Source organism: Amblyomma mixtum, chromosome 3 (assembly GCF_055824585.1).
Source record: "Amblyomma mixtum isolate Tamu chromosome 3, ASM5582458v1, whole genome shotgun sequence".
NCBI classification, from domain to species: Eukaryota; Metazoa; Arthropoda; class Arachnida; order Ixodida; family Ixodidae; genus Amblyomma; species Amblyomma mixtum.
Window position 1 is genome coordinate 102,432,773 of NC_143014.1, and position 234,745 is coordinate 102,667,517.

Here is a 234,745-nt window from a genome sequence, read left to right on the forward strand (position 1 = left end):
AGAGCTGTTGGAAGATTAGCACTAGGTGCCCACGGTGAAACCACAAACGAGACAGTACAGGGGGATATGGGCTGGGCATCGTTCGAAGCACGGGAAGCTCAGAGTAAAATATTTTATCAAGAACGCCTGAAGAAATGGGACGATAACAGGTGGGCAGCTAAGGTATTTAAATACATAGCTTCTAAATGTATTTAAATACTTTAAATAAAGAAAGAGCGTTGACTCACAGTGACGGAAAACAACTAGGAAACTAACCAGTAAGTATGCAGGACCCGAGAACATAGAAAGCATTAAACAACGGATAAAAAATTAGGGAGGTAAAAACTGGATTAATTCAATGGAAAAGAAATATAGCGTACAACTATATCGATACTGGAAAAGGCAGATCAGGAAGGAATTATTCTGTGATAACTTAAGAGGCGGCACCCTACTCTCTGAAGCTAGATCAGGGTGTGTTAGAACGTGCAGCTACAAAAAGAAATTTAACGATGGAGATGACAGATCTGCTGTGTGGTAAATCTCTACAAACAATGAACACCTCATACTCAAATGGATACTCTATGATACTCTCCCTGAGGCCCCAGGGTTGAGAGATAGCAATGGTCATGTAAATAAATCTGCGGCGGAAGTTAAAATGGATTGGATGATTGGTGGCTCAAAAGAAGAGAAGTGACATAAGGTTAGAAGTGTAGGACTGGAAACGTGCTAATAGAAAATGGCAAATTTTAAGACCAATCTACAACACAGTTAAACAAAAAAAAGCCGAGCATGGTGGCAACTGCCACCACTCCGTTTCAAAGGGGACGCTCCATCCATCCATCCATCCATCCATCCATCCATCCATCCATCCATCCATCCATCCATCCATCCATCCATCCATCCATCCATCCATCCATCCATCCATCCATCCATCCATCCATCCATCCATCCATCCATCCATCCATCCATCCATCCATCCATCCATCCATCCATCCACACCCATCCATCCATCCATCCATCCATCCATCCATCCATCCATCCATCCATCCATCCATCCATCCATCCATCCATCCATCCATCCATCCATCCATCCATCCATCCATCCATCCATCCATCCATCCATCCATCCATCCATCCATCCATCCATCCACCCACCCACCCACCCATCCATCCACCCATCCATCCATCCATCCATCCATCCATCCATCCATCCATCCATCCATCCATCCATCCATCCATCCATCCATCCATCCATCCATTCATCCATCCATCCATCCATCCATCCATCCATCCATCCATCCATCCATCCATCCATCCATCCATCCATCCATCCATCCATCCATCCATCCATCCATCCATCCATCCATCCATCCATCCATCCATCCATCCATCCATCCATCCATCCATCCATCCATCCATCCATCCATCCATCCATCCATCCATCCATCCATCCACCCACCCACACGGAAAGCTCACCACCACGTCTTTGTAGAAAGCGGGCCTAATTCTGTCTGCTTTCGCATCAACAGAAATGGTGTACTCATGCCACGCTATATCAACACGGTACTCTACTGACAGCATTGTGTGCTACGGACTAGAAACGATAAGGACACCACAGGAGGGCGCCTCCAAACGCATCAGCGCTTCATTTCCGATTTCCGATTGACTCCACCTATTTCGGCAGAACAGTGAGGACTGCCTTACGGCGTGGCCTTGCCTCGACCAGTCCTTGAAGTCGACGAGTAAAACGCGCGATCACTGCTCCCGATCTGCCTACTGAAATGACCTTTCTCCAGAAAGACCTGAAAATTACTCGGGAAGTGCTCCGAACCTGCATTCGGACACCAACATGCTAGTATGCTCACGAACGCCACTGCATGCTATCCAGCGCTCACTTCAGGCTAGCCAACATGAAACCACTTCTGGTTTACCTGGCCACCTTCCTTTTTCTCTCTCTCCTGCATTTTTCGCAGACTTTCATAATGCACGTTGAACGCCGCTGAACGCTCACTCGCAGAGAATGCCATTAAACACAACCTCTTCTCCAACTGCGACAAGACTAGCACTATGGTAAAGAGAGGTTAGTATGATGGGTTTCTTGACAACACACAGTGAATAAGGGAGGGGGTAGACTCAGGGTACTTAGCCCACGTTTCGACAAGAGGACTTTTCTTCTTCTGGGCAAGGCTTTTAGCTCAGACGAAGGCAAGTCCTCTTGTTGATACGTGGGCTAAGCACCCTATGGCTACCCCCTCCCTTATTCACTTTGTGTTGTCAAGGCTAGCGCTTACCCTGTCACCCTTCTGCATGCGCATGGAACTTCCAGATGAGCAATCATTATGAAAGTGCCTTAGATATGTTGCTTGTTGATGTCCGTGAGAACACTGGCATGCACCAATCAGCGGTAGTATATGTTTTCTATCGCATTAATTTTGTAAGTGTAGCTTTGGTTGTTGTAGTCAAAGCTGTGGAAGCCAGAGAAAACCGACATATGCCGCTCCGTAATATGAAATGTAGCATCTGTAGTAGCACTTAGTGTGGGTGTGGTAAAGGAAACAAGTCCAGTCTCTTAGGTTAAAAACTGAGAAATTCTCTGGGACTTTGTCGAAGGAAGTGCTACTGCAGCTAAATATCCCAGCGTACTAGTCATATAGCATTGTTCCTGGAGACACGCTCTCCCGATCCGCTTCAGCGTCGTCAGTGAGGCAAAGTAGTATTCTCCCAAATAAACGAATGAGGACCGCATTTTAGTTTAGTCTACAACACTTTGATATATAAGCCAGTGAGGTGATTATGAGGCGAACCCTAGAATACAATGGCCGATCATCCTGAGGACATGCCCACTCTCATCAATATACTATATTCACTTCAAAGACTAGGAGCTACAAAAACGCCAGTGCTCTCTGTTGTCATGTTATCATCAGATTGCCAAAAGTAGGTGTTAAGAAAACTGGCGAAAGAGCTCGAGCCAGTGCCTCCAGCCTTTACCATACCTCGTATCCACATGACTGCACAGAACCATTTGCCGACATGCAGTCTACGTTGCGGGGCGGCAGCAATACTGCTGCTCCCCTCTGTCGGCGTCATGTGGAAAGAGCCGACATCAAGCACGTGGCGCGAATCACGAATAGATTCCGTGTGTATCCTATGGAGACTGTACTTGCCAAAATGGTACCTTTAGCGCGCTGATTATGATTTATAGTAAGTTGAACATCACGTAAATTCTAGTTTTGTGTCTAATTATAAGTTGGTTGTTTACTAAAACAGGCAATTTGGGCCGCAAAGCAAAAATAAAACGTGGCAATCTAGAAAGTTGTACAGCTGCGCCTACCCAATTCCCTCGAACGTAAGCTCATTTTTGAACTCTGACTGGCAGATAGAATTAAGTTACAGGTAATACATTACTTCGAAACGTATACAGACACTCCAGTCTTGAAAATTAACGCTGGCGGTGACACATTAGGTCAGCAACCTAATCGATGAATTGTCAAATATATGCTTTTCAGGACACTGCACTTTTATTTCTACCACCATCCTTGTTTTCCCACTCTAGCGTAGGGATCTTATGAAACCTGTTCAATGTTTTGGTCTCATGCGTACACAAAGAATAACACAAGGAAGGGTGTCCTTTATGAAACCTTTATGCTCTTGTTTCGTTACGTCACCTGTAAGCACCGAGCGATGATGTAGCGTGTATGACATTCCTTCTCTGAATCATCGCCTGTTATCGGCGTCTCGGCGAAGACATCTGGTTTTATTTTATTTGTTTTCCAATTGCGTCACGCGTTCCAGTGAGGTTGGTCTGGCGGATGAACTTAACGAGGACGCTAGCGTTGACAGAAACATATTTATAGACATTTCATGCGCGCGACGATCCAACCAGGCGCGCAAAAACCAGCACACTAGAAAAGAGGAGCGCGTACGTTACACGAAAGTGCGAAGGAGGAGAAGAGAACGTGCGAGGAAGGCTGCGAACTTGTGTTCGAACGCAACAGAGAACGCATCACAAATTTGGAAGACTCTGTGCGCGTTCCAAAACCATAAAAAGCTGCAACGTTTTCAAGGACTCTCTCTTTGGTCATCCCGTGATAATGTGCATTCATAAGCGAACCGAATTTATCTCTCGTACAGTGTCCCTTATATAAACCCTTGCTTTCCTTTTCGTGCTTCATTGCGTACGAAATTAGAGCAATTTTTTAGCAACGCCGTTGTTGGAAGTGTCGCATTAATTGCAAGCAAACTATCACATGTCGAAGTATCCTTTCCATAACCTTCTAAGACCTGCATACGACTTGAAAAGGGGGTCTGGGGTACTGGAAAGTATCTGTTGCTGCAAAAATTGTTTCGACGGACATGGTTGCTGCGACGCGCCGTTTTTTGTCTTTCCTTTCGCATCTATTTCTTTCAACTCCCTTCTGTCTGCACGCGGCAGTGATAGTGGCCCAGTTTTAGATAGTCATTTTCTCTTGGTGTGGACGGACTGACAGACAAAAATCTGTCAAGAAAAAAAAAGGTGAAAGTGTAGTCGAAAATGTCTAGCTTTTGAGGATAAGAAATGATAGGCGACTTTGACCAGTCAAGACGTGTGATGTCTGCAGTGCTCTGTGTTACCAGGCGCGTAATACTTCATAGCGACGCACGAAGCAGCTGTATCCTTCACTCTGTGTCTCGCCGCGCAACATACGCCAACTCCACTAGTCGCTTAATTCATTCCCTCAAACCTCTCCAGCTATTCTGGTTGCTCACTGTACCACAGATCAGCACAACACAGCAAACACGAACTCTACTACGTCTTAAAGGGGTGCAGACGGCGTTTTTGGGTGTCCGTTATTTTGCTTTGAAAGATGCCTACGGGCCTAGCGATCATGAGAATAAGCACAAAATACCAGTGCTCGGAGCTGATAATTAATAACGAACGTTTTTGTACCGACAGTTCCAGTCTCAGTGGGCGCCAGCGCTGAAGTGCATCTTGACGTCACAGTCGACCCGCCAACCTGGACTAATACACTCCTGAGGATGTCGGCGCAGCCGGCAAGCAATGGTTGTTGCTGTGGACAACCACTGGGCTCAGTGATGTCACATCAGTTGGGGAAAATGCACCTTGACGTCACTCGATACAACTGAAAATGCCGAACAGCTCCTCGGACAACATTTAACATCGTGTTAAATTATGTTCCACCCCACGCCTACTACTGAAACTTGCTAGGAGCCCTCTCCTTACATCCATGAAACAACCGTTACGTTTATTTGTGCTCTAAATATTGTGTCTGTACTCCTTTAAGCCTGACCAGCACGCAGCGTTTTTCGCACGCGAAAACGCACCGCGTGTGAAACGCGCACGGCGGTGCCGCTGAATTTGCATGATCGAGGGCGCTTCCCGTTCCTTGCGTCCTTGAAGGTGGAAGTTCGGCGGCGGGGCCGCGTGCGAAACACCTCAATACGGGCTAGGTTTTACCTCAACCACACGTCTTCGTGGGAACTTGCGCTAGTTCCAGCCAATCAGCAGAAGAATTCACAACTTTCTCGACACGCAGTAATGGTTAGTAGTTTAAGAAAACCTTGTCTATCGAACCTTGGCGATCGAACCTTTTGGTGTCGTGGTGGGTGAGTGCACTGGTGCCGCCTATTATGAGCTCGTATGGCGTTCGGAGAGCTCCGTGCATAAAGACCCTATTTAGCTGACGCGGTCCCTAGCTTCTACAACGCTGCGCGGTTTTATTGGGACGGAGTGCGAACGTTTCCAACAGCACACACATGACATACCGGCTGCATTATGTACTGCGTCAAAGCAACAAGCATGCCTTAACTGTTACAATTTCTCGCTGTATCATGGCAAAACACTCAGCAACTACTCTGGCTACTGATTGCAGGCTGAAGAGTTTTTGACGTAAGCATTAGCTGTGTTATTCTTCCTGTGCGCCTTTTAGGGCCGAGTAAGTGTGGGCTCAAAAGAACTTTGTTGCAAAGAGGAATTTTCCTCGGTCGCGAGAACCCAGTCCGCCGTGCTTTCGCGTTTTATTCGTCTCTTGAAGGCGGGAGCTCTGCGGCATAGAGGGTTCGCCAAGGGCAAGTTTCCACTCTCTCCTCTAAACACCCGGTGCGCCCGAACGCCTGCGGCGAGAAGTGGGTCCATCCTGGAGCCCTTTATTAATCGCATCATTGCACTGGACGGGTGGCCATGAAACGAGTTGTAAACAACTGGCTAGACGAGAGAAGGCTGCCGAGTTACGTCAGGACTGCAGCGCTGCCGACAACCCCCGAGGCACGGAGAGGCCTTGATGGAGCGCTTGCCAACTGCTTTGCTGTAGCGGCAGTGCAAGTACGTCGACCGTCGGAAACCCTGCATGGAGGAAAGCTCGTAATCGCGTTTGTCTGCATACTCCCGAGTCAGCGGTTGCGTCGGTGGGGTCCTCGCTGCCTCGCACGTGTTTCGCACCCTGGAATACGCACTGCGCGGTGGTGAACGCGTCTGCACGGTTGCCATTTAGGCGTCTGAACTGTGTGAAAAAGTCCAGCGGGCTGTTTGGAAAATCTTCGACAGAAGACCCCGATTGTGAAATCATGAGATTAGGCAAAAAAGGCAAGTCTAGTGCTTCCACAGACCGGTGTTTCCAGGCAATTCCCATCATGACCTCTCCCAGCGATGATGTGCTTGTTTCATTTTGTTCCGATTTCCTTCCGTCTAGCCGTGTCAATTCTCCAGTCACAGCTGCCTAGTAAAAGTCATATCGTACTTACACCATTCCGAAGGCGGAAAAAAATCTAAGTTTAGTCGCTCTGTACCTTGCGTTCATTTCTGCGCCTCTTGATGCTTGCGTAATATGAGTTGAACCTTGGGGCTGTGCGGGAAAAAGTGCACTGAATATCAGTAATTTTCCTTGTACATAGAGCGTTGCACGCGTAACTACTTATTGTCTTCTGATTACATTGGTGTTGCGTTTTTTCCCTCATTACAACTTTTTAGTTCTCTTTTTCTCTCTCTGGAGTTTCTTGTTGTGTGACACGCTATCTCAAGAGCTAATGATGGTTGTATTTTCGTGGAATGTAATATTGCAAGCTCGCTGTTTTACCCCTACAGTGAGAGCGAAGTAAAATGTAAATTTTCGCAACCCAGAAAAAAAAAACTGCCAAGTTTGCCCCTCATTAAGAACAACGTTCAGTATCACATTTTCATGACTGCATGCTCAAATGACCGCTAGTCGACGTGATACGCTTCCGTTGGCCAGCACCAGCTCACGGCTGCCCTGACTGCGCGCTGCGCAGAACTCGTGCTGCTGAACCTCGTGTGCATCGGGACAGCGGTGTTGTGGAATCACCTCCGGCGTTGCCAGGACATCCGCCTGCCGCCAGATCCCGAGTACGATTACATCGTCGGTATGGCTCAGCACCCCATTCAGAAACACCTGCCACTCTGGGCACCCAGATAAGAAATAACGACGAAAAGCTGGTCCAATATTAAATTTTTACTAAAGGCCATGCGTATAAACCTGTTAAGCGAAGCTTAACAAGTTTACGCTTAGTGCTCCTTTCTCTCTGGTTTTGTTTTCTTTTTTTGCTAAACAACTGTTTTTGTCTTTTGAGAGCGCTTCATTTTATAACTGAATGATGTACAACCTGGAATACCGCTTGTACCACAAGATGCTAAGTTAGACACCTTGCGTGATGTGCAGACAGACATTGTGTTAACGTCATCATTTAAAGAATGACCATAAATTAATTTGTCACTAAGGATTAATGCAGTGAATCACATTTTTCTTGTTGTTAAATTACAAGACATTTATTTGCCCTTAAGCTGCCGGGTTTACGCGAAAGTCATTCCTCACTGTTGGAGTTTTGTTAGCGAGCTTGACCTTAAAGCGCCAAACGTCATAAGACTTATCTGCGCATTGACTATCCAATTAGTAGCGATATTGTTAAGGCGCTGAGAGACTTCCAACGCAGTCTTTGAGGCACAGATGTGTATAATCTATACGGGCCCCTACAAAAATTGATATTCAATCTCTGATATCGTACTGATATTGGGCGCAAACTGCAATACTGGAGCGAAAGGCCCTAGCGCGGATATTGCGCCGCAAGAGGGATCACGTGACTCCTCTTGCTGCGGAAGCAGAGGGAGCTCGAAAGAATTTCTGCGTTGTAAAAGGCACAGGTGGCGTTATTTATTGTCTATACTTTTCCGTGTATATGATGTTGCAATCATGTGTCATCGTGGCCGGTGTCAGTCGTCGTCCATCGTACGAAATTTGGATGGTGTTAGAACGCTGGTGGGCAAGGTCTCAAGACGTGTATAGTCATGAACGACGTAACGTGACAGATGGAAGTCATGACACGTAGTCATAGTCATTCTGCAACGTAGCATGACTCAGCACTTTAATGTTTTCGCATTCTCACAGGTAAGCTGTCTTAAGTGCATCTGCCGAATTAATTTATGCTTCTGTCACGGTGGTTTCTATTGCCTGAACGCCAGACGTACGCCACCGAGCTCAGTGAAAGCTCTGATTTCGATCCGAGTTATTGAGAGAACTATCAGCAAGATTACGTTCGCGGAATTGTCGCGTTCAGTGGCTTAAATCCTTGCATTGGCGTAAAGCCCTTGCAGGCCCGTTTGCTTTTCATGTCTAAATTTCGGTCTAAAAAAAACAATAACAGGCAGTAAATAGAAATCTGTGCAGTAGCTGAAAAGGTTGCAGAAAGCAATACGGGCAACATCGGGTTCTTACCAGCGACGAGTGCCTTCTCAAGATTGGCACAACCGAAGAAATCGGGTTATAAAAAGAGCACTTAATGCCATCTTTTTTAGAGGCTAGTGAGGCAACACTCTAGGAGAGAAATTTATGAAAACAACCGCTTTAGCGCAAGCGTAACCTGTTCATCTCGTAAGCGCTTTAGGATGCTTAGCGTCCTAGCGCACTATGAGCGAATTGTCACACAAACCCAAGGACCACATCCGCATGGATTAGGGAAAGGTTGTCCGAAAATGCAAGATGTCTTTAGCAAGTCGGCTTCCGTTAGGTCAGGAATGCAGGGGAAGATACCATTCTACTCAAGTGGAAAGCATCTACTGTTAAACAATGCGACACACTGTGCCGAATTTAACTGTTTGCATGGGGAACTATGCAGGATTTGTAGCTTGACAGTAAGGGCCTTTCGCTAGGACATATTTTGTAGCATTCTCTCGTCGACTCCAACTGGCTCCTTTGTTTCGCCCCCGTATCTGCTGACGGCGGTGGCTCGGTCGGTACTTCAGACTATAACCCACATCTGCGACTTGTCAGGTCGGGGGGGGGGGGGGGGGGGGGGGGGGGGGGCTGGAGAGCCGTGTACTTTCCTGAAATTTGCTTTGATTTACGCCACTGGTTCTGTTCCGTCCAAGGCCTGGTATTGTCCCAGTACCCTACTTGCCTACTCTAAAATAGTTCAGGGAAGCAGTCTAACGGCGTCGCATCCGCCGGCACAAGCCGAAACAGACTGGCCCGTGTTTGATTTGCACTGCATTAGTATGACTTGGTGTTTTGCACAGCTCCGCACCATTAGAGCAGAAATTCTTGTGCGAGTTAAAGACCCGGAAACTTCGTGAGTGCTCATCACTGACCATTGGCGAAGTCCCTTCACTGTTGTCCATAGCAGCAGCAACGTACGCATGAACTGAACGACGGCTTCGGAGGTCGCTGAACTGTTTTAGCAGAGGATAAAACTCACCATGTTATTCTCCGACATCTAGTATGGTCCCTAGAAATTTAGGAACCATACATCTACTTCACTCGGTGAGGGGCTTCGTCGCCAAAAAAGTCAATTTAGTGACTCAGATGAACGGCAAACAGGACCAGAAAGCGACAAATGCGAAAAGTCAGCGGCCTAAGACGCAATGCAACGCAGGAGAGCGGTATACGTGAGCCCCTTCCATCTTCATGCGAGCGCTGCCGATAGATGGCAGTACGGCATGTCCTCGCGGCCGAAAATCATGGGTAGTCCTCAGAAGTTATTCACAATGAAAATATCTGCTGTGTTCTTGCATCAGACTGGCATTATAAATTATTGATAAGTTTTTCCATCACCTTTTTTTGCCACAGAATGACATCAAGAAATCATTATGGTTTTTTGCATTAACTTTTTTGCCTCAGGCTGACATAAATTCTTAATTTTTGCATCACCTCTTTGGCACCAGACTAATGCCCTAGATTCTTGATGAGTGTTTGCATTAAGTTTTCTGGTGCAAAAAAAAAGGCTTAGCCTTTTAACCCAAGTCTTGACATAGAGACATGACAACACTACCTTCTTCAAGCACCACCACAGACGTTTTTTTCGATGGTTCGTGCAGTAATGTTGCACACCAACTAACAGAAATGTTACATTAAATCTTTTGATTTGTACGTGCCTAAGACTGCTTACATAATCCCTGAAGTCTTTTAGAAAACCTTGCTTATTAATAACTCCTCACTGACACCTATTGGGAGCCTTGTTATTGAGGATATGTAAGCATGAGCCCGGGTGAGCATGACGATGTGTTTCCACAGCCTTTTAGGGCCCTATTCACGATGTTGTTGTTACTTGCTCATTGCAGAGGGTAGATGCAAGGAAGCTGTTTGCTCTAATGATTGGCGGGCATGATCCTTGACTATTCCACGTTTCAGTGAAAGTTTCAGATCAAAATGTTCAGTGGATGCTTACATTAACTTTAATGTAGCTCTGCCGTAGTGTTTATGTGTGGTGTGAAAGATAGAAAATGGCATTCAGGACATTACTTTTTATTTTTACCAGAACAATTGCTTGAATCCTACAAACCATGCCGGGACATGTTACACATTAATGAGAATCTCGACGCAAAAAAAACACATCACTTATTTATCCGAAACTCGGTAGCAAATTTTAACCAGCAAGGCGTCAGAAAGCCAGCTCACAAGTCATCAGAAATATTTAATGAGCAAGATGTCTGAAGTCACTTACTTTAAATCGGGAACTCATCACATATTTCTGCAAAGGAGGGAGCTTTTAAACGCCGATCTATACGACCAGGACTACGAACCTGAACGCGTAGCCTTAGCAGCAAAATATTTTCTAAGTAATTTCATTCTTTTTCAGGAACAAACACTTCATCTTTTAACATGCGTTTGTATGCGGAGAGAAAGTAGGTGACCATGTAGCTTAGCTGCTTTTTGATAAGTAGTTTTAATTAGGTTGTAAAATAAATTGTACAATTTATTTTAGATGCTAATGAAGTATACATTGAACACGTTGGTATTAAAGCAGGTATACTTTCTCCAGGTCCTATTACGCAACCCTTCTTCATTCCTTTAACTGTTTATTTCAAGGTGAGGCTGCCGAAGGTAGTTTGTAGATCCTCCCCGCCCTTACAACCTCCCCAGCGTATATAAAAAAAACGTATTTATGCATTTTTTCAGATCCACCTGCTGTGCAGGTTGTCTGCAGGAGCACCAGTGCACTAATCATTAGAAAAATGATAAACAAATGTAAATTAATGTCCCGGAGTCCGCATACCTAGAACTTCCCCTTCGTAAGAGCACTTGTTCATCGTTCAGCACATGAACCCTGGGCAGTCATCACATGTCGCGAGAAAGTCAGTCGATCGAAGCATCATTTATATACATGGTCTGTTCTGAAAGTAGTAGGACTCATTTTTTTAAACAAAATTTATTCAAGAGAATAGTACAAACGATTGCGATTTTTCAAGGTAGCACCCTTCCGCACCTACACGCTGCTGCCAATGAGTTTCACAGTTTTCGTACGTCTCCAGGAACGCCTGGACCGGCATGCTCTTTAACTCCCTCGTCACGGCCTGTTGAACCACCTCTACCGATCCGTGATGTTTCCCCTTGAGCGTCGATTTTATTCTCGGGAATAGAAAAAAGTCTGGCGGGGCCAAGTCGAGACTGTAGGGGGGCTTAGGCAGCGTTGCCGCCTTGTGCTGGGCAAAAAATCGGGGTCCTCATTCACATGATGAAGAAGATCCTACCGGTTGGCCTTTTCCTCCTCTGACAACACTCCCGGCACCAACTTCGCGCACGCTTTCCTCATGGATAAGTTTTCTATCGCGATCTCAAAAACTTGGGTTTGAGGAATGCTCAAGTCATCAGCAATCATTCTGATACTCATTCTACGATCACTGTTAAGTAAATGTTTCACTCGCTACACATTTTCGTTGGTCTTGCTGGTCGAAGGGCGTCTGGAGCGGTCGACTTCCTCCACTCTTTCCTTACCTTCTCGAAACAGCTTGTGCCACTCAAAAAACACCAGATCTACCCATGGAAGCGTCACCATAGGCCTCCTTAATCATGTTGTGAGTCTATTTGCCCGTTTTACCAAGATTTACTCAAAATTTGATCGCGTATCGCTGATCCAGTAAACGCTCGATGATTCTTCGTGACGAGACGTTTCGACAGGGGTTCACAGTACAAGCGACTTCCTCTCTTCAACGGCCGAGAGCCGACTGCCGATTTTCCCCAGCATTCCCAATATCCCCCTTCAACGATCCTGCACGAGCAGACCACCTCTCGTCCGCCCGTTCGCCCAGGAAAAAACCAGTCCTACTACTTTCAGAACAGACCGTGTATGAACAGTTTCACTAACTTCGTCCTGGAATAGTAAAATTATGTTATCTAAATGGGCCACGGCAATGGCCCTCGCGCCAGTGATGGTCAATAAAGACAACCAATCTGATGTGGCCAATGAAAATATAAATATTTTAAAGCAAGCGGTTCTGAGAAATCTGCGTTGGAGATATGACTTCTGAATAGTAACTCTTGCCCTACGGAGTTCCTTAAATCATAGCTTGTTTCGAAATCAAATGGCGATCCAACCTCAACGCTTGCCCAAGGAAGCGTGGAGGTCACCGAGAGGGTTTACGAATTCATGTAGAAGCCGATCTCTCGCTGCGGTGTTTTTTTTTTCGAAACGTAACAGAAACTCATTGAGACCGAGTGCTCGTGTACTGCCTTTCGTCCTACTGCCGATTTACTTATAATTTTCTCGTAGTCTGACCCTGGTTGGCATATGCCGATATTTGTCACACTTCTCGCTCGATGAAAAATTGGCGGCATGCAGCAGGCAAAAGTACATGCAGGCAGTTCATGAAGGGAGTGTTCGAGCGCACAACTGCCAACGCCTGGCCTTCGCAGTTGGAGCGGGGACGGCCGGCTGCGTCCTGGCTCGCCGTCTGCTGGACAGCGCCACGGGTGCGGAGGGGTCGCCGGCGCGAGTGCTGCTCATTGAAGCCGGCCGCGGGGAGGCGCCCTGGTACGCTTCGGTGCCATTGCTGTCTCTGGCGATGCAGGCGACCTCCATCGACTGGCAGTTCGTGACGGCGCCGCAGAAGGACGCACTCCACTGCTACCACAACCAGGTAGCACTCGGGTTCGGCGGGCGAAGAGAACTTTCGGTGGCATTCGGCTTCTTAAGACCTGTCACGTTAGCACGGATAGCTGAATGGGTTTCAGTCCTGAGGAGAACAGAGGGACGGGCAGGCTTTTGTGGCTTACCGCTTAGAAGAGCAAGATATGACTGGCACACGAGGGAATGAACTAAATACAGCCACTAATTATTAAATTAAATTTATTGGACGAATGAGAGAGCACGCGATCAAAATCTTGGTATGGGCTAGTCATTGGCTAATCTTAAGTTAAAGTGTACGGAGCGCAATAAACAGATACAGAAGAGAAGCCACAAAGAACAGGACTGGCGCTGAACAAGCCAGTCCGGTCAGCGCCAGTCCTGTTGTTTGTCTTCTCTTCTGACCCTGTTTTTTGCGCTGAGTACACTTTTACTTAAGAGAAAGCACATGCCGGATATCGGTGTAAGGAAGTCATTATGACAACGGAGCACAGATGTTTTAGCACAAGGAAAAATAAAGAAAACATGCGACATTTTTCTTGGACGGAGGTAAAATAATTGCCCGGTTGGCCCTCACTTACGAAGAGCAGTGAAGTTTTAGAGAAAACCGATCACGACATTACGCAGCCACTGCGACATAAGACATTCATTTCTGCTTCTTTTGTATTGTCCCATTTATGCATCACTTAGTCTAGAAGGCGAATTCTAGAAAGAAGCCGAGGTCATAGGCACAGTGCCTAGAGCGCTGTCGTCCTTTTCCTGGATTAGCAACACAAAAAGAGAATGAAAGAAGTTATCAGCTGGTATGTAGCTTTATGGTAAGCTTGCCTTCGCTCGTGGCGCCCGCTCATTGGTCTGCATTCTCTCGAGTGGTTTCTTTAGTATACATGAATGAAACTTTCCCGCTCTCCACAACAGGCTCTCGGCAATGCTGAAACTTGTTCACGATGCAGACGCATTGATGGGCTCTTTGAACAGCACACATTGCTTCTGAGGGCTAAGGAAGGAATTGAACAATCGCCCCGACCGGGATTTGCTTACGACCACAAAGAAACTTAAAGAAATGGTGTCCGGAGGGCTGCTGGGCTGAAAGCCTGGGCTTGAGGTTTCACTTCAACAGACATCAGGGGCTGCATTCTATGAGGATATATTTGGTATGCATATCTATTTTTCGTTTCGTTTGGATTGAGTGACGGCAGCACCAGACAAAAGCACCAAGCACAAAAATAACGTTTCGCAGTAAAATAATGTTGGTGTGTACTATGTCGGTGAAGTTTTCGCTGCACTATTTCTAGTAGTGCACGAGTAAGGATAGCTTCCAGACAACAGGCTGAATCAAATATTACGATACATCTTTTTGCGTGAACATAACACCAGGGTCCGCTTTGATGTAGCATTTTCAGACCTGAGTACTGAGCAATATCTGTTATTGGGGTCCCGAACTTGTGGCATCTGGCTTAACAGCGAACTCTAGGAAGTCTGGAGCTAATAACACAAACTTCTGATTCAAACCAGTCAGCCAAACTATTCGTGCACTTCGTCGTTCCCAATGTTTGGAGGGTAAGGAAACTTTAAAATCGGAATTGATGCTGCTGTCTTAAGTTTTCTTGTTTGATTAAAAATTTTCGGGGTTTTAATTGGAAAATTTTATTCGCATGCGGAGAATAAGATGCATGCTAACCATGTTCCCTGCACCACTATACGTAATGGCCGCATCCATGAAACAGGGCGCATTCTTAATCGATCAAATGCGCCGCTCTTTCAATAAGCGCCTCGGCGGACACTCGCGATCTAACGCAGAGCCTGCGGTGGCCCCGTGGAAAAGCATTAGGCGGCAGCTCCAACTTGTACTGCATGATCCACTCCAGACCCGCTCCTGAGGACTGGGAAGTGTGGAGTCAACGCTGCCGAACGTGCCGTTTCCGCGCCGACCGAGTGAATGCCCTATACCGAAAGCTCGAATTCCCTGCAGGCCATGGCCATGGTAAGAGATGCCGACGCTCGTGAAATGAGTGGGCCATGCAGGGGAGTTCTATATTTCGCCCCCAAAAGCATGGGAATAATTCAGCGTTACACTAGATTGTAATGCGACACACACACGCTTTTGTGTTCTCCTTTCTGCAGGTATAAAACAATAGCAGTTGTAGCACGGCAGGAGAGACTTCCTCAGTGCATGTCCTGACCCTGTAAAACGTGACAGGACCAACCGCTAGCAGCGCCCTATCGGCCGCATAGCAAGATTGACCAAAGAAAGTTGTTGCAGTCAGCGCGTTCTGCAATCGATGTGCGGATATTCAAACTTCTCTAAACGTTGCACTCATATGCATAGCATAATTATCGAGAAACTGGTTCATATATTACGTACACGGCGCAGATATAATCAAGCGTCATTAGCCTACTCCTGATAAGTAACGATTTCTGCGAATCAATCAATGCTCTCTAGATCGAACAATCAAGGGACGTTGGACGACGGGTTCTGTGCAAAAGTTGCTTTAACTAGCAAAAATATGATTAATTCACAGTTTTATCAATCCGGGTTTCGCAGTCACTAGCGCCATTCTCCGCACTGAAAAGGAAACTTTATGGTCAAAAAATGCACTAAAACAAATAACGATGCGCGTGCGCACGAAAACGCGAGGTCTCATTATTTGAGTTCGCCTCGGAAGAGAAACAGATTGTTTGACCAGAGCGCTTCAGTAAAATGTATGCTCGAATTTAATTTCCAGCGCTCAGCCTCTCACCCACGGTAGTGCAAAGTAGTGCCGGGCTTTTGCCCTTTTTTGTTGCGATCAGAATAGCAGTACCTCACTCTGTCACTTTCATCTGTTTGCTGCCTCTCAGCGCACGGACGCCGGGAAAGAACCTCGATGTATCCATTTTTCCTCGCCTGTGTGCGCAAACAATAAAGTGCGCATTGATTACGGCAGGAAGAGCTCGTTTCAAAGCAGCCCGGAAGAGCGAGGAAAAGGACGGGTCGATGATCGAGCGCATCAGGTTTCGTTCCCACTGCCTGTCGATCTGTTTACTGGGTCACTGCAGCATATAAGAGCTTTCGTTTTCTTTTTTTCTAAGTCGGCAAACTTGCGATGGCTTAACGCGCTTATCCTTTAAATTAGTTGACATTTGCGATTGCGGATGTGCGTGCCTGTGTGAGTATATGGATGTGCATAATACGTTTAGTGCCTTTCTATGGTTACCTTTATCCTGGGTTGTGTTTGTCGTGTACGTTTTTGTTTATTTTTGACACCGTTCGCACCTAATGATGGAGAATTCAGGAAAAAAACAGCATGAATACGAGAAATGTAAGATTCAATGCAAGGCATAGCGCCCTCCAAGTATTCGGTTCTTGAGAATCGCTGGTATCTGGTCTAGTATTTGGTTCTCGAGATTCGCCAGTATATATGGAAATTTCGTGCACTGATGGGCGTCCCTGCACGCACGACGCGCCAAGGATTTGTTGAGCCCCGGCGCCGTGGATATTCGCTTTTTAGAATATCTAGAAACTGATGTGGTTATTACTAATGGCCAATTACAAATCTATGACTGCAACTATGCGCCTAACTCTAATAGTTGAAATATTAGCAATTATAATTTAGTTAACCAGATTATTACAGTCAAGTATAACTCAACAACGCCGCGGCATATGCCCTGAAAGGAGGTCCTCACGCCGATCGGGTCGACCTATTGTCACGCGGCAATTAATCCCTTTGCACCTGCTAGTGTAACGCCGCAGATTGCTAGCAGGAGCCTGGGGGTAACCGCAACGTCATGATAGTCGGTTGACTCCATTGACTAGAGGACCTCATTTGAAGGGAATTACCGCAGTGCTCTTGAATTATGTCGGTCTATTATCAAAATGATTTACCGGCTTCCTGACGCCCGCCAACAGTGTTATATTACCATGCTGCAAAGCTATAGATTTATTTCAAAAAACATATTTTTAAAATTAGGGGCGGACTTCCCTGCAACACCTGTTATATTGAGGGAACCGACTTATAGCGTGTCATTGGAAATAGAATAGTCATGTGCAAGAAAAAATAATTAAAGGCGACACTTAAGCTCCGCCTTAATGGTATGACGCGATAGCGCAATGGGTTAATTGCCATATATGCGAAAGGTACTTCTCTACTTTACGTTCATAGATCCCTGGGAGTCCTCACACCCCTCTTGGCGCAGTGGTGTAGCGGTCAAGCGATGCGCCACTCTTCTTCGATAGGCAGGTGCCCCTAGTGGTGGGCCTTGCGCGGCCCATGTTGCTCTTCCCCCCAAGCGACCAATCATTAATTTAACTGCCACGGTGGGCAGTTGGCTCTCTGTCCGGTGGGAAATTGTGATTCCGCCGCAAGGTCAGGTGACTTAAGTGGCCCCTGTCTCCTGGGTTGCTCTCTGGGGACCGCCTGCCAGAGCCATGGCCGTGTTTTTTCGCTCACAACGCCGAAACCGACGACGCCAACACCGAATTTCCTGGGGAACGGGGCCTTTAATGCTCTCGCGTTAAGAAGACTGCATGGCACACGGTGACGCGCAGTCGGTCATGGCGCGTTAGGCCGAACTCGGCAGAAAACATGGGTGAGGCGAAATCGCGAGGAAGATTTCATGGAGACCGATGTTATATCAGTTCACAGGCAAGTCTAGCGGAATTTTCAGGCCAGGATTTTTAATACAAGGGCAAGGGGTTCGGAAAGCGTATCGCCATTTCGACAACACTTGTCTGCAATTATTTTCCTTACATCAACTAGACGGGTTGAGCCATGAGCTTGACCTCCTTCGCGCAGTTCTTTGTTGCCATGGGCTCGGTCTTGCAGCATTATTTTCTTTTTCTTCTTTTGCTCACGCGCCGCATCGAGTTCTGCGCACTCTTCGCATGTGAGTGCTCCCTCACTTACTCGTGTCCTGCGCATTTCCGCAGCAACGTGCGCCCCATTCTCGTCCTTCGAATTTCGCTGTTGTGTTTCCCTGACTTTGCTTGCCCTGTCGCCCCCTGCATCCTTCCCCTGGCTTCCATCAGTGCCAGGCGAGTGCTTTGATCAACCCGTCGCGCAATCCTGAGCCACATCTGGGAATTTGGCCGCAGCCGACGGGGTGCTGGATGCGCGAATTCCGGTGTTGGACACGAATTGCGGCGCCTCAGAGCTGTGCTCGGCGTTCAAGCAAGCAGCTGGGCGCCTAGGACTGGGCCTGGACAAGGAAGAAAACCAGCTGCTAAAAAGTACGGTTCGTTCATGGTTTGATACATTCCTCTTTGTGAGAAATGCGCCGGCCATTTCCTTGGATGACCCGGGAAGTTTCCTCGGGCCTTGCTGTCGGTACCCTATATATGACGCTGTAGGTGCACAGCGGAGACGATGGAAAGTGGGAAAGAGAGCGTTTCCGGCTGTCTAGGTACTCGAAGCGCCAACAACGGCACACGAACCCGAAAGCAAGGTCGTGAGAGAATCTGTCAGTCCTGTATGATGAATTTCACATTTCATTGTTCTTAAGCGCTGCTTCAGCCGAACAAGAGTGACCGGCTACTGTTCCTTGGCGAAAAAGTGGATGGCAGCGATGTGGTTTTTGAAAATTGTTTACGATATTCAGTTCTTTGTTCTGCATTGAAGAGAATACGCAGGCCCCTGTCTGTATTTGAAAGTACTACAGGGCGAATTTTCTTAGAAGTATATTGTTGTAACCAACGTTGCCACCACTGAGATCGAAATAATGGTAGCTGCCTCACAATGGTTACAGCTGCTGTGGAAAGGGCGTTAGCGGCAACTTTGATGCATGCGAAATCAGTGTGGTGTCATTCTCCTGTCCTTACCGCGTAATTACGTGCAACATAATTAGTTCTTTACTTTTTTTATCAATGTAAACGCATTAACTAAAATGTAATCCTGGGTTCGGCAGAATATCGTGTGGCGAGGGCGGACATTGTAGAAATCATGAAAGCATACACTCGATCAGCAACGAATGAAGAATAAAAATGGAATTTTTGTTGTGCGCTGTTTGTTTTGTCCATCATATATTAACGAATGCACGTTTATTATTTCTGTACCTAAAATGTTATGCAAACTTTTTATTCCGACACCCATGAATTTTTATTTGAATTCACGCTTCACGGTTTAATTGAACTGATGAATGCGAGTTCTGAATTCAACTTTTCAACTGCTGAATTCATGTTTCATTATTTTATTTCCTATTTACAGTTGCCAGTAATACAAAGCCATTTCATTTTCAGGCAACGTTTACCAGGGCAGAAAATGGACGACCTATGATTTGTACATTAAGCCTGTGCTAACAAACCCAAGGCTCAGGATTATGACTGGCGCGCACGTAAGCAGGGTGAGACTTTTTCGTGGAAATAATATTTTGGCCTCTAATAGTAGCATCACAAGGTTTTTATTTTCTCTCGTTGACTGACGTTACACTACACTGATGCGTAGGAAAGAAATGTTGTTGTGGCTTTTGTTCGAAGTGATCTTGCCAGTTCATGCTCCTGGTAAGACAGCACTCCCTTCTCCGATTCCACATAGCCAACGCAGCAGGCGCGAAGCGTATTCAATGCTAGCCAGAATGGCACGCACTGCGAACTGCATCGTGCGACGCCAGCCACGGCTTCGCGACTTCAAACAGCACGATCATTCTTGGGGACGCGAACTTGCTCTAAAGAAAATGAAGTTACAACTGCGCGTCCTTCCACCTTAATAGCCCTCGAAGGGCTGAAAGCGTTGAAACATCTCCAGCCTCGCCATACCTTTCATGTTTAGTCACGGCCCGTGGTAGGCTCCTGTACAGCATTCCGGGCTTTTAATAATTTCGCGAGAGCGTGGAATGTTCAGCGCTGTTGCGCCGGTAGACGAACGAGAGCAGAAAGTATGTAAGAGTGTAAGAGCAAGGAGATGCCCATTCCTGCTGCTGGAACAAGCGTCATCTGCTAGGCTGTTCTGATTAGTGCGAAGCAACCCTTGCCCATCAACGACTGTTATACAGTAGTGTGCATCTTTATTGTGAAGACTTTTAAAAACTTTCTCGTCTCAACCACTGGCTCGTTTGCGCTGAAACTGGGCACATAACTTGGGTATTGCGGTAACTTTTGTCTCGTGGTAAGCTTGTTAGCAGTACTTACGTAATTCAGTCGCGCATGATGAAAACCCGTAATCGTCTGCCTCGAAATCGACGAACGAAAGCTGCCAACTCTGGTTTTTCGCCAAAGCGCATTAGTGGCGCCATCTGTTGATTGCATAACAAAGCGCCACGACGCGAAAGGCGCCGAGGACAGCATTAGAAACTGCGCACGTCCTTTAATGGCGCCACTGCCGCCCTTCGCGGCAATTTGGCGTTGGCGGCTTTCAATTCATCGATTTTGGCGAAGACGATTACAGAGTTGTATCCTTCGCGGCTGAATTAAGTAATTATCATTGTAAAATTTTCTACGAGACAAAAGTTACCACAATACGCAAGCTCTGTGCCCAGCTTTACTGCAAATGAGCGAGTGGTTGAGGCGAGAAATTTTTTTATTAGTATTCACGATAGAGATACGCTTTGGGACGTTAAACCCCATAAACCAACCAACGATAGAGATACACAATACTGTGCATTGAAACCCCAAGAAGCTGCACCAACAGTTTTTTTTTTCTGCTGCATAAAGTGTAGGTGAGATCTGAAGAGTGCTCACATTTGCGATAAACAGCCTAGCATGCCTGAGAAACCATTTGCAATCGTTACTTTCGAAAAACAAATTGTAGAGGACCCCCGATATCGGCGGATTAGTTTAGTTCAACAAACGTGCTCGAGATTCTACCCGCAAACGCTACCGGTGCCTAGCGCCGCTCTTAAGACGATACGCGTTTGCACCAATTCAGAACCACAAACATGCAGCAGATAGAACATGAAACAAGTGCTATCAGAACTCGGTCATCAAACTTGCTTCGACGAGTTGCCTTTCACGAAGCAGGACAGCCAAGCAGACGACGCTCGCTCCAGCAGCATGATCAGTACGCTTATTCGTTGCCTCCTTGTCATTGTTTCCGTATTTCCGCGCTGCTTCGCCTCAGCACCGGTACATCTGGCAGTCGATGCTGGCGCGATATAATTAAAAATCCGGAACACTATGCGTTTGGTGGCCACAATGAAAAGTAGCGCGCGGCTAGGGGTTTCAGACGCAAGTCGCGCACCTGCTGCTGACGGTAAATATGTACCTCTCACTCTCTTTCGTTTACTTACCTGACTTCCCTTCCTAACGCACCACTACTGGAAATAAATGCCTGTGAAGGTCTGAGCAGAGCGCCAGTGCAGAGGCGCTAGACCCAAAGAATGCGCCTGCTGCCAGCATCCGCCGTGAGGCCAGGTAGTGTGCTACACCTAGCGCCTTCTTTCGAATTTCGCCTAAACTACGGCAGCCCGCCGGAAGCTGGCAAATTGGCAACTTCGGTCAATACTCGGCGCCACTTGTTCAGTCTTTTGTCGGCGCGCGCTTCTCGTTCCTGATTAGGATGTGTTAGTGCTTCAAGTGCCAACATCGCACTGTTCAGGCCAATTGGCCCCAAAGCGAAATGTGTCGCCTCGAGACATTTGGCCTACGACATCCAAAAAGCTATTCCCACGGCACGAGGGGACGAAAAGATACTTCACTGGTGACCTCGACTTTAGTGATCTCGATGCCACGCCGAGGTGAACTTTCCCAAGTTACGGACGCGTATCAACCTGCACAGGCCGGTACAGCCTTCCCTCATAGGATATGAACGCGTTCGAGTAAACGCCATGGCAGGCACTAGAAGGAAATGAGGGGACCAACAGAACTTTTTTTAGAGGAGAACCGCATTGACTTCACGTTTTCTATGCTTTGGTTTATTGGGGTTTAACGTCCCAAAGCGACTCAGGCTATGAGGGACGCCGCAGTGAAGGGCTCCGGAAACTTCGACCACCTGGGGTTCTTTAACGTGCACTGACATTGCGCAGTACACGGGCCTTTAGAATTTTGCCTCCATCGAAATTCGCCGCCGCGCCCGGGATCAAACCCAAGTATTTCAGGCCAGCAGCGGAGCGCCGTAACCACTGAGCCACCGCGGAGGGGCTCATGTTTTCTATGATAAAAGGGGCTAAAATGCATTGAGCAAATAGCAACGCCCCCCCCCCCCCCCCCCCCCCCGTTCTCCCCAAAACGCGTCGATAAATGTTTACCTTTCGCAAAAGCTGGTCTAGCTATAGGTCTGGTTTCTTACTTCGCTGGGCACAAGTGCCGTTGTCTCAACATAGTGTTTAACGGGATAACAAAATGTTTTGCTATAAGTAATGCTTTCCAACAGATTGGGCATATTTACAGACGGGTCCGAAAAGTATTAACCATTATGGCGTGACTTTTACTCTTTAAATGCAATATTATCATTATAAACGAGGCTTATGACAGTGACGTTCCATGCCGTATCCCAAAATTCCCTGGATTACGCAAAAATTCTCCTATTTCAGGTCTCTTTCTCTCCAGAAGCTTCAAAACTCCTTAAATTTGGAAAAAGTGAGGCGATTTCGCTCATCAAACATCCCTCAAGCTGTATAAAAACGCCATTTTCGCCAAATTTTAGCTGTAAAACTCCCTGGAAAAGGGAAACGTGCCCGAACGGAACATCACTGATTTATAAGCAAAGCGCATGTTGAGAGAATATATCTTTGTTTCTACGCGCTACAAACCGATACTACTGACGAGAGAAGAAGCATACCTATATGTACACACGAAGCGCTTTGTGTGTACAGGCGCCGACAAAATGTCTCACGCTTTCCGCAAAGAAGACATGATGGTTTATTGAGTTCATGCGCGAGCGCACCAGCGGCATGTGAACACACGTATGCATCAGTCATATTCCTAATTTTCGTTAGGCAAGGCGTGAGAAGAGTCCGATCACAGAACATGCTCCGTTATACTATGGCCGAGACTGTAAATGCCTGTTTCTTGTCTTATCAGTATGCTGTTGTGTTGTTGCAAGCGGTAAGCAAGATGCATAACGAACCGGCGCCTGTTCTAGCACTGTTTGAAAGAATGATTCCATTGCATCAGGTCTTGCGATCAGGATAAAAAAAAAAAAAAAAAACTACGAATGACCGTTACTTCACTCAGCTTAAATATTGTAAGCCCTCTTGAAGAATACAACGGGAGTCTGAGTAAAAAGTTTTGTGGTACTTAAGCTTCAAGCAAGACGTTTTGCTGTTCATTTCGCGATAACGAAGTTTTAAGCACAACACTTCTTTGGAAGCAATGATTAGTTGAAATAAAAACTAATTCATTTTTTGTTTCGATATGATAATGCTCTTATTACTATTAATCACTCCACAAGTGGGTTGATGGAACACCTCCTTAGAATTTCTGATTTGCTCACTCATCTCATTGCAGGTCCTCTTTGAGAATGCGACGGCAGTCGGGGTTGAAATTATTTCTGACGGCGCAGTCTACCAAGCTGGCGCTAAGCGTGAAGTTATCATTTCTTCGGGTGCTGTCGGATCACCCCACATTCTTTTGCTGTCCGGAATCGGGCCGAGAGGTGTCCTGGACAAATTTCAGGCAAGAAAAGTTTCAGATCGCTTCAGCAGATCTTGCCATTGTTTCGTCCTTGAATTTTTTTCATCATCCACTTCTATTGAGCACAGAAACATACTTCAATGGTCGAGCTTCGCATTTATATTCACCTGTTCCAAACAATTACGATGAAATGTTTTCCACCCTTTCGGACAATGAAATCATTAAATTTCTGTGCAGATACCGGTTGTCAGCGAGCTTCCGGGAGTTGGCAACAACCTTCAAGACCATGTCACAGTGCCAATTTATTTCAATCTAAAGGCTCCCGTCAGCATCAACGAATACAAGACGAAAAGCTTGTTGCAAATCTGGAAGTATATTTGGGGTGAAGGTGGGTGGCGTGAGTTTCCTTGGGAAAATTTCACTGCCTTCGAGCTGAAAAGATTCGCTGAAATGCTGCTTTAGTTTTTGATAGACACATTGAGCCACGTGTCAAGAAGCCACTTATTCGGTGGAATGTGCACGTGCATTTTATATCGTGAATTGCAGTATCTGCCTCTGGACGAAGCTGGAAAGACTAGCTTTTACTGCGGCTTTGGGCGCATCAGCAACAGATTTTGATTAGCGTGTTCAGAGAACTAAAAATAACAAGCTCGGAAGCCTTGAACACTAGAAGTACAGAAGGGAGAAAAAGTGGTGAGACCACTGCTTCGGCGGCAAAAGCCTGACTATCTAGCGCCGCGCGCACGCTGCGCGACTAGGAGTGCCCCGAGTGCGGACAAACTTCGCCCTTTCTCTCGCGCTGGTGCTTATCAAACTTGATAAGTTTCTAGTCCGGCGTTCGGTCATTCTGCTGCTTATGGTCGCGGCGAAAACATGCGCGCATCCCAAAGTGTCTGGGACACGGCGCTGTCGCGAAATAGCGGGGCAAGTGGGCGGCAGAGTGGTGTCAAACGACATCGCTCCGGATTGGTAAAGGAACTGTACTGATGTTTCATATTTTGTCCCCACTGAGGAAAGATGGTTTGGTTTGGTTTATTGGGGTTTAAAGTCCCAAAGCAACTCGGGCTATGAGGGACGCCGTAGTGAAGGGCTCCGGACAATTTCGACCACCTGGGGTTCTTTAACGTTCACTGACATCGCACAGTACACGGGCCTCTAGAATTTCGCCTCCATCGAAATTCAGCCGCCGCAGCCGGGATCGAACCCGCGTCTTTCGGGTCAGCAGCCGAGCGCCGTAACCACTGAGCCACCGCGGCGGGGCGCACTGAGGAAAGAATGGGTTGTTTTTACCTTGAGTTGAGAACTCGACTGCACGATGTTCTCACCGTCTAACGCATCTAAGTATATTCCGATCAGCAATCCGAAACGAGCTTTCTTGCCCCATGAACTGGAAAGCGCGTTTCAAAGGGCGATTTGGACTAAGATTCCGATTTTGATTAGCTATTGCGAATCCGCGCCATATTTTTCCTTCATCTCCTTACTGAGATCACAAAATGGCTCGCAGGCGTTAACTAGTTTGCCCGGCCAGAGTTCGCCGCGAAAACAAAGAGCGGCCCCTTGCGGCTTTTGTATAAAAAATCTGTGCCTCAGGGATGCCCGTAGGAAAAGACACTAAGATTCGGTAGGGCGCACTGCGTATACACGCACGCGCCGTCAGCTGTCGCGGACAAACAGTTCTGTCACAGTTCTTGTGCTCACTCCACTTTTGCTAACCTGCGATATGGAGCAAACGAAAGAGACAATATACGTCGCGAATTAGCGGTAGCCAATCAAAACTCCGGATCTGTATCCAAATCGCCGTTTGAAACACGTTTTCCAATTCATGGAGCAAGAAAGCTTGTTCCGTATCACCGATTGGAATACGCTATTATAGTAGATTACAACTTGAAAATAAAAAAAAAAGGACAGAAGTTGGCAGCACTGGCTCTCGTCCGTGTCTTCCTATATTACGCGACAGAGTATACAGATCGTTCGGTCGAAAAGCTGTCGGCGTAGTATAGTAGTCGGCACCGCGGGTCGGAAATGATCGGGGGCTGCGTAAAAAAATCGTATCATGGTAATTTGTGCTTCTAGTGACTGATGATCGATTGGTATATGATAGGCGATGACGAGTTAATGAAATCGCTATAATTAAGGTATTAATTCAAGAAATTAAAAAATTGGAAAAGGTGCTTTGAAAGGCGTCAAAATGCTCAGAATTAAAAGCCAATGCTTGATGATGGTAATCAAGGAAATTTAGCGTGTGTAATTGATCAATAAATTAATTGAAACAATTGAAAAAATGCGTTGGTTTACACCACCACCACCTGCAACACGGTGTCGTGTTCCACTCTTAAAGGCGAAGCTGAAGCGTCCTCCAATTATGACTCCACGGACCAAGCATAACAGTGGATAAAATCAGCGTTTTTAATGTTTTTCTGTGTCAAGCTAGCAGCGGCATCGAAATTCTTGAACTTATAATTTCGTTTCTTGATTAGCTTCTTGTTTAATGAAAATCTTTAACAATGGACTAACTTTTGTCGCGGAGGAATTCGGTTGCGGCGTTCCTGAATGTGGGCGGAGCTTCACTGCAGACTTGAGCTGCATCCAACTAAAAACACGTTAGACGTAGAAAACATCGTGCAGTCCAGTTCGCAACTCAAGGTAAAAAAACAAAAAAAAAGACACTCTTTCTTCAGTGTAGAGAAAATGCGAAACATTGGTGCAACTAAAATCAAATCGACCTTCGCCACTCCGGAGCGCAGTGGTCTGACGCCGCGCCGCCCTCCGCTTGCTCCTCTACTGCGCAACAGCGTCATGTACTGGACGCTTTGCGATGCGCTTCACCCTTCTTCGCAACCGTCAGCACAGGAGCAGCCGGACGCCGCTCTAGAAATTTGTCAAGCGTGCTAAATACCAGCGCGAGAAGTCTGTCTTCACTCGGAGCACTCCGGCCGCGAGCGAGCGGCGCAAGATGGCTGCAACGCGGTGCGGCCCCGCAGCCGCTACTGCAGCTGAAGCCGTGGTCTGTCCATTTTTGCTCGCTCCTGTACATATCGTCTGTTGCAACCGTTTGCAGTCCACCGCTCCATTGAAATGAACGGCGCGGTACTTTGTGGCCTTGTACTTTGTGGCCGTGCCTCATGCGATGTTGAAAGTTCTCTAAATGGTCCTCAGTGATCTTCAGCGGCCTTTCTGCCAAATGGGCTACGACACTATAATTGCTCTATTGATATTTTTTAAAGCCTCACCAAATATTTTTATTCTTTCTATAGCGTCCATAAAGGTGTCTTTATAGGTTTAATATAGTGTATATAGGCCCTTACCTAAGTTCGAACCAAGCTTAGTGCCAAAAAATTTCTAGAAGAATTTAGAAACCAAAATATTCTCTCAGAATAGCCTAAGGCAGTCATGAGCTTTTCTTTGTCAGTGGGGTGCCAGCGTTCCTTTTCTTTTCAGGATACCTGGCCTCCAGCGCAGTTGCATCCGTCCTGAGGACATCTATCGGAGATCGTCATCTTGAGGCGATGTTTTTAGTAATGAACTTTGGTTCCTTCAGAGAAGATGTTCTTTCAAGAATTTCGCACATGAAGAAAGAGGTACGCATATGGAGAAAAAAACTAGCAGGGCTACAATATTTCCTGGAAAAAAATTCAGGGGTGCGCTTTGTTGACCTACAGTGCGGTGAGGCGAAAGCATTAAACGCGGTGTAGCTGCTTGTGTCACTGATGTGTGGTTAAGATGTTAATTAAGTACACAATTGTTTGTGAATCTTAAATGCTGGAGACACTGGAGGGCGTTTGAAAGGCATCCGTCTGATTCGACGCCTTTCTGCAAACACTCTCCAGCGTCCTGGACAAGGAGAACTACATATGCGTTGGCAGGAAGTGGCATAGCCATTAGCACGCTCGGCTGCGGAACAGAAGGATGGGAGTTCGAATCCCATCGTGCACAAAGATTTTTTTTCTGGTCTGATTAGAAAAGCGTAAAACCTCTGCTGACCACCTTCTGCTGACAGCCTTCTGTCGACAACGATGAGGCATTAAAGGCTTTCGCCTTAATACTCGACTTAGGCTGTATCCTGGCGTATTCATTTCACGACGCTTACGGACAGCTCCAGCAGGCATCACGCTTGCGCCGTAAAAGGAAAAGATGTACATGGAAATCACAGTTTCATTTTCCTTGTTCTCCAACTGGACAGCCTACAGGATTAGGCTGGACTGAAAGCAAATGCACAATAATACGACATGTCTAACAGCGATGTTTATCGCAGATCTGAAGTGAGTGTATTTTCGGGTTCGAACACCATGTGGTTCAAAGTAGTTGCAAAAATAAAAGACGAGAAGGTTTTGTGGTTTATGGGGGGGTTTAACGTCTCTAAGTTACTCAGGCTATGAGGGACGCCGTAGTGAAGGGCTCCGGAAATTTCCCCCACCTGGGGCTCTTCAACGTGCACTGACATGGCACTGTACACAGGCCTCTAGAATTTTGCCTCTATCGATATTCCAACGCCGCGGCCGGGATCGAACCCGCGCCTCTCGGGTCAGCAGCCGAGCGCCATACCACTGAGCCACCGCAGCGGCTAAAAGGAAAAGGAATAGGCTCCCAGGCTTTTCGTCTTCTGGCGTGATGAGGACAACAAAGTTGTGCCGGCCATGTTTGTGTAACCGTACACCTTACTTCGTTGTTCATGTACACACAGAAAGTCAAACTTTTTTGTTTTTTTCTGCTTACTGCGGGTGTATGCATGCCTGAATTTTCCTTCTGTTTAGGATATCGAGGCTTCTTTTCCGGACATTGGCAACGCCAACAAGGAAGGATTTTTACTGCTGGCGTCCTGCCGTCACCCAAAATCCAAGGGCCGAATTACCCTGCACACAGGGCACGCGCTAGACTCTCCGGACATTGACCCGCGATATTTCAGCGACCCGCACGACATTCGCTGCGTGACGAACGGTATGACCTTCGATTTCATAACTATCCTATCTCGTTCAGTGCTGCTATTAAGAACTGTAGGGTACCAAAGCTATGCATTTTTTATCAAATCGGGGCGTAAAAGGGTCCCCTTAAGTGCTCCATGTTTGGTGAGCCGACAACATAAGGAGCCAAAATCGGCTAAGAGCGTATGTAACCACTTTGGGTGCAATTTTCAGCACCCACACGTGAGCTGCTCGCTGGAGACAGGAAGCTCACCTTATAAGGATCTTTTTTAGTGCGACACAGCTAAGTACAATTATTGAGCAAAGCAGACATTTGGGCTAGTTGGTGTGAATTCATGGTGGAAAAAACAGCGCAAACTAAGACAGAAAACCCAGAACAAGAGGGGAGACACTACAATTATTGAACCTTGCAGGTCTTTCGTTTTCTGCTTGACAACGTGATAGAAGGCTTACGCAGCTCCCACTTTAATTTGAGGCGTAGTCTGAAATATTCGTCACGCTGCTGCAGCAAACAACAGAAACAGGCATCAAATTCTGAGGCGTAGAGTGAAAAGATGAAAGATGAGATAGTTGAGCATCGTTGCTATGACCACAGTTCATTTCTTCTGTCCTGTCAGCAATGACAACAGCTTTGGTGCTGGCGTCAGACAAGGCCCTGTCTGCCCTGGGGGCATCACCTCACATACCCCGGCTTCGCTACTGCGAGCACTTGGAGGCGTCCGTCCAGAACGGCGATTTTCTCGAGTGCTGGGCCCGCGCGGCGGCGGGATCGCTCCACCATCCAGTTGGCACTGCGGCCATGGGCGACGCATCGGACTCATCGGCGGTGGTCGATGAGGTCTTCAGGTACGACCCGCGCTTGCTGCTTGACAGAAAATCTCACTTAATGCCGCCTCGCCCGTAATTCTGAATCTTACAACTTGCCAGAGCGAAATGGTACACGTTGGAGGTCTGTATTATTTCTTACCTTTGCGATATCTCTCCACTCCCCTTCTTACTCCTCCGCCTTGTTATGAGAATTGGTGACGTGTCCTCTTTGGACCGAAGAAGCAACCAGAGTTGCTGAGTCGAACCCAAAGCCCCCCGTGAATGCTTCCACTTCAAATTCAGGCAAAAAAATGCGATCATTTCGCTGCACTTCGCAGAAAAAAAAACACTTTGAAAAAAGATAGGGCATCAATAATCTGTCTCTGAAGGTAGTGGAACAAGGGAGTCATCTTTACAACAGAGAGGCCTTAGTGTAGAATTATTCGTCTTCCCGCTCGCGGGCACGGAAAATCACTACAGTAACTGTAATGAGGTCAGATTTTCGGCCTTAGTCGCAGTGAAGATAAGGCCGGTAACATAAAGTTTCATGACTTCATCACGCAGACGATCAGGGCAGAACCTCCGAGCAGTAGGGCAGTGCGTGGGCTTCATCCTTGCACAGTAAACACAAAGTAGGCTCTATAAACAGCTTAATACTATTTGTGCGGCTCTTTAACATGCGTCAGAGTGCAGTAGACGTGTCAGAGTCCATAGGCGCCTGCAGCTCACTTCTCTTCTAACGCAAATTGCTCCCGAAAAAAAAAAAATACATCATCATCCTGGTGGAGTCAGTAATAGTCGATATAAAGGCCTGGCTTGGTGCACAAATACCTAGGACCAAATCCCGAGGTGAGGGGCCGACAAAGGGCGACATATGCTGGGGTACATCCGGTGCTAGTATACTTTAAGGGCATCCTGCACACCAACTTCCGACGGTAGCCGCATTATCTTCTAGAACAAAAAGCAAGAGAGAGAGAGAGCAAGAAAATAGCCTTTCTAAACGCGACCGTCCTGTAGCACAAAAAAGAAGCGCTTTTTTTTCGGGCAGGTGGCATCAGTGTCTGCTGTTCTTGAGTCACTGTGATACATATTCATGAGCCAGCTACTCTACGAAAGGCTGCATTTTTTTGTTTTTGCTGCGAAGGCAATACTATATGGCAAAAAAGAAAGAAAGAAAACTCTCGCTTGCTGAGATTTCGACGGAAAAAAGCCAGTCACACAAGACGACGGACAAGAAGAGTGTACACACCACAACGACTGGTCGTCTTGTGTGACTGGTTTTTTTCCGTTTACAATGTACCAACTGGCCCGCATTTCAACCCTTCTGAGATTTCGAAGCGTGATAAAGATTGCTGCTAGCCTACAATAATCTGGAGTCCTCCACTGCTGCGCGCTTATTTTCTGCATTGAAGTTTGGCCCGTAAAAATGCAGCAAATCTCATTTGCGAACCTCACACGTTTTTATAGAACAACGCAGAGAAATGCAGGAATTGTGCAGTGTTTTGCAATGTTTTAATTTTTGCGTCTTTTCTAGCACTGGCGCTGCCGTGGGGAGAAAAAAAAAACGCCATTTAATCAATGAAATACATGTAACATGTACTATGGCACCAGCACACTATCGCAATAATAAAAAAAAAAACACGTGCGCAGATAGATCTGATGAGCGATTTGCTCCAGACCTCTTTCTACCTTTTGCGGGCATAAAATGACCGTCGGAAAAAAAAATTTGACAAGCACTATGAATGCTCGATTAATAGGTGAAAAGCAATACACAGAAATTACGTTGTTTTCTTTTTTTGCGTGGACGACGCACCTGTCTTGTGCCCTTAGCCGCGCGGATTTAATTAATAGTTGTTTCAGATCATTACATGTGTTAAAACATTGTTAAAACATGTTATCATTTGTTAAACATGATAATTACATATGTTAAAACAATTCATTGTCTAATTACTTGATACGAATGAGCCCCATACGTGAAGGCGCCTTTTTTTTTTTTTTGCAGGGTCAGAGGTGTGGAAAGACTTCGTGTTGTGGATGCATCGGTTATACCATTCGCGCTGTCAAGCACCCCGCACTCTGTTGTGGTGATGTTGGCCGAGCAGGCAGCTGAAATCATCAGCGCCTCTTAGAACCGGTCAGGCAGTAGGGTCAGGTGATGCGGTATGAGAAAATACACAAAATTTATAGTTTTTGCAATAAACCGAAACGTGCAATCGCAAAGAAAGCCTTCTTATCACCGCATAAGTAGGCGAACTTCACTGCGGTTTTATTTCATTACAAAATCATATTACTACAATGTTACGTTGTCATATGTAGTTGGCATTGCATGATGATGCATGGGATACAAAAACCGTATGCGATGCGATAGCAGCGAGGTTTGCTTATTAAATGCTATAGCGCGCATTACTGTTGCCTGCAAATTTCACTCGACGACCGTAAGCTGGATCACGCTGGAACTTAAACACTTTGCCAAGAGGAAACGATGCATAGACGTGAACAATCATCATGATTATCATGCATGTCTACCGGAACCAAAGGGTGAAGCACTGTAGAGTATTAATGTGAGCTCCACCTCCACCTTCTTCACATATTCCCTTTATACGTAATCAAAGCATCCCTTTCAGGTTTTCCGCCCTCCATAGTGTTATCCTTCTGCAAAGCGAATGGGGCTATCCGTCTACAAGGCCAACATGATAAGGTCCTTTCGTTTTGAGCGCAGCAGAGGACTTATTATGACGTGATCCGCCAAAACAAGCGATGACGTCATGACTGCTAGACTGGAATGAGGTGGCAGAAAAGCGGAACGTGTGGGTGTGTAAACGCATCAGGTGAGTGCGACAGTAAGTCAATGAGTGGGCGAGGAAGTGGACCGAAGAGGCAAGCTAAACTGCGGATAGCCAGCAATGTCAGGAAGCATCCAGCGTTCACCTTGTTTCACAACAGCTTCCAGTCAGTCTCTCTCCCGGGTTATGCGCTTGGACAATGACTACAATTTTGTGTAGCATACTAAGCCGAAAGCAATAAACGAAGTGTCATTGCGGAAGAGAAGGACCCGGTAATAGTAAAACTCATGGTCATTACATTGACGTCGCTGAAATAGTTTACCCTAAGCGCCCTTCGAGGAGTAAGTTCGCAAGGCAATGTTTTTTTTTTCGACCGTTATTAAGTACTAGTTGCAGTTTAAAGGCCAACTGGATTACCCGTTTTTTTTTTTTTCCTTTAAGTAAACATTGAAGCATTATAAAAGTAGCTCGTTCAGCGTAGTTTGACTAAAACCGGCGCAGGAGCCGACAAACTTGCGCATGTTCTTTCAACTGGCCGAACCGTTGTAATGTAGATGTCGACGCTGTCTCTCATCCTTGCTCTTCGCGGTCTTGCTATGGCTCCTTGTCATCAACCAAGCACTAGGTATTGCGTCCTGGTCACAATGCCACCAGGTGTTTACGAATTCCTCTTAAGAACGCGCCGCACCTCAAGGACGCGCGTTTCTTCGCTCAGAAACCACAAGTCGCGTGGCGTGCTGTGCATAGGTGGGGGCCTTTGCCCACATTCGCTTCTTGTAATCGAAGGTTGCGTGCCTCGGCGTTCGTCGGATAAGCTGAAAGGGAGCAAGACAGGCTCGGCCGTGAGCGTCGTGCGATTTTTATGCCGGGGCCTTCAATGAGCACGCTCCTGCCAGAAAGCGACGGGTTTGGAAAGAAGGTTCTTAGGTTCCCACAGCAGCTGCTGATGGATACAAGGTCAGACAGTGAAATGTTTAAAATCGCATCTCACTGAATATCTCGTGATGTGCTCGCTGTTTCCGATTGCGCAGTATTAGGCTAATTCAGATTATTTATGCTTGAGCACCTAATGCACGGCGTTCACAATGTTCAATCTGCAAACGGTGAATGTTTTGCGGACCACGACTGATATGGCCATGGGGAACTAGCTTCAGGCAGTCTGCATGCAGACTGATCTGGTCATGCTCTGCCTTGACTATGAGTGCAGCCCTGTAGACCTAAATCTGGAATCAGCTAGTCACAAGCCCCAATTTCACAAAGCTGTTGGGACATAAGAACGATTCCTGATTGGCAACTTATTTTACCCTTGCCAATTAGAAAACTAGCTGATCTACAAATCATCCATGTTTCCTTCTTACCAGCTAACGTCTTCTGAATTGCGGCCGTTTCTAGCCTGACGCCAGCTCCAGCCTCCCCAGCGCTAAACGGCTTTAGTGAAACAGCATGGCATTTCTTCACTCCGTAATCTCAGACGATCACAGTGGGCAGCCAAACACGCATTCTAAAGGCCAATTTGTGAACAGCATAAGAATCTTACATATTGGTTTTCTCTTGCACGTCTAAAACGTTGAGGAAAATATTTTTAACAGCTGCTTAGAGTTCAAGACGGTAACGACAAAAAACAAGCTCTACAGAACTCATTCTCTGTTAAAAATTCTTGCACACCTTTCATCGCTAGGCGTTTGAACTTAAGTGGCGCCCTCTATCTGCAGACTGTGTTTCTGTTGTGCAGCGCATTCTTTGACGGTACTCACTACATGGTTTTAAACAGTCAAAAGCAAGCTACAAGAAGCTAGAAAAATGGGCACTGACAGCGCTGATGCGTAGCTTGCATCTCTCTAGGTGCGTTCACATATTCCTGACGTGTCACGTGCATTAATTAGCTTGTATGAGTGCACCTTACTGTGGCAAACAGTCCAGACGAGTCTTGATGTCCTGCCTCAGAGACTGACTTTCTTATTTCCATTGACCATTGACCGGTATACTGGACAGTGCTCGCAGGCGGAGTTCGCGACGCTGTGACGCTACGCAGGGAATACGTGAGAGGGGCGAGGACAGGAGCTGATGGTTTGCGATGAGGTCATGAACGACAGGCGAACAGTATGCTTCGTTCTTGCCCTCAAAGCCAGAATCAGCACATTACAAGGAACACACGACGAAGGAATTTTATTCATTGGGCATAAAATTGCAGATACTGCATACACAACAAAAAGAAGAGAAACTGATAAACCTTTTTTTGTGGTTTGCAGTCACCGCAAAACAAATGATTTGAATGTACTTTATTTCAACTGCTTACTCAAAACGCTTGCTGACTTGGAGAAAAATTACAGATTAAGAACGACACGTCATATTGTCTTAACCCACTTGTCGTATAGTAAAGTTCATATCCCCGATAGTTTGATTGACGAGAAAAAACACAGACGAAGAAACGAAGGAGGAAAGAAGCAAGGTTTGCATCGGAGCAGATGTGACGAGCACGCGGTAGTACACGCACCCGGAAATGCAACATAGAAGAAAAAACAAAAACAAAGAAACGCAACAATCAACGCAGTCTTACCACGCCACAATCCGGCCCCTGGTCCCAAGAGCCTCAAAAGCCCAAATGGAAGGTTGCCAGCAAGAACCATCTTATCTGTCCGTCCAGCCGCAAAATAACAACAACAACAATAACAAAAATAACAACTCAAGCAACCAAGTGCATTGCCAAGGGTGTAGTCACAAGCCCTGGATAGTCTCTGGTCACAAACCATTCTTGTCGCTGAGCAGGCACTTTGAGAAGCTACGGCCTCAAAAGCAAGGATTACTCGGACAAAGGAATATGGCCGCCTTCTCGTACGCCGTGGATGCGACCCTCCGATGATGCACCCACCCCTATCGGGTGCCACCTGCTCTAATTGCTGGACATTTACGAGAAAGTCCCAGCGGACCCAATTCGCTGTCCCGGCAAGGTACGCGGCGAGGGCCAGCTTCTATGCTCACACGACCAGTTGACGCCAGCCGGGTACCGCACGGGGACAAGATGCGCGGTCTGCTGTAACCGTCTAGCACCAAGCAAGAGTCAGATGTGAACTTCAGAATGCCATCTCGGTGGCTGCGAGCCAGTTCTACTCACATGCTGCCTCATACCTGTAATACTCAATCTCATGAATAAACGTGCTTATCAATCGTCTGAACAGTTTATTGAAAAAAAAAGACGTTTCCAGTAGTGGCGCGTACAATCCGTAATTTTTTTTAATAGCTTGCTAAGACACAAAACCTCTTAATGCGGGTCAGTGGAGTGAAGAAACGACATAAAACTAGCACGCAATCCATTTACGCCATGCTTTAGTGTTGGTTGTATCCCAGATTTTTGTACTCATGTCATTCAAATAGTTTTTGTAATTAAGTCTCTACTGAAGCACGTCTTCATACTGACGTGCGGCTAGTGCTCTTTGTCTGGTTACAAACGCGTACAGCTGTCACACATTCCGAAGTTATCTGGCTGAAAGATGAGGCATTATTCTTGCACAAAAAGTCAGCATCCATGATACACCTACACTTACAGCATGCTGCATTTCACCACGCAATTGCACTTGCTAGCATTCCCCTCACAGTGGCGTTAAAAGCTGGCGAGAAGACGACGTGCAGTACAGTTTTCGCCTCTCAAATGGCATTCGAGCTACCTGCGGTCACCTCGAAACAAAATGATCCCTACTTGAAGTGTCGGCCGTGGGCGGCTCAACGTGACTGCGGTGACAGAAGAGGTTGCCTTGAAGTGACAAGTTATAGAAGCCGGGTGATGTAACTTTTTCGGATGAAGATTTCAAGACGCAAGCTGTGGTCGTGCAGGCGGCCACATGCCTGAGCACTCTGGTGTCACGGCTCGTTACAGCTCGCGACACGAAGGTGGCCTGGCAGAAACGAGATATGCAGCGCGCACGGACCAGAGGAGATCTAGGGACTGTGACCGTCACATTCCCAAAAGAAAGAAAGCAATGCAATTGAAGCCATCGACTTCCAGGTGTGAGGCGCGTTGAGAACGAAGCGTGAACGCCTGAATATGCAGATGGCGCGGCATGAACCAGATGCAACGAGGAATGTTGTGCCAGAGTTGCCAGAGAACGAAAGAGAACAGCGGACGCACAGCGCGTGCACAGGGTGGCTTCACACGGCTCGCCCGGACAGGCGGCACTTGTGCAGCGGATGAGGCTAGCTGTACGGTAGCCTGCCAGAGGCTCTCGCTAACGACTCCCGATCTCTCCCGCGCTGCCCATTGGGAGCGACCTTCGCCGCCGACGGGTGGCCGTGTGGGGCCCCCCTACAAACACAACGTAGGCGTGGTTCGAAATGCTTCCTGCCTCCTCCAGCGACAACAGAGGCCAAAACCAGCCGTGAATTTTTTTTTGGGCTTCCAGGAGACACGTGCGATGGCCTTGCGTTCACTAGGATTTTGGCCACCGCTAGTCCGTCGATTGGCGGGATACCGCGGCGATTCTCCTTGCAGGGCTTTCGGCGAACGTTTGGAAGAGCGAATTGCAAACGGTTACGAAGACCCTTTGCATAGCGACAAAGAAAAAAGGAATGAACGTTAAGAGAGACGGGGCGACGTCACAGTTGCGCTCGGCATTCCAAGCTCGGAAGAGAACCGAAACGAGAAACCAAGGCAGCGATGAGGGTACCCTCATGACCACAGCTCGAAACTAGTAGCTGACTCTACGGAGGAAGATGGACCTCGAGCACAGACTGGGCCGCGAAGCCAGCCACTGAAATACTGCTCTCGGGTAGGTGACCCGGCAGCTTCTGGGGGAAGTCCGCCGCGTCACTGGCAGCTAATGTTGAGTACAGTACCTGAGCAATCGTCACTTCTCCGGGTGCCAGAGTGCAACAGAAGAACGCGGGGGAGAACGGCCAAGCGAGGACCCCGGCAGAGCAGGCTTGCGAAACCAGATATGCGTCTACGGAGCAGCACGCGCAGGAGCAGACTCGCCGAGCGGCGGCGCTCATTGGCTTCTGGGGCTAGTTTTTGAACTTGAACCACTTTGAATCACTACGCGGACGAAAGGTTGAGTCCTTTCAGAGAGAACCGAAGGAAAAGAAGGCGCCCGGGCGGAAAGCGGCAGGCATACCAAGGGCGAAAGCAGAATGTCACCTTTCGGGTGGGGGGTCTCCGCCGTTAGGAGCTGGATGGGGAGGGCGTCAGAGAGAACACGCGTCACTTTTTATTGAGTAAGCACTCTCAAAACAGGACTGAAACAGGCTTGCTTCCTGCACTCTCACACGGTACACATATACTTATTATAGTATAGAATTATGTATATATTTATAGTCTCACCTTCTCCGCGTAAACCTACTGCGAAAGAGGCGACATCCCCCGCCCTCTCGGCCAGCGACGGAGCCCCTTTCGCGCGCGCGCCCCGGCGGTGGTTCGTTCCCGCAGGGTTCCCCGAGAGCAGAACCCCTTCACTTTGCTTTGTGTTGTTGCTGTTCGCTGTTGTGTGTGTCTTTTCCTTGTTTCCCTTTTTGTTCGTACCTCTCCCGAGGCGGGATCGCCCTCCGACGTTGGAAAGAACCGTGCTTTTACAAAAACGAAAGGTTACCCTTCCCCCCTATGTAGTATATGATACATCACTTTGGGGTATCCTCGCCGCCCTTCCGCCACCCCGAACCAGGTTGGCAGAGAAGCGCTGGTGCAAGTGTCTACCCGACTAGGCTATCTTGGCGGAAACGAAAGGAGAACTTGCTGCCTCTCTGCTTCGACGCTGTTGTGCCTCGGCCGAGACGTTGCCACACATACATATGTGTTTATATATACATACATATACGCTTATATATGTACATATATATAAATATACGCAACTATATGGATATATATGTGTACATATAACGCGGACCAAAATGTCCCAAGGAGCTTCTCTTTTTTTGTGGTTTTTTTCCTCTCTCTCTCTCGTCCCAGTGTGTGTGTGTCCTTATGTGTGTGTGTGCTGCTGCGGCGGGCGCCCTCTCTCGGGCTGCGGCGGGGTGTCGGCCGCCGCTGGCAACGGTGGCCCGCGACGTGAACAGCGGACGCCTCGGCAACATCACCACCAACAGCAACAGTGGAAAAGAAGGCGGGGAGGCCCCTTGCGGAGAAAGCAAAAAGGTTGCATACCTTCCCGACCAGCGCAAAAAGGGGGAGAAACACATTCACGAGTCCTTAGTCCGCGGCCCAAGTGGCGGCAGGAGTATCACGAAATGCAAGGGAAGGGAAATCAACATGCAACTTGGCTGCTGTCGAGTGAGCAGGCCTCCAGTTCGGGTCGGCCGCGCGGGAGGCACCAGCGGCCGCCGCTCAGTAGAGTCCGCAGCCGCGCAGGTTGTTGGCAATGATGACATCCGTGACCGCGTCGAACACAAACTGGATGTTGGTCGTGTCCGTGGCACAGGTCATGTGGCAGTAGATCTCCTTGGTGGTGGATTTGTTCTTGGCTTCGAACTGCGCCTGGATGTAGGCAGCCGCCTCCCCGTACTCCTGGGCACCTGCGCAAGGGCAAAAGAACACCTACGCATTGGCAACTGCTACGCCACTCATTGGCAACTGCTACGCCACTCATTAAAGCTGGCCGGTGCCTCCGACAATGAAGCCCACTGTGCCTCATTGGTATTCATAAGATTGCCATTTTGCACAAAGATAATTCGCCGACCCCTTAAAAGCTGTGATTGACCCTTGTCGGCTCCACACGGGCCTTTCCGATTTCCTATCTTTATAGTAACCTTGGCGGTTGAATCTAATGTCACTCTTTAGTCGCATCACAAGACAAAGGTGAACCAGATTTCACCTGTAACTTGTTCAGTGCGTCGTTCACTGAACAGGCCCGAGTACGCACACTGTGTTGGCGAGGAAGCACTACGTGGACGTCGCGGAAGGTCGCGGACGTACGGCACAAGCTTTCGGAACACAGCGCCTACTCCAGGTAAGCCCCGCAGCGGTAGCCAGTGAACGCTAAGCGGCATCTGAAGGTCTGTGCAGTAACACGAAAAGCCGTCCACAGCTGCATAGGTATAATGAATAACTGCAATAATTTTTATTTCAAAAAACAAGTTTCAATATTTCCTGAGGCAAGCTTATCTCTAATTGCGGCGCTGTATAAATGACCCCACACCAGTTCACTGCTACTCCATATGTGGCAACACCGCGCAAAGAACAAAGCGAAAGAGACGAAACCACACACGAGCGCTCGTGTGTGTTCTCGTATCTTCTAGACTGGTCCTTTGCTTTGCGTTGTTACAATGGAGTACCAAATAGCCCATAAGCTCACTCCTGCAGGCTCCATTTGCGCGGAGACGGGTGTACTCCTCTCTGCCTTCGCGTGGAGCTGGCATACCAAAGTCTTCGTTTAAATTATTGAATATCAAGGAAGGAATGCTTTTGGCTACACTGGGAAGTAAACGGGAAGTGCCGCTAAGGCTAGCGGCCTGTCACGTTCTGTTCTGCGGCAACTCGGTCGCTCTCTTTCTTACGTCATGGAAGATGTCAACGCGCTATTTTTCAGTGTTCAAAGCTATGCCCCACGTGGTGGCAGCCGAGGAAATTAATGCATGTCCCGAAATCCAGGTAATCAATATCGCTTTAATGGGCGGCAGGCCCAAAACTAGCGAACCTTCACTGATCAAGCTGTGTAGGATACATGTCAAATAGCCCTCCTGTCATGTGTAGTCAATACCAGTCTAGGCAAACATAAAGTAGTCTCGTGCCGGTAGGTAGCGACAGGCAGTGTGCTCAACCGAGTAGCATAAGTTGTTCGTGTATAGTGAGAAGCTGTAAAAGTGATTGACGTGCGAGATGCGGTCCGCCATCGTAGCAGCACATGTGTCTCCAAGAAGGGCGCAACAGCTAAATACTTCTCGCACACAACTACACGCCACTCGTAACATAACGAATCCCTTCGTGCGTAACGATGGCAAGTCAAATATTTTTAATCATTAAACGAGAACACAGGCGTAGCTCGAATAAATGCATTGGAGAGATCGGCGCTTCAGATTGGATGACATCCTCCAGGGACAGCAGATAAACGGACAATATGGTTTTTACCTTATCCTACTGGCAAGATATTTGTACAGATTATTAGTCGTCAAAGCTGAGATCGTCGAGGTCTTGGCTAGGTTGATTAGTGTTCACTGCCCTGGCCCATTACCTGACTGACTGAACGAGTTCCTGAAGAGCGACGCGTCGGCGCCTTTGAGCGGAACGATCATGAGCACGGTGCGAGAAATTTTGCATAATTCCCTCTCATAGGTTCTACTGCAGTGCAAAACGCTACAGTTTGCAACATGACAGCAGTATGGGTTTAGCAGGTTTTTTTTTTCTTGTTTAGCAAATGCCCGCGGAAAGGGCAACTTGAGTGGACGGCCTATTCGGGCAACAGTGATTCGAGTTGATAGGTTGCCTTTTCAACACGATAGAAGGATACCATGAAGGTGCGAAGTAGAAATGTGCAGTTGCAAACTGACGGCACCCTCGGCTTGTAGCAGAATACAAGCATGTAGGAATATTAGTTTCGCATAATGCACTTCTCCTCACGTAAGCAACACGAACTCGTTCTTATATTCCGCACTTGATTCTTTCTTGGCGCCACAAGAGGAGCGCAGTGCGACGCAGTGCGCCGTTTCATGTGGCTGCAGTCCGGCACGTGTGACGGCTTCAATTGGTCACTCGCCAGGACTAATGTGACGTCAGATACAGGGGCACACCACAACATTTAGGAAGGTGGTTTGAACAATGACGGCATTACCAAATATGCGGCACAAGCGCTTCAAGTTCCCTTGGCTGGCACCAGATTGCGCATGGCTTTGAACATTCAACAATAGCGCGTTGACATCATCCGTGACGTAACAAAGAGAATGACCGAGCGGCTGCTACTGAAATGCTATAGGCTTAGCGACACTGGCTGTGAGCTGCCCCGAATTCCTGGTAGTGGTGTGCACTGGGGAAAGGAAGCCGGTTGTTTGAAACTAACGTGAGAAAACAGTCCTATACGACAACATGAGGCTATTTGAAGAGCCGTCAGATAAGAAATGGCTGAACCCTTCGCCGAGGAGCACCTAGCAAAGGTTCCTGTGGTCTCAAGGAGTGAAACCTCGCGAGATTCACTGGGCGCAACAATACATTATGGGGCTGTCTCCACTGCGGACGAAAACGTCTGTGAATCAGTAGATGCACTGAAAAATCAGTTGACATTAAACCGTACTGAGCTATCCTCTGGACGTCCCGACAAAGCCATGTGTGATGAGATTATGAATTGCGCTAGAGTGTCCTTTTTCCTCAATACAGGCGTATTTCTGTAGAAGCTCTTGCCACATATTCGATCTCACCATAAATACATGCACTAGACTGTCGGCGAAGAGCTGAGACATCGCAAATTGCGCTCACAGCAGTTGTCTCAGCTGCTCACTTCTGTGAACAGACTAATCGCGCGAAGGCCTCCGCAGCACTTAGTATAGCTCCTTAGTATAGCAAGGAATGAAGAGATTTCCTCGCACACGTGCTTACGAAGTGTGAGTCCTCGATTTGCTATGGGTCTGAAAGCTAAAGGCAATCTTCAGGATAGCAGCATCCTTCTTCCAGGCCCAAAAACATCCGTCATATTCATCAACCGGGAAGGTGATGCCTACACTCTTCTGGGACATTGAAGGGAGCAATTCTGGAAATTGCTGGTGGACAGGTGAAACATCCCATAGTGTCTGATGCAACGCGATGTGGAAGAACAAAATGCAGCCCGCGATGTCCTCTCATTGCTGAGGGCTGGTCAGTAAATGTCGCCTTCTTCATGATAGCGCAGGCCTGCACATGGCTGGGAAACTTTTGATACTATTTCAAGACTGTGGTTCGAGGTCCTGCAGCATCATACTTGGATCCGTGACCATGCTCCTTGCAGGTGTCAACTGTCTGAACCACTGAAACACACTATAAGAGGCTGAAGACAAGCAAGCGACCAGGTAGCTAAAGAAGGGATGATTCCTGGATCCAGACGTAGCTCCAGCCTTGTGCGTTTCCCGATTGAATATGAAAGCTTTTGCACCGTAGCGAAGCGTGCATATGCAAGAGGAAGGATTATGTCCAGAAAGAAAATATCGCTTGTGTGTCTGCTCGGAGTCTGCATCTCAATACACTACATTTGCGGTTACTGTTTAAATGATCTTCGTATGGGAGTACAACGAAGTGCCTGTTGTACTGACTCGCATTAAGCTTAAGTACCATCCTTTAACTGATTCTCTAAACAAAGATGAAGATGTTCAACTGAAGCTTTAAATTTCGCACTGAAGAGGTAACTGTGTATGGCGTCCAAGAAGGGTGCATGAGGGCTGGGCTTCTAGGTTTTTAAGAATTCTGTTAGATCCACCATAAAGTGCACTTCGTCACGACAATAACACATACTCATTCGAACTAGTAAACCCTTTATTTTCGGTGTTTGCAGAAAAAAAACAGCGAATAAAGATACCGGAGTGAAATACTAAGGTCACTTATAACATACAGTGCAACGTACAGTACAGCAGCGCAACAGAATAAACAACTAACCGCGATATCTACATGATTACATTGCTACATTATGACATGAGAGTGTGCTTGCGTGTTGTATTGTTTCACTTTAGACATTATTACCAGCGCCACACACAAAAAAAACGATTAAAGCGCAGTAGATTAAAGCCAAGATTACAGTTTTTCCGATAAGTTTACGAAGGCAAGTGGGCATTTGTTGCTTTATTTATTACACACCAAGGATCCATCCGCTGCACACAGGCAGTACAAGTGAATGCATTCCTTTCATTCTGATTTGCTAATCTGTGTTTACTCAATACTATTACCTTAAAAGCTACGTTACAAGCTCTAGTTTCAGACTATATTACAAGCTTATGAATGAAAAACAAAATAAAATAAAGCATCCGCGATTTGCAAATCTTACCTGTGTACTCTGGAAAGCATATGGTGAGTGGTGACTTTTTGATTTTTTCCTCGAACAGGTCTTTTTTGTTGAGAAAAAGGATTATAGATGTGTCGGTGAACCATTTATTGTTGCAGATGGAGTCGAACAGCTTTAGGGACTCTTGCATGCGATTCTGAAAAGTAATGAAAGAGAACGTTACAACACATTTACTGCAATAGCAAAGCGGCAACATGATGCACGACACACACGACATAGGGGGCTTTACAACTTAATCAGAAACTCCCGGCACGAGATTAAAAAAAAGCATTTTAGAAGAAGTGTGCGTTGAGAATTTCATGCCTCGCAGAAAAAAAGAAGAAATACAGACAGTCAAAGCTTGCCGGTAGCAGTTTAATGAACGAAAAAGCTGAGTTAAGACGAAACGTTACGAATTATCACTATTTCTCCCTAGGCATTTCTGCCACCAGTAATTTAGAGAAGAAGTCTTAGCAAAATAAATCAGGCAAATGACTATAACACTGTTGTAGTGGGGCGAGAAAAATGCGCACTTTGATAAAATTACATACTTAAGGCGGCGCAAAGACTTGAGGAGATCTAAGCAAAAAAAGCAAAAAGGACTAAACAGCTCCAAAGACTTGTATTGGCCCTGAACAAGAAAGCCAGCACATTAAGCATGCTTTCCTCTGTTGTTCAGCTACGCGAGCCATTTTGAAGCTAACAATATGCATAGCAGAGCAAAGCTGCCACAGTGACAAGAATGACTTCCCTTCAAGCATGAGCACCGAAAGCAAAAACACGGTGAACTGTGGACGCCAGCAATTCGTGTGGTTGTTATTTCCGGCGTTTACCTTGCCGTTACAGAAAGCTGTGTGTTGTAATCCCAAGAATATATATATATATATATATATATATATATATATATATATATATATATATATATATATATATATATATATATATATATATATATATATATATATATATATATTTTGTTGTTAGCACTAGTATTTCCTCACATATGGTGCCCAGTGCTGCACGCCCTTTTATACAAACTGCCTGCTGCGGCATCGTGAGCAAAGCAAAAAGAAAGGTAAAAAGAAAGCGCAATTGAACGCTCTTAAATGCGCCAGCTATTTACTTAACACTATTGACAGCATTCCTTATTTCAGTCAGAATGGCTAACATCTGGAATCCCAGCACGTTCAGTAACCAGACTTGATTTTATATCACTTACCTGCAAACCAGTATGTTCTCTTTCTTTGTTATTTGTGCATTTTTTGCAACAGTTTTTACGTTGTTATGTTCCTTCTCAACCTGACGTATTAACCACTTGAAGTGCTTTTTTGCCTTTGAAAATTGTGCTCTGATTTGTCCCCCCCCCACCTCCCTATGTAATGCCCCCAGTGGGCCCTTAGGGTATTTGAATAAATAAATAAAATAAATAAAAATTAAGTTTGTATACTGCAAAAAGGGCGTGGTGTAGCGACGAGGTGAGCTGCTTACGGTGGTCTCATCTTCGTGAAGAACTTGGTCATATTCGCTCATGGCTACGCAGAAGATTATGGCAGTGACGTCTTCAAAGCAGTGGATCCATTTCTTCCGTTCGGACCGCTGTCCGCCCACGTCAAACAATCTGGAAGATTGGTACAAGATGTACGAACGCGTTAGCTCTGGTTAAATCCCACCTGGCTGTCGGCACGGTGAAAAAGCGTACGCAAACATCCCTAAGCAGATTTTATTCCAACTCTGCCTGTAGAATTTGCAAACCCAAAAACTTCTGCATGTCAACGCACTGTTTGTTAGGAACGAAAGCTACTTTTTTTGTGCCAGTAGGTTGATGCGGAATTGTAAATAATAGCACCAACCGTAGTACCATGCATATGCAGCTGGTGCCATACGCTACCTCATCCACTCTCGAAATAATTGACTGCGTTAGCTTGTCAGTTATCCTCTCTTTACATTGTTTTGATATTCTGCCGTAGCGATACAGTAGTAGCAACCGTATTCGGTATGCACAGGATGCTTAAGCAAAGTTGTAACTTTGAGCGACAGAAGCATCCAGATTATGTTAAATGTAATTGATGCGAAAAACAGAGTCTGGAAATACGCTGTTATTTTTTATTAATTTAACACAGAACTTCGAAATGAACTAAACAGGCCGCATATTGTCAGAACGCTTCCAGCGATTAATTCTTTGCTTATTCGCCATTGGTCAGCCATGCCTTCAAAAGCGCGGCCGGCAAACGAGGTTGTTTGCTGGCCACCAACCCTAACGTCACAGTGATAAACAGGCGAAAGAGTGGATAGAAAACATGGCCCCGACCGCCTTTTATTCTTTCTTCTTTCGCGTCTAGAAACGGTACGTCCTCCGCTCCCCCAATCGCTAAACACATCCCACTCCGTCCTCTACTCCGTTCCTTTCTCCCCGCAGAAAAATTCTGGGCCCTCAACTGGTCATGAACGTTACGCCAGGGGCCAACTGGGAAGAATAAACTGACGCAGGTTTATATATCAGCCTCACGCCGCCTTTAGCATTGCATGTGCTGTCGGTGCTTCGAGTGTGAGCCCATATAGGGCCAGCCGCACATAAAAGCGAATCGGCAAGGCGTGCGCAGTGTGGACCGATGGGGCCCGTTGGCAAACCATCAGGTCAGCTCGCTGATCTCCTCTAAGGCCGCCACAAATCGGTCGCTCATTGACTTATCGGGACAGCGTGTTTCGCCCGGGGGACAGATTGCCTAATGAACCATTAGGCGATTGGCCAGTGCCTCATTAAGAGGCAAACCTAGTGGCTCCTTCGGCAATGTAGCACTTTGTGCGACGCTTCAGCACGCAGTCTAATGGTTTCTAATGGTCTGCAGGAAGGTCATCTGGCAGTCCATTACGAGGCGACCGCGAGCAGCCATGGTTCACTGCGATGTCTGGATTGTTCATCACGGCCGTCTCGTGGGCCGACCGTGGTTCGCACCTCTAGCGATGGTGCTGCAGCCAAATGAGCTTTCCTTCAATGCTAAAGGAGAAGATCCGACATTCAACGTGTTTTTATGCTCCAAGAACAGGGGCCCAATGCCCCTCTTTGCATTGTACCCGTCCCGACTCGATTGTGTGTCGTTGAGCCGCATTATAATTACGTGAAAGTAACCTCTCCAGTGTTTTTCAGTCGGCGATCAGCAAATTAGATGAATTCAAGCCATGGTACAAGAGGATCAGTGAGATTTGATGATGGAAATACGCCGCTCCTAAGAGGAAACAGTTACTGGCATATGAAACATACCACAGCATTGTTGGCCATTTCAGTTTTAGGAAGAGTTAGGAGAAATCACTATCGTGAAAAAAATAAACACATAAGGGAATAAGCACAAATATTTTGGTAATTACTGCAATATGAGTGCTACAATATTGCAAGCAGACTGGAGAGTTGCATACGTGCAACATACTGTGGAATCGCAAAGGCTGCTTTAAAGAGCGTGCATGTTGACGCCGCATTTTGCTCTGCGCACTAGCATGTATACCTGTAACATGGGATAGTGCACGATCAGTGGGTTGTAGATTATACCTGCGTCATGTCTCCTTTTATGATTAACTACGAAATGGAGCATTGGATTGATGTGCACTGGTACTATTGACGCTATAGTGTGGTCCTTTTTTTTTTCAAGGCTGTGGGATACTATTGCTATGATTCCGGAATGACAGGCTAAAATTAAATCAGTACCTGACTTCCACATGTCCATTTAACAAACAACAACACGGCTTCAATTCCCAGCCACTGCGCTGATTAAGAGAGGAAAAAATACTTGCTTCTTGGTGGACTTGTTTCGAGAGAATTGCGTATTTTCTACGGGGGCATTATACGCTATGGGACTGGGGTTAATGGTCCCATTTCTGTAGTCTTTGGACTACTCAAGAGGAAACCGACATTTGCCTACAGGGTGTCGCGTATCTTAATCTAAGGTTTCTTTTTCTTAACTGATACACGCTTCCGGCATGAAAAAAAAAGTCTCGTCGGCGGTCACCTGGGCAAACAGAAATATTTTTCAAATCGGAGTGAAATAAATTGCTGGCAAAAAAATTAACAAACGAACTTTTCACCCCTGCACGTACGCAAAAAAGTTCTATTTGGAAAATTAAGGCAGTCAAAAAAAATCACCAATGACGTAATTTTCATCAAAATAGCTGTGTTGTGAACATGTGGTCTACGCGTGGAATAAAGCGCGCTAAATGCGCAATGTCAGTGCAGTGCATGACGGATAATCCCGTCCCTGGCGTTCCAATACCAGCGATTCATAGGGCGTGCCCAAGAACCCGCAGCCGTAGTCGCACAGTGGGCTGCATGCATGCTGAAATTTTGCGTTCCACTTGGAGTCTCTCCTCCATTCCTTCTGAGTGTGGAAAAAGGGTTCAGAGCAGAGCCAGGTATTCAAAACGTGTGCCATTCGCGTTTTTTTTTTGTTACGCCAGAGCTTTGTAAGCGAAATTCTATGCACATCTCGAACAGTTTGAAAGCTGAAAATTCTATTTAGCTCACATTACCACACAGGTTGGGTGAGCACGGAACAAAATGTGCTCGTCCTTGCTCTAAGCAAGCGGCAATAAGTATTGCTTTAGTTTCATTAAAGAAAAACCGGGGCAACTTTCCTCTTTTAATCTCGCGGTATAGGTTACAGGGGACACCGTAAATTATGTTTCGAATCATTCAATCAATTCCTGGTTCATGTTGAATCAAAGTACTGTGTGGCTACAAAGCGCCATTTGCCTGTATTGCGCTCAGTTAAGTTAACGTCCCGCCCGATACAGCCATGCCTACTCGGTTCTAGAATTGATTTTAATGCACTTTTGTAGTTTGCTGTATATTAATTGCTCAGCAGCTTCAAAAACTAAGCATCATTAATACTACCATAGTGATTGAGCAATTAATACCATGGTTAAGAAAGTAGTGCAATTTCATCATAGCTCAGTAAGACAGCGTGGTCACGCGTAATAATGTCTTTGGTTTTAGAAGACACTGTGGCCTCGGAAAACCAGTGGCTAATCACGTAATAGGCAAAATAACGCGCGCACTAAAAAAATGAGCAAGCGAGGAACCTAACTGTGAGAACGTGTTTCCGTAGACAACAACTCAGATTGAAACTTTGGTTCAGCGCAAAAGACGAACACAGAGGAAGCGCTCCGTGTGTGTCGTTTCCTTTCTCTGCGTTCGTCTTTTGCGCTGAACCAAGTTTCGACTATGTACTGCCAACTAGCCCAGCACAAAGTTTTGTTGAACAACTCAAATCTGCATGTTCATGTTTCAGCTCAAATTGAACACGACCTGCAACACTGCTGCGCAGGCTGGGAAGCTGTTATAAACAGACGTGAGCATGGAGAGCGGCACTTACTTGAAATTTAAGTTCTTAAAGGAAAAGTGAACCTCTACGATGCCCGTCGTTTTGACTCTTGTCCGTAGAATGTCCTGTTCCGTTGGCATGTATTCTTTCTTCCCCAGACGGTCTAAGTCGTCCAAGAAGCTGCGGAGAAGAAAGAGAAAAAAGTGATCAGGTAGAACACTCTCGGTCCAGCCTGAGTCAGAATAACATGGGCGCATGCGAGACCAGACGTCTTGTCACAGAAGGAAAGAACCGGACGTTAGACGCTAAAAGGTCATGAGGATAAGTTCAGGGAGGAACATTAAACAAAAGCATTTAAACATTATATGAGATATGCGAATGAGCTCCGAAGGAAGCGTTAAAATTTTTCGTATTTAAAAATCTTTTCCCTTGTGCTGAACCAGCAGGCTGCACCAACTTTTCAGCTACAGTATAACAAGCTGATTATGAAAGAAAAAGCCCTGTGTACGATAGTTAAACTGACAGCAGTCATGAACACGTCCCCATACACCACATACATAAACTTAACATTGTTATGAAGTACAAACACAGTGTTCAAACTAACAACGAAGCTTTCCTCAACTTATGTAATTTACATCGACCTTTAGGAGTGCCCTACATATTCAGAAACAGAGAATATTGGTCTATACCCTCTTCCCGCACTAATCAGGGTCGGCACATGCTCCAGTACCACATGCCTACATATTTGAATTTCCTACAAAATAAAAATATAGATATACATAACCTTAGCAAATACAAGTGGCAGAAATACCTTATTCTTGAAGACATATGAGTTTAATTATGTTTTTCCGACACAAACTGCTTTTGTACTGGGGATGTATTGTATCTTTTTATCATCGTCTATTTTCCTGCTTCTATTATGTGAACTTGTGTACACCCGATTGTATTTGACCCTTTGGAGCTGCTGACACGATTTTTTTGTTTTCCTGTTAGATATGTTTCTTTAATTTTCTGTGCGTTGAATTGTAATCTTAATATGTATAAATAGTCTGCGACGAGTTAACACAGATACATGTTCATTTCTCACATCAAAACTATTTCAGATATAGCACCTGTCTTACTGTACATTCCTTTGCATACTTTTTTTCTCGCTGGTCCTGCAGGTATATATATATATATATATATATATATATATATATATATATATATATATATATATATATATATATATATATATATATATATGTATGTATGTATGTATGTATGTATGTATGTATGTATGTATGTATATAATAACGTGACAGTCTGTTGGCCTTGTCAATTAGGGGTGGGAGCCCCGTCAAGCTACTGAGTTTGTGGCTTTTTGCTCCTACCCTAGCATTTCTTTTCTGTTGTTCAGGACAAAAAATGCTGAATAAAGTTGAAAGTTGAAAGTTGAAATATGGTACCATACGAGGGGGTACCCAAAAGAAACCGGACTTATTTTTGTTTGAACTTATTTGTTCACATTTTCAGCACAGACCTTCAATATCCTTAAAAGTACTCTCCACTTACAATGATACGTTTGTCGAAACTTTCATTCCATTTTTCAAAACATAGTTTAAATTCATCTTTTGTGATGCTTGACAGTCCCTCCGTCGTTTTTTTTCTTCACCTCAGCAACATCAGCGAAACGCTTTCCATTCACCTGTCTTTTCATTCTACGAAACAAAGAAAGTAGCACGTGGCAAGGTCGGGTGAGTATGAGGGTTGAGGAACAGAGGTCATGCCATTTTTGGTCCGAATTTGTCGTAGAGAAAGGGCTGTGTGAACAGGGGAATTGCCATGGTGGAAAAACCAGTCACCCGTCTGTCACAAATCAAGCCGCTTCCACCGAACACTGTTGCCCAATCTTTTCAAAACATCGAAGCAGAAAGCCTGGTTAACTGTCTGACCCTGCGGAACAAATTCTGAATGGACGACTCCTCTCACGTCGAAAAAACAAATCAGCATTGTTTTGAGGTTTGGTTTCACCTGACGAGCTTTCTTGAGGCGAGGTGAATTTGAAGTTTTCCATTGGCATGACTGTTGCTTTGATTCAGGATTTAATTCAGGAACACTTGAGTTGTACCCATAGCATCGTCCTTGAACGTCTTTCTGAATATTTCAAGAGTTTCCGTTCCACTTTTTCCGAGAAAAATTAAGATTTTCACCGGCGCACGCTGTTCACGAAAATCAGCCATTGCAAAAACGACACTCACACAAAACAGTCGTCACTCTAAATCTCTGCCTAAACTAGTCTGACCTTCTTCAGCGACGGCACTCGGCTTACTGACTCTGAAATGTTCGTTCTATGCGCTCCTAGAGGCAAAACGCGGTACCAGAGAAGCTGTGCCGATTAAAAAATTAGTCCGGTTTCTTTTGGGTACCCCCTCGTATAACTGTCAGCCGTGAACATACACACGGGCTTGCCATTCGGAAGCGCGAGACGGAGTGAATGCAACCGATCGCACGCGTCCGTTTTTTTTTTTTTTTTTCATCTTGCCATTGTGAGGAAATGCGATCTCTTAACCTTGGCTATTGACATCTATAAATACGTTAACAGAAAGAAGAAGCGGTGCCAACACACACAAAAAAAATGTTTAGGTTTATGGGGGCTTAACGCTCCAAAGCGACTCTGGCTATAAGGGATGCCGTAGTGTAGGTCTCCAGAAATTTCTACCACCTTGGGTTCCTTAACGTGCACTGACGTCGCACAGTACACGGGCCTCTAGAAGCCACAGCCGGGATCAAACCCGCGTCTTTCGAGTCGGCAGCCGAGCATCATAGCCACTGACCCATCGCGGCGGCAAAACGAAACGTATGAAAGTGACACGGAAAAGCTCTCACTGACAATTTATTTTTTTTATTGAAGGAAACACGCACAATATACAGTATAGTCGCGGTGCTAATCAGAGGCAGTAAGCGTCGCAAGGTGTAGAGGGCCATAAAAGCAATGAAAGACGTGCATGATAAGGTGAACTAACTGAAAACGATGTCACTTTGTCACCGTCAGATACCTAATTAACTAAAATACATTATTGAACTTTTCAGTTACTACGAAAAGAGTGAGTGCTTATATTAAAGACAGAGGTAGTCGCATTTCTGTGCTACTCCAGTAGGTAGAATTTTTCTAGAACGCGCGTGTTCCGAGATATTCGCCCGAAGTTTCCACTGATTTCGCGCAATTACGCATTCAAGACCGTGGCAGTCGATGCGAAACTCCTTCCTAGTGGACGCATCTGTTACGTCGGGCGTTTCTTCCATTTCGATAAACGAGAGTGAAAGAGAAACAGTTATTTCAACGGTGGCTCTCAGCCGTCGGCAGCCGAAACGCCGCGTAACGCCGGGAGCAGTTGCACTCCGGTCGTCACCGTCTTGCATGCGCAATTACGCGAATCAAGCTCAAAATTTGGAAGTATCTCGGAATAGACGCGTAACAGGAGAATTGTGCAAAACAAAATTGTGCGGGAGTACGACTGCCTCTAAGTTTCCGATATAAACATGCCCGCTTACTGCAGTCACTAAAAAATACATTAATCGATTTTAATTAATTAAGTGCCTGATGTTGACAACTATAATTTCAGTTAGTATCCCCCTGGCAGCGTAACTTATCTGCAGAGGTGGATTTCACGCACCTCTCAGTACCTAATTTTAAGGTGGTGGTGGAAAACGTTTATTTGCTCTATTTTACAATATTTTAAGAGAGCTGTGAAGCTTAATTTTGACCACCCTGTATGTTTTATAAAGGAGGGACCCCAGAACTGAGCGCTGGAGCTATGTGATGAGTCCGTAAATAAAACAAAACGAATACGTCAGAGGTGATCCTTGCAGACAGAAAATGAGTGCAAAAAGCGTTCACAAAGAATAACAATAAAAACAACACAACAAATGGGACCGTTTAGCTTTGGTGTTTGCAATTCTACATAAGGTTCAAGTGTTTTAATAGCTTTATTGTGTGAGATAAACGACATATCGGACATAACAGTCTGTGGTACCTCACTCCGCAGCTATTGTAGTAAACAAAAAAAGCTAAGAACGATTCGTAATTCGTTCAAATGGATGATGCGACTAGAGTGATGAATGAAATTGAACGGATTGCATGTGTTCTTGGGTTAGTTTTGAGCGTTACTGGGGGACCGCTAGCACTGTGATGAATCACTTTAAAAGCTAAGATAAGCACATGGTAATTAATACGTCACATCAGGTACTGAATATGTAGCATCATATATGCGAATGCGGCTGATAATTGTTTTTTTTTTTTTTCACTAAAAGAATTGCGCGCAGTGCTATGTATCGAGCTACTTGAACTAGATGGAACGCAGTGGGATAAGTTAGACTGTATACTGTTACTGCGTGGGTGGTGTGCGAGCCTATGAATGCGTGATATAACATCAGCAGCACGATAAATCAGAATAAATACCGGAGCTTGCGATGAAGGGGAGTTTTGTATAATTTGAGGGCTATGTCGTGAATGTGCACATGCCATGAAAGCCGGCAGTGAAAGTATACGTCGATAAATTTTATTTTTTTGACGCTGTTTTTGCTTGTTAACCGAGCGTTTTCTGACGCAATTACTGTGTAGCCAGTTTTAGTAATGTTCGATGACAATTTGGTTATCTCTAACCACCTGGCGAGATTTTTTAACACTGCGTTTGCCTTACAATGCAATTCTGTTTTGTTATCTGGCGTTACAAATACATTCGTGTCGTCTGCATAAAGACCACATTCATCAGATATGTAGAATGAAGATCATTAATATGTTTGTAAACAGAAAGGGACCCAGAAGAGATTTTAGAACATTGGGAAACTAAATCAATTGTTAGCAGTGACGATATGGATCCGTCAGAAATTGCGTATTGCTCCCGATTGCATATGCATGTTTTGAACAATTAGAAATAATTCCTTGGATCCTCCTGTAAGTTTTTCGCCTCTATACTTCGCTTTCTATTTTCAACTGTGTTCAGCCAGGCCAGCTTGGTTAATATTTTGCCAGTAATTTGCCAATAATTTAAGCAATAGTTGAGCTACGTCATTGAAAAGTTATACTAGTGTATGGTAATGGCTTTAAGCTACTCACTCAGTTTTGTGGACGAATTACACGATGTAGTGAACCGATTGTTGTATCGTCATCCTACGCTACCACTATTACTTCCCGGTGATGACAACATTCCAGACAAATCTTGCGGCAGTGAACCCGTTGTTTCCCATCCGTTTACTACCCTTGCCAGTGAATATTCATATATGTTTTTTTTTTAATTTTTATGTCACCCAACTTGTAAAAAAAACCACAACAACTCATTCTATCACAAAAACCCGATCTTATGCCAACCTGTCATCCTGATCTAGTTTCAAGCATCGTCTACTTATCTGGGTTGAATGACCACACTTTGCTCACATTTAAAATTAACCTCTTAGGTGCGTTAAAATGACAAAAAGGCTAACTTCGATGCGCTTAATAACGAGCTGTATGATTTCTGTCGAATATATGAATTATTTTGAACAGCGTGGGATTGAACTTGATCGGACATTCTTCATGGATAAAGCTAATGACCTGATGATGAAATATGTGCCTTTTCACACTGTCATATCTGACCTTAACTTGTCTAGGTATAATTACATCAAACGCTTGTCACATACGCGCAAAAAAAGTGTGCAGATCAGCCCAGAAATTTTATAACTTTCTCTGGAACATTTGAAGCAACCTTGGAAAATAATATACAAAAATCAAGCCAAGGACAATTTTTTATTTCATACTTTTTCGTCTATGTTAACAATGGACATGAAAATGTTCTGGCGTGCTATTAATCGAAAGGAAGATGGCGTAATAGCGCCTCGTGACAGCGCAGACTATGTATTGCCTTTCACTCAATATGCACCTCCTTTTAGTGATCATTATTAGTCACTTCCATATTGAAAATTGTGTATAAGTTTGAATGGGTCAGCAAATAAGATTATGGCACATATGGTTCGGTTTTATGGGGTTAATGTCTCAAAGTGACTCAGGCTATTGGGACGCCGTAGTGGAGGGCTCCGATAATTTCGGCCTCCTCTCGTTCTTAACGTGCACTGACATTCAGCATTTCGTCTCCATCAATATGCGACCATTGCGGGCGGTATCGAACCCGCGACTTTTCTGTACTGTGAAATATCAGTGCAAGTGGAACAACCTAAGGTGTCGAAATTATCTGTAACCCTTCACTTCAGCGCCCCACATAGCCTGAGTCGCTTTGGGACGTTAAACCTATACACCAAAAGCAAATGTGCGTAATCACGTTTGCTGATCCTTTAAAGCCCCAATAAATCTATCCGATGTTTGTCTGCCACCAACCTTTCCGTATGATTACGCACCAATATTTCCGCTATTAACTGTCTCCAACAATCTCAAGAAAGGGATTAATGTCCTCTAGCTGTCTTCAGTTCCTGGTTGCAATTCTATAACTAACTATTTCTTGAAATCTACTCGTATTTATTCGTCCATCAAACCAACGAAAATGTTTCAGCAGTGGCATAAAAGAAGTGTCTCGCTTAAGTATGGAACGTCGGAAAAATGATTTCACTTTATAAATCAGGTAACAAGCACAGTCCTATCAACTGTCGACCCATATCGCTCAGTAGCATGCCCTGTAAAGTACTCGATCAAATGCTTTTCGCACTTGCTAACCAGATTGAATGAATTTTTCCTTTCCTCAATAACACCACCGATCCAAGCAAACAGACCCTTACGTGACACTCGATTCTCGACCGTTGTTGGTTAGCTGATTGAAGTCCTTGGGTTTCTCAAAAAGATTTGATAAAGTTTTCCTTAAGTTACTAATATATAAATTAAATCAGCTTAACCTTGGTTCTAAAGTCCTAGTGAACTTCGAGTTTTCGCTATTAAATCGATTGAAGTCGATCACGGGCTTACAACAAAGCGACATCCACTCCGGTGTGCTGCAATGTCATGTGCTTGCCCACATTTTTTGGTTATTTATATCAACAATTTTGCTACTTGCGTTTAATTAAACATTCATCTGGTTGCGGACGACTGTGTAGTTTTTCGTGAAATAACGTGTACGTATAGCGTAGGTAAAGACAACGGACAAGAGACCAGGGCGGGACAAGTGTTTTTTCTTTGTCCTATCCTCTTCTCTACAAAGGAAAGGCTACAACGGAAAGCTGTACACCTTCCACAGAAACTTCATAGTTTAAGGAAAATTGCTCTTGGTCCGAGGTTCGAACCCGGAACCACCCCTCCACCGAAGCAATCGCTCTACCAACTGAGCTAACCAGTACGGCTAGTAAATGGTGGGGCGAGAGCGAATTGACCAATAACTCGAAGCAGGAGCAGTGTTAAACTTTTTGACCAATAAAATCTGCTATTCACCTTTCGCACCTTTCATTTCGCAGTGATTTCGTCTCTACCCTTTTTCCAACATTCTGCACCATATTTTCCTACAAAAGCAGCTTATTTTACCCCACAGTACAATTTGCTTAATCTAGACCAGATCGACAATAAGACAATCTCTTTATTCGTAAAGATCCTAGCTGGTCGAATTTGTTCGGAGTCCTCCACTGCAGCACCCCTCACAGCCTGACTCGTTTTGGGACGCTAAACCTCATAAGATCCAAAAAGAAAACCTGATGCATAACCAACACTTGCCTCCACTAACTTCTCCCGCGAACATCTCAAGAGTGCTGTAACCTTCCTGCATCACCAGGAACAGTACAGGTCATTAAAATTCAAGGATAATTTAGCTAACGCTTTAAAGATAGCACCTAAATTACTGCACCTAACTTTATTCCCACTTACTGCACTGTTGATGTATCTGGAATTTATTTATCGGCTCATAGATTGTTATAAATCACTCTCCTGAGTAATTTACATGCGTTTTGAGGATATGATATGCAAATAAATAAACTAGGCATCGACTTGTTTCCTTCAATCTTCCACCTGCCTCTCTGCTACAGTCAGTTGCATATATTTACCTGCCGCGGTAGCTCAGTTGCTATGGTGTTCGGCAGCTGAGCCCGTAAGAAACGGTGCTCATATTTGGTGGTTACATCAGCTGCCGAGTTACTAAAGGGGTGCCGGTTTCCCTTTTCTTGAGTTGCAGCTATTTGCTTATGCACAGTGGCGAAGTGAGAAAAGAAACCATGAATTGCCCCAAATGCTACCGTGCAAGGGATATTGGCGAAAAGACAGTCCGTGCTGCCTTCTCACCAAGTGAGGCTTCTTAACTAAATTAGTTGCTCAACTTTCCGCCTCAAACACAACTGCAGAAAAATTCAGCCCAGAAACCATTGTGTTTGCTAACAATTGAAATACTAATAGACATTTTAATACGTATGTGTCCTCAGCTCTATGTTACTTTAGTTTTTTGAATGTTACTGTGTGACTGAAACCGCTTCCACGAAAACGAGGCAGAGACTTCAGAATCAGGAATTCAGTCATTGTTTTATTGCGAAAGCAATACTACTCCCAAGAACGGCCTTTCGCGTAGCGGCGGCCACTTGGCACGTTTAACCTCTAGAATGACCCTGACGTCAAACCATGCCTAGTGACGTCACAGTGTCGTCATACCAGGAGTGAGAGACGGGCTACCAGCATGGCTCGTCGGGTAACGGCGGCCGCATGCCACGGCGCGCCGCGCTCCTCCCGCTAGAGGCGCTAGTGACGTTATAGCGTGACGTCATACTAATAGTGAGAGACGAGCTACCAACTCGGCTCGTCGGGTAACGGCGGCCGCTTGGCACGGCGCGCCGCGCTCTTCCCACTAGAGGCGCTGCATATGTAGTATAAAACACCTGCTTTCGCAACCTACCAGGCTTAAACAAAGCTAAGCCCCCGCCAATTTTTTTTCTCCCGTTCTCAGCACAAACTAATCGATCGCTTCAGGCGAATAACTCCGCATGTCCTCTATTTTCTGAATACATTGTCATTAAAAACAGCAATTAATTACTAATGTCGAGTCTTCATAGAGTGAGCAATACTGCCACATCAAGCGCTACTCTGAAAATGCCTAGTGCGCACTCTTCTAGTGACGAAGAGATTCGAATGAAGCCTAGCGAGCAAAATTTACAAATTTCTTGTCAGAACGCTATACTGCACAAAGATCCAGGCACTGTATCAGCTTAATAGAAGGCTCGACGACACGCGTTTCTCATCTACATTGGTCTCTGTTACGGCTCGACGACACGAATTTTGTCTACTTTGGATTCTTTGTTCATCATAGAGAGAGCATTTACTTTGTTTCTAACTTCCATATTAACTTCCTGCGATAGCTTTTGTGTGATTATAATCGTTACAACATTAATCAGCAATCACCACTACCACCATAGAGTGTGGCTTAATGCTGTTCCCGACGTAACTGATTCGGAGTCCGTCATTGGTGTTGAGTTGCACAAACACTTTAGGATTTATTTTAGCTTATAAATAATGGCTTATTGTGATGCTCCAACTTGCACTGTTTAACAGGCGTAAAGCGTTCATTTTGGTCACATGTGTCAGAGTAGTACTTTACGCGCTGTCTACAGATACACCGTGGTGAAGTAGAATGTAATTCTCGTTCGGTTTTAGTGTAAGCTTATGGCTTAACCATGCCACCAGCTTTGTGTCAACTAAGGCTATTGTTCTCATAGCTAGATTTTTTTTCAGGAAATGCGCATTTGTAATTTTGAAATACTGTAGAAGGAAAAACTTTATTTCAAAGAAAATAAATAAAGGGAACTTGAGGTTGACGCTATGTGATCAGAGAAAAAAAAACTTGTCCAGAACTGATGGGCACAAATTACGCAGATGCTGTTTCTTCTTCATATTAGCAAACGGAAAGGCAACAACTAAGCCGCCTTGTATTAGTGCCCCCCGTGCTGCAAAAGCTGTTACTTCTGCCTATGAACTGAGCTGTTGAATTCAACTCAAATGAAATCTTCATCCCAAGAAAGACTGAAAACAGCCCAAATAAGGAAAGTAAGATGTTAGCTTGAAAATTACTGTGGCCCTGTATAGAAAAATAGAAACCTTTCTCGAGGACAAGCACATAATTAACACACAATTTCAGAACCCAGAGCGGCGAAAATTGACTTCAGAAAAAAAAGAGAGAAGGTACGACAGCACAAAACAGTGCGTAAATACAAATGGAATAGACGAAATCGGGTCTAATGATAGTATGCAACCTGAAATCATTTCTCGGAAGGCTGTGTAGACTGGGTCGGTCAGTGCCTCATTTATTTAACATGTAAGAAATTTACTCAAGCATTTCGTTCAGATAATAAATGCGTTTGGGAAGAACTGTCCACAGATTAGTCAAAGAGGTGGGTTGAGTTGATCAAATTAAGATCGGTCCTTTGCCTGGAAATGTCTCGTTAGGCGTTTGCACTCTGTGTTTCAGTGAAGTTTCATATTTTTTTGGCATAACAACACGCGTAAACTCGAGTTGAAAGCCAATAAAATTTATTTATTCACTTTCCTCTCAATTAAATGCCAAAACCAGTTCGTATAAACACCTGCAGTTTGTTGCATGAAGGCGTAAATGCCTTTATCTTGTTTGCAGCCTGAGTTACACGCGCTAATTCGCACTGCGGCTAGCCTTCTGGGAGAAGTTGCGCTGGAACTATGCTCGTGAACTTCCAGACAGACACAAAATTTGTAAAAGAAAAAGAAGAAAGAAAGAAACGGAGAAACAGAAAACTAAAAAAGGAAGTAAGAAAGGAAGAAAGGAAAGAAGGAAGGAAGGAAAGGAACCAAGAAATAAAAAAGAAGGAAGAAAGAAAAGTAATGAAAAGAATGGAAGAAGGAAAAAACAAAGGACCCCGCCGCGGTGGCTCAGTGGCTACGGCGCTCGGCTGCTGACCCGAAAGACGCGGGTTCGATCCCGACCGCGGCGGCTGAATTTCGATGAAGGCGAAATTCTAGAGGCTCGTGTGCTGTGCGATGTTAGTGCACGTTAAAGAACCCCAGGTGGTCGGAATTTCCGGAGCCCTTCACCACGGCGTCCCTCATAGCCTAAGAAAGAAAGAAAGAAAGAAAGAAAGAAAGAAAGAAAGAAAGAAAGAAAGAAAGAAAGAAGGAAAGAAAGAAGGAAAGAAAGAAGGAAAGAAAGAAAGAAAGAAAGAAAGAAAGAAAGAAAGAAAGAAAGAAAGAAAGAAAGAAAGAAAGAAAGAAAGAAAGAAAGAAAGAAAGAAAGAAAGAAAGAAAGAAAGAAAGAAAGAAAGAAAGAAAGAAAGAAAGAAAGAAAGAAAGAAAGAAAGAAAGAAAGAAAGAAAGAAAGAGAAAGAAAGAAAGAAAGAAAGAAAGAAAGAAGAAAGAAAGAAAGAAAGAAAGAAAGAAAGAAAGAAAGAAAGAAAGAAAGAAAGAAAGAAAGAAAGAAAGAAAGAAAGAAAGAAAGAAAGAAAGAAGAAAGAAAGAAAGAAAGAAAGAAAGAAAGAAAGAAAGAAAGAAAGAAAGAAAGAAAGAAAGAAAGAAGAAGAAAGAAAGAAAGAAAGAAAGAAAGAAAGAAAGAAAGAAAGAAAGAAAGAAAGAAAGAAAGAAAGAAAGAAAGAAAGAAAGAAAGAAAGAAAGAAAGAAAGAAAGCATGGCATGAAGTAGCATGGCTTCGTTTGATTTGTGCGGATTAACGTGCGAAAGATACTCCGGGTATGAAGGACACCGCAGTGGAAGTCTCCGGATAATTTCGACCACGTCGAGTTATTTAATGCGCACTGACATCGCGCAGTACATGGGCCTCTAGCATTTCGCTTCCATCGAAATGCGACCGTTGCGGCCGGGATCGAACCCGCGTCTTTCGGGTCAGTAGCCGAGTGCCAAAACCACTGAGCCACCGCGGCGGCTGGACGAAAAAAAGAACGAAAGAGATAAAGAAGGAAATTTAGAGAGGAAACAAAGAAAGCTAGTAAGTGGGAGAGCGAAAACATAGGATACGGAAAGTAGGAAAGAAAGAGAGAAAAGACTGGAAGGATAGCACGTCTGCAACTCTTACTCCGCAGATTTGGCCCGGTACGCTGCTAGAATGAGCGAGTAGATCCCTCAGGCATGGCTCACTTTTTCTCTATTACAAGAGAAAACAACGGCTCACCTACAAGGTCGCGCGTTGCTTACACTGAACAGGTGTCCTCGTCAAATGCATGCGACGAGAAAGTGCTAGCATTCGCGAGGTTAACTTTGCGTCACGCGCACGCTGCACAATAATGCGCAACGCTCAATAAAAAAAAAACTTCGTCGACTGTGGTGGATCTTCATGGCTATCGATCATGCAGCATTGATAGAAACTGATCAGACCGATGGGCGCTATAAGGTCGAGAGGCACTGCAGAGTTTTGGAGGCAGGGGCCGAATGCTATATGGTGTGGCGTCAGTTGGAGCTTGTCCCAAAAGAACACGGTGTCCGGGCGCAAAAGCATAACTCGGCAGTAGCTCCTAACCGATTGGAGGTAATACGCATGGTTCGCCAGGATACACCTGCAGTCGCAACCATATCCCTGAATAGGCGGCCCAGTAACGCTTGGTGCTTGTATGAATGAAAATCCAGCTATAGCGCCTTCTATACACCTCCATTCTCAAACATCATCTGTTCAAAAGGGAGGATTTAAGCTGAACTCGAAAATACCGTCACATAGGCCTCGTGCAGCATGGCTTCCAGACATTCCTTCCGTCAGCCTCATTTTGGTGGTTGGCTTGAAATTTTGTGCGACCGGTGTCATTGGGTTACCTAATCTTTGTTTTGCGTCCTCTTTAAAAGCAATGCATGTTTTGGGCGGGAAATAAACCTAACTGTAGGCGCTTTTCAAACACTCCAAATATAGAATATCATCAGCGTTTCGTCATTATCAATGAGTTTTCACGTGTAATTTCGTCTCAAATGACATCAGGCTTTTCAGAGCGAAGCTTTCTTTTTTTTTCACGGCTGAACAAGTGGCTGAAAATAAAACACCTGCTTTGTTAAGCTGAAAAAAAAATAATTTCGCCTTATTCAAAGGCCCTCTTACAAATTACCATCCACCCCTCTCCTTTTGAGAAAATGAGAATAGAATGAGCGGTATGTGCCATTCATTTCCTGACGACGGCTCTCCTGCAGGAATAAAGGCCTCGACGACCATTATGCCCCTAAACTGACACTCATCCAGAGCCGCTTTGTGAACTCAACCAGAATGATGGGATCAAAACCCACTTAAACTTTAGTGGGTTTTGAGAGCCGAAGCCTGCCATGATTCAGGAGTGGATGGAAGCTCCGCCGACACGCTTCACCGGGCACGAAAGGAAAGAATACCAGCGCCGACTTTCTAAAAAGACACCGTCGTATCGGATCGTCAGACCCGTCGATCGCATTGAGGAGGCTTTGAATAAAAGCTGCTCTTGTTTTCCCGTTTCCTGAACGCGCTCCAACAAGCGTAGTGGAAACCGCAGCAGGCGTCCACTGTGAGGCTTCACTGAGACCCGGCACCGGATTCCTCGCTGCTATAGTTAGCTCGGCGGAGGCGTTCATCCCAGTCGCTGACAGAGGAGCTCCTGGGGACCATTTGGAAGGAGACCGGTGACGTCACGCGGCTCGCGTCTCCGTTGTAACTGGGCAATCTTGCCTGGCCGATTGGCAAGAAGCGCGGTCCTAACGAGCAGTGGGGGAATCACGCGGCCGTCGCCGAGGCAACTCGCCCGGGACCTCTTTGGCTCGCGCCGCATTGGAAACGTGTTTCTCGCGATGGAGCAGAGGAGAGGAGGGGGCACGGCTTGTTCTATTACGTGGTGGCCGTCAAATCCGCCTCCATGCTCCTGACCGCGGCAGGCACCGCTGCAGACGGGCACCTGTCAATGCCAAGCCGCGGAAAGTTACGTCGTTCAATCCCACCGGTAACGCTAACGCTCATTTGCGACAGCTCGAGATCGAACTGAGAAGCGCAACTACGTTAGCTCCATTGAAAGAAACTGCTGCCTGCACATGCGGTAAGACCAGAAAGAGGCGAACCGAAACCAGCCAGCGGGGAAACAGAAAAGATGCAGTTAAGGAGTGCACCCTGCGTTTCTCTGGCGACGAGAACGGCATTTACAAGCGCACATAGCGGGAACTTGTCAATAGTCCAAGCAACGCACCAAATGAAATTAAGCAAACAAAAATGCATTGTGACGAGTTGAGGTACGATACCACACGGAAGAGCTGGCGAAGCCCGTTTGTGGCATAAGCCCCATTACGACCACGTATACTTGTCGGATAAAAGAATTGTAGGACAGGGAGGAGCAGTGCAAGACCGAAGGTTGCAACTCTTTAACGCCGGCGGAATAAAGTACATAGACGAGGTTGGGACAATTACTTGGCCTATATATCAATTCGATGGTCCATTCGGCTGTTCACGCTTATTTATCGCTCTTCTAGATGAAAAGACTACACGATCGATAACAGCCAGGAATAAATACAGTTGGCACATTGAGAAAGGCACGACTTTATGCAAAATCAAGGCAAAATTGGAGTCCTATCACCCAAGGTGTATTGACCCGGGCTATCATGTGGCTAGGCTTAACGAGTCACGGCTCTGGAACAAGAAGCGCACGAATGAGACTAAGACGGGACACGTGTTTCCTCCTACTCTTTAATCAGTCTTAGTCCAACCCACGCTCGTTCAACCATTCGCGCTGTTCTCATTGTGAAGCTATTTCTAATGCTCTATATTGCGCGGGTTAAGGTACATTTTTTATAGCCGCAGGCTTCTCTAGGTCCACGTAGTTCCCCCGTCACTGTTACTGCTAGCAGCATTCGAAGCAAGCATAGCGTGTCTGCCGTAAAACACAGTAATAAAAAGTTTAGACAGTCGCATGTTTGTGAGTCGGTAGCTTCACGTGCGTTTTGGAGCTGGCTGCAGTGAGCACGGTCGGCGTTCTCGGGGTGTGCTGTGTACTCACTACTTGGCGGAGTCGTTGAGCTGGTACTCGTTGGAGCGCCCGAAGCACTCTTGCACCCCGGAGTCTGTCCATAGCCTCTTCATGGCGCTGAGCAGTTCCTCAGAAAAGGGCTCCGTGTCCTCCATGCGGGCCACGACGTCAAAGACCATCTTGGCGTCCGCCTGCACCGGCACACAGGAGCGGGAATGAGAAGGCGCATGCAAAGCAGGCCACAAAGACAGTGCAAGCAGTCCACAGGCACTTCGCCTCGCAGCCAATTAACTACAATACGGGAAATGATGAGCACCGTCTTCTGACACATAGATGGTACATTTATTTATTGAACCTAGGTATTCAATCAATTACTCAATGGGAAATGCATTTGTCCTGCAGTGGACATAGTTGGGCTGATGAGGATGATAAAATAATTCTTAAGAAACGACAGACAAAGGGAGAAATGGTAAGATTACAAATACCCCCCCCTCCCCTCAATGAAAAAAAAAATAAAAGAAAATCGCCAAACGCATTGGACCCAGGAGCAGCTTTCAAGGTGAAGTATAATGGCATATACCTTGCCAGAATTTAAAGCACTTCAGAGTGCTGACAATACTAAAGTACAGGGGTTGATTTATGGGGAAATCTTGAGGGTGTGACTGGAGGAGAGGAGGGAGAGGGTGAGTTTGCACAATAGACTTCTTGAACATTGCTCGTGGCAGAAATTCATCTTTAGAAAGGGGAAGTGGGTACGGTCACTCTCGAGGCGCCTTATCTTCCCTAAATCTACTCCTGCTCAAGTATACCCAGGATACCTCTGTTAATCTAGTGTTCATGAATACGGTCATGCAGTGCTCTGTATTTCGTGTCTGAGTTGCTGCTAAATAATCGGCCGAGCTTGGCGTTTGGTGTGCCATGTGTGTCTATTATGGCAGCTGCTTAATATTAATAGCTCGCGCACCCGATTGACGAATACATGATGCATACCTACCAGCTTTAAGCATTAATACCACGAACAAGAGGAAGCAATGCCAAAAGAAGGGAAGCCATATTTCAAAGCTGCTTGCGCACCGAAATCTCGAAACCATCAAGTCCAGATTTCGTTGCTACCCGAGAGCCGCACCGTCCATAACGCATCGTTGCAAAACTCAGGTTAGCGGAGATAATGATGACAGGTCAAACGCAAAAGAAAAGAAATAGAGAGAGAGAGAGAGAGAGAGAGATTGGTCTGGCAGCGGCCCCAGCGCAGCGCGCCCATCTGGATGCTGGCGCCGCGTATCGATCGGCGGGAACGCGTCGAAGAGGATAAGAAGCGCTGTTGTGTACTCTGCACCGAGATGGCGGTGCCGCTTTCCTCTCCCACTCGAAGCGCTCGCTTGTCATCCGCAAAGGACTTCGCTTCGCGCTTGCCTCTCTCGTCTTCGCTTCATTTGAAGAGCTAGAACGACTAGCGCGACACATGCCTTCAAAAAGGAGCGCGGGGGGCCACGAACAAAACGGAATGCAGTTGATATTTTCCCGTCCTCGCCCTGCTGTCATCGGGCGCACGGAGCCTTGCCTAACAGGCAGGAACCGCTCAGATCTGCGTCAATCTTTTTAACCTTCAGCTTGACTCTTTACTTTTGATCTTGGTCACTAATATGTTTAGTCCAGGGGAGTTAATCGAAGAGGCAGACACTGTACAGGTAACAAACAGCTTTTATCCTGGGTGCCAACCTGATTATCCTGTGTTGTGGACAACCAACGCCATGTTCAAACAACGGCCATGAACTCTGATGCCAGTGCTTTTACCGAATCAAACACCTGCTGACGTCACCAGATACCAGAGTTACGGCGGGTACTCTGGCAGTCTGAACTGCCAGCCTTGCGCCGCTTTTTAGATAAAATGACAGTTATGGGCGATAGCGTGCACTCGAGCTTTAAGCTAGGAGAGCTTAACCACCACAAAGAGCAGTAAGGGCTCGTTCTTGGTGGCGAAACAGCTGAAGGAAACGTTTTTTAAGCCAGCGCTCTGAGAAAAGCGTAAATAATCTCTAAACTGGCCACTTTGACAGACGCAGATCGTGCGTGTGGCGTGAGTACCTCGCGCGTGGCTTCGACCGTCACACCGGTTAGCTTTACTCGGTCTTAGTAAGTAATTTAGAGAGCTTAACTGAAACCAGTGATCGCCAGCAGTATTTTGTCTAGTCAGCACTTTCAGATGCCTGGCAGACCGGTGTTTTACAGGAGAGCCATCCGCTATTACGTAATGCAGAAGCCAATCCGTGGGGACGAGCTAAAAGCATAGTTAATACGGCGCCTACATAACATTGCCTTATATCCTTCAGTGGGACGCACGCTGCGGTATTTGTGGTTTATAGTGTTATGATTTAACGTCCCAAAGCGACTAAGGCTACGAGGGACGCCGTAGTGAAGGGCTCCGAATAAATTATACCACCTGGGGTTTTTTAACATCCACTGACATCGCAAAGTACACGGGCCTCTAGCATTTCGCCTCCATCGAAATGCAACCACTGCAGCCAGAATCAAACTCGTATCTTGCGGCTCAGCAGCGCCATTTCTGATGCGCACAAGCAGCACCAGAATTTTATACAGGTGCTTGTGCCGATAGCCGCAAAGCTCTCCGTATTTATTCGTACCTAAAATTGATCCATGAGTGATTGAAGCCTTAGCCCTTGGCCTACCAAAAAATTGGCGGGCGCTTAGCTTTGGTTAAGCCTGGTAGGTTGCGAAAGCAGGTGATTTATACTGCATATGTAGCGCCTCTAGTGGGAAGAGCGCGGCGCGCCATGCCAAGCGGCCGTCGTTACCCGACGAGCCGAGTTGGTAGCCCATCTCTCGCTCCTGGTATGACGTCACGCTATAACGTCACTAGCGCCTCTAGCGGGAGGAGCGCGGCGCGCCGTGCCAAGCGGCCGCCGTTACCCGACGAGCCCAGTTGGTAGCCCGTCTCTGGCTCCTGGTATGACGTCACGCTATAACATCACTAGCGCCTCTAGCGGGAGGAGCGCGGCGCGCCGTGCCAAGCGGCCGCCGTTACCCGACGAGCCGAGTTGGTAGCCCGTCTCTCGCTCCTGGTATGAAGTCACGCCATAACGTCACTAGCGCCTCTAGCGGGAGGAGCGCGGCGCGCCGTGCCAAGCGGCCGCCGTTACCCGACGAGCCGAGTTGGTAGCCCATCTCTCGCTCGTGGTATGACGTCACGCCATAACGTCACTAGCGCCTCTAGCGGGAGGAGCGCGGCGCGCCGTGCCTAGCGGCCGCCGTTACCCGACGAGCCGAGTTGATAGCCCGTCTCTCGCTCCTGGTATGACGTCACGCTGTGAAGTCACTAGGCATGGTGTGACATCAGGGGTCATTCTAAAGGTCAAACAAACCAAGTGGCCACCGCTACGCGAAAGGCCGTTCTTGGGAGTAGCATTGCTTTCGCAATAAAATCAACTTTACGAACAACGGACGAAAAGCTGCCTCAGTATAGAGTCCAGTCCCCGATTTTTTTTTTCGTCCTTCATAAAGAGAAGAGTAACTGAGAACCCGCTCCAAGAAAGAATAAAAAAAGAAAATCTGCTGGAACACCTGAAATTCCCGACGACGTTTTATTCAGGAGAAATTTCAAAGCTGCGTTCCACTGTGACTGCAAAGCTACAAGCAGGCGCGAATATGCAAAGCGATGCTTATTCTTTCTTATCACTGTTACGGAAGAAGAAATCATTAGAAATCATTCAGTAAGAGATAAAAACAAAGTAGTTGAAAAAGATAAAGGGGTTTGCAAAAAAAAATGCTTACTGCAAAAATTTATATAAAAATTGATAGGGGCCTAACGTATTTAATCGAAGTAGACCTGGGAAAGCAGGTGTTCATTCTTAAATTGGATGGTGCGCTTAAACTTCGCCTTAGGTGTGTGGCATGATATCTTTAGTGGGTTAATGCCCATGTATGCTGAACTGGTAAATCCTACTTAAAATTCAGAGATAGCGCGACTCCTCATATACCACTACCAACGCAGTGGCGCAGCGGTTAAGGGATGAGCCACTGCACTGGCAGGTGGCTGTTTATATCCCAGCCACCCGTCGGGGTTTTGCGACCCATGCTGCTCTTCCCGAGCAACCTCTCGCGCAGATGGCACGACGCTCGTCCGAACTTACCCGAGCTTACCCGAGTAACTCATGTATGCTCGGGTAGTAACTCGGGTTGCTAGACAACGGCACAAGATCGTACGTGCCGTTTTTGCCAATAAGCTTGTGGTTAAGCGTTTGGTTTAGCTCGTGCCGGCTTCCTGGCCGGTACGACGCCGTCATGAGCTGCGAAACCCAGCGCCTGTGCGAGGGTGGTGCCCTCTGGGTGTGTAGGCGACAGGCGGCAGCGGCGCGGCGCCATCTGTTGGAGCGCAGCTGAGGCGGTTGCTAGGCAACGGCGACTCAAGTTCGTTTGGTAGCCGCACCGCCACGCGCATACGCGACGAGCCGAGCTGGGGTCCAGTAGTGTTGCTTTCGCAACAAAACAGTGGGTAAAAACTTTGTGTGCGCTTTGTGAACTTGTACCGCTGATTTACTATTTCGTACATGCAGGAATTCACAAACGCACTCATCATGCCATCACAAAGCGATGGTGATGTAGTGCAGTAAATATGTATGCTGGTTCAAGCGGATGCTTTGCCTGGATGCGTATATATTTAGCAACCTATTATGGATTGTTACAGAAGCACTTGTGGTTGTTGTTTGATAAAACAATGTATCTCTTGTGTTGCGCAGCATAAAACTCTCACACTTCATCCGTAATGCATGACTTCTTATTTTACCTTCTTTCTGATTTTTTTTTTCTGTTAGAGTATAAAGACCTCTTCTAGTGGCTGACGGGCAACAAGAATCGGAGCCTACTCAGGTTCCTGCATGAGAATAGCCTGCAAGACTGCCTCTAGTATACAGCTGTCCCAACATATGCCACAAGTCAAGCCCCCAATTAAAAAAAAAGCTCCACACTCACTCATGTACTTGTGACCCGCACATAGGACGACATGCGAAATTAAATAAAAGCGGAAATAAAAGTAAGGCCAAGGAAGCCAACATCTTGAACGTTACTTTGATCAACTTACAATACGTACTTTAACATCGCATGATAACGAAAGTTATGCGAGCTTCACCTGGCCTATTCTCACTCGCTGCTGACTTTTGAACCAGTTCCCGTTGAACTGTCGTCACGCTGCTGTTAGCCGTTATCCTGTTAATTCCACTTTTCTGTTCGATGCCATTTGCAGCGATCCGGGTAGTTATTATACCTTTTTTGCTCCAGGCACGTAGGACTTCTTACCGTAGACATAATGCTGGTGCATCCAACTTAGAATGCCCTTTTCTTTTTTGTATGGCGTCAAGTTTTTTTGCGATTTTGAGAAGATAGTTACTGTGTTCTTGTAAATAATGGTCATGTTTCAACATGTGATCGTACTCTAACCATGTCTTAGATGCGTTAAAGCTTCCTGATTTATTCTTCAGGATTTTACATCTTTCGAGCAGAATCTATTAAGCTATACTAAGTTATTTTTTTATAACGCCAAACCCTTTTAAAAGGTCAGACACAAAATTTTGCTCAAGAAGCTGTACTGAAACTTCAGACTTTCTTTTCCGATATTTTTAAAGCTATGTTCTGTCTAAGGTTCTGTCTATGGAAATAGGCTACCATCTGTAGCCTATTTCCATAGATCGCACCAGTTTTTCAAGGGTCAGCTTTATCCCCTGTAGTTTTCAATGTTCTTGTCAATGTCCTTGCCGTTCTTGTCAATGTCCTGACCGCTGAGATTTGTAAGCATATAATTTTTCATTATGAAGATGACAGTGTTCTGCTGATGACAGCACTCGGCAACATGCAAAACAACGCGCATAACAATATGAGCTGGCTTTTTAAAAACTGCCTTCAGATCAGTGCTTCAAAAATAAAAATTTTTGGGACACTTAAGATCAGCCTTTAAGGGTATAATGCGATAGCGTTAGGGGTTGCCTCAAAGACTCCACTTGATCTCATTAGCATACTAACCGATCACGTGGTCCAGTAATATTACCGGATCCCATGACACACCAATGTCACGGGGCACAAGCATGCAGTCGTTCGCGTACACTAGCCCTTCACCGACAAGCACTTTGCTACTCGCTTAATCACCAACATCATTAATCTGACTACGGTCACTGCAGGACAAAGACCTCTTCCATATATCTCCAATTAAACCTGTCATGTGCCAGCAGCGGCCACCCTATCCCCGCAAATTTCTTAATCTCATCCGGCCACCTAACTTGCTGCCGCAACGCCTGCCTTCTCTCGGTATCCAGTCAGTTACCCTAAACGACCATCGGTTACCTCACCTTCGCATTGCATGTCCTGCCCAAGCCGATTTCTTCCTCTTGATTTCACCAACCCGCTTTTGTTCCCTGACCCACTCTGCCCTCTTCCTGTTTCTTACCGTTACATCTGTCATTTTCCTTTCCATAGCTCGCTACGTTGTCCTTAAGTTGAACCCTTTCCGTTCGCCTCTACGTTACTGTCCCATCGAAGAGTACCGGTAAGATGCAGCTGTTATACACTTTTCTCTCGAGGGATATTGGTAAACTTCCATTCATGATTTAAAAGAGCCTACCAAATGCGCTCCACCCCATTCTTATTATTCTAGTTATTTAACTCTTGTGATCCGGATCAGCGGTCACTACCTGCCCTAAGTATACGTATTCCCTTACCACTTCAAGCACCTCGCTACCAATTGTGAACTGCTGTTCCCTTCCGACACTGTTGAACATCATTTTGGTCTTCTGCATATTAATTTCTAGAGCCATCGTTCTGCTCTGCCTGCCTAAGTCATTGAACATGCTTTGCAATTCATCTCCTAAGTGGCTTAGCAAGCCCTTGTCATCAGCGAATAGCAGATTATTGAGGTATTCTTCATTAACACTTATTTCAAGCCTTCCCGAATCGAGGCCTCCAAATGCCTCCAGTTAACAGGCGGTGAATAACACTGGGGAGATAGTGCCCCACTGCCTGGCACTCTTCCTTATGGGAATTTGATTGTGCTTTATCGGTTATTCAGTACTCCTTTAATCAGTGCCTCTCTAATCACACACATACTCATTAGCGAAAAGTCGTTAGCTACCACATTATGTGAAAGACCACACGACATTCATATAAAAGCCTGCTTTACTCAGCGAACGAAAGTGCCTGCGTGGCCTGTGCCCAAAAGCACAGGTGCAGATCGGTTGAAAACGGTTGAATGGTGTCGTCCGATATCCTTATGCAACGGGGAGTTGAAGATATTTGTGAAGGTTGTCTTGTCATCTACGGTTTGTGGCATTAGATTTATTATGACCGTACCAAGTGTGTGGAATCAAAGGCCGTAGTATCGAAACAGCATCCATATCGCACATTCGGTGTGAAAAACACTGTCAGATGAGATTGGCCGAGTAGATCTTATTAGGATTAATCTGGCAAAAGTTTTGATAAGGTGCGTCGCAATTTTTTGTTTGCAACCTTGGAGAGCGCAAACATTGGTGATATATTGCTTAGAGGCATAGAAGTCAACAGTCACAGAAAGGAAGGAGCATAGGGGATGTATTTTGCTTTAATTTTGTAGTTTTTATAAACAGCAGAACAATAAAAAGCAGAAAAAAAAACAACCACATGCCGGCGGTGGGATCCGAACCCATGATCTCCGAATTTCGCGTCTGGTGCTCTACCAACTGAGGTTTCGGTGGCTGTTAGATTCCGTATCATTTGTATCATAACGAGCCCCTGTTTCCATTCGTTTGTCTGCTTAAAGGCATCGAACTATGCCATAAAGCGTCCACTAAAAAACTGATTGCTAATCAAAAGCTTACCAAACTTATTCCACTTCAAGCGTCGGTTCGACAGGGCTGCCCGCTATTGCCATAGTTATTCGCTTTATATCTTGATCCTCTATGCCTTAGTATAATCAAAAGCACAGCAATTCGTGTCTTCTTGCTGCCACAATGTCAAGACAAAATATTGGCTTATGCTCATGTCGTTGCCCTTTTCTATTCTAATAAAACGAGTGTTCTCGAAGTTTTGCATTAACTAAACAGTTTTTTAAGAGTCCGGGGGCCGCTATTAACCTTGGTAAATAAAAGAGATTTTCGCTAGGACACTGGGTACGAGACCAAGACCAAGGTCAATCATGTAACCTGACGTAGGCTCCGAAATAACCTTCGATTTGCAATTCTGGGCGCTTCTACGAGATACTGTGCAGCCAGACGTTGCGTTTACGTCCCTACTACCCGCGCGTAGCTAACCATATGAGATAAATTAATGTTTCGTTCATGGAATCACGAAGAAAAAAAAATGTTAATCGTGCCAAGATGGAAAAAAAAAGCAAGTTAAAGGCAAGTGTTTTTATTCAACGCGAACGAAAATTGGGCCGTAGGCCCAGAACCACATATCTGCTTTTTAGTGTGGTGAAGATACGAAATTTATTTGTTCGTTTCAACACATTGCTGGCATCACGCAGGAGGCTGTAGCAGCAATTTAAAATAAGCGAAGTGGTAACTGCAGTATAGGCGTTTTTTCAATGGTTGCAACGTGCACGTATTTCCGCTTTCTTTCAACTAAAATACATGCGCCCCAATCGAAAAGCAAGAGCGAAAATTTTCTGTGGTGACAATGAATTTTCTGTAATGTTACTGCTGATGAACTTTACTGAACTTTAGTGAACTTTTTTGCCAATGAAAGTCTGAAAAAGTGAGACAGAGCTACAGACCACAGAAATGCACCTCATAAAAAACTCATTTTGGAGGCCGTGGGTTCGGAACCCACTGGTGGCATGTGGTTGTTTCTTATCCTGCTTTCTGATCAATTATCTTAAAATAATTACCCTAATTAATCTCCCACTGATGAACACCACGAAAAAAAACATCCCCCACGCTAAGTGGTTCGGTGACTGTTGGCTTTTCTCATGTACTACAGAAAATTACTACAATACAACCGAAGTATCTGTCGTAACTGCAGAGCGACAAAACAATCTCTGGTATTTTTGACACGGTTCTGTCGCTTTTTTCGACTGGGACAGAGGTCGTTGATATGCCTTGTGCACCTAAATATATATTCTCGCGCTTTTTTTTTACTTTTCTTTCGGCTATGTTAAACAGCAACTCTGCCGCCGCAAATGAACCTACGGCGTTCAGAATCTCAACAGTGCTATACCCTAGCAAGCTATTAAGAACCTAAGTTGTGGGCAGGAGCGAGCAGCAGGAGCCCGTGACCTGTGACACCCGCAGCAGAAGACTTCATCGCCAAGGGTGGCGACAAAGAGCTGCAATAAAGATTTTAGAATAAACCATGACCTAGTGTAAGCAATCGCTGCAGTCTGTGCTGGCCATTACCAGGAATTCGGGACAGCTACCAGTCAGTGCCGCTAACCCTAGCGTCCTATAGCGCTTTAGTGACAGCCGCTCAGTCATTTTCTTTCTTTCTTACATTACGGATGACGTCAAAGCATTATTTTCTTGATCTCAAAAAGCCGTGCGTCACGTGGTGGATGCCATAGGAACCAGAAGCGCTTGTCCCGAATTCCCGGTAATGTTTACACGTGCGTAATTCTCACAGCTCGCGTTTTGACGGAAGTTGCAAAGAGCGTACTTCTCTTTCGTTGTTTCCGAAGCTAATGCCCAGGTTTGGCATGGCTCTGAGGATGGCCACCATGGACTGTATGGTGTTGCTGTACACCACTGGTTTGTACTGCTTGAAGTCTTCCTGCGTGAAGCCGCTGTCGTGGATAATTCTGCAGAGAAAGAAGACGAGAACAGACACCTCATGAGTTTCAATGCGATGAGGGCGAAATGACAAGCGCTTCAAGCTAAGCAGGGCCAAACGAAACTGATTGTTCGGCGCATTTCCGTTTACAACGGCCCGACGATGCACTGGGGAGCGGACATCTGCAAAATCGCCGGCCCTAAAATGAAAACCGGCAAACTGTAATGCCTACAGCCAAAAGGGTTCCGTCTAAAGCCTCTTTTTACGTAAAAATGCGTGAAAAAAAACCGATACAATAAGGTAAATTTGAAACGGTAATGCATTCTCGAAGCGCCCAGCAAGCTTGCGACCCCGTGGAGCAATGTTGCTCCGTCGAGACACTTTTTCTTTGTTTGCTCATTTTTCTTGAGAACTAGACGGGCGAAAATTAAGAAGGCAGCCAGATATAGATCCTTAAAACAAAAGTAAACTAAACAAACTGATTGAAAACAGTATGCGCGTCTTCGACGAACAGAATGTGTTACTCGTATTCAATGATGATTGTACGAGACGAATCAGTGTAGGGTTCGCAAGGAAATAAGATTTCACTCTTTTTCTTTCTTGCTAATAGCCGCCTCATGTGAACACTTGCTGGTGAGGCCGATGAATATGCCTACAGTGCGGGCGAAGACCGAGAGCTGTCCGCGAAAGGTCCATATTAATTAATAGCAGATCCAAATATTGCCCTCCTCGTTTAATGTGGAGCCATTCTGCAGGCACGCACGTCAACTACGGTATAGATAGATAGATAGATAGATCTTTATTTCAGACAACAAGGTCTCGGATACAGGGGCAAAAGGCAGATGCACTCTGCCTGACGGGGCCCAAGCACCCGACACAATGCTCACGGCAAGCGGCAAAAGAAGCAAGAGCTTCATACACTCTCATTAGAAAAAACAACACATAATTATACAAGGTAAAAGTAGGAGGAAGGTGCATACTTTTGCAATGACATAATTAAAGTAAATATTTACAAGACACATCACAACAAGAAAAACACGAGAATTGAAAGAGTTGACGGAAAAACAGGGACATCAAGAATTTTAATCATTCGGGCGAGAAAGGAGGTAAGCTTTAGCATTTCTATTGAATGACTTTTGGGAAACAGATTTCTGAATAATTTCTATGGCCTGTGTATGTTTATTTAGAAGACTGGGAATTAAATATGAAAGCATTTCGGTTCCATAGTTAGTCCTTACAAATGGTACTCTGTAACTGACCACGAAGTGCCACGAAGTGCCGATTTCTTGGACTGGGGCGAAAGCTGCGACTTAGGGGAAGAGAAGACGACTAGCGGCCAATTATTTATGCTGTCTCCCTTTCCTTCGCTTGAGCCACTTCGTCCAACAAAAAAACTTTTCAAATATTGCAGGTTCTCGCATGACACGACCGGTACAAGCTTGACAGATTTAAAAAAAAGAATAAAAAAGCACTGCTGGTCGCTTCATCCTCTGCTATCAGCACGGGCAGTTTAAGTCTGAAGGTACGCTAATGCTGCCTGAAAATTAATTTGGCTAATTAGGATGCACTCTTATCCGGAATTGTTGTACTGCCCGTATGACATACGGAAATGTAATTGTAATTTTAATGCTCTGAGTGTGATACAAACAGTAGCACTGAACTTGACATCACAATTGCTGAATGGACCATAACTTGCATGATTGTCTTAGTTCTAAGAAAAGTATCAGCTTCTTCCTCGTGTGTAGACTCTCCCGCTTTATTGTTGCGACCGCGCTACATGGTTAGCCCTCTCAGTGGTTGCTACTTTTATGCAACATGAAATACTGAGTGTTCGCTATGCTCGATGCAGATCGGTAAGTTTTTTGAACAGATTGATGTAAATTGGGTTGACATTCTTCTAGGTTCTGTCCTGCTTAACAAAGTTCGTTTAATATTTCGAGTTACCATTTAGTTTAAAGAAGTCGCCCGAGTAATGTCAAGCGCGGAAAGGTAGCCTTCTTGACTTAGCTGTGCCCACATCTGTATAGAAGACGCGTATAATGTGAAGCCTTTTTTAAATTTAACGACAATTCTGAGCATGTCAGCACTACCCTAAGCAGAACACACAAGGGTGCCTCAGAATTAAGCGCATGGAAACGCATGTGGCTGCGTCGTCTTTTTAATTTCACTGTTGTCGACGGTGAGCTTGCTACAAGCTAACGCGTCATAAGGGTACAGAAAAGAGTGCAGGTGTGCTGCCAGAGCATTGCAACGCGTTCTTGGCACAATCGCATCTTATAGTTAGGTTTTTTCTCACATTGCTAAGTTAACGCCTTATCCTGAACCAAACAGTTTAGAAAGGAACCTGGTTCTTAAGCTGTCGTAGATGAGTTCACTTAGCGCTACTGCGCCTCTCATTGCAGTACCCCCCCCCCCCCCCCTCCCATTGATGCGATTTCGCCTCCCTCTATGCGCGTGCCCAAACACAGCATCGCTTTCGTCCTGATCTGTCTGATTTAGGGGGAGCCTTTTCATCAGCTACTTTCTTCCCTCTGGCCGAAAGAGTTGCGATCATATGGTCACGTGTGAAAGCGATTGCGTTTCTACTTTTGTTTGCTTCAGTATGGTCTAAAATCCGGTGAAATGAATCACTAAGAGCTAGCAAGGCGTACAGAAGCAGAAGCACTAACAGCAAACTTAAGAGAACGCTTCTGATGCCCTGTCACAAGTGGTGGCCATGACTACTGAATTGTATCAGTCTACTCAGTAAATTTCACGAATTAACATCAGGCAGCCTTTGCACGGTTCAGTGGTGCCGTATGCTATGCTGATTTTATAAGCCACAGACTCAACATTGTAGAATCAGAGATGACTCTAGTTTAAAAATTGACAGAAGCCTGCGTACGGGTCATTCACACACTTGCTTGTGTTTCAGCGCAGTGCCACAGCTCACAAGTACTTAAGCGGCCCTAAATACGCTCATTTCTGCTGTCAACGCCATTTTCTTTTTCCAGCAATTTACATCAGGTCAGCGTGGAAACGGGAAGAAGTGAAGCAATCAGCTTGTGTTTGTGTCCTGATTGGATTCGAATAGAAAATACTTCTGCTCATTCGCAAAAATAAACTTAAGGTCTTAAACTTCGCACTGCAGGAAAAAATATGGCCAAAAACTAATAGCTCCTTCTGCGACCCAAAGGGTATAGTGCTTGACCAGGACACAAATTTTTGAATACTGCATTAAGAGCGTCATGTGTACAGACATACTGTTGAGCGCGAGGTTGCATACAGGTCACTTAGATTTCAACAGAGGGAAAACGAAAGAGCACTCGAGTGCTCAGATTTCGGTGCACGATAAAGAGCACTGGGGTCGAGAATATTCGTAATGAAGGAGCGCTAACAACACGACGAAAGGCGGAAAAGCGGAAAAGACACCACTCGAAGAAGACGCAAATATTCCTCGGTCCTCTACTGCGGTGTTCTTTATATGAGACCTAACAACCAATTTATTCTTTTCTATATACCGCTAGATGCGGTATATTGGAAAAAAAAAAAACAGGGGACACTTAAGACTGCTTACGTGCTGTGAAGACGAAAGCATTAGTGTGTCATCGTCAGTGTTCGACCTCGACGCAGGTTGTGCAATGAGAGATGAAACGAAGACGCATCTCTGAACGCTGATTCCACAGGCGCTGAATCCACATATGTCCAAGTGAAACACTCGGATACTCGTCTCGAATACCTGTCGTGAGCTAGCCTCAAGCTTCACTAGCACATATATGCCATGTGCAACGAGAACTCGTATGGCACCACCTGGATCGCTGTACGACGCACGTCGCAGTTTTGATACGGAAGTCACAATTGATACGAATTTTGATACCAAAGGAAATGGCTCAGTAACTGTCTCACATCTCGGTGGACACCTCAACAGCGCCTTAAGAAAATAGGTAAAGAGTCTGGGAAGGCATATAATTGAAGGAGCATATGTCGTCGGTCCGGATTCCTGTCTCAAGCTAGCCTAAAATTTGACTAGCACATGTAAGCTATATGCACCGGAATATGGTTATGACACCACCCGGAGCAGTGTACGACAAACGGTTGAGAAACAATTTTTACGAATGTAGACGAGAAAACTGGCGCCACATGGAAACCGACAGTTATGCCGTGCGAGCAACTGGTGCGTTGAAGGCTATGGGGGTGGGCAGAAGTAAAGGAGACATGGCTGCTGCTGGTATCTTTTGCCTATGACGTCGTCGCCCTCGTCCCTTCAGTGGGTAGACGACGGCTGTTGCGACGCCATCTATTAAGGACCACCTCGGCGTCAACAACGGTCGGCAACGATATTTCGTCTAATGGAGCTGGTAAGGCATCCGCCTTAAAAAGAAAAAAAAAAGATATGCCACTGTGAGCAGTTATTCACTTGACGGAACTGCATCGCGGTATAATGTGGTATTTTATTTAGACCTCTATTTATACTTTTGCTCCCTGTAAGGGGCATCTGAAGGCTCATGCGCAATGGTGTACCCCTGTAAGCAGGCACTTTTAAAGTAAGCTCATGTAGCGCTTTTTTCACGTTACGTCCTATTCTCCTGTTCATCAGAGACTTAATAGGTTGTGGGTGTCCGGTATTATTATCCAATTGTCATGCACGAGTGAATATGTGCGAACACAAACGTTTCGAAATTCACTGTCGCGCTGATGTTCGTAGCGTCTTGAAACCTTGAAGACAAAAGTGTAGTACTGTTTCTGACATCAGGAGGAAAAACTTCGCCACAACACAGCGATGTTGCCTTAAAAGGCAAGCAGATGAATGCCTCGCATTCACTCGTTCTATCGTTCTCATCAACAGAAACGCTACCACTACCAGAAAAAATCTTAGGAAAACAAACCGGATGTACCTTGTACAATCAGCAGAATTAGCTATATTACCACTGGTAGAGTTTCAGCGAAGCTGCCTTGTAGTTTATGATTGTTGCGGTAATTTATGACCTCCCACTGCAATGCAACGAATCATATATAGGTCAAACCAGCCAATGAATTAACATTCGTCGGCATGAACACTTGAATTCACTCTCAGATTCAAGCTATTTCCATTTAAAAGATCACTGCAGTAATTGCGGGAAAGAGGAAAAGAAAAAGTGCGGCCCTTTCGTCAGCAACCCAAGGATTTTTTTTCGCCACAGGGATAGAACAACTAGAACTAATGAAAGTATATTTCATCCGAAGGAGACAGTCACAATGTGTAAGCCAGCCTTCTTTATCGCTCGCTGATTAAGAGGTTTCGTTTCTTGATAATTCATGATTATGATTTGGAGTTGGGGTATGGAGAGCTTATTTTTGACACGAGTTCACCGTGGTGTAAATGAGTTGTTAAAGATCTACCCATGGAAAGGGCTTTGTGCAAGCGCTCCAGGCTTTTTAGTGTCACATGACTCTGGTGCACAAAATGTGTGTGTTTTTTTTTCAATAAAAAAAAAAAACTACTTGCGAGTCAGCTCTCGTCTGTGTTGTCTTCTACCTTTGTATTTCGTCTGTTTTGCACTGTAGCACTCACAATAAACTGCACTGTGGTAAGGAAAGGAGCACAAGGACTTGCAAATGACAGGCAAAATATGCTCATGAACGTTCACTATGCAGAAGCTCTGTTTCTATGTGCGCCTAAGCAGGATAAGCAGTGGAAAAAAAAAGCACGCAAACAAATGCGGTAAACATGCGTTCATTAGGCCCCATTATTTCTGGTTTTTGGAAGACTCGAACCGTTGCCCGTTCATATGAAATCATATAAGGTGCCCAGCGGTCACAAAACGAGAAGGAAGGTTATCGCTAATAAGATAATCCAAATAAAAAACAGCAAAAATTTGGTGAACTCTGGACATACCTCTGCTATTATTTCTTTGCATCGAACTTCGCGTACACGGTAGGTACGAATGCGCAGTCGGGAAAGGATGCAGTAGTAAAAGATGTCGAGGGTCCTTCGCTTTACTGGATGTGTTATGCTGCAACGCTAAGAGCAGGACGTGTTCGTTCAGAGGAGCTTATATGGGAACCCACAAAGACTGTCCTTGTCGGGTAGTTCTTCCCGCAAAAAAGAAAGAGAAGGAAGATAAAAAGCGATTGCAGCACTGTTTATTTACGGAATCAACGTCCTGTTCCGGGAAAACAATCAGCCTCCGTTTTTTATCAGAAAATTTCCTCAGTGCTTCAAATACTGACGCATGCAGAGGTTCTTGACGAGACTGTTTACTTAATGCTTGTATTGTATCGCTGACATCATTTCTTGTTATAGAGTATGTTCAAGCAACAAAAGCTCAGATAACGAAGCCGAGTTCACCGTTCATAGGCCCCTGGGATAATATCAAGAGTCAGACATCAAAAAGGCATACGCAATATGATGAAGCGCATTTGGCATCACGTGGGCATGTATTACGCGCCAGTGATCATAAATGTGCCTGACTACAGTACGAGAAGTACGTTGGGGGGGGGGGGGGGGGGGGCGCATGCGTCCTAGCTTTCCTTTTTGTGTATATGGGTGGTCTGTCGTGCATGATAGGCCGTCGTGGAAAGAGTGTCACTGAGCCGCTCTTTGCACTCGCTCCGTGGTCGTCATTTCTTCTGTGATTGGTGCGGCTGGGGCCCTCGCAGTGGCCCTGGGGCAGCACGTGAGCCGGGTACTCATGAGTCGGACCGCGTGGCCATGGCGGCGACCCCTGGCGCTCTACCGTGACGCCGGCCCGGGGTGGGTGAGTGAGCCCGACCCGCGCCGCGGACGCGGCCGTTTCGAATGCGCGCCGAGCCGCGGCGTTTTGTAATAAGCCGCAGCACCGAAAGAGGCCCCTTTCTCTGGGCGAGTGATAGACGCATGAAAGAGAACCCCAGTGCCGCGAACAAGCCGGCGCAGCATTCGCAGTCGGCAGGTTTCCCGGAAATTGAGTGTGGTCGAAATGTCCGGCTAAAAACAAGAGCGGCGGGAGCAGAAAACCAGAAGCCTGTGGCCGCCTAGTTAGCAGCGCTCCCGCCAGGGGGAGGGAGGTGTCACGTGATGGGGTGTGGTCGCCCAGAGGGCGCGCACAGAGTCGCCGCTGCTTCCAGGCTGCATAGCCTCGCACCCAGGCCTCCGCTCCTCCCGCGAGGAGCAGCCGAACGGGGCTGTTCATTTACTTATTAATATTTTTCCCCTTCCGGAGAGAGCAAGCGATCAGGCGCTTAGGAGCGCGCCGGCCCGACGCCGCGTCGGCGCCGCTTCACGCCTCGCGCTGCATTCGATTTCGCGCAGGTTCCTTCCACCCGAGCCGCACGCGAGGTCGCCCCATCGGCCGCTTATTCCGCCGATTGAATTAAGCAGCCGCTCATGCGCCCTCCCCGCCCGCTCCTTATCGAGGCCCGGGCGAACGCTTTTTGCTTAACAAATCCTCCGGGTGCCCCATCTAGGCCAGCGCGAGCGACTGCCGTCCGCTGTTGATCGGCGCTGCACGGACGGTGCGAGGCGGTCACGCATCTGCGCTCCGCCGGCGCTTCTGCGCAGGAAACCCTGAAAGGCGTCGCCCCGTGCCCCACGAGGGAAGACGGGGCAGCCGACATCCAGCCGCGATAATTCGTTCACGCCTAATGCGATCCGACACTAATAAGCGCTTATGACTGAAAAGAAAATTACGGTTTTTGTGATAATCCTCTGGCCGAAATCCAGCAGGCATAGCTCCCAACAGACATACTCGCGCATTGGTCAGAAAGAGGCTGCATACATGGAGCGCTAGTGCTTGACACGAGACTATTTCTTGTTTCTCACTTGGTCCAAAAGCAGTTGACAGGATGCAGAGAACAGGAGAAAAAAAAATTACAACCAAATCTGACTTCAAACGCAAGGCGTAAAGTCTCCCTTTTTCTGCAAAGCAAATATTTGCCCTTGAAATCGAAGAAGCCTGTTTCAGCCAACATCGTGAGAATCCCGTTTGATGAGCATAGCATGGTTAACCATTTATGTCGTACCTGACACCACACGTACACCTTAAACCACACCGCATACAAGTGCGCATCGTTGTTGTCATTAGAAAAGACTCACTTACGCACACGGACGGCACCTACATTCAGCGGTGATCCGGTGCCTTTCACAAATTATTTCGCTGCAATAATGAAAAATAACCCTCTATTTGCGAGGCACCGTTGGTTAGTCACCAAAACCGACACAGCTGCTTGATTGCACCTCCCTTTCGCCGGGTTGATACAAACGGTGCGGAGGAATGGCGTGATTGAGCAATTGCGTGCTGTGCATCAGATCAAGCGTGCGTGCGCCCTCCAACTTTAAAGCGGCCCGCAGCGCCATGGTCACGACTTGACGTCTGCAAATAAATTGGGCACGCGTCGCGGGGCCGCTGGCAAACTGGTGCTCCCGAGGTCTGTCTGATGTAGCCGCTACACGCGATGCACGCCGCCTCCTGTTTTCCAGCCCGTCGCTCTCTTGTTCGATGTATTTCATTGCCAAGAATTGACGGCGCGCCGCGCGCTCAAACGATTGGCAGCGGGCCCGGTGAGCGGCTCGCTGCCCACTTTCCAGTGCATGCCTACTCGACTTCCCGTAACGAGAAACGCTGTTTCAGCTACACGCCTGTAGAGCGTGCTCTGCCTGCATGGCTGATAATGCATGTGAGAAAAACGCCCTCAGTGAGGCGCTCAGGCACTTTGTGAAAACGACTTGGTGGTGGCGCTACAATTTGCGAGCTCTTCATGGCGCACACGTTTCACATTCAATATTTTAGAGCGCGTAACATGAAATGTTTTTTTGTTCTTTTCCTATTTTCCTTTTTCTTCTTACGTTTGTCCACTCCTCACAGAAATCTTGCGTTTGTGAAACAACGCATTGAGCAAAATCGTCAACAAGAGCAGAAAAACTACCGTCCACTTCTTAGGCAGGATAATTTCATACGATAGTATTGTACTTTTATTTGTTTATTTGCTTAATGAAGTCATCTAAGAACGCCACCAGTTCGTAAATGAAAAGCTTATGTGAAGGGCTGGTGGCGAAATGATGAGTAAAATAGTCTGCATGGCTCTCGCTGACGTTGAACAACAGGCGTTCCGTATTCTCTTCGACGTCATAAAGATTAAATGTTTGAGCAGCAGTATGTACTCCTTCCTGTTAATAGCTTCGGGCTCACAGGAATTTGCAGATTTCAGTTTTGTGGCAACAAATGAAAAGCAGACCTTCGAAGAAAGCATATCTGCTTTAGTTCCCAGTAATTGTCTATATTTTCCAGTGTAGAATCTTGTTAGGAGAGCGCACCTTTAACGGGCTTCGATTTCAGACTGATTGAGTTGAACGATTATGTTGCAGACTAATGAAAGTCTTTTGAGTGAGAGACAAAGTATAAAAAATAGGCCTTTGTAGCTCAGTTAAAGAGGTTCAGTATGCGTTCCTATAATGAGAGTAGATTAAAAACTAAAGAAAATATTGCTACTGTTCTATAAACGTTCCTATTGTTTAGCTTGATCGAAGGTTTTGTCACAAGCGTAATTGTTTATTTTGCTACTTGTCGGCTTACTATCTCTGCCCGCCGGCTCTTTACGGAGTGGAATAATGGAGTAGGGGAAGTGGTGTAAAATGACACGTCTTGGGGACTTAATAACTGCATCTATAACCCATATGAAATATAAGACAGAAAACCTAGATGTGTACTAAAATCGTATTAATAGTATTACGCGGGTGCATGTATTCCAATTTAAAAGTTTAGCCTTTTATTTCACTCGTGAATTGAACTGGCACCGTCATATTGGTCATGCTGCTATTAAAGCGTGTAAAACATACGCATTTCTGTGCCAAAATGCTAGCACTGTTCCTTTTCCATACCGATCGGCATTCTATAGAAAGCTTATGTAAGGTCGCTCCTCAAATACCGTTTTAGATCAGACTACAGAAGGCGGTAAAGGCAAGCTCAAGAAGGAGCAGAACCTTGCCGCTCGTTTCGTATCTAGCACACGTGGGATGCAGTACAGTGCGTCACGTACGGAAGAAGAGCTGAATATAGAATCGCTCGATATGCCCCCCCCCCCCCCCCAAAAAAAAAAAAAAAAACTGCTTTTGAGGCTTTTTCATGCCTTTCAGCTGCTAACCTTGAAAGTGAAAAATATGTGCAAGAGCCTTTTCACAAATATAACCATGTTGACCACATTTTCAAGGTTCGTCAATTCGCTACGAAACCGTAAATGCTCAGAACATGTTTGCTTCCAAGGACCGTTTGAAAATGCCATATATTACCTAGTTGTGCTGCGTGTGTAACAAAAAAAAAACGTTTTTTTTTCTTTGTTGTGAAAGTGCACATCTAAATAATATCTTTAGTTTCGTTCATTGTTAGTGTTATATGCTTTTTACTATGCCAGGTGCACAGGCGTCATAACTCATATATTCATAACTGAACATGCACCCCCCCCCCCCCCCTCCCCCGTTCCCACTGTGATGCCTCCGGCCCTGAGGCCTACCGTACAAATGAATAAAGATATGCCTTAACAATAAAAAAAGGCTTCAGCTTATTCTTTCATTTCTGCGAACGCCGTTTCCTACCTCTTCTGGCCTTCAACATACCAAACGTTTTTGTCCCAACTAGCCGCTGTTTGCTTCAGGACTTGGGTGCACTTTAAATCTTGCCCCACTAGCTCCCTGTGACACAAGAATAACTTTGGGACAGAAAAACAATACATCACGGCTACGATGCATATATCGTGCAAACTAACACTTTTAACTTCTTTTTTAAGACATAGCAACATACCTGCTAAACCTATACAATCGTAAGCGTATTTGGGGCGAATTGTGTTTAACATTTAACTCAGAGGCCCAGGTATGAAAACTATAATGTAAAACAAAATAATGCCTCTTTTTTACTGATGAAATTCAGCGACGGCACGTTTTTCTAAAAAAAAACTTCGTTAAGTTGAGGCGGGGAAGAACAATTACAATAAAATATATAAAGAAAATGTAAGAGCAGCAACGAATGCTCATAAACTTCAAGCATCTGAAATGCGCACAGCCATGGGTTCATTTTACACTGTTTTCTGGCCAGAGTAAACAGCACTACTGTCAGCACACCTCCTTACAAACCGTGAGCTACTGTCACACACGCATCACTGGATACGAGATTTTATATCACTGAGTGTAAAGGAGTGGCGGTTAGAGGCATTTTGCGTGTCAAGCCTAATATAAAAAATTTTAATACTTTTGAAACCTCATTTATGTTCTATGGGGCCACCGTTACACAAAGAAAAGTGCCAAGTTTGCACTTGCAGAATGATCATACAAATGTCTTAGTCTATTGCAGTGTTAACGATCGCTGCGTACATAAAGGTTTAAAAAAACTCAAATAGGTTACTTCATCAATATATTGTATTTCCTCTGCACAAAATGTCCAAGCAGAAATGCAAGATCGTCATTTGATTTCTAGGCTCAATAGTATACGCCTTTGTTGTATAAAAAAAAATGCAGAACAACTGGCGCCGAGTAGCGCCTGTGCTTCCTGCCGAAACACATCAGTTTGACATTTCGATTCAGATTTCTCCCTTCACTACTTAAGATCGCATTAAGAATACTTGTAGCTAATGTTTTCATCTTTTGTGCGTGTGCGTGCGCCTTTCTATGTGTATGTGGTGCACGTGTGAGTGCTACCCCAACGCAAGCAGCTAATCAAGTTAACTTAATTAGCCGCAGTGGCTGATAGCACTCGTGTTTTCACAGCACTGTACAGGTACAATCGCAGCTTGGCTTTCCTCCTCGATTCATCAACTATTTTTAGCCCAACAAATACGCGACAGAGAAGTGTATCCGCTACATCTGCTAATAACTGCAAGACAAAAAAGTAAATACTTTTATCAATTAGTAACGCAGAGAGCATTCAAAAACTCGCTATTTGCGTACGCGCGTTGTCTAATACGTTTTCACATCACGTTCTGAGTTCTAATTATCCGCGACTCTAATACCTCTCCTTCCTCGCCACCCCCTCCTCCCTGGCACTCAACACAAAAAGTACCTTCCATTGCTGAAAGCGGGGTCCATATAAAGCTTTATACTGACGTCAAAGCGACGAAAGGACGTATAGTTGTTTGCACAAAATGCACTGCGTTTTTTTTTTATTCTGAGCCAGGCGTGAGCAAAAGAAAAAAAATAGGAGAATGGAAGGCGAGGGCGCTGAGAAGTTCGTATTAGCAGCGGGTGTGAGATGAAAGCTTGCACGGGGAGGGGTGGGGTGGGAGTGGGGAGGCCTCACTCGAAACTGGGTCAGAAAAGCAACTCGCTGAGGTGCGAGAATCTCGGGCCGGGGCCCCGAAATTTGCGCCCTCTCGCGAAGAGGAGGCAAAAGGGCCATTTTTCCGGGGGCATGACCTTTCCGGCGGCGTTTCTCTTTCGCCGGGGCGCCACTCCTCCTCGCCGCTCGCAATCAGTCGAGCGGAGAGATGGCCGGGCGGACGATCATCGGGCTCAAAGACGTTCCGGGCCGCGATTTTACTCCGCTCTCCCCCACTGCACGGGCGGGAACTGGAAGAGCGCCTGTGCGCGTCCTGGGTCACTGACGTCATCGAGCATCGATCGGTGACGTCACTCCCGTGGTCAGCGACGTCAGCAGCGATCTGTTTCATTCTCGGGCCCGCGCTCTCGGGTCGTTCGAGGGCCCGCCGCCGCGACCTGACGAAAAGCTGGCGGGCTTTTTTTCTCCCGTGGCCCGAAGCCGGTGTGTGCGCCATTGGCGACCCAGTTGGGGCCGCACGCGCGCCCGCCGGGCGCCTCAGCGTGGCCGCCGGCAGCGCCCAACCTGTCTTCCAAGCGGCTCCCGCCGTATACGGCCACGCCGTGTCAGCACTCAACCGAATTGTTCCCTCGCTTTCGGGAGAGCCAGATCGAACTTGCAATCTTTCCGCCGACAACGAGAGCGCATCTATATTTAGAAAAAGGTTCCTCCCACAGTCCTAACAACTGTTTAAGTCCTTCTTTACTTTCCGCGCCATCTCGAGCGGTCGCAAAAGAGAAAACCCGCAGGCGATTTTCTCCATTACATTGGCGGCACGCAAACATGCAGATAGAGCATACGAGATTGACGTCAAAGGGTTGCAGAGCTTTTCTGATCGGTGCGTTTCTATGAAGCGTTTCGCAGCCTTTGATGTTATACTTTTTTTATTCTTAGGGTGCATAGCGCTGCAGCGGCCTGAAATTAGAGGACGCGTGCCGTGAATGCGATGCGTTCGAATTTCGGTGCCCGTTCACTCGGAATTTTCGTGCGGAAACGCGTGTCCTTCAGCTCCGCGAAAGTAAAAGACACGCTCCGGTTTGCTCGAGCTTTTCGAAGACTTCTTTGATGTATCGTGGCAGCGGCTTGAATTCACAGCCGCTGGAATCGAGATGTCTTTGTCCCCAAATAACAAAGCTCATCGCATTGAAAGCCTAGACAGTGCTCCGCTTTAATTCCTGCACACAACTTGCGCAGGCAGAAAAATGAACTCTCCCTCACCTCGCGCCAGGGCGGGGAAAAAACGCGAGAAAGGAGATGGATGAAAGCTGTCGGGGATGACACAGGCCGCGTTTCCTCCTTCCGCTTTCTCTATTTCTCGACAGGCCGAGAACGGCGCGGCCGTCCAGCGACGACTAGGGAGCCTCCTTGCGGCGACGTACTTGCATGCGAATGAACTTGTAGGGAGACGAGTGGGGATGCGGCGCCACGGCAGCCGCCCCATTCCTAGTGTAAGTGACACCGAAGAGAGGAAATTGCTGCGCACAAACCGCAGGGAAGTATAGAACGTATACAGTCGGGACCACGTATAACGAACCTGAGGTCGCACCGATTGCGTTCGTTGCATCCGAGGTTCGTAGTAAATAGACTTATCATTTTGCAGTCAGTAATGCGAAACCAGTCGAAGTTGGTGTTTGTTTCTTAGAAAGGTTGGTTATGCGCGTCGGCTTGTCAGAAGAAGACCATATCACGGCGCTTTCATAGCTCCGAAGAACGGTCACACGCATGCTTCTCGCAAACAACAATCCGCTTTAAAAACGCGATGTACCTAATCATGGTCAAGACGTTGACGGAAAATAGTGGCAGGTCGGCCTCCTTGTCGTTACATTCTTGGCAGTCGGGGAGTGCTTGTACTTGGCATACAGTGACTTCTGTGCACCTTTGCAATGCTAACGTCATGAACCGTACCTCACGAGGTCATCCCAGGCGAAACTATGTCCGCCCATATCTGTGCATCAACAACGCGTGTTTCAAATCCACATGTGTCTAATCACGCAGATGCTCAACAGCGTCTTCAGTCGTTTCTTGGCCAATAAACCATGCTTTACAGAATAAATTTTCGATGCCCTCCGCCGACAGTTTCATACACACAGTAGTAATTATTTCGAGAGAGGCGAACAAAGATATCCGAACCGGAACGACGCTACCTGGAGATTAAATTTCTATCAGCATGCAGTGTACTTAGCGCTGATGCTAAGACATCTGGCGCATAAATAACGTCCATGTCCGGTGGCTGAATCTTGCCCTTTTCATTCAGTGGCGAGAAGAGAATTGTCGCCATAGTCAAAGAAGGCAACGCGCAGTGTGTCGCAGAGTTGTCAAGCATGAGCAGGAGCTCCTATTTTTTTTCGTTACGTCATGGTTGAACTGGACACGCCACTCGGCGAGAAAATAGTTCATCGCCCTTTATCAGAGTTATGCCTGGATGCACGGTACTCCTATAAAAAAAAATAACGCATTATGCAGGCCTTTGTGTTCGGCCTGTAGCATACGAAAGTGTGCCTCCCAAAGTATCATAGTTCGCTACTCTTGGCGACGACAAAGGACAGCCGCCGGTCGCAGCCGTCCATCCTCGTGCCCAGGAGCACGTTAGCGCGAAAGTTTGCGGTCCCTTCTGCTAGTGCTGGTGTCGCCTTCCAAGGCATTCGTTTTTGACAGAAGCATTTAGTAAAACGGGGCTATTTTGCCGTAGTGTCGCGCTTTTTCCATTACATTTTTAGGTTCCCACATTCCTTCTGAAGGCGGGTGTCACGGGGGCTCGGAGGCACTCTTCAAACTCTGCGCTTTCCCGTTGCGCGGGTTTTTCGACTGTGGGACCCAATTTATGGCGCCTCTTCATTCGTTCTAACCGAGTTCCGCCGCCAAACCCGTTCGTTGGAGTTGAGACGCTGTCCCATTGTCCTTATAGATATTTTTTCGGTAGCACCGCCCTCGTTCGTAATCAGCGAGAGGTCGTTATAACTGCGGTCGTTATAAATCGACTCGGCTGTACTAGTTAGTAAACCTCGGTGCAAAGAATTAACACTGCCCACTTCTGGACGCCCAGGAACTCACAGGAGCTGAAGTCGGCGCATTGATAATTCAAATAGCTTTGTATGCACGCCATGAAGCAACTAGTGTGACTTCTATGTGAGTGTTATTCCCACTGCAGCAAACTCGGTCAATGTTCTTCCCGCATGGCTGAAAACTCCGCATTCCTGCTTGATAACGAGGGACGCCGTCTCAGAGAGGTTCATGGTAGACAGTCCTCGACTAACTATTGAACAGCGAGCGGAAAGAATCGCTACACGCCAACATGACACATTTCAAATTGGATATAGGTCACGATAAGCAAGTAATGGCTTACAACAAAACAGAACAAATCGCAACATACTCTTCGTGCGTAAAATAGTTTCGACCTTGAAACAGCTGCAAAGTGCGAGGGAGCATGCAGGAGCAGGCGCTGAACGTTGACAAATGCAGTGCAGGCTGCAGGCATCTCGAAGGGCAGTGTACCGATGAAGGTGACGTCGGTTGTAGCGACAGCAAAAAACTAATCAAGCTGCGTGTGCTACGTGGAACCCTTGAAAGGAGCTGACTCAGACAACACTACCTTGCTTCATCTCCTTTGGGAAGGGGGAGAGAGTGAAGGTGGCCCAGCTTGTCTTTTTACACATGGCTTGCGCTAAAAGCTACTTTCGTGGAATAAGAACTTGTGCCAAGGCTCTTGCTTGCAAATCACAGTGACTCTCGATAACCGCTGTTTGATTAGGGGAAGTCGCCATGAGTCTCAGCGTTCCCAGTGCCTATATTACTTTCATCCTATGCGGCGACTATCTACCCTATTCCAGCAAGGAACATGTGATGAATGTCTACACCTAGAAAATTAGAAAAGCCTTCTCGCGTGATGCTGCTCGCACAGACAGAATTAGTACCAACGTCGCATTACAAGAGCTTACAGGGTGATCCAAAAGACATAGAAAAAGTAAAATTCAATCGCTCCAAAATGTAGATAGAGGAGAGCAATGTGATTTTCTCAGAACTGAGTATTAAGACACTGATGATTTTTTTTTATATAACGAAAAATTTTGCTAGATTCTATTGTTTTGAAATTATTGAATTTTTACTCCTTCTGACACTTTTGGATCACCTTGCACTTTTCAGCTACTCCATAGTACAGTGCTAGGCAAGTGGTACCCATGACATAAATTTAGTGTTTCGAGCGCAATGGCAGAAACGCGGCTGACAATGCGCACAACGCCAAGTACGACTAAAGACAGAAAGGTGTTATAGTAAGTGGGGCCCAGTGTCCGCTTTGGCAGGTCTCTTGGTCTCAGTATTGGCCTATCGCTTATTTTTAGTACGAAATAAAAAAAAAGCTGAGCTTCACACTAGTATCAACCGTGTATTTTCCTTTTTTCGTCCATGGCTCACACTCCTCATTTTGTTTCTCATTTTCTCTCTCTACTTGAGCAAATTTAAATCCCTACCTACGCAACCTAAAAAGAATCCAACACCTTTAAACGTTTGATCCTTTTTTTTTCTGGTCCTGCATTGCTTAAAACAGAATTATTTCGAAAGTCAAGCAATAAATAAGGAAAAAAATAAGTAAATAAACAAATGATGCTTGGCAAAAACCTCAAGAACCGATGGTCGCGAATTCTTCTTTTAAAACAAGTTCCATTCGTGTTAAGAACCTGCCTAAAGAAAGAGCAAGTCCTCGAGCTGAAATTCTTTACAGCTGCAAAAGCGGCTTGCCCGGGCGCGACACTTTGACGTGGCGCTTTAATATAGCTCCCTCACGCTCGGGCGACCTTTCTGAAGTTAGCAGCTCAAGCAAAGAAGCCAAAGAGACGAAGAAAGGGGGGGGGGGGGGGGGGGATCATGTGCGTGGGTGTCCTCGTGATTAGCCCACCGAGAAACGGGGGCCCATGCACTCATGCGGCTGCTGAGTTTGCCTTCTCGGGAGAAATGCGACCTCAGAAGGCATGGTGTTCGCAAATCGCGATGCGTAGGCGATTCAGGCCATGTACGCGAGTGCTGGCCGCGTAAATTAACCGCGTACGTTAACCGTACTCGCTGTATGAGACGAAGGATCGGCGTGCCGCAGGGTTTAATTTGTGGATGACCAGTGGGACAAGAAAAAGAAGGAAGCAGGAGGAAAGGGAAGAAATCGGGCAGGGCTCCAATGTGGGCAATCGGTCCGCTACTTTTCGATAACGTGCCTTTCATTCAGGCGCACGAAGGAAAACGTTTACAGAGAGCAAAGAAGAAGGGGCTGAGTGGGAGAAAAGCGGAACATTTCTTACCATGTTAACCTCGTATCGACCAAGGCTATACAAGCAACGCCGTGGGTCGATAACCTTCGTTGTTAAAACGAGCCGGGGTATATACCGATCTCGATGAACTATTCTGGGCGGGAGGAGGGGAGAGGGAAGTAAAAGACAACAAAAACAAACAAACGAAAGCGTAAATTGAGATTTTGAGAGCGCGGCGCTCATGGGGCTGCAGGCGCGTCGAAACTCGGACAAATCAATGGTGCTTGATTGCTAACCGGATTTCACGAATTTAATCCCCAGTCTCGAGACAACCGAGGCACCACGATGGTAATCGCATTCGCAAATGAAAGCGAGCTGTTTTTTTTTTTTTTGTAATGGAGAAACTTGACCGGCTTTCGTCGTAAAGGAACTAGGTAGGAAAGCAGTACTAATCGTATTATCAGCAAGTATCCTTCGCCAGCGCAATAGTGAACACGTTTAATGAAAAAGCATCGGCCGTGAAGTGCACCCTACAGGGGTATAATTAACGGGGAGCTTGCGTTCATCTAATATTTTTGACTGCACACTACATGCTAGATGTCCAGAGGCATATGCTCACGTTCCTTATTAGGAGGAGGTTGGCATTCTTTGGGTAAGTAGGGAAAAAACACCAACACAGGTTTCTTCGTTGTTTCACTAGGACACCTTCAATGTTTTTTTCTGTTTCGGACACAGGACTGTGCAGGTTGGGCGCTTACACTGATGCTAATGGCACTGCTTATGTTTCAAGAAGCACTAATTTGCCGGGTTGTGTGCCAACATTTTCGCGCAGTACCACGCTTGGCGGAATGAATACAGCGGTGTTAAACGTCGTGAGTGGTGTTGATTGGATTTTTTGAGGCTGAAAAAAAAAAATAAATATGCGTCTGTGTTGGGCAGGTGCAAGAATCTTCCGCATGTCACACGCCATCGCACTTCAGCTTCAGACAGTGTTAATAACAGCTGTGCTTTCAACCTCCCACCCGAGGCACTCAAGAGTGGCACAAAGCAATCCATGTCACGATGCAGAAACTACGCTACCTGCAGGAAGGGAGCAATTCGTCTAGATGGCGCCGGAAGCCATTTTGTGCTCATGTGCGTACGCACTCCGCGAGTTGCTGCCGCGAAAAGAAAACGCAAAAAGTACCTTTTGTGGTCATCGTTACAAAATGCACTCTGCATGAGTAACCCTCGTTTCGTGACTTCACGAATTTCTGCTCGAACCACAGACCTTTTCCCGTGCACAGCATGGCATTCATCGAGTTCGCGACAAACGCTTTCCCGTTCGTCTTCCCGAAGAACGACTTCAACGACGTTGGCGCTGCTCGTCGAACCGCTCTGCGCGCGGCGAAGCCCACCTACTGCCCAGACGTTGTACGGTGAAGGTCATCTTCTACGTATCACCGGGAAAAGACTACCTGGAATGTGTTCAAGGTTTCTGATATATCGCAATTGTTTCCAAACTCATGAGGCACCCTCTGGTGGTGCAGAGAATATCTAGCTGGTGCGTAATGCAAATATTTTTAGTAAAGTTTCCGCAAGCCCCATCATCTTGAGACGAGTGTCTAACGGTTTATTTCTGTCTTTAAGGAGCAAAGATACGCTATAAGGCACGCGCTGATGGAAGATAGAGATGAAGTGCTGCTGGCAATAGAACAACGTGTAGGACTACGGTAAAGAAAAGCAAGCAAAAGAGGCATTTGTGACCGAAAATCTCGATAGTAATGTATGTCTTTACGTGTATTACACACAATTCCGGTGTATATTTCACGTACACGCCCGCTCCTGTGTTCAAGTGCTACAGACGGAAGGATGACAGAACACACGTATTATTCCCTACGAAGGTGTGACTAACTTTACCTTACTTCTGCTTCAGTTGTGATCGCCTGACTTTGCAGGAGAAAACAATGCGATTGTGCTGCGCTGAAAAAAGTCCCATCTAAGTTGCGTACCCGCATCGTTAACTTTGCGTACGGATTATAGAAATCTATTCAATAGCGTGAGAGACCATACCTCTATCCTAGCTGTTTCACTTCACTGCCTTTCCCGGGCACTGAAACGAATGCACCCAGGCCTTTTTTGTTTGTTTGTTTGTTTGTTTGTTTGTTTTTAGTTTCGCGCCTCTGGTTTTCAGCGTGCCGTTAAAATAGAGCCTCAAGTACGAAACCGGCAAGGGACGCCACTGTTAGCCATCCCTTCGTTCTTTTTTATCCGTTGGTCCAGCAAACGCAACGCGCCGCTGTGCTCAAACACTCGCGCAGCTTGGAGCGTTGACGGCTCACGCTGTTCCATGAACCAGCGGCAGCAGGAGGTGAGTACTGGACTACACCATCAAGTAATCTGGCGCAACGGGCATCACCAGCAGGCGGCACTCGAGGTCTATGGTGGGAGAGGGACACGCCAGCGAGCCGGCAGCCCATGGGAGCCTGACGCCAGGGGACACGTGGAAGTCGTACGCGCCACTCGCACTGTTGCTGATCGATGCCGACGTTGGCCTCTTGGTTCAGGTGGCTGCGCGCGCGGTGCACGGCATCTGGCAAGCTTCGATCCGCGTCGCCTTGCCCGGAGGCCGAGAGATGGCGCCAGCGACCCCTTTCGCAGCTCACGCACCTGCTGGGGCTCGGACCCTCCCAGCGGCGCCGACCGCGAGGCCGACGTGGCGTCCCCTCGGCTCGTGGCGTCGCTGGGCGGAGAGGACGTTGGATCGGGTTACCGCTCGGCCGCAGCTATGTTTCCTAACATGGCTTCATTCTATCACATCGGCCGACCCTGCGCGTTAATTTTAGTCAGGCGTGAGACGCGTCCTTCAGCTGTTGAATGGGAGCACGGGTTTGTGGTCCTGAGTGTGAAATATACCCAGAAGCGTATGCGGATGCATGAAACCAGTCTTTCAACTTCACGGTGTTACCAATGGACACGAAGAAATAAAGCCCGTGCGCAATCGCCCAGGCTCGTTCCCAACAACGAAGTGGTCAGTTTCCAGCGTGACGGCACTTTATCTGCTACTTATAAAGGATTGCCTTATAGCGTATTTCAACAGACAATACGGAAAAATTTTTCTTGCTCCACGAAACCGAAGAGCGTGTTTCAATGAGCAATTACGGATTCATATCCTGAGTTCTGATTGGACAACGTCGTTATAGTCTCTAGATTCCCTAGACATCTTGCTTGCTCCTTCGCAGGTTCAGAGAGCATTACAGATCGCCGCTTGAAATACGCCGTTAGATGCACGATCGAGCACTGCGAAGGCAAGCTTTTTGCACCCTCAACTGAAAATGCATATTCATTCTTGCATCACTTCCGTTTTGGCGAAAGATCAAAAGATTGAACTTCTAAAACAAAGAATGATGTCCAGAGTGAAATATCTCTGATGTTATGTTTTTCGTTACGAAAAAAAAAAAAAACACTCGTTATTATAGCTCGCTTTAAAGGAAAAGACGGAAAGTGTCGATAGGCAGCAACCCGGAGCGCCGTTTATGGAAGCAAGGCTGAACCGGTGGTGCACAGCAAGCGGGCCGCGCTTAATTGGCTCGCTTAGCACAAATAATGCGGCCCTCCAGTAAAAATAGCAGACACCGGGTAAATGGGGCTTTAGTGGAGCATTGGTCATTAGGCCATAATGCGCCGTAAAGGTGACAGCGAAAGGAGGCAAAGGAGGCCGCCTTCCCAGCACAGATGGAGCTTCGGCGGTCGAACACCGGCTTTAAAAAGAGCAAGCACTCCCCCGATGGAAATAGCAGCCAAGTGGGAACACTTACGGGCGCCAATTAAAATCGCGCTTTGTAAACACGAGCAGCGGGGCGCGGCAGAAGGAGTATATGCCCGGTTTCGCGCGGTATATTCCAACGCAAGCGGGCACACAGCAAGGCTGTGCTCAAGTCCCAGGCAGGGGAAGGGTGAATCTGCCGCCGTGTGGCGGAACGCGGAGCGCTTCCTCTGGAACTGACAAATTCTGCTTGGAATGTGGCCTCGATTGTTGATAACTTCCGTATCAAACTTCTATTATCAGATACCTGTTCATTAAATCCTCTCCTGAGTTGCTCTGAACAAAAATAAGACGGCCACCGCGAATGTCCTCCTTTGTAGTTCGGTAATTCTATCCGCCTGACAGTTTGACCAATTTGACCAATTGTGCGGTAATCGTGTTCTCCGAACTTTTTTATTACCTTAGGCCAAATAACTTGGTTAATTTCCTTCGACGCCTGCTCTTTCTTCTCTTTTGATTCAGCAAATAAACATTTGCTCCTCCTTTTTTGTTTTCGATGTGTCAATAAAAATCGATGGCTGTCATCATCTTTCAAATGTCGTGAGTAGGAGGGTGGTTGGTAAATAATAAAAAATAAGCACACATGTGTAGAAGTCTAATTTATGCAATGCTACCTTTACTGCTTTGAATAAGAAAGTTGCAGAAAGGAATGGCAACGGACAAAAAATTGAGAAAGGTTTACATCACATAACATAAGTGCCCATAGAGTGCAACGTAGGCAATCTGTTCTCGCCATGGAAAACACGGCCTTTCACTCATGGGTCGGACGCTCTGACTTCGCAACATTCTTGCTGTTCACTCCAGCTGGACATCGATGCCGCTCTGTCTGGGCATCCCAAACAAGCGGGACGGGGGGAAGCTAGATCCAGCAGAAAAAGAGCTAGGTCAAGCCTCGGTTACTGTTGCAGCAATCGACGTCTAGACGAATTGCAACAACCTACGTTTACGGGGTTGCTGTCATGACACCAGAATGGCATTTACCCTAACATTGGTATTCTCGTGAACGCTCTTGCTGGAACAAGACGCAGAGTCTGGAAGCGGTGCGTTACGTCTTCTGGTGCTTTCAAAAATACTTCCCACCCTCATGCATCTCCAGGAACTTTTGTGCTTATTGCATTTATTTTCGCCGGCGGTGTCGACATTATTGATAAGAAATTGTGAAACATTTTCTCCAACCAAATTTTGTTAATTTAAAAAAAAACCCCGACGTTTCGGAGCCGGCTCGGTTCCTCCTTTAGAGGCGACAGGGGCATTTAGGTTGCAGCATAAGCACGAGATGGGGTGTGGGGGACGGAAAGCGGCGCTACGAAGGGTGCGAAATGTGGACGAGTGCAGTTTTGTTGTCTCTGACTGAGAGTCACGGTGCCCGTTTCCGAGAGCAATGCGAGGAGGGATGCAGGTGTCTTCTTTTATCCTTTTCGTTTCTGCCAGCTGCGGAGCGAAGTCGCTGCGCCTACACAGTGGAGGTGGGTGAGGTTGCCCCGCGAGCGGTTTAGATTGTTCGGAGTGTTTGGAATGTGCCAAGACTAAAGTAGCAGCCTTTTCCCGCAATATTTAACTCAATTCAACGCAGTTTATTGTTCCAGAAAAGTAGCTGGAGGGCCTCCTGAGCTAAAAGCTGCTGAAGCAGCTTGACAGGCTAAGGAGATCATTACATGACTGTAGCGGTTTACTGAATTATGCTTAAAACAAATATGGCAGCAGTAATTGCAGCATTAAGTAACAAGTTGATACAGGACTGAAAATCGTAATAAATAAATAAAAATGCTACTTCTACGTGAGTTAAACACAATATATCAAAAACAATTCAGTTCACCTATCCTTTCTAAAGCCGAATTGCGCGTAACTTATGTTTCTCTGAAAACTCCGTATTACTAAGAGATATTATTTTTTACAATACTTTGAGCAGAGGAAAACGATATGGGTCGATAGTTTGTTGGCAAGCTGCGATTTCTGCCTTTAAGGATAGTTATGATCTAGCAGTCTAGCTATTTTCATTGCGCCTAGAAAATTTTTCGACTCTATTGCAAAGTTAAATATATGGGCAAGAGTAGGTGATATTATGCGCAATACATATTTGACGGGCCTTATCTGAAGATTATCAGCGAATAACGCTTTGCTGTTTGGTAAAGCCATAACTTTACTGTAAACTGCAGACTCATCGGTTGGCGGCAAGAAGATGCTGTAGGCGATGATGCCTCGGGGTACTGTTTTTTCGGTGGGTTCATTTCTGGGAATTGGGACGGCAACCTTAACAAAGTAACGATTTAAGTAGTCGGCACCTTTTTTTCCGCCAAGTTCACGGCTCTTTATTATCAAAATATCAGAAAAAGTTTTGTTTCGGCAACAAATAACGCTGTTTATTACTTTGCACGCAGCGTCGGTTCCCTGCTGCGTGACATTAGCAAATATTTGTTCATAATATGTATACTTGGCGCGCCTAAGCATCGCATTGAGTTTATTTTGATACCATTATAACTCTTCGGATGTTGTATCCAAATCATGTAAAAAATACTGATAAAGGCGGTTTTTAGTTTTTTTCTTTTTAGGTGTTCTTTTGTCACAAATGGTTTCCTTGTTTTCTTAGATTGTCTAATCGATGTCAATGAAAAATTTTCGAGATAAGTAAGCGTAGAAAGCTTGATAAATTCATTGTAAGCTTCACCCGCGTTTCCTATTGATTTTACCGAAGACCAATTTTGGGATAAGATTTCCAGTTCGAACGATGGTTGGTTGGTTTATGGGGTTTAACGTCCCACAGCAACTGAGGCTATGAGAGACGCCGTAGTGGAGGGCTTTGGAAATTTCGACCACCTGGGGTTCTTTAACGTGCACTGACATCGCACAGCACACGGGCCTCTAGAATTTCGCCTTCATCGAAATTCAGCCGCCGCGGCCGGGATCGAACCCGCGTCTTTCGGGTCAGCAGCCGAGCGCCGTAACCACTGAGCCACAGCGGCGGGGTCCAGTTCGAACGACTCTAACTTACTTTCAGTGAGGCACTGAATAGCGAAAGGTCGTTTTTGCTCTTTGTTGGCTATTGAACCATTGCAGTGTGCGAGGAAAACCGGACAATGAACTTGATGCAGGAAGGAATTGTGCCGGCATTGTTTATAGTTGTATCAACATTAGATATCAAAAGATCAAGCGCCGAAGAGTGGAACACGTAATGCGTGTAGGTGTTACGATTACGTTTGAAAAACCAAACGAAAGCATTTGCCTATTAAACTCACGTGGAGGAATGCTATCTTCTAAAGTATTTATGTCGAAGTCAACCCCGACGATCAACTTGATGTTATATTTGTGACACAGTTTAAAAAGGTTTCATGAAAATAAAGGAAGCCCTTAGTTTACGTGTGCTGGGTGTTACACAACAGAAATTACTTCGTTTTTTTTTTTTTTGCATTCTCAGCATTTCGCAGTCATCAGTGATTATGCTGAATTCTGACAAAATTTTTCTTTTCAATTGTAACAAGAATTACAACGTCATTGCCTCGTCTATTTGAACGATTAGGAAAAAAGTTTCGTACCCATCTATTTCTAACATTGGGTAGCTGTTTTATTAACATGTTTTAAACATCATTACCACATCAAACTTAAAGGGAAACTGCTGTAAAAGTAGGGCAATATCGTCCTCTTTACTTTTAACCAAACGCGCATTGTTGTGCGAATCTGATCCATAAAAACAGAGCTGAAAGTCGAGTTTGGATGGTTAGACCAGTTCGCGACAGCCAATTTTTTCTTTGTTGTTTGTTTGTTTGTCTTGACCTTTGGTACGAAAAGTTTAGCTTGATCACTCTTTACTCAATATTAGTAGAGGAGGACAACCTTAACCAAGCTGGAAACTATCTTATCAATGTCAAGTTTTTCAGAGAACACGTAGCCGAGATCGGGAGACTCAGGTGAGGAGACGAGATATTGGGGGCAGGGGAACTGTGGTATGGTGGCCGCGGTTTGCACAAGACAGGGCTAAAAAAAGATCAGTGGAAGGCTCTTGCCTTGCAGTGAAGTTTACCTGGCTGATTGCGATGACGGTTGCGGTAGAGAGCGGACAAAACCCAATGCTATATTTTTAAAATTCAGGAGGTACAACCCAACAACAACGGTGGTGGCGCATGGTTGGTTGCCCTTAAGAGGAGACCTAATGGCATCATTTCATGAAACATATGCAGACCGGCGGCCGCGCTCGGCTTGAGCACGGAATGCCGAAGGAGACCATTGCTCCCTTGAAGGATTTCATGATCTATCTGCTCCACAACCGACTAAACCATGCTGTCCATCTCTATGGCTGCCGCTATCGCTTTCTTTTTTTGTTTTGTTTTCCTATTCTTTCTTTTCTCAGACGAATCGCGAGAACGTCCTCACGGCTCTCCTGGGGTGCGTGACGGGGTAGGCGTAAAAGCGCCGCTCCTTCAAAAGCCAACAAGAGGAGAATCAATGCACCGGTCAACCACGAACTAATGTTACGCCCGAAAAGCATCACGCATCCGGCGGCTCTCCGGCACACCCGCATGATCTGTCGCCAGCGCTGGGCATTGGCCGGCGCGAAAGATCCAGTCCGAGAGCCAGGCGCACAAAAACGGCAGCGGCACCCGCGCTAGTAGACGGGGCGGGTATAAACCCGGGCGCACGTAAGCGCAACGCGAAGAGCCGTCTCTCGTGTTTATATAGAAAGCACGCTCCGGGAAGTACCAGGGCGCGCGCGTTGTACCGCTTTGTTTCGCGCAAGTAGCCAGGCGGAAGTCTTGCTCACCGGTCTGCTTGGTCGCTGAAGCGCGCCCTCGTGGCGTGGTCAGCCGTCCGTGTCGCTTCTGGTCGTTAAATTGATTCTCTTTTAAAATACGTCAGGACATCGCGTTTAGCTCCCTCCTGTTGGGTGGAGCAGGGGTACAGAGACCTTTGTGCTAGATATAGCCTCAGCGGCAGCGAACATCGTTGCAAAAATAAAAGCTATAGAGATCAGTGTGCTCCAATGAGCGACACAATAACGGCATAAAAGTTGTGCTACGTGAGGAAACGAACGTTTGGTCCACTAGTGAAACTTATCAGAACTTTAATGCTATCTGAGAGGTGCAACACAGAGGCATAATTTCCTTCAAAAACATTAGCAGTAAAAATGCGTGTTGTCCAAATTGCGTGGTGTCTAAAAATTTTCCTCATGATCAGGAAATGAACGACGCAGCCTATATTTGATGCCTTTCTACGGCGTAGTTGCACTGCTCGTATAAAAATACCGCGCGTCTAACTATATGAATATGGCTGTAGACATTTGTCATCCTCACTGCCAAGGTTAAACGCGCTGACGTGCTTAGCATGTGCTTTGTCCGACATCTGTGCCGCCTCAGTGTTGGCGATGCACTCAGCTGTTGATTGTGAGTACCCTGACTTGTATGCGCTGCCTTCCAAAGAAGGTAGCTAATACGATTGACTGAATATTGTCCAGAGAAGAGGTCTCAAAATGTGCCGCGGATCTTACCGTAAGCCGCCTCCAACAAAAGCATAAAAAAGCTGACTGTAGTCGTTACGTCCGCAGACCTCTCACAGGCTGTTCGTACAAATGAATCCAACAGGAGGGACATGACTAAGGGGAACCACACTGCGCCGACTTTGGATCAAAAGTCCCTCCTCACCCCTTCCCTCCGTACTCCTCCTCCCTCCGTTACCCTCCGCACCCCCTCGCCCCGCACCCTCCACACCCTCCCCACCGTTAGGGGCTCTTCCTCGATGAAAAGGCGCTAACAACGCCCCTAGTCGATATACTAAGGCATACACTGCTGTCCAGGTGTGCGAGCGCTTCACGCCCGCCGAGACCAGATTATTTTCGCTCGAGCATATGAGCAAAGCCCACGAAGATCACTTCGTGGTGTTTACTGAAGAATTCTGAGTAAGATTTGGTGCTCTAGTTGTGCATTTCTGATTCCTAGCCTGAGCGTTTCACATGCATTTCGGCATCGCAGCATAGTAGCTTCCGCCTAGACTGAGCCTGTGGCCATTTAAGCTGGACATAAGCGCTTGCATCTTGTGAACATCCACGTTGCATGACCCCGACTGACTTCGAAGAGCCATGCTAGAAGCTTTCGAGCCCGAGTTCCACTCGGAGTTCCACTACGCTGGCGTAAAAAACTGCGCCTTAAAGGGTTGATCAGGCTTCTCCTGCGCGTCCGCTCTCACTTCGTAGGCGCCCCTATAACCCTGCGCTGGAAACCCAGTCACGCCCAACGCCAGAGGCCGTTTCGAAAAACGCCGTCTTCGCAGAGCACCACTCTTCATCATTTTGCCGTCTCCAAGCCTTCCTAGTGTTTCGAAAGAACTGCCGCACGAAAAAGCCACTCTCCTGATCGCCTGCGCACTGACTCTGCCTGTACACGCCAGAGTCGTTGCACAAGATACCGCGTGCCACGTCTCCCCTGCTCACGTTCGTGGCGTCGTAGAAGATATGGAGCATTTCCTGTTGCGGTCCACGCTTTCATAAAGATATCTATGCTTTGACTCAATTTGTAAAGGTAGGTGGGACGGTTTAGAACGTCGCTGGCGCCATTCTCTTTCATGGCTCCCGGCTTGAGAGGTCCGCAATGGCTGAGCTGCTTTTGGTACTTTTCAAGCGTTTGGACGACACTAAATTTCTGAGGTAAGCTCTACGGGGCACGAGCGGTGCAAGCGGAGTTTGTTATTTGCTGTTTTTTTACCCTCATGGTACATCACTATGTTATAGAAGAAGAGAAGATAAAAATGCACTAATATAGAAAGATTCAGCAAACAAGGGACAGAAAAGAGGTGCTCATGATGGCATAAATGACGGAAGCCAACAGTCATCGAAACCAATGAGTATAGGGGATGTCTTTTTAAAATTAATTTTGTAGTTTTTATCAATGGGAGAATAAAAGAAGCAAAGGAAAAACAACCACATGCCGCCGGTGGGATCCGAACCCACGGCCTCCGAATTTCGCGCCCGATGGTAATATAGAAACAGGTAGAATATGAAAGGAAAACAGTGGAAGTGTATCCGTCTCTACGCCACGTGAATCATGCGGAAATGCGTGCAAAAAATTTCGTCTGTGCATTGATGCCAATTCTTCTTCCACATGTTCTAGAATAGTACCTCAGAAAATGCTGTTATAGTACGCTAAAAATATATCTAGACGGTCGTTTGGTTAGCTCATTTTAAAACTTCGTTAAAGCATCTCTGCAACGAAGGGAGTTATGCTTCACAGAGATGCAGGGAGGCGGCTCTAAAGCTTTGCAAGTTTTTGTAAGAAATAAGTGCGAGTGGTTTAATACAGGGGTGCTCAACTTCTGGGGAATACTGTGACGTGCGGAATGAAATTTTGGTCATCGAATTCACATGCTAGTTGGAGACGAGTTATATAGTTTATGCCCATTGCAGGGCGAGCACAATCAGCCTCGTAATACCATGATGGGTCCTGCACATTTTTCCGACGGCGGTTTCTTACAGAGAAATGGCACTGCCCGCGCGCGTGAAATCAAGTACGGCCCGGCAATAAGAATTCAGACTTGCGCAAGTGCGTGCTTGAAACTTTATCGTTTCGTCGAGTAAGTAAAGCCCGAACGAGAATGGTTCGAGAGGAAACTAAAGGTGTTGGGTATAGCTTTAGTTCGCGCAGTTAACTTATAGTTAACTGTGCGAACTTAAGTTTACTCGTTAACTACATGTTAGCAATAAGTTCACACCCTTTATGGCTGTCTTCAATATAGAGCAGTAAAGGCTGCAAGTGGTCACTTTTCTACCGTCTAGTTTGGCTTCGGTAAGTTTTCTGAAGGAAACTGCGTAACAAGAAGGGCAAAGAATTGGCTTCCAAAGTGTACCTGCAAGGCATTTTTTTTTTAATGGGCTCTTACTACACACTACAGGGTAAAAAAGTTCCAAAACATAATCACGCTGCTGCCCAAATAACATATAAATTTCTCGAAACCAAAGACGAATCTGAAAGTGGATATAACAGTAATGCTGTGTAAATAAACAATTAATAGCGAGAATACTGGTCGTCGTAGAAGTAATCCTTTCCTTGTTTACCTTCAGCCAAGGAGATGGAAGAAGGCGTCTGTATTAAAGACGGTGTTTTTATTAACAAGACAACGTGGAACATTACTTTTTTTTTTTTGTTATTACTGCGAACATGAGTAGCGAGAGCTTTGTGGCAAATAGGCATAATTGTATTTTTCTAACTAAAAATATCAGCGAAAGTGTACAAGCAAGCTCGGCGCATGTTTAATCAGACGAGTCATTATTTTATGTCACCTTCTCGCGCTTAATTACGGAAAAAAAATTACAAAATCAGAATGTTCACAGCAACCAACCACTGCGATTACATTACGTGACATGCCACGGTACTTTCAATATTTAATTCTTACGTTACTTTTTGCTGTCGAACATTATCTACCCTTTCTCCACTTCCTACGTTCAGCCGTGTTTTAAATACTGCACTCGCGATGGCAAAAGAAGTAAGAAAATCCGGAGACCTGCGTCGCATCTGACCCCTTAAACAGCAAATATTATATAACTGCTCCAAAAGGAGACGTAGAAAGCGTTTCGATAACAGCGTGCAAAGTATTCGCGCTCTACTCGGGAAGAAGATGAAACAAGCAAAAAAAAAAAAGAAGAGATGCATCTGCGCACCGGAATCGGACAAAGATGACGACCGGCGGCGGAAGTGCCGGCGTCCTGTCCGAAAGGAGGAAGAGGCCGCGATGCGGTCAGGCAGTGCCGGCGCGCACTAAAACAAGGGGCTCGGCTCGGGAGGGCGGTGATAAAAGCGGCAGAGAAGCTGGCGCAGCGTGGAGACAACAAACAGCCGGGTGGAAATGGGCAGCAGCACCGGTGGCGAGGTGGGGCGCAGAAGCCGACTCCAGTCGTGTTTGATCGAGCCCAGAGGAGCGCCGAGTCGCGCTACAGCGTCTTCCGTTCATGTTTTCCGCGAGCGCGGCACGGCGGCGGATTCCTGGTGCGAAATGACGCTCCCTTCTCCCTCCCACGTGTTTGCGCGACAGCAAGCGGACAAGATGGAAACAGCGAGAGGCTCGTATTGTGAAGAGAAGAAGGGATGACGGCGGAAAAGGACAGTAAGAAAGCAAAGGGTCTCCGTGCAATTTTTCTTCGCGCAGGCCAACAGCCGGATGGCAGGCAGCACTCCAGGCGCAGCGCGGTATTTTCCAGCATTCGCCTTTTCCAAGTTCACGCAGAGCGCGCGCGGCCAGAGTGCGACGTCGCAGAAGGGCAGTCTTCCCCCTTGCTGCTGGGCTCCCCTGCGAAGTCTGCGCGGCTATACTTTCGCTATAGGCCACTTCGGCCACCATGTTGTCGCGTGAGCGCTGCTCGCACAGCCTGCGAAGCTTTCGACGCGCAATTTGAGGACCGCGCGCCCGCCTCCGTTTAGTGTTTCGAGCTGTGCGGGCCAGCCTAGCGATTTCGACGGCACACGACGAGGGATTGTTTTTGCGCAGCGAAGCCTTCGATTGCCTGGGATCCCTCGAAAGCGCGCCCTCGTCGTCCCGAAGCCCAGCCACCGCTAATCAGCGAAAGAAAACACGTCCCAGTGATCGCGCGCTTCTTTCGGCTTTTCAGGGCTTCCCTGTGGCGCGGAAGCTTTCGCCAGAGAAGCCAGAGGAAAATATCCCGGAAGAAAGTGCTCTCGACGACTGACCCACTCATTTGGTGCGGTGCACAGAGGCCGTCGAAAAACTCCGTGAATGCCGTTCGCTTTGTGTTCGCAGCCAAACACGCGCATACTGATATGCAAGCGATCCGGTTTGCGCAGTTCTCATACAGCTATGAAGTCTCCTTACGCAATATATTAATATGGGTCAATGAAGGGAAGTTTTTTCACCGATGAAAACGTTCAAGTGCGTGGACGTGCGGGCAAGTCAGCGGCATGGTTTCACCAAACGAGCCACAGCGTCCGGCTCAGAGAACCGGATGCGCTCTCAAAGTTTCTATAGTTGGTAGTGGCGCACAAAAAGAATACAAGTTCTCTAACTTCGACTGCGTGCTTGAGAAATCTTGCGAGCTTCCCTTATATCTACCCAGTTTTCGCTTTGTATTAATCTGTTTCCGTGCAGATCTCCTTCTGTAGTTGCATGCACAATTTTCCGCCTAGAATTTAAACCTTGTTGGGCTGCTGTTGGAAAATTAGACTTGTTTAGAGGTAGCAGCCAAGGCATGCAAGTTGAGCGGCTAAATACAATCAGTAATCGCAAAACGAACGATAATACCATTGCTCCTGAATCGCGCCTTCCATGCTTACATTCACACAGCACGACAACGCACAGAGACATCTGGGAGACCCCACCAAAGTGACCCAAGAGAACGGTATCTATATTGGTTCCTGCGTCGGTCCAGTTTTGAGAGATATTTTTTTAGCGGAACGGGACCGAGAACTTAAATGCACATTTGAAGGGTCTAAGGTTGCCGGCATTTTCAGGTACGTTGACGGTTTCCTCGTCATATGCAACGGACAAGATCTGTTCGCTCAGGCAGCTACGTTCAACATTTAGTCTGCGTTTTCTGAATACCTTCAACCGCTAACCTTGACGCACGAAGTTGCTTTAAACAACTTCGTCAGATTTCTTGATCCGTGACTTTATTTTTCTACTAATCATTTGTGCTGCGCTTACCAGCCACGAGGCAGCAGACCCGCGGTTTCGTTTGACTCAGCCCACTCCAAACTAAAACGGGCAACTGTAAAGCATTACCCAGGTACTGCTCTAAGAAAGTTGCGTAGGCATCGTCTGCAAATGGCATTCTGTAACCAGGTGGTCCGACTCAAGGGTTCCGGCTACCGGTCTACACAATTATTGTTTATTGCCGAGAGCATGCTCAGAGAACGAGAAAATCCTGTTCCGAGCAACAGGTGGGCTGACATAGAATGCAGCAAAAAAGTGGCGGCAATTCCTTGCATGCATCCTATTGCACAAAATCTAAACGAAAATAGGAAAAAGAGCACGTGTACAAGTAGAGTATTCTGCACCAAAGAAGCTGTCAAAACTGTGTAAGAAGTACTAGAGTTGCGGTTTGGACTTCTTGGTCTTGTTGCATGGCATGGCATCGCTTGTTGCCTGTGTCCTGTTAGCTTTTGTGTACCAGCAACCGTTTGTATAGTGCACGAAAAATGTGGTATACTCGATATTTTTGCTCTGAGGCCGAAGCTACATCAGCCAAACGGGCGGATGTCTGAAGGAAAGGTTTATGGAATACAACAACAACGTCATCGGGGCCTCTCGACACCTTGGCCCACACTGCCGAGATTGCAAGCAGTGCAAGGAACACGGACCACTCTTAGGAAGACGCAGGCTCGATCCGGGCCGCCGTGGTCACATTTCGATGGAGGCGAAATTCTAGATGCCCGTGTACTGTGCGATGTCAGTGCACGTTAAAGAACCCCAGGTGGCAGAAAATTCCGGAGCCCTCCACTAAGACGTCCATCACAGCCTGAGTAGCTTTGGGATGTTATACCCCATGAAACGACACTTAGGAAGACCTACAGTTCCTCGTAAGTACGTCGACAGATATGCCAGGGAGACAGCTGAAGCTGGGGAAACAACGAAAAGAGAATACGACTGCGTCAGCGCACTATCGGTGTTTTTAAGTGAGAAAATGGAGGGGACACTTAATATCGTCCTTAGCGGTATGACGCGATAGCGTAATAGCTCAATTACAATATGTGCAGAATTGGTCATTCTCTACATTCATAGATCCCTGGGAGTCCTCATACCACTGCAGTTGTGCAGCGGTTAAAGGGCAACTGAAGAGGTTTTAGAATTCGATACGTTTAAACGAGCCGAATGTGTGAAACTTGCAGGTAAAGCATGCGAAATCTTTTTGCGCTAGGATTTGAAATGGTGACGTAATTGCCGACTAAAGGGGCATCGTCGTTCAGGCTTCTCTGCAGCGCACAGCGACAGACAGAGAACCCAGTGGTGACGTCAACTTCGGCGGTGCTGAGTTTCCAGCGAAGAAGGGGTTGTTTCAAAGAAGAAAACGAATGCCGTCGAAGGTGAAGCTCAAGAAGCATTGCTTGACAGCATCGGAAGACGCACGCCAGCATGTAGACGAATGCAGCGGACATCTAAAATTTCGGCAGCTATGACGTCACCACAAGTTTTCCCGCACTTCTTCGCCGCAATGAGGAAAAGCCTAAACATCGTCGCGGTTTTAATCGGTGATTACGTCGCCGTTTTAAATGCTAACGGAAAACTACTTTGCACGCTATAGACCAGATTTTTTTACCCTCGCACGCAGGCTGCGGGCGCGCTCCTACTCTCGACACCAGTCGCCATCTGTCGGCGCGCGCCGCCCGAGGGACTGCGGGCCGCGCCGGCGCAGCGCGTAGAACGCATGTTTACGTGTTCGCTTCTGCCGTTGTTGTGCTCCATCAGCTAACGTATGAGGGTGTGTGCTGTGCGTAACTACTCACATTTTCCCTCTTCCAGACAGTACTGCGGTTGTCTTGTGCGCAGTTACTCGTTAACGTGACATCCGAGGGTAGTCGACCAGGTAGTGTACGGACTGGAAACCAGCACTTCTAAGCAGATTTCTGCGCTGTCGTGTCGTTTGTTGTCGCCTTTTACGTGCGATATCATCTATGATAATTTTATGCATCAGAATGTAGATCTATTGATTTGACTCAGTGGAGTAGTAACTGGATAGGCGAGCTGCAGACTGAAGGTTGTCCCGACGGAGCGCGTGTTTTCTATCACCAGTACGTGTTCGGCATCCTTGCGCTGAGCTTGCTCTTGTTCCCACTGAACACATTTCATGCACAGGATTGTAAGCACGACCGCTACCGATTTCAGTTGCTTTTTCCGCACGCATGTCAGAGGGATCTGGGGGGTAAAGGTTTATCTATAGTATCTTTCTGCTTTTGGTATCTACACTAGTTTGGTTTGGTTTATTAAGGTTTTACGTCCTAAAGCGACTCAGGCTATGAGGGACGCCATAGTGAAGGGCTCCGGAAATTCCGACCACCTGGGGTTCTTTAACGTGCACTGACATCGCACAGTACACGGGCCTCTAGAATTTGTCCTCCATCGAAATTCGGCCGCCGCGGCCGGGATCGAACCCGCGTCTTTTGGGCCAGAGCCGAGAGCCGTAATCACTGAGCCACCGCAGCGGTGCGGTATCTACCTTATTCATAGGAAAATACTATGCGCGATTTCATTACATTTTCCACACTTAGCCAAACGGCTACGCAACGCTCTCACACGCGGTGAGAGCTCCTGAATAAAATAACGCAACTTCGGACCTCAGAATTAGTGAAAGCTGGATTAGCTGCTCATATCTATTCAAGTTTTGATAAATGAATCGAAAGTACGTTTTCATGCACCAGGTTGCCTAAACCATGACAAAATTTGTTTTGTGTTGGGGCTGCGACTCAGTTGAGCTCACAGCGGTAATTAGTTGATAAACTGGCGCGGCGACAAGAAAGCCCAAGCCCTGTTTGTGAAGGGGGGGGGGGGGGGGGGGGGGCTTTATGGCCGGCTGGCAGGAAGGAATAAGAGTGCATGGGAATTGGAACTGCATACTAGCCGCACACCTAATGCTTGATATTGAACAAAAAGTTTCTTTGCGGTGGAGCACCAAGACAGAATTCGATATAAGCACGAGCGCATTCTAAGCGCTGGCACAATTAACCTGAATGTCAAACTAAATATCATTAAAACGCGTCAGTGTTATCGCTTTGATAACATAAATACTTCCTGCAACACAGCCACGCAGCGGAATTATGCTCGATAATGTTTTTTAGCGCCCGAAGCGCGGCTATATGCAGGCGCGGCCGCGGAACAGCCGCAGCACCGCAGTCCCCAAAGAAACGCCCGCACCGCGGCGCGCCAGTCGGTGCAAAATGGCCGCGCCCGGGAGAGGCTCAAAATTCTGGTCTATACCAAGAAGCTTCATAGATTTGAATTCTCGAATGATCTCGAATTCTCAAAAAACCCTTTCATCTTCCCTTTAAGCGATGTGCCATTACCCTCTATGGCAGGTGCTGCCACCGGAGGGTACTGTGCGACCCAGGGTGCTCTCCCCTCAAGCAACCTCTCGCGGTTAACCATTAATGTAACAGCCACCTGCCACGGCTGGCGGTTTGCTCACAATCCAGTGGCCAAGTTGTGATGACACCGCAAGGTCACGTGACCTAGGTGGCCCAGTTGCCTCCTAGGTTGCTTCTCTGAGGGTTTTTCGTGGATTTTTCGCTCAGGGTCAACGACGCCGACGACGCGCACGCCGGATTTTCTGCGACACGAGCTCCTTAACGCTATCGCGTTAAAAGCGCGTGTTTCCTTAGGTATTGGAACTTCGCAGAAGGATCAGGCGGTTTTCGCTTTTTTTTTAATTGCGTCCTTATGTCTTACACTGTGCCTTTAGTATTTTTGCCTTGTATCTACAATGAGATTTTTAACGTGCAGGTCACTGCCGCTGCCAGAGCTAACATGGCACACTGTGTTTTCCTTTGCATCGCGTGCGCGCGGAACTGTACATATGCACGCGCAGCGAGCGGCAATAAACTTAGTTGGCAGCGCTGTGTGGTGCTTTCCTGTTGTTTGTGTTCGTTAACGCGATGTGTGAATGTAAGCATGAAGTAACAATTAGCCCAGAAATTCGTTTAGCGCCTCCAATGAATTACGCGTTCCCTGGCCATAGTAAACAAATTTATAGGCATTCCGCGCTCAAAAATCATGCTGCTTTTACCACAAGCAACAGTCCAGCTCTTTACACCTCTATAGCACAGGGGGTTCGAATAGCCACTGTACTGATGGCAATCCAACTGAGAAATCCGCAGGCAGCTGGTAGCAATTTTCAATGACCAATGAACTTTATGAGCATCGAATGAATGAAGGTTTATGAATAACTATTGGAATATTGAGAGCCACTGACAGCAGCCTGTAATTACGCGCTGAAGAATAAAGAGAATGCAAAGACTTAAAGCAGAGAAAAAGTTTTCCCTTATATTGTAAACTGTCGACGATTAACTCGCCTGCGAATGAAATTTTATTCCCTAGTTGAACAATGTTTAATGCAGTTAAAGTTGTCTAATGTAAGCATGGAGAATAAAAAAAAAAACAAGGGTTAACACCGGACTACAAAAATAGTGCGCACCGTTGCGCCGCTATATAAACACCTTCACTGCGGCAAGCACTTTTTTTTTATCAGAACGGTTACAGTCCGGTCGCTCAAAACATCGTGGAAGCAGTGAGCATCTACACATTGTGTTTATATGTTGGAAAGAGCTTGCAGCTGCACTTTGGAGCACAATCAAGAACATCGTGAGCGACGTTTGAGAAGAGCTATCACTAGTAGTCTTGGTTTCGTATTTTTTTCGCGCTTCAGATGCACCGTTTCTGTTGGGTTAGCTACAGGGAGCCCAGGTGGCGCTGCGATCGCAGGCAGCGAATAGCCACTGTACTGATGGCAATCGAACTGAGAAATCCGCAGGCAGCTGGTAGCAATTTTCAATGACCAATGAACTTTATGAGCATGTTGTTGTGAAGGTGAAGGTTGCGAAACCAAGGGACGAACCACAAAGAAAGACACAGAGACACACACAAGCATCGAATGTATGAAGGTTTATGAATAACTATTGGAATATTGAGAGCCACTGACAGCAGCCTGTAATTACGCGCTGAAGAATAAAGAGAATATAAAGACTTAAAGCAGAGAAAAAGTTTTCCCTTATACTGTAAACTGTCGACGATTAACTCGCCTGCAAATGAAATTTTATTCTCTAGTTGAACAATGTTTAATGCGGCTAAAGTTGACTAGTAAGCATGGAGAATAAAAAGAAACAAGGGTTAACGCCGGACTACAAAATTAGTGCGCACCGTTGCGCCGCTATATAAACACCTTCACTGCGGCAAGCACTTTTTTTTTATCAGAACGGTTACATTCCGGTCGCTCAAAACATCGTGCAAGCAGTGATCATCTACACATTGTGTTGTTTATACATTGGAAAGAGCTTGCAGCTGCACTTTGGAGCACAATCAAGAACATCGTGAGCGACGTTTCAGAAGAGTTATTACTAGTAGCCTTGGTTTCGGATTTTTTTCGCGCTTCAGATGCACCGTTTCTGTTGGGTTAGCTACAGGACGCCCAGGTGGCGCTGTGATCGTGACAGTCACTCGCACGTTCACCTTTCTGTTAACTTTTGCGGCAGTGCATCTTCGTTCTCAGAACGCGCAACTGAAAGCGAACCCGGCCATTCTAATATGAAACGTGGGGTCAATACAACAGACACTTTCAGTGGTCGCCCTGACAGGCATCCCTAGAGAAAGGCGACACCCCATATAGCTAGCGAGGTTTTAATTCGCAGTTTTTTTTTTCACAGGGAATTACTGAGCACAGACCTCAGCGCAAATGCACTTTTATTGTATCAACTTGATTTTAGGCACATACTTAATGATTGCACCCTGCGCCACAATCCTATGTCTGAGGTACAACAAGCCGGTTTTGAAACTTATGCAGTGCCAAAAATTTTTGCAGCGAAAAATTAAGACGTGTAGGTAATCTACCTCATTTGGTTCCGTCTGTACCAGACCAAAAATCGGAATCGTTTCTGGTGCCACCATTTAAAAAAATTGCCAGTAGTTTCTGCGCATCGAATCACGAAGCACCCTGAGGCTTTCCTCTCACTTTGTGTGCATCAAGAAATCATCAGCCTGCCCTCTCTCTACCGTGTAATAAAATAGTTAGTCACTGTGTAACTTGGGTGCGTAAACGCGCCACGACAGCGAAAGGTCTCAAACGTCGCTGTGCACGAACGCTCATACAGCGACTCGTCCTACGCTGATAAAGAACGGGCTCGCTCCTCCTCGGCGAATAATGAGCATGGAACTTGTATCAGTAATGAATGCTACTCTTCGTTTACTAGCGGCGTCGTCGGAAATGATATACGTTGCAGAAAATGCGCGCAATGTGGCCTGTACAGTGAGCCCGAGCAACTCCTCTCGAAGCCGTGCGGTCTCCTTTACATAACTCACTTGTCCCATATACCATTGTCAGGGATGCTTCAAGGCAATTTGCTAATTCGAAGCGGAGAGAGCCCTTCTTCCTGATCGAGGAATTTTCTACACAAAAATGGCATTGGACACTGGGAGCAGGACAGGGCGCATGCTCGCGCCCTCTCCTATCCCCTTGTGCCTGTGACTTTTGGGCTAGCTAATACATGCTTCAAATATCGTCCAACCTACTAGCCCAACGTAACGCATTAGAAATTAATCAAATACATCGTGCAAATAGGAAGAGACGCACGTTCATAGTTTCACGTCACAGGAGAACATTGTCTTGCGAGAGGCGTCGTATCGGCAGCCTTCGGTTAGTAGAATAAGTTAAATAGCGAAACCCGCCGCTGTGGCTCAGCGGCTGTAGCACGCGGCTGCTGATCCCAAGGTCGCGAGGTTGAATCTCGGCCGTGGGCGCAGGCGAAATGCAAAAATGACTGTGTGCTGTGCGATGTCAGTGCTATTTAAAGAGCCCCACGTGGTCCAAGTTAAATCCGAAGCCCTCTATTATGGCGTTGCTCATGCTGCCGTACCGATTCGGAACGTTGAACCCCACGTGCCACAGAACCAACTCTTATTCTGCAAACATCAGGATAATATAGGAGCAGTCAGAGCTTTTAGTGATCTTAGTGCGCCGGTTATCACGCTATTTTTATGTGCCTTACCTACTTTAAATTAGTGCCAACTGCAAGAGACCAAAAACTGGACGAGTTGGTAGTAGTTAATTTTTAAAGAGCACAGCGCAACACATACGATACACAGAGAAAGAACAGCTGTAACGCCGCTGACTCGCATTGCTGAATATATTGAACTCAATAACTCAGATCTGGATTGGCTAGATCAATATATATCCGCTTCCGAAGAAAAGCTATATGCGATATTACACTGGTTTTTCATCTAACGTACTTATTGGCAGGATTTGTATGATGTTCTCTGCAAGCGTCCTGAGCTGCCTTATCAGACTTCCTCTGCACAGCTGGGCAAACGGCACTCAGCTTGACCGGCGCCGACAAGGCCATGCTGATTTAATATCTCTTCTCAATATTCTAAGGCCGCGGGAGAGACGACAGACGCAGTGCACTGCCGCATATTTTTTCTTTTGTGCGCTTTCCTTGCCCTTAAATTATTGCTAAGCCAGCTTTTTGGACACTTTCCGTAGTCTTTCACATGTGCGTGCTATCAATGCACAGGATAACAGGCCTTCTTGAGCCTACTACTCGCGCGGAAAAACTCTCGTGCAAATTATGATGGCGACTCCTCTCAAGGGAAGCACGCACGGTAAAAACGGTGGCTTATTTTTTACTAGTTTTGAGTGTACTGATAGCTTAGGATTGTCTTGAATGCTCTCAGATTGTAACTCTAACAAACATGATGTTGGCACAATGACAGCCTTATCTCCAGGAACTGAATTTCTTTTCTTGTTGGAGCCTAGATTGCAAATATCAAAACAAGTCCGCATTTCTAAAAATCTTAGCATTGTTCACAAGGTGGCTATTAAAGTTGAGTTCATCGGGAAGAACCAAATAATCACTTGTGTATAAAAAAATTATAACGTGAAGCCCCTCCATGTTCTTCTTCAAACGCATATGAAATAGCTCAAAATTTTTCACTCAGAATCAATCAATCTTCGACACACGCCTGTTTTCAGCGCATATATCTTCTTCGTGACCCGACAAACGTACAATGTAGGTGAAAGCCAGGAAATTCCGAATAGCCCCCCCCCCCTCGAAATGCCGCACGTGGGACGGAAAACCTATTCGTTCTGTGATGAAAGTTTTAGATGTCGTTGAAGGGAATAAAAAATATCGACAATATCTACACTGAGCGCCTCTCAGAACTGTAACACAGGCCAAAAATTTAACATGAACATCCGAATTCTAAATTACTAAACGGTCATTCGTTTCCAGGGTGGATGGTGGGACTGAAAAAACGCAGAAACTTAAAGCTGCCTAGTGTTTCCCTCAGAAATGATAGCGCGGAATAGAACTTCGGGCTTCTTTGCAGGGGACCATCTACTGCAATTTTAACCACCGCGCGAAATCCTTTAAGGCTTGTTAGAGGCTCTCTGCCCGTCGTCTGTGTTGCGCTCTACCCTTTAAAGATAGATACCGTTTAAAAATGTACGTAACTGATTTGCATACACCTTCACGGGGCAGATATCAAATACTGCAATGCTACAGTAAACGGCACTGCGGTTTCGATTTTCGGAAAATGCAGCTAAGGCCTCGACGAGAACGAAAAATGAAGAGCTGTACAGGTGCGCAGAGGTAATGAAAAGGTCAGCCTGACTTCAGTGGATGGCTCTTATTAGACTCCGTATGTACAGTGGCACGTGGAAGTCCAATTGGTTGGTGGCTGTGACAAAAAAAATGGTAAACTGATGCGCCACCGAAGCGCAGTAAGTTCTAGAAAATGTCCGAAAAATTACGACACTGAACTCACCTGACTGATACCTGGCAAGAAATATAGTCTTCTCGAAACTTCTCTCTCTCTCTCTCTCTCACACACACACACACACACACACACACACACACACACACACACACACACACACACACACACACACACACACACACACACACACACACACACACACACACACACACACACACACACACACCAATATATTTTTGTTAGCTGGTTAGCTGTTTCAAAAGGAACATGGCCCATAAAAGTAAATTTTTCGTGGTGCGTTATCCCTTTCGCAGGTAAACAAACTTATGACGAAGACATCCTTGTTGCCTCTTTTAAGAACGTAAAATTCCCCGTCCTCAAAGTTCGGAAAGCCACCAGAGAGCTACGGCATAGATTCATATACATCTATCCAGATTCAGAGCGAACGCCTGTTTGGTCATATATTCTCCTCTGCGTTTGTCGAGCAAGTTCCATCGGGGTGTTTCAACGGCCATCATTGGGGGTTTTATGGGGGCTGTAAATTTGCCCAGCCCGACGTGCCGACGGAGCCCCGCAGCTCGACGTCAGCGTCGGGGGTCGGCGGGCAAAATGCGGATCGAGTCCGCCGGCGCCCTTGGCCCCGTTTGGGATGCATCCTGTCGGAGATCAGCCGGCGGGGACTCGCGCAGCGCTCCTGGTTGAAAGAAGTAAAAATAAAAGCCAAAAAAAGAAAACAGCCGCAAAGAGGCTGGCACGGAGCGAAACTAGTGCACGTGGTATGCGCAGGTACGCGACATCAAAAGGCTGAAGTAAAGGGATACCCGTACGGCTATCGAATTACGAGACGAGTTAGGATAACAAAAGCTCACAGCTGTCCCCCCCCTCCCTTTTTTTTGGCCACGCTCTCTGTTTTTTTTAATCTTTCTCTCCCCCTCACCCCCCCCCCCCTTTTTTTTATCTGAATCTACGTTTCCGATTCTGTAGTATGTATCCTTGCTTTCAACGACATGAGTTCTAAAATAAAGAACTTTGATGCAGATAACGCGCGCATAAATTAGGAAGCAATTTCTACTATGAGCTATGAAGAGCAAGCGCTTTTTTAAACCATGGTGGCATCAGACTCGCAGTCTTTGTAGGAATAAAGTACGTGTTTCGATGGACGCAACTTAGCAACATTTTGCGGCTAATTAAGCATCAGGTCATGGATTCTTCATCTTACTATGAAGGTTTTATAGCGTGAATGTGAATGAACGAAAACTGGCTGTCACAATAAGTTATTTATACAGAGAAAAATGTACGCCCTTGGTTTTCCTTTTTTGTTGTCTGCTTCATAGTGCCTTAACATCATTAGGCTTAAATGGCGCATGCTACAAATGCGGCCTTATTTCTAAAACGATGGACCGTTCGGGATTGCAGAATCTTAATTTAAAAAAAAAAAAACTATGGAGCAATCGTGACCAAAAGTCAGGTATTTCCAAGGTTCGTTCTGAACCACAGTTATGGATGCTCCTAAGGCATGAGTCTGCCATGTGCTACCTATTCTAACAAATATCACTTTTCCTTCAGTCTTTCACTACTTAGGTGGATCATAAAGTAACCACAACTTTGCTGTGAATTATGTTCTGTCAGCATGAATCAAAACGCTATTACACTGCACAGCTTCCAACTAGACGCGACACCGATAGGTAACAGATTTATTATCGGGCACAAAGAATGGCTTTTCTTGTAAAAACATTAATCGCGCCAATTTCTCTCATTAACAAATTTAAAAAAATTAAGAGCGTATTCTGGCTCATACATACTATTTTTCACATTTTAACGCGTGCCAGTAAGGCGCTGGGCCGGTCTCGCTCCCTCTTTCTCCGAAAACTTGGAAATTTTTTTCGGACATTCGAAGTTTGCTTCAGGATAGTGATTATTAAGGCCCTGTCGGACTAAGAGGATGGCAAGGGGCCGACAAAAGGAATTACGTTTATGGAGGGGGGAGTGGAGCACGAAACGTTGCCAATGTTACACGAATCGGCTCTCGCATAAGAAACACTAAACGCGATTCCTAGTCATCCGCATGTAACAGAGAATGCAAAAAAAAACAAACATTTAGAACCTTTGCCACATCCTTAGTGAAAAAAAAAAAGAAGCAAAAGCGAACAGCCACGCTATAGAAAAACGAAAATACTTCCCGCAGTGTCCAACCCCTCAAGGAAAAAAAACGGAAAAGACAGGCTGAATGGAAATTCGTCATTCGCCGCCAATAGATCTGGCACCCAGAACTGTCTCCGGGTGATTATCACTAAGAAACCTGTTACACCTACTGAAGACCCTTCACTCTTCGGGATGAAGAAGCACAATTAATTTTTGAAGCATAGGATTGAGATAACGCTAACGGTCCTCGATTTTTTTTTTAAAAAACGAGACATGTTTAACAAAAGCTGCTCTATGCTGCACGAACACCAAAAGGGCCGGCAAAGTTGCTCGAATATTTTGAATGTCAGCGCATCGAATAATGTCGATTGCCATTTGATGATTTGCAGCTAATATTGAAAGCTTATTAATTTTGCCTTGATATGCTATATACTTAAAGCCGCCGCGGTGGCACAGTGGTTATGGTGCTCGGCTGCTGACCCGAAAGGCGCGGGTTCGATCCAGCGCTGGATTAAGAGGGGGTCTAAGGGGGCTGCAGCCCACGGCCTCACCTCCGACAGCAGGAGAAGGGGCCCATTTATTCTAACTTGCTTAGTATATGGAACCGCGGGTAATGGAACCTTGAGCGACACGTATGAAGCGAGAAAACCAGAACGATGAGAGCCCCCACCTTATAACTTCGTTCAGCCGGATCAGTTGGGGAGAACTTGTCGAGCTGCAAAAACAGGAATCCCCCGCCACCCTGGAGGGGGCCCCATTTCTTATGAAGCGAGATATGCATTTGCTTACGGCTTGCGGAAAGTTTTTCGAGGTTTTCTGTCAATCCCCCCGTTCAGTGGCGTCTAAAGGTGTTGTGTTTAAAGTGTATGAGAGTCCTGGCGTCGGCATAACATCCGTTTTTACAGAGTGGCGAGGCGGGACTCCCGCCTCGCTAATATGCAGTGCGTGCTAGATGTAAAAAATAGTTGCTTTGCGCGCTCTGCATGGCTTGCAAATGTAAGGAAATGCAACGCTTTAGCATCACAAGTATCATTAGAGCAGGGCAGGCAAAAACGAAACCAAAATGCGCAGCGGAATTTGAAGCGGCGTCTACGTGTGCAAGTATCCTATACAGACTGTTGAGAAAATAAACGCGCGCAGTAGAATGCTTCTCTCAGCTACACAAGTCGATTGTTCGAGTTAGAATATCGCACAGATATGACATTTTGTCGTGAGAATGTTTTATTCAACACCAGGTTTTCTTCTATAGCGTTACCAAACTGAAAAACAAATCAGGCTGTGCTCGCTTCTTGGGAGTCCCACAATTTCACTTTGTGCTCCGGCGGCCACTAGGAAAGCGAAACAATCGTTTATCGCTTTATGTTTAGGTTTATAGGCTTTGACGTCCGAAATCAAGTCCGGCTATGCGGTACGCCATAGTGGAAGGCTCCGGATAATTTCGACCACCTCGGGTTCTTTAAAGTGCACTGATATGGCATAGTGCACGGGCCTCGTAGCATTTCGCCTCCAGTGAAATGCGACCGACGCGGCCGTTCTTTTTTTCTCGGCATTGGTTTTGTAGAGCCAGGTGAACTTTAATTTTTGAGGAAATAGAAGGCACAGTAACTGCCTAGCTCACTTCTAGATGGACGTGGGTTGAGGGAAGAGAGGAAGGCGTGAATGAAGGGAGAGATGGAGCAGCTGTTGTGGAGGGCTCAGGAATAATTTCGACCACCTGCGGATCTTTAACGTGCTCTGAAATCGCACAGCACACGGGCACCTTTTTGCATTTCGCCTCCATCAAAACGCGGCCGCCGTGTGGCTGGCTTTGAAGCCAAGTACTCGGCTCAGCGCCGAGCATGATAACCACTGAACCAGTGCTATTCAGATGTGCCCACGAGGGCAGTAGTAAATGTTCATCGTGTAATGAAATTAATTTCAATAAATTTTAATAATACCCTCTCGGCGCACTAATTACCGAGTGTTTCTATTTCCTAGTCGCTGCCGGAGTACCAACCTCAACTGTAGGAAGCTAGCTCAGCCTGCTTTTCTTCAATGCGTTAGCATTAGAACAGTGCTGCGAACGAAAACCGTCTGTCGGCTCGTCTAGAGGCGGCGCGCGCTGCATGCACCGCAAGCTTTCGGTCGGCCCACGTGGCTCTTCCATGGCGTTAGGTGCTCGGCCACAGACGGACATGTGTAGCGCGTCCCAAGAGCCTTGTTGTGTTTTGTGCGCTGTAAAACTGATGCTAATGCGTTACTTTTGCATGAATCCCATTGATCACACTTCATTCTTTTTATTTAATTTGGTGGAATTACAGTGAAACATGTGAATTATTCCAGTAGTGAAGCAAGGGGAAGGGGAGTCAGTAGAGGGAAAGGGAGAGGGGGCCTACATGCGCATTAGCCCAGGGCCCCCATTTTTCTTAATACGGCCCTGGTTCGATCCCGGCCGCGGTGGCTGAATTTCTTTCGAGCAGAAATTCTAGAGGCCCGTGTACTGTGCGATGTCAGTGCACGTTAAAGAACCCCAGGTGGTCGAAATTTCCGGAGCCCTCCACTACGGCGTCTCTCATAGCCTTAGTCGCTTTGGGACGTTAAACCCCATAAACCAACCAACCAGCTATATACTTAACTTTTTTACTGTATATGTATATATCTTTTTTGTAGGTCTTTTTGTAAAATGTATATTAAAGGTAATATGTGTTATGTTTGACCCTTTTTAACAGCAATGAAAAAACATGTCACCTTTTTCCTTTCTAAATGATTGTAATAACCGTAATTTGCAAATAACATGCTGTGTGTACTAGGTTTTGCCGTGTCATTTGGAATCGCTGTGAATATTTATGTACAGCTCGTAAAGTGCCTGCCATTGTTTATATATATAGTAGGGCTTTCCAGCATGTCAAGCTCCCCATAAGACAGCTTTTCCTAACATCACCTCATGTCCTTCAAAAGATGAAATAAATGAAAAATATTTTTACCTGGCCTCTGGAAAGATTTTACTAATATGTGCCACTTTGCAGTCTCCAAAGCAGGCCTTTGCGACGCTGGATAGCATTGCAAAACCTAACACAGGATCTCCTCTCTATTTTTCTTCCTTTTCCGTGTAATATCTTTATCATATCCTATCTAGAGTAGATGGACAGGGGATCTGCCTTCTGTAATGACAGTTGCCAGCCTATTTATTCCCCTCTTAATGCGTGAGAATGGTGTAACAATAATAACATCAATACTAAAAATAATAGTAAATGCAGCTAAAAGACCAGATTCATTGTCTACAGGCTTCCTACAACGATGTGCCATATGGGACATTGCCCTGCATTATCAACATTTGATTAACTTGCGCGCCATTGATTTTAATGGCACAACAGTCAGTTGTGGAATCACTGCAACACAAGACGTGCACGGAAGTACAATGGGAAGCCTATTGCTGCATCACCAGAAAAACAACGATCCAATCTAAAAAAAAAAAATGCAGACAGGGATAACGGAGAGCCAGGCCAGCCGACACGCCTCGTTTACTGTCATTGTCACGTGTTGAAGGCAATCATTGGAAGAGTTTGTAGGTTCACAGAAAAAAAAAATACATAAAAACACTCCTTGAGATTTTTTCACAACCAGCGCGCCATAAGTCAAGCGCTTGGGTTTTTGAAATAACAGGTTCGATACGAAAGTGGCTCCAACCATCGACGCCAGGTTTTATTGAGCGCAAGCGGCTAGAGCATGGCTCGCAAGACCGATGTCACGAGGGGACTGTTCCTCGCAGGTGCTTCAGCGAATGAACAGTGCTCTGTCTTGCTTTACTTCTAACTGCCCGGCTACCGTTTCCAGATGTATGCTTCAATGTGGCCGCCCACAGAGGTGGCGTGTTTGTTAAAGAGCGCAGTGCCGCGCTGCGGCCACGTCTCGCGGCAGGGCTCGAGCGGCTGCCCACAGTCCGGCCAGCGGTGGCGGCCATGGGCGACGGAGGTGCCGTGAAGGATAGCCTGCGGCGGCCAGGAGGAATGGCCGTCTAAGCGCAGCCCCGCTCTCTACTGGGTGCCCGAGCAGCCGGCCGGACGTATCCCAAAGCAACAAGGTGCTTCTTTCTTTTCCCGCCGTCCCGTTATTAATAGAAGTGGATGCGCGACGAGGAGCCGCCGTTTTCCCGCTCTGCCAAGGAAAACAAACTTTGCGCGAATTGTCCACCGCTCCTCCCAGCGGTTCTCGCAGAACGCCGCCGGAACGTGCGCCCCCTCCCCCGCTCAGGCCCCTGCGGCAGAACGCCTCCCGACGGAGGCCGAGGGCGCTGGCCCCGTCGAAACAGACCCCGCGCCCACGCAAACCGATGCCTCGAAGGCCGCCGCCTCCCCCCTGCCCCGCTCCTGGGGGGTGCTCCCGAGGGAGCTGCTGGACATACTCTGCACTGGCCGCGCACTGACAGTATATGGCACTGGTGGCATAAGATGTACATCCGCACGCTTGTAGCACTTGCAAGCGGGAAGATTTGGCTGCGCACATGGAAGGCCTTTCCGAGGCTGAATGACTTTCCTAACGGTACGGTGATTTTAGCCAGGTGCTCTTGTGTGGCGGCGCGACGGCTGACTCCGCATATGGTGGAAAAGCAATAAATGTCTAGGTCTGATCATCGCCCTTGAGGGTTTCTTCACGGATAAGGCCAGCTGCTAGGACCTCCATCTCAGGGGAGGGTAGAATCATCGCAAATTGAATCGGACATGGCTAGGTAAATTACAGCAATGGCTGAGGAAACAACCACCTTTGCGGACTGATGGATGGAGGGGTGAAGGCGTCGTGAATGGAACAAGAAACCTTCTCGGCTCCTGTGGCGTCGTTGTTCCAGTAGCCGTCTAAAACGAGGCATGCCTTTCACGATGAAGCTTTGCACTGTCCAGCCCCGCTTTTCAAATTAACGCCGCCGTGAAGAGGGGTTGCCAGAATCCTCTCCTTGGGTTACAATATTCAAATGAGGGCAGTGAGAAATGCGCGCGGAGAACTGCCGCCCTTTTCGCATTTTCTAAACCCACGCAGCTGTGTAGGCTGAAGCGACATGCCTACGCAAGCACAATGTGCGTAGTAAGCGAATAAAACCAGTCATGAGCCAAAGGGAGCAGCGGTTTCGATCGTGTAATGTGACTAGTGAAAGCCTCCGGGTGGCCGCAATGCATAATTTGCCGATAAGCTGCTGCTTCCTGGAAGCGGCTTCGTTAAACAACAACGCAAACTTTTTATGGAAAAAATTGAAAACGGTAGGAGTGAGCGAAGACCTACACACTGTTCTGAGCTTAGTTGCCGAAGGAGTGGAAGAGTGGAGGTGACAGTACGCATCATTAAATCAGGGGCAGAGATCCCAAAGTTGCTAGTGCATCAAGACGGTAAGCGATTAGCCTGCAATTTTGTTGTAATACGCCATCTTGGCTGCTGAGGTGACGGACGCGAGCAATCCGAGAAATTTTCTCGTCTGCATCTTGATACGTAGTTAGGTCTCGTATTGGTGGCCTCAAGCTGAAGCTTTCATTTCGGTGATGAAGTAATTCAAAAACCAGTATAAATGTTATTTGTATAGCAAGCTAGCATTTAGCTGTACGTTAGTGATGTCGGTTGTTTCCAAGTTTATCCCTCGTATTATAAGAGGGAAGTTACGTTTCCGGCGCAGCACGCGATCTGTCTAGCAACAGGTGCATCCTAATTACTCTCGAGGTACGCGCGGCTACTTTCTTGAGCACCGAGGAAGAAAAGAAGCCGATCATCTCTTAGAATAACCGCTTGACAAGAGCGCCGAAGCAGACATCGAAGCGCCGCGGCGGGGCACGCCTCGCCGGCCCGTCCGCCATGGCGCCGGGGACCGCGGGCTCATCGAGCGCGGCGCTGACCAGCGGGCGCGCGAGGGAGGCGAGAGAGGGAGAGAAGCCTCGGGAGGCCGCGCACGGGCCCGACCTGCTTCCTGTCACTTGGCTGGACGGCGGCGGCGCAAAGCGATACGCGCGCCGTTGCGTACGAGTCGCGTTCGGAACGACGTCACGCGGGAGGAGAAACGGAACACCGCCGAAGCGAGAACGTGCATCAGAGTCTCTGCGACGAGCCGGAGGAGCCGAGCAATAACGCCGCTATTTTCGACACGTTTTCGCCGAAAGCGCTGGCTTCCTGTCTTTGCCAAGCGTGGAGTTGCGCTTCGGACTGATCCGTGTTTGCTACCGAAGTGGTATACGCATGTGGCCCAATTTCCACTCGGCCATTCCTCGTCCGCTATTGCGGATGTTGACGAAGGTGTTCGAAGGCTCAAGTTCTGCAGCTAGAAAAGCCTGCGATTTGCATCACTCACGCTTATGTTCGTGTCGGTAGCGGTGTGCAAATGAAAGCCATGGCAAATTGACGCGGCTCGTAGTCCTTCCCGTCTTGAAGGCAGCGCTTTTCATTCCAAGTGAAGCGCACTGCTTCTCTCTTGCGTTCGCTGAGGGGAATGCTTCTTGGCTGTAGGTGTGTGGTATGAAGTTTCTTTAAAACGAATCCAACGACATAAATTTCTTATTTTAAACGAGAGCCGATGGTCCTGGAGTTTCTACGGTGCGAGCGCCCCATTTCTAGCGTCAAAGAAAACAGCAAAGAAACAACATTCTGAGAAAAGCTCAAATTGACGTGTTCTGATTTTTTTGTTGTTGTCGTTGGTATGAAATGCCAAAACTTTTTAAATTTTATTTTAAAATCTAATGCGTATTTCTCGCAAACTAAGAAGATATGTGACTCCAATGCTTAGAAATATTATTTATAACTGAGCAGCAGATGTTTTGCTAGAGCTTTATTTCGAGACAGAACTAATATCACATAGGTATCCAAATATCGCCGACCTCCATGTTCATATGTCTTCAGTGCCGTGACGACCTTGCTAAACTTCCCTTTCCTACACAGCTACAATTCCACGATACTTATACTCTTTAGCTGGGTGCTGAAATGCCCCGCGCAGTGACCCGAGAAAAATGCCCTTACATATGCATTGAAAATGCGCAGGAATGTTCGGCATTAACGCCCGTCGCTTAGCCTTATCCACATTCCCATCTGCAGCTCCAGCGCAGGCGGCCCAAGCCTGCTCCTTCGTCGCGAAGGCTTGGCGTGCCGACGGCAAGGCTGGCAGCTCAATGTCGTCACGTGCAGCATGCACGAAACCAAAGATATAAATGTTGCAAAGAATGAGTTCAGAGGGTAGGCCTTCCCAAGTACGATGGCACGCGCAGCACAAGCATCGATTGCGCTTTGAGGAACCCAGAATCAAATAGAAGAGGAAATGAGAGAGGAGGAGAGGTAAAAATAATAAGAAGAAAATGAAAATCTGAAGCTGAAATAACGGGACCGATGTGAACTAAAATAAATATTCTATGTAGAATTGATGTCCCACTGGGTAAGTAGCTTAAGTTTTTTTTTTCCTAACCACTGTTAATGTCCTTTCTTTCTTTTTTCTTTCTTTATTTCTTGCTTTCTTTCTCTCTTTCCTTCTTTCTTTTTTCTTCCTTCCTTCCTTCCTTCCTTCCTTCCTTCCTTCCTTTCTTTCTCTCTTTCTTTCTCTCTTTCTCTCTTTCTTACTTTCTTTCTTCCTTCCTTTCTCTCTTTCTTTCTTCCTTTCTTTCTTCCTTTCTTTCCTTTTTTTCTTTCTTTCTTCCTTTCTTTATTTCTTGTTATTTGTCATTTATTTATTCCTTTCTTTTTTGGCTTTCTACATTTTCTTTTCTCCTCCATCCTTTTCTTTTTGCTTTATCGCAAACGTCGTTGAGCCCTGTTAGTAATACTTTTTTTGTGTCTGAAAGAAGGCGGCTCAACTGTTCGAGCGCGGATTAAAGGAAGCGTGACTCCGTCCATTGTTGTTTGCCCAGTGCACGGCTCGCAGCCAGCCCGGGCACAAACTTGAACCGAAGGCGCTGCAGAGTACAAAGCACCAATAAACTGGGATCATACGTTGGCTTCAGAGAAGGGCAGAGGCGACCGGCCTTGATAATGTATACTGAACGTCCACGGATATAAAGGCCCATCAAAAGTACGGATGCCGGCGGCTACATTAAGGGATGGTAATGGTACGTCGATAAGTCGAAGGACATGGGTCAGGCTTGCGTTGTGGGAAAAGAATTGCGGAGTCGAAAGTGGGGAAGAAAACGAAAAACAAATCGGGGAGGCACTTTTTGAACCACTGCAGCCGACAGCACTGGCGACAGGGAAAAACAGGAGGGGCCGGCTTCAAGCGGCTAAAGGAGGCCTTTAAGCGCTGTGGCGCGCCAGTGTGAATAATTCAGCAACTTTCTCTCGTCCTCGCAAAATGTAATATAGGCCCCTCGCGTATCGAATAAAGTAACGTCCCCAAACGAAATCGCCAGCGTCGTGTGCACGAAACCCAATTCGGCTTCGCAACGACTTCATCCCAGTATGGCCGCTAACTCGGTATAGTTTGGAGGGGAAAAAAGCATAATATGTAGCAGTAAACCGCTGGTACAGCCATAAATTGTCAGTTATGCTTGCCAACGAAGAAACGCTTAAATTTCCGGGGTGGCTTATTGCTGGTTTAGGTTTATTTGTTTATTCGGGTTTAACGTCACAAAGGGACTCCGGCTGTGAGGGACGCCGTAGTGAAGAGCTCCGGAAATTTCGACCACCTGGGGTTCTTTAACGTGCACTGACATCGCACAGTGCATGGGCCTCTAGAATTTCGCCTCCATAGAAATTCAGCCGCCGCGACCGGGATCGAACCCGCGTCTTTCGGGTCAGCAGCGGAGCGCTGTAACCACTGAGCCACCGCAGCGGGGCGCTTATTACCAACGCTTTGAACTGTAACACCGATGTTGAAAGATGTTGCACAAAACACAAAAACACGCAAAAAGCAGTAATGCGTTAAGAAAACATAGTAAGCATGAATTGCTGCACAGATACCCCTAGCCATGCTGCAGCTGTCGCACTTCGCCCTGGGGTAGAGTAAAAGATGCAGTTTTCTTGACCAACGTAGCAGAGGACACAAAATTAACCCAGTCTTGAAAATTTATACAACGTATGACCAAGCGTAAACTGCAGTGATAGAGGGAGCAGTAACTGATAAAAGCGAGATAGCGAGGCTATGCAGAACAAGGTCTCGATTCCCACGAAATGTTTTTTTTTTTCACTTTACCATGCCACAAAATAAGAAGATAAAATGTGCAGCGCGCGGGCATGGAATCAGCACCCGAGAGGTCATTTCGTGTGTAAGTTTTAAAGTTGTGTGGACCTATGCGAGAGAGTACTGCATCTAGACTGTGTAGCTTTCGACTTGTAAGGAAAAACGTTCCTCGTAACACACGCACAGTTCAGAACCTACGGCGACAGGAGGTTGTCTGACTGCACATAAGGTCAAAAAACAATGTTCGCCGGAAACGAACGAGAGCCAACGAAGAGAAGGATTGGGAATTAAATCTAGCGCATAAATTATTTTCACGCGCATTATCATCATCATCATCAGCCTGACTACACCCACTGCAAGGAAAATGCCTCTCCCATGTCTCTCCAATTAACCCTGTCCTTTGTCAGTTGCCGCCACTGTATCCCCGCAAACTTCTTAATCTCATCCGCCCACCTAACTTTCTGCCGTCCCCTGCTACGTTTGCTTTCTCCTGGAATCCACTCCGTTACCCTTAAGAACCAGCGGTTATCTTGCCTTCGCATTACATGCCCTGCCCAAGCCCATTTCTTCCTCTTGATTTCAACTAAGATGTCATTAACCCGCGTTTGTTCCCTCACCCACTCCGCCCTCTTCCGATCTCTTAGCGTTACACCTATCATTTTCCTTTCCATAGCTCGCTGCGTTGTTCTTAACTTAAGCTGAACCCTTTTCGTTAGCCTCCACGTTTCTGTCCCATAGTTGAGTACCGGTAGGATACAGCTGCTGTATACTTTGTAAGCTAGCCTAATGTCCGTGTTGCTTCCTGTCGCCTTAACTGCGTCACTTATTCAGATCCTAAGAATGTGATCTTTCTGTTATCGCCAGAACAGCGAATGATTAATTGTGTGCAATTGCGGTGGCTCGACCTGAGCTGGCCATTCCACACAGCTAATGGCCTATAGCGCGCGGAGGCACTGATAAGGCCGGTGATGTGGAAAAACAATTTCTCTTATTGCTGCCTTCCGGAGTGTTCGAGTTAGCGTCGTTGGTATACATGGGAACGTGTTAATATGAGAGCCTCTTACACGTCGCAAGCTCCAAGAGTATTAATATACATGTCTAGTAGCTACACTGGACTGAGAAACACAAAGACGGGGCGAAAGCCGTGGTATCCTTCATCATAACCGGAGAAGCTATGGATGCAAAGGCTGAAACTGAAAGCTAGTCTCGTCGACACCGAGTAAAAATAAGAAATGCCGAGACAAAAGCAGCAGTAATGATCACGAGTGTAGAACGTACACACACACACACCCACACAAAGCCTGAAAACATTGTCAGCAGAACGAGGCTCGTATTTCAAGATTCATTGTGGGATCGCTCGTTCCGCCGTTCAACTTTTATTTTAAGGCAGCCGCTTGGTTTGACACACAAAAAGGCTCGTGATCAAACACATAATGCAAAATGGTGTGCACAAGTAACGTGAACTCATTTTTTTTTTTTTTTTGCGCACTAGACGCCAATGGAAAGGTTTCACGCCATGTATAAAAGGTGACGCAATGAAATGGGTGGGGGGGGGGGGGGGGGAATCTCATGAGCGTTCGAATTACCGGAAAGAGAAGAAAAGAAGGGATTTTCAACGTCCTAATTGGGATACATTTTGATACATTGTTCTGAAGATTGAGCGCTTCGGTGGGACATGCTTATTTTATATGCGGGAGCGCAAACACAGAGGCAGTGGGATGTGAAAGCGCAAACAAGAAAACAGTCATTTTCTCGTCATTTTTCTGTCTTCATGTTTGCGTTCCCGCATATTGCGGGTCTGATTCACGGCTGTCTTGCTGGGCTGCACACGGGGCTGCAAGCACACGGGTTTAAATGGCAAAATCCGCAAAGCGTTTTCTGTGATTGACCGTAACTGATCCAAACTTCTTGTACTATGAACGCTTTCGTAACTACTTTAGCCGTGCCCAACTTGAAATTTTAGTTTTAAGCAAAAATGTACTAACGCGCTCGCGTTATTGAAAAAAAAAAAGAAACAACCAACAGCAGCCAACGACACAGATGAAAAAAGAAATCATCCTTCGGTCGGATTTAAAATTGAAAACTCGTTACACAGCTCCAATCAGTTATGCAAGTTTGACCGCGCCCTGTCGAGAAGCTATATGCAGAGGTTTAAAGGAATCAGTCGTAAACGAAATGAAATTTGTGATTTCGAGGCGTGTTTTTAAAGTCCCGAAGTTTCCGTAAAACGAAGCAAAAGAACAAGGGTCTGCGCTTGTGCGGACACTGCTGATCACAGCTACGTTCTGGGGCTGAACATGAGTGTTTTCAGGCTCGATCGAGGCCACGGTGGCCGCAGTTAGATGGTGGCGAAATGCAAAAACGGTCGTGTACTGAGGCTTTCGTGTCAGTTGAAGATCCCCTGAGTGGTCACTATTCGCACTTTTGTGTGCCGCGCAACCGAAAGTGTGGTTTTGTTTAAGAAAGAAACCTTTATTACTCTTGTAGTTGCCGTCATTTAACTCTGCACACATCTCAGGAAACTAGCCGCCGCCGACATCGCTCATTAGACGTTGAGAGGTCTTAGGTGCGCCTGTCTGTAGGATGTCGCCTTGCAACTTCAAGCCTAAATAACAGTTGGAGTATTTGCTGCATGAAACTGATCTTAAACAGGCAAGACACAAGGGCGCTTCAAAAATTAATGCTCAACCCGAAAACGCCACAAGGCACAACTTCCATAGCAGTCATGTGTTGCTGCCGTTTAAGTTCGCTTTTATTAAAGATGATCGCCTGTACTGTAAGTTTAAGCACGCCGTGACTTAATCCTTTCACGTGATTTGTTTCTCTTTCTCAAAAACATAACGACCAGAACTGCTTGCACGTGCACTCTGACAGAAAGTACGACAGCAAGCGAATTACTCTATTCTGTCATGCCTGGAGTAAAACGAAGATTGCCAAAACATGGCTGGCGTTCTCGTAAGCAAAATGTAGGAGCTACGCTGGTAAACGACACGCTACAGCGCCTGCGATAACGTGGTACAGCATGATCAAAGTTGCCGCTTGGTGCAGCACCGCTTTTACAGTACTCATAACTAATTAAAAATGTCTTACAGCAAACAGCAGAAGCAACGCTATAAAGCACATAGTTTTTGATGTTTTTCCGCTCCAATCTGTATTTTTACTGGTTACATTCGTTGAGAATGGCAGTCGGTAATATATTTCGCTCTTAAAGCCCATGCACACTCTGGGTTTATTTTAAAAGCGGGTCAGTAAGCCAAGCGGACGCTCATAAAAAGGCGACGTGAACGTATTCTTCGGTGCATGGAAAACTTTTCAGTTTAAGATTGAAACACTGGGTGCACTGGAGGTGTACAGCCGCCAGAAAAAAAGATTAGCACAATGACGTCACCGCAGTGACGAAGATCGCACCACGTGCCTGGCGCTTCGCCGTGCTTCGCGAATACGCCTCTCACTTTTGTGATCAGCGTGTTCGCAACCGCAGAGCCGAGCGTTGCTATCTGCCGCTTCGGTGGCACGTCATTAGTGCTAATCTTTTTTACTCGCGACTGTACCTCATTAGCTGTTGAGGATTAGGTTAGCAACAAGGAACGTGAATCGGCTTCGATGTCACTTTAGTGAACTGTCTGGTGGGTCATCGCTACTATCGTCTTGCCTCCAGAAGCGTCCCAGAGCACACTTATGACTCGTGTGCATGCCAGCGTGAGGAAACAGCGGAACCGTAAGCCCTGAAAATCAATGACTTCCTTGAGTTGTCCAGAGGAAATAGGTCACGCATACTGATGTTGGGAGCGATTCGCTGTGGAAAATTACCTGCACGACTCACAGGACTAGGCGCACAGAATTCTGCTTAGGGCAACGACTGCAGCCTTCGGGTGAAAATCGTCAGATTTGTAGTAACTGCTTTATTTACCTCTCTTGTTCTTTAGGACTGCGGACGTTAAAAATTATATGTACAGTAGAAGACATTAAAGGGGCGGGGGGGGGGGGGGGGGGATGAAGGCTGCGTGTGGCCGGAGGAACGTTCGAGGTGATGTCACAGAGGTTATTGCTGAAGCGGACGGAAAGCTGGCAATTATCGCCTGAATATACCTGGAAGGAGGCTACGGATGTATAAAGGCTGAACATGCTTCATCAAATGAGAATGAGCCCTGGATCATTAAGTTATGAGGAAGATTTGACGCTTTCGAACTCAGACGTCACGTAACCGTAGTTTCCTCTTGATCTGATGACGCCCGACCGATAAATAAATAAATTGGTTTTTGAATAAAGGAAATGACGCAGTAACTGCTTCGCATATCTCGGTGGACACCCGAACAGCGCCGTAAGGTATGGGATAAAGGAGGGAGTGAAACAAGCAAGGCAGAGGTGCTGTTGTCGAGGGCTTCGGAATAATTTTCGACCACCCGGGGATTTTTAACGTGCCCTGTCATCACACAGCACACGGGCGCCTTTCTGCGCTTCGCCACCATCAAAACGCGGCCCCCGCAGCCGGGTTCGAACCCGGGTACTCGCTTACAGTGCAGGTTTGGTAACATGCGAATAACTGTTGCCTTCCGAAACCTCAAATTATGCTCTTTAATCTCTCCTCCAGGTGCTCATCCATCTCACTTGAGCAAGCAGAACCATATGCTAAGGCAACCTAGTTTTCAACTAAGCCCTTGCAGTGCAAAAAGTCCGCACTTATTCTGCACATTCCTTGACGGTATATGCGTGGAGAGTTCGCGTGTCTGCCTCGAAAGAACGAAATTGCATACGGGCCTATTATCCCGCAGTCGCTATATAAGTTTTTTTTTTTTTTTTTTTTGCGTCAACGAGATCCTGAAAGCGCACAATTCTAAGTCCAAAGTCTCCGTTTATGCGCATGTGACAATACACTGCGCAGCGCACACGAGTGATCCATTTTTAAGGGGCACCTCTTTTTCTCGACCAAAGGGGCGGAGAGCTCGTTTCACAGTCGAACCGCGTCGCATATCCGCACACGAAGGAACGTTCGCGCTCACGGAATGTTAGCGAAATTAATGTGCACAGTATAAAGATAACTTTCTCGAACATGCCTACTACAGCGCGTGTTGACGCGATGTAATTTGGCACTCTTTTCTTTTGGACCTCGTGTGTTCGCCCATGCATGTTGTTAAAAATTACGTGTTCCGTACATCCCGGTCGCGGCGGCCGCACGTCGATGGAGGCGGAATGCAGACACCCGTGTGCTGTGCGATGTCAGCGCACGTTAAGGAACCGCAGTGGGTCCAAATTAATCCGGATCCGTCCACTACGGCGCCCCTCACAGCCATGTGCCGCTTCGGGACGTTAAACTCCCCCATTCCACATACCAACATTTTGCTTACGTTTCAGGAATACCGACTAGAGTAAGAAATAGTGCTTTTTTTTTTGGGTGTTTCTATGGTCTGTCAGCTATCATCCAAGTTGTTTCCGTTCTTTCTCTTTCTACAGCCTTCTTTTTCATTGCAGCGTTGTTTAACTAACCTGCGCAATTAGTCGGTTTTGTCTAGTTCGTCCCTTCACCAAAACTTCACCTCATGTCAAAATCAAGCCCCATTGGGCAACTCGAAGGCGCGAAATGGCGCATCTCCTCACTCCGAAAATTGCTGGCTGGTCATCAATAACAGTTTACTTCCGACAGTGCCAAAATTGCACCCAAGCTGACCTGCGGCGTCAAAGCGGGAAATCGTCTGTTTTGTGCTCTGCATGCACAAAAAAGTACTACAGATCATATAGGGATACTCTCACTACTACACAGGTTATTATCGTTCTTTCCTTTTTTTTTTGTAAGCGGGTGGTCAGTGAAAAGAAGTTGCTGATGTTTTCTTAACTTCCCGCTGATAAATATTGCTTCCAAATAAAAACGTTCTTTCCGTCAGCAATAAAATATCCACAAAAATGCTCTACTACGAGCAGTTCGCTTATGACAACGCGATTCGTGCCAAAGAGCGCTTTATTATCAGGGACACAGCTCCAGAGAGTGAAGTGACTATTTATTTTTTTTTTTTAACTCAGCGTCACTGCACCCAGCCGCAAGACCGTGTACATCGCCTTCCTCGTTAAACACGGCTGCGAATATAAGCGCGGAGACTCCGTCGCATGCGGCGCGACTCCTGTTTTTTCCCGTCCACGAATGACCAATGAACACGCGCCGTTGCTGCCGCTGCGAGGGACCCAAGAGACTGCCGCCGTCCAGCAGCAGGCGAGCCTGCGAGCGCACGCGCCTTCTGCCGACGTCGCGTCGGTCGAACAGCCCAAAGCCAGCGGGAGCGAGTCAAGCGGCAGCTGCCTCGTCCTGTCGCCAGCCAGGCGCTCCTGCGCCACCTGAGGCTATCTCCCGCAGAGCGGCCATATGCGCGTTCTCCCTTTATCTGCAAGCTCCCCACCGCGACTTGCCCAACGACACGCTGTCGACAGCCCGCCGACAGCATTACAGAACCTCATTCGTTTTCAAGTTCCTTGGCATTCGCCGCATGTTTGCAAAGGACGAGTATTGTTCTCGGTACCCCATATCTTCGCACATTTCGCAACCGGCTGGATTTGAGCACTCGGTCGCCTGTGTGCGCTTATTCGTTCTTTCACCGGCAGTTGCATTACTTGGAGCTAATTCTCTCTCTAAACTGAGTTGTAGGCAAAAGTTTCCCGAACGTTCTTCGCATTGTTAGCTATTTATGTGCTGCGTAGTATAGTTCGCCGACATACGGTGTCAAGGTTTATCATGTGCTTTTAGCGCGAAAATCTTGCGGGTTCAAATTAATTAGCCTCCCCAATAGGACATAGTGTAAGTGGCAGTGATAAATACAAATTTTTGTTTGTCGTTCAGCTGAGACAGTTTGCTCATCTAGAAGTACAGGGGTATGCGAGGCAAAAAAAATTAATTTTCAAAATGAATACCGGAATTTTTCGTTTAAAAGGTGCCTCAACTACAACGGAATATGTCTTCCAAGTTCCGCCATGATATGCGCAGCAGAATTTAGAAAATTAAGTGGTTTTCAGTGAAGGCTGGAGCACGAGGTGTCGCCGGCAGTGCCCACAAACGCTGTTTCCAACGCGCAGCGCAGTGGTAAAAGAACACGTCGAAGTTTGTTTTTACCCTTTCTCGCCTGTTGTGCCTTTTATCGAGAGCAGCAGGAAAGCAGTGAAAACACATGCAGAAGCGATAAATTCCTGGCATTGCAAGTAGGAATTGTCAGTGAAAATGAAACTAACTCAATTATCAGCGAAAACTCAGCGCGTGAGGTTTGGAGACGAATTTAGAACTTTTATTCTTGATAAGTCCTCGGTTTTATTGCTGCCTACGCCATTTATCTTTACTGTTCAATTTATTTCCGCGAGTTTCTGAACACGAACAAAGTCGGCTCACCGTTGAAAAACAAAAATATGCTGCTAACTGCGAGCACTTGCAATTAAGCAGCATCGCTTCGAAGGTGGTCCTGCGCATGCAGCCGGGGATTTTAATTAAGAAAAAAAAACCTGTCAAATGAAATTACACGTACTCAAACCTTTGATGTCGTTTTTCCAAGTGAGCAGTTTTGGGCGAAACTGCGCATTTAAGAAAGCCGTCGTTTTTTTACTGCGCAGCGGAAATTTTCTTTGAAGTTACTGGGACGAAATGTTTTGGGCGATAAGATAGGGTACCTATCATATAAATTGCTAAGGTTTTCATGGAGACAAAGCTGTTTTTAAACAGCCCTAACAGCAATAAAAAGAAAGGTTTGAGGCTGGTGGTCGCAATATAACAATCTCTTACTCTTAGACTGTACCAGGTGCTTTCTTGGGGTCACTTACGCCGAAAAAGTGAGCGCATAGCATTCATTTGTCAAAAGTTCGTTTTTTTTAACTGATGCGCTCACTAGCTCATTATGATGCGAACAACTTTTTGACGCTGAAAACAAAACATAGACATTTCAGTTATGTTCTCATGGCATACGTAAGCAGCAACCCTGAAAATTTCAACAAAATTGGCTCAGTAGCTCAAAAGTTGACCCCTGAGCCCCGCATGCCCTCTTGTAAGCGCACGTCTGGGAGCATTACCCATGGCAGGAGCCGGCGAAGCACTAGAGTTCACTATAACGCGGCCCAAAATTAGCCCTGCCGATGTCCTCACTCACGGACAACCGAGATGAAAGCGAATGTTGAGGTGATTCAACTTCTATACTTGAAGCCACAGAGGTGCTACGTGCAGCTCGCCGTTCATATAGGATGATAAACCTGCCAATAAATTGGTCGACGCGTCGGCTCGTTTATTGCAGGAAAGACAGCGAGATACAAAGGCCTTGCTGCGATGATCATAGCGGTACACGGAAAAGAAATAAAAAAAAGTTGCATGATTCCACGCATTCGTGAGTTTTGTGCAACTTACTTGACGCATGCGATGTTTGCTATAAGAATTATTACTCCTGAAGCCTCGCATAGACGTCGCCTTGTCTTCAAAGTGGGTTATGGTTAAGCATAGCGGCTAGCTGCGTCTAAGATTCTTTAGTTTTTATTGCAACTTCCGGCGAAATATACATGCGCGAACTTCCACTTGACGTCAGCAAAAGGTATAAAAAAATCCCACACGATTCCAATATCAAACTTGCATTTCTGAAGGGCCGCTGCTACACTCTTCGCTGAATTTTGTATTGTACTAGCCATACTGCCGCAGCGCGAAAGATAGACACAAGGGAAGGCGGGACAAAAGCGCCTTGTTGTCCCGCCTTCCCTTTTGTCTGTCTTTCGCGCTGTGCCAGTATGGCTAGTACAATTGAAAACCAACTCGCCCAGCTTTCCGTCCTACAGAATTTTATATCTTGTGGCGTTACTTTTTGATTTAGATAATTTATGGAATTGCATTTTGTTTAATAACAAGGGTTGCCCTGCGACGCAGTTGTTGTCAGTACTGTGCCTGAATGTTTCGTGTGTACACCAGGACCCGTATTCTATAAGCTGTCCTCCATATTTCGTTGTCCATTCCCTCCTCTGTCATTGGACACTCACATATACCCGCGGCTTTCAAGCGCCTCTGGCAAGCGACCTGGCCATTGGGGGGGGGGGGGGGGGGGGGGGGGGGGGGGGCGACCGGACCTTACCATTGGCTGAAATTCGATGCGATATCCAGCCAATGACAGACACACACCACCCACTCGCCCACCTACCCACACACACATGTATATTATGTATATGTTTTGTATATGTATATGACTCCGACGAAGGCCGCACCAAGGTCGAACCATCGAAACGTTGGGAATAAACTGTTTTTCGCTCGCACCCTCCGCCATTTTAATACATTTACCTCATTTTTTGCTTCGAATATATTGCTTGCCAGGCTGCGCAGCGCCTGACCGTACACGAAACTTCCTGGCTGTATAGAACCTTTCCGGCACTAAGTTACATATGATTTTCACACCGTTTCAAAACATGTCTGTTGTCCCTGTACCACTTATGCAGGCCAAAAAACCTGACTATGAGGACGGCACAAATTGAAAAGTATCAAATTTCTGCCTCTGCAAATCAAAAGGTGTGCAGATGATAAGCGGCCCACGCTCTACTGCAATATGCTGCACGTGCCAATTTCCACGGCATGATTACAAAACACGTATTCCAGCCCTCCAGATGTCAGTATAAAGTGACCGCGCTAATGCAAAAGCTCGGTTCTCGGTGCTGGGAATGGCCCCAACGTCTACTTCAGCGTGCAAATTTGTTGTGCGCGTGGACACCTGTCCTCCCCAGTTTGCGCAACGCCGTTTTTCCTAGCTTAAAAAATGCTGTGAAGCTTACGCCAGTTTCAGGATTGCGTTCATGAAAGTCGCCCTTGCTTTCGATCATTGTTCACGCCGCTATTGAGAGTAGCAAATTCAGCTTCGTTTTGCGTCTGCTAAATGTGACTGCTACTTTCGCCTCGTAATTTCTTCTTCCTTCCTATCTCTTGAAAATCAAACATGACGATACGTTTGAAGTTGCTCATGTCGACTGGCTCTCCTCCTTACCATCATCTTAACGTACCTTGTCGCTTCCCATTCCTTGCCATCATCCTTACTACTTGAAAGCGAAAAACAGCCCGTCTGGGCAGCACGCGGAACAGCTAAACCATATATATATATATATATATATATATATATATATATATATATATATATATATATATATATATATATATATATATATATATATAACGAAGTATACGCTTCGTTAAAGGAAAGTGTTCCGTTTCGCTTCGTTAAGTGTTTCCGACTTACCTGTTCTGTACCCACCCCTATAAAAGGGGATGCATTAACAAAGTAAAATCACTCCTGAAGAAGATCGGTCTTCCGATCGAAACGTCGAGTCGAATAAATATGTTTCCTTTAACGAAGCGTATACTTCGCTATATATTCTTGTAAGCAGTCAAGTACTTCATGCTTTCGCAACCTCTATACGAGGGGGTACCCAAAAGAAACCGGACTTATTTTTGTTTGAACTTATTTGTTCACATTTTAAGCACAGACCTTCAATCTCCTTCAAAGTATTCACTTGCAATGATACGCTTGTCAAATCTTTCATTCCATTTTTCAAAACATTGTTTAAATTCATCTTTTGTGATGCTTGACAGTGCCTCCGTCGTTTTTTTCTTCACCTCAGCAATATCACCGAAACGCTTTCCATTCACCTATTTTTTCATTCTAGGAAACAAAGAAAGTAGCACGGGGTAAGGTCGGGAGAGTATCAGGGTTGAGGAATAGGGGTCATGCCATTTTTGGTCCAAAATTGTCGTAGAGACAGGGCTGTGTGAGCAGGGGCATTGCCATGATGGAAAAACCAGTCACCCGACCGCCACAAATCTGGCCGCTTCCACCGCACACTGTTGCCCAATCTTTTCAAAACATCCAAGTAGAAAGTCCGGCTAACTGTCTGACCCTGCGGAACAAATTCTCAATGGACGACTCCTCTCACGTCGAAAAAACAAATCAGCATTGTTTTGAGGTTTGGTTTCACCTGACGAGTTTTCTTGAGGCGAGGTGAATTTGAAGTTTTCCATTGGCATGATTGTTGCTTTGATTCAGGATTCGATTCAGGAACACTTGAGTTGTCCCCACAGCATCGTCCTTGTACGTCTTTCTTAATATTTAAAGAGTTTCCATTCAACTTTTTCCGAGCAAAAATCAGAATTTCACCGGCGCACGCTGTTCACGAAAATCAGCCATTGCAAAAACGACGTTCACACAAAACAGTCGTCACTCTAAAACTCTGCCTAAACTAGTCTGACGTCCTTCAACGACGGCACTCGGCTTACTGACTCTGGAATGTTCGTTCTATGCGCTCCTAGTGGCAAAACGGGGTACCACAGAAGCTTTGCCGACCAAAAAATTTAGTCCGGTTTCTTTTGGGTACCCCCTCGTATATATATGTATATATATATATAGCATTATTTTCCCCTTGATCAACACCATAAATTAAAAAAGGTCTTAGATAAAGGTCTCTAATTAAAACTTTTTATGCATAAAATGTTTATAGCTCCCATTCTCGGGACACTCAGGCCAATATCATCCCGAAATCGCGGTGAAGTTCACACCGATACTAGCGCCGTATACACTGTTCCCTAAGCCGAATTCTTCGTTAGAACGGTATCCAGCAGAAACGGCTCTCCCATTGGCTAGAGCGGGATTTGAACTGTAGAGACGAATCGTGGGCACCAGTCATCGTCAGGTCTCCACAAATATATTCGGCTGGACGCCGAATTCAAATTTGGTGACTCCGGACTTCGCGTCTTCATTCTCTGTTCCTGCCATGCTCTTTGCATCAGCCGCTTCGCTAGGCCTACCGCTGCCCGGAGCTCGAGACCCCGCCTACCTTCCATCGTGTAAGCACTGGCCATGGATCCCTCCACTCCTGTGCCGTCTCCGTCGCCTCGCACGCTGCCACTTCATGAGTCCGCGGTCTCCGCCCTCAAGCTCCCTGACTTCTGGTCATCGGACTCGGAACTTTGGTTCCTCACAATCGAGGCCTTGTTCCGCCGGCACCGCATCACGTCCAGGTCACCAAATTTGTAGAGACGAATCGTGGGCACCAGTCATCGTCAGGTCTCCACAAATATATTCGGCTGGACGCGCTCAGCCAGGCTGGGATGGAACAGCGCTGCGCCGGCCTTGCAGTTAAGCAGCCATGAAAATCCAGTCTGCGCGTGCTTGGCAGGCGTACTGGGACAGTCGTCGTCTTCGGCTGCCGGACCACGATGGCACGCTACAGAACCAATGCAGGTTCAAATAAAGCAGCTTCGTTTCACCACGTCTCAGATCACCCGCCCATTCTTTTTCTTACACGGTATTCATTCAAGACGTTCAGCCATACGTACGGGTATGGCTGTATGCACAGGCTATTTGCAAGACAGTCAACTAATAGCATGCGCTACACTAACATAACGGAATGCAGTACACACATGCGGTGCAGTCAAGCTAAAAAAGAACCCGTTTTAATTGGTATATAGCAAGCACAGACTGCGCCACTTCCTGACGTCTAAATCGACGTGCGTGTAACAGATCGCGTCACTCTGAGTGTGCTGGCAGTGTGCAACACGAGTTGCGTAACCCACCGCACTGACACAAAGCGGAAGGGCACAGATCATTACCAACATCTTCATCATCCCTCATCGGTTCGTTCTGCGCGTCCAAGTGCCCGGCAGCGAAGTGCTGCAGCGTTACAATGTAGCGAGACGAGTCAAGATATACGGAGAGTGTTCTAAATTGGGAAGGCTTCACGGCTTTGATGCCAGGGAACGAGAGGGCTCGACTATACTTGTAACGACAGCTTTCCGTGGCCGCACGCCAAGGTGTGAAGGCGGCGGCCAAGGCAACCGAATGCGTTGACAAGGCTGAAGAAAAGGGGCCGAACGCTGCCGAACGTCATGCAGTGAAAGCAGCAAGGGACGCTGAACGCGCTGCCCAGAACGAAAAAGAAAGGCCGCTGAATGCGACGGCACGTAAAGTCCTAAAAGTGGCGTAAAGCGCTAAAAGAGGGCAGCTCCTCAAGACGCAAAAGTAGCCAGGAAGACCGAGCGCGCTGCCCAGCTCGAAGAATAGGTACGGGCGTAAGCGTCACGTCCAACAGCCTAGGGCGCTGCGCCCGTCCTGTCATGTCCCCTGTGTATTCGTCCCAAAAGTTAGCGCTGCTTAAATTTTAACGAAAGAAAATGCATAACCAACTAGCCCCGCAACGTGTTTTACTAAGTGAACAGCCTAGGGACTTGGTTGAGACCTATAATAAAAAGAGAGCGGCTAGCCGCATTCATATGCAGCCTTAGAATGTTCAGCGCCGGTCCTGCAAGGCATTTCGTGCTTGCACCTACTCAGGACGGTGAGACAGACAGCAAATTTTTCTTCCTTTTTTGCCGAAGCAACGCTAGATTGTATCCTGCTGCTTGCTGTTGTCTATACGATACGGGCCGTACGCTGTCCTTAATGGCAACGGTGGTCCCATTCCTGGAATTGTGTAATTCAAGACGGTAATGATATGTCTCGTGCTGCATTAATACTGAAGGAATCAAATGTGCCTTGTATGAAACTAAAACAGCTTCAGAAAACAATTCTATCCCTCTTTACCAGCACTGCCAGTTTGTTGACCATTTAGAAAACCAACTGCTTTGAGCAACGCACTGGTGTTTCTCGGCATCTTCAAGGCTATAGTTCCCTGTTTTCAAGCCGTCGCACAGCCCTTGCGTCTTGTCGTCCCCAACGGAGCTTTTACTGACGTCGGACCTTCAGGCATCGCCATTGTGTTAGACTTGAAACTGCAGTCATTCGAACTGATAAAGGCACTTGAGCGACTCAGTAGTAAGACAGTGCATCCCCGAAATATAATTTCGTCGGACCTTCAGGCATCGCCATTGTGTTAGACTTGAAACTGCAGTCATTCGAACTGATAAAGGCACTTGAGCGACTCAGTAGTAAGACAGTGCATCCCCGAAATATAATTTCGAAGCACCCGGAGAAAACAAATACACTAAACAAGTAGAGCAAACCTTTTTTTTCCCTCAATACTTGGACTTCTTTTAATCTATGCCACAAGTGCGGCACAAAACATGAATATTTTCGCAAAAAAGATCTCGTTCTACTGGAACACGGCAAGAAATAGTACTGAAGCGGCTTACTCCCACCAGTGCTGCCAGCGTGCCATACCTGTAGACGCAAAGAGGCATTATTCCCCGTTTGGAAGCTCTCTCATACTTACTGTAAGAGGTCCAGAAAGCGGACTTACTCTTGCAAGCCGCCCTTCGCATTGCAAGAGCGAAGTGATAGTGCCAGCTAACAAAATCAAAACGCAAATGACGCCTGTAATGCCATGCTGACGGTGCAGCACACGACACTGTTATTTCCTTAACGCGTAAGCAAACGCCTGCAAGGTAACGTCTGCCCATGAACGTCAATCTCATTTCCCTGTTTCCTCTGCCACCATTGTTTGAACGAACGGACCAAGCTAGTTTTAGGCTAAGCTGCCGCGTGACCTGTCTGGATATAAACTTTTATGGACATTCATATTGGCATGCATCGCGTCAGATGTGGACGAGATCAAAATTTTATGTGCTCGCAAGAAGAAAGGGATTCCAAAGTTCCATTTCATCGCAACATGTTTCAACTTAATTTTAATTTTTTTAAAATTAAATGTTACAGTCAATGAGACTGAAGTTATTGAGTACCGATCGTTTATATATCAAGCCGCAAGGTACCAACTGCTGTGGAGTGATGCACTGCAAGCTACAGATGTGTACTGTGGTCTTTTGAAAACCTGCAGGCAATAATGCTATCATCTCTTCCTTCCAGAAGCGTCAATGCAAACAACTGGCAGCCGTCCACACTGAGGCGTGGCTAACGTCAACCAGTAGGTTCCGGTGCACGAGCACCAGAATAAACAGAATACACCCAGCATTTATCTCGGGTTTGATAGTGCGGGAAAGAAAGCTATTATACATCTCGTTGTTGTAGTAATCATTCTGCAGAGCTTGTATGACATGCGAATCGAAAGAACGTCGTTTCATACTGACGGATTGGGTGTTGGCGGGTTGTCGACGCCACGTTGCTTATCTTTCACGGCACCGAGCGCGTCTGCTATCTGTATAGTCGTGCATTTGATCTGGACGTGAGTGAAGGACCGCGAAATAGCGACTGAAATAATCCGGAATAATCATATTAATACAGAAGATGCAGTGAAATTGTAGTTTACTGGAAGTATTTAAACCTGAAAGCGCGCACAGATGACTTACTCTTACAGCAAGTTACTCCTATGTAATCATGAAGAGGTATTGGCAACGGTGAGGAGAGTTTAAAAAAAAAGTCACAACACAGTGACCAGTTAGCTATTTTATATGCCCTCCTAGGCACCCTCGGCGCCTTAGGGACAGTTGCGCAAAATCTGACGTTCCTGAGCACATCAGTAACTTGTCGACGGTCCACTGCTGCCATATACGGGGACAGCCACCCCGTCATGCTGTTCACCGAAGTAGCCTTTTCGCTGCGGCTTCTTTTCTGTTAGGCGAGGAAAAATATGAACTGTCTGTTTTTATTATAGCTATATATCGGTAGGGCAAAATAATTACTTTTGAATGCTATTGATCTTGTGCAGTTATGTCGCGTCCATACCAGAGTGCTGTTATATATAGAGGCATTTTAAACGGTCTTCTCTGCATCCTCTTTCCGTAGAGACAATAAGATTGCCCAGAACACACAAATAAAAAGAATGCTTTTCAGATTCTGCTTTAGTACCTAAGGTAGGCTGCTCACGGAAAAACAGGTTAGAAAACTTCTCCTAACTTAAATTTTTGGCAATAGCCAACAAACCACTTGTAACCAAAGCTTACTGAAGCGTTATGAAATTTATAAGCTCAGGTAGGGTAGGATGCGAGACTGTAACTTCTCAGGTAGCTGTGGATGCTTTCGACTCATGTGCCTGCAAAACTGCATGTTCATCTGTGTTATGAGCACATTACTGCGGCATCAAGCCGCGTCTACAGAGTGCTGTGCGCGTCGGGAGATTTGAGAGTAGTGCGATAAAACTTTTTATCCTAGACTAGACTGCTGGGTAGCGTATAGTCCATCGTCTCTTGAGGTTTGGGCCACAGCTGCCATGGCAGTATGCCATTGATTTGATTTTCACTGCATGGCTCAGTCGAATGAACTAGCCATGGCGGGCAAAGTAGGCAAGTTAAACAAAAATGAACTTATCAGTAATCAAGCAGCCGCACGGAAGTTGTTGTACAGGGCTGTAGTGAAGCAAACTTTACGTCCTGAATATATCAGTATCTGCGCATGTAGCGTCCACAAAGGTTTAGTAGATATGCAGCGCTTTCTGAGACGCTAAACTGTTTTCTCTTCACAACTTTACGGCCCGCTTGCCATGTATATTAATGCACAAGGTTCAACCGTAACAAAAAAAGGAGGCCATTAGCGACTTATTCACTAATAACCTTCGCTTTCAAAGGCTTCTTTGAGATATCTGGCGTTGTACGATTGCAGCAAGGTATTCTGGTATTGTCGCAATGCTGCAGCCAAGGCTTATAAGACTCTGCGATCATGGCAACTATTCCACTCTTCGATGGTTTTATATGTCACACGAAAAAATTGGAGGGGACACTTAAGCTTCTCCTTAAGGGTATGACGTGGTAGCGTAATGGGTTAATTCCCTTATATGAAGAAGGTCATTCTCGACTTTACATTTATAGATCCGTGGGAGTCCTCATACCTCTCCTGGCGCAATGGTGCAGCGGTTAACCGATGCGACACTGCCCTGCGACGGCAGGTGCTCCCAGCGGTGGGCCTTGTGCGGCGCGTGTTGCTCTTCCGAGCGACAGTCAATAATTTAACTGCCACCTGTCATGGTGGGCAGTTTGCTGACTATCAGGGGGCAGGTTGTGATGACTCCGCAAGGTCACGTGACCTAGGTGGCCCACCTTCCCCCTAGATTGCTTTCTGGGAACCACCTGCCAGAGTCATGCTCGTGATTTTTCTCTCACAACCCCGACGCTGACAACGGCGACACCGGATGTTTGGAAGAACGGGGCCTTTAACGCTACCGCGTTAAACAAAACCTTCCTAGGACCAGGTTTGTAGTATTTGTTCTCCCGTTTCATTTCCTGCCTCACATATATACTGATGTGAGAGCTGACAGCTGGATAATAAAGTCAGTCACACGCTCTGGTATGAAACGGCGGGCTGATCAACTGCAAAGAATCGAAATAATTAATCAGAGAATAACTGTTACAAAGTGCGACCCCTGGGGTTTTCTGGCAGCTGCTTTCCTGATTCACATTTTGGGAAAGCTTAACAGCCAGCGGCTGTTACTGCGAACAGCATTTCGAAATGAAGTTTGGTTTCTGATTACAAAGCTTCAGAGCTCATATGGGCAGAATTTTAGTGCCCAAGCACTAATTCACGGGGACAAACCCAACCAAAAATTTTGTGGTGTCCGTGACCTTGAGGGTGCAGAAATGAATTAAATATTGCCGCTGCTGCGTCTCAAACCCTTGGCGGTGCGAACAGATCAGCTTCGCTGGTCACGGCCCGAGAGCACTATGCTATCGCCGCCGCCGATTACTCCTCGTGTTAAACTGCAATGCAACATACTCTCGCGCTGTGCATTGCACGTCGTCGTCTTCCATCTGCGGCGCAAACAGATCAGATCAGCGTAACCTCGATCAGAGCTTAACGTGAGTCTAATGTCGTCGCCAGACGTGCCGACGACCCAGAAAAGCAAAGCCATGAGCCAACCAGGCTAAACACACCATTTCGCACGTCTACTGGGTTTAACTGCATTAAAACCCTACCACTTTCTTTTTCAGCAAAGGGAAACATTTCACGTGCAAACAAATGTCGCCCTGCGGGTCGTTCGCATTGCAAGACAGAGCCTCTAGACACGATTCTTACCTTGCAGTATCTGTAACTGAATTGCTAATAAAAGTAATAGCGGCCTTCGGCAAGCTGTGGCATTTACGGCGTCATATTGTGCTTGGGCAACAAAGTGGGAGAAGAGAGGTTGCACGAATGAGACAGCGGGCAGCAAAAGCGTATCATCCCGACTGCAGAGACCAATAGAGGGCCAGCTGGGACCGAGGGGGGCGCACTGGACGAATGACGTCAGTAATGCGTCAGAGGCTGTTATCAGAGAGGCGGCTATCAGAGATGTGCCTCAAGGTCGCGCATAGCGAAGCCTCTGCGTCGCAGTCGTCCACATGCTTCTAAGGAGACCGTCGAGCAAAAGCCACGGCAAGCATGCAGCCTAAGCGCAAGCGGCTGTCTGAAAACGTAATTCTTGATCACAAGCGTAAGCATACCGTTGCGAAGAGATAGTGATGTTTTAATAAGACTGGCAAACGCTGTGAGCTTCGTTTGCGCGAGAAGTACAAGGGTCAAAACACAACAGGTCGGTTGGCGAAGCGAACGAAGAGCCGGAACTCCGGATACCACGCGATCGAGGCAACCTTCGTGCTCCTTCCGCATTCACATGCGAGGTTGGAGTACAAAAGCGCGGGCTGAGAAATTCTACCTCAGCCGCCATACAGTCAGGGTCGGCACGACCGTTTCTGATGAACTGCAGCACTTTTTCACTTTCATGTTCATTAAGGTTATCGTTGGATAACAAAATAACTTCTGAAACGGAAGCATTTGTTACAGTCCCTGCCGGTCTTTCTTCCCTAAGCCGATTTGCTGCAGGTCTTCTATTCGTATGCTTGAACGTGTTCTTGACAAGCAAGCCTCTCATTTGTTGAGTTTGATTTTATGTTATCTGTACTACTCTCAGTTTCGATACACGGCATATAAATTTAAGGTCCGGAATTATTTTACTCGATGACAAGTACCGCCTCTTTCAAACGGCACCAACTTGCTTAATATGACTTACCACTCACTTTTTCACTCCCAGCGTTACGGGTGTTGTGAGAAAAATGTTAGCTTCTGGTATTATTATTTCTTCAAAGCAAGTCTTGGTTATTTCACCAAGCGCGTCTTTATCAGGCTCTTTGAAATGCTAGGCTGAGATTGTGATTACGATCATCACGAATGGAGAACCGATCCAAGAAGCGCATGCTAAATTTCGAAAGCGCGGTAAGACCACCCACCCCATTTGCGAAAATACCAGGCAGCGAAGGAATGCGACCTTGACGTCGTTCGCTCGACACACCAAACGGCAGCGGAGCTCGAGCTCCCCAAGAAATCGATCCGCAGCGTCACTAGTCCCTAATACCGGGACAAGCTTCGCAAAACAAAATATAGAAACAAAGAGAAAATCTTTCTCCAAGCTCTGGAGAACCAAAACTGCGGTGGAACCACCGCCATCATCGTTTTGCTGTTTTTTTGTGAACGCTTGGCATCTTGCCAATCTGCGATGAAGGCTTTTGTTTTTATTTCTAAATGACCGCGGAGAACTTCCCCCTGTGTGTATAACGGCGAGGAGCACATTATTCTTCCCGCGGGTGTATTTGCATGTACAAGAAACATCTGAGGAAATAGTTTTTCGGAGGAAAGGTCCTAGGTGGACCGAGTTTCTGGGAGGAAATCATTAGGTCCAGCCCGAACGCAGCGAAATGGTTACAGAGTTGTGTTTTGGAGCAAAACTTATTGCCTTCTTTCGCAGTCCGTACACCACGTGTTTGATGTAAATTGATTCACTGCATATAAGAACGCTTTGGGAGGAACACGCGAGGACTGGCCACGTTTCAAAATGTCTTATAAAAAAAATAAAATTTCCATGTGCTCACATTACTTCCGAAGCGTTGCCTGCAGAAGACGGAGTTAAGAATATTACAGACGAAGAACAAAAACAAAATGATCCCACTGCTCTGTTTGATACATCCAGAAAACTCTGTCAAGTACGCTCTATCCTTTTTCGATGCCTCTACAATGCATTCAGATAAAAAACAGCTCACATTTTATGCAACTACCTTGTAAAATGCGGGATACCGTTGCAGGGAATTACTATTGTATCTTTACTATTGCATGTCGACTTAACTTTCAGGTAAAGCTTTCTCCCGAACTTGCGTGGTGCGAACAGAAAGGGAAAACAAATCCACAAAGTTTAGCATGATGAAGACGCCAGTGAAACGTAGTAACTGTGAGAACATCAGTAATGTTAAAGCGCCACAGCATGTTTTTGCACGTTGTGATCAATGGTGGAGTTGGCAATGTTGCAGAATTGCAAAACGAGAGACAAAATTATGAAGCCCCGAGTGATCGAAGCAAACAACACCGTTGCTAATAAAATGTTCACCACAAAGCCCCTAACGCGGCGAGGCTAGACGCAATATGACCAGAAAAAAAAAAAAAGGAAAGCGCGGGTGTGCATCGCCGCCAACTTGATGGCTCCGCTGTGGCGGTGCGAGAGCCGTGAGCCTTCGACCCTGACTCGCGTGTCGGACGCTAGCAACGTCGCCGGTCAGACATTGACCGTCGCCTAGGCTACAGACTGCTGCCCGGTAAATGGGCCCGGACGAATCTTCGGCATCATTCCAGCTCCATGGCAACAATCGCCGCGCGTGGCTGCCAGCGTCGCGCAACGAACGGCTAGGCTACGCGATCATCGGAGAGGGACGAAGGGTGTTGGGTTGGTGCGATGCGGCAGACACAAGGCCAAGGACTAAGGCCACTGGTATGAAAGGTAACACGGGGAACCCATTGATTGCTGCCTGGGAGCACTTGATCCACGTCGAGCGTCGCGGCACCTTAAGTAAGAATTCACTCGACGCTGTCCACGAGCTCAAAAAATGCTTTTTTTATTCTCTCGTACGCGGGACACATATTTTCACGCGAGAAATTTTCGCTTCACGCTTTACATTTTAGATTTATGAAGAACATCTCCATCGATTTGGGCAAACGAACACCCCTACATTTAGACAGCACTCTGAAAAACTTGTGACGGCGCGTGTCATTCTTCAAGCAGTAATTTTTCAATTTAAGTTACCTGAAATATTTGACATAACCGCAAGAAAGTATAGTCGCTAAGACATATCCGCGTCTCGACATTTCGTTTGAATATGCGATACGCCGTGTTAGTAAGAATAGTAGTAGCAATGACTTAGTAAATGATTGTCTACGCCCCAAATATATGTGCATGTTGCAAGAGGTATCCCTCCCGAATGAGTGCCCTAGCCTCTAGCTACTTGTAATTACCAACGCTCTCATCAACCTCTACTGAAGGCAACACTAACTTGAATGCTGGATTGTTACGTACCAAAGAAACGCAGTGGGCTATCACGCGGCGAGTTAAGGCAGCGCACAAGCTTCACCTAAACCGTTCTTGAAATTACCACTTCTGCGCCGAACTTGCCTTACCGCTTTTTGAAATAATTAACGAGCATATAATCACGAATGTAAGGGTAAATAGATATCGAGCGTGATTAGAATAGCAGGCAAGGTTTATGCTTGAAAAAAGGTACTAAAGCTAGTTAACCATGTCGTTTTTCCTTTTTTCTTTATTTTACACACAAAAAAGGGAATGGAATAGCCCTTCAAGTACAGTCAGTTGTGTCGCATGAGCAAATAAGAGGCTATATCTTGTCTATTGCAACCACGACTGAACGTTCGTACACATGTAAAACTATCCTTTTCAGTAGAGCGGGTGCTTTTCACTGCTGGCGTATGCGCAATATGGGCGTTATGTTGTAGAGCGTCGTCTGCAAAAGGGCTTCTCGGAGCACCGTTCTCCTTACTTCCTGATTTGCCTCCTCCCTTCTTTTATTTTGTTTCTGTTTGACCCGACTGAAAGTAATGAGAGTTCTTTGTGCAGTCTTTCAACGGGGAGTGGGGGGGGGGGGGGGGGGGGGGGGGGGGGCACCCGTGCTACACTTATCTCAGCACTAAAATGTTCAGTTCCGAAAAGAGTTTATTTCAAACAAAAAAAGGCAATAACCTGAACTGCGTCGAATCCGCCTGCGCAAACATTTATTCTAAGTTTTCCTATTACAACTATAGATTTAACCCCTATGCAGAGTTATCATTGCTGCAGCCCTTGCCGAGCAGATTCACTGAATAACTTATGAAGCCTCTTTAATTTTTACCTGACTATATTTCCAAAGTAAAGCGACTAAATAGAAAATACGCCCATTTTCCCATACTGCCGAGCCAGCTGCGTTGCACGGTTTTGCGGCAACACAGCTAATTCAAAAAGCAGAAAACTTATGTTCAGCCCCGTGTTTTTCGGTATTGAAGGTGTCGACATAGTTCCCGTGGTGACGACGCGAGAAGCGGTCAAAAACATGCGCGTTCAGCGGTTTGCCATCGTTTCGCTGATGACCAGCAGAAACTTCCATGAAATCCCTGGGCGTGTATGCTAACTTAACAATTAGGAAGAAGGTTAGTTCCGTTATTGCCATTTGAGATTCGTAAATGCGCCAACTACGCCGCCATTTAAGCTGGCTCTGGTTAAGCCAGCTCGAATAATGACGAGCTTACGATTATGCTCGCCCTGAACACTATAACTAGAAAATGCCCGAATGCGTCTTCGTCACAAGCGCGTCAGGAAAGCGGCCCTACCTTGCTATGCCTGTCAGGTCTCCTTTTTGTATCGGTGCTGCTTTACGATTAATATGATCAGGGGTGACTTGTTTGTAAGAAGGAATGGTATGGAAGTGACATATATGCAGTTGCGCCACATTAGACGACAAATATGTGCGGCACGTGTGGCTCATGAGTTCTTTTGTTCAAATTCGAATAAAATTTAGTTTGGACCAAAAAAGGAAGCAGCCGTAGGAACGTATTTTGACGTCGCGCACTTGTGATTTTTTTGGTCCGCACACCTCGTACCTAATTCCTTGGACTGACCAACAACCGAGCTAGTTAGGCTATGTAAAAACAAAACACAAAAGGCTTCAATTTTCGCAGCCACAGCATTCAGCGCAAGCCACTTTGACTGCCTGCCCAGTTTCGATATACGAGAGCCACAGGACCTCCCTAAGTTGTGCCCATGCAGAATCAGTCGTCACTAGCACTTATTGCCGTGCAAATTCAGTTGATCGATTCCAGACGGCGAGAGTACACGAAGGTAGCATTGCTTACTATTGGCAAACCTCTTTGTCATATGTACTTTGTGTCGACTGTTCGATATTCGACGTTTAAAGTTATTCACGCGGAAAACGGCTTGATCGTCAATTAGTAGAACGCTCAGCAAAATTTGCGGTTTATTTTTCGAGCTAAGGATCTTCTTCCCTTCTCCATCAGCCTTTTTTTTTTCTTGCATGGTTCCGCACAAACCACTCTCGAGTCGGTTGTGCGCTCTTCTAACAAGCGCCAGTTAAAAAGCTTTTTTGTTCAACTGCAAGTGTTCTATTAAAGCTATGGCGTGTGCTACAAGGATATAAAAAAAAGATTGTCCCACACAGTTCGACTGAAAGCGAAAATTGTTTCAAATTTACTAATTGTTTCAAATTTAATCTGACGCCATGAAGTTTGACTTCACCGGCCCGATGATTATTCACTGAAGATGCTCTGTGACACATATTCGTACTCGGAACTAGCATAGGAAATTGCACGCTGCCTTTAGAGGACGCCTCTTAACCGAAGGCACGCCCTCTCACTCACAGCAAATGTGGATGAGAGACTGAAATAACAAATACCTGAAATAACACAGAAATAATAACACTGAAATAATACTGAAATAACAAATCTTTACGTTCCGTCCTCTCCTAGGCTGAAGAAGTGACAGAGGTAGTGGCTAACCGCTCCCAATGCCGCCTCATCCCGTGATCACACTGGGTCGCAAATATTTCGCTGTAATAACGAGAGGTGTACCTACTACGTCAGCGTATTCCTAGTGATTGAAAACCCATGCGAAACAGACATCCTCTGTTTCTAAAGAGAAGGCGCGGGTTTTGTGACCCAAACATGGTGCGCACCAAAGAGCGGAAGCACTTCAAACAGCTACGTGCAACCTATAAAGAAAATAGACTTATTTACAAACACCGTTCCCGCGGGCACTGCTGTTCATTGCCTTAGAAGGCAATGCGATGCATGTTCTCTATAAAATGTCGGCTTAGAACGTGTGTGCCATTGTTGAGACATTCGCGCCCCGCATGTACCACAACGCTGTCTTTGCGGGATCCTAGGGTAATATGCAAGGTTAGCTCAATCGAACATGAGAAGGTCGAAACTTTCATCGGAATACTCAAGACTTCCTAGCCCATGGGCAAACAAAGCATTACTTGGCCTATTCTCAATGCCTCAGCACATTTGTCGAAGCAGTCCGTCACAGTCAAAGCATGTATAATCTGCCTTATGCGGACAGCTATATGGCCAAGGCTATATCGCGGAACGCAAGAGCCCAATTGAATGCCGGTGGTGACTGCCATGTAAGGTCATTGTTTATCATGGATCCGTGCATTAAACAGAGAACCGTAGCATAATGGGTAACCATTGTGTAACACGCAGTACATATAACCGCTAACACATACAAGGGTATTTTAGGAGAGTTGCACTCATGGTAGAAACTCAACGAGGCAGTTCTGATGTCACTGACTTATCACCTTCGTAGTGTGCTTTCCCGCATTGGCTAAAATTGGAACTGAATGTTGGCGTGCAACTGATTTGTGACAAAAAAAAAAGATGAAATTAATCGTGCTTGCTGTCCTTGAAGGTTGTCTAAATACAAAAAAAAACTAAAAAGAAAACGAGGCATTACTTTTAAAACCTTCAGAAGGTCTCAGCGAATATAAATATCCTGCTCTAAACGCGTCATAGGAAGCGACATTTTGCTCATGTCATGTTTACATGCGAAGAAAACGTGAGAAAACTGCTCTGTAACGTGTGGGAAATTTACAGTTACTTTTTGTAAACATTTGTCTGCTACATGAACTGCACTAACAGGGACTGTCTGAGGAGTGCGACACAGATACGAGACAGCATAGCTCTGTAAAACAAGAACTATGTGGTACGCAGTAATTGTGGCTGCATTAAGAACCACTTCTTTCAACGTCAGAGCATATCAGTTATTGCCTTAAAAGTGATACTGCAGCTTTGGCGCTATGTGCTGAAAAACGACTCTCTTAAGAAAGGGATGCCCCTCTCCCGCAGGGCAAAATCCATCCTTTGAATTTATAAATAGATAGCTACATTGTAAACATCGCTGAAAATGATAAAAAGTCAAATGCGGTAAATTGCGCGCTTAATTACTATCGAGAAAGACCCCGCCACGGTGACTCAGTGGTTACGGCGCTCGGCTGCCTGCCCGAAAGACGCGGGTTCGATCCTGGCCGCGGCGGCTGAATTTTGATGGAGGCGAAATTCTAGAGGCCCGTGTACTGTGCGATGTCAGTGCACGTTAAAGAACCCCAGGTGGTCGAAATTTCCGGAACCCTTCACTACGGCGTCCCTCATAGCCTGAGTCGCTTTGGGACGTTAAACTCCAATAAACCAAACCAAACCATACTACCGAGAAAGCACATGATTCTACGTTATTATATGAGTTGATCTAGCGAAACAGCTCAAAACAAACATTACCAACTCAATTCAATGAATTTTTTGTTAAACTAAACAAGCTTTAAGCAAAAGTAAACCTTCAGTGTCAAAAGACAAATTTTATTTACTTCTTCAGCGACAATACCGAATGTGTTCTTCACAGTACCAGCGCAATTAGCTGAACGCTTCAGAACTAGTGTTCGAGGCTCTACCGGCTTTTGGAGCCGATGACATGCACTTGAAACAAAAGATTCCGTAATACCGGAGACAAATGTATCAACGCCCTGCGGACGGGAACTGAATGCATAGCTGGCTTATCGGCCGAGTCATTGAGACATTCCTTGAGGTGAAAGTCCAAGTTCCCTTCTGTAATGTGTCGTAGCGAAATCAGGCGCTCATTCGCATACTTGAAACTTATGCGTATGTGTATTGTCTTTAGGGGCCCCGCCGCAGTGGCTCAGTGGTTACGGCGCTAGGCTGCTGACCCGCAAGACGCGGGTTCGATCCCGGCCGCGACGGCCGAATTTCGATGGAGGCGAAATTCTAGAGGCCCGTGTACTGTGCGATGTCAGAGCGCGTTAAAGAACCCCAGGTGGTCGAAATTTCCGGAGCCCTTCACCACGGCGTTCCTCATAGCCTGAGTCGCTTTGGGACGTTAAACCCCAATAAACCAAACTATTGTCTTTAGGGCGTCCAAGAGACTTTCGTCGCCGAAAGCACATACTGTTCGTCACTCCAAAAGGCGGCTGCTATCAGTGTTTAGGGGGCCAGTAATTCTTCCTTAAAGTGTAACGACGTTCCTCAGACAGCAAAAAAAAAAAAGTATGTCACATCGAGAAAGCTCTCCGGTTCCTTTTCAGTGTGATAAATTGGAAGGAGCATGCTGTTCTGGGGCTGTGAGGGCAATAAATCCGTCTCTCTTCTCTCCCCTTCCTTTCCCTAACCTGGCTAAGTGATTGTTCTGACACTATAGCTGCCGTGAATTGTGTGTTGCTGGCATATTTCGACTGTTACACCCTACAGCTGCTTCATTCCTTATATCAACCTTTTTCATCGCCATTTTTTTCGTGGAGAATAAGAATGATGAGGAATAAACGCTAATGTAAATGCTTTCCATTTGCGTTAGAACGGTCATCAAATTGCTCTTCTGGCAGGTTTCTTAGCCCCCCTGTGATATCCACACCTGTTCGACTGAGGACTAAGTCACACGCCTTTTTTCTTGCAGGTAGCACAGTTTGACGGAGTGGACAGACGACTTATGGCGAAAAAAGGCGTCGTGAGGGCACCTCAGCCGGAAAGGGCGACCCGAAAACACTCAGGTGGGCAGCAAACGAACGCAACCAAGTGGCCTGCTTTTTAACCCCGTCCGCACCACCATTCATTGCCGGCGAAAGTTGAGCGTCATTGACGATTATCATAATGGACATTTGAGCCTTAATCTTGAAGCGAAGCACATTGACCTGCGAAAACTGCGTAGCAATACGCCACAGGATAGTTTTTAAACACAAGTGTGGAACCTCAGATGCGGCGTACACATACACGAAGCACTTAGCACGCGGCAGTTTTCGCTTTTCCTGCTCCCTTAGCAATAAGTAGCCCGGAATCTAAACTTTGCCACCGACTCTAGCAGCGAAGCGTATTAACAGTTAAACTACGCGGATCCTACGCGGACGCGAAAACTACGCGGATCCCGACGACAAAAGCTCCATACGTATGCTGACTTCGTCTTCATTCACGCGCACACACAAATGTTTACGCGTGAGTATTCTGTGCGGATGCAAGTTTTGTGCAATTGCAGGCCATACTCCTCAGTGTGCTTAGTATAAAGCTATTATACGCATGGAAAAAGTATTTGAGTGTGAACATTATGTGCATGAGGAGTGTGCAGATGAGATCATGCGTGAATCGTTGTAATAGAAATATTCGTGGTTTGCGCGTTTTTTGTTAAGTATGCAGGTTACTGTAATGTATCTGCGTGCGCGTTTTACACACTCCGAATACTTTACGCAAGACGCGTATGTGAAACTCAATATAACAAACTAGCCTATTTTATGTACAGTAACAACGTGCGCACCTTATGCGCAGTTTATCTTAACAGAATTGCGAACGTAATGAATATGCTGTGAGTTCGACTCCATATGTAGAACTTGTACTGCAGCGTCGTCATTATCTCTCCCCTGTCGTGCCTCTTTTCCCATCATCCTTGGTGCTGAGTATATAGATAACAAAGTGCAGACACATGTAGCACGAACCGGCAGATTTCTATCCCTCAGCCTCTCTCATGTGCTTGCTGCCGTTTGAAGCGCTTGCGTCACCTAGCAAGGCAGCGCACAGCTGGGAAGGAAACTGCTCTTGGTGCGCCGCTGCTGGAGGTCAAACCGAATGAAACACCAGTAAAAGAACGTAAGGATGCTTAGTGGTGCAAGTGCACGGAGTTGTGGAAGTTATGAGTATTTTCAAGACACGCACAAAAAAAGCAGGTGACTCGCAAAACGAGCGCCGGACATGCCTCCGTTAAAGTGGCCATATGGGAGCCGCCTCATTGGCATATTAGTGTCTCCGAAGGAATTTCGAGAACAGGCTGCAGAGATAGCTCTTCGTAATGAACAACAGCCTCGCGGAGAGCGACTTTTTACACCCCCTTCGTTTCTTCTTCGCAGCAGGTTGTGATATTTAACGTGTGCTGCTGCGGCACGCCGAAAACGCACAGACACGAGTGTAATGAAGACGATAACGGAGAGAGAAGCAAGGTGCACTTCATCTGTCATTAGAGTTCGCCATCGCGGGCTTTGTCTGCACCGCCAGTGCAGACAAGGCACGCTTCGCAGTCAGCTACCAGGAAGTGCATGCCGGTGCACGATGTTTGGCCACGACAGCTCACTAGCCGCAGAAGGCTTGCGCGCGAAAAGAAGGAACACGACATGAGCTCCGATTCAGGATGACTTCTGCACAAACTCACGGCCGTCTGTTCACTGTTGCAATATCCTCCTACATTTTCTCAGGCTATAAAGCGTGACTACATTGTATCCAAATGGAGCATTTTCACAAACATATAGTTCACTGACCCCGATAATTTCAGCAGCCATGTTTGTTTATATTGCAGCCTATCAAGCGCATTCTACCTTTTCAACGTATATTACAGCCTAACAGGCGCCTTCCACCTCTTCAACGCAGTACGAGCTGACCGAAACACACAAAAACAAGGCATCTAGGCAAAGGGTGTGAGCGGTCTGAAATGTCTGAATCACTGCCTGAGATGGATACTCCCTAGAGAATCCGCACAGTGGGAACAGCTTCAACGTAAAGCAAAGCATATTATAATGAAATTTTATCACTGATAACGCTACATCTTTTAAATTTTCTGGGAGCCTCCGACTGCTACCATTCTATTTTTAATCTATGCGCTGATATCAAACAGTAAAACTATTACGCGATTTATTTTGTCACCACTAGCATCTATCGTATGTTTATTCACCACTCTGTTTATTATAGTAGAGTGCCACTGTCCGGGAGCTTTCTCCGACTGCGTCATTGTTATACAGCGACCGGCTCGGGTGTAGCGCGAACGCGATCGAAGCGCGTCCTTTATGATGACGCATCTTCCGCTTTTTGTCACGCAAGAAGTATGGAAGGCTTTGTCCAACGCAGATTGTGTAAGGAAGCTTTTTCGCGGTATGCGACCTTTTGAGCATGCTGTGTGTCTTATGCTTACTACTTTCTGAAGACAACGCTTTCAAGTAACGGGTATAAACAACGCACGACTTCGAAACAGTCATCACGCTTACTTAATTCTTACTGGCGGCACCATGCTGTTTAAAAAAAATACTATAACTGGACGTGTGAAAGGCTGTGAGAGGCTGTAACAAGCTCGGGTAAAGGCTGAGAATACAGATGTATGCACACACACCATGGTAATAAGTAGTAGTGGCCCAAGACAAAATGTCTTTCTTTTGCGTCATTTACCGGCACTCAACAAGTTTATAAATGGCGTTATTAGCAAATGTAGCTAGTTTTTGATAAACGCACGTCTCCCTCTTTGCTTTTTTTGATCTGTTTGAAAGAGACCGAACCTCAGAGCTCACTGAAGTCGTTGATGTTTACGTACCCACCCTTGCATAAGAACGAAGCTGTCTCGACGTATTTCTATGCGACGAGCACGTGGAAAACTGTCTGCCTAACTCTCCCTAAAGCTGCTTAATTCTCGTGAAAGCTTGAGTGGGAGCCTTTGGGCGTTCCTAGTGCGATTATTTTGCACCGAGATGCTGCCGATATGGTAATGGCGTAAGTGCTTTATCTTGAGCTTTCGTCTTCAGACGATTATGAAGCCGGATCCTTGAGCATGCTGTTCTCCCCCACGGCTTTAGTTCAGTGAACGTGAAAGTAGTGAACCAGACATACTTTTCCACCTGCTTACTCCCTTGCAGGAAAGTGAATCGCTCCCTTCCTTCCCAATGCGAGAAAGGAGAACACTCAAAGGAACGCCGGCTCGTCAGCCCGATCGCGTTAGGCTGCATTCACGTTTCCTTTCCTTCTCGCAGACTCGACAAGAATGCACCGCGCGAGTTCTTTCCACGCACCACAGAAAGTTCTCGCACTCCGCTTTCTGGTGAGCCTCTCTGTAAGGGCGAATCGCAGTAGCCACGGCCTACGAGTGCTCTGAATGCTCCCACGGGAAATCTTACACCACTGTTCCGATGGGACGTCGTGGCAGCGCGGTCACTCGCACCCACTGAGATTACTAGCGCGTGCACTGCGGTCAGCGCGTACGCAAAGCCACTTGTCAACCGAGGTGGCCAAGGCGGCCGGCGTACAAGCTGCCAGCAAGCCTACACGGGGGTAGCGCAGTGCAAAGCGCGGAGGGCGTGACTGGTGGCACGGAGGAGCGACGCCGGCTCGCCGTCGTCGGCTGGGCCCACGGAGCCACAGCCCCAGTCGGGTGGCAAGCGTGCAGGGTGGCCGCGTGTGTCTGGGCGAGGCACGGGGCGCCATGCCTGGCTCCGAGCGGAAGATGGCGGCGTCGTGTTTATCGATCATGTGGGGCCGCGTGCGTCACGAAAGAGAGAGAGGGATCCCGGGTCGGCCGCAGGGGAGGGCGGCCGGGCTCGACCGCCACGCGTCCCCGGCGGCCGCGTGCACAGGCCGGCGGAGCCAACTCACTTCATTTGCTTGACGATGGTGCTCTTGCCGGACTCCCCCGCACCTGGAAAAAGGGGTTTGCCGTGAGCGTGCGCGGGCACAGGGCGGCTCGAAGGCGCGCCGCCATGACTGCCCTACTGCCATAATGGACGCCATGACGTGCGTTAAGCCTAATCATGCTGGGACCCGGTGTCGGCAAACCCCTGGCAGGCCGCGGCCCGTCGAGACGCACCAGGACAGAGCCTCGAGGCACGGTCCGGGGCGGATCGGGGGGCCACCGCGCGTGCACTGAGGGAAAGCTACACTGTCGGGCAGCGCGGCAAGGCGGAAAAGCCACTCACCGAGGAGCAGAAGCTTGATGTCTTTGGCGGCCTGGATGCCGTCCTCCTTGAGGTTTTTCTCGATCTGCTTGCTGCGGGCGAGCGCCGCCCGCTCCTCGGCACTCATAGCGCAGCCCATGGCTCAAGCTGCGGTCAGGGCTCCTGGGCGCGATCCCGCGGTGGGCGGCGCTGGGCAACACACGCCGCTGGACTCGCCGGAGAGCACAGGCGACGACAGCACCCTGAAGCCGGGCAGGCGGCTTTCCGCAGCTCTATGGTAATGAGCGCTCGCACGGGCACAGCCGCCGCCAATCGACGCTCCGGACCCAGTTTACGGTCGCCTAGGCGACGCGCGAGCCCCAGCGTGACGTCAGCCTCAGCGCCATCTTGCGCCGGTAGCGCGCGACGCCGGATTGTGGCGCCGCTCCACGGGCGGCGCGGCCCGCGCTTTATGGACGCGCGGCCGAGCACGCCGCCGGCACAACGCTTGGCCGCGCAGCCGGGCTGGGCTGGTCGGCTCAGAACTCCGGGCTCCGGCGCGTCCGGCCGTCGCTGCTCGGAAACCCGCGTTCGGCCCGTGTCTTGCGCAGCCGCACTTCTGTTACTCTCGCCGGCGCTCACTCCGCATACGTGTTATACGCCCGTTCAGCATTGTTTTTCTCAAGTCTTTCGTTTCGCAATAGATTCACTAGCCACCTATGAAGCTTTAATGCTCTACCGCAACAAGTTTAGACATGCTACAACGGTGAGACCTCGCGTCGGTTTGAAAACGTCGTCTGCGTGATACTCTATATAGGATGAAATCAGTCCAATGAATGGCTGCACATACGATAGAACGAAACTTGGAAGTGGCGCCTATGAATGCAGGTACCCGATAAAGTAGCTTTTTTTTACACGTCTTGCGAAAAACCATTACAGCTGTGAATTTCAAATTGGCTAGTGTAGTGCGCACCTCTTTCGAAGTGAATTCGCCAGATGGCGGCACCTTACCACAGCATTTTTTTATTATTATTATTCACTCGACTTCAAAACGGGGGCGCTGCACCAGATGACACAGTAAATTAGTTGGAATAAGCTTGTTATGTGGAACCGATACTTAGACTAATATGTTAAGTAATGTAAAATAGCAAAAAAACGCACGAGTAAGAATATGTTCTGGCATCCTTTCCTAATGGCTCTCACCATGCTGGCCCATCAATCATATTTGCGCTTTTTCATTTCGCAAACATTCCGTGAAGTTTTATTTTAGTGTCTCTTTGTTTTTCCTAAACTGCAACTTTCTGGCATGTTGACGGCGTCCTCCTCATTGTACTGTAACTTTTGTTTGATAAAGCTCCTTTATTTTCGCATTAGCGAATGACAGATTCCTTGTTGCGCCAGACTAGAGCCGCCGTGCAAGTTCGCCGTCACCCACCCCGACCACTTTACATCTCCTGACAAGTTGGCTTCTAGCTTAGCAATAGTTTTGTGCAGAGAAGCAACATTCGCAGAGCAGCAATAGGTGGATATAGAGTGCACGAGGTAAAGGCGCAGGAGCGGTTAAAATACCAGCGTAGGTTTCGAAAGCGTAAGCATAAAGGGGGGAAGAGAGGAAGGTAACCCCTCCTCCTCAAACCGAACAAATAATTTGCTATATGAAAACTGCATGACGCGTGCGCGCACGTGTGTGTGTGTGTGTGTGTGTGTGTGTGTGTGTGTGTGTGTGTGTGTGTGTGTGTGTGTGTGTGTGTGTGTGTGTGTGTGTGTGTGTGTGTGTGTGTGTGTGTGTGTGTGTGTGTGTGTGTGTGTGTGTGTGTGTGTGCGCGCGCGTGCGTGCGTGCGCGCACGTGCCTACGTGGGTACGTGAGAGGAAACTCAATGACAGCCAACCAACAATTATCGCTGAGGATGAGTGCTGTTGTATTTATTCCAAGTTATTTTTCATTTAGGCAACACTCACAGTAGGCCCATGTGTCTTGTATATGTACACTAGGCCGTCCATGAGAGCAACTGCGTGCAGATTTGATTACTAATGATCGGCTTCAAATAGAACGAGAACGGAACAATTGCATCACCGACAGGAAAATGAGAAAATTTTAGTTGAGCAAGGAAAAATGTTTATGAGGTTAATTATCAGTTCTAGAGCGCAGCGACCACTTTTCAAATGTTATCACAAAGCGTGTTTGTATTCTATTTTTTTGTCCTCTGTTTACTATTTTTATGCTTTTTGTTTACCAGTTTGAATTATTCTGTTGGTGTTTAGTTTGGCTCCAACAGTGCATAGTGAAGTGTTGTTTCTGTCGTTGTGTGTTCATGTGAAAACAACCAGTCTTGTAGAGTAAATTTTGATTGTTGTTCATTTGATATAGTTTACATAACCTTAACGACCAATGTAAATGTTACTAGAAAGGAAGGAAATCAGCGTAAGGCTTTTAAAAGCTTACGCCAGTCTCTAAATGGGCTTAAAATACTTTACGCGAAAAAAAAATCTGGGGTTTCCAACCGTTAGGCTCAGATAATTGACCTTTTTTCTTGAAGGACAAAAACAGTGCTACACTTGCACGGACGTATAGTAATCTTTCACTCCTTGCTACAACTGTACAACTCAAGAAACTTGGTAGTGGGTATTGAAGAATACTTTCATTTTTCTGGTGAACGCCAGAAACAGAATAAAACGCGTTTTATACTAGTCAACCTGCTGCAAGCACATTGGGTATTTCGTTTGGCGCCTGTGCTCATATATGCAAAATTCGACGTGACTTATATCTGAGCAAGTAACATTACATATAATTTTAGCACAACTAAAAATTTCTCATAAGAAAATAACTCCTGCCTCTTGATTACCGAAAGTACCAAAGCTTTCGTGTAATATATTTTGTTTTTTTCTATGATAGTCCGCTGTTTATGTGGATTAATCAACGCCATTGTCTACTGAACTTGATGAATCAGTGGGTTATAAAGTTGAATATCAGGTAAAAAGAATTATTAATCTCCCATTTCTGAAATTTTGCTACCGTGTTGTGTCTTATCTCTGCGGCACGCAAACCGCATTCGTTCATCCTCCCTGCCTTGTCGTTCCGTCTTCTCTTTGTCTCTCCTTTCAACCAATTTTTTTCAATCGCAACAACTGTGTTGTGGACAGGCAAATGAGAGCCTTAGGAAATCATGCGGATCCAGCGCTGCAAGCTGCAAAATGCCACACCTGTGTGCAAGAGGCAGTTAAAGTATCGCCCCTGCACAGCTCTTATCAATCTTACGAGGTCTCGTTTTGTCGAAGGGTTAAATATTTTAGTAACATGAGGCATGCTAGTGTCGACTGACGACAAAGACTAGAGAAAGAATCATATTATAGATGAACGCGATTTGGTATTCCAGTTGCGCCGATGAGAGCCAGTCACTCCAAGTAGGGGATTAAGGTAGTAGACGGGGAGACAGGGAAGGAGAAGACAGTGTTCCAAGTTTGCGCCCGGAGCAAGGCAGTTGGAAGAATTGTCAAAATAAAGTCCGAAAAGGAAGAGTCGAGCAAGCGTAATAAGAGTGTTTTTTTTTTTTTGGACTTTGCGAAGGATAAGTCTTTGAGTAACGCAAATAAGCGGATGGTGAAGTGGTAAGTTCTGGTTTTGAGTGGTTTGCAGCGTCTGCCGGTTGTTTAGTTGTAGACCACCGTTTGAAATTGCGTTAGAGGGCTTGACGAAGGTATCCTGAATCACAGAGGCCTGGATGTGAAAACTGCCGGTAGCTGTCTAGCCACCTCATTTCTTTCAATCCCTGCTTAGCCAGGGGCCCACCGCATACGCTCTGGGGACAGGGCCACGGAATTCTGTGCTTCGTCTAGGTCTTTTCTGAGGTCGGAGCGAATTTTTCGACGCTGACGGGAGTGAATAGCCGCCATGGAGTCTGTGTAAATCGTGTATAAAGAGGTACGAGGGCGCTCGGAATTAGCCACAATGATGTCAAAAATGCGCACTATCTCTAGAGTAGCGATGGAAGGATGATTGCTGTAAAATATGATTATTTACTCATTTTTGATAACGGAAACGCGATAGAAGGAGTGGCTCTAACATGTCGGGCGCTGGATGGAGCCCCGTGCGAGTCAAGAACTGGGATATAATGTCGAGGTCTTGCTGCAGTGGGGCGTCGACCTACCAAGGGAAGCCACGGGTGCACCGAAGGGTGAGGTCGTCAATATAAAAGATCTGGGATAGAAGCGGGATCTACTAAAGTTGGCGGGATAGAGTCATGCCTCCAGTTTGAAAATTGTGAGAGAAGGAACGGCTCTTGAGGGTGCCACGAGTGATAGAAGTGGAGGTAAAGGGTAGCAGGATTTGTCGCCTTCTATGCGGAAGTATGCAGTGCGACTTTGAGAAAGCTAGAAATCTAATTGCAGAGCTTAGACCCGCACAATTAGACTGTGTCCAAAGTATAGAATAGAATAAAAATTTTTGCGAGAGCTTAGAGCTTAGACCCGCACAATTAGACTCTTGGACAGAATACATCGTGGGAGGGTACATCGCGAACACGACGAAGGACGAAGCAAGAGGACACAGACGAGCGCTGTGTCCTCTTGCTTCGTCCTTCGTCTTGTTCGCGCTGTACCCTCCCACGATGTATTATTGCAAACTCGCCCAGATATCCATCCTTCTTGGACAGAAGCTTTTCATGACCGTGAAAAATGTTGCCGAATACTTTCGGCACATCCGCTGTGACCAACGCATGGATTTGGGAAGAGGACTGGGAGAGGAGGGTATATTAGAAAAGCAGGATGAAATTTTGGCTAGAGGCATGGAGCCAAAAGACAGTTTTGTTTTTTGGGAAAAAAAAAGACACGGTTTCTCGATTTTCTTGATAACCATCCAACGCCATCCGTTTCATCGTTTTTCTCACACCGGAGGGAAGAGATGCGACGGAGCTCTTGGAGTGTAAAAAACTTTCTAGGGTTTGTGATCGTGACAATGGCGCAGGATTGCCGTTCCAAGTTGAAGGTACCTTCCGACCCGTATCCGTTGATGGAAGAAAGGTCATGCTCCTTGTCGGGTTGGGAAGGTAACAGTGGAGACCGCAAGTGATCTGCAACCTATCCAGAGGATGACTTCTTTAGTTTTCTGCCAGAGCCCAGTCATAGTATGCTAGTGTACATTACTGACCAAAAACTGGGTGCTACCGCGCAGGGTAAGAGGGGCATAAAGAGAGCAGCGGTTGGCGTACGTAGAGTACCTGCAGGGTGTGGGCGAGTTGTGCTCGCGCACTATGATGCTTGGTACTTGTCTATGGTAGGGCTAGAGGTGGTTGTGGTCGAAGTAACGCGCAGAGAAGGCTCAATAAAGATTTTTGATGTCGGATGCTACTATAGTGCTATCGCATTATCTGTTATAGATTGAAAGGTCCAGAGGGTTGTAGTTAAGATTGACTCGAAAATCTAGTTATTATAATCAATCCCTAATAAGAGGGTAATTTTTGTGCATATCTAGTGAACCTGAGCCCTTGCCGGAACAAAAAGAAAAGCACCCACACTGTTAGAGCGGATTTAAGCATTCATTAATCTATTCATTTTGGGTGAAAGTATGGGTACAGAAGTACTGAACCCACGCGAAGTGAAGCAGAAAAACGTGTTATAGCACAAACTGACCGGCATGTGAGACAGTAACAGCACACCGTGCTAACTTTTAGCTGAATTTTATTCACAGCATGGAGGTATATACAGGGTGTCACAACTAAGATTTTACACTACTTTAAAAAATAGGGTTTTTGAGTTACAATAGTGTTTTTTTCGGCACAGCGTTTTCAGGGCTGTAGTACATCAGAAAACGACTAAAACGTGCTAACTAGTAGGCTGCTTAACTAATATTGGGTAATTAACTTTTAACTATTAGTACTAGGCTCCTTAATTATTGAGAGGCTTGTAGCCCAATGTAACTGATATCCATATAAATTTCTAAAATTTAGAAAACGCGGTTACACTCGGCGCTGCGGCCCAGCAAATTTGGGCTATTTCCATTAATTATATGCACTGAAAGGTTGCTTTGCCTGCAAGCTTCTCAAAAGCGCATGTATTTTGGTGCAATGTAGCTAAAATTCGCTGGACCGCAGCGCCGAGGGTAACCGCGTTTTCAAAATTCTAAGAACTAATATGGATATTACTTACGGTGGGCTACAGGCCTCTCAATAATTAAGAGCCTAAGAGTAATAGTTGAAAGTTAGCAATTCAAAATCAGTTAACTAGTCTGTTAGTTATCACGTCTTAGCTGCATTCTGTGTACTACACTGCTGGCAACGCTATGCCGAAAAAGGCGCTTTTCCACCTGAAAAAGCCTATTTTTAAAAATTGTGCAGTCTTTGGTGAAGCACCCTGTATACAGAAGCTGGCATACAAAGCGCTATGTGCTGTCCCTGTCTTGTGTCCTCGTCAATATGCGCTATAACACTTTTGTCAATGTGTGTAACCAAGTGGCCTAAGAATAAGATCTGTTGAAGTAGAAACACTAGCTTAGACCATCTGCAATGAGACATTCTGCAATCAGAGCAGGTGCAACTGCTCCTGTCGTATATGCACAATGAGAGCCGTTGCACCTCACCTGTGCGTTTCTTTGTTGGTTGTGACTTTATTCTGAAGTAGTAAGCTGGAAAGTTGGGCGAGTTGAATCTCATTCATGATGAAGTTAGCGCCAAAAACGAGGACCAAAGTAGGAGAGAAGATGCAACACATCCTCACATTAGGATGTTGACCTGCAGCCTTGTTGCGATTGATATCAGCATATGACTGCACTTAAATGAAAACCTGGAAGGTTTCGAGGCTCTCTGATTGGGTTTGCATAATACATAAAAATTCTGAAATGCATGATGCCCAAATACAGAACAGACGCGCGCTGAAATGCATGATGTACAAATACAGAACAGACGTGCGCGACCTGGCCTGAAACGCATGTGGCGCGTTCGCAGCACTATTTTACGAATCAGTGCACACTCTGGAGTGCCGAAGAGGTGTGTGCTCTTGGAACAGCAAAAGCCAAGAGCTTGTAGCAGGTTTTGTGCTGCATATTGCATGGAGTTAGATTGTTACGAAGCGCAAAGCACTACATGGTCAGCGCAGCGGCGTGGAAGGCCACATTGACTGAGCGTCAGTGAGGTAAAGTTGGATCCTTACTCTCGTTGTGAACTGCATTTGTTTCCCAAATAATAGTGGAGTTGTTGTCATTGGTTGTTCAACGCGTTATTTTGGAAGTTACTTACACCACTATCGGCAAAAATAGCGAAGAAAACTATCAACATCATTATGAATATTTGGCACAAATGCATACTGCCGCAAGAGGCAGCCTTTTACGGCTGAATTCAGTGCTGCGTATTAAGCCCTTCAAGTGAAGACGGGTCATGAAACTTCCTAGAGTAAAAAATAAAGCAGTAAATTGATTCAAGCCGATTGTTTACTTTTATTTTTCCCTCAGGTAGCCGAAAACACGAGCGTTGATAGTGTCGAGCGTGGCAAAGAAGGAAACCACATCCACGGCAGACAGAGCACACCCTTTCATGAAGAAATTTTGAGAAGCTTGAGAAGCGTGAGGATGGAGGATTTTTCTTTCCAGGAACAACTTAGTACAGCCAGCGGCTGTAAGAAATCAGAATACCTTTCGAAAAACCCTTGAGTGACTCCACTGATACCGCTTATTGTCCTAATAAGCCTCGATGAAATCACAATTCTCAGCAGTTAGCGAATATTCTCGAAACAAAAAACGGTCAATATTGCTCACACTACTTTACTCTCAGCCTTTAGCTGCGACTACAAACACCGTGTTTACAAAAATAGAGGACGCTCATGGACGCCGGACGCCAAAACGAGCTTATAACTCCTCTCAGAGATATATGGATACGAAGCAAAAAACATTGGAGTAGAATTCAGTGTTGAAAAATCAGGCGTTAGGATAGTTAGTGATATCTGGACTGGAATCGTATCAATACAGGGGCATTGAATGCCTCGCCTAGAGAAGTACGAGTATCTGGGGGTGTGAATTGATGTGAAGAACACCTCAAAGGGAAAGGAAAGATGAACGCGGCCATAATGAAGCATGGGGATACAACAGACACGAAGCAATACGAGGATTCTGGAAGGGTATAATAATTCCGGGACTAACTTATGTGAACGTGGTACTGAAATCAGACGTGGTATAGAGGCTAGAGATTAACCAAAGAACGGTGAGCAGATTAGCTCTAGGGCCCATAGAAAATCAACATGCGAAGCTGTACATGAAGACATGGGTTGGTCGTCCTTTGAGGCACGCAAGCACAGAGGAAAATATCGTTTGAGGACAGGCTACGAAAAGTGGCTAAGAAGAGGTGGGCAGCCAAAGTCATCAGGTATTTGTGCAGTAAAAACATGGACACACGGTGGAGGAAAATTACAAGAAAGCATGCGACAGGCTACGCAGGCAACAAAAAGGAAAAGGAAGTTATAACGAACATCTAAAAGAAAGTCCGTGAAAATAAGAGGAGGCAAAATATGGAAAGGAAAGAATCATTTCGTGAATATAGAGCTGGAAAAGGAGAAATCCGGAAGGAAACGCTTTATGAATATTCAATAGCCAGTAACCTTCTATTTGAGGCTTGATCAGGTTGCCTTACAACAACGCAATGTAGAAGAAAGTATGAAAAGAAAGATCATATTTGTGTAGCACGCGAGAGCAGTATAGAAAACGTTGAACATGCTCTGGTAGGCTGTCAAACTATACATCCACATATCAAATAACACAAAGTGAGCCTTCCAGTAGCTTCGGGCTTTAGGGATAGCGGAAGCAAAATTAATGCATCAGCTGTAGAGACGATCAAGAGTATGGAGACTAGAGTGCTGGTGGCGTAAAAGCATAATGCAGAAGTCGCACAATGCATCCCAAAAATCGATGTAGTGTAGCTTAGAGCATGAAGAATAGTACTCAATAGAAAAAAAAAACAGAACAGGAGTCAAAGTAAAAATAACGAGGAGGGGGGGGGGGGGGGGGGGGGGCAGTACAGATAACACCATTAACCGCTTCAATTTACTAAGAAAAGAGGCATTCACCTCCGAACCAACACGAACAGGATGCCAGTGGTTACCTAGCGTTCGGTGGTATTGGAGGCTCCGTCGTCTGCTACGGGACGCTGTTCGCTTATCATGCCGTTTGAGAACTGCCTTCCATGAAGGCGGTCGAGGCCGCCTAGTTCGAGCGACGGTATCTTCGAGAAAATGCAGCGCATGCAGCAGCATGTTAGACAGTGTGAAAGTCTGCAAGATTCAGAGAATCACCGTGCTGACTGAGAGCCTAAGCGTTGTTGGGGTATGGCCTCACAACACACATTTATCGTAATGTTTAAAAAAAAATGTCAGCTTCGAAATTGCTTTGCATACATTCTCATGCTCTTCTTAAACGTACTCGAGCTTCACAGGCACACAGTCGACTTCATAGGCACACTGTGAAATGAGATAATTATTTTGAAGTTTTGTTTATGTTTGTTCCTAGGGGCGCAACTCCCGCCTGAAGTACCACTACACGGGGATAACTCCGGCACGCACATATTGTGGTGTTCTAAAAATACCTCGCCTTTGAAATTGCCTTCCAAACTCGCGTTCTGTTGTAAGATGTACTGGGCTTTTGTTAGCGAAGGGACAGTTTCATAGTCGCACTGTGAAATCAGAAAACTACTGCGAAAACTTTTATTTGCATGCACTCCTGAGGAATATACTCCCATCTGTCACCCCCACCCGCCTACGACAGCGCACGTCACACACCGGTGTTAATCTATATGGGCGCTGTAAGCATTTCGAATGGTAACAATGCATCGGTTCCAGAAGTACCACAACATGCAAGGCTCCCTCATTAATTTTTTTATAGCTTTACATATACATAGATTCAGCTCAAAGCGTAGGTAGCGCTTTTCGGTGATTAAGTTCAAAGTTCAAGAGCGCGCACGGTCGTGATACTGTGTGCGTGTGTGTACAGTTACTGTATAATCTCTAGCCTCTAACGTAACTGTACAGACACCTAATGCTTCATTTTCCCCTACGTAACAATCGTATCTTTCTTGGGAAGGCGCGGCTACTGCTCTCTCACAATTCACATCAGGGACGAATAATTCGGTGCCGCAAAGCTTTCTCGTGACCGCCGTTTCTCGGCTTTCGCGAAATCCGATCGCCAGCGAGATAAGCGGAGCCCGAGTTCTGAGGAGACGTTGTAGAATTGTCCTGCTTCCCAGTTCGCAACCTACGCGAGGACGGCGATCTCTATATCGCGCGAATTCGTGGCCTTTCCGGTTATGCAGATGGAAGCTGCCGACTAAGCTTTCGCGCATTCGCGCATGCAGTCAACTCCCGCTTCATCCTTTGCAGATGCGGCGAACCTTCATTAGCGCTGCGTGCTGATGAAGACGCCAGGCGACGGCGAAGTGCCCGCGTCCATTTCCGCACAGTCGCCGAGGTGCTTTGTTAGAGCGGCGCGCAATTCTTGAACGAACTAGTCATTTTGAATGCTTGTGGAAAGAGCGTGTGAGCCCGCTTGAGTAGAAGGCTTACACATACGAAAACTAAGAAGAAAAACAAACTTGAGCCACGCATTCGCGTCGAACTAACACTGCAATTTTTCCCTTTCTCTCTATAAGGACACCACCCTTATTTGGTGAAATGAAGCAAAATGAAGTAACTGTACGAGCTCTGTGGTGAATAAACACGGATAACGCTGGTGCGAATACGCATACATATCAGAGCATAAAAAAATTGCTGGGATGCTGTAGACAAGTCTCTCAATTAGGGAAGTTCATTACTGCCCTAGACGAGCGGCGACAATCATCGCAAAATTTTGACATGTAGCCCAACTCGCGAAACGTATCACAAGAAAAGACGTCTCGCTGTAGCAAGATCAGAAAACTTTGTTTAGCAAATTGGTTTAACAACATTAGACAGCTTGAACGACGACCTAGATACAGAAAGAAGGCAAGAAAAGCGGATAGAATATACCCACTTCCTTAACATGAAAGGCAAACAATTGTTATTCTGCGACCATACCGAATGACGACGTCGTGAGCACGTTAACCTTGACACTAGCATCCCAAGCTCTTTCAGATAACGGCGCCACAGAGGCCATTGCAAACGGCTTCGCCATTCGGACCATTGGCCGAAGGAGAAGAGACAGCAATAAACCGTCCACGCGAGTGTCATGACAAAGCACTCTCATTACCATCCACTCTCAGCCACTTTCCGCCCCCAGACTTCCGAGAGGACGCGAGAGTACCCTCACTGCAGATATCGAACCGCTGACTTCACTATCTCCACACATTTCGATTAATCTGGATGTTTAACCTCACTGCGTAGTGGTTCACACAAACACACATACAACACATACTCACGTATACGACCAGCTGCGGTGGTCCAGTGCCATTCTCTTTGACTCACACATTCAACGAAATGCTCTCATATACGTGACGGAAAAAAATTTCAGTTTGCACAGGTTTTTGCGCTGAACAGGTGTTTGCGTTGCTGTGTATCACCGAGTTAAATATATCATCGGCCTGCGGCGTTCATTTCTTGAAAGCATTGTCTAAGTAGACAGCTTGAGTGGAAACGCTTCCTTGGCAGGCGTTATTGCAAATCTGATTATAATTATCTGAGTAATCGCGAACTTCATCTGTGCGGAGTCCGTGTAAAATTTATTCACGCTTGATTTACGAAGCAGTACGGACATCGTTTATTTTTAACGTTATTTTTTTTTTTACAGTGTTCTGGAGCCAGCAGTCTTCGCGAGTCCAAACATAGTTTTAAAAAAAAGGACGCTGGTAACGTGGCTGGTATAAGCAAGAGTAGTGAGATCCTGTGATGGCGAGCAAAATTTTTCTCGGATTCTCGCCAGTGAAGGTTCTGCGAGAAGACGCCTGATGCAGTCTATAAGCATTGCATGCATAATTAGACACCAAAAAAAGAAACGGTGTTTACATGTCTCACATGCTCCCCAATTTATGAATACTGCCTTTCAAACATGTCTAGGCGACTTCTACAGGATCCAGAATATCCCAGAGATGTATTGTGGTACTCATTTCACGCTGTTGAAAATATAGACGTCACAGACAGTAAGTACTGTGCGTACCACTGCTCAAAGTCGTTATGAAGGCCCATGGGCGCAATAGTTGGCTACTGGTTCGACGCCTTTCTTGGACACAAGCTAAGTGGCCTGCAAGGCAGAAATTTGGGCGAGTTGGTAAGTATTCATGATTTTGTTCACAGCGCAACAAGAACGGGAAAGACGAAAGAGTAACACAAACGAGCGCTGACTATCAACTAGTTTTTATTGAAGAACAGAACGCGTGCATATATAAAAACTTATATATAGAAACACTTATAAATAGAAACACTCAGAAACACTTTGTGTTACTCTTTCGTCTTTCCCGTTCTTGTTGCGCTGTGAACAAAATCATGAATACTAAGTGGCCTGGAAACATCTGACAAACACTCTATCCCGGTAGTGCATTATACGGCATATAAATTCACTTGTTATAGACTCCATCAGTAACACATTGGCCGTAATTTCCAGGCATTTTGCTCTCGCTACTCAAGCTCGCCCTGCCAAGAATGCCAAAGTGCACACGTACATACATGCCTGGGCACCTTCACACCGGCACATGAACATCTGCGGAATGTTTGAAATAAATAGGACCACATTTAATATCTGATGAAACCACACGAAAACCTCCGGAGAGAAAGTTGGACACTTCCGAATAAAGCAATAAATGGTGCAGCTTTTCAAAAGACGCTGTCATTCTAAATCCTTTGCTGCGGACTTGACGAATCGTGCAGGACGCGGCAATGAGGGAGGTCGCAGTTATTCAGACGCGCGCGCAGCTCAGAACTGCGCCCGCTAAGCTCGGGCGCTCCATGACAACGCGAACGCGCGGGCAAGGGCGGCATGTCCAAACGAATCGTTGCTGTCATGTTTTGCTTTAATTTCTCAAATAAAAATGCTGCTTTTCACTCCAGTAAACTTTCTAAACAAGCATCTTCACGTATCTCCGATCATGATGTGTTGAATATTGAATATGTGCAAGCGGTACACTCCAACTGAAACAAGCATTCTGGGAATCTGGGAAAACAGGTGCTGTATTGGCAATGGCGTTCGCACGGGATTGTAATATATGATTTGACTCAACCTGAACAGCCAACCACAATAGCCAACAAATGATGCGAAAGTCTATAATCTAGCCAACCAAGAAACATTACTGCGTGCGAAAAGGTTCATGACCTGCGCTCTACATAAACGAAACTCGATGAGTGTCGACTGTGGTCAAACGAGGCCAGAAGCGTTCTTCAGGAACTTCTCAATATTGTTTTTAAGACCTTCTTATTTTGCGTGTTTAGAGATTGAGTACGCAGTGTCCAGATATCTGAAAGACGTTCTCAGTCATTTTCAAGCTTTCTTGCTAGTCCCTAGTGTAGCCTGTACGATGGCCGAGCGTGTGGACTGCTGACACGAGATGAAATATTATCGGAGATAACACTTTTTAGTGTGCTAGCAATACATGACTCTCTAGCTAAAAGGCCATCTTGCCTCCAGATGTAGCGTCCTCTTTCCAGCTGCCACCTGCCACGGTCGGCGGGCAAAATGCTCTAGCACTAGGTGGGTCACAAGCGAAAAAACCGTTATGTGTCCTGGTGAAGCCTGATAGTGTCCTGATCAAGGAGGAAAACCGGCTGCGAGGTAGCTGCAGCCAAGTGAAAAGGCAGAAACCCTGTCACGCCAGCAGCCGCTCGCATTGTTTGTAAACCATCATAAGTAACATATGCGAAGTGTCCATGCATATTGTGCTAGCGCGCCTATGTCGCATTTAGTTTAGCGAAGTAAATCGGATGTTAATTTTTCCACTTGTGTTATTGCCTGTTTCATTAACTCGTGCACTCGACCGAAATTGATTAAAGGCTACTTTAGGCAGCATTACGCCGTGGAAGAATGGGATAAAATACTTTCACTTCATATTCCCACCGCCTGCATACACATGTTCGTTTCGTAATATCATTCATTTTCTTGACTGCATAAAAAGAATCAAGGAACTGACATGGGCAATTCTTGTAGGTACGAAACGCATTTTTTTTACATTTCTAACCAACATAGGTTCCGCAGTTCTTTATTAGTTATGGACGCATACGAGAGCCCGGTTTAAAAGAAATCGTAAGCGGGCACAGGACTACTGGCATGGCGGAAGAAGTTCTCGCAGGCACACGACCTAAGCGCGAGCTGCAGCACAATACCACCACGCTAAGCAGTTTCACGCGTCGCTGCAAATCTCCGGCAGTACGGAGAGGCAGAGCGCAAGCGGAATATTTCCGTCGGATTGCTCGGGAATTACTGCCCTGGCGATTGGATGCGCATCTTCAGGGTGATTGTTTTACGTAAGCACTTTGGTCAGCTCTCTGCGGTGGGTCTTCCTATTGTGAATTCATGGTAATGAGTCTGGCCGTCGTGATTACGGAGTATCGCGGTCAGCCTTCCAGGACGACGTTCTTTGTGAAGCGCACGTTTTGATCTTCAAACAAATGAGAGCAACGGCAATATTGCGATAAATTTTGAATTTCTGCTCTTTAAAAAAATAGCTTAAAATGCGACAAGTCTGCGTAATCAGAATTAGTTGTACATTTCGCTGTTACCTTGATCGCCTTCCCATAGTAACTTTGAATTCGATTTCGCCGTCAGTTTTTCTTTCCGTTGCGGCGTGGGCTTTTGGTGGATTGAGGCTTCTGGAGGGTTGGGGTGTGTGGGTGGGCGGTTGGTGGGAGGTCTTTTTGAGAGTGTAGGTGAGTGATGGGTGGAAGGGTGGGGTTGTTGGGTGCCGCGTAGGCTTCTGGAGGATGGAGGTGGGTTGGCGGGTGTGATTTCACACGCCGAGGCTTCACAGGCCGCCGCGTTTTGGGGGAATGTTGCTCTTATTACTAACTCAATAATATACGACAACAAGCTGCTATTAAAACGTTTGTACGAAAATGGTTTGGTTTGGTTTGTGGGGTTTAACGTCCCAAAGCGACTAAGGCTATGAGAGACGCCGTAGTGGAGGGCTCCAGAAATTTCGACCACCTGGGGTTCTTTAACGTGCACTGACATCGCACAGTACACGGGCCTCTAGAATTTCTCCTCCAAAGAAATTCCAGCCGCCGCGGCCGGGATCGAACCCGCGTCTTTTTGGGTCAGCAGCCGAGCACCATAGCCACTGAGCCACCGCGGCGGCTGTTTGTACGAAAATAGCTTTGTTCACAGTAGAGGAAAAGAGCTCAAAAATTAGCTACTGCGATCGCTTCCCACTTGCTTCAAGCAGGATTGGCACAGCTCTTCTCCTTTTTCACAAAATGCACCATATAACACCAGTCGAGAGCTTAAACAGACTGTTGGGTGCTTGATACTGAGGCAGTATAGGTGGTGATTGGTTAGAAAATTTTGCATTGAAGTAAAAATGAATTGCTAAAATTTAATCAGTGGACATGCAAACCTCTAAAGTTCATGAGAAAGCTGTAGCAAGCAAAACAGAGAATGGAAATAAAAAACTGCAGGCTTTTATACAACGTGACGTGGCATTTCTGCGTCAGCAGTATGCTTTCATTTTTCGATTTTTCAAATTCACTTTTAATATTCACCTTTTAGTTGCGTTTTTTCGATTTCGCGACCCGCTAGAACGCTACTGCTGTGAGCGTGCTTCCCTTCCTTTTCGCTCTCGCATTTATTCGCCTCGTCCTCTGCCCACATAACCCTCCAGCCACAACGCCCACAACAACAAATTTTGAGGCAATTAGGTCCATACTGCTAACACAGTAGAAATGGTAGGGTAATGTTAAGAGACAGGGAGAGAGCAGAGTGGTTTAGGGAACAAGTACGGGTTAAGGATACCCTAGCCGAAATCAAGAAGAGGGAATTGGCATGGGCGGGGCATATGATGTGGAGAGCAGGTAACCACGGTCGCTAAGGGTAACGGAGTGCATTCTAAGAGAAGGCAAGCGTAGCAGGGGGAACGGAGAGTCAGGTGTGCGGATGATATTAAGAAGGTTGCGGGGATAGCGTTGCCGCCGCTCGCGCTGCATAGGGTTGATCGGAAATCAATAACAGGGGCATTTGCCCTTCAGTGGACTTAGTCGGTCTGACGATGATGAACAAGATCATGATGTAGCAAGTAAAAAGAAAGCTGATAAAGGCGTTATCGTAATAGTATTTTTTTCTCACAGTATTTTCTGTGCTTGGAAGAAAGCATGCGAGATTCAAAATTTTCACGGTGGCTGTGAGTGTTGTGAACACGTCGCCCCTGAGTGCTACGCTCCGCACCGGACGATGATTTGGCGTGCCTTGAAAGCAACACTCCTACTCCCTGTACGCAGTCCGAATCAACTTCTCCATGATACAGGACTTTTCGTTCCGCTCACCTCCCTCATGCAACTTCACCGGAACGTCAGGTCGCTCGGCCATCCGTCACCTTACAAGGGTGTTTGATTATTAAAGAGGCTGGCAACCGACCGGTCTCCCCGGATCCTGGCACCCCGCTTCTACCTAACATCAGAATATTCCCGATCCCCCGGCGCATGAGCCCTAGCAGCAACGAGGGACGGCGTCAAGCATATGCGTTTCATCACAATCCTCCTTTAGCAACACACACTATAGCATACAACGGTGCCTCCCACAGCCCCTCGACTGGCAGGGACGCATGTCATCCATTCTCCCCATTCGCCTAGCCCCCCCTCCCCCCAGTCACACATACTTCGAAAAATTCAAAACAACACTCTCCTTAGCCCCGCCAAGCGATACCTCCGTGTATTCTGCACCGAACCCTCCTGCCCCAACTGCCCCTCCCTGTATGCAAACCCGGAGCGTTGCTTCTATTTCACTCCCGTCACCATCAAATCCCACCACTTCCCCAACCCTCCTCATGCATCCTGGCATCGCACGGACACGACGACCTGCTAGCTTTGGTGCGACAAGCTATGGACGTTCTCAACGCTAAGTATGCGTTCGAAATAAAGCGGTTCCTCCTCCTAGTTTGAGCACTGTAGCACTGTAGGTATCAGCGCGCGCATGTACACAAAGTGTTATGCTCCCTTCGTGCATTTCGTTCAGAGGGTGGAAAAAGCACTCAGAACAGCGATCAGTTAATATTAAGAAATCGCGCCATTTATAGTTTATTTCAGCGATACAGAACAGATGAATTAGATGAATTATAGCTTTCCCTTCACCTCCCATGGCTAGAACGCTCGTTTAATAATTTCTGCCGATTAAAGCGGTAACTCCTCGCTTCCTCCAAGTGATTGCCAAAAATGAGTTCGGAAGCTTCCAATAAAATAGTACGAACCACTATCGCTTTCTTTATTTCGTTTGACCTTTGCACTGCGTTACCCGGTGAATTTTGTGCACTTTGTCTAAATAAGTGGCCGGTCTGTAGCCAACCAAAGTGCTCTGAGCTATATCTTTTCTGCGCTTGCATTTATTATTTCCGCACAAGGAATAAATATTTACTCAACGATGCGGCTCAACGAGCCCCGCAAGTGCTCTTACGTGAATGCAAACAACGGCCCCCTGCGCGCTCACGACACCTCAGTGGGAGCGGTCGCTGTATGCCGACTCCTTGGTGTCGCAGTTCACTCAGCACGCGTATGTCACCGTCGTCTATTCATGTGCGACTGGGATTACTAGGTTGCGAAAAAGAAAGAACTATATTTTATACTCTTCTTTCTATTCTTTTTTTTTTTTGTACGACAATAGCTTGCTGATAGTGCAACCAGATTTACCTGCATATTGTTTTTTATAACAAGATTTCTTGAAGCAGCACGCCAAAAATGTTCTACTATGCGATGCCGTAACATTGCGATTGGGTGGAGGCAGCTTACTGCAAAAATGCAGAAATCCTTCACGGCCAAGCTCGACGTATTCTTGCTCTGTTTCTTGTCGTTTAGATAAGAGTGTCGTTCATTTGTGTAGCGCGATTTTAGGTATCGTTTTCTTTCTTTGAATTCTCGATTCCTGCAGAGGAATTAAATTATTCGGCTGTGAATGACCGACGCATTCGTAGATTGTCGTCAGTGTTGCCACGTCAATTGTGTCGCAGAATATTTGGAAGGAAGTTTATTTCCATATTTTTGTGCCCATAGACCCTTTCAACACGACTCAATGCACTTGCTCTTCGGACTTTTGAGAACAGCAGCAAAGCGCTCGCACTGCTACTTCAACCTTGCTATGTCCACCTTGACCCAGATGCATACAACTGTCCAACAAGCAGTATAGCGACGCCCCCAGAGCGCTTTTCGGAAAGGTCTACAGGCACTGCGATGGAAAGGAAGAGATGAGAGTTGGCTTCCGCCTATTTAATGCGCCATTAAAGTGGAGACATCGCAGCGACAGGCTTCGCAGAGCCGGTTGCCGAAGCCCGGCCGGACTCGGGAGGAACCACTGGAGGTTATTTTACAAGTTCTTGGCACAATCGGGGTGCTCAGTCCGTACCCGGTACGACTGGGTCTGGGGGTAGGTAGGCTGAGGTCCTGCCCATCTCCTCCTAGGGCGCGATGCTGAGTGTCTTCGTACCTTGAAGAGTCCCAAAACATCCCCGCGGTGCGGCAGCTGTAAGCTGCAAGGGTCGGTAATATTTGGAGGTGGCCCACAGTGACGGAAGCGGTGGGCCAGCAATGCGGTCGTCAGCGTCCCCGTCTGGATTCGTTGAATGGTGACGGTCTGCTTGACGGAGTACTCACGGCTAGGGACGGTAGGAAGGAGGAGGGGGCTAGGAGTTAGGTATCCGATAAAGCGAGATCAATTTCGCTCTCGCTCCGCGACGCCGGCAACCGGCTAAGCTTCTTCGCGAAGCTAAGAGGCTTGGCGGGATGCCTCCGCCGTGAGTGCGGAGCATGCCCAATCCATAGCAGGGCTATGGATTTTCTCATTACCGGGCACCCATTGAAGCATGATGTCAGGACCACTGTCACGGAGTGTTGGACATCGCGGCGAATGACGCTGGTGATAGAACTGCGGCACTGCGCGTTGCAGCGGGCTTGGTGTGCTTTGTGCGAATCCGTTAACAGGTTGCGATGAAAAGAGCAGCTCTCCGAGCCTTTCCTGAGGACCGCATCGCTGTATTCGCCGCCAGTCCGCAGTTAGACTCGTGTGCTGTGGAGCGGACAGCCGGTAGCGTGATGATGACGACGACCTTAGAGACCGGTAGTTTGGTCGAACCAAACAGTGGCATAAAAGGAGTGGGAGGCGTTCCTAGCCGGCACGGCTGCGTCCGTATAGATAGTGCGCTCGTGCGGCAAGTTGGTCGGCGTGGAACGGGCATGCTGGTTTGCGTGGGCATATTTTCGATCCCCGTGCAGAGGTCCCATGTGGATGGGCAGCGGTTGGCCTTCCGTAATGACTATGTGCCCCCAAGGGGGAGAGGGTCGTGAGCGTGACAGTAGGCCAGTGGAATCACAGCCTAGGCGGAGAAAGACGGCGCCGCAGTTTTTGGCAGCTACCGTCTGCGGGACCAAGAAAACTAAACTGGGGCCGTATCTTGAAAGCATTGCCCTCACGATTCATTATTCAGTTACTTTTGCCTCTGGCGAACTGCACTGCCTGCTGGCTATAATTCGTGACTTCACAAGCGGCCACCACCGGTATTAAAGGTGCAAAGAAATTAACCGCGAAATGAATCCCTGCGAAACAGAGAAATTGTTTCATAATCACGATTAACGGATCCTTACTTTCTGAAGTCGAAGGAGAGGCTATGAGATACCTCATGGGGCAGAGCTCCTGGTCGACTTCCACCCCTCAAGGTTTTTCAACGCCGACTCATACACCAGCACACGAGTGTCTTCGCATCTCACCCGCATCGAAATGCTGCCGCCGCGCCCAGGAACAAACGTGCGACCTCGTGCTATGAGCAAAACACTATAGCCACTGATCCAGCACGGCAGGTCTAAACTGCTTCATGTCTCCTCTTCAAGATAAGCCGTAAAGTCGGTAAAACAATGCCAAATAAATGTACCAGCCAAAAAGAGTAGTCGGAAGTGTGTCGAGAATAGCCTGCAGTAAAAAATGTGTTTCGAAGCACGAAATAAATAGTAAAACTTGTGGCTAAGTACACGCTCACTTACATGGCGCTTGTTTATTGCGCAAAATATTCACCGACTGGTCCTCTTTGTATCTGTGCGAAGGAATTAAGGAGAGGCAAGCGGATGTCTGTGCCCCCTAATATGTTCAGAAGCACCATGTTTAGAAGAGTGCCAAGACGGATGGACTCCTGGATACCACGCCAAAGGTGCATGCTCCAGCTGCAGCGAGCTCGTGCTCTCATACAAGCATTCACACATGTGAGCACGTGCTTGGGTGAGGGTGTGCGTGCGTGTGTCTGTCTCCATCAAATATTTGTGCGTCCACCAGTATTTTTGTTGGATACTGTGGCGCTGATTTCTCCGACTTTTAGAGGCTGGTAGAAAAACGCGCCATTTGTGGCATTCGGGTAAACTGCTGAGAAATGGTTGTCGGACGGCGTCGATAGCTAGCTCACAGGCGGCGCTTCCGTTCCCTAACTAACAGAAGCTGGCGGCAACATACTACCGAATTTTGATTTTGAGCTTTGGAGCTCATTTAAAGCAAGAAAATGCTAACTCTAAATATAAGCGTTTAAGTGCGGCCATTTTGATATGTTGTCCATTCCGGAATTCACTGGTTTGTGCGCAAAAAGCACTCTCTCATCCGTTGACCTATCCACAAAATCATCCACAAACTCGTGTCTTGACTGAAGGGCTCTTTTTTATATTTCGTCACTAAAATAAACGTTTTCGATAACAACATTCGAACTACAGCAAGTGTCGTGCCAACTAACTTCAATCGGTTTCTCGAAACTTCGTTAAGACCACTGCGTATTAGCGAGCGCAAACGCTAAAGAAAGAATTTTCGAATTACCAAACCTTTTTACTCGGGCAAGCGGCTGACAGCATTTAGTTTTCGCCCACAACAACGAAGCCTTCGTCTGCTACCAAAGCACAGTTGTACCGTTTTAGTCCTTCCATCTCTTTCTGCTTGCCCCTGGATTAACTCAGAGGATACAGCTTTGCAATATATGGGGGCATCCTCCCCGTAGGTGAAGGATGGAGAAAGAAAAGACGAGAAGTCAAAGGCCGGCCCTACCCGGATAAAGAGAAAGAAAGAAAGAAAGAAAGAAAGAAAGAAAGAAAGAAAGAAAGAAAGAAAGAAAGAAAGAAAGAAAGAAAGAAAGAAAGAAAGAAAGAAAGAAAGAAAGAAAGAAAGAAAGAAAGAAAGAAAGAAAGAAAGAAAGAAAGAAAGAAAGAAAGAAAGAAAGAAAGAAAGAAAGAAAGAAAGAAAGAAAGAAAGAAAGAAAGAAAGAAAGAAAGAAAGAAAGAAAGAAAGAAAGAACGCGAAGGGAGGCGCAGAGCACGCCACAACGCCGACAGGCTCTCGACAAGCCGTAGACGTGCACGGGGGCGCACGCGCTCCGCGTGCCTGGGTCCCCGATGCAAGATCGGTGCAGACGTTGTAGTTTATTCCGCTGTCAGTGTCACCACTGGATCCGTCCGTCGCAATTACTCGCTGGCCTTTTCCTTCCTCGCCTGCCCTTGCCCGAGCGGAGCCGCTCGGCCGAGCTTTCGGCTCAGGCTAATCTCGCCGAGCTGTCCGCTGCCTCTAATTGGCGCTGGGACACTGATCCTCCTGGGCGTGGCTTCGCCTCCTGCTGAGGCGGCCGTCCGCGGCAACGCGACAGCGCGCGCGCCCCCCGAACATCTTCCTCGCCCCCAACCCCCGCCTCTTCGTCGGGCCGAAAGCTCTCAACCGATGCTCTGATACTCGCCGGTCGTCGTGGATTTAAATTTGAAACAATGTTCTTCGGCCAGAAACGGCAAATCGCACTCAGCAGTCGCCAGTCCGTGTGCCACGCGCTGGCCGACAACAGTGTGCTTTCGGTGCCACCTTCGACCCTGTGCTCCTCCCGGTAGAGGCGCATTACCCTCTTCGCGTTAACGGTGAAGGCTTAGCATCAATGTGCGTTCGACACACTGAAAATTCGCACGCGCAGAAAACTTGGAGAGGAGTCTCTGATAATGACCCGCACTGGAAAGAAGTTTGCATCCTTAATGCTGCCTTTTTTAGTCTATACATTGTTTTACAGTCGCACAAGTATAGACCAAGTATAGACTGCATCAAAACACTTTGGCCATTCTTGTGGCGCCCTCTTACGGAAAGCTGCCGTCTCAATATGCTCTAGAACTACATTATCTCTGACTATAATTATGATTTTTTTAAGCAGCGCGAAGCGCACGGACTACGATACAAAGGGACACACGCAGCAACGTGTGTTTTCCTTTGTGCCTCCGTCAGTGTCCTTTGCGTTTATTTTTTTTTCAAAGCATGAACAACCAACTAGCCCGCACTTATACCCTTACAAATTATAATTATGATACCCAAATATGTATTTCACGGCGTGTCTACACCTGTTTGCAGTGGAGCCACATTTCTGTGCAGCCACTTAGAACATATCCGCAAAAAAAAAAAAAAACACTCCTCCGAGGCGACCAGCATTCAGCATACCCGTTCACACAGCAACACGATGCTAGCATATGCCACATCAACTAGAGCAACACAACGAGGCTGAAGCGTCATTGGAATGACTTGAGCAACGCTACTGACGTGATTTCACGCGGAAGCAAACGACGACAGCGCGCTTTACCCTTGCCCGAGGGTGCATTCCTTGCGCGAATTAAAGGTGTCGGCGTGCTCGGCACACCCTTTGTCAAAACAAAAATTTATTTATTTATTTATTTATTTATTTATTTATTTATTTATTTATTTATTTATTTACAGTATACTTCAGACACTAAAATTGGTCCTAGCAGAAGGAGAAATATATACATAAAAAAACGCAGCAAATAATATCGCAGAAAAACTATTATGAGTAATGGCACACAGCAAGGAACAAGAAACAACTGAGCAACTCTCAATAAATACTCTTGTGAATGGAATCGATGCTGTTCAGTACATCAGGGGCGAGTTCATTCCAGCAGTTATTGTGTGTGGAAAAACTGAGCATTTAAAAACACTGATTCTAGCGCTGTACGGTGTTAGCGATTCCGCTTGACGATGTATAGTTAGTCGCGTTGTGGTGGGCTTAATAACTGGATCAGGGCTCATGGAGAGTTTGTTATTTTAAAGTAGGAGGATAAGCTTAATACTTGAATATTTCTTCATGTTTGCAGTGTCTGTATGTTGTGTTGTGCCATCAGAGTTGTTGGAGAATCAGTAAAAGTATGCTTGTTAAAGATGCGTCGAAGATATTTTCGCTGGATCACGTCCAACGCCTTGATGTTATGTTTCGTGTAAGGGTCCCAGACGGTGCGTGTGTACTCGAGTTTAGGTCAGATGATGCATGCGTAGGCTACATGTTGCAGCGGCAGATTTTAATTTATGATGCCTAAGGAAGCAAATTTTTCGAAAGGATTACGTACGTACATGTTCGATATATGCTTAATCCAGATAAGGTTATTGGTTACAGTAGCACGTAAGTATTTGTAATCGTTAACTTTCTCAAGCGAGTGATGTGGAAGGTTATATGAAAATGCTAGGCAATTTCTTTTATTGGTCACTTTCGTAAGAACTGTTTTGTCGCTGTTAGGTTTCATCTCCCATCGACTCCGCCTGGCATGAAAGTTCTAAACGTTACAATTAAGAACAACTTAATCTTCACAGGACCTATTTCAATAAACAAAACACAGTCATCGGCAAAAAGCCCAATTTACATTGGTTGACTTACTACATAAACAATGGCAATTATGTGGAACAAAAATATTAATGGTTCCAGTACACTTCCTTGCGGTGCGCCAGAAGTGAATGCGAGGTAGCTTGAAAAGTGAGCATCAGTGCTAACGGACTGTGCGCGGTTAGAAAGGACAGCAGAAATCCAGCTATTTATGAAAGAAGGAAGCTAAATAGATTCAAGCTTACATAATAGCGTGTCATGTGAACCAAGGTCAAACAATTTCTCGAAATCCAAAAAAACAGCGTCAATTGGCCCTGACCTGTTTACAATGTCACAAAAACTATGAACCACCGATGCTAATTAAGTGACGGCGAAAAATATCTCTCTAAATTCGTGTTGAAATAAAGATAGAATGTATCTGACGTTTAGAAATGTAGTTACATAAGTGGCTGCAATGTGTTCGATAAGTTTACAAGCAGATGTTATTGATAATGGAAAAAACTTTGCAACAGGTGAGGCCGCACCTTTTTTAAGTATTGGCGCAATTCGCGCAACTCTTCAATCTAAAGGAACACTGCTAGTTGATAGGCTTGCACGGAAAATTATGACAGGAAATTTGGATACCATTACAGCATAACGGCTCAAGAACACATCTGGAACCACGTCAGGACTAGGAGGCACTTTTATTTTCACATACAACAACATGAAGACACACCTGCAGAAGATAAAATGTTTGTTCGGGAGGACATTATACTGCAGTTTGAGGTATGGGCGAGTTTCTGTGAGAAAAAACGTTGTATAAATATGTATTAAAAGGCTCAGAAATGTCGAATTTATCAGTTATAACAACTCCATTGCTCAGAATTTGGTCGGCAGGTTTGTTTTTCCTGCGCAAGATTTCCAAAACTTCTGTGCAACATTTTATGAACCTCGACAGCGTGCGCTCAGAGTAATGGTGATTTTAATTACCCACACCCTGATCCAGTGCAGCTTGTGCAGATTGTATAGCTCTTTGAAATAATATTTTCTAGGCAGTAGGTGCAGATTTGTTTAAATTTATGCCATAGTAGAGACACATCGTTTCCTCGAAATTTACTTTGGCAGAGGTCAAGATAGTCAAGTACGCTTTCGTCCCTGGCACGCGAAAAACCTTTAACACAACAGGCTTTGTAGGTGAAGAGTTGTTGGGTTTTCGAATGCTGCATGAAAATTACATCATATTGTAATCGTAGAGGCCAGTTTTCACCGAAACTGAAAGCGTTTCAATAGATCGACAAACACCAGGTCAAGTACAGAGACAGAGGTGCCCTGGATACCCGTGGGTTGTGTAACCACATGTTGACAGTTGTGTTACAACGTAACATCAAATAAGTAATGCGTGCCAAGGCCACAACCAGAAACAGGGCTGGCAAGCGGAAAACACCGACAGGAATAACTTTATCACAAATGAATTTAGTCATGTGATTAGAGAAGTAGCTGTGGCGAATCAGGTGGCTGGTAAAAGCAAACTATAAATACCGGCCCTAGTAAAGCAGTTTTAAAGAGACACTCTCATGATAAAGTTGCGGTAAAACAAAAGCTTGGATATTGCGCGTCACCAAGACAGCAACACCACCATCAAATGGAGTAAAAGGCTGCCTTTAGCACTGTTTACTCATGAGGGCGGAAATTTTTGTACTTTGTGGCTGACGTTCCTTTCCCTTCAGAAAAACGCAAAATTACAGCTCTTTATTTATTTAAAGAAAGGTCCACCGGTGCGTTTTCCGCCAAGCTACTTGCTGCGCACTGAAACCCACATCCACCTGCCAACATATTTTTAAATCAAGATGAAGTGCACGCATTCAATATTTGTTGCTCCGAAATAACCCAATGCGTGGCATCTATCTCCCTTAATCGAGAGTGTACCGATGACATATGTCCGGCAATTGCAGCAGTGGCTCTTCGCAGGAGAATCATTGGAACAGGGAAAACGATGAAACCTTTATCCGGCGGGTCGCATACCTGGGGCTGGGGCACAGGATAATCACTGGCATGTTTTGACTTTTTCAGGGGTTGGTTCAGAGTGAGACACAGATCGAAAAGATGTAAGCTTTGCTACAAACTTGCAATGCTTCGTCATGGCTCGCTCTATTCACCGCTATCGCCGAGCGCCACGCCCGCCTCGGCTGCAGCCTTCCTTCCTTTTCCGTCTTTTAGTTGGCAATAAATTCCCAAACCACTGAATAAACCACGTTCGTTTGCTCCAGCGACTTGTCTCAGTTGGTTCTGGTCCGGCTCTGCTGATGGACCGTTGGCCGCCGTCCACACTGCCGCCAGTCAGTCTATAACAAGCTCAGGGGTATACGTAACACGCACGCACGCACGCAAGCACACACACACACACGCACGCACGCGCTCGCTCGCGATAAACAGCACAGCACGAAAGCAAAATAGCACCTCACCAAGTGAGAGCAAAGCTCTAAGCCTCACGAAGTGCATAGGTTCCTACACGCGCGACCATTTTTCGTGAAAGGAGATTATTTCTTCGATATGTTTGTCGAAGGCGAGTTCACGCGCCCTTCCCCTGCTCTGACCATTTTAGTCACTCCGGCCATGTCACTCTCCCTTCTGCCTCTGTTTCATGACTGGCTCATCTGGCTGCGTTGCAAACAGCGTACGCGACCATTGATTGATTGAAACCCTTTATTTTAATTCGGGTGGTTCAGGGGCCTTGTTATTGGGAAAGGAAGTTGGGAGAGAGGTCACATGCGGCGGTCGACGCCGGTAGCGCGCACAAAGGCCCTAAAGGATAGTTGCGCGTCTTTGGCGCGAGCAGAGTTCCGGAGCATATCCAATCCTGTAGGCAGCGAATATCATGGGTAATCTGCTTGGCCGGATGCGTTGTAGTCCGGCCCACTCCAAAAAGGTGACAGTCGGATTCGCACCTGTGTCGGATGTGGAACCGGACACTCGTGGTAAATTCGAGACATCATGATGCGCATCAGGCATTCGCCCTCTCTTGGCAGTGTGGCAGACCTGGGACATCATCCTGCCTTACATCGTCTTCGCCCACAACACTGCAGTGCAGGAGGCCATCCAGATGACGCCTTTTAGGCTCGCCCATGGCAGGGAGGCCACGACCACGCTAGACGCCATGCTGCCCAACGTTACCGAAGAAGATAACGTCGATGTCGCCGCCTACCTTCAACGCGAAGAAGAAGCTCGAAGACTAGCCCGATTACGGATCAAAGGCCAGCAGCGGACCGACGCCAGACGCTACAACCTACGAAGACGCAACGCGGAATACCCGCCAGGGGACCGAGTCTCTGTTTGGACGCCCATTCGCCGCCGTGGATTAAGTGAAAAGCCTTTGCGCCGCTATTTCGGACTGTACAAGGTTCTTCCTCGGCTAGGTGAACTGGACTATGAAGTCGTCCCTGACGGAATGACTGCATCCCAGCGACGCCGCGTACGACCAGAAGTTGTCCATGTCGTCCGTCTAAAGCCATATTATGGGCGCTAAAGGACGCTGTGTTTCCACACTCGGTGTTTTATTGCGAAAGCAATACTACTTGCACTTTCACGCCTTTGCGTGCCACGGCCGGTGACCACCATCGTGCCGCGGCCGGTGACCACCATCGTGCCGCGGCCGGTGGCCACCATCGTGCCGCGGCGGTGACCACCATTGACCTTCATTTTACCTTGATTGCATTACATTGGATTAGATTGGATTAGATTATATTGGATTGGACTGGATTGGACTGTATTGGATAGTTTTGGATTGGATTAGATTAAATTAGATCAGATTAGATTACATTACATTGGATTGCATTGGTTTGGATTGTATTGCAGTGGATTGGATTGCATCAGATTGCATTGGATTGTATTGAATTGGATTGGTTTGGATTACATTACATTGGATTGAATTGGAGTGGAATGGATTGGATTGGATTGCAGTGGATTGGATTGGAGTGAATTGCATTGGATTGGATTAGATTGCATTGGATTGGATTGATTTGGATTATATTGCATTGGATTGGATTTGATTGGATTGGATTGGATTGGAGTGGATTGCATTGCATTGCATTGGAGTGGAGTGCATTGCATTGGATTGGTTCGGATTTGATTGGATGGGATTGGATTGGTTTGGATTTGATTTGATTGGATTGGATTGCACTGGATTGTATAACCGATGCACCACCCCAAGTCTAACCACAAGCATCACCACCAGCTACACTACCAGCTGTACCATGGTGTAGGTACGGATATTGCTTTCGCGGGCTTAACCAAGCTAAGCCGCAGCGAATTTTATTCTTGCACAATCCGTTTTATTTATTTCTAGTCGCCTTATGATTTAAAGCATCGGGTCGATGCTTCTTTGAGAGAAGAGTAATGCCGCGAATCTTTGTAGCGGTTGTTTGTTCATTCTTCAAATCTGCCAGCGCGCCGATTTATCATTTTGTTTGTGATGCAAGAAGCGACCAGATTTATTTCTATTCATCGAATTCAGGCGGAGCCGCTTCTACGTTGCTCCAGAATGTTCTAGTAACTTTCCAAGCTTTCTCTCGAAAGTTCGCTATCAGCTTAAATTCAGCATGACCAAGAGCGGCGGGCATTCGATTCGACGACCACCGAGCATGCTTGCTGCTACGCCGCCGCCGACTCATTCAGTCCTTTGCGGGTGCAAGTCAGCCCAAATAAAGAGTTTTGTTCAGAAGCCATTTTCGCCGTCTTTCTGCTCTGCTGACAGCAGTCACCACTACGTGACAGTATATACGAAGACCTGTCCTCGGCCGAAAAGTACAATGTTTTTTAGCCATATATATATATATATATATATATATATATATATATATATATATATATATATATATATATATATATATATATATATATATATATTTTCCTCCAAATCAACGCAGTCTACAACGCTGTCTATGTCAGAGCGCATCAATGAACGCCGGAATTACATATACTATATATATATGGGCAGCAACGTAGATGTACTCTACGATCTTTAGTCTTTTTCGAATCGGTGTGCAAGACGTGTGGCCAGCTTCCACGAGCAGTGTCGTGTCTCTTCGCGCAATCTTTCCATGACCCCGACACGCCGGGCAGTATAGAGGACGAATAAACTTAAAAACAGAAACGAATGCACTTTAAACTCTCTGACTTAGAGGCATAGAATTGCTTGTGACAAATTGTGTTCCGACATACAGTTTCCCGATCGATCGCAAAGTGCCGAAGTGCCGCGGCGACAACAGACAGCGGCGTGCTTCTCTGTTGGCACCATGCGAGTCGACGCACTTTCGAGTTACCCGCAAGTTACGCGCGCTATCTCTTCCGAGAGTGGAAACAAACAACTCTCTGGGGTAACGGGGGCTCTCGGAAGTTTTGCAGCTAGTTTTGCTTTTGCTATAGAAATCGCTTCTAACAGATTTTTCCTTATCCCTTGCGCTTCAAGGTATATGACTTTTGACTTATCAACCAGTTCAAAAGAAAGAAAAAAACACTCGCCTTAAGCGTGAACAGCATTCCATTGGTTAAACTATCGCAAATAAAAGGCGACTTTCTTTCAAAGCACAGCGCCTCACCTCTTCAGTTCTTCCGCGTCTTACATTATGTCTTCGCAGTGAGTGAAACTGGCCAAGATTTTTATTTTTCGGCATTTGTGCGCCAGCGTTTAAACCATGATGAATTATCGGAGGCTTCAGCTTGCGCGCGCATTCAGCGAGAGCTTCTATTAAAGATACTTGAAAATACAAGCTGATAAATTGTTGCAGTGTGAAGAGGAAACCGCCGCTGATGCCCGTGTCCCGATTTCAGCTAAAAGTGACGCAGCCGGCCATTCTCGCCAGAAAAGCACACTTGCCGAGAGGCGCATTTTTATTATTCACGTTCACCAGAGTTCATCCACTCAGAGTTGCTATAATAGACTTCTGGGGGAGTGGCTGGTTTGTCGTGAAAGAGTCCGTGCTACTTCCTTCCGTCCCCAGCGACTGCAGTACTCGTTGCGTCACAGTCGCCTTCGAGATTCTCGGGCGCACATTTAGTGGTATAGCCGCCGCCCCTGCAACTGTTTGCGTTCCAACCGTTCCTCATGCTATCTCTTAAAAAGTCAGCCTAAGTGCGAGTAAAAACCCTTCCCGTTGCGAAGCCACGTGGCGGCGTCTACGGAGATGAAGCGGCCGAAGTTTGAGGTTGCACTATACGGTCTGTGAAGTGGCCTGACTTTGCATGCCCATAGGCCGGATAAGCATACACCACTTACAGCGTTCTCCGTATGACCACGCAGAGAAGCTGTATGCAGCCGGAATGCGCATTCCTTGCGCCGCACGCTCAGCGTAAACACGCTGGAGTCAACCGCATCCGCCGCACTACAGCGCGAAACGTTAGTGAGCGTACAGAACATATTCATTTCGCGCGCAGCTAGTTTTACACTCATAGAAGCCCTCTCAAGACCTCGTGACGTTTTCGCCAGTATATACTTGGGCCCCAAAGAGCGGCATCACCCGCATGCGGAGAGTGCGACATAATAGCTTGCAGCGGAGGTTGTTTTTTCTTCTCATTGGGGCAGCGCCAGCTCGAGTGAACATATACCTGCGTACGCCTAATAACCATGGTCATGTTTAATTCAGCCTACTTGCAGCCAGGTCATCATCGACGCTAATAATTGCGGAAATAGTTTAAACCATCTCTCTCCCTATGTGTCATCTCGTTCGCGCTTCTGCTCTGGTCGAAAAGAAAAAGATGAATTATTTGTTCGATACTTCGACCCAGAGCAAGTAACGTTCCTCTTTCAGCTATCTTGCTTGGATCTTTGAGTCTAGACAAAGAGCCGCCAGAACTTCGGAGTAAGTTTTCTGATTCATAATGTGTATGTTCCGCATCGTTCCCCTAGAACTGGTTGGCGTTGCCTTCAATCCATCGTCCCGTTACTTCACTCTGCCTGTACGATCCTTATGAATTACTTCGAAAAGCAGAGAGGTCAACGTAACTTACAGCACCCGGTTCACAGTGAATTGTGCGTGAACTACGCCTGAGGAACTAGATTTCTCCGTTCTTATTGGCAGGCGAGCAGTTAGCAACGGGAAGTAGCACATCAACTGCGTCTTATGCTTTCGACAGTTCGGATTAGTCAGGTTTGGTCAAGTCCAATGGCTTCGCTTGTCAGATGTGAAGGATGCATTCATAGTGGATGGCTTCGGGTTAACTTTGACCGTTAGTATCGCATGTTGTATGCAACGAAATCCTGACAGACGTGATGGCTTCTGTCTTTCGCCCATGCACTGAGCAGAACTTTTTTTTTTTCTGGGGATAGTCGCAAGGTCACTACTTGTATACCGGAAGGGAGTGACGTGCTCGGTGCTGCATCCCCACGAAGAGCAATGCTAAAAGAATTTAGGAAGGGTGAGCTTGATTTCGGAGGGGGCCCGTACTCCTGATTGGATACGTGCCTGCCTTATCCCCTATAAAAAATGCCGCCGCCGATGCCAGGACAGTACCCCTCCTCCACAGCCCAGAAGCCTAAAGCCTCAGCTTTGTCCCACGACAGTGTGTTGTTTGATTGCCAGCGGACCGGGCTTGACATTTATTAGCGTCAGCAGTTAGTCTAGACATCCAGACGTGCCTGTGACGCGGTAAACATCCATTCCTCTTCCACTATGATTGTTGTGGTATTTGATCATGGCATGTAGGTGCCCTTGCGGGGGAAGTGGACTCTCTCTTCCGGATCGCATGACAAAAAGTTCATATCACACGGAATCATTCGGCTAGCCAGGTCAGCGGACTCACTGGCTCTTGGAGCAGGTTATGCCTCTGTCTGCCCCAGTGGGAGGGATCGTAAGTTCCCTGATTTTTTTTTTTTGTTATTCTCTGCAGCGTATAGGAGAATTCTTCAATTACGATCGGGCTTTACTCGCCGCTCACACATTTTCGCAGCATTCGTAAGGCAGTTTCTGCCAGTCGGCGCCCCGGTCTCTGTAAGGTCCCTCTGTACTCAGAAGATAGCGCCATTCTTTCACGTTCTCGTCGTCTACCTCGCTTTTACGCTTACTTTACATTTTATTCACTCCTTCGCTGCTCTGACTGGCCCACTATAGAGACGTAATCAATTGCACGGATAGCGAGAGTTTTGATTTTGCTTCCGAAAAGGCTTCATGTCCAGCAATTTCGTACAAAAATTTTCAAAATTAGAAAATTGTAAGATACTTTTGTGGAAATATTGAAATTAATAACCCATTCTTCTGATATGTAACACAATCTTTCTTTTAAAGTGTTTCCATCGATCGCATCGAACAGTTAAGTCTCCTATAGAAAACCATTGGGGAACGCTTTTGACGACAGTAAAAACGTTAATAGAAAAAAAAAATTCAAGACTGCCGTCGGGTGATCCCTGGATATATTGATTGTTATAGTGAAACCTTAATTTGCATGAAAAAATTACGTTCGTAAAAGGTTTCCCGCTCAAGAACGCTTTTGTCCAGAATTTTTGGGTATGCAAAACTACGGCGCATGCGCGAGGCTCAGCCGGGTCGTAGCCGACTGCACGGGCACTGTCACGATTAATTACCCACTGCGTGGAGTAAAGGCTTCACATCAAAAATGTATTACAACTGAGGCGACAAACAATGGCGAAGCTTCGCGTTTTTTATGTGTACTCACAAGCTTTGACAAGCTTTGAGGTGCTCTCATTAAATGACGGGCCATAGGGTTCGAGGAAGAAGCGAGGAAAAAATTGTACCCCCTAAATTGCTTCTACTAAATGGCTTTTTTTATTTTTATTTATTTATACCCTCAGGGTGGGAACATTACAGAGAAGAGTGGGTTAATATAACGATATATACGAACACAGCAAAAATTTCACAATATTTTTTTATTTTATTTTATTAGTAGTACCTCAAATGCCCCTTGGTGTGGGGTATTACATGAGGGATGGGCATAATGTTCAAGTGAAGAGTGGTTCGATGGCAGTCTTGAAGGAATGTGGGTCGGAGTGGTGCACAGCGTCGACAGGCAATTTGTTCCAGTCCCGAGCGGTCTGAACAAAAAACGAACGAAGATGGGCTGTGGTCTGTGCTGGGGGCGGATAGACGGCTTTAGGATGGCTGGTGCGGCTTGACTGTCGATGAAGTGGTAAAATTGCTGAAACATTGAGTGGCGTATGGTAGAACTTGCGAAAAAGGCACAGCCTGAAGATGCAGCGTCGCTTTTCAAGATTAGTAAGATTAGCCCGTAATTTGAGTGCAGTGACACTGGAATGATAGGAGTAGTCTGAGAAAATAAACCTGGCAGCGCGATTGTGTAGAGCTTCGAGGGTGTTAGAAAGATTAGCTTGATGGGGATCCCAGACTGAGCATGCATATTCTATATGCAAATAAACAAATAACAATAACAATAACAATACAAATAACAATATATACAAATAACGTGAATGTCTGGAATATAACTGGAACAGTGTTAAGTGTGCGGGCGTACAACAGAATGAATGATTACAACCTAAGAGACAGTGTCTAATTGTAATGTCACATGTCAGTACACAAAAAACAGCAAAAATACAAATGAAAGAAACTAGGAAGGTGATCTGTTATACAGTACAAAACTTGTTAGTAGCTGCATATTGCGTATGGCTGACTGAAATAATGAAGGTTGGTTGATCATTGCAACAGAGGAGGGAAGGCGATTCCAGTCTACTGATGTAAAAGTGATGACAGGAAACAAGCTTCACGCCCCGTGTTGAAAATGAACATAAAATTCGAAGATCATGACAAAATTATAAGCAAAAAGTTGAAGCCAGATAAAACTGATCGTCAAGGTACGCGTAAAACATGTTGAGACACTCTGGTACAGTTCGCTAACAGACGTTTGTGTAAAGAATGCAGATGTACTTGTACGTAAGCTTCGATCTTATTCTTGGTGATGTCAGCTTCCGACAACGTACTCTAGGATCTCGCCACGTCATTGTATTGGCTGCTGGAATGACCGCAACCAGACGGGATTCTTGAAGCGCTGTAGTGTACAGATTGGGCAGATTACCCTAACAACCGGTGGCCACTTCTCGAATCTGTTCTTTGTTTCTCTGCATGTTGATTCCTCGCCTCACCATGGCAGTGAGTGCAGAGAAATGTGCACCGATACCACACGCGAGCCAACGACATTTTAGGGCGCTAACACTGAGGCTTCCATTCGCGAAAAAAAAAAAACAGTTGTCTGTTTATATGAATCCAGCTAGACCTGCAGAAATAAATCTGACCGCGACTTCGCCGCGCTTGGGTTTCGAACCCGCGCGGCGCGAACAGATCAGCTCGGCTAGCCACTGCACGAGAGCACTGTGCTATCGCCGCAGTTTTTTTTTTATTGGATGGCAAAACTGCTGAAGAGAAAAATCTGAATATGCTAATGCCACAAAACCCCAGGTTGCATAATACGAGCCCGCCGTACCCCCGCACGTCCCCACCTCCCCAGACATCAAAATTCTGGGAGGCACACACGTGCATCCTGATAGGGGAGCCAGATAGGTGGCACATCCAGGATTGCATATACTCCCCGCACCAAAGAGCACTGCTCACGGAGCAAAGCCTTCGATGACCGCGGTGATTCAGCGCGGCGGTCCATCATACGGCTCTTCCAGAGACTAAATAGCCTCATCAACATAGATAGACCACATATGGCACAACACAGTTTTCTCCAACAGGCGAAAAACAGATACTGTATGGTGGGATTTCAATGTCTTTCTTAGACGTTTGTTGCAGTATGTCCCGGAAGAATAAAACAATGGTCAGTGGTCTCCGGCGTATTGCACAGGCGGCAATTCACCGTCTATGGCACAAGCATCTCCCCGACCACCCCTCGTGTTTAACAGCCACTCTCTCGCGCTGTTTACAAATCCCTACTCCCATTTGATCGCAGGCAGGCTCTCCTGCGTGTCAGAACAACGGGTGCGACGAGACAATTGAGCACCTACTTTGTGACTGCCCTCGGTTTGAGCGTGAGCGTGTCCTCCTGGCTGCAATGCTCCGCCGCTTAAATTCTTGTACCCTTACAGAAGCCAAGATTCTGGGTCCTTGGACTAAACCCTCATCGCAGAGGACAGCTGTGAAGGCGCTTTTGAAGTTCTTGAAAAACTAAGGGTTGGGTTGATGGTTGTGAACTTTCAGTGTGTGCCCTGTGTATCCTGTTAGTGATGGCCTACAGACACGTGAAAAAGTGATCGCTCTTTCCTCTCTCCCTTTTCTATCTCGCTGTTCCCCTTCCCACGTGTAGGGTAGCATACTGGGCATAGCCTAGTTTTTCCCTCGTTTCTTTTTTTACATTCAAAATTCCGGAAATATTACATCTCAACACAACGGCAGTCAAGAGCGAGATCTGCAAGATTTCTTGCGCATAGCGGTGCGGGTGCCACGTGCTCTTAGATGTGGCTAGCGCTCTCTCTGGCCGCGGGTTTTCGGCTTCGCCCTGTTGCGGCCCCAAAATTCCTTGCGCTGAAGCGGCTACAAGGACGGCATTCTGAAAATCTAGAAAATGATATAGATATTACCAACGGTGGGCTACAAACTTCACATAAAATGAAGAGCCTAATTTGTAATAGTTAAAAGTTAAGTACCAAATATCAGTTAGCCGCCGTGCTAGTTAACACGTCTTAGCTGTATTCTGATTCGCAACGCTGCTGACGATGCTATAGCGCAGAAAGTTCCTTTATAACTAAAAAAAACTTTTTATAAATAGCTAACAGTCGCGTATCGTAGGCATCTTCGTAAGCTTCCACCTTGGTGTGGCTTTTCCATGAAGGGACCAAATCACAAGGAGCTTATAGCGTCATACGTAGTCAAGCTTTGAAAATATCATCCATACGCGTTGCTCGGTATCTGCGAAGGAACATCGCTCGATAATGGGCACCGTGTAGAGGGTAGCGTAGCAGCGAATTAAGTGCGACCTTCTTAGCGCTTCAAACACCACGGGCGGCAATTGCGCAGTCCAAGAGGCGCGCGCTAAATAATTAATTTCGGAACACGCGAGATTCGAGCTCATCAGGAGTGTCCACCGAGCGGACAGAGAGAGCGCGCGAGAATCCCCGCATTCGACGCATCTTGCCACACTGCGGCGCAGAAATTTCAAAGTGTTCCAATTGTTCGCAATCACGAACATGTCGTCTTAGCTTCGCGGCACGAAAAATTACCGATACAAAAGGTTACGGCTCGCTTCAGATGAGAAATCTGCCGCTTCTTTATTTTTTCCTCTTCATCGCTTGCAGGCTCCTCGTGTAAACCATTGCACCACAGGAGTACCTCTTTATGTTCTTAGCGTAGGATTACCCGCACGGTATTTATACTCCGCCATTCCACATATGACGCAAATGTTCTCTCTTTTTCCTCGTACGTGTCGCCTCCTTCAGGAGAACTTGGTGTCGCCTTGCAGCCGGTTCCTCTCGCTCCCATACGTTTCTCCTCGATGCTCGCCAAACGTCTCGGCGAAACGATGACTGCCCTCCGATCCCCCTCCTTCAAAAATTCCTTCCTTTTTTATTCGTTTCCTTTCCTTAAGCGGCCGAAATATCACGAAGCAAGATAAAATTTAGTGCCATCGAGTTGGGCGGCAATAGCATCGACGTCAGCAGTAGGATGGACTGCACTTGAGAAATGAGGATCCCGGGGAAGAGGGACGGAGCGCGGGCAAAAGGGCTCACGTGTACGCCAACATATTCGGCTGTGTACACTGCCGACGGGGAGATGGGACGCGCATCGCCGAACGACGTGCAAATACGGCCGCGCCGCTCTCCGAGACGAGCGGCCCGCGTACGCACACGCTGGCTCGGAAAGGGGCGCACTTCGTACACGAGGCTTCGGCAGCGGTTCGCAGAGGCTTTTGATGTGCTCAGTATTTACAGAAAAGCAAAATGGAAATGAACGCGCGCCGACCATATTTGGAGCCGTCCTTTGCTCGAAGGCGAAAATTTGCGATATAAGAGACTATTTGAATTTTTTTTTCTCTTATTGGCTCTATCTCCAGCGCCAGCTAGCGGACGAGGCTCTCCCTCAACCCTTGTCTTGAGTTGCCAAAAATCCCATATTCCTTTCCTCTCTCTTCAATGTATCTCCGGGTATTTATGACGATGATGTCCTCAGGCTTAATGACACATACCCAGGGCATTGTTATATGTAGCCTTCTTTTTCTTCGAATGGTAGCATTTAAACCTCCACGTAATAATAGAAAAGGGCGTCTTCACGTTAGTATATGGATAAGAACAGAGCACTGCGGGTTCCTGCTCAGCAAACATCTACACAACAATCCATCAGGTGCACAGATGAGCCAATCATCAGAGATAAAACGCAAAAAAAATAAAAAGGTAACCATTTTGTGCTACTAAGCCTCCAATGCATTTCGCTGAGGAGAATCCTCCAGACACTTACGGGTGCGCGAGTAGCACTTTTTAATTTTATCGAATCGAATACTAATACTGTAGCCTTGCTACCGAATCTAATACGAATCGATTAGTTATAACCGAATCGAATACGACTCGAATAGTTTACGAACATTAGCTGCTTGTGCGAACATTTGCATGAAACGAGTAATCGTGCAAAACTGCGAAGCGCTAACGGAGGCGCTGTGGTACGGCGCTCTAACACTAACCTTCCTTACGGGGTACACAACAAAAAGTCAGTTTATTAACTATAATATGACCGTCAGGATACGTGTAGGAAAATTATTACTTGCTGCTAAGGATTGCAGTGAATAAATCAGCACACAGGGGTGAGGTCAATATATATGAGGCATTTATTTATTTATTTATTTATTTATTTATTTATTTATTTATTTATTTATTTATTTATTTATTTATTTCGTGTACCCTCAGGGCCAGAGGCATTATAGAGGGGAGTGGTTACAAAAATTTAAGAAAAAAAAATGTACAGTGCAGCAAACTAATTAGTAATACAAAAATGATTGCTCCTAGTTATACATTATTAGCTGTTGGGTTCTTGGTGTGCTGGTTAATAGTATATAATACACATATAATATAGTATATAATATAGCATATAGTATATAATACACAGTATAAACATACAGGCATGGCCTCCGCGACTTGCCGTCGAGATACAGAATGGTCCTGCTTTTTAAACACCTGTCGAAAGGAACTACAGTGTGCCTTATTCAAAATCTATGCCGATTATTCGAGAGCTACTAGATAACATTGGAGCGTATTCCAGTCATCTCGAATAATTTCGAACCAGCAATACTTTATTCGTTCAGCGAGTCGAGTAAAAAGGATATTCGATTCGCTATTCGAAAAATTCGAATATTCGCACCCCTTTAGAAGATACGCACTAGGCTCTGTCTCAAGTTGAAGGTGAGCAACAGCGCACTTATGGTGAACGAACTGCCTAGTTTATAAGTGGTCAAAATTCTACCGGTAATAAATGATGAAAGATATATGATTTCCCCTGTGTTTTTATCAGCTTAATTCAAAGCGAAAGAAGGTAATATGTCTTTTTTAAAAGCCACAATAAACAAGAACACTGCTACTTGACAACTGTTACCAGCCTCGCCGAAAAAAGAAAAGATATCGAGCTCACCGTTTTTTGTTTTTTTTCGAAATTGTATTTTGTGTCTTAACTCTTTAGGGGCCTAGGCTACGCTCCTTGTGAAAGAAAAAGAACAACACGCAGAAGCTCTTTTGTGGCCTGCTCTCTTAATAGAACAGGTAAATGGGCACTTGCATTGCGACCAGAATCTGTAGATGCACAAGATGAAACCAACGCACAAGATCCTCTCGCCCCATAATAAAGCCTTGGCCACTTCGATCTGCTGTCCGCTCAGGTGTTCGTAGGCCATAGGAGACGCATTAAAGCACAAGCATTAGGCTTCAAAGACTGCAAAATGCTCATAGGAATAAGCCGAATTCGCTGCCAAGCAGAATCAAGTAAGCAAGAAGTTCTAATTAGGAAATCGAATAACATACTGCACTGCAAGCAAGAATTTGTTTATGAACTCAAAAAGTATGAATAACTCGAAACTGCACACGGATTCGTGCAACATAAGCTGTGAGCTACAGACTTTGGGGAATGTTCCGAATCTTCCGAACAGTGCAAACTCATGCGGTATGACAACTAACGGAGTACGCAGTAATTATATTTACCGATGCAAAAGCCTAATCTAACATTTTACGCCACCAAATTTCAACGTTACCATCAAGTGCAAAAAAAAAGTGCGGTGTCGTTTTTCTACACTTTGTGGAATTAGCCTAAACAAAAAATTGGCTATGGCTTAGCTTAGGTTAAGCCTGGATATCAGCGAAAAGCTTCGTTGATGCTCGTGGTTTAGCTTGTGGTTATGCCATGGTTGTGTACTTGTGGTTCTCCTGTAGATATACCACGGTTACTCCTGTCAGTGTGTCATTGTCTCACGTGAATCATTAGGCACACATTATACAACTTGCAAGCCACCACTTCGGGATCTTCGTTCATGGCGAGGCGTGTGCATTTCTTCTACGAGCGCTCCTATATATATATATACCTCGCAGCGTTATCAGATGCGCCGCAACGAAGGGCGAAAGGAGGGCGAGAAGGTGGCGCATGCGCAGTAGCGCCATACGAGGAAGTCGAGCGCGCGCCGATGCACACTCGGTAAACACGCGCAGAGCGTGCGAACGACGGCGAAGGGCGACCGACGAGCCGCCGCCGACCACGTGCGCCTCTCCAGTGACGTGACGCGGCGAACTCGCGCACGCGCAGATGTGGCTAAAATTGATCACTGAGTACGCCAGACCCGATGTTGACTAGCCTAGTGAAGCTTTTCGCTTCAAAATGCAGATAGTACGCCGCTCACTTCCGCTTGCCAGCGCGTCAAATGTCAGCAGTGCGAGAAACGGGGCTAGTTGTGCAGTGCATTTCTTCGAAACTTGAATGCGCTTAGCGTAGACACAATGGGCAAAGACGTAGTGACAGATCCAGGTCTCTACTCTACGTTCTCTTGAGTATTACTGTATAGCTCTCCAATTTAGACCAGACGATCGTTCAGCGTCTCATGCAGGACCGCAGTGGAGAGCCGGGAGCGGGTACGCGCATGCGCAAACAGCGCTTGCCAGTTGCAGCGTCGTCTTGGCTACACTCCCTTGATATCGCTAAAAAATTGGAAAGCTGTTTGCCCCGCTTCATTCTGTCTGTACTAATTGTTCCCGTTGTGTCGTATGACGGTGTGGGCAGGGCAGTTTTTTCTTATTTTTTTTTAAGCCCAAGCTAATATCTGTACTAAGTGTGTGGTGCAGGCAGGGGCTTAGTATATTTATGTCTTTTTAGGTAGCCCCAACGTAATGTATCTACTAAGTGTATACAGGTTTCAAAAAGCTGATAAAAACTTTTGCAAACGTAGAAAAAAAGAAACAGTTATTGGGGGGTAAGTAGATCAATTATGTTCGCTTAGACATGTTATTAAAAACAAGCTATAAAATTTCAAGCATCTGATTTCGTTACGCAGTTTGCAATGCCGTTTTAGAGATCCTAAACCGGCAGATGTATTTTTTTTAATTCGGCGGAGTATGTTTTGATGAATCGTCCAACTTTCCTCCTCTTGTAAGTACGCGAAACAGAGCGCAAGCCTTATGCGGAACTCGCGTTCCGATACTGAGCCCATTTCTACGGCAAAGCAGGTTCTAGTAAGATAACTTCACAATAAGTCGAAGTGCTTTATTCACGTTTTTTATGAGTAAGCAACGACTGTAGCGACTCCCCTTTCATTTGAGTGTCAAAAACGGAAGTGTAACAGCTCTCGCCGTGAAAAGCATACATAGGCACAGTCGTCGTAAATATACATGTACACGTCTCTTTTTACATGTACACGCGCTATGCAACCTCTGCTAGAGCCCCTGTTCTCATTAATTTGTGTTCATACATAAGCGAGACGCTGCGGAGGCACTAAGGAAACAAATATTAGCATTTTCCCAAACTCCAGTGACTAGTTATGGCGAAATTTGAACTCTTGTGGATACAGCTAAGTGGTCGCGACACAGAGGGATAATAAATAAGGATGAGACGTACGACATGAGAGGCGCAGGTCTGGATAAAATTGTTCAAAAGAGTACGCTGCCTCGGTAAACAGATGAAAACAATATCAAAATTATGTAGTTCAGGCCGACGCCCGCCAAGAATACGAAACCAGGCTAACTTATCTGCCCATGCTGCAATTTCGAACAGTTGGGCGTAGAGGCAACAGTTTCATTCTGGTAAAAAGGTACCTGGAACAGTTAGCAAGTACATATATCTAGGTTAAGTGTCGCAGAAGAATAGGGCCATGAGAGAGAAATTAGCAGGATTGAAGAATAGAGTGGAGTGCTTCAAATGCTACTTTTCGAGCTACTAAGAACAGCTTGGCCAAATCTCTGAAAAGGAGAATATATAAGCGATGCATTTTGACAGCCCCCATGGAAACTTGGAAGCCAGCAACAGGGCTATAAACGGGGCTAAGAACAACGCAGCTGCCGATGGAAATCAAAATTACGGATGGCAGTTAACACTATTCAGGAGTTTCGAAGGCGAAAGCATTGATTTTTTAGCTTATATTTTTTCCTTCATTTCTAATGACAGACCTACTGATTAGCACACAGTCGTAAGGCAACACATACACTGTATACAGTAAACCATAAAACGTACCATAGACATCAGCGAGATATTTACGCTGGACATTAGACACCTCCATTAGACATCCATATTAGTACCGTTTACGAACAATCTACGTACCTACAACATTAAAATTGGGGTCCAGTTCACGTTGTAAGTACGTACTGCAGACATCACGCTCGACATTTATCAGATATTTGTGAACATGTAAGTACGCCCAGTCTACGTAGCCTAGACGTCTATATAAAGAGAATATGACTATACATCGATCAATACCCAGGTGAAAATTTCTAACTGGTTCAAGTCCAACTGTTTTAAGGGACACATTTCCAGTTGTTTCAACTGGAAATTTGTTCCTTAAACCAACTGACTGGAACCAGATGCAATACGAGATGCAGCCGACACCTGTTACAATTCCAGATGGAACGGAGACCTACTGCATCCCAGCCACAGACTTCCCTATGGAGTCGTCGGGACGTCCAAGCACTCCAGCTAGCTCAAATACAGTTGAGTAAGCGAGTACATGGCCATCACGGGAGCCCAAAACACTGCAGATGACTTCCGAGTGCGTCAGTATTTTATTGCGCTCGGCGCTTTCACTGAATCTTCTCGTTGAGCATAATCGTCAGGTTTGCAGCTGCGGTGGCATCAATACTCTTCTGCCGAGCCCAATAAGTCAGGGTTGCTGCAAAAGAAAGCATAATTGTTCACTTTTACAGATGACAAGAGAATGGCACAGCAACCACAACAAACCCAGTAATTTACGTCACTTTTACCGACGCAAGTCTATGAAGCGTCAAAGGTTGCCCTTGCAGCACTAAAAGGCAGTCGTGCTGAGCGGAGTGTGTTTGCACACGCACTTCGGCACACCATCCGAACGCATGCCCACATTTCGATAGTAGAGGCCAGTTGCATACATGACCAGCCTTTGTTTCAATACACAGCGAGTTTGGCAAAACAGAAAAACGAGTGAGCGTAAAAATATAACGTGCCGATAAATGCGTTAGAATTTTTTCATTACGAACTCAAAAATAGCATAAAATACACTTCAATGAGTAAACTGAGACTGAGTACGCACCAGGAAAGGTAACGATTCCAGCCGGTGAAAACGACTTGTAGTCCTAATTCGTACTGACGGGTCCACTTCGCCGAGTAGTAAAAGCAAGCAAACTGTCTTCCTTCAGCTCCATCAAGGAAAGAACGGTTGAACAATCTCGCCAGCAATAATAAGGGAATAATTAATTCTGTGTCGAGGTTATATCTAGGCACTATAGTCCAGGTTCTTCAAACACAACGTTCCCACGGAACACGATGAGAAACCGCACACGCCGTGCGCTCCACTGCCGCCATGGCTGAACCTAGCCTCGTGCGGATGTGCGAAACTGACACATATTTTGTATCGTCTCTTTTTTGTACTTAGTAGCAGGCTTGCTGTGGCACGAAAAATAAGTTAACAATTTTTAAATTGTAGCATATTACTTTTTTCACAGCTGCAATCGCCATGCGCAGTTTGCGCTATTATTGATAAAATACGATACGAACTACAACGCGATGGCGGCGTAACCGCGCTTTCCCCGCCGCCGCCTGTCCGCGGCATAGAACAGGCATATGGGCAGCGCATGTAGCATGAAGGCAAGATAACCAATTATCGTTAGGGTAACGGGCTGGATTCAGAGAGAATGCAAGCACAGCAGAGAGGATCAGGGCAGGTGGGCAGATAAGGTTCGGAAGTTTGCTGGGATAAGGGGGCCGCCGCTGGCACAGGGTTAACTGGAGAAATGTTTGGCCTGCAGTGGACATGATGGTAAAAAGCGGGACTCAATAAGTTTATTCTCAAGAAATATGAGGTCACACATTCAGCTGCACAAATGCCTAAGCTTTCCTCAGTTCAACATTCCAATAGTTAGTTATCATTGCTAGCGCGATTAGCAGATTTAACACATTTCTGAGAAAAAATAACTCCCAAAAATTGAACTGAACCAATTTTTGTACTTTAAATAGTTGGATAAGTTGAATAAAACATGCTTAATCAGAAAAAATGGTTATTATATAGTCCTGGCTGCTAAATAACAAAAAAGTTTTTTAGTGTGTCCTCACTTTTCAGTGTGGTTGATATAGCTTCCAGGCTGTAGCACAAGGTATAAATTGAATGTAAGAATAGTAATGAAATAACAATGCGAATCCTGACCAAAGTGACTGGCATTTCAAACCAACTGCGTACAGTTCAGTCAGAAACCTGATGCGTGTGCATTCAGATTTGTCTTTACTACTTCCAGTATTTTTCTTCTTTCTAGGTAGGATAATGTTGCCGTGAAGCGAGCACGAAAAAACACAGGCAGTGCTGGTCATGCCTCCAATTTATAGTCAACAGCGATTTCCAACTTTAAATGCAGTAAGGCAACACGAAATATCGAACGATTGAAAAATATGGAATTCTTAAATTATATATCTCACTTACATACTCAGGACGTGACAAGTAATATCTACGAGGAGTCTAGGTTGAGGCAGATATAATGTCGTGGGTAGGTCTCCAGCTTTTCCATGAAAAAAGGTTGGTAGATAAGACGTCTGAGAGATTTTTCTTTGGTACATAGACGTTCAGACTTAATCTGGACATCTATGGGAGGTTGGTGGTTTGCTGGGTAGGTTCACCTTTCACCTTTATTCGCCTACAAACAACGCGGTTTCTGGGCGTATACATGCACCCATATATACACGGTGTCCCAGCTAACTTGGACCAAGATTTATAAAAAAAACTAAGCGTTCTTCATAACTGAAATCGCGTGGATATTGTTAGGGTTTATCTAAAGTTACATTACCATTTTTTCTGCCCTCCTATTTGAATAATTAGTCGAGATAAAAAAATTAACTTTTTAAATATAGCTTGAAACGTTCAGGCGTCAATAGGAAAGTTGTGGAGCTCCATAAATACTGTCCAACCCAGGCACATCAAACGAGATAGACTTAGCGTGGCCGTTTTTATTCCGGAAAAACGGAAGCCCGCGGAGTTTAAAAAATACCACGTGACAGCGCGCTCCGTGAGCCCGGATGCGCCGCGATTACAGCGCTCGCATCCAACGTTGCTCGCATCCGTGCTTTGTAAAAAACATTACTCGATTGGCGCCTTTCGTGCTGCCCAAGACAGGACTACGCGTTGAGCTTGGTTCCAAGATAAGCGCCAGTGGGTTCGGGCGGCAGTTGAAAGAAAGCGCGGCTCCTGTTCTCAGCGTAATTCACACGACGTTATCAGGCTTGTTATATGCGTCTTTGCTTGTTGGGATCTTGCTCCCGAATTCAAACTCGTGAGATTGTCATCGTTCCTCCGCATGGATTCTGCTAACGTGACAGCGCAATTATCGCCACAAAAACGGGAGCCGTGCTTTCTTTCAACTGCCGCCCGTACCCACTGACGCTTATCTTGGAACCAAGCACAACGCGAAGTCCTGTCTTGGGCAGCACGAAAAGCGCGAAGCGACTGGTGGTTGTCACAAAGCACGAATGAGAGCGCTGTAATCGCGGCGCATTCGGGCGCACGGAGCGCGCTGTCACGTGGTATTTTTTAAAGTCCGCGGGCTTTCGTTTTTCCCGAATAAAAACGGCCACGCTAAGTCTATCTCGTTGGAAGTGCCTGGGTTGGACAGTATTTGTGGAGCTCCACAACATTCCTATTGACGCCTGAATGTTTCGAGCTATATTTAAAAAGTTAATTTTTTTATCTCTACTAATTATTGAAATAGGAGGACCGAAAAAATAGTACTGTAACTTTAGATAAACCCTAACAACATCCACGCAATTTCAGTTCAGAAGAACGCTTAGTTTTTTTTTTAAATCTTGGTCCAAGTTAGCTGGAACACCCTATATATATATATATATATATATATATATATATATATATATATATATATATATATATATATATATATATATATATATATATATATATATATATATATATATATGCGAGAAGCCCCTCATCCCCTTCCCTTATATATATATATATATCACCAGAAATTGAAAAACATAACAGGATTTAATTCACGACGTTTCGGCTGGAGTACCAGCCTTTTTCGAGTGTATTAGAGTATTCGAGACAACCAGCTTTTGTAGCATTCGCGAGGGTACAGGAAAAAGCGTAAAGCACAAATGCAACCAATGGTGAAGGAGAGGGGGGGGGGAATGAAAAAAGAGACGAGAGAGGAAAAAAAAACAGAATCGGTTACAACTCGAAAAGGCGATCCTCTAACGTGGATGCAGGTGTTCGGAAAGGGAACGGCAGAAAATTGAAGGGGGGGGGGGGGGGGGGGGGGGAGGAAAAAAATTTCTTTCCTCACCACCCCATGGCTTTCTTAGAAAAACAGGGGAGTGCCCCTCGAGGTGTCGCTCAGTACCCCATGTCGGTGACAAGCGAGGTGGTGAGGAAAGAAATTTTTCCTTTCGCCCCCTTTTATTTTCTGTCGTTCCCTCCTTCCGAACACCTACATCCACGTTAGGGGATCGCCTTTTCAAGTTGTAACCGATTCTGGTTTTTTTTTCCTTTCTCGTCTCTTTTTTCATCCCCCCCCCCGCCCCTTCACCATTGGTTGCATTTGTGCTTTACGCTTTTTCCTGTAACCTCGCGAATGCTACAAAAGCTGGTTGTCTCGAATACTCTAATACACTCGAAAAAGGCTGGTACTCCAGCCGAAACGTCGTGAATTAAATCCTGTTATGTTTTTCAATTTCTGGTGATATATATATATATATATAAGGGAAGGGGATGAGGGGCTTCTCGCATATATATATATATATATATATATATATATATATATATATATATATATATATATATATATATATATATATATATATATATATATATATATATATCTTTCTGTACATAACCATGTGGAATGAAAACCATGAAAGAAAAAAAAAGCGGTTTTCGAGGCGTATGGGTTGCGTACTCGCCTCGCAATTTGAAGGTCCTGTGCTCAATGCCCCGCACCTTTGGATGAATTTTTTTTCTTCGCTGATGACGTCATTGGAAGTTTTGTTGACCACTTTTCCTGGACGCCGACGTCGATGGGCTTCGTTCCTAATGTGCCATATAAGGCTTTCGCCTTAAAAATGAGAAGTATAACGTCCAGTTAGAGAAAGAAAGCTAAGCGGATGAGGGAACAAACTCGAGATGAGGGTATTTTAGTTGTCAGTAAAAAGAGGGCATATGCGTTGCTCAGTTATCGACAAAATTTTAATCGAAAATAAGAAATGGTTGTCACTCCAGTTACCGAACACTGCTAGCATTTTATTAAAACAGGATAATGGAACACTGTTACTCCGTAAACATCGATATTTTCTATAAAGAAAGAAGAAAAACAAAAACTAAAATTTGCCACAGGGATACCTCTTTATGCGGAAGAACTTGGTAATCCGCCATGCCATTTCATTGCGGTCTCAACATCTTTCCACACAACGGTTTTAAAAACTAACGCCACAGCCAACTAGATATTTCTCTTCAGTGCGTCCAGTAGGCGCGGCCTACGAATCATGGCGTTAAAATATTGCCGGTTCTTCCGCCGACAGAAGCCGCCCCAGGAGGTGCACCCATCCCAGCGATGCGTCGTCGCTCCGGCCTACAAGGTGGTCGATTTTCGCTAATGTGGCGTGGAGAACGAGGCAGGCGCAGAGGCGGGATATAAAACGAATCCATTCCGCTGTCGCTCGCTACAGATCGCTGGCTCCGACTGTGCGCAGTTGCGTCTTAGAGGAGCAAACTCTCATCATCAACGAAAATGATGATGATGAATTTTTATGGCGCAAGGGAATCTGTGGCCGAAGAGCGCCATGGCTCAAGGTATTTTCTTCTACTCAATGTGGGGTCAAACACCCATTTCCCAAGCATTTCACCCTAAGGAAGCCGAGCATCAGGCAGGGGAGAGCTTGTGCCCATTGTTTCAGCGGTGGGTACCCGGCGGCACTGTGGGATCGAACCACACTTCCCGCATGAGAGGCACATGCTCAAAAGACTAGGCCACCGCTGCGGTCATCAGCGAAAATGCAAGGGCCCCTTGCATCTTCTCGCTCGCTTTTTCAGGCGCCATTTATAATTCCGATTTAAAACAAACATTTTTTCCGCCCGGGAAGTATATATCTAGGGCCGTTCGTTTTCGGGTTTTATTTTTTCCAAATTCGGGGGTAAAAATCGGGCGATATTTTTGGGGCTAGAATTCGGGTGCAGATCAGGTTTTTCAGCAAAAGATTCCGTTATAGGGGTTTTCTCGGATCATATTTTGTAGCAAAAGACAATTCGCTATAATCGCTTGTTTTCGTGCGGGACACAAAATGCTCTATTTTTTGCACATAGTTTTTTAAACAATATGCATATAGCAGGTTGCACTGCAAACCTTTTATAAAATCAGATATTTTTTCTTCATTTATTACAATTATTTCGCCGCACACATTACCATCTACCACGCAGCACTTCTGCGCCCGTCAAACACCCATCCGCCTTTCTTTTTACACTGCGACGACAGTCACTCAACATGAATGCACTCATTTTAAACAGAGAAGAGCCTTGCAGAAGGACTCCGTTAGTGTGGGTGGCCCTTGATACAGTGATGCCATTGAGACGTTTGGTTAGTGCCCACGCTTTTGCTTCTCGCTTTCGAAATGTACTGTTCGAACTTGGCCTCAAATTAAGCACCATCACGAATAAAAAGCCTTAACATTAATTTGAAAACGACCATTTGAACGAAAACGCCCGCTGACGACCGCGCAAGGTGTCCGCTAATTTGCGTGCGGCGTCTTCAGCTTTGTCACCACGGAAACTAAGTTTCCTAAAAGACTTCTTTTCGTGTAGAAATTAGGTTAAACCCGATCTTTAAGAAATTTGCTGGGGACAAAAAAATCGGGTAAAATCCCGAAAACGAAGGGTCCCAAGCCTCAAAAAAAGCCTATTCATTAGTTTCGCTAGTTTTCAGACGAACTTACCAATGGTTATTTTAAAGCAGAAGCCTTATGGCCTAGTCAAAGCAAGGTCATCGGCGCCGCAATTTGACCCTCAAGTGGAGGAGCCGTGGAGGTGTGGCAGCCACGTGACATATCTTCTCTCATTCCCTTATCACCGAGAAGTGAAACAGATAGCGCGCCATTTCCTTTCCTGCAAAACCAATTTTCAATCCCTCTTTCTTCTTTCACTCTCTCCTTTATTCCTTCTTTTACGGCGCAGTTCGGGTTTCCACCAAGAAGTGACAGTTACTGCGCCATTTCTTTTCCTCAAAAACCAAACCAAACAAAACAAGTGGGCCGCCAGCGTTCGTGGGTTCACTGGCGTTGGTGTTGACAACGTTGTAGAGTACGCTGATTTTGAGGAAAAGGAAAAACGCACACAATTGGCTCCGGCCTGTGGACACCTCAGTCTCGCTTTCATGTACATGGCGTGGTGTCCACCTGCAAAAGTCGGCTTTCGCTCAATATTCCGCGCTTAGCAATGCTAAACCACCAACAATTTTTTTACACGCATGTTCAAACTTTCTCACAGACAGTAAAAATAGGTGGAAGGCGTAATAATAATATACGAAGATTTGTGAAATTACCACCTTAGCGGTCGTGGGACCATGTTATTTTTCGAAGACGTGGATGAAGGTAGAATAACAGGCAAAAAATTGACATGAGTACTGGTGGCGAAATCTGACTGCCGGAAAATGTGCAGGACATGCTACCCCGCTCACTGTTTTGATAAATATCATTTATATACGCTGGCTAGTTGGCATAAAAAAACCCTTTTTGTAATAGGAAGGAGGCTGAATTCGCCTGAAACAAAGAAATCAGTGCCGGTCAGAGCAGACTCTGAAAAAAAAAAAGCGTTCAGTTATGGTTAAGGGCTAAATTTGAAGAGCAAGATTCTTGATCATTGAAGTATCCGGAAAATATTAAAACATGGGTGCAATTCACTAACGGTTACTCTCATGTAAAGCAAGAAACGATGGCATGCCGTTTTGCGTGATGAGTGTGCCCGCCTTCCTGCCTAACAGCGTGATGGGACGTTGCAGGTAAGTGGCAATTTTCAGTGCTGACAAAAATAATCGTCATAAATCAGTATATATCGTTACGCATTGCATCAACTGCACTTAATATGAAGCTTCAATACAGTACACTGCACTGAAACACTGCAATGGACAACAATCATTGAGGAGCATTAACTCCTAAGCACAGACACAAATATAGCAATGTTATATCGCAACAAGGAAAGAAGCAGATGCCCTACCAAATTGTGCAAGGTCCTCAAAAAGCGTCTAAAAAGTGGGGCGAATAAATATGCAAGAATTCAGGGTATTTTTTTAATATGGAAGCAGCAAAGTATTTTCTTGTATAAGACTAACATGCAAGTAACACGACAGTACGACACTACTTCGGACAAAACTTCTGAGGCGCTGCAGGCCAAGCGCTCTTGAAAAATCCCCCTGAAAAAAAAAAAAGAAAAAAGAGGGAGGAACAGTATTTCAGGTATCGATATTTAGTTCGTTTCAGCTTGACGTCACACGCCAGTAAGCTGGCGGCTCCTCCACATCGGCGATTCCTTAGCTAACGGGACGGAAAGGCCCCGCATGTTCGACAGTCAGCGCCACAGACTACAGCCACAGACATCTACACGTAAGCTCGAAGCCCTAGGCGTACACAACACCGGCCACGAACTCATCGACACAAACATCACCAACCAGTTGGAGCGTCTCGCTCTCTCCTCAACAGCCATACATGTTCCCTATAGCCTCGGTCTCTCCTCTACCTCAGGAGGCACACTAAAGCGGCCGCCATCGCACCCGACTAAAGAGCACATATCACAATCGACCTTATACCTCGAAACATGCACCCTGATCTCCACGCGAGCCCCAGACGTGCGCGAGTGAGACTCCTATAGCGATGATACGGGAACCTACTCAATGTTGTCAGATATACTAACGCGGCACACTACGCACCGCGGTCGGCATCGACGGCCAGTGTAGTTGATCATACACTGCAGGAAGTAGCCACCACCACCATACGCACCGCCAGGACTCTGGAGCCCGACAAGGCAGCTATCGCACTCGCAATAGTCACTAGCCCAGAGAAAGAAAATCTACATCCCCGCCGACTCCCTCAATCGACTCCCAAGCGGCCAACCGCAACTACGGTTGGGGAAGAACATCCGTACCCGCAAACCACATCCTGAAAAACAGGAAACACCAATTACCAGGTATTGTTTTCGTCTGGACACCTACCTGGTGACCAGTCCCTCAGCGGAAAACACGCTATCGCCTGAGCTTCCGCAAACCAGGCTAGACAGGACGGCTCACGATCACCAAAATCGGTGTTCCAAAAGTATCGAGCTATTCTTCAGCACCATCGGCTCACCCGCCAGACCTACCCACCCCTCTCCACACAAACACCTAACGAGGGAGGAAGCGGTAGCATGAAGGAGGTGGAACAACTTTATTTTGAAGCACAAAATAAAAGAAAGTTCTCAAGGGTGGGCTCCTACTTATTCAAGAGTCCACGGGCCTGAGCCTCACAGAGAGCTCTGTCCACTAGCCGTGTTTGGCCGGCTGGTTGAGCAACTTGCAGAGTGGCCTCCCATGGGGAGGGGGATGAGCTAGGTATGGGGGATACTGCCATGAGTTGGGGGCATTCCCACAGGTAGTGTATGAGGGTGGCCTTGGCCGCGCCCCATATTGAGCTGAGTATGAGAGTCAAGGGAGGGTGGCAGCGATGTAGAAGAGAGGACGAGATGTAGCAGTTTATCTGCAGTTGCGCCAGACCGCACTGTATTTTGAGTCTAGTGTACGGTAAGGCGGTGGGAGTGTGAAGCGGCGTTCTTGTAATGAGTGGTGATTTGGTGGTATGTTAGTAAAGCCCGAGAGGTTTCCTGCGTGGGTTTCGGTGTCTGATCTTCCAGGCCCCACAGGGATAGTTCTCGGGCCAGCGCATGAACGCGCTGATTGCCGCGGATCTAGGCCCGCCCCGGAAAACCACATGAGGATTATCTCTTAGGTAAGCGTGTGTCCTGATGCGAGAGTGGGTCGGGCGGTTGGTGTGATAATGCTTTGCTGATATTGAAGGTACGCAGTTTGGGAGCTTGTGCAGATTTCCAGGATGTTGAGATCTTGTGTAGCGCGTATGAGCACCAAGGCGATGGCCGCGCAATCAGCCTCCGTAGGATTGTTGTCGCGGAGGCTGGCTGCGGACCCGATGGTGCCATCTCGTAGTTGGCAACAGCAGTATGCAGTATAATTGCCTGGTAGGGCGTGTTGAGCCTCGTCCACATAGAGGATGTCGGGTTTGCCTCAGTAGTGTTTGATGTAATAATCAGCTCCAGTCTGGCGTCTGCCCCTGTGCAGCTCGGTGTTCACATTTCTGGGTAGAGGTTTGATGCGCAGTTGGCCCTGGATGTCAGGTGGGATGATTTGATAGTTGGGAGCCGCTAAGCAAGTGGTGGGGTCCAAGTGGAGATGTCGATGCCATAGGAGGTACTCGCCGGTTTCTGCGCGGGTTAGTTGAAGTATCTGGTTGCTTCGTTGGGCTTCGAGTAGTTCTGAAATAGTATTGTAGGCACCCGTGGTAAGTCATTTGTGCTAACCGACTGTAAGAGGCAGAGTGCTCTGAGGTGATCGTCTTTGTAATAGGACCTCAGCTTTGTCTTGTTGCCTTTTGGTCAGCAAGTGATGGGGAAGGGGATAACTCAAGGGTCTAGCGGCGAGGGCGTCTGTCATATTAAGGATTTCCCTCTCCGACAGGCCAGGTTGCGTATGGCCACTCTGCGTATGAGGCACACGATCTGTTTGGTTTGCTTTTCTAGGAGTTGTAGAGTGAAGATTCCATCCAAAGTGTTCTTCATATAGAGGCCAAGGACCCTGAGTCTATTGACCAGGGGTATGTGGTCGTCGCACATTCGGAGGTGTATGCATGGGTCCCGTAGAAGTGGTCTGATCGTGAGGAGTTCCGATTTGAGTGGGGAGCACTTCAGGCCCATATTGGTCAGGTTCGATGTGAAGATCTCAATTTCCAATCGCACAGTATCTTGCGCCTCTCCTATGGATCCAGCCTTCGGTGGTCCATAAAGTAATGTCGGTGTGCAGTGCCACGTGGAGGTCTGGTATGTTGGTGAGTTGTTTGGCCATTGGGGTTAGGTCTACACTAAATAGGAGAGGGGAGATAACGGTGCCTTGTGGAGTGCCCCGGTTGAGGAGGAAGAATGAATGTGATTATATTGTGCCGAGTTGGATCTGGGCCGTTCGTTGTGTTAAGAAGGCTTGGATGGCCAACCCATGGTGGCCATGGCGCGAAGGATATGGTCGTGGCTAATATTGTAGAATGATTTTTGAACTTATAGCGCGAGAATAGCACGCTTTCAGTCCGTGTGTTTTTTGGTGTGGAATATGGTTTCCTACAGGCCCAGACGAAGACAAGCCTTCTTGTCGAAACGTTGACAAGCACCCTGATGTTTTCCCTCCCTTGTTCACTATTATCAAGAGCTATCTGACCAACCTCTCTCTACAATGGACTACAGGGATAGGAGTATGTCTTGAACGAGAGGTTGGGACGAAGGCCGAATTGTCTGTTGGATAGAATCACGAGATGGGGGAAGGGTTTTGTGGGTTCAGGAGATGCGGTAATTATTTTTTAAATTTTTTATTTGTGTCGTTGATGTGTCGCTCAGAACTAAAAGGTTTATGACTCCAACATTGGGGACAGAAATTCCCCGTCGTGTGCAAAAAGAAATCGTTACGAATTAAGGGGGCGTCTTCAGAAAAACCTGGGGTGTGTAGGGAAATCACTGTATAAGGTTACGGTCCAGGGGGCAATACTTCAACACCCTTCGCACAGCTAAAGTGACTACACTTTAGCTGTTAACCAGCACGTCTACACTGTTCGCAATGGTTAGCCCTTGCCTGCATTATCAACTTTGCAATGTTTCCTTCTGCTGCATTTTGTTCTTTTTTGCTTGGTTTTTCTTTCTTGCTCCAGAATTATCGAATTGTGCTATGCTTCTTACTGTTTTTTGGACCGTTGTGTTTTTGTGTTTTTTTTTGTTTGTCTGGTGACTCACTCCTGTATGAGCCTGTAGATGCTTACAGTATTTCTAAATAAATAAATAAACATACGCAGAGCACCGTAGTCACAGCCCGAGGGGCAGAGGCAAAACTCAATACACACGCTACGATCGATAAAACAGCGATTGAAATGCACAGTTCAGCCTTTCGTAGGCCCGCCTGGCGTACCAGGTGAGTCGGATGAAGCCAGATTTTCACCAGTCCAAATCGCATAGACTCGTTGCATGCACTGAAATGAGCTGAACATGATCTGAACGGGTCGTTTGTACTCAGGCTCAGAAGCTTCTTACAGCACACTCGGAGCAGCAGTCGTAGAGTATGCCTCTAACAAATGTGCTCCTTCGCACCACCAAGGAGCAGTGCTGGGTTTGGATAGCACACACACGAGTTTTATTCTCTGCGAGCTTTCTTTATATAAAGTATGTGAGTGATTGAAAAGAAACCCATGCTTTTAGTAGAGACATTTGGGCACCAACGATGCGCCCTTTGTGTTTCTCTTACCCGCTATGACAGCGTTAGCGAAGGGGCTTTGTATTGCTCGCCAGTCACTCTGTAACGGGTGAAATTAGGTGGTGTGCCTAAGTACTGACAACGGGTACAGACAGATTCCAATGCTGCTCGCTATATTGAGCTGGTTGTGGCGCCATCTAAGTACAGGCACAGGCACTATCAACCTGCCGCCGTTTTTCGACTCGCGGAAGTGGGGGCACGTGGCGTCCCGTTTCTCTCGTTAAACAAGGCGCAGAATTTAGCGGCTCACTGTACAGTAAGCCCCTAAATTGCGCGCTCTTCCGAGCTGCTTATGAACTCCAGAACAGTAGTATGCCCCATACAGCTGTCCCAACGAAGAGGCGCCTGTGGTGCTCATGAGTATGGCGAGTATAGCCACACCACAGTCGTCAGCTCAGTGAGAGAGGGCCATCCGCGCATACTATAAGCCAGTGTGTTAATTATTTATATGCTCTAGGCCTTGCTCTAGGCTTAGGCCGTGCGTCGTACAGCAGTGAGAGGACTTGTCTAAAGCGCGCGAGCGCTGCTTTGCGGAGCAAATGAAGCGAAATTTTTAAAGCAGGTATAATGGATTTCACAGAAAATGCTTGCGCTAGAACGCATCCGCAAAGATACGCAAGCCACAAAGGTACGAGAACCGTGCCCCTAGCAGAGCTGCTAGCTATGCAAATATTTCGTCTTATTCGTTCGCCAGCACACTGCTCCAGCGCTCTACACAATTAAGCGTGCTCATGTCTGTACAGTTACCTGAACTTCCTTCTCCATTTCGTCCTCTACATTCCTTCCCTCACGGCTCGGTCAGCTAGCCGAAATGGGTACGCGGGCGTATAGTGCGCCCTGTTACGATTGGGCGTCCCCCCCCGCTGTCACCACTGTTAGGACTGGGCCTCCCACCCTGTCTCACTGTGGTACTGGAGCATCTCAGCCTGCTGCCACTGTTGCGCAGAGCTGAGCGAAGAAACGGTCGAGGCGGCGGTGAGTCAACGGAGCGTTTATGTACGTACATACAGTATGTGCAAGGGCTTTACATAATCGGCACAAGGGCCGAGAGCGCAACGGGCTAGCACAAAGGAGCAGGGCGATGCCCTGGGAGAGCGTCTCTCTTGCGTGATATCTCGTCTGCTACCCGTCTGCTGCTCCGGCTCAGCGCGGCTCCGTTTTTACAGCCTCCGGTGACGGTCGCAGCAGCCAACTGTTCGAATCCTCCAATCAGGTCACGCAACTGGCCACCGTTTGAATCGGACGAATTTACGAGAAGAGCTCGGCCGTTGAAAGTTTGAGTCTCGAGTCGACGCTAGCGAGGAGACGGGGAAGGGACTGTGCCGGGCGAGCCAGGATGAATCGTGCTGCAAGCCGCGACATGTCCGAGAGTCCGGGCTTGATTTGCCCAATGGCGGCCGCACGGCGCTGGTTTCCACGGAGGTCAGCGGAATGCGTGCTCGGGCATAACAGCCCAGAAGCTGCCGCATCACAGATATACCCATGCTTTTGCACAGCATGTCTGCTAAGCCCCACTGAACTGTGGCAGCATGCAGAAGCTACAATCGACGAGTGAAGCACCAGCCGAATTCTCGAAACTGTTCGAGCGTGAGAACCGTGCGTGACTGGACGGCGCCCCGGGTACATCGTAAGCTCGGCTGTCACGACTGCGGAAGTCATGCGTGCGCGCGAGCCATTGGCAAACTGTTCTGTGCATACGAACAGCTTTGAGAATCGGCAAGCATGGTGTGCTCACGCCAGCTTTAGATTCTGAAATGCCGACACATTTTAGATAGCACGTATTGCGCTGTGCTGCTCGTAACAGTTAGCTACAATACGAAAGAGAACAGTCAGTATACTCACAAAAACGATTTCTGCTACTACTTTTGCACTCAAGTTGAAAATCTCTTGAAAAAATTGAAAAAGAAGAGCAAAGAAGAAAGTGTGCTTTCACTCGTGGGATAATTACTGGATTAAATACAGATGATGTGTCCGCTTTTGCATTGGTGCTATCTGTACGTCAATTCTTTTAAGATGTCAGCACTGCGTTTTGCTTACCTTGTAACACTGCTACTACATTCTGAAAAAAAGAAAAAATCACAGCGTTTAAGGTTGTTGTGTAAACCTCTGATCCTAATTCGTACGGTTCACGTGTTCACTCGCTAGCGCGCATTTCCTCGTTACTACTTATAGCCCTACTCACACACAATCTTCTTGCAATTAAGCGACTCTAGAATGTCACCTCTATCGAAATTCAGCCGCCGCGGTCGGGATCGAACCCGCGTCTTTCGGGTCAGCAGCCGAGTACCATAACCACGGAGTCACCGCGGCGTGTACTGTGTGATGTCAGAGCACGTTAAAGAACCCCAGGTGGTCGAAATTTCTGGACCCCTCCATTATTGCGTCTCTCATAGCCTGAGTCGCTTTGGGACGTTAAACCACAATAAACCAATAACCCAATTAAGCGACTCATGCGCAGCAATTGCCAACTGACCACTGCTAGTCTAATCCCGCCTGTGCGCAAACACCACCACCACCCCTGCACAGCAATAACTGATGGGCACGTTGGTCGGACATGATTTCTTGTGTATCGATTTCTTGTGTAGCGCTGTGTATCTTCCCTTCTTGTCCTCTGGCCTTGTGCCGTTGCGCTGTTCACAAGAAATCACCCCTACAAAGGCGCGCACTCTCTCTGGCTTCGGCAGGGAGAGGACATTCGTGCCGCGAGTTGCGTGCTGCGTCACCGTACGTCACTGAGCACGGTGACGCAGATTTTAATCCGGCATCGGCCGCCACATTTTGATGGAGGCGAAAGAATAAACGCTACACAACCTCACCCGCCCCTTCCGGCTTCCATCGTGCTATCCCTAATCTGCTCTCTGCAAGAGCCAGCATCTTGACGAGGGAAGGCATCAGCCTCACGTCAGCGAAAGACGCCTAAGTCGCGGCAGTTGTGACCTTTGCACTTGCCCTGCTATGACAGCACGCTACTGGTATGACTGGTCAGGCCCCTACACGTGCCTGTCTTCCGTGTTTGTTTACGGACGGCTTGGATATTCCCAGGGCTGTCTCTCGACAGAGCGAGAGAAAAAGAAAGAGAGAATACACTTTATTGCGCAGCTTGTACGCATATGTTAGTCGCTATGTTGGTAGCGTGCTTCGTTCACAAGGGCCAGCTGGTGTTGCAGCTGGTCAGAGGCGAGCGAAGCGCTCCACGAAGATGGGTAGGGGTAACGCGTTGATTGTACAGCTAATGTGCCTTCAAAGAGGCAGTAGGGGAGGTTGGCAAAGTGTTATGGGCAGAAGAAACATGAAGATGTGGCCCGCTGATATTGCAGATAGGCCCTAGCTGGTGTATGGGATGTTAAACTGACTTTTGCGTAGGACAAAAATGGATGAGGAGGAGATATCGGGGTGAGTTAACGAAATGGTCTGTTCATTTTCCCGAAGGTTGCCGTAGTGCGCGCTGAAGTGCTTCCAATAATGAAAGGCCTTCATCCCGGAGAATGGGTATGGCCAGAGGATGGCAGGTGCTCTGTATAAAGTTCGCAGTTCGCTGTCAGCTCGTTACCTGCAATCCCGGCATGCCCAGGAAGCCATCTAATCTAGACTGGGGTGAGGATCAGTGCAGTCAGTTCGTCCGTCATCTATTCGCAGAGGTCAACTAAATGTCACTTTGCCCGTTTGGATGCTTGGATAGCTGCTTGGGAATCGAAGTACGTACACAGTATATCCGCAGGGTGTGGGGGTCAAATTCACAGCGTCCTGTAGATCAGCCACTATGGAGAGTATTTCTAAAGTTTAAGTTGACGGATGGAAAGGAAAAAGGGCCAAAGTCTGTGCCAGAATGGATTGAGAGAGAGCGATGATTGTGCATGCTGCTGCACCCGTGGAAGTGCGTGTAGCATCGGCGTATACGTAAATGAGAATATGGTTTGCAGGGGGTTGGTGACGTGAAGTTTGCGCCCTACGTCAGCCATCACGTCTGATGCGGTCCACGTTACGTGGAAGGTTTTGTTTGGTTTGGTTTATGGGTTTAAAGTCCCAAAGCGACTAAGGCTATGAGAGACGCCGTAGTGGAGGGCTCCGGAAATTTCGACCACCTGGGGTTCTTTAACGTGCACTGACATCGCACAGTACACGGGCCTCGAATTTCTCCTCCAAAGAAATTCAGCCGCCGCGGCCGGGATCGAACCCGCGTCTTTCGGGCCAGCAGCCGAGCACCATAGCCACTGAGCCACCGCGGCGGCTTACGTGGAAGGGGCTATGCGAATATTTTTATATAGGAAGGGGCCACTTGCGATAGAGGGGACGTCAATGGGAGTGACTCTGGCTTCCTGGAGTGCTCATCTGCGTTGTTTTAAGCTAGACAGTCGCGCTATTCACCGACCTCTGTGTTGTCGAAAGAGTTCCTTTAGTGACAGAAAGAAGTCTGCGCCATAGAAATGGGAGGTGGTGGTTTGGATAGCAAAGTGAAGGGCAACTTGATACAAAGTGTTGAGTTCAGCTGTAATATGAGACTTGTCGCTGATTGATTTAGATGCATGGAAGGGTGTCAATAATTTTCCTTAGCTGTCTCGCCTGGCCCTCTCCTGCGCGTCTTCTGGCGATTCGTCTGATCATGCCGGTTACTATTTGGCATATATACGGATGGTGGCAGATACATTCTGTTGGCTGGATTTTTCGTGCAGGTGAACGCCAAGAACTCGACATTATGGTGCTTGGGGAATATTTTTTTTCCAGTCATATGTACGTGTATTGATGGGTTGTGTTCGCGGTGGTATTTGTTCTGAGTCAGATGTACAAGTTCTCATTTAGACGGCGTCGGTGTTGGTCCTATTGTGGAGAGGTACGTTTCCACCCTGTCTATGCGTAGGGTTCGCTCAAAGAAAAACTCGCCTGTGGGCTCGCTGGGACATCTACCGCTCCGGTTCAGACGTCATGGGATACGACGGTGGACTCACCGAGGTCTTGACCTCGGTGAGCGTCACAGCACGACCAGTGGCAGTGGGCAAGCACTCTCTTAAACGATCTTCTATGCGCATGTCACGGCCACAAAAGGTTTCCCGAAAGAGGAAAACTCTTGTAGCATCCCCTGAACAGCTCGTTCCTGGGCAATTTAAGGAGATCCGCATCAACGTCAGGAGGAATAAATATTGTCTCTGTCGATGTGCCCCGCCTGGCAACCTTGGACACCCTGAAAGCTGCGTAGAGTTAAGGTAGCATTCGGGTGTGCTCATTTTTCGCCTACGGAAGTTCAACGTCAAGTGTGATTTCTCATGTCGACGTGGACGCTAAGCACGACGATTTACCGAAGCTGCTGTCATCCAGTGTACGCATAACTGATATTCACCGCTTTGGAAGGTCGAAGTGCATAAAGGTTCTGTTTGAAGAGGAGAGATTACCACCGCGTGTAAACATAGGCCTTGTCAGGCATCCTGTTCATCCATATGTGTCACTGCTTTTGCAGTGCCACAAATATCAGAAGCTTGGCCACGTCAGCACTGCGTGCAGAAGCAGAAAATCATGTCTGCGTTGCGCCGGCACTCGCGATGGACCTGTGTGCACAGTGGAGGCGCCGAAGTGCGCCAACTGTGATGTAATACATTAGACAATCTCGAGGGAGTGACCAAAACTGAAGGCTGAAATGAAAATAGCATCGCTCTACGCACAAGGAAGATGCTGAGACGGTCCGTTGCCAGAGAAGACGCTCAGGTAAGGAGCAGAAGTCGCCAAATGTAAAAGTTAAAGCGACACGGGCAGAGCTTCCTGGAGCTGTGCAGAAACCATCGCCTGTGTATCCACCCAGACCGTGTCTGGCAAGCACTCAGGTGGAATCTGCGACGTAGTGACATGTTTCCGCGGACATACAATCTACACCTGCTGAAGACCGAGTGCAGACCCGTCGAGTGCATGTTGCCTAGAGCCGTGTATGACTCTCAACAAGGAGGGCCCAGCGGTGTGGCCTTCTCTACCGTCGCGTTCTACTGGTGCTAGTCAGCATAGGCCGGAAGAGACAGCAACAGACGAAAAAATCCTAACGATGGCCAAACAGCTGGTTGGTGCCCTGCATGTGGCTGTTTTCGTAGCATATACACCGGTTGCCAGGACAAATATGCTCATATTAGACGCAGTTGAACCCGTTCTTGTTACTCTTTCGCAATGGCCACGAGTTATGACTTTACGGCCACTGTGCTTACAGGAGGTCGCTCCACGTGTGCAGCTCACTATATCACCTCTCATCTTCACCTTCTCAATATCTCTTTCTTTTCCTCTTTCCCGCTTCCCAAGCGTGGATTAGCAGCCAAAGAATTGCTCCCGCCGACTTTTCAACACTTCCGCACATTTAAGATGTCTCTCCCTCCCTGGCTCAACCTCCCTTGGTGCCCCTGTCGTGCACCATACGGTTAGGTCGTCCACACAGAACGTATTGTTCAGGTTAGGGGTGGTAGCCAATTGTTTGAATAGGGGCCCCAGTCCTATGCTTAATAGTGGTGGGGATACTATGGATTCCTTTGTGGCGTACCTTATGTGGGAAGAGTCGGGGCGGAGGTTGTGTCCGGTTGGCGCATTCGTGCTATTCGGTATTTAGAATCGCCTTGACTAGTTGTAAAGTTGAGAGCCGCTTTTGGTGGAATTTATTATTTGGAGGAAGGGGTCACGTGCAACACTGTCGAACATTTTCCTTAGGTAGATGGTGACAAGGGCGCGAATTTTAGTCGGAGTATGTTGTCGTATCAACGAGTTAGCGGTAAGAGAAAACGTAGAGTAATTCAGAACAGAACAGATATGCCGCAAAACAGATATGCCGCTTCAATCGAGGACGACGACCTTAGTGTTCAACTGATGAATGATAACCTCACAAATATCATTGCAGAATGCGCAATAGAACTAGACAGGATAACGGAAAGCTCTGTCAGGAGACAAAAGATCTGATTAAGAAGTGAGAGAACATGAAAGCATCCAACTCCATAGATAGAACAAAACTTGCAGACCTGTTAACGCTAAGTAAGCGTAAGATAGCCGACTAAGCAAATGTAATATGGAGAGAATCGAGCATGCTATAAAGAACGGAGCTATCCTTAAAACGGTCAAGAGAGATTTTGGCATAGGCAAAAATAAGATGTGCGCACTGAGTCACAAGGAGGGCAATGCCATTATCAATAAGGAGAAAACAGTTCAAGCAGCCCAGGAATTATTCACAGATCTATACAGTAGCCTAAATAGTCAGGACGCTAATGATGGAGGCAGTGGTGTGGAGGAACAGAGCATCCCGCCAGTAACAAAAAGTGTGTAAAGACAACCTTACAAGCAATGCAAAGGGGGAAAGCGGCTGACGAGGACCAGGTAAGTGCAGATCTGTTCAAGAACTATGGAGAGATTGTGCTAGGCAAACTGGCCATCCTGGATACACAATGCCTCCCGCTCTCGAGCGTACCGGAATCTTGGAAGAACGCTAACGTTATTTTAATCCTGAAGAAAGGAGAATTCAATGTCTTGAAAAACTACAAAACGATCAGCTTACTTTCCGTAGACTACATATATTTTACTTAGTTAATCACTAACAGAATTAGAGCAAACTTAGATTTCATCATTCAAAGGAGCAGGCTGACTTTCGTAAAGAGCACCCTACAACAGACCACATTCACACCATCAATCGGGGGACAGAAAAATGCACAGAATATAACCAACCCCTATAGGTTTACAGCTTTCATAGATAACGAGAAAACATTTGAGTTGAAACTGCATCAGTTATGCAGGCATTGTGGAACCAGAGTACAGAGAGGCATATGTAAAGGTGCTGGAAAATATCTACAGCGACTGTACAGCCACCATAGTCCTTCACAAAAAAAGGGATAAAATCCCAAACAGGAAAGGTGTAAGGGAGGTAGACACATCTGTCTAGTACTATTATTCAGAGCGTGTTTAAAGGAGGTATTCAGAGAACTAGACTGGGAAGAGGTGGGGATAAAGATTAATGGAGAATACCTTAGTAATCTCCGATTTGCTGATGACATTGCCTTGCTCAGTAATTCAGGGGACGAACCGTGAAGCATAATCGAGAACCTAGACAAGCAAAGGATAACGGTGGGTCTAAAAAATTAGTATGAAGAAATCTAAAGTAATGTTAAATATAGCCACGGAAGGGCATAACAGCTTACGATAGCCAGTCAAGCACTGACGATATGCGTCGACTCCGGCAGAGAGCTTGGTGGAAAAGAGAAAGAAGAGGGACGCGGTGGAGAGACTACGGCGGTGGAGAGACTGCTTAATTCCATGCTCGCATAGCACTGCTATTGTAAACACAGCACGCGAGAAGCGATGGTGCCGGCTTCGCTCAAAGCGGATGAGCAACGTCTGAACACGTGAGTGCACGGAAGGAGACCAGTTTTAGCAGCGCCGAGGCCGTGTTCTTCAATGAAGTGACAGAACGTGACTGGTGCTATGGCGCTCAACTTACAATTTTTTTTCTCAGCTAAAGCAAAAACGACTGATAAAATTGCTGAGCGAAATCGAAATCAAATAGGCTATCAGCGGATTTGTATTTTGCACTTTTACAATGAGTGTCTCAGTAGTAAATTTTCGTCTGAATACCCAGTACAAAGCACTTTTCTGCAACTTTGGCATTTTTTTTCTGAACGTTGTTCAGCTCAACTTTAGTGTAAACATTTTTTCCCAGTAGTAACTGTTATGTCCTATAATGCTCATGAATGTCACGTGCAGTTTTTAAAGACAGGTAAAAAATGATGTCTCTTGAGCTAAAAAAACCTAACTTAAAAAAACACGAACAACTCTGTACTGGAAACTTTTGAAGCACGATAAAAAAGTGCAACTCATGCACATTATTCACAAAAAAATTTAAAGTACACAAATAAATAAATAATGTAAATTTTTTGCACGGAGCTACTTTTGCACTAGACTGGAAAATTCAAAGCGCTGTCACATGACCAGAAAATATTTTTTTTTCCCGAAGAGATATTAAGGGAAGCTGCTATTGACAGTTCACTAAAACGCCACAAATTTTTTTTTAGAAATCGGAGAGGGTCCAGCGAAAACTCTGGTACGGTTGGCATGGAATTACCCGTATACAACGTTTTGTATCTTGCCAGTACTCACCTATGGGGAGGAAACTTGGGAGCTAATGAAAAGGCTGGAAATCAAGTTGGGGACAGTGCAGCAAGCTACAGAAGGGAACAGAGTGAGCTGACGGGCTAGTTGGTCATTCATAATAATTTCAACAGCGCATGCTACACACGGACACAGGACGAGAAAACACACACACGAGCGCTGAACTGCGTATCTGCGTAGTAAGTTTGATGATTCGCTGTGTTATGTGAGTGTTGAATGGTAGCTTACGCAGGGTGCAAGAAAGGCGTTGCCTCCATTTAAGCATTATGATAAGATCGGGGTCGGGATTTTCAACTGGAGCCTGCAAAGCAGTTGTCTTGGTGACCTGCTATTTGATGTTCTGTATGACCTTCACTCATGGCCCCAGGCAGCACCGAACATTAGAATAATTTTATAAAATTGTTGTGTAGGTTGCAGTAACGTTACGTTACAGTGGAAGGCTATGTTAATGTTAAAAATAACAACTGCCATTATACGTTGCGTTGTAAACACTAGGTTCATGTTCAAACTATGCAATATGCTAATGCTGCGTTCAAAATGTTATTTTAATGTTCAAGTCATAACTATACCACAACATTACCAATATTTTCAAGCAAAGTGTCTCAGAATTTTCCTCACTGTTTATGGAGTAATGACGTTTTTAAACTAGCCGGGCTTCGTAGTGAAATATCTGATAAGGTGCCTGCCATAAGTTGCATGCAGCGCCACAAAATTTTATTCGAAAACTTTTCATGTTACCCACCCACCGGTATCACTTTGGCACCCTTCATGGCTGGCTATACAATCTTGACGCCATGCTATGCCTCAGATGGCGAGTGCGTGAGTCGCATGTATTGGTTGGGATATATTGTAGTGTGTGTCGCCCTCGTTTCCCCTCTACTTGCAAAGTGTTGATAGTCTATCAAGTTGTGGCAGCTCACAATTCGCGGCTGTGCTCTTGTAGGCTCTTTTGTAGGCTCTGCTCTTGCTCTGTTTTATGTTTTAGAGAAAGTTGCATATATATTCTTGAAATGTTTAATGAAGGTTATGACAACGTTATGGCAATGATTATTTGTAACGTTTCACAAATATTAGAAAAAAAGACATTTAGACAATGTATTAACATTTCACCAAAGTAACGCGGCAACATTGTCGTAACGTTTCGGTTTCACCTGGGGCGTTATTGACAGGGGGTTGATTGCTGTTGCTCTGGCTGCTTGAAATTTGTCCCAGACCATGTGGGATATTTTAGTTTGGGGTTGATTTGTATTGTATTGTATTGTATTGTATTGTATTGTATTGTATTGTATTGTATTGTATTGTATTGTATTGTATTGTATTGTATTGTATTGTATTGTATTGTATTGTATTGTATTGTATTGTATTGTATTGTATTGTATTGTATTGTATTGTATTGTATTGTATTGTATTGTATTGTATTGTATTGTATTGTATTGCATGTTGTTGTGGTCGCTAAGGAGGAAGTCGGGGAGGGCCGCTTATTGTAGCCCCGGAATGCCACGATCTAATATCAGACCTGGGGGGTGTGATCTTGTGTATTGTAAACCGTGTGACGGTGTTGTTGAATCTGTGTGCATAATATTCGATTTGGTCGTGACGTGCGGTTGTAACCCCAACTGGCATGCGGGAAATTCGCGTCTCCATCAAGCGAGAACTTCCGAATCCTTGCGCAGGCTGCGGCAGAGCTGGAATAGAGTCCTAAAGATGGTATGTTCTGCGGAAGGATTGTAGAAGGTGGTTTCCATGAAAGTATGGGATATGCGGTGGTGGCTGTTAAACTGTGTTGCAAGTTCCGTGCGGACGTCTAGTGGTTCGTAATAAAAGTCGCGGCGGATGTACGTGCTGTCGAGGGTGTTGGTCCGGAGAGGTGACGTGTATAGTGCAGTATCCAAGTATGCTGATCATACTGCGGATTTCTGGGAGGAGGGGGAGGAGGATGCACAATAAACAGGGCTGGGCGATAGGCCACTGATGTAAAAGAATTTTTCTTGTGCGCAAAGTCCGACAGTTTCATTGAATTATTTCTACCCTTTTGAGTGGCTCCATAGAATTTATCAGGCTGTGCGCTTCCGATGTTCGCGCTCTTGTGTGCCACTGGTATGTAAACGTACGTGCAGTCGCCATACAAGAGCGAACGTGCCTAACAAGTGCTATGTGCCTGGATGTTACGGCAACTACAAATTAGGACCAAAGGTCCACGTGTTTAAACTGCAGAAAGATCAGGAGTTGAAGGCCACATGGTTGCGTGCCATTTCCCGCGAAGACTGCTTTCCTTTTCGTCATTACAGGATAAGAAATGGTTGTTTTTATTTTTGTTTCTTGCAGAATCCAAAGCAACCACGTCCGCGTTACTTTAAGTTGGAGGGATTTCACCGGTTATCTTTGGAACAATGACGGAAGTTCTGCTTGAAAATGTTAGCAAAATATATTTTATTCACACGCCGAAAGAGTCCCTTTATACGTGCGAACTGCACTTCCCCGAAGGTGACATCGTTCGGGAGGATTGTCATGTGGACGACGCTACGAGCCGTACGATAACCGCATGAACGTTTCTCCGATCGGACGCTGCGCCACAGAAATTCCCGAACTGCCCAAGCTATTTACCTAGAAATTTCACTAGAAGAGAAAATCCATAGTCTGGGAGAACTCATCTGGAGGCTGCTGCGACAGAAAGAGCTCTTGCTGACTTCTTTGAGAGGTTCCGGTCCAACGAAAAAAAAAAGATATAATACGAAGATTAGGCGACTTAGCTAAACACGTGTGAGCCAGACAGGGTTTACATTTTGGCATTACAATTGCAAGCAGTGGACGCCTCAATTTTTTTCACGTTGTTGGAGCTGGTACACTGTCGATGAGATACTTAATGAGTGCAAAACCCGATTAGTTTTTAGCTTTGCACCATCTAAAGACGGCGGTGACAAGGCTTGGATCTAACCTATTCTTTCCTCCTGCGGCGCATGTCACATAATTTATTGTAACATCGAGATTTGAGACAGTAACATTAGATCGAGCTATCGGAGCTCAGATGAAGGGCTTTCTGAAACTGCCCATTCACTCTTTAGCCAGCTGTCCACAACATCGTCAGAAGACGAGGACAACGCCGTCCAGTTCCCCTGCGAGCATTCGAAGCTGCAGTCTTTTAGCCAAGAAAACCACGATCTTGTGAAGCAGCTGGAAAGTGAGGTCTTGTTTTCCCGGCAGTGTTTGCACTGACTGCCATCCCCAACAACCACGCTGCAGAACATCTGTCAAAGCGCGAAGACATCTCAGGGAAGCCAAACCAGCGCAAAATCATCACGGAGCTGGCGCTGAATCTACTGGCTAACAGGTACCTCACGAGTTCGATGCTTGTGACGATGGCCATGCATGCGAAATCTGATGAAGCATATTCTTTTGACACTTTCTAACATTCTTCTGAAATTCTTTTTCACGGGGTGAAAGACGAAGCTGTTGATGACAATAACAAATCTCAAAAAAAAAAAAAAGAAAGCTGAACACACTCAAAAGCAAATAAACGGATCCGTTTTTGGTAAATACATTTCGCCACGGAATCATTATTTTCCCTCACCCCAAGGTTAGAATCTAAAAAAAAAAATGCTGTAAAGGGCTCATAGTCCAACATCCTACTAGATTTTTGTGCAATCAGCACTTGTTTGTTCTACATTTTTTTTGTGCGGATTATTGCGGTAACTGGTTTGTTACCTTCATCTTGTTGACTTGCTTCTATAGTTTCTTGCTGTCGTAAAATATTCCAACTACTAGCATGCTCGCTAGCATGAACAACTGCTACTTTGCTTGTTCGATGTCTTTTTTTCCAACTAATCTCAATTCTGAAGCTATTCTTTGCTAATCTGTCTACTAGTACTTATCACATATCTATTCTCGAGTTCTCTTTCTTTTTATCTGTTTGTAATTTGTCTTTTATTATTCTGAACTTTATATCGGACTGATTGCCCTCCTGCTACCAACGCTCACTTGCCCACCACCTGCCCGCCTGCATTTCCAAAGAGCGCTCCTTGTGCGCCGCCATATTGGTCGCTCTAATAATGTATGCATCTGTCGCAGGCATGGTGGAAGAAGCAATGCGAGCTCCCTGCACCTGTTCGAAAGAGGACAAATAAGAGCCGACATTTTTACACTTCCTTGGCGGTGTGCCACGTTCGCCTGGCACTCTTTCAGCGGCCGAAGTGCGGAAGATCGAGAAGTAAATCTGTCCCGACTGGCTGCGCTACAACGTTGATCTGGCCCTTGTGGAACGTGCCAAATGCATTACTGCAATCCGAACCCGTTGCAGTGGTTCAACGCTATATGGCGTTTTGCCACCGGGTATGAGCTCATGGCTTCGGTTCTAGGCCGCCGCGGTCGCATTTAGATGGAGGAGAAACGCAGAAGCGTTCTTTCCAGAGCCCTCCGCAGCCCAGCTTTGGGACGACAAAATTAATTTAACGCATTACGATTCGCTAGTGTGTGCACGGCTTCCCGTCACGTATGGCGCAAGATGACGATAACATGGAACGATTCCTTCCCTGGAAAGTTGCAACGGAGCTCCCGACCTTAGCCCTGGAATATACGTCTCTTCACATCCCTCTTTTCCTTTTTCCCCAGAACAGCATCCAAATAAGGCAATCGAAAACTTCACTGAACGAACTTTCGGGGTGTTCCATGGTCATTTCTCAAGGGTAGCTATCACAAGTCGGATAGCAGCATCCCACCGGTGGCAACCAGTTGTCAGAGCTCGTGGTAGCAGAATCCCGGGGCTCGTCGGGGATTAGGGAATGGTCTCATCCAGTGGCTCTGGGCCTTGGGTAACAGGCTCATCCAGTCGCTCGACGCTTTGAACTCTTCATTTTTGTTTCTTTGCTTTTCTGCCTTTCATTATGTAAATAAGTGTCTAAAAAAAGTGCCATTAAACCTGCTTGTTTTCGTATCCCCAACCTTCGATGCTTCAGACCGTTTCCTCATCCCGGACGAGCCCCCTTGGTGATGCAACAACTGGTCATGCTACCCGACTTATGATAGCTGGTTGCCAGCGGTGGGATGCCGCTACACGAGATATGATATAGCCTATAGTACAGTAGCGACGGGAGCAAAAAAATTCAAGCGAGCCACAAATCCCGACATTCCCTCAATTGTGTGGTTCGTCTCAGCCGACAACGTCTCGCGTCACCCGAACGGAGCCGAAAAATAAGAGAAAACAATGAATTCACATTCAGCTGGCAATAATGGTGCGGGCAAACCCGCGGGCCTCATTTTGCCGGTACTGTTTCACCCACCCGGCTGGCATCATCCGCAAATACGAGGTCTGTTAGAAAAGTTTCCGACTTTATTTTTTTTTTTTTTGCGAACACCTGATGGATATGAAACAAGCGCGCTTACAGCAGCCGACCTTGAACCCTCGTGCGCATGCACGAATTTTTTCCCGCCTGCCGATAGCGTCAGTCGCTGGGAAGCAGCGTTTGAGTGAGGGAGTGCGCAGTGCTCTCGTCGGTTTTTTGTTGCAAGGAAAATGGCGGAGCGAGAGGAGCAGCGCTACTACCTCAAATTTTGCCAGAAACTTGGCGATAGCCAAGTGGAAATTATTCGAAATGTTCAGACGGCTTTCGGTGATGATGCTATGAGCAGCACACAGATTAAGCAGTGGTGCAACTGGTTTAAAGACGGCCGCACATCCGTGGAGAGAGAGCCACGCTCCGGTCGGCCATCAACATGCCGAAATGACCAGGTAATTGCCGAAGCGAACGCTGTGGTGATGCGGGACTGTTGTGTGACTATCCGAGAAATTGCGGAAGAGGTGGACATCAGCAATTTTTCTGCACATTCCATTATCACCGAAGATTTGGCCATGGAGAGAGTTGCGGCGAAATTCGTACCGAAGCTGCTGACGGTGGAGAAAAAGCAGCTTCGTGTTGAAGTCTCACAGGAGATGCTGGATTCCACAAACAGTTACCCTGACTTCACCGACGCCGTAATCACTAGTGACGAGTCTTGGGTGTACGGGTACGACCCGGAAACCAAATCCCAGTCGTCACAGAGGACGCATTCCACGTCACCAAGACCAAAGAAGGCAAGACAAGTGCGCAGCAATGTCAAAGTGATGCTGACTGCTTTTTTGACTCCCTCTGTGTGGCACACCACGAGTACGCACCCCACATGGTCAAAGAATGACTAAACAGTACTACAGGGATGATCGCCTACGTGGTGCTGTGCGGCGCAAGAGACCGGAATTGAGGTCAACAAGAAATTGGCGCATCCCTCGCGGCATTGCTCCTGCACATTCCTCGCATTTGATTCAGACTTTTCTGGCGAAAAACCACACTCCTGTAGTTCAACAGGCTCCTTACTCTCCTGATATGTCCCCCTACGACTTCTGGCTGTTTCCTAAAATCAAGAGGTCATTGAAAGGAGCGCGATTTCAGAAAAGAAAGGACATTATGGCTGCAACGACAGCAGAGCTAAATTCCATTCCGAAAAGGGTCTTTTCGGAATACTTCCAACAATGGCAGCACCGCTGGGAGATGCATATGGAGCCCCAAGGAGACTACTCTGAAGGTTATTATGTTCCTAACGCTCCAGTTATGCCAGTTTTTTTTCTTCGGCCAAAGGTCGGATACTTTTCTAACAGACCTCGTATGTTGTTTCTCTGAATGAATTTCCTTACACGCTCCCGCTGCTGAGAGAAGTAACTTACCCCCAAAAGTTTGCCTCCTCACTACTTTATTTCGCGAAGCGATTGCCATAATAATCAAGCACTCTTCTTTGAGTTCGTACTATACATATACATTCTGTGTCAAAATATACAGCCCACGAGCTTTGCTTTTAAGCCGCACCGTTGGGCTGTTAATTGCAGCACCCATAGACACCCTTCGGAGGAGTGAGGACTTTATTTTCTTTCACCTCCAAGAGATCTTGAACGCTTACGATAAAAAGCAAGACATCCCGAAGCAAAGAGGGAGATATGTGTATCCGTGCTTCACGAGCGCTCGAGAAAAACCGCGAATCGGAACTGAGAGCGCAGAGAGTACGTGTCTTTGACGCGCAACCTTTTCAGCGGACACAAGGCTGTGGAAGTTAGCTGGTTTGTTTTTTTTTTCTCCTGCATTTTGCGCTAACCTGAGCGAGCATTTACACTCTACTATACGCAGCGAGCAAACCCGGCCAATATACACGGCGCGCAGCTCTGAGTAGCTCTGAGCATGAACTAATTTGCCAACAGCGTTTGGCTTTCGTTTTCGTTTGCGCGTGCACGCGCGAGTTCTTTCCCAGCGTTAACGAGAAGGCCGTGCTGCAGCGCGCTGTTCCTTCGGCCGAGAGGTTTCGTTCAATGAGAAAGAAAGACGGACTGTGCTAATTACACCGAGGCGGAGAACGCTCAGGCACACTATTCAGCTTATATTAAAAAGAAGGAAGGACGGATGCATGAAAAATGACTTCGATATATAGCAATCACTTCACCTCTCTCTTTTTGTTTAGTTCCATTTTTCATAGACAGGTTGCGAGATAATACGCAAGAGCAACAAGAGCGAACGAAAACCGCGACGCCTGGAAAAATATTGAGATGCCTCACATCTCATTAGCGTACGCATTTTGCTCGGCAACGTAACGGCAACTAAGACCTTTAAACACCTTTCCTGCTCTCCCTCCGCGAACGCGCAAAAAGCTTTAAGTTCACATTGCGCTTTTTGTCGTTGTTGTTGTTGTTCTCGCTCCCTCCGTCTTTAGAGTAATTGATTGCAGCTCGGAAAACAGTCCTGAGGAGGTCGTTTTTCAAGCGCGGTCCTGTATTAAGAGAAAAATAGGCGCGACGCGGCAGCGCTAATGGTTTTAAAAGGTTGACGATGTGCCGGTGATGAATGTTTACGAATAATAGCGCGAAGGAGCGCCGACATTAATGCTAGTACCCCTGGAAATGGAAATACATTGCCCGGATGTTAACTCGCCCTGAAAGCTTTCGCTTTACAGCAGCCGTGCTTTACGGCAGCCGGCAGCAGCCGCTCAAGGTCACAAGTCAATATACCACCATCCAATGAAGCCCCGCCGCGGTGGCTCAGTGGTTACGGCGCTCGGCTGCTGACCCGAAAGACGCGGGCTCGATCCCGGCCGCGGCGGCTGAATTTCGATGGAGGCGGAATTCTAGAGGCCCGTGCTGTGCGATGTCAGTGCATGTTAATGAACCCCAGGTGGTCGAAATTTCCGGAGCCCTTCACTACGGCGTCCCTCATAGCCTCAGTCGCTTTGGGACGTTAAACCCCAATAAACCAAACCAAACCAAACCAAACCAAACCAAACTGCTGCATCGACATCGCCTTCAACGAATAGTCCAAGCAAGCATGAACATCGAGCCAGCTTATAACGAACATGACGGTCAAGCTGATCGCGTTCGTTGCACCTGTCACGACCCATCTTGAGACCTGAGATGAAACGGAGGGAGATTCAACGTAGCGGCAATTTTGACGGGTCGTTTGACTTCAACTTGACCCCACGATGACCTCACGAAAAAGGGTGGCTTTCTGGGAAGTGGCCGACGAGGCTCTTCCCACACTCGGCTCGGCGAAAACGACCTCCCTTCGAGAAGCAACCGACGACAGGAGAAGAAAGGTTGTCCCTCGTCTTGAAAAAAAAACCCGGAACGAATCAGAGGAAGCCTGCGCAGCTGCAGCTGTGACGTCAACACGACACAATGCTATAGGAATGCGGACTGCGGACTTAGGAATGCGGACTCGCCAGTTCCCACGTGCGGGCTCTAAGCAGGTGTCTTAGTTGGCAGTGACGTGTGGTGCCGATCTTTTGTGCCACGCTGAGTTACCGCCTAGTGAGGGGGCTCAACAGGTCTTCGATGGCGGTGCTGGTACCGATCTTTTGTGTCGCGATGGAATGTCGCCTGGTGCAGGGGCGGAGTCTTGGGCTATATAACCTGCGACCAAAGTGGGCACGAACGCTCTGGACCTTCGGTAATAGGTTCATCCAGTGGCTCTGAGCCTTGAGTATCAGGCTCATCCAGACGCTCGATGCTTTGAACTCTTAAATTTTGATTCCTTGTTCTTCTTTTGTAAATTTTTGTAAATAAGTGTCACAGTTTCTTGCCATTAAATCTGCTTGTTTTTGTAATCGCCAACTGCGAAGATTCAGACGTTCCTCATCCCAGCCACGCTACCTCGAGACGCAACAACTGGTGAACAGCGGTGGGATCCGAAGCCTTGGGATTCGAGGCCTGGAAGTCCCGACATCTGTGGAACAACGACTGGTGATCTGAAGCAACAAGCGGCAACAACGGTCGGCCAGCGAGAGTGCAGCTATCTCGGGTCATGATCACGTGTGTGGGTGAGTGCTTGGCTTTTCCTCTGATGTGGACCAGCTTCTAAAAAGAGGGTTAAATTTTAGAACTGGTAGAGACCTGTGCTTAAATCCTAGAGGTTTGGTATTTTTGGCATAGTGGTTTTGGAAATAGCCCAGACTCCGAGCTATCATGGACCTGCAGAAGCTGCAGAAGCCGGACCTGTTGCAGTTGTGTGAGGAATTGGGGATTGAGACAAGGGGTTTGGCACGAAAACCCTTGATAATTCAGGCCATTACTGATTTGGGGGCAGATGATGAGGAGCTCATTGAAGCATGGAACCTCATCGAGCAAAAAAGGGAAGAGCAGCTCAGACAGCAGAGAGAGCGAGAAGAAGAGCAGCTCAGACAGCAGAAAGAGCGGGAAGAAGGGGATAAGAGGCGTGAGCGCGAAAGTGAGATTGAGGCAAAAAGAATGGAGCGGCAGATTGAGCTCCATAAGTTAGAAATGGAATTGAGTAAGAGGTCGGGCAATTGTCCCCAGCAAGCGATACCTCTTCTCAGCAAGGAGACAGGGTTCAAGATGTCTAAGCACATGCAGCCATATGTGGTATCAAGGGATATCGGTCTGTATCTTGCAAATTTTGAACGAACCTGCGAGAACCTCGCCTACAGTCAAGAAACTTGGTCTCAAAGGTTACTGACGGTTCTGCCCTGCGAAGCAGCGGAGGTTGTCGCGCGGCTCAGCAGGGAGGACGCGGACAACTACGAGAAGGTCAAGGCTTGCCTTCTACGAAAGTATAGACTTAGCGCCGAGGCGTTCAGGCAAAGATTTAGGGGAGCTAAGAAGTCGAGGGACGAGAGCTATCCCGATTTCTTATACAATTTGAAAGTGAACTTGGTTGAGTGGCTAAAGAGTACGGAGTCATATAGTGACCGGGACGCTGTAGTTGAGAGAATTTTGTTGGAGCAGTTTTACAACTGCCTCCCTGAAGAGGAGAGAAATTGGCTAAGGGACCGGGACAACGTAACGACGGCGACGAAAGCTGCCGAACTTGTTGAGGAGTACGCTTCGCGCCGGCAGTTTAGCAACACCACTAGAGTTGATAGGCCCCGTAATTTCGGAAGGAGTGCGAATTATCGTCCCGAGAGGCACTTTCCGAGCTCTACAGTCGAGAAGGAAGAAAGGAAGGTTCCTTCCGACAAACCTCAAAAACAGGACGACAGTGAGAAGGGTGCAAAAGTGGCCAAAGCACAGAAAGAAAAAGCCGCGTTTGAGGCTAGGAGGCCACTCACTTGTTACAGATGCAGTGAGCCGGGTCACATAGCAATGAACTGCCGAAAAGAAAAGGTGGCGTTCTCGTATGTCAGTGACTGCAATGAAAACATGAAGCTGCTGGAACCTTACATGCATGACCTGGTAGTGAACGGGAAGCCATGCAAGGTGCTGCGCGACTCAGCCGCAACGATGGATGTTGTCCATCCGTCGTATGTGTCACCATCCGATTACACAGGCCAATGTTCATGGATCCGCCAGGTAGTGGACGAACAAAGCGTGTGCTTGCCTATAGCGACAGTGGTAATTGAGGGCCCTTTCGGTACGCTTACAACCGAAGCTGCAGTTTCAGGAAAGCTACCTAAATGCTATCCGTATTTGTTTTCCAACAAATCTGATATGTTGCTAAGGGAGAAGGGGATACTTTTTGGAGACCGAGTTGTGCAGGCATTAACACGTTCGAAGGCGCGAGAACTTACAACACAGCTTACTCAGGAGAATTCTCCTACGAAGGAAACAGCAGTGAAACTGGTGGAGGAAACGGATGAACACGGTTCAGGAAATCGCGCTAGTGAGGCCCCCGAGACCGGTCGACCTGGTGGTGAGCTTAACGAACCGCAGAACGAGGAAATCATCGATGGTGCCCTTTTGCCGCCAGTGTCAAGTAGTTTCACGACGCTCCTGAGCGGGAGCCGAGAGGAGCTGGCTACGGAGCAAGCCAATGATCAGACAATACAGGAGATCAGAGAGCTCCACAGAACAAATAAGAGAGCAAAGGGGAATATTGCTTTCCGAATGAGAGGCGGTGTGCTTTACCGTTTATACACGGATAAGCGGGGAGAGGAGCGAGACCAATTAGTCGTTCCGCAGAAGTACCGACAAGACTTACTTCGAATTTCTCACGGCAGTTCGTGGTCATGCCACCTGGGAATCAAGAAGACAAAGCAGAGGCTTTTGCAAGAGTACTACTGGCCTGGATGTTTTAAGGATATGGAGCGTTTTGTGAAATCGTGCGACACGTGCCAGCGGGTCGGAAAGGCGCAAGATAAATGGAAAGCACCGATGGTGTTAGTCCCAATCATTACTGAGCCGTTTCACCGGTTGGTGATAGACGTAGTTGGGCCACTTCCCGTGACAGAGACAGGGTGTCGTTATATCCTCACCATGTTATGCCCTGCCACGAAGTTTCCAGAGGCTGTCGCGCTGCGCGAGGTGACGTCAGAGAGCGTCGTGGATTCACTGTTATCAGTCTTTGCTCGAGTCGGATTTCCTTCCGAGATCCAAAGTGATCAGGGTAGTGTATTCACAAGTGCCCTTACTACCTCATTTCTAGAGCGGTGCGGCATTAAGATAGTGCATAGCTCAATCCATCATCCGCAGAGCAACAGCGTAGAAAGGTGGCATTCTGTTCTAAAGCGTGTGCTTAGGGGACTATGCTACGAAAACAAACGCGACTGGGACGCCTGCCTACCTGCAGCGCTTTTCGCTTTGCGGTCAGTGCCGCATGAATCCACAGGATTTAGCCCCGCCGAGTTGGTGTACGGAAGGTCACTGCGCTCACCTTTGCGAATGGTACGCGAAGCCTGGGAAGGGCGCGGGGAAGACCCGACAGTAGTAGAGTTCGTCTTGACTCTGCTGGATCGTCTACATAACTCTAAAGAACTCGTGGAGGCCAGCATGAAGTCAGCCCAGGCTCGTTCGAAGGTCTATTATGATCGGACAGCTCGTCAACGGATGTTTTGCATCGGTGACAAAGTGATGTTGCTGAGAGCTTCAAGGCAAAATAGGCTCGAAGTGCAGTGGGAAGGACCTGCAGAAGTAGTTGCCAAGCTCTCTAACACCAATTACGTGGTGAAAACCCCAGGAAAGCGCAAAGAAGTGCGCATTTACCATTGCAACCTAATGAAGCCTTACGTACAGAGAGAAGCAGCGGTAAATCTAACGCTTAACCTTCCTGAGGAGATGGAAGACAACCTTATCTGTCTAAGCAGAGAGGAGAACTAAAAGAAAATCAGTTGTCTGATCTCGGCGAACTGATAGCAGAGTTTGATGACTGCTTCGTAGACAGGCCAGGAAGGACTGATTTGATTAAGCACGATATCGAGTTAACCTCCGAGAGGCCAGTGCGGTCAAGGTGCTATCGACTCTCTCCTAGGCAGAGAGATATCCTTGATAGGGAGGTAAAGCGCATGCTGGAGTTAGGAGTAATCAAGCCCTCCGAAAGCGAATACGCTTCGCCTATGATCTTGGTGGAAGCTCCGGGTAAAGACCCAAGGCCGGTAGTAGACTATCGGAAGTTAAATACTCTCACCAAGGATCAAGTGTATCCTATTCCCAATATCGAGGAGAGAGTGGAACAGGTCAGCCGAGCAGCCTATGTAACCACGCTAGACCTTACTCGAGGGTACTGGCAAGTGCCGCTCACTGAGCGCGCCAGCAGATGCGCAGCTTTTGTCACTCCAACGGGAAGCTATCAACCAACAATGATGAGCTTCGGGCTCAAAAATGCTCCCTTTTGTTTTTCCCGCCTCATGGATAGGGTTCTGAAGGGCTGTGAAGCATTTGCGGTGCCCTACTTGGATGACATTGCTGTCTTCTCAGATTCATGGGCGGACCATGTATCGCATCTGAGAGCAGTGCTAAGCCGTTTGCGTCAAGCTGGGCTCACTGTAAAGGCCGAGAAGTGTTACCTTGCGAGAGCAACAGTGGACTATTTGGGTCACAATGTAGGCCAAGGTTTCAGGAAACCCAGTGAGGTTAAGATCTCGGCGGTGGCAGACTACCCGCGGCCTAGAACAAAGACGGACATTCGGGCATTCTTAGGGCTCACGGGGTATTACAATCACTACATCCGTGATTATTCAGCTTTGGCAAGCCCCCTGACCGATGCTCTCCGCAGGACAGAGCCGACAAATGTAGTCTGGGACGAAAAAAAGGAAACGTCGTTCTTAAACTTGAAGGCAGCACTGATTAGCCGCCCGATATTGCGAGCTCCTGATTACGACCGAGAATTCACGGTCCAGTGTGATGCCAGTGATCGAGGGCTAGGTGCAGTTCTCTGCCAGAGGGATGACAACGGCAACGAACATCCCGTGCTCTACCTAAGCCGAAAACTCAGCTCTCGAGAGATGGCGTACTGCGCGTCGGAAAAAGAGTGCGCTTGCATTGTTTGGGCTATCCAGAAATTACAATGCTACCTCGGAGGCTCCAAATTCGTCGTAGAGACAGACCATTGTCCCCTTTCGTGGCTGCAAACTTCGACATCAAAGAACAGTCGCCTTCTGAGGTGGAGCCTGATTCTGCAGCAGTATCATTTTGAGATAAGGTACAAGAAGGGCAAATTAAATGGAAACGCGGACGCACTTAGCCGTTCTTTCTAAGCGGTCCGGGGTGCTCTTCACGTAACCAAAATTGCTACTCAGTTTTTTTTGTTTTTTTTTCGTGCGTTTTTTAAAGTGAGGGTGTACAGTAGCAGGTTCGGTTTTTCTCAGCTTGCGTGGGTCCTGGGAGTTTTCAGTGTGGGCTATTCACAACGGCTATACTAACCGGATTATAGCACCCTCTTTTGGAACTGGTTTGCTCGGAGGGAAGTTGAGTGCTTGCTTGCGCATGTGGTTGAAGTTTCAGAGACGCCTCAAAGAATTTGGCCGGCGTAATAGAAGACCACGTTGCGAGCGGCAGAGGGCTTCTGGCATACTTCTGGCACGCTTCTGCAAGTCGTCTCTTCGTGCAGCAGCGATGACTGCTACTCGCCGAGACTCGTCTGGCGGGGGAGGTAGCTGTCACGACCCATCTTGAGACCTGAGATGAAACGGAGGGAGATTCAACGTAGCGGCAATTTTGACGGGTCGTTTGACTTCAACTTGACCCCACGATGACCTCACGAAAAAGGGTGGCTTTCTGGGAAGTGGCCGACGAGGCTCTTCCCACACTCGGCTCGGCGAAAACGACCTCCCTTCGAGAAGCAACCGACGACAGGAGAAGAAAGGTTGTCCCTCGTCTTGAAAAAAAAACCCGGAACGAATCAGAGGAAGCCTGCGCAGCTGCAGCTGTGACGTCAACACGACACAATGCTATAGGAATGCGGACTGCGGACTTAGGAATGCGGACTCGCCAGTTCCCACGTGCGGGCTCTAAGCAGGTGTCTTAGTTGGCAGTGACGTGTGGTGCCGATCTTTTGTGCCACGCTGAGTTACCGCCTAGTGAGGGGGCTCAACAGGTCTTCGATGGCGGTGCTGGTACCGATCTTTTGTGTCGCGATGGAATGTCGCCTGGTGCAGGGGCGGAGTCTTGGGCTATATAACCTGCGACCAAAGTGGGCACGAACGCTCTGGACCTTCGGTAATAGGTTCATCCAGTGGCTCTGAGCCTTGAGTATCAGGCTCATCCAGACGCTCGATGCTTTGAACTCTTAAATTTTGATTCCTTGTTCTTCTTTTGTAAATTTTTGTAAATAAGTGTCACAGTTTCTTGCCATTAAATCTGCTTGTTTTTGTAATCGCCAACTGCGAAGATTCAGACGTTCCTCATCCCAGCCACGCTACCTCGAGACACAACACACCCTAGGTATACGTAGTAAGTAGACTTCCCCTACAGTGCAGCGAAAAATGCAAAGTCAGGCAAAAGTGTCGTTTATTTCATGCTTCTTCGGGCAGGCCCTGCCGTGCAGAGTGGTCACGTGTTTCTCGCCGAAATCAGTTCTGCACTCGAGCTGCTTTCAGGACCTAATATTACTAATTACGCCATGAGCGTTCATGGCACTTGGTGGTAGGTCGGCCTCCGCGTCTTCGGCCCTCGTTAAAGTTCTGCGGATGCGGCGGCGAAGCTAGTGCAAACACATCTGCGCTCAGAACTCATCAACTGCACTGCCTGCCGTATACGCGCTGCTCCTGCCCGGCAGGAGCGCAGAAGTTTGAGAACCGATTGGAGAACGCACATCACGTCACCGGCTGGCCAGCAAGCCATACTATATGTGACTGACAGCCAAAGTTCTCAGATCGCTGCGATTGGTTGATCACCGACTGCATGCTGTTTTCAACGCTGCGGTTCTTTCGCGCACACCGCGCTTCTGCTTCTACTTTAGACCAATTGGCACACGTGCATGCACTGACTTCAATGCTGAATTTTTATTGCCTTTTTGGGGGCCACCACGTTTTTTTGTTTTTTTTGTAAGGAGGGTGAAGGCTCCGCGGAAGCTAGGACACGCTTTTTAGTCTGCACGCTGGCGGGAAGCGGGCGTTTTCCAACTGCGGGGCCGAATTTACGGCGCCTTCTCGTTCGCCGGCCGGCGGCACGCTGGAAGACCAGGAGGCGCTAGTCGCATTCGCCAAAGCGTCGACGGAGGCTA

General features: G+C 46.6%; 3 protein-coding genes across 5 annotated transcripts; 2 read left to right on the forward strand and 1 right to left on the reverse strand.

Moving 5' to 3' along the window:
• The first annotated feature begins 6,133 nt into the window (after window positions 1–6,133).
• LOC149351189 (uncharacterized) lies at window positions 6,134–48,380 on the forward strand. 3 transcript variants are annotated; one of them, XM_089580483.1, is made up of 12 exons: window positions 6,134–6,559; window positions 7,243–7,353; window positions 13,113–13,336; window positions 15,124–15,307; window positions 18,398–18,532; window positions 19,538–19,641; window positions 23,681–23,848; window positions 24,044–24,194; window positions 27,245–27,384; window positions 28,558–28,741; window positions 29,343–29,571; window positions 46,075–46,561. In XM_089580483.1, the coding sequence occupies exons 1-12, from the start codon at window positions 6,541–6,543 to the stop codon at window positions 46,346–46,348; spliced, it is 1,923 nt and encodes a 640-aa protein (XP_089436609.1). In that variant the 5' UTR covers window positions 6,134–6,540; the 3' UTR covers window positions 46,349–46,561. The 3 variants fall into 3 exon arrangements, with proteins under 3 accessions (XP_089436609.1, XP_089436611.1, XP_089436610.1); XM_089580484.1 differs by lacking the exon at window positions 46,075–46,561 and adding an exon at window positions 31,535–35,484 and having other exon boundaries at window positions 6,139–6,559; XM_089580485.1 differs by lacking the exons at window positions 15,124–15,307; window positions 18,398–18,532; window positions 19,538–19,641 and having other exon boundaries at window positions 46,075–48,380.
• Galphao (G protein alpha o subunit) lies at window positions 34,465–156,237 on the reverse strand. The gene is made up of 8 exons (XM_089580487.1): window positions 155,918–156,237; window positions 155,598–155,640; window positions 73,021–73,162; window positions 63,424–63,584; window positions 48,589–48,717; window positions 44,717–44,846; window positions 43,232–43,385; window positions 34,465–38,810 (listed from the first exon to the last, which is right to left on the reverse strand). The coding sequence occupies exons 1-8, from the start codon at window positions 156,033–156,035 to the stop codon at window positions 38,623–38,625; spliced, it is 1,065 nt and encodes a 354-aa protein (XP_089436613.1). The 5' UTR covers window positions 156,036–156,237; the 3' UTR covers window positions 34,465–38,622.
• On the forward strand, window positions 100,977–230,747 carry LOC149351191 (uncharacterized). Its single transcript, XM_089575591.1, has 5 exons — window positions 100,977–101,037; window positions 119,850–120,012; window positions 151,666–151,759; window positions 227,973–230,360; window positions 230,732–230,747. The coding sequence occupies exons 4-5, from the start codon at window positions 228,316–228,318 to the stop codon at window positions 230,745–230,747; spliced, it is 2,061 nt and encodes a 686-aa protein (XP_089431717.1). The 5' UTR covers window positions 100,977–101,037; window positions 119,850–120,012; window positions 151,666–151,759; window positions 227,973–228,315.
• The last annotated feature ends 3,998 nt before the right edge of the window (window positions 230,748–234,745 follow it).

Coding starts and splice junctions, on each gene's coding strand:
- LOC149351189 (XM_089580483.1), top strand. Junction 7,354..13,112: donor CGAGTACGATTACATCGTCG/GTATGGCTCAGC, acceptor TGGCCTTCGCAG/TTGGAGCGGGGACGGCCGGC. Junction 13,337..15,123: donor TCCACTGCTACCACAACCAG/GTAGCACTCGGG, acceptor GATCTAACGCAG/AGCCTGCGGTGGCCCCGTGG.
- Galphao (XM_089580487.1), bottom strand. CDS start 156,035: ATGGGCTGCGCTATGAGTGCCGAGGAGCGGGCGGCGCTCGCCCGCAGC. Junction 155,641..155,917: donor CATCAAGCTTCTGCTCCTCG/GTGAGTGGCTTT, acceptor CCCTTTTTCCAG/GTGCGGGGGAGTCCGGCAAG. Junction 38,811..43,231: donor ATGCTTTCCAGAGTACACAG/GTAAGATTTGCA, acceptor GCCCTTGCGCAG/GTGCCCAGGAGTACGGGGAG.
- LOC149351191 (XM_089575591.1), top strand. CDS start 228,316: ATGGACCTGCAGAAGCTGCAGAAGCCGGACCTGTTGCAGTTGTGTGAG.